Source organism: Hemibagrus wyckioides, linkage group LG15 (assembly GCF_019097595.1).
Source record: "Hemibagrus wyckioides isolate EC202008001 linkage group LG15, SWU_Hwy_1.0, whole genome shotgun sequence".
NCBI lineage: Eukaryota > Metazoa > Chordata > Actinopteri > Siluriformes > Bagridae > Hemibagrus > Hemibagrus wyckioides.
In genome coordinates this window covers 8,734,001-8,962,584 of record NC_080724.1, presented here as the reverse complement: position 1 = coordinate 8,962,584, position 228,584 = coordinate 8,734,001, and the positions used below count along the sequence as shown (strand labels likewise).

Genomic DNA, 228,584 nt, shown 5'->3' with positions numbered 1-228,584 from the left:
GTTCAAGTGGCTGTTGTTAAATGGCAGACTAATAGAAAATGCACATCTGTTGGCAAACATGCTTCATTTCATTTAGTGTGTATGTGATTTAAAGGTGTAATGCAGCTTTTTTTTGGTAAAGACTTTCTAAAAAAAAAAAATGGCTGGAAAAAATAAAAAATCAAGGCTCAGTTGTTACAGAAGATAGGAAGCATTCACAAAGTTCATAGCAGCATTCAGACAACATTGAACTAGGATAAACTATTTTTTAGAAAAAACAGAGCATACTACAGTAAACATAGAAACTAAGGCTTGGGAAGGCAAGATAGCTGTCAATGAGACTTTGCATTGAGAGAAAGAAACAGTAGGGTTGAAAATAGACAAATTAATCAAAGTGAAACACAGAACAGCTGAACACATTAGGGTAATAAAGCAATGAATCCAAGACAGGGGGTGTAGACAGGACTGAATCCAAAACAAAAGGCAAAGGGCCATGACGTACACAAAAGCACAAGTCAAAGCCAAACAAATCAGCACAGCACCCTGACCTTTCTTTAGACATATAACTAATGGCTGTTCACCTCCTGCAGATTCAGTAGCAGTTGAAGGAGGCTTTCTGACTGAAACCACATTATATCTTGAGTCATGTATGTTTTTCTTTCTTTTTTTTACAGTAGGGCCATAAGACAATCCTCTCTCTCTTTTGGTCAAAGTTTCCAGTCCTCACGTCAATGACACTGTGTAGTATTCGCCTGATCTCTTTGTCCATTTCATGCAATAACAATATTTTCTGGCTATATCAAAATAATTATGGAATTTGTCAAGTAAGCAATAAAAATCATGACAGGATAAGTTCCTATTTGGAAAATAATTATTTTTAAACCCTAGTGGTAGAATGACATGAAATCCTGAAAATGTGTGTCCTGAGATTTGACAATTTCTTCAGTCTAATATCGACCACATGTGTAAGATATGTACGATTGCCTCAGACAAGAAAAATGAACAGAAAATCCAATCACTCAAAATTCACTTACAATGGAGCAAGTATTGTTATCGGAGCAGTAACATGAATTTAACACTACCACCATCTTTGGATGTTACAGACATGAGACAAAGTCTTATCAAAGCTATTCAACTGTTGATTTATTAGACTCTTCTAGCACAGGACTAACATTTGCAATTATGAATATTTTCATTTCCCCCAAAAAATCTTAATTTTGATAATCATTACATTTCTAATTTGTTAAAAAGTAGTCTGTTCTGTAGAAGGATGAAATTTACAGATTTACAGTAGACGTTTGACTAAAGAATTCCATTAAATGCCATTAAATTTCTAAAGTAAATGAGTAAACAGAGCTTCCATGATTTTTTTAAGCTACAAATTTGGTAGATAAATATTAGGTTCAGCAACAATGTACTATTTTTTTTACTGTCTAGTACATCCATAGTCAGTTTATATTTAGGTGAACCATCGATTAGGTGCCAAATGATTATATATTAAATGATTACATATGTATTCATATACAAACCGACCAGAGGGTTCGGTTAAAAATGGGGAGCAAAATGTGGAATTCACGCTATGCAAATGTAGGCAAATGTTTTAACTGTCAATATGATGAATCTTTCTAGAAGGAGAAGTTTATTTAGATTTTTTATTTGTTTATTTTTTTGAAGGGGTCTCCGGTGTCAGCATTATGTAGCAGTCAGAGGTAGAGCTAGTAAAGCTGTAACTTTAGGAATGTTTACAACAGCACCAAAAGGATGACTATAAAATAAAAAATTTAAAAAATGTAAAAATAATTTTTAACAAAGCATTTTTTTTAAAAAGATTGCTTTAAATTAAAAAAATATATTTTAAAAATACTTTAAAAAATTACTATATTTAATTTCCTTTTTTATGTAAATTATTCAAAATTTTGAATAATGTAATTATATAAATCCTTGTGGTAACAGATATTTCTTACTTATCCAAGTAGTAAATCTTTATCATTCCTTTTACGTCTAAGCTCATTCCGTCTCATAGGTTATGGCTAATTTTCTGCCTTCATTTTAATCCCATTGGAGAAAAGGATGAATGCGTATCAGATGCTTTTTTGCATGGTTAATTCAATATTGCACTTCTTCATAACTGTCTTAGCTGTGTGAAATGCCTGAAGTTTGTCGCTGACTAGTCAAGAGTTTGTCTGTTTTCTTTACTCAGAGCTTTTCTTAGTTAATGAGTACCAGATCCGCTCAATCAGACAGCGAACACCCTGTCTTTCTGTTTCTTTTTCTACTGTGCTACTCTGGATGACCCCTAATGACCACCTGCTTTATAACTGCCAGTGCTTATGCCATATATGTCATTACATGCAGATAGAGAGTCTGGGAAAAGTCTGGAACAGTATGTTTTAAGACAGAAAACGAATGGCTTTTCACCTTGTACAGCTACAGACGTAGCCTATTAAGGCTTTCTGATGCCTTGAATCAGTTTTTTTTTTTGATAGAATTGCTTTGAACACTCTTCAACACTTGCTCTTTTTCTCAAGGTTAACAGACACCACATAGACAACAGTGTGAAGCTTGACCTGATGCTCTCTTTCTCACTTTTCATTTAAAATATAATAGCTCAGCTTCAAGCTTCCCCTTAGTGTATGAGCTTAAAATTTGTCCTGATTGTTTACACCAGTGGATTTATTTCTTAGCTGTGTGTCATATTCAGGTGGTATGCAGTGGATGTTGATAATGGGCTTAACTCATAAGTAAAAATTTGGAGCTCAGAATGATCTTCATCATTTTCGATCTCAGTGCATCCTGAAAGCCTGGTTTATGATGACTGATTAATTACAATCCTGTGTACTGTATGTAGTCCTCAAGAGCTATTGGCTGCTGTTGTAGAAAGGACATTATTTACTTTCCAGTGTCACCCAGAAGAGGATGGGTTCCCTTCAGAGCCTGGTTCCTCTTAAGGCTTCTTTCTCATATCATCTCAGGGAGTTTTTCCTTGCCACCGTCACCTCAGGCTTGCTCATTATGGATAAAATAGGGATAAAATAGTAACTTAATGTTTCTATACTTTTGCAAATCTGGTTTGAGATAATGTCCATTGTTAAAAGTGCTATACGAATAAATTGAATTAAAGTCAGTGTAAACAAGTGATTTAACAATTTAATGTTTGTATGGATGCAGATTAATCTATGTTGTATGTTGATACTTATATACACAGTATACACTTAGAAGAATTTCTAAATTTTATGGTAAGAAGCACCATTACTAATGAACTTAAAGCCACATTGGTTTGATTTTACTTTCTTATGTTGAGGAGACCATCCAGAGTTCCTGAGCAGGAATTCAATGACCTCCCAAGTCACACATTTCAGACATTTTTAGGGCTCTTTTTTAGGTAGTCAGACATTTTTAGGTCTCTCTCTCTCTCTCTCTCTCTCTCTCCCTCTCTCTCTCCTTAAAAAATCCCAAGGGTGTGTATTTCTAGCTTTACACTCATGAAAGACTTTTTCCTCATGAACATTGCATTCATTTCTGCTAATGTGTTGAAATTCAAAAAGTAAATTATGCTTTTCCACCTGGGAAACAATCCAGAAATGATTGTCTAATTTTGTCAACATTTAGATAAAAGGTTTATAAGATTCATTTGAAAATAGTTATTAAAAAGTCTCTCAGCCCACTGCTTACTTGGTGAAAGTGAAAAGAGATTAAAGAAAAAAAGGTGAAATATTCAATGATTAGATTTTTGACTTTTATTACATCTAGTGCTTCTGGTGGTATCATAACTAGGATAATAATACTGTGTATAAAAAGTGTTGTATCTGCAGTTTTTTGTTTTTTTTTTGCGTAAATTTCTTTTCATGTAGTACCCATAATATCCGCCATTACATTACTACTATTCATGGAATATTAAAGTGGTGGGATCATACATTTGTAAATTATTTGTGAAAGTAACATAAGTAGGCCCCAGAGTAAGAAGCTTTTCGCTATGTTACAGTGTATGTTACTGAGTATGTGGCATTTTAGCTCAGTCTTGACTGTCCTGACTGCTGTGAAGTGATTGTGAGAAGTCAGAGGTGGCAGGCATTAAGGCCGCTGCCAGAGAGATACAGCTTGGTGACACTTCAGTTATTCATGCTCTCTTGCGCGTCTGACGATTTTCTCCACTTCCCCAGCTGTCTTTGTCAGTTTCTATTTCAATCCCGTGCTTGCCTGCTTCAAATACACCTCGCATTACCTTAGGAATTAATGTCAATTTCATTTATGGAGGATATTTTTGGCTGGCGTTAAAAGACAGGTGCAATTAAAGGGAAGTTGATATATATATATGTTTTCATAAATGGGACTAAAAATATACAGTTTGGACACATTTCACACCATGGACAAGGGCATTACCTTCACTGTGCTTTCACAAGGCTGACATATAGTAGGCTTCATAAATAGTAAGTTGTGTTTAATGGGTCTGTAATCATTTTAATACTAATGGACTGAGCGTTCGTCTGTGCTCCTCACAGAAAGGTAAGATGGACATATTTTGGCTAACTCTTTATTACAAAATATACTTTGCAACATTCATAACACTCTTACGAAGCACTATGTGTACCTTCTGTCAAGAATGCTGCTGTTGTTAAAAAATCTAGTAAGTTAAAAGCTGTGGATAAAAAAATGTCAGTAATACAATATCTGAGTCAGGTGGTGGTACCTCAAGTGGTTAAGGATCCGGGTCATTGACCGGGAGATTGAGGTTCAAGCCCCAGCACCACCGAGTTGCCACCGTTGGGCCCTTGAGCAAGGCCTTCAACTCCCCTGCTCCAGGGGTGCTGCATCATGGCTGACCCTGTGTTCTGACCCCAACCCCCAAGGACAGGATATGTGAAGAAAGAATTTCGCTGTGCAGTAATGTATATGTGACAAATAAAGACAACCTAATAGTCAACCTTTTAGGAAATCATTTGTAATATCTTTCTCATTTCAAATGATAATATGTGATCGTGTCAAGTGGGCCGAGTTTAAGCCTTACAATGTGTTGAATGGGTGGAACTGTAAATATGTTCAGTTGAGTTTTATTGTCTTTATTACTGCTGTTTGAGATCAGACAAGCTAAAGCTAAAGCAATTTAAAAAAAAAAAGACAAACATTTTGATTCATTTCTACCTGTAGCTTCATGGTTTAAAGGGCATTACGATTAGTCATGTCTTAATCTCTTAATCCTGGTCATGGTTTTGTTGAATTTGATTGGGATGGCAGCACACACACACTCATTCATGGGGGTAATTTGTCATAGCGCCAATGGACGTGTCTGGGATGTGTGATAAAACCAGAGATCCCAGTGGAAACCCACATGAACATCAGAAACTCCACACAGCTCCGGATGTGGGAATGTTACCCACTGCATCACCATGTTGCCCTAAACAAACAGATTACACCCTAATTTTATTCCAAACATCATTTTTCTTTTCATAGTAGCATATCATCCTACAAGTTCATTGAAAGCCCTGTCCTTGCTTTCATTAGTATGAAAATTTATGCGAGGCAAGAACATGCAGTGAACTAAGTAAGACCTAAGTAAGTATGGAGTTCTGAGCTAGCAGGTAATCAATAAAAAAAACTGCCTTTATATGATATTGAAAAATCTCTCTCAGCAGGATGTGTGGAGAATCTCAGAGATGTTCTACCTGCAGCTTTTCAAGGACAATAGAGATTTTCTTTAGGATATCAGAGCTAATCTTAACCCAACTGAACCCTGTCAAGCCCACTTTGAAGAATGAAAGGGCACTGGAAGAGCAATGGACAGAATCCCTGTATCACACTGTTGATTTAACCTCAAAGGACTTGCATTATCTGGATGGATCTTTTCCAAGGTTCACTTGGGCTGTACTGAGCTTTTGATAACAGTAAGATAATTCCGGGCTGGAAAAGCAAAAGAAGTTTCTCTCTATACACATTATTTCAATAAAAGTTTATTCAAATGGACAGCTTAATTGAGAATAAAGGCATCGATCTTGATTAGTGCAAAAAAACAAATTTTAGGGATGTAACCATATACATTATTTGGATTGAACACATCTATTCTGAATTTTGGAGCAGTTTATTTGAGCACAGGTCTACACCAATCAGATGTTACAATATAAAGTCTGTATACTGACAAATGCCAAAAAATAAAAGCTCTATTAAGTTATGTAAAGTTAAGTTTTTCCTTCTCTTTAACTTGTCATAATATATATAAACTCAAGATTATAAGTTTAAAAGGAACCCGTTGTCTTGACTACTTGGGAGTTTCCTTACGAACGTTTAACCATCTTGAAATGATTTACAGAGTTGGCATGCCACAATGAAGTTTTTTAGGAATGATACAAATATACAAAAACACAACACACAGTCATGTGCTGATCCTGCTCAACAGTATCAAATCTTCCACTTAATTTGTGGACATCAAAATTGGGTTTTGGAGTTGAAGTGGAGCATTTTATTTATGCTTTAAAAGCTGAATCATCTATATGTATTTAGAATCTTTTTATAATTGCATCATGGCACACAGACCCAAAATCAAATTATATTATAGAGCGCCTCCTAAGTTTCCATCCACTACCTTTGGTCATTTAAGTTTGCAGTATAAACTATTGAGATTTCCCACCACAAAAACATCAACAACATCCCAACACTGGCCTGATTAATTCTCACCAATTTAGTATTTCAATCAAACGTTAATCCCTTTTTATTCTCAGACAAGTTTGAAGAAAGAATCAGTTGCTAACTTCAGGTCAGTTATACAGGAGTGAAAAGTTGGATGTAGAGACCTGAGATGAATCAAATTCAGAACAAATGATGAAATGATGAAATGTCTGTATGCTTAGTGATAATTGGTATTGCCCAGAAGCTGAGAAAATTAAAAAACGACCTGTAGAAACTATTTAATTTCTGAGAATATTTCATCATTTAATCCGTGTTATGAAATTTCAGTATTAACTTTAGGATGAGAGTTTGATCCGACTACAGGTGTTTCGCGCTATAAAAATAGGTATTGCAGGTCATTAGGGTGGATTTCCTGCTTTCACGTGGAAATGAGTATTGTGTGTGATAAATCTCTGTGAAGTGATGAGGCCAAGGCTGCAGGTGTTTAATCGAGCAGACCCACGGTCAGTTATTCAAAGCCATGCTAATCAACATCAGCCTTTCAAACATGCCCAAAGGCACAGATGTGTGTGTGGGCGAGACACACACACAAACACACACACACACACACACAGCAAAGATTGGCTGTGCGCTTGTTTAAATCAGACTGCAGTTTAAAGTCCTGCCGGAGGTGTGTCTGCTTTGAAAGACTTTCAGAGGCACATTAAAAGGAGAAGCTGAGGAGTTCATACATAACCTGAAGAGCTAGCGAATGTATAATATATCACCGAAAGCCTCTGAATATCAGCAACAGCAAAGAAAAAAACAACCAAAACAAAACAATAACAGTAAAGTATAGGGCCTGTATTTAAGATGAGGAAGTAAACATCATTTGCTTTTTCATCAGCTTTTTTTCCCATCAGCTTTTTTTTTTTCTTCATATTTTCACATTTTGCAGTGCCTGAATTGCCTTCTTATTTATATATTTAAATGCAAGCCTTGATTAGTAGGGTTCCAGGGACCTCGTTTATAAATGAGGCATACTGATAAATGAGAGCATGCAGTGTTTTTCAATGCAAACATTACCATTTGCAACCAAAAAAATGGAGCATCCCAGGATATTAGTGTGGTGAATTAGTGAAATGAATTATTAATGGACAACATGATCCACATTGTAAATAATATTAGATGTATCACAGAGAAATGCTTTGTATTAATACTTGCACCAAATCAAAGCTTTTTATTAGTACTTAAGTTTACCATTTATCTCATGGCCCGAGTGATTTGTACAGACAGATTTCCTGCTGTGCTACACACACTGGCTGAGTGTAGAGCATTTTTTCACTAGCTGGATTACAAATTAAAAATGCATAGATGATCTTTTTTTTCCAGAATAATGGAGCGCACACTGAAGAACATGGGTAAATATAAAGTCCAGTGCAAAGCTGTAATTATTCACATGATAGCATAAACACACAGTTGGATGTATTGAGATACACACGGGATTCATGAACTGAATTCACTCACCAGATTCATGAACTGAATTCACACACAGGATTCATGAACTGAATTCACACAGGATTCATGAACTGAATTCACACAGGATTCATGAACTGAATTCACACACCTGTTTCATGAACTGAATTCACACAGGATTCATGAACTGAATTCACTCACTAGTTTCATGAACTGAATTCACACACAGGATTCATGAACTGAATTCACACACAGGATTCATGAACTGAATTCACTCACTAGTTTCATGAACTGAATTCACACACAGGATTCATGAACTGAATTCACACACAAGATTCATGAACTGAATTCACACACAGGATTCATGAACTGAATTCACACACAGGATTCATGAACTGAATTCACACACAGGATTCCTGAACTGAATTCACACACAGGATTCATGAACTGAATTCACACACAGGATTCATGAACTGAATTCACACACAGGATTCATGAACTGAATTCACACACAGGATTCCTGAACTGAATTCACACACTGGATTCATGAACTGAATTCACTCACTAGATTCATGAACTGAATTCACACACAGGATTCATGAACTGAATTCACACACAGGATTCATGAACTGAATTCACACACAGGATTCCTGAACTGAATTCACTCACTAGATTCATGAACTGAATTCACACACTGGATTCATGAACTGAATTCACACACTGGATTCATGAACTGAATTCACTCACTAGATTCATGAACTGAATTCACACACAGGATTCATGAACTGAATTCACACACAGGATTCATGAACTGAATTCACTCACTAGATTCATGAACTGAATTCACACACAGGATTCATGAACTGAATTCACACACAGGATTCATGAACTGAATTCACACACAGGATTCCTGAACTGAATTCACACACTGGATTCATGAACTGAATTCACTCACTAGATTCATGAACTGAATTCACACACAGGATTCATGAACTGAATTCACACACAGGATTCATGAACTGAATTCACACACAGGATTCATGAACTGAATTCACTCACTAGATTCATGAACTGAATTCACACACAGGATTCATGAACTGAATTCACACACAGGATTCATGAACTGAATTCACACATCTGATTCATGAACTGAATTCACACACGGGATTCAGAAACTGAATTCTCACACCGTTATGTCAAGAGTCACATCAAGACCTCACTTAAATCCACACTGACACGCTTAGCTGCAATTCTTTACAAGCTTCACCCCTGGCAGGAGAGGTAACAACAGCACACTTCAATTTGTTCAAAGTTATTAACTTTAATGCCTCATCAATGTGGAGCAACTTACAGGGACACTAAAAACTTACTGTGATCCCTCGCTGGTTGAATTTATGGCACTTTGTAAATACCTTTGAGTGTAGCCATGTTGGAAGTTGTTTATAATCATAGTGGTTGAAGTTGATGCTCGTCTGATGCAGCCGGCGTGACTTGAACTACTTGTTAAAGTGGAGATTAATGAGCTCTTGATGTGAGATGTGACATGGTATATGACATCTGACATAATGCCTCTGGTGCAAGTTGGCCTTTAATCTGTATTTATACACGTACTTAGCTACCTAGCTCAGTATTTGTTATCACAGTACATTTTCAGCCTGATAAAATAGGTTTCTAGGCAACCAAAGCATGATACTTCTATCATGCCTTAATGTCTCTCCATCATTAATGAGTATCGGTACAGGTTTCTGTAGTGGATTTCACATTCGATTGCAAATGTCAGTTTAGAAGATCCTTTAATCCACTGGACATTGCATAGTTAAAAGCATTTATGCATTTGTGTGTAGATACTCTTTATACAGGAACATCACACATCACTTGGGGCAGTAGTGACTCAACTGTTAAGCCTCTGGGTTACTGATGAGAAGGTCAGTGATTCAAGACCCTCTCTGCATCATCGCTGAGCCTGCCCTCCAACTCCAACCTCCTAACAAGCTGTGATATACAAAGAAAACAAATTCACTGTGCTGTAATGCATATGTGACAAATAGATAAAGGCTTCTCCTTCAGTCTTACATATACAAATAACCCTGAGATTCAATCAAATAGATGTTAATTACATCCTAGCATTTAGCAAAACCTTGCATAACTGTCTTTTAATATTCTGACATTATTTTTCAAGAGAAACAGAACAGAAAAAGTTGCTTAATTTTTTTAGCTTATTTTCGTTACATTTTAAGCTCATTTTATTTTATTTCATAGTTTATTTTAGCTTTTTTTTTACTTTAGTTAAAATTTTTAAGTTAATTTTATTGTATTTTCAGTTACTTTTATTGTATTGCATTTTTTATTAATTGTTTTAGTTCATTTTTGGTTTTGTTTATTTTAGTTCGATTGTTTAGTTTATTTTAGTTTCATTTCAAGTCTTTTATTTGACTCGACTTGAAATGAAACTAAAAAAGGTCATAATTAGTTTGACGGTGAAGACAGCTTCTTATAATATGTTTATTATGCTTATGATCAAAAAGATCCTATTTTGATCACTCCATTCTTATCAACCATAACCAACAGGAAATTTCTTCTTTAATCATTCATTTTTATGCGTCTGAAATGGTTGTGGCTTTGATCAGCAACAGCTTGTGCAAAAATAAATCAGATTCCATTCCATACTTGTACATTTGCACAGACTGACATGGTAATCTTGATTTATGGCAGTATTTTCTTTTTTTTTCCCCTCACTGCTACATGATTTATTCGGCTGCTCAGCTGAAACACAGAGGGGCAAATCATAATCACCCTTTTGATAGGAGAGAAATGAAAGTGAGGAGCTGATATCCAAGGCCGACTGATTTAATCGAACAAGGGATCAGAGGCAGCGAGAATGCAAATGCTAATAGTGTCCTATTGATACCATTACCAAAAACAGCCATGACGAGAAGGTCCTTAAATGATGTATGTTTAAATAGGCATATATGATTTCTTTGTAAACTAAATACTGTTTTTTTCAATAATTAACAGGGATTTATATGTTTGGTTGCTGCCGAGGTTCGGATGAAAGGTCTTTCTTTTCATTTTGGTACTATTTAGGGACCAAATTTTGTTCTTATGATGCCTTAAGTTCAGCCATCTTGCATGTCTTTCTAATGAAAAACCCCTAACCTGAGATTGTAAGTGGTTGTTGTTATGTCAATGGATCCATTAACATTTCACAAGTGGCACAATCTGAAAGGATTTTTTTCAGCCACTTTTCAAGTCAGAAAGGCCCGAGCCACTTTCCTCAGATATCTATCATGGCCTCATGAATAAATGCGAACAGTCAGATGAGACTCCATGTGGCCTTTTCCCAACAAGCATGCATTATTCACTGTCGGAGGACAGCAAGAGCAGCGACTATAATTGGTGGTAAAATGGGGAAACTGGTGATTTACTGGATATTTGCAAAATTGAGTCAAACAAACCTGAAGGGAAACTCTACCAATATTAATGTGTGCATGTGGGGCAATTCTGTGGACTGGAGAGTTCAGATTAAAAATAGATATGGGCCATTTGCCGTAAGTCAACAGTGAACTGGCACGATAATCAGAATTTTGCAATTGTGTAATGTGTACATAGCCACACACGGTGTAGAACATGGTGCAAGGTGGTGGAAATACTGAACACTTAAATACAAGATCATTTGTGTTTACTGACATTAAGAAATGTTTTATAATTCATTCTGTATAAAATGCTACTGATATGAAGGAGTCTGTGGCAAACTAATGTTATAACCAAAAAAAATATATAGGATGAAATCATATGAAAGACATAGTTTGTTAACTGTCCTCACTAACCGCAGTCCAACAAGGTTCTGTAAAGTTTTTTCAGATAAACTGTAGATTCTCTGTAGAATATTTCATAGATTTCATTTAAAAAAATTAAACATTTTCTCACACTGTTATTAAAAGATGCTGACCAATGGTGAGCATGTTACCATATTCATTTTGAGACAGGCAACTTTTTCAACCCACAACCAAAGAATTTGTGTGATTTTTGTCCCCAGCAACAAAATCAGGCCAATTGTGTGTTCAAAAATTCAACTCATAGATGTTGAAAAAGTCATAATTAGGGAGGGATTTTACTCCCTAGAGCTTCATTTAAAATCTGCCAGGTTTGTATTACCTCAACTCTGAAATTCATCTCATCTGCATATATCATCACATTCAGTGTAACGCTGTTCACTCATACAGCGGCTCGCAGTGACAAAGTGGCCAGAGATCATTCATTTTTATCGAGATTAAGGTTAACTTTTCTAAAGACAGTCAAGTGTCAGATTTTCACTGATCCTTAATTAGGGCCCAGGCACTAGTAGTGTGCAGGGTCCTCTTGTTCATCTAAGGATTATTATTATAATTATTTTTATTTTTCAATCATCCGTGCCCTTTTGGGGGTCTTAAAATGCTAAAAGCTCATGAACATCACCAGACTGGTTGGAGTCTGCGGCCATTAGGAGGTCAGTGTGGCTCGGCCCTGGGCGTGGCACACACCTGTCACACTTGCACGTATACATGTAAAACCCGGTACACATTTAGATCTCGTTGAGCTGAACAACTTTCGCGCTGCATGTCATTGAGTCTAATCCACAGGAAGTCAGTTATTTTTAGTTGTTTGCAAATGGAATTTGAAATACTCCCCCTAGTTTCTATTATCTTTAATAGCAAACAATCAGAAATCAGTAAAAGGAAAAATTATGTAGCCACAAGATCGAAGTCCTAGATTTCCAGGCATCTAAGGGGTTAACTTCTATTAAAATGTGCATTGTGCTTACCAAGCTCTCTGCCATGCGACTCTTGACTCCCCATTGATGACTTTCCTTAATGTTTGCCACTTGGTCTCATCTTCCTGAACATTCAATGCAATCAGCCAGTCTCCTTGAGTTCTCTGTCAGCGCTGAAACATGCTACGTAAGCATGCAGTCGAGTTTCTATCTTTTAAGCCATTGATTGCTATCTCTGTTCCCCTCCAGAGCTTGCAACCTCATGTCAAGCTTAACGCTGTCATTATTTCAGCAGAGGTTTTCTTTCCCTCCTTCCAATTTACAAGCGTGTGAATTATGAGATATTTAGCACATCCCAGTGTGCTGGGTTAAACTTGAGATGTCACAGTTCATGCTGACTGCAAGTAGAATAGGTCAAGACTCTGGAATCATGTGGTTCGAGCACCAGCACTTGCCCTAAATGCCAGCTCATTAGGGACAAATGAAAAAGTGTCCTCTTTGCTGCACATTAACATTTTATTTTCACCCTAATGGACAACTCTGGGCTTCTGGGAGGTAAGAAGTTACTATCCGAATGATTTTTCATTAGAATAAAGGATAGCTGCTGTTTCTTTTACTGCTAAGAAACAGCACTTGGGGAAATAAAAGAAGAGATAGATGTTAGGAAAGAATGCTCAAATCAGCCATTTAAGCATTTTGGCTACTATATTGTGTTTTTAGAAATACAGGTTTGTTTATTGTGATTTGAACCAGAGAGTGCTTTAAATTGTACAAAGGAAAATAAAAATGTAAATTTAAAAAATTAAATTTGAAAAAAAAAAGATAAGATAAGATAAGATAAGATAGATGAAAAGAAAAATAAATATAATTGAAATTAAAAAAAAAGAAAAAGAAATGAAATAATCTATATATATATACAGTTTTATTCAAAAGAACAAAATGTATTTAAAAATATAAATTAAATCTAAAATATATATGAAAAATAAATGAAATATTCTATATATGTAAAAGTATACAAAATGTATTCAAAGTACAAAAAAAGGGTGCTAGGGAACTAGAACATATTGCACATAATAAAATATTGCACATGATGTGATATTCCACATGGTATGGTATTGTACATGGTATAATGGTAAATATACAGTAAATATAACTAAACTAACGGTTTAAGACAATAATGGAAATGTCATTCAGAATTTTGGAATATTTCAAACAAAGAAAGTAAATGTTCAAGATTTTTTTAAACAAATTGATATCCAATATTCTGCACTATTTCTAGGTCCCTGTTTAAATATAAATACGTCAATGTGTGATATTGACCATGTTAAATACTTTGCACGAAAGGTTTCCCTTGAACTTTTTCCATTCCATTAAAGCATGTGTTCAGGTGACATTCTGAAGGATTTGATTAAACATGAATCATCAGGATTAATAAACTAGCGGATTCCGTGCCAGCTCGAGTGCACGCTGTCATTAAGAGCGCAAAGGGGACAGAATGATTAATACTGAAAACTTTTTCTAACTAAACTAAAGTTCTTTGATTTTTTACTGATAAAATCTTTTGCAATGATATTAGAAACAGAAATATAATTAAAATATAATAAGTGTGCGCTCAGACTTTTGGACCCCAATGTACATCTGTTATTATCAGATAATAGAGTATTAATAATAAGTCATATCAATAATTATTGCATTTATATTTATATTTATATCTATGGCATTTGGCAGATGCCCTTATCCAGTTTTTATCTAGAGGTTTGTCCTGGGGAAAAAATGCAATAGAATGACTAGTGAAACTCTTATATCCATTCATTCATTCATTCATTAACCATTTAATCCTGGTCAAAGCCAATGGACATGAGGAGTGAGTGGAAATTGTATGGAAAGCGAGTCCATTGCCCTGCACTATACACATGCTTTCACATACTCATTCACCCATAGGGTAATTTACTGTAGCCAATCCAACAAGGAAGAAACCAGAGAATTGAGAAACTCCTGAAGAGACCCTTTTTCTGTGAACTAGCAAACTTTAAAAGTTATATATTATACTAAAAAGCATCCAAAATGTCATTCCACATTTACATAAAAATAAAGGTTTACATTTTCTTTTCCACTTGCGATCACAACATTATCTGAAGAAGGATTAAGCTCCGCCCCTTCCACGATCATGTCATAATTTGTTCAAGTTGGTTTCCTCCTATATACAGTATGTCAGTCGATGTGTCAATATGATGTTTAAACATTCCAAGTTCTTTTAGAAACCTTTATAAACCACACATATCGAGAGTGGATAAGTGTAAAAGTCTTGTTGATTTTTTTTCAATGTTCTATATTCAGAACCAAAACTCTCGGATGACTTACATCCATTCGATTTTTCATTCTTAATCCTGTCCTTGGTTACATCACTTCTGACTAGAAAGGACTCCTCGGAAACCCAACCAGCCTTCACTTATTCGAATATATTTAATGAAATCAGGTTCCTTCAACTGTCAAATCAATTCAGGATCTTCTCTGTCTTCAGTCCAAGTAACTCGCCCTCTAGTAGTGAAGTTATTATGACCAAAACAATGTCAAACGAAGGTTATAATTATCTTACGGCCTTTTCCATCCTCCATATTTGCTCTTACACTGAAGGTCACTACATCAGCAGCAGAGTATGACTGCACCTAAGGCCATGTGAGACCTTCATATCAGAATTCACCTGACTCACAGTGCAGCTTCCAACTCGGCACACAACAGCGTATGTGAATTTATTTCAATGCTTTTCGTAATACCATTTCCTCTGCTGAACTCAAACAGGTTCTGTGTACTGAAGGTACTGAGGTGATGCCTTGTGGGTGATGTATAATGTGTGTGGGCTCATGGTAATCCTATCAGGACACTTTCCATGGACTCAGCAGAAAATAGGCTCTGAAATTCCCCTCAGTTCTAGATCCTAGCTAAACATTTTTGTTTGTTTAAAATTATTGTTTTAGGAATTGTAACAATGAGACTTGCGAACAAGGATCCAAAAAATTGAAATTGAATATCCACAAGGTTAAGGCATGCAGTGGTCACAATGTAAAACAATCAAATTTTTTTTACTAGAAGCCAGAAAATTTTTGCCCAGGTCCACGTTCCACTCCATAGTGGTCTCATATGGTGGCCCATATATAATGGCCCATATGAAAAGGTTATCATGCAAATGTTTACATCTTTACAGTAAATGTCATCAAATGTAATGCCAGTATACTGGTATAAAAGGGTTAACACTGTCAAAGGGTAATGCAAAAACAAGCCTGATAAGCCAAAATTCAAGGGATATAAAGGAAATCATTAATAACTAGACTTGGCAAAAGGATTGGCAAGATTTCATACTTATTCAATATCAATAAACTGTTTAAATACTCTAAAATCAAGAAGTGATCAGGGAATGATTACGCTAGCACTTTGGTGGGTACCTATACTGGTGGGGAAGGGGATTAGTCCTTAGTCACTGGTACAGAATACTTATGGTTCCAAGAAACATTCAATGTTTCCACTCCAGTGTTTATGGATATTGCTAGAATGTTAATGCTTATTATGATGATGATTTATGATTAATGAAAATAAAGAAGAAAGAATGATACAACTTATTTTTCTTCTTCCCATGATCTTCAGGAAATTCTAATGATGCACCTTTCTGTTAAAACTGTTGACTTGTGGAATATTCGGTATGATTCATAGACATATCGGGGTGGCTGAGTGAGTGTTTTCACTGCTCATAATCTACACTAGATGACTTGTGGAAAATGATGTTTCAGGCACCAGGTGGTAAATGGACTCGAATATGAAGACAACAAAAATAATATGATTTTTGAAGTGTTCGAATTTAAGACAATATGAGGTAAATTTTTGGGCTGATTTCCAAATGTTGATAGATTTTAAGTTTTATCTGAGATCTCTACACAGTTTAAAAAAGGACATTTTTGCCTATCTGTAAAACATCTTCAATTGTAATATATATTTGTAAATTTAGTATAAGATAGAAAATGGCATGATAGTATCACAACATGCTAATTATCGAGGCATATCATAGAGGAAGATTTTTAGAAAACTCTCCACCCACCATAAACCAACACTGGTGAATGTTTTCAATTTGCAAAACATTTCCCCAATGTTAATAGAGGTCTAAATGATGAATCATTTACTTTTACTGTCAGACTGTTTTCAATGACAGTGAGCAAATTCAAATTTTATTTGTCACATACATAATCATGCACTGTATGATATGCAGTGAAATGCTTACACGACTGTTTTGACCCTTCAAAAGGAAAAAGGAATAAGGACAGAAAAAAGACAAGGAGAAAATATAAAATACAAAATATGGAAAAAGCCGTTATTTGTCACATATACATGACAGCACAGTGAAATTCTTTCTTTGCATATCCCAGCCTTGGAGGGTGGGGTCAGAACACAGGGTCAGCCATGACACAGCGCCCCTGGAGCAGAGAGGGTTAAGGGCCTTGCTCAAGAGCCCAACAGTGGCAACTTGGCGGTGCTGGGGCTTGATCCCCCGATCTTACGGGCAATGACCCAGAGCCTTAACCACTTGAGCCACCACATATAAAAACTACAATTTTTTTTACAGTAGGTAAAAATAAAATATAAATAAAATATAAATAAAATATAAATAAATTAAGGTAGGGATAATATGGATATAGAATATATGTATATAGAATTAAATGTAAATAACTGTATAAATAACAAAACTATATAAAGTGTGTAAATGTGCAATAAATGTGCAGTGTACAGACAGCAGCAGTATGGGGTGTTCATGGAGTGAAATGAGATGATGAGAAGCAGTGGTATTGTCCATCTTTAAAGTGAAGATGTGCACAAGTCCTCTTTATGTGTAAACGGGAGCAGAATGTGCAACATATATGTTTTATGTTTTATGTATTGTGTACCTCAGTCCTGTAATGTGCAAATGTGCAAATTTACGGTGTGGTTGGTTGTGGTGTGTTCCAACAAATGTGTGAAGGAAACATAGCAAGTCTAATCAGTTTAGTCCTATGTGTAATTCTGGTTGAGAGACCGTATAGCCTGCGGGAAGAAGCTTCTCCTCTCTGTGTTGGCCTTCAGGGAGCAGAAGCGCTTCCCTGACCTCAACAGAGAGAAAACTCCATTGTTGGGGTGACTAAGGTCTTCCTGGCCTTGGTCCAGCACCGCTTGTTGTAGATTGAGTACAGGTCAGGGAGCTTGGTACGGATGATGCGCTCAGCTGATGCAGGAAGAGCTCGTCTGTCCTGCATGGTGCTGTTCTCGAACCAGGTGGTGATGTTTCCCGTCAGGATGCTCTCTATGGTGCAGGAGTAAAAGTTCCTAAGCACCTTAGCGGGCAGTCTAAAGTCTCTCAAGCATCTGAGGTGGAAGAGACGCTGCCAGGCCTTCTTCACTACTGTGTTGATGTGACAGGACCAGTCACGCGTCACACAGTCATGCATGTACAAAGAGTACACCAGGGGGCTCAGGACACAACCCTGGGGGGCTTCAGTGCTGAGGGTGAGGGAGGCTGAGACATGTTTGCCCATTCTTAAAGATAGAGACTGGAAGACTTCTAACTTCTGGATGACTTCTGAGTTTCCCATTTACTCATTTTGCTTTAGTAATTGTACTTCTATCTTTAAAGGATTAGTTAGTATCCTGCTGCTTAATGAATTAGGCAGTTACAGAAACATATTTCTATTAATATCTAAAGAAACTCTCGGTGACGCTCATACTTCACTCGCCTAATTTGAGCAATTATGACTTAAATTCATCTAGATGCATTTCTAAGTTGAAGCAATGGTTAGAATGAATGTCATTTACACCAAATGTTCTCAATCTGTCATGGAATTGCAAAGTTTCTGGCTTCATTAAAAGTAGTAAATGAAGTAAATAAAAAAAGGAAACGTGACTCAAGCAAAAGAGTAAATCAACAAATGAGAAGCTGTTTATGGCCAATGAACTTGGAATCATCACAGATATAATGGTTTCACAAGAATATGGCAGACTTTAAAAACTGTGACTGTGACTTTAAGGTAAAGTGTCATGGAGGTCACTAGAGGTCATGTGATGTAGAGGTTCATGTGATATTTTAAGTTGCAGACATGAGCATGACAATATGTTTTGTGTCTAAAGATTATACTTATCGGAAATAATTTCCAATTGTTCAATATCACAAATAGATATTCTTCTGATGCTTGCTGATATAATTTTACTTATTAAACCCTTTTTACCACAGAAGAAAATAGAATTTCTACCTGTATGGTTGTGTCCATGTTCAGCATTGAATGTCTCACACCACAGTGGTGCTTAATATGAAGCTCATATGAAAGTAGACTCTCAGGGCTTTAAGAAATTGTACTTTTTCATAAATATTTCTGTTTTATCTTTATAGAAAGGTTCCAAAAAAACAAAACAGTTCTTTTTTTTCACACAAATGTTGAAAGTCATTGTTATATCAAACCCATTTCTGCTCTCTGAGACGTCCCAAGTGCTTTTTCATAAGCAGCTAAAATATGAGGGTGTTTATCTTCAACCGCTAAAATTCTGTGTAAGGTTATGCAACAGAGGGAAAAACACACATCTCACACTAAAAGCCAACAGAGTCCTGACTTGATAAAATAATTAATTCGTTTATACTGATTGAAACCATCCTATAAGACAATGTACTCGTAAAAAGCAGTAGTATTCAGTTAAAACTACAGTAGAATCATTCTGCAAAGACATGAATTAAATTCATTTTGTCATTAGCAACATGCCCACACTTCATCTTCCACCCAAAGTTAGAAAGCAGAAATGATGTCTTTATGCACAAATGGTATTAATTATCCCCAAAACAATGTCTTCTGAGGTGAACCGTGTGGTGATCCTACAGGATGCACACTGCTAAACTAATAGCTTTGAGCTTCCCTCATCCTATAAAGCAGACCATTGGATATTTGGACTCCACAAATGTCTCGGCCGGTTGACTCCATTTTCGCTAAGAGGAAAATTATGTAAATATTATTTTATATGAATGCTTTTGTCTGAACTGTTCCTTGGAAATTCGCATCCTTGGATGGAGCAGAAGTCCATCAGCAACCACATAGGCGTAAGGAAATGATAAGAATGATAAGATGCCATACTGCTGGATAGAATTTTTTACAGTCAGAGCTGAGAGGATGAGACTGACCCGACATGTTGGGGTAAATCAGTAAACAGCATGAGGTCCTTGAAAGGAGCTTCTTTAAGGTATCTTTAAAAATTTCAAGATCTCATTAGAAGATGATGTGGGAACAGTTTTATAATTCAGACACTGTTTAAAATTAAAAATAAAAGGAAATCTTATCACAGATACTATATTCAAATAACCCAATGGCTTTGATACAGATGCACAACATTTGGTCCTGTTTAGATAGCATTTGTAGACCTTCACCTTTATGTCTCAGCTTGATGTAGTATAACAGGCTATATGTCAATAGTGGTTCAGGTCCTGGATTGAATTTTACATGAGTCAAAGCCAAGTGCTTATAAAATAATTGCCACTGGAGCCAATAGCAACTATAAATGTCACCTGGCAACTAGTGGTCACCCGTGTAGAGCTAGACTCTCCGTCTGAAATCTGTGTTTGCCATTTCATTTATCTAGACGCCACCATTGAACCAGCTTGCTTGAATGAGCCAGACCTTAGAAAAAAGCCCAGGTGACATGTAGCAAAAGGTCACACAAAAATAGCCAATGAAACAGAGATAAACAGAACCAGCTAGAACAAGAAGCAGGGGAAAGAGCTGAAATCGGAAGAAATGTCATGGTTGAACAGGTCAAAAAGAGGATTGAGCTTACATGGCTAAACATAGACCCCACTAATAGTAATTTAGCAGAAGGGCTTTTTCTGCCAATATTGCTCACTCGTTGTACCTTTGCAACAAAAACAAAATCGCTATTCATCTCTTGGTCACAAGCAACCTATAGGACCAACCGAGTTGAATTACTAAGTAGAAAGTTAGATTCGAATGATCTTGCGGTTTTCAAGTATAATAAACGCTGAGCAGAAGAGTGCAGGGCCTGGAGGAGAAAAGTGGACCCGGCACTGTGGATATAAAGGATGTAAGAAGATAATGTGCTGCTATATGGGTGTTCTCACAGAGAGTCCAAGATGTTCTGGATTATTAGAAGGAAGCTGTACATTTTTAGAATAAATGCCTTGAATGAATAGTAACCTTTCTATCCTTTTTGTCCAGGAGAATATGAAAAGAAATTTCACACAGCAAAATGATCTTGCGCTCAGGACTGAACCGGGAACCCTGGAGCTGTGAGTCAGTGTTACAGTTGGTTCAAATTAGCAGGAGTTTTTCAGATGAATCACATCCTCATCTTGTTATATGGCAAGGCATTTCATTAGCACATTGTGTTTGCTAATCGCAAATTGGACCAGATCGCAAAATACACATAGCAGGTATTGAAACACATCGATGACACACATAGGGAATACAATACAACCAAGTATGAGATCTTTTAGCTAGCTGCAGGAAGGTCTGCCAATAGTGAGTAACATATATAACACACCCTCATGCAATCAGAGAGAAACATTTGCTACAACAGCTGTTTGTGTTGTAGCAGGCGAACTAAAGTTCAAAAGCTATCTCAGTACCATTGGCGTCAATGCTGCACAAAGGACTGCGGGAAGTTAATAAATTCACATCAGTGTCTTGTGCTAGCACTGTGCTACATCCAGCTGCTTTAATCTTTTAAAATACATTACACTGAGTGCAAGTGTGACAAAAAAGGAAAGGAGGAGACCTCTCACAGCAAATCAATTTGTAGTTATATCAAATCTAATGCAGTCTGTACATGTGGAGAAGATGAGTGATGTTTGAAGGCATTGTTTTTCAATGAATTACCTTGCTGAAGAAACTATTTCCTGCTCTAGGTCTAATCCCTGAGGATAGGTTTCAATGCGAATGCTCACAGTTGTGATAGACCTTACTGCATGTACTATTTACTGACTGACTTTCCCTGCTTACTTAGCATCGTGTAGGACTCTATGCTCCAGCTCTGAATTGTTCTCTGAATTGTTAAGCTGTTCCTCCTGACACACTGTGAAGGGACAGACGGCTGGAGCAGTCACCTGTGGTGTATCATCTCTTTTCCTACCAGCGCAACCAGATTGAGCCCATTGGGAGGAGACAGCAGTCATGCTGTCATTGTCATATTCCATACTCACGCAATATTTCTTTCACTTTACACCATGTCTTTGCATATTTTAACAAGGCTGGGACACGGCTTGGTTTGAAATGCTCAGCCTAACATAGACCTTTTTTCTGCATGACATGAATACATTTCTCACCGCTACCCATCAGGGAAAAAAAGAACACAACCCAAAGGTGCTGTCGAATGCTGAATGGAGGGCAATGCTTTATACTGATGCTCTACATACCAAACACGCTCCTGACCACCATAAAACAAATTACATATTGACCATGCCATACATTTATATTTTATAGCATCTTTATTATTTCATATCCAGGATACTGCAATTTATTTTTTATCTCGATTGACCGAGACTCTTAAGCTCACATCACAGCTGCCGGTTACACAAGTTGGGAAAGAAATACAGTGTGTTAAACCTGGCTGAGTTGCACCTGCAGCCTTTTTCCCAAAATTCTGTTACTAATCACCATTGTTCTCGACAACCTTTAATTCATCATGATTGCTTCCATCAACCAATCACTGGTCACCACTGACCTTAAAAACCTGTTACTAATCACCATTGTTCTTAGAAATCTGTTTCTGATAATCGTTGTTCCCAGAACCCTGTTACTAATCACCATTGTTCCCCAAAACCTGTTACTGATCACCATTGTCCCTAACAACCCGTCACTGATTACTAGTGGTGAAGCTGTTACTAATCACCATTGTTCTAAACAACCAGTCACTGGTTGTTCTTAAAACATCACCATTGATCTTAAAGACCTTTTACTAATCACCTTTGTTCCCAATAACTTATTAATAATAACCATCATTCCCAAAAAAAAGTCAGTGATCACCGTTGTTCCCAACAACCTTTTACTAATCACCATTGTTCCCAACAACCTTTTACTAATCACCATTGTTCCCAACAAACTTTTACTAATCGCCATTGTTCCCAGTAACCTTTTACTAATCACCATTGTTCCCAACAAACTTTTACTAATCGCCATTGTTCCCAACAAACTTTTACTAATCACCATTGTTCCCAACAAACTTTTACTAATCGCCATTGTTCCCAGCAACCTTTTACTAATCGCCATTGTTCCCAGCAACCTTTTACTAATCACCATTGTTCCCAACAACCTTTTACTAATCGCCATTGTTCCCAACAAACTTTTACTAATCGCCATTGTTCCCAGCAACCTTTTACTAATCACCATTTTTCCCAACAACCTTTTACTAATCACCATTGTTCCCAGCAACCTTTTACTAATCACCATTTTTCCCAACAACCTTTTACTAATCGCCATTGTTCCCAACAAACTTTTACTAATCGCCATTGTTCCCAGCAACCTTTTACTAATCACCATTTTTCCCAACAACCTTTTACTAATCACCATTGTTCCCAACAACTTTTTACTAATCATAATTGTTCCCAATAACCTTTTACTAATCACCATTGTTCCCAACAACCTTTTACTAATTGCCATTGTTCCCAGCAACCTTTTACTAATCATAATTGTTCCCAACAACCTTTTACTAATCACCATTGTTCCCAGCAACCTTTTACTAATCATAATTGTTCCCAACAACCTTTTACTAATCATAATTGTTCCCAACAACCTTTTACTAATCACCATTGTTCCCAGCAACCTTTTACTAATCATAATTGTTCCCAACAACCTTTTACTAATCATAATTGTTCCCATCAACCTTTTACTAATCACCATTGTTCCCAACAACCAGTCTTGAATTAATGAATTATTTTTGAGGAGGAAACATGTGGAAGTGTTTGATATTAGCCACCAGGTCCAGTTTCATGTAGATAAAAAAAACCTTAATCTGGCGACAAGGCATCCATTTTGCTTGCTAATCACTTGTAGCAGTCTGGGTCAGAGTTCAGACTAGATCTGAGCATGCTTCACTGCATCCATATATTTAGCCTTCATCTCCTGTTTACCTCCAGAGCTTTTGCTGGGTTCTGGGCTGTCAGATCTCATGTTTCCTGCCTTCTGGAAAAAAAAATGGAAAGGAGATTGATGAATGCATCGGGGGACATTGGACAAAAGGGGAAGTAGTCTATTTTTAGCTCAACCTCCTTTCAGTTTTCATTGCATGCTGAATTCATATAGAAATATGTGAACGCTGAAGCAAGCAACACATTAATTGAGTGTTCTTTCACAGATTTCTTTCTGCGTGGAAATAATGGCTTCTTTATTATACTACATGGCTGTAATTATTGTACTGTACGCTTAGCTTTGCTGTGACTTAGTGTCATCGTAAAGAGTAGTTTCCTTAAGGTGTGCATTGTGGGTATGACTTATTTTGATACACTGAGGGTTTTATATTACAGAGACAAACTGCACCAGTTACACCTTGAAATATGAGCATGAGCTTGTGTGCTGGGGCAGGAGCAAAACTCAATTTCAGACACATTTAAGTGGTGATGGGGACATAACACTCACGATATTTACATCACATAAATTTGAAAAACCGTCTTTCTATACATTTAAGTCTTTATGAATGACAAGGAAATTTTTATATCAATATATCAGGTTAAGAAAGTACAATGTTCCAATTTTTTTTAATGTTTACACTATTTCAAGGAGCAATTAAATACGGATATATCATTTTGAAATTTTTTACATGTTCCTGGAAGTACTTTAAACATGATTTTACTCTGAGTGACTCATGTATCCAGAAAGATATTTAAGTATATCATATCGTAAATACCTGGGATAGACTTCAGGTTCCCTGTGACCCTGTCAGAAACTGGATGGATGGATAACATCATCAGACCTGAATATCAATCAATACATTTCTTTTAACAATTTAAAAAGTGGCTCGGAGACGGTTATTTCCACAAATGAGGCTATAATGATCCCATCCCTGAATAAACCACTTTTACTTTTACAAGGAAATGCATTGCAAAAAAACATGCAATGATGCATCTGTAGAATAATTAACCGAATAAACATTTTACTCAAGTTCATTACACATTTTTAACAGTTAATCCTTTCTCATTGTATAATCCATTCTGAAATCCAGTACAAGCTAACCAAAATGTCAGTATGGAATCATTGTGTAATGTTGGTGTTTTCCTCATTAACCATCTCCCTTGGTGAGATTTGAGATTTGATAGCACTAAGGCTAAACATCCATGCTAATTACATTTCAATGCCACAGTGTCTGAGAGTCCCTGAGGGAGCAGGAACTATATTCAATAATCTGGTGGAAGTGGCATCTGGCCATTTCCTGAGTAAATCTGGTGAAAAAGTGAAAAATAAAGTATTTAAGATGCCTTATTTAGCATGGTCTTTGTTGTCTGTTTATCTTACCTCCTTTTGTGGCTATTACAATACAACCAAAAGCATTTGGACTAAAAAAAAACAATCAGAATGTGTAGAGAGTTTTCTTTTGTGTCTGAAGTGATCATTTATCCAGCGACGTGTTCTCATTTACACACGGAGTAATAAGAACAATGAGCTTCAGATGAGCACTTGACAGGCTTCCATCCATTCATTTCCATTTCCTGTCTCATCCTACGCACTTAATCACCACATCGAGCGATGAAGGATACAACAAGCCATCGCTACTCATTATCCCACTCTGTGAGTCACTGAGAAAGATACAAATATTCAGCTGTGTTCTAGTTCTCTCCGGGTGCTCCAAGGACACGAACACAAGGAAGATCAGCATGCACATTGTCTACAAGTTAACTCTCTTCCTGACTCATGGCTATTGTTGTGCTATTGTTATCTTCCTTAGAGAAGTCTTTTAGTTGAAGGCAACATAGCCGCTCTCTGTTTTCAGAGCAGGAAACCTAGGGAGACGTGCTCCGTTCACTCTTTGTTTGTATTGTGTGCAGTGTTGGTAGTAAAAAATACACTGCACTCAATACAGTTAAGAAACACATTTAAGTGAATGGAACAATATGTCTTTTGACTACTTTGGTTTTTTTTGGATGTCAAGGCAACAATTTGGACTTCTACAGTATTATAATGACAGTCATATTCCCGTTTGACACCAGAAAATTGTGGCTGTAACCTGCAAACCTCTACATTTAACAACAGAGGACCCTGCTATCAAAAACATGGGGAAAAAAGCTATTTCAATGATTGACAGTTATTTGAAATGCTCTGATATAAACTGACTATCTAAAAGCCATTCCCACCTTTCCCCTTCAAAACTTTGGACCTGTTTTTGTGGCTCAACTCACCACCACCACCAAGATAATGAGGCACTTACTTTAGCCTGGAATCTATCTAGTAACGGGGACACCCTGGATGGGGTGCCAACCCATCACAGGGCAAAACCATACAGACCAATACACACATCCACACAGATAATTTAGAGACTCCAGTCAGCCTACGATACATGTCTATGGACTGGATGAGGAACCCAGAAGAAACCCTGGAAACATAGGGAGAAATTAGGCAAGAATTGAACCCCCAACCCTTGGGGTGCCAGGCGAATGTGTTTGCCATGAAGCCACCATGCCTTGAACCAATGTGGTTATCGTATCAAAAAATATGACACCACTTTTGTAGACACGAAGTATCCTTAGAGAAATCCAAAGATGACACTTGGCAGGGAAATGCCTCCCTTGAAAGAGGGGCAGCCTTAAAAGGGAACTGTTCGCAATTATTATAGTATACAGGTGTAGAAGACTGAAGAACATTACCAAGTACTATGTGTGTTGTACGGATTATTAGTATACTGTCATTTGTGACTGAGATAATCACGGACCAGTATGTATGATTACAGCAGCCATTCCAAAGTACAACTTAAGTCAAATATTTAGGTGAGATTTTCCACTCAAGCAAGGGTGAGAGTTTTCTGAAAGTCCAGATTGTCAGGGTTATTCATGTAGAAGCAGGAGCACAAGAGCAGAAAGTGAGACACAAGCGTAAAAAGCTCTGTGAAGTATCAGGATGAATCAGACAATCCCGTAGGGTGAGAAGAGTCACAGCAGTAGAAGTGTGTCAGGATCAGGCATCGGCATCAGATCAGGCAGCATGAGTGCACATATATCTCAAAGATTAGATAAAAAGCCTTTTTTAAACAATGATATCACATATGAGTCAGGTTAGCCTGAATATCAAGCCTTGGCAAAGCCTTGTCCTGTCGTCTCCGCTTTCTTCTTTTCATGTCCCACTTCACATCCAATCTATACAATATTCCCTCATGATTATAATTATGTATCCGCCTGTATTGATTTTCTCGGAGCTGTGCCATCAATTCCGACCATGATTCCTAAAGCTCTGACCTGAAGAGTTCCCTCTGAAACCTTACTGATTGCCCAAAGATCCCTGAAATCACTGTGTCACCATTTGCTGGGTAATGGATGACACTGTAATGGCGTTAATGGCAGATGTTTGCTAAAGAACGGTACTATTTTAAATTCAGTGTTGAAGAAAACCTCCCTCTGAGCCACAGTAATTAATGTTGATTGCTGAAAGAATAATTGAAGTAGTGATTGAAAACACAGGCAAGGTGACCTATAATTATCGCAAGCCTTTTGTTGGTTAAAAAAAAAATCTGTCAGGCATGCTATTTTAAAAGGAACACTCTGGAGGTAGGCATCTAAAGATAAACAGTTTAGGTTACCACAAATGAGCAACTATAGTCATACAATGTGATAATGAGCGTTCTTAGTGCTCCCTAGGTCTCTATTCTTGGATATGAGGAGCACAAATTGAACTGTTCATTTCACTGTAGCATGTAAACATCCCGTTGATCAAACTGGGAGAAAAGCACACCTAGCTAGCATGTTCAGGCAGATTGAATGCATTGACCCCCAGCATTGTCTATGCAGGCAGTCACCAAGCCGAGGTTAGAAATTAATCTAAATAAAAACCATTTTTGCTCAAATACTTCAAGGATTTTCGTGCTTAAAGTCCAGGATTTAGACACATCAACATCCTGTGGGTTTTCACAGATCGCCACATATACACGATGATGACATTTGTTCAGTACATGATAATATCATATGATAAATTACTTTTCTGACATCAGACGTGTTCTCCTTTTGGCTGAGGCAGAGGAAAAAATCAGGCAGCTGCAATCCTACTGCGAAAGGCAAGCTTGACATTCAGACTTCAAGGTGAAGGGCAGTGGTTTGCTGTCAGCAGGGTTGATGAAAGTGTCAGGGCTGCCTTTTAACTCGCAGACACGCTTTATATGGAGGGATGATGCTCACATTTCTGTTCTCTAGCCTCTGCAGTCAGCATCAACTCCCCAAACTTTTCAAAATTTTCAACTCTTCAACATTTCAACCAGCCTGTTTTTTCCATTCTTCATTCATAAGATCTGGGAAAAAAATTGGAAGTAGGCTTCTTTCTCTAATGATGGCTGGGTCAGTGTGGTGGATCTGATTGAGTTTCTAATTTAGCTAGAATGAGACTGAGGTCTGTAAAGCACCTTGGGGAAAAAAAAAATTTGAATCAGTCTGGCTGACATATTATCAAATTAGCAAGTTCTGGTCAAGGATCATTACTCTCTTCTGGAGTCCTAAATATGGCTCAGAACCCAGAGTAAAGCCTTTAACCATCAACTGTTTCGCTGTATGATTTGATTGTATTCAATCTCGCTGCTTTTTGCTAAAGTAGTCTGCTAAATTAAATAAAGTAATGCAGTAAACACAAGTCTATAGGCTCTATTTTCATGATTACAGCTCAGACAGCTATTCTTGTTCTGATTAATTCCTTGGATAGTCTAGATGATGCCCATACAAGTGTGAAATTTAATTAGTTTGGTTAGACGGTTGATTGAGATGTTATTATATTATATGATGTTTTGTGTGTAATGGTGCATCTGCAGACTGATTTCTATTCAGCGGCTACAGCAAGTTGTTTGTTCTTATGTATTTTTTTTCTTAAAAAAACAGCTCAATAGCAAGATTTTCAGCACTATAACGCCAAGCTACGCTCGCGGCATTCAGAAAACAGAGCTTTTCGAAAGCAAAAAAATATATGTATATGTTAAGGTGTACTCCAGAGACACCGGAGTGGCTGGATGTGTACACAGTGGGAGGAAAGAAATAGCCCCGAAACCAATGGGAATAAAAAAACAGAAAAGATTTGTGTAGTAGCGTGCATCAGGCCTGGCATCCCACAGGAGCTAACTAGAAAGTAATGAGATTAAGCCTTTTATTTTTATACAGCATTCAACTTAAATCAGACATGGGAAGAAACATGGAATTGCATCACTCTCGAGCTCGGCACATATGGGAAGCTTATGGATCTTTTGTGGGCACTGAGCTGAGAAAGATACTTCATGATGTATTCTTCTTACCTTCTTATAACAGCAAAAGATATAGTCAATATGTTATCGATGGAACCAGATTGAACAAATGTAATCTCAAGCAAAGAACCACACAAATAGTAGAGAAGTAATATGACATGAAATGAGGATAAATTCCTGATTTCACAAGCACTGAAGCTGTAAGGAGGGGTCAGAGACAGAAAGGACAGGATCCATATGCAGAGTTTATTAAAGAAATTCACAGGCAAGCAATCCAAAATGGTAGGCAGAATCAGAAACTGTAAACATAGGCAGAAAGTCTATATATAAAATAATCCAATGTAAACAGTCCATGGAGCAAAGGTACAAAATCACAAATCCAGAAATCATATATCCAAGAAACAAAACACAAGATCAGAACACACAATGCAACGGCAATGGCAATGACAATGGCAATAAACAGCTCGGTATTGGGGACTAACAATACTTTGCAACGACTATATAAGTTCGCAATGACTATGTAATCACACCCAGGAAGTTCTTAATATTCCAGAGAGGGCTCCCTCTGATGGTTGGAGGGGGAAGTAAGGGTGGAGCCATTACAGCACCTATGCTGCTGACACCTTTGTACTCTTGTAATTTTATATTGTTTGTTTTGTTCTTGTATTGTACTTGATGTTTTAAGGTTGCTTGTTTTTCTTATGAAGAAAAACATATAAGAATTGACTTGAATATAAGGCACTGATGAAGGCTGATACCTTTGAAATTTGTTTTGTTTGCCCAAAGCTCGATAAAGTTCTTCTTGAACTTCTTAGAAAAAAAAGTCAGAAATACTGAGATATACACTAAATTGGCAAAAGTTTTGGGACGTATGCCTTTACATGCACATGAACTTTAATGACATCTCATTCTTAATCCGCAGGGTTTTATGTGGAGTTTGCCCATCCTTTGCAGCTATAACAGCTTCAACTCTTCTGGGAAGACACAAAGGATTAGGAGTGTGTTTATGAATTAGGAGTGTGTTTATGGGAATTTTTTGACCAATTTTTGACCACTCCTCTAGAAGCGCATTTGTGAAGTAAGGCACTGATGTTGAATGAGAAGACCTGGATCAGTCCTCTAACTCATCCCAAAGGTGTTCTGGTGGGTTGAGGTCAGGACTCTGTGCAGGCCAGTCAAGTTCCTCCACACCAAACTCACTCATCCATGTCTTTATGGACCTTGCTTTGTGCACTGGTGCGCAGTCATGTTGGAACGGGAAGGGTTTGTCCCCAAACCGTTCCCACAAAGTTTGGGAAGTAAGGCTTGGATGCAGCTGCTCGGCTATGAAAACTTGACAGTATGACAATATGACAATATAGTATATGTAGAATTACCTTGAAATACAGTAGTAAATTTTTGTTTATATTCAGGAAATACAACAAACTGAGTACATTTATAAAATATAGAACTATCATAGACATGATAATGATTGATGGGTTAAATTATGTGGTGCTTAGATTAAAAAAGAAAGAAAGAAAATAGTACTAAACACACATGCAAAATGATGTATAGCTGTTGCATGGTAGAAGAGTTTCTATTAAAATTCTGACAGAGACATAGATTTAAACATTTCCTGAGAAAACAAATCACTAAAATAAACTAGATAATTCTCTATGTTGCTTTATATTTTATTTTATTACACCATAGTTAAGTCAAAAAGATTTGTTAACCAGAACCCACAACCATTCCTTTGCATTATAATGAGATCGATATGATCATACAAATCATCAACCATGCATTTTATACTGTATATAGTACTATTTAAGACAATGGAGGAAAATACTCTATGATGTAGCACAAGACACAAATCCTCAGAGCTCTGGTATTCAATATGACTTTAAATAAGACTGTATTGTAGGTTCTGCTGTTTTCGTGGTCCACAGGTTTTTGGTGGTAATTGTGGGCATGAATTATGAGTATTCCAGAGAAAGAAGGTGTAGGATAGCATTGGTGAAGTAAACAAATCTGAAACACATCCTCTTATATATCAGTAAAAGTCAAATTTATTTTTAGATGGTGGAAAAGAGTTTATGGTGTTTTTTTATGTACACCGATCAGCCATAACATTATGAGCACTGACAGGTGAAGTGAATAACACTGATTACCTCCTGATCATGGCACCTCTTAGTGAGTGAGATATATTAGGCAGCAAGTGAACATTTTGTTCTCAAAGGAAAAAGGCTAGAAAAGGCTAGACGACTGGATCATAGCATCTGCAAAACTGCAGCTCTTGTGGGGTGTTCCCGATCTGCAGTGGTCAGTATCTATCAAAAGTGGCCCAAGGAAGGAACCAGGGTCATGGGCGGCCAAGGCTCAGTGATGCAGGTGGGGAGCGAAGGCTGGCCCGTGTGGTCCGATCCAACAGATGAGCTACTGTTGCTCAAATTGCTGAAGAAGTTAATACTGGATCTGATAGAAAGGTGTCAGATTACACAGTGCATCACAGTTTGTTGCGTATGGGGCTGCTTAGTGTGCCCATGCTGACCCCTGTGCATGACCGAAAGCAGAAACAATGGGCATGTGAGCCTTACAACTGGACCACAGAGCAATGAAAGAAGGTGGCTTGGTCTGATGAATTACATTTTCTTTTACATCACGTGGATGGCCAGGTGCATGTGCGTTGCTTACCTGGGGAACACATGGCACCAGTATGCACTATGAGAAGAAGGCAAGCTGGTGGAGGCAGTGGCAAGCTTTGGGCAATGTTCTGCTGGGAATCCTTGGGTCCTGCCATCCATGTGGATGTTACTTTGACACGTTCCACCTACAGTACCTAAGCATTGCTGCAGCCCTGTACACCCTTTCATAGAAACGGTATTCCCTGATGGCTGTGGCCTCTTTCAGCAGGATAAAGCAAAAATGGTTCAGGAATGGTTTGATGAGCAAAACATCAAGTTTGAGGTGTTGACTTGGCTCCACCTTGCAACTTACAGAACTTAAAGGATCTGTTGCTAACATCTTGCTGCCAGATGCCACAGCACACCTTCAGGGATCTAGTGGAGTCCATGCCTCATCAGATCAGGGCTGTTTCAGCAGCAAAAGGGGGACAAACACAACATTAGGCAGGTGGTCATAATGTTATAGTTGATCATTGTATATATATTTAAGATGAAATAGAATCATTCATGTTCACTTGCAATTTTTTTTTAATCTGATTGGTCAAAAGGTGTTGGCACCTTTACAGATAGTAGTTCAGTTTCAGTGGATGGTGCATCATGTAAATAGATTTAAAAACATACTGAATGTAAGTTTTCTGTAGGGAGGCATTTTATTATTTATCATGTTTGGAAGTCTATGGTTCCAAAGCTAGGCAGTCTGAGGTAAAGCTGTAAATAAATCTTCTGACCCAGAAAAAGTTTTCAGGACTGAGTGCTTTGGACGAGCTGCATTACTGGTCTTAAAAATTATAAGAGAAAGTGAGGAGATGATTGCTTAAAGCTTTTACAATGTGATAGGATCTCATTTTTAGACATGGAAATAAAAAAAAAAAATAGTTCTGTCTTTATAGTGCTTTGATTGTCAGATTTTATAGCAGAAAATAGAAATAAGTTCTAGGTGATAAGGCTCAGCTTTGGTGACACAAACAACACTTATTTTTTTCCTATGACAACACGGCCTGTCATGTTTTTTATTTATTTATTTTTATTCCATAAATTGATAGTAATAGCGCATACGTGATTTTGAGTATGCAGTGTACAATAATTCCAATCAGAATCAGCTTTATTGCCAAGTATTGTGGGTTTTACACATACAAGGAATTTATCCGTGGTGTACTGGTGTACAACAATAAAAAATATTAAAAGAAAAATATAAAGAAAAATCTAGGAATTTTAAGTAAGGTTTACTGTGTGGAAAATATAGATAAATATATACACTGTGCAGTATTATAAATATATGTATAAAAAGTGAACCAGTGCAAACAAATTAAGTGCTATTTTATTTTCATCACTTCCCATCTTTCTGTGAGAAAAAAAACACTCAAAGTGCTTTCCATCGTGATTGACCTTTGATATTAACATACTGTAGTGGTAGGTGTGACTTTTGCCTGTGGCTCTAACTCAGGTTTGAATCACAGATGTGCCATGTGCTGCCTGTGGCTACATTTTTTTTGCACCGGATGAGACGTCCTTCCTTGTTGCCAAGCAATATACCGGACAGTTTGGTATCTGAATGACAATGAGGCAGTCCGCTATCATTCTACACGGCACGGGTAAAAAAAAAAAAGATGTGGTTTCAAGTTCAATAAATATCTAATTTCCTGGAAAAGTCTGCATTATCATCCCATATGTCCTAATATATCACAGAACTGGCTCCAACCCGAACCGGGAGAAAAGATAAACACTTAAGAGACGTAATGCTGCAAGGCGTCTAAATGAGAATTCTGCAATTCTCAAAGCGAGGCATTCATCATTAGGCGGACCAGCAGGAAGGTTTGGGGACTTTCAGCTTCCTCAGAGAACAAAAGTCTTAACATCTGTTATCTGATCATCACTTTTTTTTTTCTTCTCCCAGTTGGCTTTGCTCTCCAGTCAAAGCAGGGAGCCTGTTGGAAATTGTGCTTCATGTATAATAAACACGATTTTCAGGAAACGATTGAATTTTCCATTCCAGACTCTTGAGCCATAGTGGACGAATGGCTTCTCGGAGATGTACAGCTGCAGGCTTTAATATATTCCTGTGTGTATATATTCTGCCGTGATCCCAGCATGCACCGGGCTGCTTCTCTAATGCAGAAGAATTAAGCAGGCAATAAGGCAGAGGTGTTAATGATAAGTGTATGCTGTGTGATTCTCCATCATCATTTCTTCATGTCTGCTTTATCAGGATCAGAACTGATGAGCTTTTGTTGTTGTTGTTTTTTGGATACAAATCCGGTTGGTCTGAGCATTTAGATCAGTGTCAATTAGGTGAGATATATTTGCATTGGACATGTAATAGATCTAAGGCTTAAAATCAATCCTGATAATTGCATGTATCTGTCTGTCTGTCTCCTTGGTGTCACCTTTCCCTGTCTGTCAGCTCACACAGGCGAATAAGGACATCATTGGCATTCGCGTCCATACCGCTTTAACACTCGTATCAATAATTCACATTTGGTCCATGTCTGAAGATTTCCCGGAGATTGTCAGGAGGACAGCGGCTTCAGTGTCAGTCGCAATATTGCTTTTTATCTACATTACTGTGAACTAAACATGACAGGTACTAAACTGCTTCCTTGGATGTTTTTATTAATCTCTTTGATTAATAGTTGCTGCCTCCAGGGAAAAAAAGCATATATCAAGACTAATATGAGCAAACGGTGGAAGCGAAAATGCAATGAACGTTTGATTTATGCAGAAATGCTGCACGTGTTAGTGTGCTTGCTTAGTGAGTGGCAATGTCAATTCAGAATACAAATCTGTCTGAGAACATAAATGACACTTATCTAGAAACTCCTTCCTGAAAGCTTTTAAACACGACCTCCCCTTTAACAGATTTTAAACACGACCTCCCCTTTAACAGATTTTAAACACGACCTCCTCTTTAAAAGATTTTAAACACAACCTCCTCTTTAAAAGATTTTAAACACGACCTCCCCTTTAACAGATTTTAAACACGACCTCCCCTTTAACAGATTTTAAACACGACCTCCTCTTTAAAAGATTTTAAACACAACCTCCTATTTAAAAGATTTTAAACACGACCTCCCCTTTAACAGATTTTAAACACGACCTCCTCTTTAAAAGATTTTAAACACAACCTCCTCTTTAAAAGATTTTAAACACGACCTCCCCTTTAACAGATTTTAAACACGACCTCCTCTTTAACAGATTTTAAACACGACCTCCTCTTTAAAAAATTTTAAACACAACCTCCTATTTAAAAGATTTTAAACACGACCTCCCCTTTAACAGATTTTAAACACGACCTCCTCTTTAAAAGATTTTAAACACGACCTCCTCTTTAAAAGATTTTAAACACGACCTCCCCTTTAACAGATTTTAAACACGACCTCCTCTTTAAAAGATTTTAAACACGACCTCCCCTTTAACAGATTTTTAACACAACCTCCCCTTTAACAGATTTTAAACACGACCTCCCCTTTAACAGATTTTAAACACGACCTCCTCTTTAAAAGATTTTAAACACGACCTCCCCTTTAAAAGATTTTAAACACAACCTCCCCTTTAACAGATTTTAAACACAACCTCCTCTTTAAAAGATTTTAAACACGACCTCCCCTTTAACAGATTTTAAACACGACCTCCTCTTTAACAGATTTTAAACACGACCTCCTCTTTAAAAGATTTTAAACACGACCTCCCCTTTAACAGATTTTTAACACAACCTCCCCTTTAACAGATTTTAAACACAACCTCCCCTTTAACAGATTTTAAACACGACCTCCCCTTTAACAGATTTTAAACACGACCTCCCCTTTAACAGATTTTAAACACGACCTCCTCTTTAAAAGATTTTAAACACGACCTCCTCTTTAAAAGATTTTAAACACAACCTCCCCTTTAACAGATTTTAAACACGACCTCCTCTTTAAAAGATTTTAAACACAACCTCCCCTTTAACAGATTTTAAACACGACCTCCTCTTTAAAAGATTTTAAACACCACCTCCCCTTTAACAGATTTTAAACACCACCTCCCCTTTAACAGATTTTAAACACGACCTCCCCTTTAACAGATTTTAAACACGACCTCCTCTTTAAAAGATTTTAAACACAACCTCCCCTTTAACAGATTTTAAACACGACCTCCCCTTTAACAGATTTTAAACACCACCTCCCCTTTAACAGATTTTAAACACGACCTCCCCTTTAACAGATTTTAAACACGACCTCCTCTTTAAAAGATTTTAAACACGACCTCCCCTTTAAAAGATTTTAAACACAACCTCCCCTTTAACAGATTTTAAACACAACCTCCTCTTTAAAAGATTTTAAACACGACCTCCTATTTAAAAGATTTTAAACACGACCTCCTCTTTAAAAGATTTTAAACACAACCTCCCCTTTAAAAGATTTTAAACACAACCTCCCCTTTAACAGATTTTAAACACGACCTCCCCTTTAACAGATTTTAAACACGACCTCCTCTTTAAAAGATTTTAAACACGACCTCCCCTTTAAAAGATTTTAAACACAACCTCCCCTTTAACAGATTTTAAACACAACCTCCTCTTTAAAAGATTTTAAACACGACCTCCTATTTAAAAGATTTTAAACACGACCTCCTCTTTAAAAGATTTTAAACACAACCTCCCCTTTAAAAGATTTTAAACACAACCTCCCCTTTAACAGATTTTAAACACGACCTCCTCTTTAAAAGATTTTAAACACGACCTCCTCTTTAAAAGATTTTAAACACAACCTCCCCTTTAACAGATTTTAAACACGACCTCCTCTTTAAAAGATTTTAAACACCACCTCCCCTTTAACAGATTTTAAACACGACCTCCCCTTTAACAGATTTTAAACACGACCTCCCCTTTAACAGATTTTAAACACGACCTCCCCTTTAACAGATTTTAAACACGACCTCCCCTTTAACAGATTTTAAACACGACCTCCTCTTTAAAAGATTTTAAACACAACCTCCCCTTTAACAGATTTTAAACACGACCTCCTCTTTAAAAGATTTTAAACACGACCTCCCCTTTAACAGATTTTAAACACAACCTCCCCTTTAACAGATTTTAAACACAACCTCCCCTTTAACAAATTTTAAACATGACCTCCCCTTTAACAGATTTTAAACATGACCTCCCCTTTAATAGAATTTAAACACGACCTCCCCTTTAACAGATTTTAAACACGACCTCCTCTTTAAAAGATTTTAAACACAACCTCCTCTTTAAAAGATTTTAAACACGACCTCCCCTTTAACAGATTTTAAACACGACCTCCTCTTTAACAGATTTTAAACACGACCTCCTCTTTAAAAAATTTTAAACACAACCTCCTATTTAAAAGATTTTAAACACGACCTCCCCTTTAACAGATTTTAAACATGACCTCCTCTTTAAAAGATTTTAAACACAACCTCCTCTTTAAAAGATTTTAAACACGACCTCCCCTTTAACAGATTTTAAACACGACCTCCTCTTTAAAAGATTTTAAACACGACCTCCCCTTTAACAGATTTTTAACACAACCTCCCCTTTAACAGATTTTAAACACGACCTCCCCTTTAACAGATTTTAAACACGACCTCCTCTTTAAAAGATTTTAAACACGACCTCCCCTTTAAAAGATTTTAAACACAACCTCCCCTTTAACAGATTTTAAACACGACCTCCTCTTTAAAAGATTTTAAACACAACCTCCCCTTTAAAAGATTTTAAACACAACCTCCCCTTTAACAGATTTTAAACACGACCTCCTCTTTAAAAGATTTTAAACACGACCTCCTCTTTAAAAGATTTTAAACACAACCTCCCCTTTAACAGATTTTAAACACGACCTCCTCTTTAAAAGATTTTAAACACCACCTCCCCTTTAACAGATTTTAAACACGACCTCCCCTTTAACAGATTTTAAACACGACCTCCCCTTTAACAGATTTTAAACACGACCTCCTCTTTAAAAGATTTTAAACACCACCTCCCCTTTAACAGATTTTAAACACGACCTCCCCTTTAACAGATTTTAAACACGACCTCCCCTTTAACAGATTTTAAACACGACCTCCCCTTTAAAAGATTTTAAACACAACCTCCCCTTTAACAGATTTTAAACACGACCTCCTCTTTAAAAGATTTTAAACACGACCTCCTCTTTAAAAGATTTTAAACACAACCTCCCCTTTAACAGATTTTAAACACGACCTCCTCTTTAAAAGATTTTAAACACCACCTCCCCTTTAACAGATTTTAAACACGACCTCCCCTTTAACAGATTTTAAACACGACCTCCCCTTTAACAGATTTTAAACACGACCTCCCCTTTAACAGATTTTAAACACAACCTCCCCTTTAACAGATTTTAAACACGACCTCCTCTTTAAAAGATTTTAAACACAACCTCCCCTTTAACAGATTTTAAACACGACCTCCCCTTTAACAGATTTTAAACACAACCTCCTCTTTAAAAGATTTTAAACACGACCTCCTCTTTAAAAGATTTTAAACACCACCTCCCCTTTAACAGATTTTAAACACCACCTCCCCTTTAACAGATTTTAAACACGACCTCCCCTTTAACAGATTTTAAACACGACCTCCCCTTTAACAGATTTTAAACACGACCTCCTCTTTAAAAGATTTTAAACACAACCTCCCCTTTAACAGATTTTAAACACGACCTCCTCTTTAAAAGATTTTAAACACGACCTCCCCTTTAACAGATTTTAAACACAACCTCCCCTTTAACAAATTTTAAACATGACCTCCCCTTTAACAGATTTTAAACATGACCTCCCCTTTAATAGAATTTAAACACGAGCTAAATGTAAAATGAAATGCTTGGATGGAGAAAGTAAATAAAACAAGCGTTTGTATTCTGAAACTGAATAATCATTTTGCTCAATAAGACAATCATCATCAATCACCTTAAACCGTTCCAAATGTCTTTCACTTGCTCCATGATCAGATTTTTTTATGGTTTGATAGAAAATTAGTCAAAAAAGCAAGTCATTGTTCCCTCTAGTGAAAAGTGTTGGTCATTGCAGCTTCTGCTTTGTTCCTCAGAGTTTGTTATGTAATGGAAATAATAATGATGCATTATACATACAATAATGATGTCAGTTAGGTTAAGGAGAGACATACAGAAATGATTTTTATGTTGTTTTATTAGTAGTTGGTATCAAGTTCAGTGCATGGTGCTGTAGATAAACTCTTTAGGAAGAGGATGAACGTGGTTAGAGGATCACCTCAACAGGACAACACCATCAGCATTTTCTTTGCCAGTCCATTTGATTTGGTGTCCCCTTGAGGTTTGATGTTCTCGAAACCCTTGTGCTTTAATTCCACGCCTCTCTGAGGTGCACCTTACAGTACACTGGACACAATAAAGCCGGTTTCTGCTTTGCTGTAAATGTGTTGCATTATTACTCTGCCGTTGGAATGGCTGGTGTAAGCACCGGTATAGAATCCTTGCTGAAAAGCATCTCTGCTGCTGCACTTATCTCCAAAAAGCTTGATCCAGTTCCATGTGTACAAACACTGATGAAGCCTGACGTCAGTATTTAAATGTGTGCCAACAGGCTGAATGATATGTTTAACATGCTGATGTTTGATAAAAAGCATATTTTCTGCCTTAGTTTGAAGAGAAGCACATGTTTCTAGAGGAAACATTACCTCCCTTTGGCTTGGCAGGACAAAAAAATAATAATTTGATCTGGCAATGGTGCTGATAATCATAGGATTATATTAATTTACATTTACACTTTTTGGCTTTCAGCAGACTCCCTTATCCAGAGCGACTTAGAGAAGTGGTTTCAGTCTCTATCAATAAATACATCGATGCTGGTTCACTGGGTCATGGACTAGGTACTGATACCATATCAGTCTAAAAACTTCATTGGGAGGAAATACAGCAATTTTTTTAATATATATGCTAGGTTCAGTATTACAGAAAGAGGGCTTTAGACATCGTTTGCAGACAGTAAGTGACTCAGCTGTTCGGACATCTAGGAGGAGTTCATTGCACCACTTAGGTGCCAGAACAGAGAAGAGTTTTGATGCATACCTTCTTTGTACCCTGAGACATAGTGGGACCAGTCAAGCAGTGCTGGAGGATCAGATGGAGCATGGTGAGATGTTGATGTGTTGTGTTAAGATTAAGATGTGAAATTTTAATTGACACAAGGAGGAGGCTGAGACAGATGCAAATGTAGGTAGGGAGGTTTTATTAAACAGTCAGTAAACGGTCCAAAATACTAGGCAGAAACTCAGAATCAGTGAGACAGGCAGGTGATTTGCAACCAGGATAAACATGGCTAGGCAACAATAGTAAAAAAGTAGGTGGACAAACAAAGCCTTGGTAATCATCAGAAAACAAGCATATATATATATATATATATATATATATATATATATATATATATATATAAATATATATATATATCTATGTCACAAAGTGATTGAAAAAAAAAAGAAAAAAGAGCCTCTTTAGGGAATGATTGCTATATAAGTGATAACAGGAAAGATCCACAATATTTAAGGTAACTGTAAATGGATACAAAAAAAAGTAGACAGCACACACTGTCCATTCAAAGTACAAATTACACAAAAGGACAGATCACAAAATTGTAATCTAAAATCACGAACCAGCCGTCATCGAGAGGTGAGTAACTTATTGACTTATTGATTGGATTCAAAACATTTGGATTTTTAAGAACCCAGAAATTCATGCAATGCCTCTGCTGTGAGACAAACCATTTAAATTCATCATCAAGGTTCATCATGATCTGTTTTTTTTTTTTTTTTTTAGCTTCATCAGTGCAGTTTCTGCTTCTGAATATTCCAAATCGACCCATTTTTATTTATTCCCTCGAGTGAATATTCTCCAGCATCCCATATTATATGTCAGGAGTGAATTATTTCTGGCAGTGTGCACAACTAATCCCATCAGGAGAGAACAAATATTTCCCAACAGCAGGGAATCTAGCAAATAACACAACAAATCAGAAGTCACAAAAGCATGAAACATGGTAAGTTCTGCTCCAGAGACAGCTATAAATAGGGGAAGGGGAACATACACAGAATAACAGGAGGGATAAATACATAAATACATGCAGAAATGTTCCAGGCAAAATCGAGATATGGATTTTCACTTTGAGCCGAGACTTGAGTAGGACTACTATTTATTTTTGCTTGTCTTTTTGTCAGCGCCTGGAAGGGAAGAGGATGATTAAACGACCCGATAGGGTTTGGATCCAAACATTAACTAGCCAGCGTCTGGACCACAACACTCAAGTACGCTGACTCAGAGCTCAACACTGTACTGTAGCTGTGGAGGGAAAATGCTACAAATGTATAGTTTGGTGTAGAGATACGGTACTTTGTAGAAGTAAAAGGCTTTATTTTTTTCCACATATACATTACAGCACAGTGGAATTATTTTCTTTGCATATACCAGCTTTGGATGTTGGGGTCTAAAGGCAGGGGCAGCTATGATACTGCACCCCTGGAGCAGAGAGGGTTAAGGGCCTTGCTACAGGAACCCCGACCTTCTGATTAACAAGCCAGAACCTAAACCACTTATTCTGCATTTCATAACAGAGCAAGGCTGGAGAAAGATAGAGATAATAACTAAAGACAAACTCAAAGAAAAGCTGTGAATAAGTAAAACTCAATAATCCCAAGGTAAATAATCAAGAAAAAGACCAGGAAAGACACCCAAACTGTTACATTTCAGTTTCAGAGTGCATATAAATTGCCATTAATTTTCCCAACAGGATGTAATGAATAAAACATTATGGGGCATGCTCTGATAAAAAAATAGCCAAAAATGGGATGGTGATGCTGACTGAGTTACTGTTTTCAATTTTTCCCCAAAACAGCACATCAGAAGTGTTTTATTCCCAGTATACCACAGCAATTTGTCAGTGATTACAAATTTTCATTTATTAATGAGTGACACATCATACACAACAGTACACAGCCAAAAGTATCACACCGGACTAATCATTATCAAAAGGTGCCAAGTCCCATTTTTAGATATATTCCCCCTTTGCTGTTATGATAACCTCTAATCATTAGGAAGGGCTTTCCACTAGATTTTAAAGCGTGTTCTATGGGGATTTGGATGGGTCATCCCAAAGGTGTTCAATGGGGCTGAGTCAAAGTCAGGACAATTGAGTTCTTCCACTCCAAACATGGCAGAGCATGCCTTCGTAAAACTGGCTTTGTGCACAGAAGCATTGACATGCTGGAAGTGTGAGCCTCTAAGTTCCAATGAAGGGAAATTTTTACCGCTACAGCATACAACACATGCTATACAACTTTGTGCTAGGGGACGGCTAGAGGAAGAACCACATATGGGTGCGGTGTGCAGGTGTACACAAACTGTCAGACATATAGAGCATGATTTTAATCTGTATCCTGTATCTGACCTGTGCTATATTTTCATTTGACGTTGTAGAACATCTGCAAAACAAGTCATAAAAAGTCAGCTTCGCCGGTTGCAGCAAAATCTATCTATTGGCTGAAATGTACAAATTTACTAAACCCTGACACTAGAGACTCCTTCCACAAATGATAAATACATGTGTCTTGTATAAAAAAAAATAGCACGTTTATAACCCATCTATCATTAGTTCCTGTGAAACGATAAAGCATTAGAACAAGTGCATTAATTTAATAAACCTGATTTGCCTTTGAGCCGGAACTACTTTAAAAAGCTGCTGTTTTAAATGATTAATCAAAACTTTCTGACTAATCAGATTTGAGAATCCAGCTTGTCTATTGTAGAAATGTTTTCAATAAACATTTTAAAATGACCTGATTTCAAGCAAATTTGTTTCTTTGCATATCTCAACTTTGGGAGTTGTGGTCAGAGCACAGGGTCAGTTACAATGCAACAGAGCAGTGGGGGGTTAAGGACCTTGCTCAAGGGTCCAACAGTGGGAGCAGTGGCAGTGCTGGGGCTTGAACCCCAATCCTCCGAGCAGCAACCTGGAGCCTTAACTGCTTGAGCCCCCACTGCCCAAAATTCCTCTCTACACCATAGTGAAAGCTTTACTGTCCTGCCATTTATTAACCCTAGAGGGCGCCATGTATCATAACTGGTCTTATAATAATAATAATAATAATAATAATAATAATAATAATAATAATAATAATAATAATATACTAGTTTAATACTTAGAAAGGTTTGTATGCGTTAAATAAACTGGATTCAAAACCAAAAACCTGGACATAATATTCGCAACAGTTGGCTTGTTGCGACTCTCCAAGGCCGGATCCCAAATTGCGCATTAGGGAATATAGAGTACACTATGTAGTGCGTATAGGCCTTCGGTTTCTTGACTATTTAGTGACCCTATATTAGAAGTGGAGAGCCGTTTGGGACGGTTGTTGCTAACGTCACACTGTAAACGGCGGAGTGTCCAATGAGCGGCCGTGTGGGACGCGTGTGATCCGGACACATCGGGGGAATATGGCGCCGAGATGAAGGAGGAAAAGACGAATGGCGTTTTAAAGTTTTCCTAAAGGAACGACGGATTTAGTGCTGATTAAATAAAAAAAAATCTGAGCCGAGACGCGACTGACCGAAAAAGCGCCGTGATTAATTCGGTAAGCGGTAAAAAAGTGCGCATGCGTTGAATGCGTCGCCTTTCGCGTGCTGCTTTCTCCTTGAGCTGCAACAGCTAACGGCTTCATTCCTGTCTCTAATCATAATACACACACACACACGCGCGCGCGCGCACACACACACACACACACGCATTCCACTCCACTCTGTGACACGTTATATATGTTGATATTGAAGTATTTGTGATGTGTTTAGAGGTTTTGGTGCTAATTTGTTAGGTGGTGTTGAATTTTCGTTCTTTTCTTTTGAGAAGTTTGTAGTTGTACACTGCTGACGTCACTGGGTGTCATTGCCAAGCCAAGCTAAAATAGTTGAGAATAGAAGTACGGTTTTCAGCTCACTCATACAAGGGGTGATATTCAGGTTTCATTCATTCAATCAGGTTTGCTATCTAAAAAAACAAAAGTTCAAGACCTTATTTTCTATCTCAGCATATTTTAATGAGCTCCAGTGTCAGTGTGAACTTAAAGGTAGAAGCAGACTGGACTCTGCAGAATGATGGGCAGAAGCTCTCTTCATCTAGTTACCTATCTGAGATGATGAGTGTGATGGTACTAGCGATAAAGTTGGAGGTTTTATCTCACTAGAATATACACTCTGTAAGTTATTAAGGAGAAAGTTTTTTTTCCGAAAGAAGGAGAAAATGTCATTTTTTCAAAAACAAGTGAGAGAAAGATTCTCAAAAGATTTGTCGGTCTTTGTAATCATGCTTGTATTAAAAATTGGTGAACAGAATTTGAGATGGAGTGGTGGAAATGACCACTAGCTGATTTGACATGGAATCACCCTGTAATCAGTTTTGGCACTATGTTGTTGAGATTGGCTGGATGGTTAATTTTATGTACAGCTAAATATGTAAGATTGTTTTTGTAAATAAAGTATATATATCGATAAACTCGTCATTAAAGGTTAGACAGTCGTCATGGCAGTTGACATATTTGGAAAATGCTATTTCTTATACTGGTAGTTTAACAGTTGCCACCAACAGTTTAGGGTTTCTCCTCCTCCGTGTGGAGGATGATGTGATTATGTACTGCCTGTTATTATAAGGTTGTAAACAGACTGCAGTAAACATAAAGGATAGTCAGTCACGTCAGACAGTGCCGGAGGCTTGTGGGGAATGTGGTGTAGAGTGGGGTTTGGTAAGTGCCTTCAGGTTGTTTGGGGGGTCTGTTGTTGGTCTTGTAAGCAGACATCAGTGTATTAAGAAAGCCTGTGGAAAGAACTGAGCGATGACGTGATGTTGGACCTTTCATATTGATATTTGATATTGAGTCAGGAAAGTCTCTGAACCAACAAATGTCAAGAAAGGTTACAATCATTGTTTTATGTCAGTAGGCAAAGCTGACTGTATAGAGGATTATGATCTTCTCCATGCCCAATTTGGTCGAAATTTCAACTTCTATCCCTCAGACTGTAGTCTTGAAGGAACTCCAAACCCCTGTTATAGTATATAGTATAGTGTATAGCTTGCAACTGGTCCCCTTTCACAATTATTAGACGTGCATTCTTGTTATATTTTGTTTGTAACTAGCCCTTGGGTTGACCAAGAGGTCCCTGTCTCAACTGGGACTCCAGACCTGGCTTGTGTCTTAGACAGTCTGTCATGCCCCAGACTATCAGTCCCCAGTCTCTGTCTCTGGCCTATTCTTATCTCAGTCTCAATATCAGTCTCAGTTCCTATTTGTATGTATATCCTGGGACTAGATCCCAGCTCTGATACTGATACTGTCCAGGTTCCAGCCCTAGCTCAGTCAGTCTCAAAGATTCTAGCCTCGGCTCAGTCTCCACCACAGGTTCTGGCCTCGGCCCAGTCTCTACCACAGTTTCTGGCCTCGGCCCAGTCTCCATCACAGGTTCTGCCCTCGGGTCAGTCTCCACCACAGATTCTGGCCTTGGCTCAGTCTACACCATAGATTCTGGCTCTGGCTTTGTCTACACCACAGATTCTGGCCTCGGCTCAGTCTACACCATAGATTCTGGCCCTGGCTTTGTCTACACAGGTTCTGGCCTCGGCTCAGTCTCCACCACGGGTTCTGGCCTCGGCTCAGTCTCCACCACGGGTTCTGGCCTCGGCTCAGTCTCCACCACGGGTTCTGGCCTCGGCTCAGTCTCCACCACGGGTTCTGGCCTCGGCTCAGTCTCCACCACGGGTTCTGGCCTCGGCTCAGTCTCCACCACGGGTTCTGGCCTCGGCTCAGTCTCCACCACGGGTTCTGGCCTCGGCTCAGTCTCCACCACGGGTTCTGGCCTCGGCTCAGTCTCCACCACAGATTCTGGTCCTGGCTCTGCATACACTACAGGTTCTGGCCTTGGGTCAGTCTAAGCCTCAGATTCTTGGTCTTTGTCCCTTCTCTTGTACCAGCCCATGTTTTTGATCCTATCTATTGCCTAGTCTCAGTCTTGCTCCAGCTAACTACCAAGGTAACCTGGTAAGGTTTCTTACAATTGGTCCTGATCCCATCTTTCTAATCTCACATTTCAGTCCTCAGGGCCAGCCAAACTCCAGTCTCTAATAGTATTTTAGTCTTTTTTTAATCCCTCACTTAAATCAGATTTTTTTTTCTGCTTTTGACCTTTTCCTGTTTGTGTGTATAAGTTACCTGTGATGACTTTGTGTGCCTGTTTAATGATGCGTGTTCTCAGAAAAGGCTGAACAGAAAGTCGGAGTATATCCAGCTTATCTAGTATGCTCGTGTTACAAAGTAGGAATGCACTTTTAGCAGAGGTCAGGTTATAGTTATTTAATTGTGCATAAGAAATTGAATTTAACAATGCTTTAATGCTCAGTAATCTGAATTATGGAGGAACCTCAGGATCAAATCTCTAAACAGGTTGGGTTTTCTAAGAAATCATATATCTGTACAAGAAAATAGACATATCACCACACCATGCTGCTATGCATTATGTAGGACATGTAACTCATCCCCTTCAGGGTGTTCTGTCTTTTACAGTTCTGCTAGCTACATAGTTGGATCTGCTAGCTACATAGTATGGAATGTGAACTAGGCTCACTGGCAACAGCTCAGGGTTTTTTTGTTTTTTTTTGTCACACAGGATTGCTGTTTGTTTCACAACCTGTTTTGAAACTAGACCACCCAGAAAGCAATTAATGTGAATCTAAACACAAAAATCTAAATATATAAGCATCAAAAAACAACTTTAAATGTTACTTAAAGCTTGTTAGCCCAGAGATCTGTTTAATCAGTGACTGGAAACTGACTGACTGTCAAGGTAGATATTAGCATCATGATAGGTTTCTGTCACAGGCAGCAATACACTCATGGAGATAACCAAAGAAGCAAACTTTAGATGGCTGATCAGATACTTTTATAGTAAGAGATGAGTAAGCAGCACATAACCACCGATTTGCTCAGAGTTCTCGAGTCAGGTTTCTATTTGCCTCTAAATACCTCCAAACCTTCAGCTTATGAAGTTTGTTTTGGTCCCAGCCTAGCTACAGCAGTTCTGAATTATGCGTCTTGTGGATATTTTTAATGGATCTGGCTCTCTGTGTGAAAGGCCTACGCCTGTTTGTGGACTTACTCAGGGGGTTATGAATATTGGAGGTGGTTGGGGGAGGGAACGTTTCAGTAACCTTAACTAAAACAAGCTGTATGGCGTGAGGTGCACTTTCCCCCTCCTCACCCTGTGAAAATGGACACCGCTGATTTATTTATAGATTAGGCAGACAGTAAAGAGCTGTTTCTTAAGACAGTCACAGTCACATGCGTTCGTCATAACTGATATCAGAGTCTAGAAGCTTCGGACGTGTCATTATGTGTTCAGTGCTTTAAGCAGTTAAGACAGTTAAGAAGTTATACAGGTAGGAGGAAATTTGTGTCTTGGATATAGTGGTCAGTTACTTGGCAAAAATTACTGCTTATTATTTTTCTTATTATTTAATTTATACTACGTTTTATTAGCAGCTCGGTTACATTAATCTCTATTTGTACTGTTTACCAAATAAGTGTGTATACAAATCTACTACATAAATATAAGTATACGTATTATGAGTGTTAAATAAGTTTAATTTGACAACATACAATCTGTGTATTTTCAAGCAGCTCGCTGTTCAAGTTATTGTTTTCTAGTTTATCTGTAAACAAGTCACTTAAGGGGTATTGGGATTGATTCCATTGTTTATGTCGGCAATATTTGACGTTACCCTGATTGATTTCTCTGTTTACAGATGACAAGTGTGTTTTGAGTCCAGTCCCAACAAGAGACTTTATCAGACAAAGCCGAGCTGCGATGGAGAAGCCGGCCTTACAGACACAGCATTCCATGCTGCCGTTCTTCGATACAGCTCATGCTGTCAACTTGCTGCGCGGCATTCACGAGCTCCGTGCCGAGCGTAAGTTTTTCGATGTGACACTATGCGCCGAGGGAAAGGAGTTCCACTGCCACCGAACAGTTCTGGCCGCTGCCAGTACCTACTTCCGTGCTATGTTTGCCGGTACGCTCCGTGAGAGCGCTATGGACAGAGTGGCGCTACACGAGGTCTCGGCTGAGCTGCTCGGCCTCCTCATAGACTTCTGTTATACGGGCCGCGTGACGGTCACGTGTGACAACGTGGATGTGCTGCTCAAGGCAGCTGACCTCTTTCAGTTCCCATCAGTCAAGGCAGCATGCTGCGCTTTCCTGGAGCAGCGCCTTGATGTCTCTAATTGCCTGGAGATCCAGGACTTTGCAGAGGCATATGCCTGCAGCGAGCTGGCCACCAGCGCCCGGCGCTTTGCGCTCAACAACATTATGGAACTGGCCAAGGGCCAGGAGTTTGAGCGTCTGCCCTGGAAGCGCTTGCTTGAACTAGTGTCGGACGATGCGTTACGTGTGGATAAGGAGGAAACAGCTTACCAGATGGCGGCACGCTGGGTCAAGGCCGATCCACGAAGACGGCTCCAGTACTGGCCCGAGCTCCTGCAGCAGGTCCGTTTGCCCTTCGTTCGCCGCTTCTTCTTGCTTGCCCGCGTTGAGAGCGACCCACTTGTCTATCTAACACCGGAGTGTCTGCGCCTGGTTGGTGAGGCCCGCAGCTTCCAGTCGGGAGAGTATGACCGGCATGACCGCCCCTGCCAGCGCATGCGCCCTCGTCCTTCCACTGGTCTCGCCGAGATCCTGGTGGTGGTTGGAGGTTGTGACCAAGACTGTGATGAGCTTGTGACCGTCGACTGCTTCAACCCACAGACGGGGCAGTGGAGATACCTGGCTGAGTTTCCTGACCATCTTGGAGGAGGCTACAGCATAGCAGCACTAGGCAATGATATGTATGTCACAGGTAGGTTTGACCAGTGATGACATGGCTGATATGACCCAGGACTTTCCATGTCCTGTCAGAGGGTGTGTTTAGTTTTCTCATCATATAAATCTACCCTTGAATGAGTTTCTCTAGAGGGTATGAGCTGGTGACTTAATTGGTAGTTATATTATTACTGAAAATTAAACTTAATTTTTTAGTTTTTAATTTTTAGTAGATGCCAGGGAAAAACACACAGGAAATACTTTAATATAAGCTGAAAAGAGAGCAAGCGAAATTAAAAACATAAACTCAAGCAGTCGTGATTTTCTGAGAAGAGCATCCAGCTCCCTTTTTGTGGCAGCAAAGAAGCAATTCCTGTGATTTATGTGATTTGTTTTTAGCATTCGGTCCAGCCCAGCTGGCATCATGTGGTACCACGGTACCAAAGCTTACACGAGCCATCGTCGTTGTCAATGACCTGCATTTTATCAAGGATTTGAAAAACATTGTAATCCTTCTTGGCCTGAATTGTCTGTTGCCTTTAGAGCTTTCTAGAACACGTCTCACAAAAGGGCAGCACGCACAAATATAAATAAACCGCTAGCTGTAAGACAGAGGTAATGGGGACATGGTGTTCTGCCAGAGAAACAACAGCAGTTAATTATTCAGGCATACAGAACAATGTTTGCACCAGAGAAATCTCAAGCCATCACAAATCCTCACAGGCTTTTAAAAGGTAGTTATACAGAGGCTGCTATAAATATACAGAGGTGGTGCACTTTTCACCCGGAAGAGTCACATGTTAATAGATTAAAAAGGGATTTGGAGGAAAATTGTTTTGTTTGTTTTTTTTTCCTGTGCCGCACCTACCTCTTAACCCTGCCTACTTTATGATCTCAGGTGGCTCTGATGGTTCGCGCCTGTACGACGGTGTGTGGCGCTACAACTCCAGCGTGAACGAATGGACCGAGGTGTCGCCCATGCTTAAGGCACGTGAGTACCACAGCTCCTGCGTGCTGAAAGGCCAGCTCTACGTGGTGGCCTCAGACAGCACGGAACGCTACGATCACGCGCTGGACTGCTGGGAAACACTGGCACCCATGCTGCACCCTATGGATAACTGCTCAACAACAGCATGCGGTGGGCGTCTCTACGCCACCGGCTCGCTTACCGGTGATGACGCCATGGCCATCCAGTGCTACGATGCTGACGCTAACCGCTGGAACCTGGTCAACTGCAGCCAGCTGCCTCCCTGGTCCTTCGCTCCCAAATCGGTGACACTCAACGGGCTCATCTACTTCGTGAGGTAAGAGGCAGAAAGCGCCCGCATGCAAGCTCATGTGTTTTTCACAAGAATATAATAGAACTCTAATAATAACAGATAATTATTGACACCAAGGTGGAGCAGTCTGTGCATTTTGGAATGATGTAATAGGTTAAATGAACTTAGTCCCTACCTCACAGCTGAATCAAACCAATTGTCAATTCAATCATGCTGCCGCTTCCAGCATGTTCATCATCAGTACTTTAACATACTTGACAACTGACCCCAGTTACCCAGTACAACAAACAGTTGGTTTCTACATGCAGGATACATCTTCAACAAACTGTAATACAGGCTTACTGCAAACCACAACTGCAAAAATAATCTACACATAACATATTGTTCCACTATACCAATTAGGCATAACATTATGAGCACTGAGAGGTGAAGTGAATAACACTGACGATCTCCTCATCATGGCTCCTGTTAGTGGGTGGGATATATTAGGCAGCAAGTGAACATTCTGTCCTCAAAGTTGATGTTAGAAGCAGGAAAAATGGGCAAGTGTAAGGATTTGAGTGAGTTTGACAAGAGCCATATTGTGATGGCTAGACCACTGGATCAGAGCATCTCCAAAACTGCAGCTCCTGTGGGGTGTTCCCGGTCTGCAGTGGTCACTATCTATCAAAAGTATCCTTTATGTCCTGCAAGTATTCTTTAAGTTCTGTAAGTTGCGAGTTGCGGTCCATGGAGACCCCACCTCGCAGCTTACAGGACTTAAAGAATCTGCTGCTAACATCTTGGTGCCAGATACCACAGCACACCTTCAGGGATCTAGTGGAGTTCATGTCTTGAAGGGTCAGGGCCATTTTGGCAGCAAAAGGGGGGCCTACACAATATTGGGCAGGTGGTCATAATGTTATGCCTGATCGGTGTATGTGCTAACATACTGAAACCACACAATCATCAGTATTGTATAATCTCTCTTTTTTTTCTTTTTTCTTTTGGCACCTACTTGCCAAGAAAAGAACAGTTAAGGGATATGATCATTTTTGAAGCATCTTTAGTACAAAGTAAAATTTGTAGTAAAATTTTACTTTCGTTTCCACCACCAGATTCTGTTTTTAAATTGTTGTTTAATTAAAAAAAATCATATGGTGAAAACTGTTATGCCTCAAAAATAAGAAACAAAAAAAATCATTCAAAGAAAAACATTACAAATCTTATGTTCTTTCCCACACTTTTACTTTGATTATCTTGTGTCCCGCTTGCTACGTTTCAGGGACGACTCTGCGGAAATCGACACCTACGATCCACAGAAGAACGAATGGAACAAGATTAGCCCAATGACTCAAGTAAGACATTTTACCTCCTCCATCACCTCACTGACCGTGTTGGTGTGACTGGATCTCAACTTCAGCAGTGTTCAGGCATCATGTATGGAAAAATTTGTTTTAAAAAAAAAAAAAAGGCAGATGGTACAATGATCTAAACAAGTCAAACAGAGATCTGAGAATATCAGGACATTTACGGTCCTTGAGGTTTTTTTTTCTTTTTTTTCCCAGATTTCTGTGGAAATCAGAGTCAGAACTCAGAGTCTGTGTATTTAGAATGACGTAATAGGTGAAGGGAACAAATAAATATTGATGTAGTTTAGTATCAGTTTAAATTGGCACTAGAGTTGTTGTCACGGTTTCAGGATTAGTCAGTAGGATTTGATCCTCACATCACTGTCTTTTTCAAAATACCAATCGAATGCATTTCCATCTATTACTGTCTAACTGGTCACTTCCCAAATAAAGGAAACTGACCACTTTAGTGATTATCAGCCCTAGAAAGTTTCCTTTACTTCATACAAAGAGCAGTATAGAGATGCAGAACTGATTTTGTGTGGATTGGAAGAAGATCCTTTAACGAGAACCTCGCTGTCTAGTCATCATGCTGTAAGAACTACACACTCAACTAATATTTCCCTCACAGGTCCACGTGGGTGGAAGCGTAGCAGTTCTGGGAGGCCGACTCTACGTGTCTGGCGGCTATGACAACACGTTCGAGCTGTCTGACGTGGTGGAGGTGTACGACCCCGGCGCTCGGACCTGGAGCCTGGCCGGCCGCCTCCCCCAGCCTACCTTCTGGCACGGCAGCGTCAGTATCTTCCGCCAGTTCATGCCTCTGGTTCCCAGTACGTTCGAGCCGGTCGATATCCCCGAGGCAGACGACATCCTCCTGCACCGCCACCATCGCCACCACCAGGCTCTACAAGAGCTCAACAACGAGCTAAACCAGAACCACCGCAATCGGGAGGTGAACCCGGCACGCTGATGGTTCTGCCGAACTCCACGCTAAATATGCACTTTATCACATATTCACCTCAACCAGAGAGTGGAGGAACGTGAGCGGAGGAACGTGGTCCTTATTCTCTCCTTGTTTGCCTCTCAATTCTCAATACCGTTACGCTTGGGCCGGACGTGTCCGGGATTTGTGTTTACACCAGCATAATTCTCGCCATATTACTACTACTAATATAATATATGTGTTAAAATGACAAACGCAGATATAGCTGAAAATAACACTAATTCGTAATTCAATAAGGCACGGTGATGCTTTAATTTTAAAAAAAAAAACATATATAAAAAAAAAAGCACTTGATCTGAGACATTAGTACAGCCTTTTATTTAAAGCCATGTGTTTTTTTTTTATTCTTTATTATTTATATATATATAATCAAGACACCAAGAGCTAAAATGAATATTTATTTAGCGAAACATCAGCCAGTATTCATAATTGCAACCAATTATTTTCCAGCTTGTACAATCAACATTAACAGCAAAAACCTGAGGTAAATAAACCCAAATCATCACCCCATCCGGGTAATAAATGTGAATAATAATACGCAAGTGTATCATAATACACTGTTTAAAGACCATTATCTCTAATACAGTCGTGTGCACGAGCAGTGTGTGTTTATTTTTAAGAAATGCTGTTAATTTGTTAGTCTGAAGATTTCAGCCTCGATCAAATCAAGTCTCATTTCACTTCCTGTACTTTCTGTACCGTCCCCACTAGTGGACATCTGCCACTCCCCAAGAAACACTAAACTGGCGACTAGTGAACAGATTAGTTCACTTATAACTTTTAGTGTTTATGAATGATTGTGAGGATTTTTAGTTATTCCAGAAAAATTGAGGTTTGTTCAAAAGTATCAGCCATTGTAGTTTTTATTTTTGTTCACAATCAGTATTAAAACTAATTCTTTACAAAAGGAAAAGAAAATCCCCATCTTTACTTTACTTATGTAGAGTAAATATTACTCTGGCGGGAATCATGCCGGTTATGTTTTTCCCCCCCAACACACACACACACACTGACCCAAGCCTTGGTACTGGAGCTGTGTACATTTGCATTGCATGTTACCCTGAAATGCTAGAAAGAGGCTAGTAGACAGTAAAGTCTCAATATGAAGTAGTGCCTAGTGATCCATACCTTGGGAAAGGAAAAAAAAAAGAAAAGCGAAACATCACCATCATGATGATGATGATGATGACGACTGGACATTTTATCCAAAAGATGAAGGTTCGGATCACTCCATTAATAATATCGTGCCAAATTTGGGTTGCACTGTGGAGAAAAAAATAAGTTGTCCTACTAGACAATCTATTATGCATGAATTCCTCACTTTTGTTTTGTTTTGTTTTTTGATAAGAAGTTTATTTATGGATGTGTATGTAGGTGTTCGCTTTTTGCCGAGGTGTGAAACAGTAGATGAAGACGCTGTGTTGTTTTCATTATTTGGTTGCTTTCACTATGCTCTTAAATAACTGGAAGTAGTAATTCAGTCTCCTGTCAATCTCTTCGCGAGCAGACATCGTGTGTTTCGTTATTACTAATGATGATAATTCTGAGTATGTACTCTATGCAGAAATGGTACTTTGTTTTTGCTACTTTATTTTTCTTACAGAGGTTTGTTTTTTTGTGGCCAAATTTGTTTTTACCGTCCAGGCCTTGTGTTTTGGTTTGTGTAGTGATGTCTGTAAGTGTGATGAAGGAATAAACTGCAGGCAGGACTGTGGGTTATTTTGTTTGTTTAATTATTTGCAGTTACATGTTCAGTAACATATGCAATCATATCATCTCATACAATATGTACATTTCATTAGTATTTGCATATGAAACATTGGAAATATTGACCTCTATATGTGCAATATATATATATATATATATATATAAGTGAAAATATGTGCCGGTGTAGGAAAACCCATTGGATTGCAGTGCAGATTTCTGGTAGTGCAAATAGTAAACATTACAGCTTCGTCAGACACCAGACACTTTGAGAAACTATAAATGTATTTCCTTAAAAAGGTGTGCATGAGAAGACACCAGCCCTGCCTTTTTCTGATTTTTCTGCCTACAAGAGACTGATGATGGGCAAAAGTAAAAAAAAAAAAAAAAAAACCTGTGTGATCAATACTTAATAATAAACAACTGACTGGAGACACAGCAGCCCTGCCTTCTTGTCTATTAACATTAAGTGTCAGGCAGCATGAAGTAATTCACATCCTGTGTCCTTTCCCCTTCAGTGAATTGCCGTTTTTCCCTTTGCGTTTGTTGCTTTAGCTGAATAAAGTCATGCGGGGTTTTTTTTAAGCGATAGCTCAGCATTTATAAAGTGTAAATATAATCCCTTAAAACTGCCCATGTTTTTATTATCTATTTTTAGAATCTCTAGACTATCTTCCTGCAAATATCATGTTGTGTAATGTGTCAGATTAAAGATGTCAACAAGCAAATTTGACACGATGAGAGGGTTTTCCGGAGCCGCCACACAGATAATATCTAAGTTGAATATTGTAATGATTTTGTGAAAACCTATGAGCTATTTGCAAAATAGGATAAAAGTTCCACCTGTTTAACAGTTAATCTTGTTTTTTAATAGACACGGGCATGGCTTCTTGCTGGCTGGAATGAAAACCTTCACCTTCACGACTTTCCGGATATGATTGCTCTAAATCTCTTCTAGTACAGTTCTGTAAATTATTATGATCTTGTTCATCTCAGAGAGACTCAATTGTGTAAAAAAAAAAAAAGGGGTCTAGGAGGATAGCTGGATTAATACTTTAATGCGTATGTGTATTCAAGATGGCTGCCACACGTATCCTGCGCTTGTTTTGCTTGGGCACATCCTCAGAAATAAACCAACCTGGTCTTTGCGCCTTGTTTCATCATCTCCTCCCTCAAGCCTTCCCATCAGCCCCGTCACCCTGCAGCTCCACCACCAGATCTGACTGAATGGGAAACGTGTCCGTTACCAGCACCTCCATCACCGTGTCCATGCCGAAACTTTCCTGCTCGGTTTCCTTCACGACGCCGGAGTCTGGCTGCTCCGCGTTTTCCGGCACGGCTGTCTGGGCTTCGTCGTCTGCCGTGTCTTGTCTTGCTGTAGGAGGAGGAGACGTAGTCTCAGTGTTCTCATCCTCCACTATGAGGTTGCGCAGTTTCCTCTGGCGTGGGGTGTAGTTCTCCACACGGTTGTGAATCTGCAAGTGGCGGCGCAAGTGAGCCTGAAGGCAAGACGAAAGAAACAACGAATTTCAACAAAATTTGACAAGGTGTGATGTAAAAAAAACATTAATAAGCACTGGTGTGCTGTTGTGGGGAAGTTGATTACATAAGGAATAACACTCTCTTAACATAGACTGTTATAGAAAAATAATCAGTGAGGGGACAGGGCAAAGATGACTCCAACAATTAAGGCTCTGGGATACTGGTCAGAAGATCTCGTATCACTAATCTGTATCACTAATCTGCACCGGCTGGGCCTGAGCGGGGAACCAACACACCCCCTGGCCCCAGGGGTACTGCATCACCCAAGCTGAGACAGGTGAAGAAAACAATTGACTGTGATGTTTGGGTGTTTCTGTGACTCTGTACCTGTCTGGTGAACTTGTAGCCACACTCGGTGCACTCGAACTTCCTCATGCCCTTGTGTCTCCGCACGTGTACACGAAGCTGCTCGATAGCTGACAAGAGAAACAAGATGCTTTTCTGAAACTGGCGGTAGGTCATGCTGTACATGTACACAAATAAATAAATAAATAAATTAAAATAAAATAAAATAAAATTTTGTTCTGCTATAATGTTTATGTGACAAAAATAAAGGCTTCTGCTTAAAAACTGAAAACATTTTAACACTTATTTTCTCTGGATTAACCTGAATTTTCTCACCTTTGAAGGTCTTGTTGCAGATGGGGCAGGAGTGTGGCTGGCCTTCCCGGTGTCTGCTGGCTATGTGGCGCTGCAGCGGCCCCTTCTCAGTGAACCGCTGCTCGCAGAACTCACAGCTGTATGGCCGCTCACCCGTGTGTGTGCGGTTATGCTTGTCCAGGCTCGCTATACACACACACACACACACACACACACACGACTCATATTCAAACTAGAAAATCTCACAAAGCACAAAGTGCTTTAAATATAACTTTAGAAATAAATAAAGACAGTTCTTTGGTATTTCAAAGTGTCCTCTAATTACCTGTATGTCTCTAGACAACAGCTCTATATATAAGCTACATAAAGTAAAGTATTTATTTTGTATATAGAGCCTCAGCTGTGCACATGCTTTCCTGCTCAACACGGTTGTAAAGAGTAGTTATCTGAGTTAGCATGTCCTTCCTGTCAGCTGGAAGGTTAGGTAGGTTAGAAGTGGAATTACCCTGAGTGCGGAAGGTCTTTCCACAGAGGTGGCACTGATACGGTTTCTCTCCTGTGTGTGTACGGAAGTGCATGTTCAGATTGACCTTCTGGGTGAAGGCATGATTGCAGATCTCACACACAAATGGACGCTCCTTCCTGCAGACAAACGGGGAAAAAAAATGTGCCGTGTTCAAACTGACAGCAAAAACAAAACGTGACCGATCACTCCAAAGTTGAGAAAGGTTATGGACTATGATATGATGCATATCCACGCTGTGTATATACAATTTTATACACAAAACGCCAAAATATCCCTCCAGAATGTTTTTCATTTTAGCTACAGGACAACTGATTTGGATTGTTAGTTGCTCCACCCACTGAGATGTTATTACTATGGCAACAAGTAGTAGAACCGCCTACTGGTGGCTTCAAAGTACAGTGACTGCTGATGTGCATAACGTGATAAAATCACTGTATCTGATCTAAAAATCAAAATAATAACAACATAATCTTTATTTTCTATAGCACCATTCATTTTTTAGGGTTAGTTGTATACATTTTGTTTATCTCTTGAAATAACTATATACAGTAAAATGAACAAAATGAATTGAATATAAAGATAAAAAAAACAATATTTAAAATATATATATAAATAATCCTGTGGTGCTCTTGGTGGCTTGTGCATCAACAGCTTTCTACCACACTTCATTTGTTTATTCCTTTAATTTGTCACTCGTCTGTTTCTGTCCCAGCTACGGATGTCTACGGATATGTTTAAAGATAAGGAATTTCTAGGCTGAGTGCTGCGCTGCATGCTGGATCTATTGGATGTCTGATATGGAGTTGGAAAGGAAACCTGTGAATGGCTTTGATGTGCATCTGTAGGCCGTTGCGGCTGGACGCTCGGTGACCGCACTCCTCACACACAAACAGCTTCTCCCCCCGGTGCTTGGCGGCTTCGTGGAGGCGGAGCTCAGTACGGGACAGGAAGCATTTGGGGCACAGTGGGCACTAGAGGGGAAAAAACAGGAACATTCAAGAATGAAGCCAAGATTTTTAATATCGAGTGTGTGTGTGGGTGTGTGTGTGAATAACAGACAGAACAAGGGTGTGTGTGTATGTTTGTGTAAATAACAGACAGAATAATTGTGTGTGTGTGTGTGTGTGTGAGTGTGTATAATAACAGACAGAATAAGAGTGTGTGTGTGTGTGTGTGTGAGTGTAAATAACAGACAGAATAAGAGTGTGTGTGTGTGTGTGTGTGTGAGTGTAAATAACAGACAGAATAAGAGTGTGTGTGTGTGTGTGTGTGTGTGTGAATAATAGACAGAATAAGAGTGTGTGTGTGTGTGTGTGAGTGTAAATAACAGACAGAATAAGAGTGTGTGTGTGTGAATAATAGACAGAATAAGAGTGTGTGTGTGTGTGTTGAGAGTGTGTATAATAACAGACAGAATAAGAGTGTGTGTGTGTGTGTGTGTGTGTGTGTGTGTGTGTAAATAACAGACAGAATTTTACCTTAGTGTTAATTGGCTCTATTTGTTCTGTGTATCATTGTGTATGTGACATGACTTGAGACGTGTTCCTGTAGAGCGGCTGCTGCTGTAATCATAAACACTGTCCTGTGCTGATCCCAGCTGATTCTATAAAGCTGCTTTGTGTGAATCGTGTATAGTGTTAAAAGTGTTAATAAATAACAAACTTAAATAAATCCTGAGCTGAACTGGCATTAGTGTGCTGAAAAAAACGTCCAAAAACATTGGTTCTTACCGCGTACGGTTTCGGAGCTCCATGGACCTTGATCATGTGGTTTCTGAGCTCTTTCTTCTGCATGAACTGCTCCGAGCATGACGTGCACTACACACAGACACAAGGTTCAGAAACGCAACAGGATCAGAAACGGCTTCCAGTAAAACTATTTAAAGTCCACGAGAAATAAATAAATAAATAAATAAATAAATAAATAAATAAATAAATAAATCTCACACTTATTATAGAAAGCCAATAAAAAGTCATCAGTAAATGACTCTCTATAGCTGCTATACTCTAAGTAATAACTTGTTTTGTGGACATTCCACAATATCAAATATAACTATAAATGGATAAAAAGAATGGATACAAAGCATGAATTCTAATCTTTTGCAATCTGTTGTACATAGAAAAAGAATAAACCCCTTTAGGATGTACTGTTCCTTAAAAAAACAATCAGTGACTCTGTTCCACGCTGGGTCGCATCACAACACCACGTCGCTGATTATTTTACAATAACAGCATGTCCTGGGGTAATTTATTCCTTATTTAACACACAGAGGACTGTATTTATTCTCAAATAAACAAAAAAACATGATTGTTTGTGATGCAATTTTGGAGGGAAATCACCTTATTTGGCATCTCGCCCGTGTGTGAGACTGTGTGCATTCGCAGTTCCTGTCTCTTCTTGAAGCTCAGAGGACACCTGGAACAGAAAAACATCTAGACCGAAGAAGATATTTGGGTTTAGTGATTCATCAGGGAAGAGTTGTATTCCTTCACACACCACTTGATGTGTTCACCTTAACACCGAGTGTATATGATCTCACCATATCCGTCCTGCTGAGGCAGTTCCTTGCCTCGTGCTCCTGCAAATTCTCTTTCCTGTAATAGCATTTCCCGCATTTGTCACACTTGAACGGCTTCTCCCCCGTATGCCTCCTGTTGTGTACCTTCATGTAGTATTTGCTGAGGAATGTTTTGTGACACGTCGGACACTGAACAGTTCCCTTCTTGATTTCTTTCGGAGTGCCGCCTCCATTTTCTTTGCCGCTGGCGCTTCCTTTCCGTTTACGCTTCCCTCTTGGAGCTGTAGGAGACGTGACGGGCAAATCCCGAGGCGTGTACTCTTCATCCGTGTCTTCCACGCCGTCCTCTTCCTCTTCGTTGTTCTGATTAGCTCTGGGTCCGTTCTGCAGAGAAGAAAAGTTCGACCGGTTCCAGGGTGTTTATTATAAACATCGTATTTATTCACTTTGGAGTTTGATGCAGAATTACATTCTGACATACCAGAAACAAATAGGACAGAGACAATAATGAAAGTGTTAAAACAATAAACAAATTTATAGAATCTTTTGCAGATGATAAATTCTTAATTCTGATTGGTCAGTGGATTCATTTCCTGTAACTGTGAAGTAGGACAAAGACAAAGTAAGACAGTGCAGCATAAGCTTTAAGAAACAGAAAAAGATATTGAGGCTAGTGAGAGAATGACTGTTTATAGCTGCTATAACATAAGTGATAACAGGAACTCAATGGTTTGTGGATGCTCTATAGGATTAGGACGTACCTACAACCTGATAAACAGAATATTGTGTCCTTCTTTAATTAAACTGGAGTCACTGGTAAAATGCTCTGCTCTGCTCACTTCACCTATGAAAATTGATTTTCACAGAATCCTTATAGTTAACTTTTTAGAAGGTATATGGATGTAATAAATGAGGATATGGAGTTAGTGGGTGCAAGTGTTGAGGGTGTAGAAGATAGGTGGAGAGAGATGATTCGCTGTGGCGAACCCTGAAGGGAAAAGCCGGAAGAAGAAGATTATGATATTATGATAGCGAACATGAATCACCTCAGCTTCACTTGGCATTTGTGTATTGCTCTGTTCTCCATCATTTGAGATGATGCCCTCATCTTTAGCCTCAGGAGCTGCAGTTCGTCTTCTTGTTGCACTCACTTTTACAGTGACTACAGGAACAGAGTCATCTCTGGCCAGCCTGCTGGGGCCCCTCACCCTCCTGCCGGATCGAGTGACGGTGACTGTGCTGGTGCTGGGAAACTCGTCAAGCTCCACAACTACTGCTTCTGACCTCACTGAGATTTCTTCACCGTTGCTTTTCACCTCCTGCTGGGAAACTGATAGTGGCATAGCAGTCATGTCCGGTTTGGTGTCCTCAGTCTGTGAGGGGTAAAGCGGCTTTCCTTCGACGAATTCGTTACAGAGCGAACCGTTAATCCTGTCCAAACTTTGAGCAGGAATGAGCGAATCAGGAACAAACAAGCCATTCGCAGCTTGTCGGACCTTCGCCTCGTTATGGCTGTTTAGATGGAGCTCACCAGTGTAGAAGAAATGCAGCAGCAGCTCAAGTCCATCAACGGGACAGTCTTGCGGAAGGTTGATCTCCGTACACGGTGTGGAGGAAGCTGCGTCCTTGAAAATTTGGCTGAAGCATGCTAGGATGTTGCGGTGGGCCAGGAACACCTGACCGCTCAGAGTGTTGAGCCTCACATCGCAGAACTTTCCAAGCCCCCTCTGCTGGTTGAGCTCGGACAACACCCACTGGGCGTGAGCACCATCTAGTGTGCTTCTCTCCATGAAGACTGGCTAATATGGACATGACAGAAAAAAAAAACACATTGCAATTACATAACTTGTCACTGCATATCAATTAAGAGATATATAAGAGATTAAAGGTATTCATTCAACCAGACCACGTTTTTGCAATAAATGCCTTCAACAGTTTGTGCATTGCAGAATTTATTGATCAGCAGCAGCAAAAAAAAAAAGTAAGTCACAGAAGAATCTGACATGATTGAGAAAGCAACATTATTTAAATATGCAAATTAGACACGCCCACAAACAAGCTTGTACCCGTACCCTTGTATATTTTTGTTATATTTTACTTTATTATATCTTGTTATATTTCCAGTATTTTGTATTTTTTGTTATTTCTCTATTTTATTATTTTTATTCATCACCTTTTATTCATTACCTATGCTTGTGGATACTGCTGGAAGTCGTAAATTTCCCATTGGGATGAATAAAGTATCCATCCATCCATCCATCCATCTATCTATTTATCTATCTATCTATCTATCTATCTATCTAATGAATTTTTTTTTTTTTTTTTTAAATATTTTTGTTAAAGAGCAGGTCTGTACATTTAGGCCATGTACAATAAAATAGATAGATAGATAGGTAGATAGATAGATAGATAATTTATTTATTTATCTATCTAATGAATTTTTAAAAAAATATTTTTTGTTAAAGAGTAGGTCTGTATATTTAAGCCATGTACAATAAAATAAATAGATAGATAGATAGATAGATAGATAGATAGATAGATAATTTATCTATCTAATGATTTTTTTAATAATATTTTTTGTTAAAGAGTAGGTCTGTATATTTATGCCATGTACAAATAAAAGATAGATAGATAGATAGATAGATAGATAGATAGATAGATAGATAGATAGATAGATAGATAGATAGATAGATAAAACATTATTTGGCATGATCGCCTAAAGAATTTGAAGTCTTGATATAAAATAAATAAATGACCTGTAATTTCACTGTGGCATGAAATACTGCCTGCAATGACGACCTGAGTTTCAGGCACTGTCGCAGCAGCCCCGCGTGAAAATAACATCTTCTAATAATTAAAATGTTTCTAATAAATTGACCCTTAATGCACTCACTACATTTTAATCCAGTGCCTTAATGGTTGCACTACATCCGTCCGGTTCTGTTAACTCGACGTTGAGCTCGATGTGTGTATTTTAGTGACGCTCCCTAAGGTCAGCGGTGAATGACTTACCCTCACACTCGATCCGGGCTCTAAAACCCCGCGCAATGTTCCGTCATATATGAAGCTAACCTATAACACAACTGGTATGTGGTAAATTAATAATATATTGAGCACGAAATGTGTTTTTATTCGACTAAAAAAACAAAGACGCCATGTTGGAGGAAAACCAGGAAATTACGCTTACCTTTTCAGACGAACCGTATAATCGTTGGCCAAGCAGTACTTCGCAAAGGGTTTATATTTTGCTTGGGAAATATTTTAATAACATCCCATTTATGTTACCAAACTATAAAGCCAGTCTTCATGTTTTTACATAGCTATAAATTTAATGAAGTATGTAATCGTACAGATACATCGTACTTTTTATATATTAAAAAGTAAAAAAAAATCCGATTCAAACTCCGGGATACTTTTGTATTGTCCACCTCTTTGTACGGTCCATACCGCTTTTCTAGCCTACGCTAGACAACAGCAGGCTGTATTGTACAGATTTCTATAATATCGCGGTAATGTTGTATTATTTTATGCTTTCACGTATGAGCGTTTACACATTAGAGCATAAATAGGTGTTAATGCATTGTCTTTTACCCTCCGTTTGAGCGCTAACGCTAACATTACAGGAGTCAGCCTGCTCACATGGAGTGGCGGAGCTGGTAATTAATTTCCCAGCCATCCAGGAAGCCGAATAAATTCTGCATAAAACCCCGAGACTTTATTTTTATTTATTAAATAGTGCATTTAATGTTCATGGCTCTGGGTTCTTGAATGTTCTCTATTCATCCGCTTTTCACACAAAGAGGTAAGAGCTAGCTAGCTAGCTAGTTACCCTGCAATGCTTCACTAAGGATTTATTGCGGATATATGTGTGTAATTATTGACCAGCCCGAGTGGATGTGGACTACACGGTGTTCTGTGCAATGTAAATAAGAATAAAAATGAAAGTAGTCCGTGTTAACTCCGTGCTGGTTCACTTATTTCGGTTCTCTTGTTGAACTGATGTGACACTGGTTGCATCGCAAATGGCTGCGTGCTCCCTACAAATGTGCCCTCAGTAGGCTAAGTGTTAATGGGCTGTACAGCCAGTGTAGTGCACTAGGTATCCAGTAACGTGCTGTATCGAATTGGACCACTCGGTGACGCAGGACAAGCAGCAGAAAATAAGGATAATTTCGTTATAAAGCAAAAGAAATTTCACCGTTAAGTGTGTTAGCCGGTTATCTTGTTGACGACTACATGTAGTCTGTCAGGTCTAACTAAAGTATTTAAATTTACACATTAAAAAGAAAAATTCACTCCAGGGAATGACGCATCCTGTACTAGTCTTGTGTCCACCCAATAAAATGCTCTCTAGAATGTATATGTCCCGCTCCCAGGGGCAGGTCTTACTCTGCAGTATTAGCTGTGCATCTTCCCTGGTTCCAACAACAAAAATGACTGGAGGAGGAAAGAGGGTAGGATTTGTGAAAGTTTTCACAGGGGTTTACCAACTTGGGGAGTTGGAATGTTGCTACCTCAGACAGATTTAGAACGCAGCCCTGTCTTTATACAGCATTCTTGTGTACAATGCGTCAACATTGTACAAATGTGTACAAAGTAAATATTAAAACGTGCAGCATTTCTTTGTTAAGTCACTGTCAAATTTGTTTAGATTCAGGGGGTGTGGTGCATCTCAATGTTTTTCATCTAAATACAGCTCTGCTATCCTGTTTTAAAAGTAAATACATCAACGTAGCGAAACAGATTGAGACCGAGAATTCTGTCTCAAGCCATTTGATGTGCAGATGATATCCTTACGTCTGTCTTTCTTTTTCTAGGTTTTAGTGACCCAGTGCCAATGAAAGTTCACAAGCATTGACCATGAAAGTGCACAGAGTCTCGAAACGCCACGTGAAAAACAAGTGGCGCACCCACGGGAAGAAAATCCGGTTCGCGGACCCCTCCGGTTCCAGTCCGAGACCTTCAACAGCAAAGTCTGAGAATGAACTTGTACACAGACAGAAACCCAAAGTGAAGCGGTTACAGAAAAACTACAACAAGGCCGTGGCCGTAACATCCGAAGATGGACATGTATCACAGGCGAAAGGCAAGTCCTTGTCTGCACCCTTCCCTCACGTCCACACCAACGGAGGAGCTGAGCTGGAGATGGGGAGCGACTCGGAGGACTCCCAGGACTGGAGGTCCTACGCCAAGAGCATTCTGCAGAACGGTTTGGAGAAAGAAGGTGGTGAAGGGAAGTCAGTTACAAATCAGTTAGAGGAAGAGGAGGTGATTGAATACCATGCGCAGTATGACCGCTCCCAGAACCACACAGTGTTGGTCCTGAAGCAAAGCCAGGTAATTAAAAAAAAAAACCCACCATATGTTCTTGTGCTGTGAAGAGTTGAAGCAGTTCTCAAAAAGCAGTGCGTAAGATTCATATATACCATAAAAGAACATATTAAACACACTATGCTGAAACTCCTGCAACAAATCAGAGGTGAATAAATTCGTCCCCTGGACACCAGGAACAGTTTTGTGTCTGGGATTTTAGTTTTTATCTCACAATAGGTTTATTTTGTTTTCACACTGGACACATTTACTGCAGTCTGATTCCCAGTTGGATTGTTCCCAATGCCCCACAGCGGTGTTTGTTTTAGAACCACTCAATTTTATTAAGCCCTAATGCTTTTGCAAACGTGTTGTGGAAACCTACAATGTCAATAACGATCGGCTAACACACAAACTTTACATCTTGAACAAATGCAGAACCGAGTACGAGGTGCGTTCACGTTCACAGAAATCACTGCACTGTTCCAGTGCAACTGAACCCACATCACCTCCTACAGGAAGTCTCGGGTTCGGTACTAAGGTGCACTTTCTGGTCCACAGCTCTCACATTGCCAATTTTTTGTGTTTTAAACAAAACTGCTAGTTTTTAATATTCGGAAAAAGGAAAACACTGTCATGTTGTTGTTGTTGTAGTTATTATTAGTAGTAGTAGTATTAGTAGTAGTCATTTTCAGAGCAGATTTACTGAGAGGGTGTCTGAAGGATTGCAAATATACACATTAGTCATAATGAATTTGCAAACTGGGATGTTTCTGCTCAAAAGCATGAAAAAAAAGTGTTTACCCAACCTCAATCATTTTGCCCCATATTTGTGCAAATTAGTACAGCCAAAAAGCAGGTATTAAATGAGCTAAAAACCCATTTTTGAGAGTTTGATAAAATATTCATGGAAATTGAATAAGTTTCTTTGAATCGTGCTTCGGCTCTAAAAACCATTAAGCACAGAGTAATGTTTTCATTCCCATTTACCGCATTAGCAGCAAGAGTGGAAAACCATTATCCATTCTTTCAGGTTTATATTGTGTATGTTGGGCATGCCTGTAATTGCTTTTGTAGGTGTGTCTTTAAATCAGCCTGTGTTATGCTACAGGAACCTCTTACATGCAGCATTTTTTTAATTGCCACATGCCATATGAAGTGGTTTTAAAGTGTAGGCTTGTTTATGACTAAGATTCTCATGGTATGATGATTTGTTTCCTATAATGAAGGCTCTACTGTGCACAAGCATGCTGCTTCCCAGCTGTAGTCTTTCTACCATGCTGCAGTGTAAATTTTGTCATCAGGCTTGGAGTTATGAGTTTCTGCTCTCTTGCTTGTGTTTGCAGTCGCTGTGTTTCAGAGGGACATGTCTCCTCACTTGCCTGAGCGGTCGTGTGGAAGTGCTGGGCTTCACCATAGAACAGGGACAGCAGCCTTATCCGCTCTTCTCGCCACCGTCCCACTGTCCCCTCACCATCAGGGCCATGACCGAGTGCACAGCGTCCACCAAGAGCAGAAAGGAAAGCCAGCTGGAGGCCAAGGGCCTCGTCCGCAAGTACCTCTCGTCAGGTAAGATTCCACCCAAGAGCTATGTGGCAGAGGTTAGAAAGTTTACAGTATGACTTATGTTGTGTGTCCATGTTGCAGAGCCGCGGAAGAGACTGCTGAGCGAGGTGGATGCGGGCTCGTGCGTCATGCTGCTTCAGCCGCTGGACACGTCACTCACACGATTCTTGGGCAGCTTTGACGAATTCAACCAACTCTTTGGCCTCAGCTCGGTGAGCTCACAACCTTTCTTTTAGCAACAGACATCCTATTGCCAACTATCCAGGATACAAATTAGGATTTTTTTAGCAATAAAAAGAAATATACAGCTTTATATGGAGCAATAAAAATGCAATGACTTTATTAGCTTTATAATCTGTTTGATCATCATGTGGTATCTAGTGGCACTGATATTAAAATCAAAATAGTACACAATTAGGAAAAACAGGGATCAGCAGTCGGTTGTACCAGAACATCACCAGATCTCTTGTTGTCCAGTTTGAGCAAAAATCATTGCTATATTTGAGGAAAGAAAGGTGATAAATTTAATACACCTGCCCCCTGATTTCATACATCAATGTGAATCATGTGAGAGAATAATACAAAATGTTTAAAAGAGTATTCCAGTGTTGCTTAAAATGTTAAATGTAAATGTTACAACTGAGAAAGAGGGTCTTGGTTTATGTCAGATTGTGTTACTGATTGGCTGCTGATGCGAAGATACACGAATGGTTACAGTTGCCTTAGGTGCTTGTGGTTCAACCCAATTTTTATGTTGTGTTAGTTTATACCCTGAGTTTGGGTGCAGGTGTGTTGTATCAGGACAGAAAGATTATGCAGACACACAAGTCAGCCACAGAAAGCCTGTAGAAAACATCTTGAATCTTGAAGATGATGTGTGTGTGTGTGTGTTTTGCAGAAGGAGCTGCGCTCTCAGGCTGCCGTATATAACCCAGCTCTCTCAGCTGTGGGTGTTACAGCGCTGCAGGGTTCCTGTGCACTTGGCCTAGTGGCATCCAACAGCTACAAAGAGGCCCTCAGCAGCTTGCTCAGTGCCTGGGAAGGTAGACACACATACACACCACACGTTACAGTGTGATGTCTTTTTTCAAACTAGCACAGCATAAAATACTTCCACACACTGAGACATGAGTTTCAACATAAGTTTTTAATAGTCATGTCCTGGATGCATGAGGTGGAGATAATTCTGTGTATATTTAATCAATCTAATATTGACAGAAGAGATGTGCTTAGTGGTTAAGGTGTCTGAATTCAAATACCATGTCCATCAAGCTGCCACTCCTGTGTCAAATGTGCAGTTGTATAAAATAAGATAAATTTTAAATCTCTCTGGATATGGGCAGATGCCAGAAATGTAAATGACAGCATGCTAGCAAGAATGTTTTGGAGACATCACATGCATTATGAATGATTTGAACAGATCTCTATTGAGTGCGCGAAATAGTCATTTTTTCATGAATTGGCCTCTTAGGTGTTCCTATTCAAGTGGCCACTGATAGTATGTCTAAACACAGTGTATGCCGCTGTGGTCATTAGAGAGTTAAAGGAAAGGACTTCCTGTAGCTGCTGTTGTTGGAATGCTATTTATAATAAGGGCTAATGAAAAATAGCCACAGGCAAGGCATTAAAAGAACAATAAAACAAACATTATAGTGGCTTTAGTGATTAACCCTTGTTTAAAAAATCTTTAAGTCTCTAAAATTAATAGTCAAAGCTGAATTTTATATTTACAGGAGATTTTGATCGATGTCCTGTTATTCTCGTGTGCGGAGCCAAGAACTCCGGCAAGTCCACCTTCAACAGACACCTCATCAACAGCCTGCTTAACCAGTAAGTGCCATTGTGATGAAACCTCCGACTCATTCTGCATTCCATACAGCACTCTTTGTGTAAGACATGAATAAGTTGTCATTTCTTACTACAAGGCGTGTCTCTGAATGACGTATCCCCGCATACTTGCTTTTCACAGTGCCTAGGGTGTGCTACACAGCCTCTAAACCAGGGGTGTCCAATCTTATCCGCAAAAGGCCAGTGTGGGTGCAGGTTAATTTTCCAACCAAGCAGAAGCCACACCTGAGTCTATTGAAAGCCAAGATCAACTGATTAAACAGGTGGAATTAGGTGTGGCTCCTGCTTGATTGATGAAAAACCACACCCACCCATTGTGGATAAGATTGGATACATCAGACACAAGCAATAATCAGAACAACAGTAGGTTTGGTGATGTCTGATTCTTCACTTGCTGTTAAATATGCTTCAGCCTCATGTCCTGGGCTTGGAAGGTGATTAAAAGTATACAGTATACAGGTGTTTTTTTGTAAATCATAATTTGTGTGTGTGTCTTTGTGTGCAGCACTGCAAGTGTGGAGTATTTAGAGTGTGATCTTGGTCAGACCGAGTTCACACCTCCTGGCTGTCTGTCTTTAATCACAGTGACCGAGCCACTGCTAGGTGTGTATATCTCACTGCTAATACACAAGCTGTATCCATAAGACTAGGCAACAGGTCTGATGAAATTTCCAAAGCTGTTCTTGAAACAGTTATTGTGCTTTCTCTCTCTCTCTCTCTCTCTCTCTCTCTCTCTCAGGCCCTCCATTCACACACCAGCGAGAGCCGGAGCACATGGTGTTTTATGGCCAGGCAGACTGCCAGTCTGATCTAGACCGCTACCTAGACTCTCTCAAATCCCTGTGGAAACACTACAGCGGAGAGAACCCAGTCATCATTAACACCATGGGATGGGTCAAAGGTCAGCAACTACCATTAAACCGCTACATAGAGGATTATGAGTTTAGACCAGTACAAGTCAGTAGCCATTTTCCCCCTCTTCAATCTCCCACAGGTCATGGCTTCCAGGTGCTGGTGGACCTCATCCGCTTCTTCTCCATCACGCATGTGGTGCAGCTGAGCTACGGCGACACGCCCCAGTGCCATACCCTCACCTCCGACTTCCTGCGCTCTGCACAAGGCTGGCACACACATCCCCCGGCACAGTCGGCCCTGGCAGGGGAACAAGCCAATCAGCTCACAGCACGGGGTCACGTGCTCCTCAGCGTCCACTCTGAGTTTGAAGGAGCAGGGACCGCTGGGGAAATGTAAGCCATGAGAATGAAGTGCAGGCAGCTGTGAATGATTTATGATGTTGCTTCTCTAAGAGTAGTGCTGCGAGACGCATCATGAGACGCATCATTATGTATTTATCAGTTTATAATGATTTCCAAACTTGACTTAAGGTATATTGAATTAAAGAAGAAAAAGCACTGCACAGTAATTGATATGCTGTAAGCTTTTTAATTTTTTTTTCCGTGCAGGCGTCACCAGCGCAGTAACGAGCTACGCGACCTGGCATTGCTGGGTTATTTCAGCCAGCTGCAGTCTGCAGAACCTGGCCCTATCCGCCCCCTGCACTGCTTCACCCCCTACCAGGTGAACACAAAAGAGCTGTCAGAACCAGTTTCATATTTACTCATTCAAATGCAAACAAAATCCTCACTAACCTATTTAAAATGCAACCCCTAGCAAACATGATCTTAAACTGATACGTAGTTATCTTTAGTTTTACTTAAATGTTTTCCTGAATGCCGTGCACACAACCCAGAAATAGCGTGCTTTGGTATCGATTGTCAAGTAATACTCATTCCGACATCAACCGAAATCCAGCACCAAAAAGCAAATGAAGCTGAAGTCTGCATTTATTATGTAGGTCAGGCTTTGACTTATAGAAAACATGTCTGATTCAGAAGAGGAAGACTTTCAGCATAAGCATAGGTGGATTTGTGTGGACGTGGCTGAGATTCAACAAAATCCTCAGCTTCTCATATCAGCAGCTTGCAATGTACGAGCCCCAGACGTTCTGGCTGTTTTCCAAGAAAAGTAAGGAAGTAATGAGATGATCAGCCACAGAGAAAGTGTGAAGGAACCAAAAGCTCATCTTACAAAAAAGTACAGCATGCAGCATGGTGCTGTTGAACAGTCGGTTCTGGTTGAACACAAAACCAGTTACCATCTGATACGTTGTTTTGATGCAAAAAATATGCATTGCTAGCATTTTTTTTTAGAAAGAGGAAGAAAGAAAATCTGGTGATGGAATGAATGTTTATAGTGGCTGTAACATAACCGATAATGGGAACTAACTTGTTTCACTGATGTTCCAGAAAGTTAAGTATGACTGGATAAAAATATATGTACACCAATCCGACATAACATTTTGAGCGCTGACAGGACATGACTAACACTGAATTTCCCCACATCATGGCACCTGTTAGTGGGTGGGATATATTAGGCAGCAAGTGAACATTTTGTCCTCAAAGTTGATGTGTTAGAAGCAGGAAAAATGGGCAAGCGTAAGGATTTGAGTGAGTTTGACAAGGGCCAAATTGTGATGGGTAGACGACTGGATCAGAGCATCTCTAAAACTGCCGCTCTTGTGGGGGTGTTCCCGGTCTGCAGTGGTCAGTATCTATCAAAAGTATCCTTTAAGTCCTATAAGTATCCTTTAAGTTGCAAGGTGTGGACCAAGTGGACCCAAATTACAGGACCTAATGTATCTGCTGCTAACATCTTGGTGTCAGACACCACCACACACCTTCAGGGATCTAGTAGAGTCCATGCCTCGACAGGGCAGGGCTGTTTTGGCAGCAAAAGGGGGACCAACACAATATTAGGCAGGTGGTCATAATGTTGTGCCTGATCCTTGTATGTACATGCTGTCTTTCTTTAAATAATAAAAATAAAAAGAGGCGCTGTTATTAAAATAATCCTTGTTGAGGATTATTTTCCTCTTAACTGTATGCCATGTTGTGTTTTATGCCTTGTTTATGGTCTGTTCCATTTAACTGGCATGTCAAATGATTTATTATAAATGGACCAACTTTGCACTACTGCACAGGCTTTAATAATGAAACACAACCATTGACATTTTCTGGCTTGAACAAGATGGAAGACTTTATTGATTCACATGACTTATGTCTCTCTCTCTCTCTGTATCCTCATAGGTGCCCCACTCGGCTGTAGCTCTTGGAGTCACACACTGTGACGTGGCACCCAACCACATCCTGTACGCCGCTAACGCCAGTTTAGTGGCTCTGTGCTGTCTGAGTGAAAAAGTAACAGGAAGAGGTGGACCTGTGCTGCTGTCTCAAACACCCATCTGTCAGTGTGTGGGCCTAGGTGAGTACACAATACTTCTTTTATCTCCACAGAGATCAAGGATGTATGAAACAACATGCATAAGGTATAATGCTTCTGAAGCATCTTTAGCAATGTGTTGCAAGAGTCAATGTGAGCAAGACGAAACCTCAATGAGGTTTTCTTCCGTATTCTTAAAAAGATCAGACTTTCTTCACACAGAACATATCAGCTCTCAGGTTACGTAAGATATATACGCTAGTCGCAAAAAAGCCAGGATCAAAACGTTTTTTTGCAAGGCGTTACAGTTGAGGCTGAAAATACCACACTGTCGTTCTATTGTTGTCGCTCATCGTCCTCTACATGTTATGCAAAAAAAAAAAAAAAAGTCTGTGGTTTGTCATTTGCAGTGTCAAACACAGTGTAAACATAACAACTGACTTGGCTGTTCATGCGCATTTCTGTCCTGCTTTGTTGAAGGTGTCCTCAGAGGGGTGGACATGGCTCGAGGGCTCTACTTTCTAGTCACCCCAGTGCCTCCTGCAACCCTGAGGCAGGTCAACTGCCTGCTGCTAGGGGAGATCACACTGCCTAAAATCCTTCTAACTGTCCAGGTAAAAGTCTATGCTGTTCTCACACAGTCACTCCCTCACTCATTCATTCACTATTTATTATATCGTCTATGGCACATACAGGAAACCCAGTCTGATTGTGGAAAACACACAGACATTGTGATCAAAACTGGGTATTTCTGTCTATTTTGTAAAAGAAATATATTTCATCGAATCAACATGATTTTATTTATGTTCAAACCTTAATTTTGCGCTCAGCTGGTTGGGTGAAAGACTTTAACAAACACTGCTGTGTTTGGGTGTAAGTGTAATTTCCGTACACAGTAAATGCCGGGGTTTTGCTTATATTTGTGAAGGTTAGCAGACACTTCCTCTGAGATGCCAAACAAACCACAGGACATCGCAACACGTTTTGAGGAAAGCGCTATCCATGCTCTTACACATGCATGAGCTCCCACAAGCATTAAGCATCCCTCTGATCATCAGGAGAGTTAATAACACAGGCTTGATTTCATATCTTATTTCAGAATAACATGATCCCTGAGATCCTGAAATCACGGCCTGCTCTCGACAGAGCAAAAGCTTTTCCACCATGCCCCTCGTCCCACCGAGGAACCTTGACTTGCCTCACCTCAGAAACTGATGTGGCTGAACTTCCAAGAACTCAGTGTCAAATTATAAACCTATAAACATGGATGAAGACACTTCTAGTTGTCACTGATCACGATTATCATTTCATTATTATGGCGATTTGACGATGTAGGATGCTTTTCCTGGTCTCATCTAAAATGAGGCAGAATCCCATTCACACATAGAGCTGATTAGAAAATTATTTTGCTCACTGATGCAGAGCTAATTACCGAAGTGCCATTAGCAATTACTCCAGCACAGCACAGTCAAGTCTTTACCCCCCAACCCCCTCCAGCTAAATCTTTGTGTTCCTTGTTAAATATCCCAGCCGTGAAATTTCAAGTGTCTCTTTCTTTTTCCATTTCAGCACGGTGTTGAAACCGAGCTCCCTTACGTCACCACAGATTACAGCTTCGAGATCACCGGTGCGGGAAAAGTCCACGTCTTCAAAGGGCTCGCAAGATCCGGTTTTGTCAAGGCTAAACCCAATTAATAAACCCTTAATAACTAAGCTCTCATTGTACGGACTTCTCTTTCAGCGAATGACGTTTGTATCTGTAATTGTTTTGTTTTATATACCAAATAAAGAGGCTACAGCTGCCACCGGATGTACAGAACAAAAGACTTTATTTTATTTTATTTTTTTTGGATTATGGTGCATGATGGGAACGGTAGTTTTTAGAGTCCTAAGTCAGCGCCTTGCCATATGGAACACACTTAGGATAAAACATCGTTGCCTGATTATATTTGTGTTTGCGACTTTTTTGTTCACATATTTCCGAATATCATTAGTAACGGGTTGCTTGCATACTGTTCATTTGTCAGTTTGTTTCAGGTAACATTTCTGGACTGTACAGACTGTAAGATATTAAAACGGGTTTCACTTTTTGTCAGGACTTTGTCTTTCACTGAGCTTATAGCGTGCGTTTCAAACCTCTAGATGGGAGACTTTGACGCATAGCAGTCTTCACTCGTGGTTTTGCACATGCTGTTTATAGATGATGTGCAGTTAAATACAGATGGGTGGGAAGTGAAAGGGGAAAAAAAAAAAACCCAAAAGGTCTAAGTGAGTTTGTCGATCATGACAAGCATGTCTCTTGAGTGTCCATGCTTAAGGGTGAAAGTAATTTTGGTGAGAAAAGACAAAAGATGGCATTTTGAACATGTTGATCACTTTTTAATATTTTTTTACACACTGCACTTTTTAATTTTGAAACTTTTTATCCTTTGTGAATAAGAGCTGTGAATAGAGACTGCAGTGAAAGAGAGACCAAAAATATGATCAAAATGTAGATAAGGCTGTAGTAATCTCTAGAAAGAGACAAAATTCATCTGTTACTTTACTTGCATTTTACTACTTATTTACCTACTAATTTTATGTGTATAATTCATGAAAATAATTATTACTTTCTATACTTGTCTTTGTTTTACATATTTCCTTTTACATTTATAGTTTACTTACTTGCTCTATGTCCTTTAATTGGTTTCTTTATTTACTTACACACATTAATTATTTACTTACTTTTCTTACTTGCATATTAACTTTGACTTACTTATGTACGTACATACAATTTACTTACATACACTATATTGCCAAAAGTATTCGCTCACCTGCCTTGACTCGCATATGAACTTTAGTGACATCCCATTCCTAATCCATAGGGTTCAATATGACGTCGGTCCACCCTTTGCAGCTATAACAGCTTCAACTCTTCTGGGAAGGCTGTCCACAAGGTTTAGGAGTGTGTTTATGGGAATTTTTGACCATTCTTCCAGAAGCGCATTTGTGAGGTCACACACTGATGTTGGACGAGAAGGTCTGGCTCTCAGTCTCCGCTCTAATTCATCCCAAAGGTGTTCTATCGGGTTGAGGTCAGGACTCTGTGCAGGCCAGTCAAGTTCATCCACACCAGACTCTGTCATCCATGTCTTTATGGACCTTGCTTTGTGCACTGGTGCACAGTCATGTTGGAAGAGGAAGGGGCCAGCTCCAAACTGTTCCCACAAAGTTGGGAGCATGGAATTGTCCAAAATGTCTTGGTATGCTGAAGCATTCAGAGTTCCTTTCACTGGAACTAAGGGGCCAAGCCCAGCTCCTGAAAAACAACCCCACAACTTTACACTTGGCACAATGCAGTCAGTTCTCCAGTTCTCCTGGCAACCGCCAAACCCAGACTCGTCCATCAGATTGCCAGATGGAGAAGCGCGATTCGTCACTCCAGAGAACGCGTCTCCACTGCTCTAGAGTCCAGTGGCGGCGTGCTTTACACCACTGCATCCAACGCTTTGCATTGCACTTGGTGACATATGGCTTGAATGCAGCTGCTCGGCCATGGAAACCCATTCCATGAAGCTCTCTGCGCACTGTTCTTGAGCTAATCTGAAGGCCACACGAAGTTTGGGGGTCTGTAGCGATTGACTCTGCAGAAAGTTGGCGACCTCTTCGCACTATGCGCCTCAGCATCCGCTGACCCCGCTCCGTCAGTTTACGTGGCCTACCACTTCGTGGCTGAGTTGCTGTTGTTCCCAAACACTTCCACGTTCTTATAATACAGCTGACAGTTGACTCTGGAATATTTAGGAGCGAGGAAATTTCACGACTGGATTTGTTGCACAGGTGGCATCCTATCACAGTTCCACGCTGGAATTCACTGAGCTCCTGAGAGCGACCCATTCTTTCACAAATGTTTGTAAAAACAGTCTGCATGCCTAGGTGCTTGATTTTATACACCTGTGGCCATGGAAGTGATTGGAACACCTGATTCTGATTATTTGGATGGGTGAGCGAATACTTTTGGCAATATAGTGTATATTCACTGACGGCTAAGTGTGTGTGTGTGTGTGTGTGTGTAAAGGATGTTTAGGATGATATAGTTACATGTGTCCTACACATTCCTCTTTGCTCAGGGATAATAGTTCACCCTATATAGCTTTCTCTTTAGTTTTCTTTGAACCATGTCAAATATCAGATACTGAAGCTCCCTCCTCTAATCATTAGCTGACACAAAAAAAGAAATATAAAACTTCTTTCCAGCTATATGCAGTTGATACACAGCTGTACAATTCCTGCTAATCGCCGGCCTGTCAGCTTCTGGTTGGATTGTTTAGAAAATGTATCGTGGATGAGGATAAACACAAGATAAAAACAGAGGTCATTATAATTGCGAGACAAAAAACAAATGAAGAGGCGATCTCGACTCCCTGCCTCTTAAGGCATCGTTATTTCAGGAATCTTTCCTGATAATTTTTTTTTTTTCAACTGAGGTCACTATCATCTCCATAATAAAGTCTTAAGAACAAGGACAGTCTACTGCTAAGTTAAAAAAAAAAAGTGTACACATCTCTAACCACTAGCCTTGAGTAGTGTCTTATCTAACCTACCCAGGATCTCTATTTCTCAGTTCAGTGTATACTGCAGCCAGAATTCACCTCATTTACACCAAATATGAATCTGCTGGTCATCTGAAGATGCAACACAGCCTGCAGGAGACACCCATGCCCTGCCCCCTGACCTTTGAGCTTTTGACTTTTGACCAGCTTTGTGAGGTCTAGTGCTCCTGCTCAATTCATGCAGACTAAAGGAATCATGTCTAGCTTGTGCTCATTTGAAAACCACTGGGGTATGTTGACCAAATCCTTGGACTATAAGGATACAGAGATCAGATTAAATGAGATATTCTGGCAATGGGAAGCTTGTTATAAACATAATTATTAATACATTAAACTTATATAAATAAAATGTGCTAGCATTGGGACATTCCACAACATGATATATTAGTGTCAATGCATAAATATATTTATTTCTTTAATACATTTCTAAAAATTTGTATTTGTTTGCAAGTTGCTGTGGTATAAGAAGAATAAACTTCAATTCTGCATCACGGGCCGTATCACTGCATTGTTGATTATTTATCTGTAACTGCACTCCCTTGAGTGTTTTATACCTTACCTGAGTGGACTTCTCTTGTTTAATTAAGTTGTCTTTATTTGTCACATATACACATTACTGCACAGTGAAATTCTTTCTTTGCATATCCCAAAGAATAGAAAGAACTGCTGGGTAGGGGTCAGAGTGCAGGGTCAGAGTGCAGTGTCAGCCATAATGCAGTGTCCCTGGAGCAGGGTGGGTTGGGGACCTTTCTCAACGACCCAATGGTGGCAGCTTGGTGGTGCAGGAGCTTGAACCCCAAGCTTCTGGTCAACAACTGAGAGCCTTAACCACTTGAGCTACCACCGCCCCCATTGGTGCTATAAAGGGTCTCAATTCTGGTCCAAGAGCACCACCTCACCTGGAGACCTGCACATTTTAGGGTTTACAGTGAGAATCCTGAAGTGTGTTTGGATCCTGCAGGACAAGAGATTTAAACGAACAAATACAATTTCCACAATAGACACTGCAGATATCAAAAGGGTGCAAGTTCAAGATTCAAGAAGCTTTATTGTCATTTCAACCACATATAGCTGATGCAGTACATAGTGAAATGAAACGAGTGGTCATGAGTGTGCTCTGGCTCACAATGGGGAAAAAAAAATGGAGTATGTGGCCAGTCAGAGAACACATTATGCATAATTAGGTGAAAAATAAAAGTTTCACGTTTCTCATCAAAACGTGATTTCATTTTTGATATTAGACTTAAATAAAACAGATTTCTAACTGCTAGGATGAATTATGTATATAGCATTAAACAGTAATGAAATAAATGAAATGCTCACTAAGGCTCACGAGCTTTATGTTATCATGATATCATCCACATGGATGGAATGTAACTTTTGGAAACCTTTAAGACCCGGGTTCGAGTCTCGGTTCAGGTGTGCGTGTCGGGTCGATTTTATTCAGGGATTCGGAAACACATGATGAATTCATGCCGGATGTATGAAAGCAAGTCTTACGTTTTATTGCAACTTAATTCATTCACGTGGACGTACGTGTTCCAATGATGTAAATTCAGTGCACAATGCCACATGTCTATAAAGCTTGCCAAGCCAGTAGGCATTTAGGCCACCAGTACGGACTTTCCTTGCATATTTAGGCCACAGTCTCAATACTCACATATCAATCAATAGTTTACAATCTCGACTCTCACCATCCAGTAACCCAAGAGCTCGAGACGGCGACATCCGAGATGGTACTTAATCGCTTCTTTATTCATTATTCATATCTACCTTGGTAATGCTTGTAATCCTATTGCGCCCACTCCAGAACTTTAATTAAGTTGCAAGTGAAATTTGCGACGAAAGTGTGTTCCTCACATCTTTTTTTTTTCTTTTTCAGAGCAGCTTGATGAACGAAAAGTTTTTTTGACAAAGCACCACCCTGTCAGTGAAAGCGCGCTCCGTGTGCGTCCGGCCTGTGGGGGGCGTTAGGACCGCGCGGACGGTGGATAAATGCTCGTCCGTGTGGCACCTGTTGCGTTCAAAGGGAAAACCGGGAGGACGATGTGCTCAGTCTTTCTGCTCGGGGAGTCTTTCAACAAACAGCTAAACGACTTTTACCACATCCCGAGTGAGCACACACACACACACACACACACCGACACGCAGGCACGCGCGATCTCACCGCGTGAGACGGGAAATAACGAGTTTCTAGGTCACGCGATCTGAGTGACGCTACGTCCAGGTAAGTCTTAAGCTGTGAAGATTTCTTATGTATTAATATCCATGACGTCCTTTAGGAAGATCGCCACTTTCCTCACCTCAAACTAGATCAGACAAGAGAGTTTGGGCAGGCTTTGATCGTGTATAAATAGGAACTCTTCAATTGTATTTCATTAAACAAGCTCTTGTTCTTCTGGTCATGTAGATGAACATCATGTGGAGTAAATTATCTCAGGCTGAACTAAATAAAAAGCCTCTTAGTTGTGTTTAATGAGTCGGATTTCCTGTTCAGTGTTACACCGTTTTTCCGTCCATGAGGAAGTACTTGACACATCTCTATGACCGCGAAGAAAAGAGAGAGAGAGCAAAAAAACGCAGTAACTATTAGGTCATTCCTCATATATACACCACTTGCACAAAATATACATTTCAAAACATTTCCCAGTTATTTGGTTATTATATAGTGTATATATATATATATATAGATAGATAGATAGATAGATAGATAGATAGATAGATATAGATATAGAGATATATATATATATATATATATATATATATATATATATATATTATTATAGTTATTGGTAAGTGGTAAATGAGGTCAGATGGACGTAGAGGAAGGATGGAATCCGGCCTTAATACCTTACATTGTCTTGATTGATAATGTAAACCAAAATAAATACCAGGGGAACCTGTTTTGCTACAGGCTACAGGTAAGAGGCGAGCTGTCTCAAATGTGTCTTTGTAGTTCTGTTAAACTTTTAACTCCCATATTTGTTTAGTCATTAGAATGAATAATCATAGTGTTTGACTAGGCATCGCTTCAGGACAGGTAAGACAGGAGCTTTCTGAAGAAAATGACCCATAAGTCTGATTACTTAAATTTCCAAGAGCAGGTCAAACTGCCCCTAAATACTGAAGTGTCTATTCACCTGTGTTGCTTCAGTCTGTTTCTGACAACAACTGACCAGAAATAAGTGGATTTGTAGGTAGATTTGCCCGTTAGGTGTGAAAGGGAGTAACTGTGTGTGAGAGAGTGTGAATGTGTATAAGTGTGTGTGTGTGTGTGTGTGTGAGAGAGAGAGAGAGAGAGAGAGAGAGAGAGAGAGAGAGAGAAAAAGAGTGTGAATGTGTATAAGTATGTGTGTGAGAGTGAGAGAGGTGAGTTTTATTGTATTCCCGTCCTGGTTTTTTAAATGTGGGTTTTGTTTGTAGAAATTTAATCTCAAGTCTTAAATCTCAAAACTTGCTTTCGTTTTTGTTTATTGTCAGACTTGAGATTAAATTAAGATCTAGTTGTTTGTTTTTGGAGTTTTGGGTGCTCAGAAAGGATCCGCCTGTCCAACCATCGAAAGGAAGTTTCATTTGGATGGATGCATGAACCAATCAATCAACCAATCAATCAATCAATCACTCAATATTGGTTCACCCCCAGCTGGTGTCCAACACGCTATTCACACTATTCACTCATACCATAGCCAATCCATATAATGACATTATTAGCTGGAAGGATTAAGCGAAAGACCCCAAAGGAAACCCAGATGGACAGAGTACATGTTTTGATATTTGTATGACTAGAAGTTGGATGCATTTATCCAAAACAAGTTACTAAAATTGTTGTTTCCACTGGTACTTTTATTTACTAAAGACTTTTTTTCATAGTCAATAAATGAATTCTCTTGTGTTTCAATACATTGTGCCTAACAAATCTAAACAGATGAATTTCCCCAAAACATTCTTCAGAATTTTAAGACTTTTGCTTTTGTAAAACAAACCAGATTGAAGCTCAGAATATATAATGCGTATTACTTTGTTGTTTGTTCGTAGCATATTTTCAACTTTTCAGTGGGAATTCCAATATTTAAACAGGCCACCTTAATGTAATAACTATAAGTAAATGAAGTTTTTTTATATATAAAATGCAGCATGAGACAATATTAAACTTTTCCCAGAGCAAAATTGGGTGTAGAATTTTGTAACATGGGATGCGTCTTGTTCTCGTCGTGTGTGTAAGAGTTCTGATGTATTGCTTTGTACAATGTACAATGGACAGCTGAAAAAAAAGAGAAAAAAAAACAGAGCCTGGCACTATTGTGTGTGTGTGTGTGTGTGTGTGGATGCAAAGCATGTGGTAGCGTCCAGTGGCTGGTGTGCTTCATGTCGTCTGCCTCGTTTGCTAATAAGAACCTGCTCCCGCTATTGAAATTAGTGTAATAAATACATGCGCAGTGTTTATTTGCATGGTACGCTACACGTCTCCATATTATTGTTTGCCTCCTGTTTTCCAGCCTTTAAGATGCGCCTGAGACGTAGGGTCTCCCCGCTGAAGCTGGCCATGCTGGGCGGTGCTCTGTTCATGCTGGTCCTCGTGGTGCTACAGAGAGATGTGGGTGGAGGTGTTCAAGAGCCCTGGTTCCAGGACTTATCTAACCGCAAGGAACAGATGCTGGAGTTAGTCCGCGGTGCCATGAACAACCTGCCCTTCCAGATTCCGGGCCAACCTGGGACTGCACACCTACCTTTAGAAGACAACATGGATAAAAACTGCCCCTCAGGCTTCTACAGCCAGGCTGATCTCAAACCTCTGATCGAGAGGCCACTGGAGGATCCAAATAGCCATGGCGCCGGAGGGAGCGCGTTCCAGGAGGACAATCTCACTCCGGATGAAGTGAAGGAGAAGGAAGAGGGCATGACCAGGCACTGCTTTAACCAGTTCGCTAGTGATCGGATCTCCCTGCACCGCAGCCTTGGAGAGGACACCCGGCCTCCAGAGTAAGAACATTTTGTGCATGTTTATTTCCAGTCCAGGGACGTTAGTCATTATCTGACTATATAAAATGTCACACCTCAACCTTGGTTTCTTTATACTAGTGTTCGTGAGCTGATCTGATCTGATTTTGACTCAAGGGTTGAACCTGAAAATTTATAACTGTTAACCAAACACTCATTTCTGATAAGGTTATGTACAGTAGAGTTTTTAGTAAGGACCTGCTAATCAGGCTTTCACTCGTGTTTGTTGTGAAGAAAAACCAACAGTAGGAACCGTTTTAATCTCAGGCCTAACTCTGTACAAAACCTGCTTCCCTGGATATTCAGATATCACGTACGTTCTTATGAATACTGTCACGAGTCAATGGCGCTAACGTGGCAGCTCTGGGTCGTGCCAGCTGGCATGATCTCATACACCGAAGACGTCCGTTTATTGCCGGCCACAGAAATCGGTGTTGTAATGCTAGTTCTGCATTAAAGCTTTTTCTGGGGGTGCAGAGAAAATGTTTTTAATGCTTAATCTTACAGAGCAAAAAAAAAAACAAAAAAAAGTTTTACACAACTGAGCTGAATTCTCCATTTGGATTATTTAACAAAGAAAAAAATTTTCATTGATGTGGTTTTTTGGAGATTTATGGAAGGAGTCTCCAGTTTAAGCACTTTGTCACAATCAGTAGGTCCTGAGAAACACATGGTTTCCTCTTTGTGGTTTCTCTGTCATTTCCCAGGCCGTGTTTTCTGTGTTAAAATTAGTACAGAAAGGAGAAATGAGAGACTGGGGAGAGATCTAGTGTTTATAGCTGCTACAAAGATCATGGCTGGTTCACTCCAGTCAGTGTAGCTATAAATAGATAAAAATAAAGAAAAATGTATTGGTCTTAAGCAAATAGAAAACATGACAGTCTGGAAATTTGCCATGATCTAAGGAAAATAATACACTTTCTGATGTGTTTACTGTAAATGAAGCTCTGAGTGGTATCCGTAACTCCATACTATCATAGATTGCATTTCCTATATAACGGCACACCTTTTTACCAGTATTCTTGTGGAAGTCGTCTTATGGGCCATTTTCAATCAGTATAAACAAATGTAAATGATTTTATCTCCTCAAGTCTGATATAAACTCTTTTGGCTTTCACTGTTAGATTTGTTCCCTCTGTTGGATAACAGAATTTTAGTGGTTGAAGATACCTTCAAAGATCCTTAAGAACAAGCACTTGGGGCATCTCAGAGAGCAGAAATGGGTTTGATCTCAACATTGAATTTGCAGATAGAAACATTTGTGTGAAAAAATAACCTTTTTTTATTATTATTTTAGAACATTCCTATGAAATTACTGCCCCTAGTAAGCTGGATAAAACAGAAATATTTATGGAAAAACTACAAATTCCTAAACCCCTGAGTCTCTACTTTCATATGAGCTTCATATTAACCATCACTGTGGAATGAGACATGACCGAGACGTTCAATGCTCTACATGGACACAACCAAACAGAGCTAAAGGCTATAATTTACGATTTGTTACGATGACTGCTACTGGGCAACTATTTTCTACACCAGGAAGAAATGCTATTGTCTTTGATTGCACTCCAAGTATGGGCTTTCCTAATGCACTACTCTGTTATGTAATTCCTGCCGTTCCTCCTACATACACTATATTGCCAAAAGTATTCGCTCACCCATCCAAATAATCAGAATCAGGTGTTCCAATCACTTCCATGGCCACAGGTGTATAAAATCAAGCACCTAGGCATGCAGACTGTTTTTACAAACATTTGTGAAAGAATGGGTCGCTCTCAGGAGCTCAGTGAATTCCAGCGTGGAACTGTGATAGGATGCCACCTGTGCAACAAATCCAGTCATGAAATTTCCTCGCTCCTAAATATTCCACAGTCAACTGTCAGCTGTATTATAAGAACGTGGAAGTGTTTGGGAACGACAGCAACTCAGCCATGAAGTGGTAGGCTACGTAAACTGACAGAGCGGGGTCAGTGGACGCTGAGGCGCATAGTGCGAAGAGGTCGCCAACTTTCTGCAGAGTCAATCGCTACAGACCTCCAAACTTCATGTGGCCTTCAGATTAGCTCAAGAACAGTGCGCAGAGAGCTTCATGGAATGGGTTTCCATGGCTGAGCAGCTGCATCCAAGCCATACATCACCAAGTGCAATGCAAAGTGTCGGATACAGTGGTGTAAAGCACGCCGCCACTGGACTCTAGAGCAGTGGAGACGCGTTCTCTGGAGTGACGAATCGCGCTTCTCCATCTGGCAATCTGATGGACGAGTCTGGGTTTGGCGGTTGCCAGGAGAACGGTACTTGTCTGACTGCATTGTGCCAAGTGTAAAGTTTGGTGGAGGGGGGATTATGGTGTGGGGTTGTTTTTCAGGAGCTGGTCTTGGCCCCTTAGTTCCAGTGAAAGGAACTCTGAATGCTTCAGCATACCAAGACATTTTGGACAATTCCATGCTCCCAACTTTGTGGGAACAGTTTGGAGCTGGCCCCTTCCTCTTCCAACATGACTGTGCACCAGAGCACAAAGCAAGGTCCATAAAGACATGGATGACAGAGTCTGGTGTGGATGAACTTGACTGGCCTGCACAGAGTCCTGACCTCAACCTGATAGAACACCTTTGGGATGAATTAGAGTGGAGACTGAGAGCCAGACCTTCTCGTCCAACATCAGTGTGTGACCTCACAAATGCGCTTCTGGAAGAATGGTCAAAAATTCCCATAAACACACTCCTAAACCTTGTGGACAGCCTTCCCAGAAGAGTTGAAGCTGTTATAGCTGCAAAGGGTGGACCGACGTCATATTGAACCCTATGGATTAGGAATGGGATGTCACTTAAGTTCATATGCGAGTTAAGGCAGGTGAGCGAATACTTTTGGCAATATAGTGTAGTTCAGGACCTAAATCACAAACTCAAAAAAAAGGAAAAAAAGAAAACCCAAATGATTAGTAATAATCTGTAAAACAGATGTGTAATGAATTCATGCAGTAATAATCTCTGGTGAGTCTGAACTTTTAAGCAGTCTACCTATTTATAGTAATATAGTAAAATACTGTTGGTTAAAAGACCCAAGTCCTTGGTGGTTCCGGAGTAAAACTATATGTAAACAGTATTCTGAGCAGTTTCTGAGTAAAGTCTGTCTTTTTTTTTTTTTTTTTCTCCCCCCTACCATGTGAAAATGTTTTAACATCACCACAGTGATTCTAACCAAATTTTATTAATTTTATAAGACCTTTCCATAGTAACAACTTATGCAGGGACATATATAGTGGATGCTTCCCATAAATGTAAATTATGAGGAAGGTTTTTTAATTTTATTGATTTACATTTATTTATTTATTTATTTTTGAGGAAGGAGCCTTTTTTTTTTTTAAACAGACATAACAGAGCTATAACTTTCATTATTCTTACACAGGAATGACTTCAGGAATTTGTACAGTAGTTTCCCCAAAAGAGAAGTCTTATTCGCTTAAAGAGAGAGAGCATAAATAGAGAAGGAACAACGTGAAATGAACAAATGAAATGCACAATAATTTAGTTTTGCAGATGTTCCACAACATTAATTCAAACTAGAAAAAAAGAATAAAAATTTTATTTATTTATTTATTTATAACTTGGGAGTTTATGGATCATTTTCTGGTTATTTTCCTAAAAAATTTTTTTTTGTTATTTTCTCACTACACCTCTCATTTCTTTCCCGCAGGTGTGTAGACCGCAAATTCCTCCGATGTCCCCCGCTTCCCACCACCAGCGTGATCATCGTGTTCCACAACGAGGCCTGGTCCACCCTGCTGCGCACCGTCTACAGCGTACTACACACCGCCCCGGCCGCCCTGCTGCGAGAAATCATACTGGTGGATGACGCAAGCACAGCAGGTGGGTGCGGTGTTTAACGAGAGCGCTTACGATATCGCGCTTTAGCACAATATAAAGCTCAGGATCTTGGCTCTGCACTCAGTTTTATTGCTGACCTAAGTGCTCTGCCCCAAGTGCAAACAAGTTCACCAACCACCTGTAACTGTATTTGTACAACGTGTATCAGTTCCCGAGCCTTTTTTTCATGTGCCAACAGCGCATGGAGTGTTCTTTCAAAAAGAGGAATGTCAAACCTTAATGCATCTGCTATATGACTTAAGATATACACCGAAGGAAGGAGGTTTTGTGAAAAGTGGAACTCTAACCACGGAAAAAGAGCTTACTCGCTCAGCAACCGAGTCATGCAGAGTTTGCATCCATTCACAACTCGCTTCTGTTGACGTGTTCGTGTTCATACACTCGTATAGACTGCCTTTTTCCCAGAGGTTTTCATTTCCCATCATTAACTCAAATCAGTGTGTGAGAAAGACAGCTTACTTTTGTAAATATTTCCTGTACTTTTGCTTTCATGCTTTAAGTACATTTAAGAGTTTATGTCTTTCTACTTTGAATGGTGAAAGTTTTAGACAAAAAGTCCAGGCACAGGCTCTTATTTGAATAAGTATTTAGATGAGTTGCACTACTACATGGATAAAGATTCGGGGGTTTTTTACCACCACTGTACAAAAATTTCCACAGGCCACAAAAAGCCAAAACAAACAGTCCATGTATGCTTGAATATTACATTACACTAGTTTTGGACACATGACCGTCACACCCTTGAGTGCTTATTTTTGAACATCTCATTCCAGATTTAGTCCTCCTTCACTGTTAGAATAACCTCTACACTTCTTGAAAGGCTTTCTACTAGACTTTGGAGCAAGGCTGCTGGGATTTGGGTTCATTCAGCTACAAGAGCATTAATGAGATCGGGAAGTGAGGCCTGGTGTGTAGTCGGTGCTCCAGTTCCAGTTCAATGGTGTTCAGAGGGGTTGGGGATCAGGGCTCTGTGCAGGACACTCCAGATCTTTCACTCCGAGCTTTACATAACTCTCTGTGAGAGTTGCTGGATTTGCAGATTTGAGTCTGTTAGTTCCAGTGAAATGGAAATTGTAATACTAATGCTACATAATGTAAACTGTGTGTTTCCAACTTGCACAAAACCACAAATGGGTCAGGTGTCACTTTAAGTCATATAGTTGATGTGAAACCACTGACAAAACACAATCCAATAAAATGGATCACCTCATGGTCAACATATCGACAGAAAATCTCGATGCTAACCAGTCTCACAGAATATCTTTTCCGTGGGATATGAGGACGGAACTCCATTTCAGGGAGCTGAAAATTTGTCCAACAGCTAACACAATGCGCTACATTTAATAACTTTATTATCGGTTTTAGTCTGGAAAACATATTTAATTTGCTAACTAGCTTAACATGCAATATTAAAATTGCAATATTAAATAATTATTATTAATATTAAATATTAAATATGCAATATTAAAATTACCATTTGTAAAAAGGTATATTTTAAACGCATCCTTCAAGCTGACTTTACTTTATATTTGACTTTTTGATTCAGTTTATCACATCCTAAATTCTTTAAAAATTGCAAAAATAAATTGCTCACAATGTTTCATGTGTGGTTGTTGTTGGTTTTTATGCTGTTTTTTTTTTTTAATTTGTTTTCTTTTATATTTCCTCGTTCCAGGTCACCTGCATTCTCAGCTGGACGAGTACATAAAGATGCTGAAGGTGGTTAAAGTCGTGCGACAGAAGGAGAGGAAGGGACTCATCACGGCCCGGCTGCTGGGAGCCAGTCACGCTCAGGGCGAGATCCTCACCTTCCTCGATGCTCACTGTAGGGTCAAGCACTGCTTTCTCCATTTTCATTTCCCAATTATATTTAACTATAATTACTGGTAGTTTATATGATTACACCCTCCGTTTTCGTTCATTTTGTTCAATTACACCTAACATTTTCGATTCGAGAGAAAAGTGAATGTTTTGACTCACATGAGAGTGCAAGCAAACAACTTCTGGCTCGTTCTCAGTTCTCCTGTAAGATGACTTTGTTTTGATGAGGTGTGTTTAGGCTCCAGACAGGGAAAAAATGACAGATGTTTGCTGTTTGCTTTTCTATTACCCTCCCAACATGAATCACACAGATTCCTTCAAGACATACAAAAAGATCTGAAAAGTTTGAAAAACCTGCCACTCCAGTGGTCATACATCGCATTCTTGTGCTAATTTTGAATGAAGTTAACGCAAGTGGGGTTTTTTTTTTCTCCAGGCGAATGTTTTCATGGCTGGCTTGAACCGCTGCTCGCTCGTATCGTGGAAGAGCCGAAGGCTGTCGTGAGCCCGGAAATCACCACCATCGACTTAAACACGTTCAAGTTTAACAAGCCTGTGGCCACTGCACGCGCTCACAACCGTGGGAACTTTGATTGGAGCCTGACGTTCGGCTGGGAGGCCATACCTCACTACGAGCAGGCAAAGCGCAAAGATGAGACCTACCCTGTCAAGTGAGTCTCTCTTTCTCTCTCATGGCCACTCTGTCTCTCTCTCTCTCTCTCTCTCTCTCTCTCTCTCTCTCTCTCTCTCTCTGTCTCTCTGTGTTTTGTCTTCCACACACACACTGTATAGCTCCATGTGACAATGGTAAGGTCACTGTGTCTACAAGTCAGTGCTGGTAGTTACTGGTCAAGGCCGTGTTTAACAGCAGCAGTCTGTTTCATATGACCTGAAATAGATGGGGCTGTAATGTGCAGTTTGTTCATTTTTTCCCCCTAGACTGAAGAATATAAAAATAAAGCTGACTAAAAAGTAATTATGAGAACTGACAGTGGATCATATTTATATAGAAAACTGTCACAGAGCAGGGGTCCCCTTTAAATTCTCATCATCCATTTACTCAAATATTAGTCATTATTCCAGCATTTACAATAATACTTTGTATACATATTATAGATTTCTTTTATTTCTGAATCATTCAAACCAATTATTAGTAAAGTTAGAGCTAGTTGGAATCATAGCCACATTTTCCGGCAGTAATTAAATTCAGCTCTCCTACTGATTTGAAAGGTCTATGAATTGAATTATTTCTGTAAGACATGTCCCCTATGTCATTATTCCTGTTTCTGAAACCTCTTTATTTCTTTTGAGACTCAACATGTAACACTTTACTGAGATTTTTACTTCAGATTTTACTTCATTATTGTTTGGGTTCTGGGAGAACCAATTGTGTATAATATTATTATTGTTATTATTATTATTTTTATTATTATAAATCATTAAATAATAATAATATTTTCGATTTAAATTAATTCGGTTTTTTCCCTTTATCTAACAAATACACAGTAGACTTAAAATTTAGCTTTAACTTCCTGTAAGTTAAAAAAATGTTTCAAACAAACAAACAAAAAAACAAATGAAGGTTAAAAAACGATGCAGTTGGCTGACTTGTCTTGGAGGGACAACTGGGGGGGAAAATTTCAAACTAGAAAGATATTTAGTATGAAGCACTAAGCAGATAAAACAATGCTAATTTTATCTTAAGCCAAGGTCATGTCTCACAGTGACCCCAAACAGTATATGAGGGTTAAGTCCCAAATCGTCAGTTTGGTGTCAGAGGCGTAAAACAGACAAATCTCTGATTTGGTAGACACCATGTACCAAAGATAGTTGTACCAAATGTCCGAAAGGCTGTCATTGTTTTAGCTTTTTTATTGTCAAGTTCATCGATTATGTCCCATGTATGAGTTCACCTCTGTATTGGAGGTTATTATATTATTAATGAATTAACTTAATTTCGTAAATTCTAGCACCGCCATGAAGCCCCACCCTCCCCAGTCTTCCTTCAGTGACTGTTTCTGTCTGTACAACATTCTCCTGAACAGATGCAACATAATCAGGGGAATTCCCTACATCAAGTTTTTTCCCTCCACGGTTATTAGGCAGATTTTGGGTTTCACCTTGTTTTACCTTTTCTTTCTTCTCCTTCCTTCAGAACACCAGCCTTTGCTGGCGGTTTGTTCTCCATTTCCAAAGCCTATTTCGAGGAAATCGGAACCTATGACGACAAAATGGAGATCTGGGGCGGCGAGAACATAGAGATGTCCTTTCGGGTTTGTTAAACTCTCTGTGAGACGTTTTACTACACTAAGCTTCCCTTACTGTATCTCATGTCGGCTAACTGGAAACAAATGCTCAGGTGTGGCAATGTGGAGGTCAGCTGGAGATCATCCCCTGCTCCGTGGTCGGTCACGTCTTCCGCACCAAAAGTCCGCACACTTTCCCCAAAGGGACCGAAGTCATCGTGCGTAACCAGGTCCGCTTGGCTGAGGTGTGGATGGATGATTTTAAACAAATCTATTACCGCCGCAACCGGAATGCAGCCAGGATTGCCAAAGAGGTAAATGACTCTCTGTGAGATGAGGTTCCTCTAATTCATATGTATATTAGATTCTTAGAAAAAAAAATTTGAGCATGGAAGGACTAGTAGTGTCAAATTGAGATGACTAATTGTCATAATCCCGGTTTTTCCCATGATACTACTTGAATGATTGCAGCTATATCCCAGGATTATACCACATTTAAGTTTGCTTCACCTGGCTTGGTCATGTACTAACTTTTCTTTGGGTACTATGGCTGGGGACGGCATCTATGGTGTAGTTACACCATTAGATAAAAGTCAATCCCGTGTGAGCGAAAGCATGGAAAGACAATTCTGATAGTTGTTACTTTTGCCTTCTGCTGACTTTGTCTGGCTGAACGTTGACCTGTGAAGTCACAAGTTTCAGATTTGTCAGCCAGTACTGTATTACTGTAAGGCGGGACTGTAATCTCTTCAGTTAGTTTAAAAAAAGGGGGGATAAGCTGCTTATTGATTAAGTAACAATGATCTTTTACCTCCATGTTTTCTTACTGTTGCTTTGTGCACAACTGAAATGAGCTACTTTGTTCACTGACATACGCTAGGGTTTTTACTTTAACATACACAGCCAGGCATAACATTTTGACCACCTGGATTGCAGTCATGCAGCCCCACACGCAACAAACTGTGATGCACTGTGTATTCTGACACCATTCTATCAGAACCAGCATTAACTATTTCACCAATTTGAGCAACAGTAGCTTGTCTGTTTGATCGGATCACACGGGCCAGCCTTTGCTCCTCACGTGCATGAGTAAGCCTTGGCCGCCCATGACCCTGTCGCCGATTCACCACTGTTCCTTCGTTGGACCACTTTTGACAGATACTGACCACTGCAGACCGGGAACACCCTACAGGAGCTGCAGTTTTGGAGATGCTCTGATCCAGTCGTCTAGCTATCACAATTTGTCCTTGTCAAACTCGCTCAAATCCTTACGCTTGCCCATTTTTCCTGCTTCGAACACATCAACTTTGAGGACAAAATGTTCACTTGCTGTCTAATATATCCCACCCACTAACAGGTGCCATGATGAGGAGATAATCAGTCTTATTCACTTCACCTGTCACTGCTCATAATGTTATGGCTGATCGGTGTAGTCTGCAGTATTAGCATGAAGTTATGCAGGAATCAACAGTTTGCAGGTTTAGGATTTAGTCAGGATTTGGGAGGTTTAGGGTCCAAGTCAAATTCAGAATCTCTAGCTTTAAGGTCCAAGTTGAATCCAGAGTCTCTAGTGTTAGGGACCAAGTCAATCCTAGAGTCTTTTGCTTAAGGGACCAAATGGATCCCAGAGTCTCTAGCTTAAAGTCGAGTTGAGTGTTTAAAGTTTAGTTGATCCTTGAAGCATTTTTGTTTTCCTGTTTAACCAACACAGCTTTGTTTTGGGTCCTGCAGAACCGCTATGGTGATATCACAAATAGGCTGACACTCCGGGAAAATTTACGCTGCAAGAACTTTACCTGGTATTTGAACAACGTCTACCCAGAAGCCTTTATTCCCGATCTTAACCCTGTTAAATACGGAGCAGTAAGTCTTCTGTTCAACTTGCATACAATCTCTTTCAGGAGATTTCAACTCATCATATGTGTTTGACTCTGTGGTGTTTGTATCATCATGCAGCTCAAAAACTTGGGGTCTCAGAGCTGTCTGGATGTAGGGGAGAATAATAACGGGGGAAAGCCTTTGATTATGTATGTATGCCACAATATGGGAGGAAATCAGGTAAGACCAGCATCTTGCTGTTGGTTAAATACCAAAGTTTCTAAGTGAATCAGAAAAAAAAAATTCATTTTTACTTCCCTTTTCAGTACTTTGAGTACTCATCACACCAGGAGCTCAGGCATAACTTGGGCAAACAGCTATGTCTGCATGCCAACGCATACCCTGATCAAGTGAAGATCGAGCTGTGCCAGCTGAAGGGTCGTGGCACCAGCGTCGCACCTCAGCAGGAGTGGATCTTCACTAAGGTAATTTTTTTTTTTTTAACTTTGGTGAGATTTTGCGTAGGTCTTCAAATGTAAAACCCAGTGCTGCTTCTGTTGCACCACTTAGCAGTGTGTGCAAAAAAACAAAAAACAAAAACTGACTGGTTTCACTGGGTTTTTCCTTCGGTAAAAGGAGCTATCAGACTGCCAGTCATTTTACACTGAGTTGACGTATGAGTGATGGAAAACACAGAGCTCTGGTTTTATATTCCCCTGAAACATCATGGAAGACATGTCACATCTCAGACAGACCTCTGAATGATTAGATGTGTCAAAACATTGTCACCTAAAACACAGATGGTTTAAGAAGTAAAAGCATGGTACAGTGCAGCAGAGCGGAGATGATTTTCATAGCAGCACTTGCATCTGAAGCAAGATGAACAGGGAAAAACTGTAAAAGAAGAAAAGTGAGTAGAACTAAAAGGGGAAAACAAAGAGCAAAGACAAACGCCAAAAGTCTTGAAATATTTTGACTATTTGACATGAATAAATGTGTTAAAAAAATGTGTTTTTATTTTTGCAGCCCTACTAATCAATCTACGTCTTTCTGTTGCTGTTTTGTAGGACAATTTATTAAAAAACCCTCCCTCTGGGAAGTGCCTGGACTTGAAGAACGACAAGGTAGTCATGAACCGCTGTGACTCAAGAGACCTGAATCAGCACTGGGTGTTCAGCTGATCTCCGTCTCTGCTGAAATGTATTGGAAGTCACACTAATCCAGCCAGAAGTCGTGTGCTTTGAAGCGCACTGGAGCTCACTCCTGGCCCATTTGTGTGAAACGATAGCATGTTGGGTCATTTATTTCCATTCAATGGACCAAACTTTTTTTAAAAAACAAAACAACAAACAAAACCAAACTACAATGAATGTCATATGACTCAGGAATGCAAGCGGAGGCACCGTCTCTAAAAACGGATGAACTGTGGGACAGAACGATCTGACTGCAGTATTGTTTACATGCGCTCAACAAACGTGTGCTTTTCAGCCTTTGCGTTTCAGCCTTCAAACTGCTACTTTTAAAGATTTTATTTATGTTTTAAAAAGTGTCTAAGTATTTTTATTTTTCGATTTTATTTGAAGGCACATGAGACCGCCTTTATTTTGCCAATAAGACATGGTACATGTTATTTTTGTCATAAAAATCATTCCGTTGTCCTGCTACAAGCCAAACTCCAGTGGGGTTTTTCATCATGAAAGATATATATATATATTTTTTTGGTTTAGTTAAGTCAGAGATCATGGTACTCTAGTCTTACTGAACATCCTAAAATGTGCAGCTTAAGTTATAAGACTCTCGACGATCAGGATTGTGAAACAGCTTCGAGACTATGAAGTGAAAACATGAAATGAACACCTTTTGTCCTTGTTCTAATTAAAGCTTTCTTGTGACTTTTCATTGTTCTCCATTATTGTGTGGTCACATTTTTTTTTTCTCAGATGGAGGATATTTATAGATGTCTATCTTTAGTTAGCTTTAATACATGCCAGCGTTTGTGACCGATCAGGTTGTACTACTACTTTTTTTTTTTTTTTTATACCTGCATTGTTCTAGACGCATGGACGAGGTAGTGTCTGGGAGGTTATTTTTGAGCTGATAATGTTTAATAATTAACAAAATGATGGAGCAGTCACATTAGTCACACCTTTAAAATCAAAGTCCACTATTTAAATGTGAAAATAGTTTAGTTTATTGACTGAATTTTTCCTCGTGGTATTGTTAGTACGTTTTATTCTACTTTTTAATGTTTGTTTTAACTGCATTAAAACGGTTCACTTTCCCTGCTAGTAATGAACAGCTTGTTTTGTGTGTTTGTTTAAATTGAATATGCTTTATTTTATTAGTATTAGTTTTCCCTGTCATTGTTTACATGCTTCTGTAACTCGAAATGACGTCATAACGTCGACGCATCCTATTGGTTAGATTTTCACGACACGACAAATCCAATTGGCCGGAAGCTCGTATTGCCCTTACTCGGAATACTCCGAGTATGTGCATGTGCCGAGTATGTGCTGCATGTGTCACTTCCTCGCGCGTGCTTGTTTATAAACCGGCGTATTTCAATTGCATACTAGGTTATTAAGCAAAAAAAAAAAAAAAAATTAATGCAAGTTTAAAACGGACTTTACGATCACCGTTTGCAGCCAAGTGCTAACTTGCTTTCACTTATGAATCTTATTGAGCAGGCCTGAAATCGACAGCGGCTCTCGGATTATCTCCATCGGCGCTGGAAAGCGTTTCTTCCGGCCCGTTAGTCCAGTAAGGTTGCACGAGCTACTTTTTGTGTATATTTGCATAACTAATAAGTATAGTTTTTGGTTTCGTTAAACTCGTGCTTGTGTGTGTTTCGTTTTCATTCCGCATTATTAGGCACACACTTGTCCTGCTCGTTGTTAAAGGAGTATGAGTTCGTTAGCGCGCTCTCAGTCGGAGGTGTTCGGAGAAATCCGGAAGGAGCTCTATGACGACCATGAATTTCGACAGGTTACTCATGTCTTCGTTATCATGGGCGCTTCGGTAAGTAACTAGAAAATTTCCTGCGCTTAGTATAGTGATCCACTAACCTTGGGATTCCTGGAGATCTGAGATTCCTTTCTACAGAGTTCACCCACAGCGCTAATCCAACACACCTGCTCCGATTATATCAGGTAACTCACCTGCACAAGGTGTCTTGGATTAGGGCTGGAACTGAATACTATAGAAAGCGGCAGCCATTAGAAAGTGTTCGTTTAAACGTATTCATATATATAACTGATACTTCAACACTTCTACACCTCGACCTTCTTAGAAAGATTTGAATATACAAAGAGGACACGCCCCCAGATTCCTTAAACCCTTGGCTAATTTATCGAACCGGTTCGTTCGTTGCCTGCCGATAAACTAAGCTCTCAAATGTCAGGACAGTTTGTGGTGGTGTTTGGGGTTCTCGATATATCTATAGAGTTATATTCTCTGTGAATTCACAAAAGCTAAAACCACCCGAAATGTCTCATAACAACAGAGTTGTGGTATTTTTTTTTTGTAGCTACTAAAATGTGAATCTCAGGAGTCCATTACCTAAGTTCATATATAATACTATGTAACAAATTTTTACTTTTTTCTTGTTGGAAATACACTACATTGCCAAAAGTATTCGCTCACCCATCCAAATAATCAGAATCAGGTGTTCCAATCACTTCCATGGCCACAGGTGTATAAAATCAAGCACCTAGGCATGCAGACTGTTTTTACAAACATTTGTGAAAGAATGGGTCGCTCTCAGGAGCTCAGTGAATTCCAGCGTGGAACTGTGATAGGATGCCACCTGTGCAACAAATCCAGTCGTGAAATTTCCTCACTCCTAAATATTCCACAGTCAACTGTCAGCTGTATTATAAGAACGTGGAAGTGTTTGGGAACGACAGCAACTCAGCCACGAAGTGGTAGGCCACGTAAACTGACGGAGCGGGGTCAGCGGATGCTGAGGCGCATAGTGCGAAGAGGTCGCCAACTTTCTGCAGAGTCAATCGCTACAGACCTCCAAACTTCATGTGGCCTTCAGATTAGCTCAAGAACAGTGCGCAGAGAGCTTCATGGAATGGGTTTCCATGGCCGAGCAGCTGCATCCAAGCCATACATCACCAAGTGCAATGCAAAGCGTCGGATGCAGTGGTGTAAAGCACGCCGCCACTGGACTCTAGAGCAGTGGAGACGCGTTCTCTGGAGTGACGAATTGCGCTTCTCCATCTGGCAATCTGATGGATGAGTCTAGGTTTGGCGGTTGCCAGGAGAACGGTACTTGTCTGACTGCATTGTGCCAAGTGTAAAGTTTGGTGGAGGGGGGATTATGGTGTGGGGTTGTTTTTCAGGAGCTGGGCTTGGCCCCTTAGTTCCAGTGAAAGGAACTCTGAATGCTTCAGCAAGACATTTTGGACAATTCCATGCTCCCAACTTTGTGGGAACAGTTTGGAGCTGGCCCCTTCCTCTTCCAACATGACTGTGCACCAGTGCACAAAGCAAGGTCCATAAAGACATGGATGACAGAGTGTGGTGTGGATGAACTTGACTGGCCTGCACAGAGTCCTGACCTCAACCCGATAGAACACCTTTGGGATGAATTAGAGCGGAGACTGAGAGCCAGACCTTCTCGTCCAACATCAGTGTGTGACCTCACAAATGCGCTTCTGGAAGAATGGTCAAAAATTCCCATAAACACACTCCTAAACCTTGTGGACAGCCTTCCCAGAAGAGTTGAAGCTGTTATAGCTGCAAAGGGTGGACCGACGTCATATTGAACCCTATGGATTAGGAATGGGATGTCACTTAAGTTCATATGCGAGTCAAGGCAGGTGAGCGAATACTTTTGGCAATATAGTGTAAGTGTTATTTGCCCATTTGTAACCCAAATAAAGAGGAAAAAACCCATCTTAGCCATGAACGTTTGGGTTAGTTTTGGGCTGTTTTTTTTTTTTTTTAGTAAAATGGGCTAATTTTGAGGTTTTTGTTCTCTTAAAAGCCTAAACCCATTTTTATTAATCATTTTCTGTCAAGAGAAACAGTAGCTTTTCTGCCAGGTTGATTATATTAGCATCCAATTTGACAACTGGTTTATTTGAGAAAGCTGTTTTACAATTAGACAACATTTGCCAGTTATCTAAACAACTATGCAGCTGTTTATTTCAGCTGTTTGATGTGTTGTGTAGTACGGTACTGTACACTTTAAGACATGGCTTATCTTCTAACATAGATATATATCTTCTAACATAGATATATATGAACTAGCCTGAGCTGTGAAACTCCATTTCCTCATTTAAAGGGCTGTGCCACACAGGTCCAGTGAACCATACTCGCATTTCCATGGTTGTTGTAAGGCAGGTTTTGTGAGGGATAGAGGTTCCTTTATGGTGTGTTTTGCAGATTCATGCTTCATGGCCTGTTAACTTCGGATTGAGCCAGATGAAAGTGTCACTAGGTTTGGTACGGGAAGTACACTGGCTCTTCACTCACACACGAGTGGACACACACACATTCCCCTGAAGTAGCAATTACAAGCCAAAAAAGTCAAATCTTCTGTGTTTTATTTTCTCTCTCTCTTGCTGTCTCTTAAAGGGGGATCTTGCCAAGAAGAAAATTTACCCAACACTTTGGTGAGTGTCTGAACAAGGCTTATATATATATATATATATGTGTATATATATAAATAATGTGTATGTGTGTATATATATATATGTATGTATATATATATATATATGTATGTATATATATATATATATGTGTGTGTATATGTATGTGTGTGTGTGTGTGTTCTGTTATTCATCTAATCCTGTTTTTAAGGTGGCTTTTCAAAGATGGACTCCTACCAGAGGACACCTACTTTGTTGGGTTTGCTCGTTCCCACCTGACCATGGATGACATCCGTGCTGCCTCTTTACCGTATATGAAGGTGAAGGCAATAAAGTATTGTAGAAATAAAATATTACATATTTTATAAGTAAGGAAGTAATAAAAAAAAAAAAAAGTGTATCAATGCAGACTGAGGTGAAGCGGGGTTACTATTACAACTCTGACGTTTATGGTTTTCTTATAAGAACATCCAGAAGTGTTTTATGCCTTTTACGTCACATCACACGTTAGCCAAAAAATGACATAATTTATTATTACTACAAATAACAAAAATGTAGCTTGTCTTGTTAGAGAGATCTTAAAGCACAAGCTCCTCAGCACTGGCTTTCATAAGTTTTAAATAATAAAGCTCTTATAGAAAACCTTCACTTTATTATTATTATTATTATTATTATTATTAGTTTTATTTATTTTTTTTATTGTTAGATTATGTGGAAGATCTATACAAGTTGGACTAAAATGTGCTAAAAAAAAAACCCACACAATTTTTGTGTTGATCATTTCAGGTTAAAGACGTGGATAATGAGCGTGTCTCAGCATTTTTCCAGAGAAACTCTTACCTGGCTGGACGCTATACAGAGGGAGAGTCTTTCTTTCAGCTGCAGTCCCACCTGAACTCTTTGTGCCATGGTACAGGTGCCAACCACATCTTCTACCTGGCACTGCCCCCCACCGTCTACCACAGTGTCACCACCAATATTCGCCAGCACTGCATGAGCAACAAGTCAGTGACTACCAGCACATCACACTCACTGGCCCTGCAGCAGCCACACTCTTGAGTAATACTAAAAGAGGATCGACTTGTTTCAGGATGTTTAAAAGGATTTTTAAAGGAACGCTTTGATTAAAATACATCATGATTTTTTTTTTTTTTCATTAAAATAAGGCAGCTTTCACATCTTTGTCTATCTGTGTCGCTCTCTTTGTTCTTTCCTTCTGTCTGTGACTCTCTGTCTCCCCCTATCTTTTGTCTTTTCATCATCTCTCTTTTCACATCTTTTTTCTTTTTCTGTCGCTGTCTTTCTCTCTCTTTATCTCTGCGTCTTCCTCTGTATCATGTTCTCTGCATATCTGTCTGTCTCTCTTTGTGTCTCTCTGTCTTTTGGCCTCTTTCACTCACTTTGCTTCTCTCTCAATCTCTGCATCTCTCTCTCTCTCTTTCTGTCTTTCTCTCTAGGGGCTGGAGCAGGGTGATTGTGGAAAAACCGTTTGGACGGGATCTGCAGAGCTCGGCGGAACTGTCAGCACACCTCTCTTCCCTTTTCAGTGAGGATCAGATCTACCGTATAGACCACTATCTGGGGAAGGAGATGGTGCAGAACCTCATGGTGCTCAGGTGATGCATTTCATACTGTTCACACAAGTTTGAGTGCAGTGGTTTACATTTTAATCATGTAACGTATTTTGAATTATTTAAAGCGTAATAAGAGCACAGCAGTAAAAAGGCTTTTCAGAGGATTTGAGTGGTTCTTTAAGTAACTATAGAAACAGGCTGATTATGGAAAATGTCCTGCCATTTTGTTCCAACCTGCCTTTTAAAGTCTTCTGATTTGACTGTAATGAGACTGTTAGAATCTCTGCATTGGAAAAACTACCCCTTGCCCTGACCCCAGTGATAATCACGTAAAAATCAGAGGATCTGATGAGTCTGTCGAAATAACAATAAGTGCAAATTCTAATGTGCATCAAGAAATCAGAAATAAATAAACTTGCCTAATTTTACAGAACTGAATTCCAGGAGGTGTAAAACATGGCATGTTAATACAGTTCAGATTTAACAGTGAGACAAACAGGTTCTCCAGTCACCATCATCTTTCAGAGCAGGAAATGATTGTAACACACAAATAGCAATCCAGCATTATTCTCATGGTTTCCTCCAGGTTTGGGAACAGAATATTCGGCCCTATCTGGAACAGGGACAGCGTGGCCAGCGTTATTCTCACGTTTAAAGAACCCTTTGGAACTAATGGGAGAGGAGGATACTTTGATGACTTTGGTATTATCCGGTAAGAAAGCATTATGTTTTGAAACATTTTGCGGAGTGAGATATTTAATGAACTCTTTCTCTCTAACCAAAACGTGAGCATTTTGGCTTGGTTATTTATTTGACATAGGATGCATCATGTATTTCACTTCCTTTTCACCTTCCTTCCTCTCAGTGACGTCATGCAAAATCATCTTCTCCAGATGCTCACGCTGGTTGCCATGGAGAAGCCTGCCTCCACCAACTCCGACGATGTGAGAGATGAGAAGGTATCATAAGAATATCAGACACCACTTTTTTTTTACTAAAACAGGAAGATTTATCTCGCCTGGAAAGACAGTTAAAGCAACAAATATTTCTAGTCAGTCGGTGGTTCAAAGTGGAAACGTGATTTCAGAGATTCTCTGGTGTCTGTTTATACCCTTCAGGTGAAGGTATTGAAGTGCATAGCACCAGTGACTCTGCGTGATGTTGTGCTGGGGCAGTATGAGGGAAACCCTGACGGGGAAGGCGAGGCTAAACTGGGTTACTTGGACGATCGCACCGTTCCCAAAGACTCCCACACGGCCACTTTCGCCACTGTAGTGCTCTACATCCATAACGAACGATGGGAAGGTGCGACACTGCCATCACTGCGTATTAAAAATCAAACTTGCATTTCTCACTAGACAGCAAGGAAAATTGTGTGCTTCTTTAAATGGTTCTTCTCTGAAACAGGGGTTCCCTTCATCCTGCGTTGTGGAAAGGCCTTGAATGAGCGCAAGGCTGAGGTGAGGCTGCAGTTCACTGATGTGCCAGGCGACATCTTTAATTCGCAGTGCCAGAGGAACGAGCTGGTGGTGCGTGTGCAGCCTGACGAGGCTATTTATGCCAAAATGATGAGCAAAAAGCCTGGCGTCTACTTCAACCCCGAAGAGACGGAGCTGGACCTGACCTACCGTAGCAGATACAAGGCAAAGATGCTTAAATCATTCCAGTTTCACTTCTGCCAGAGAGACATAGGAGCTGTAACGTTAACGACAAGTCTTCTTATCAGATTACATGAGCATGATTTTACACATACACTACTCACAAAAAAGTTAAGGATATTTGGCTTTTGGGGGAAATTTATGGAAAATGTAAAAAGTTCACACTACAGTGATATTGTATCATGAAAGTAGGGCATTTAAGTAGAAGCATGCAATGGTGATTTCCTCATCTCAAACAATTTATTGAAACAAAAGCCAACAACAGTGGTGGTATACCACAACAAAAAATGTCAGTGTCTCAATATATCATGTACCATCAATTACAGCTTGACGGCGACGTCTCATGCTGTTCACAAATCGACTTATTGTCTGCTGAGGCATGGCATTCCACTCTTCTTGAAGGGCTAGGGTTAGGTTAGGGTTCTGGGGTGCAGGGTTAAGAGCCTCTATATGGCGACTCAGCTGATCCCATAGGTTTTCTATGGGATTCAGGTCTGGAGAAAGTGCAGGCCACTTCATTTGAGGTACCCCAGCCTCCAGCAGCCGTTCCCTAATGATGCGACCTCCATGAGCTGGAGCATTGTCGTCCATGAAGATGAAATTAGGCCTGTGGTGTTCATGCAGGGGCACAATGACTGGATTAATGATGTTCTTCAGGTAATATTGGCTTGTCACTGTACCATTCACAAAATGTAGGGCAGTTCTGTATTGAGTAGACACACCTGCCCAGACTGTAACACCACCACAACAGTGGCTGATGCATAGCGCTCTCCTTAACGTCTCCAACATCGTTGGCGGCCATCATTTCTGCTCAACGTGAATAGACTTTCATCAGAGAACAGCACTGAGGCCCACTGGTCCCTCGTCCAGTGTAAATGCTCCCTGGCCCATGCAAGACGATGACACCTGTACCTGGTGGTGTGGTCAGGTACCCTTGCAGGTCGTCTAGCACGCAGACCACGCTGATGTAAACGGTTTCGAATGGTCTGACGCAACACTTGGGTGCCTCTTACCTCCCTTAAATGTGCCTGGAGTTGAGTGGCATTCATCATCCGGTTCCACAGGGCACTGTTCACAATGAAGCGGTCGTCAACTTGGGATGTGGCCAAAGGATGTCCACTTCTATGCCTTTCTGTGACTCTTCCAGTCTCTCTGTATCTCTGTCGTAACCTGCTGATGACACTCTAAGCTCAGTGGCCACTTCACTCTGAGAACATCCTGTTTGAAGCCCTGCAATGGCGAGGTACTGTTGATCAGTTGTTAGATGTCGTCTTGGTCTCATGATGTCAAAATGTGAACAGCGTGATGAAGAGGACTGTTTAAATACCAATTCTAATTGAACCAGAAGATTTATTGGTCGTTTCATGGATCAAACTCCAGTTGTGAATTTTGCCGTTAAGCATCTTGTTAGAGAACAGCAAGTTATGCAAAAACTACTGAAACACTGAACAGTTGGACATGTGCATTCAAAAGTGTAGAGAAGGTCAAATTAAGTTCAGCTGGAAAGGTTATAGTGCATTTTAGGTGCATCCTGAAATTTCACCCGAAAGCCGAATATGCCCAAAAGTATGTGGACAACAGCCCATCACGCATATGTGGACTCTCGAACACGGTGCCACAAACTTTACAGCACACAATTGTATAGAAAGCTACAATATTCATAGAGACTCAATTAAGCCATCCTCTTAACTGGATCTGTTGGACCTCGACCTGGTTCAGCCTAACAGCGTCCGTGTTCACAAAGCAAGCTGCGTGAAGACATGGTTTGCTAAGATAGGAGTGGAAGAACTTGAGTGGCTAAATTATTTTGGCAATATAGTGCATCATAAATTTCAAATATGTGCAGCTACAATAAAAAAAAACATTTGTTCTAACTACAGTTTCTCAATGTTAATGAGTTTACTTTGAGGCCTATTTAAAAAAGAGAGAGATAAAATGGTAATAGGAGTCCACTGCCCCCTTTTACAGGACGTGAAGCTTCCAGATGCTTACGAGCGTCTAATTTTGGATGTGTTCAGCGGAAGTCAGATGCACTTTGTGCGCAGGCGAGTCTCCTTTTCAACGTTTCTACATCACAACACTGCTGTGTGACTGAACAGTCAGGTGGATTCGATCCCAAGTCACGTCTTGCTGTCTGTGTGTGTGTTTCAGCGATGAACTTAGAGAAGCCTGGAGAATCTTCACCCCTCTCCTCCACCAGATCGAAGCAGAAAGGACACAACCAATCCCTTACACATATGGAAGGTAGGACATATCGGTCATGACGAGGCAGTTTTAAGTTGAACTCCCCGGCTTTAATTGTTATGACTGTCTTTTTCTGTTTCTTCCCTAGTCGTGGGCCGAAAGAGGCGGACGAGCTGATGAAGAGGGTGGGATTCCACTATGGAGGAACGTACAAGTGGGTCAACCCTCATCCTGTGCAACAATCCAATCTCTGATCATTGTCCGATCACTGATGGTTAAGACTTCAATTGCCAAAAAGAAATCGAACAAAAATTCAGGAGATGAACCTGTTAATCACTGAGTTAATTCACCATGTACTGGAGATTTGTTTTCTACAAATTCCCTTTTTTCTTCTTCTATGAATGTATTGTAAAACAGGAAAAAATAATTAGAGCCACAGCTACTTTTCTTTCCAGATCGATTACACTCCTTACCTCTTAATTTAGTGGTAATGCTTCTCTTGCCTGTGTTTTCGTGATTTGAATGGAATTTGTAAGCACTTATCTTTCTCTTTCAACCTTTGACCAGATCACAGCACAGAACATTTTAGTTACATTATTCCATTCAATGGGCATAGCCTTCCTTATTTATTTCCCACAGAGTGATGGGAACAGTATAAAGCACGCACAATTCTAGAAACAGTAGTTTTTGTTGTAGTATGTAGTGGTTTAAGAATTAAAAGCAATAAGTTCAGTGTTTTTTTTTATATAACTTGTTTGGAGTTATGTGTTACAGTATTTTTGTGGAGCCCTGTGTGTACAAATTAACACAAGGTGTTTCCCAAATGCTAAGAATGTTTCTTTAGTTTACAGACGTATGTATGTATGTTTGTGGGTGTGTGAATGGGTGTGTGGATAAACAAACTGCCGCACACACTGAGTCAGCCAGGTCTAACCGAGTGCAACATATTGATCAAATGGCATTCTGTATTTAAAAAAAAAATTCCAACCTGCTTTAATTCACTTAATCTTTTAGCCAGGCCAGGTCTGTTCTGGTCTGGACACATTCCAATCAGTCGTCACCTCTTAAATAAGTTAGTGTTTTGAGATGCGTCACGGCACTGACCCTACTGGTTATGACTCTTGCTCTCAGGTACATGGCGTAGCCCGGGGGATGTGTTGTGACTCAGCCTGGCAGATAAACCAGTGGTCTGGTTTAAAATGGAATGTGTTAAGTGGATAAACACCGTTAACAAGCTGGAATATGCTATATTCATTTGACTGCATGTTTTCCTATTCTTTGAGTAAAGTCTTAAATAAAAAATTGCCACTTCATACTTAAACGTTTTGGTGTTTTCTTAACTGTATATTTCTTAATAAAAAATGTTCAAACATGAAAAATATGAACCATGTGTTTGTTTATTGCAATAATCTCTAATATATTTTTTTAAAACTTAAATAAGAAATTCATTATTTATTCTTAGTCAGAGCGTTTCTGTGGTTAATATTAATTGTGTAAAAAACATCTCCCTTTGCAATTCCTGTTTCCCTCACGGTATTTCCGGAAGCCTGCGTCCTCCTCAATGCCCCTTGCAAACAAACGTACCAGCTGACCGTGTACTCTGGGAACAGAAAAAAAAAAGCAGACATGGAAAACATGAGTTAGAAACCAGTGGAAGGAAAGACAGATACATACACAAGGGGACATCCATTATGATACATCACTGCTTTTCAACTCAGGCCTGTGACTAAAAACTAGCTCATGAATAAACACCCAGGCTTATGCACATGTTCTCACATGTAGTTCTTCTTTTTTTAAGGCTATAAAAAGGAGCACATGAACAAGCTGGAACAGTTTAGGTCAGGCCTGCAGTCTGAGAAGCAAACAAAAACTGCTTTCAGCCTGGTGTAACAGGTGTCATTTAACAAACTAGCAGCAAATGAGAGCAGGAAAGGATGTTTATCTTTCTAACACTAGGACATAATCAGACGTTTAAGCTCAATGTCTCCTAATGTTTTATAATGCTTGTGTATAAACCATTATTCGGTACAGAAATATTTTTTAAAAAGTTTTAGAAAGTAACATTTTATTTTATGGTCTCAATTTAATTGAAGATGTTTTTTTTTATTATTATTATTATTATTATTATTATTATTGAGTAATGACTTTACAGCCCTTAGCATGAATATGAACACTTACCTGCATAAGATTTCATTATATGGCAGAATCTCTCCATCACAGTTCCACACAGACGCAGCAGACTGCTTACTGGAGCACAGCCCACACAGATAATCTCTCTTCTTCCTTCCTTCCTCCTTCATTCCCTGATCCCTCTGATTACCTGTGAGGTATTGCTGGGAGCCCAGCCTGCCGGACTCAATGTCGCCTTCACGTGCCATCTCGGGATCCCCGAGTGAACCTGCTGTGATGTTTTGGCTTTCTTCATTGTCCTCCTCCTCACCAGGAGAAAAGGAGAAGCGCACTGCCTTGACACGGTGCACCTCGACGAAGGGCAGGTCAAACTAAAACCAGTTTTAGGGAGTTAGTGACCATACACTTGTTCCTTGATTTCTCACCAGTCCCAAAATGGAGTTCTGTATCCTATAATTCAATGGTACTTTACATTTTTTAATTTATCTTCATATGTAACAATAACATGAGCACAGAGAGTAAACATCTTCCTTTTACTTTAAAATAACAAATGGTACTTGATCATGTGCACTGATAATGTGTTCATGATTATCCAGTGGTGGGCTGTGCATTTCACACCTAGGCCTTCACTGGTGTCCTTCCTGAATTAATCCACCTCTATACCATTATGACGCCACCATGGGCATCGCTGGTCCATTTTCTACTCAGCCCTCCTAAAGTCTGCGATTTTCCATAAACTGTACACAAATTCGTGATCGCCTCAGTCCTCTTTAAATTTCATATGAAAACGGGCGCAGGCTTTGGCTCTTCCCCGTCTTTCAGCGCATTCTTCAATCCGAGGAATTGAACACAGAAGTGTGTGTCTGTGTGTGTGTGTGATCAGGAAGACCCTTTCTTGTTCAGTACTCAAATGTTATACACATCTATGCAATACAGTGGAATGCTGCAATCAGTTTACCATCTTACCCTGTTAGTCAAACCTTTATTTTATTTTATTTATTTATTTTTTACTATTATACCCTCAAATGAAAATTCTAGAACCGCCTCTGGACACCACGGCAATAGATACTAACCAACCGTTAAATAACAAAGTAAAAAAGAAATTAGTCTACAGTATTTCACACCTCACAAGGAATAGTCAATTTTATTAAGGTTACTTTTCTCAAAAAAGACATTCTTGATGACGTTTACAGCAAACTGCAATCTCCGGACGCCGCGGCATCCGAAATGAGACGCAGCGAATATAGAAACAATGTATATGTGCTGTTCGCTGCCTCTGACTACTCCAATTATCCAATCAAAGGACGGGAAATTGCTGATGTAATCGTATGCCTGCTAGATGGCCCCAGTGACACCAACTCGAAATCTGACTGGTTAAGGTAACAATTTCATTGCCACTTATTTTGGATTGAATAAATATTCTTATCATAAATATACAATACTGGAAGCAGTGCAACCAAGAGAAAAGCTATGAAATGTAGAGAATAGACTATTGGGAATAATTTAATACACATTCGTGGAAAAATATATTAAATATATTAAAATGAAAGTCAGTGATTCAGATCACTGCTGTTTAGGCCAGCAGAGAAGGCCTTGCTGACCCTGATGGTCCGCCACTGTGATCATCTGACAGTCAGCATGGCATATATAGTAACCTTAAATAAAAATCAAAGCAAGAGTTAAACTGAGAAATATTTGATGCTTTTATCTGCCAAAATGTGAGCATTCATGGTTGGTTCCACATTTTCATTCCTCATTTTTATTTACATTTACCCTTTATGGAAGGGTTTAAAACAAGAAGGCAAGGAATTAAGACCACATTTAAACCTGATCCAAAATACATGTCAGAAATTATTAGCCAGAAAAGAACTAAAATGAAACCAACGCTCATTACTAGTGAACACAGTCACCCTCACCTGATCCTGTGTGGTGGTGTGCCTGTGCAGGTATGTGAGGAAACCCAGGGGATGAGTGTTCCTGACCAGGATGAGGTCCCCTGTCCCATCAGCCAGGTGTGCAGAGGGAGAGAGACCTTTGGGGCTCCGTGGGCATGAGCTGGACATGCAGGTGAGGGACACACACCTGAATCTGCCCTCAACACTTAACCACTCACCTAAGGACAAACGTTGGGAAAACAAAATGTTAACTAGTAACTGAACCACTAAAATCATGAGTTCTGTGTTCATTCTGGTTGTGGGCTGCTTACTGTCAAAGTCTCTGGGCCACCACACAACATTTCTAAATCCTTCACCCATACAAGCTACTTAAACTGACCCTGAACCCTTATAAAACCTAGTTCCATACTGAACCCACTAACTTGGGGAATATCCTTTGGAAAAACATCCTAGTCCAGCTTTTACAAAGCCTCTCACAAGTAGTCATAGTATCGTACAGCAGATCACTTTATCTTTAAAGGCCATGTTCAGCTACACAGAAAAGCAGTAATTGGGCTTTTACTACTGACCACCCGAGTAAACACCAGTTGATTTCAGCTATATAGTCTATTCTAAAGACGTGTACCACCAAAAAGTAAATGATACAAGTGCAAGTTTAAGGTGTACTAATATAATATACACTAATATACACTTTCGCTTCAGAAATCTTCCTTTGCTTACTTTTAATATGGATTCTTCTTCATTGTATGAATTTCAAAACCTTTCTAACATTGCTGTTGATTGATTTTCCACAACACCTTTGACAATAGCACTGACTGGAATATAAGCCTGTGATCTGCCTTAATGTTGTCATTCTAATATGCATCCATTTCTACAGAGATGCTAATTCACAGGAACTTACTAAGTTATCTACCCCAATCAATCCCAAGTTCACATCACTGGTTTAATTCTTGTTTTCAGTATGCAGTGGAAAAAAATCCCCCAAGATAATAGTGAGAGTGGTTATTACATGACTGTGGTGCAGTTCTTCTACCTGTATATAGTTTATTTTGGGAGACTTGTCTTACCCTCTGACTCAATGCTGTACTGACTGAGTTGCCTGCTGTACAAAGAGCTGCAGCTCTCCGAGCGAGGGAACAGTCTCTCGGTGCTCTCTGAGCATACTTTGCACCTACAAACACATGGTTACGTTTACAGGTAGATATACAGGTGTAACAGGTTGGCATACAACTAAAGATGCATGGATTAAACAATAGATGCTCAGAGTGTGATATGTAAATAAGGCCTAGTCTTAGACACCAAGCCTAACAAATATTAAATAAGTCCAGTTCTACTCATGTGTATAGTTCACTTACTTTTACATATGTGTAGGCTTATTCAGGTTTACCTCAGCAAGGGACTCGTATCCTCAGGGATTACATTAACTGAGTACTGAGGAGTCAGGGACACAGCTCCATTCAAGTAGCAGCAGCGTGCAAGAAACTTTGAGGAGCTCAGGCCATTAGTGGTGTACTGATGACGCACGCAAAATAACGAGGCCTTCTTTCAGCCTCCTGTGCTTTGTACATTTTAATGGTATCTCTAGTGAATGTACATCTCATGGGGTTATCTAACAAAGGAACTTGATATACATTTCTTGAGTTTCCACAGCTTCTCCCGTTTTTTCATTCCTTGGTTCATTTTGAGAATGCAAACACTTCTCTCTCAAGTGATGACTATTATAAAATAGATTTATGTGAGATGTGTACACTGTAACCTGGCCTCTTTTACATTAAAGCGACAGTCAGAGTTTTGGCAGGTGTTAGGTGGAGGTAGCCATTTTGAAACTGAATAATCCAGACCAAGTGTTACGACCTTAGGCTTGCTGAATACCTGAAGCTAATATAAGGTATAGTGGCTTTCTGAATAGACAGAAGATATTAAGACGGGTCATGCCTATAAGATTCTACACTGTGAAATTTTTTTGCTTTTACCCTGAGAGGCAGCGACTGTTGTCTCTGGGGCTGGTGATTTGGGAGTCCGCAGGTAGATACTGCACTATTCCCTGATAGCTCCTGTTGCACAGGTACACTAAACAACCTAAACAGAGAGGACACACAGGGAGAGAGCGGAAGAAATGTTGTTTTTAAACGTCATTAATGTCTCTTTTTTGTTCATGGAACCAAGGGCAAGGTTGCTTCATTTCACACATCAATAATTCAATATGTCTTATATTCAAATACAACAAAAACAACCTCACAAAAACATACAAAGAACAAATTAAAAGAATTGTATACACACACCGTAAAAAAAACCCACAAGCTTAAAATGATAGGTATAGAAGTGTCTGAAAATATCATAGTAACTTACTAGAATACAGACAAAAATAATATATACACATCATGAAATTACCCGAGTAGTCGTATCTGAGAGGTCCCATCCAGCGGTGCCTCTCACTTTCAGCCAATACGTCACCATAGAAACCGTAGCCCACCAGTGAGACAGAGTACCGCACCAGCGTGGAATGATGATGGACAGAACACACGTCCAGAGGCTGAGAGTCTCCTGGAAACAAACAGTTTTGCTTTTCAACATTAATCACTGCGCCAGTCAGTCGAGAAGGGCACTCCCTATGATTATCAGAACAAGCCTCCTTTTTTATTTGCTATTAAAACACTGATACACGAGTGATACTGAGGTGATACATAATGAAAACATTTTCCCATAATAACTGCCCTCCTATATTAAATAATGTAGCTTATTTAAAGGTGCACTAAATAAGATTAGCTGATTTTTATTTTAGGAAGGTTGTGTCTTTTTTTAATAAAATCAAAAACAAAATTAAGGATAAGTAAGAAGGAAATAAAATCTACTATTCCACCTTTAAGTGGCACATCTTTATACTCTTAAAAGTCTTACCAATAATGATGTGCAATGCTGATGTAACCGGGTCATTCACACCTACTGTGGCAAAACACACACAATCTGTAGAGCCTGAGAAGGAAAAGCAAGAACATGTAACAACAACTCAATAGCCCCATTCCTAACCTCTTATTTTAATAACAATATATATATATATAATTACATTTAATGGCACTGTATTGGCTATACCGAATTCTTGACTGTGATTGGTGTTAATTTATATTCTAAAGAAATCATCATATTATTGTACTCCTAATGCAGCATTGTTTAATAATGCACACAGGGACTTGTATGGGGAACATTCTACATAAACGGAAGAACAAAAATACTGTGAAGTTTTCTGTCGAAGAGCCATTGAGCATTACAGGAAGGTGTCTCCAGTGTTAGCAGGTTAACTGTCAAGAGTTAAAGCTGCTGCTTTATGTTTTCTGACATGAGTAAACCTTCAAGACAGGGATTTGCAGTTCTTTGAAAAATATGATGAGCTGCATTTCTTCGTCTCATTAACCTCAAGAATGAGTCTGGTGAGGGAACAAATATTTAACTTAGGACACCAGTTTAGTGTCCCACTAAATTAAGGGCAACTATAAATGGTTAAAAAAAACTATACGTGTCTTAGACTGTAGGTGTAACAAGGAAAAAGTGTCGGCAAAGTTGTACAAGAGGAATAAAACATTTTGAATCAGAATTGCATTCAGTTGTACCACAGTAATTCATTTCCTATAACAGTCAGTTTTCGATTCTTTCTTCTTTGCCTACAGTGTCACAACTTATTACAAACCTGCTGGAATGATGCCGATGTGGAGGTCACATGGCTGCAGCATCACAGACGGGTCATGTTCCGAAACCCCCGCCTCCTGCTGGGTTCGTCCAATCACGCCATGCAACAGCTCGCTGAACATCCCATCTCCACCAACACAAATCACACTGTGCAGGAAGAAAATAAACAAACAATATCTCCTGTAGCATAAAGCACCGAATCATACAGTTGGCTGCTAAAGCATGAAATTATAGCTAATGCTGAACTACAGGCATTGTATTATTGCAAGAGGGTTTAATCACTTGGTAATGATATACAAGGGCCCTATGGTTACCTGCTCCATGTTTGCAGAATGCTTTAACGGGAACAATAGGTGCTGATTAAGGTCTAATTTCACGTGACATGGTACGATGTTGTGTCACTTACCCGTCAAATCCAGTCAGATCTTTCTTCAGGATATGATCTCTCGCCTGATTGGCTCGTTCGGTCACTAAAGCAAGATGAAGGTAAGTATTGAAACCTTGACTTTGAATCTGAAAAACTTCAAATGTAAACCCTCCACAGTGTCGCCACTCTGAAGCGATTGCACCTGGTCTGGATATCTTTTTACTAAACAGTTGATAGCGCCTGGGTTTCTACGGTAATTCGGTCAGCTTAATAATTGATCCAGCTTTCTCCCCCTTTCTCTTTTCACCTGCTTCTATTTCCTTCCCACTCCTTGATAAAGACCTACGGCGTGTCACTTGAGAGCCAGGCTCAGTGAGACTTGATAACTTCTTAGATACCCGAGCGGTGTTGCATGCGGCTTACCCACAACATGAGAGCTGATGCCAGCCAGCTCAAATAGAGGCGCCACCGAGGAGTGATAGATCTGCTTCGCTTTTTTCTTCCCTCCGTAGGGGTTGATGAACACCAACAACCTGTGTGGGCGAGAGGGACCTGGTACAGAGAGGACGGGTGGAAAAAACAGACAGGTGTAGGCATGACTTAGACTTTAATCATGTCACATTTGTTTAAAGTGGGATCCATTACAATTTGCCTCATCATATTGTTTAGGATTTATTTTACGGTAGCCAAACCATTCAAAATTTTCAACACTTTTATTCGTTGATATATTATTCACTAGATTAGGGGTGCACTAATACAGGTGTCGGGTATCAGTCCAACATTGTACACAATTACTCATACATGTAAAAATACTCTGATACCAACGTCCAATATCAGGTGATGCTACATGACCTAAGCCTAGTGTACGCTTTCGCTGTAATTATCAGGCAAGACAAAACAGTGATCTGGACGCATTTCAGGATAAATAATGGCAATCGAAGCAAAGCGGACTGCGAAATGTGCTCGGTGAAAATAACAAAAGGAACCTGATAACCACTTAAACATAAAACTTGGCACAAGTAGCTCATTGCTAGAAGCAAAAGCTGTGACGAGAAAAGGAACAAAAAAAATCTAGTCAATACAGTCTTGATGACCAGGGACAACTATGTATCTCAACACAACCAAAACCAAACTAAAAATATATATACTTCGGATATGTGTTACAGTACAGCTGTATGAAATAAAACCCACTGTACTGCAATACTACTTGAGCCGAAGCAGCCTTACAGTGCACTTCATGTAAAACTATACTTTCATGTATACTGCTAGAACGTACGAGCCTAGTAGCCTAAACCCACGGACTTACACGTGTCACTGTTTAACTTCGGAAACATAAATGGAGCCAGATAACATATTCTACGACACCCATGACTGATTGATCAAGTTTCCCATTTTGGTATACGTTATTGGGGGCTGACAGAAGCCAAAAAAACTTCTGAGAAAGAAAAACTGAGATAATCAATAAAGTATCTGTGAATTTTAAATACAGAGCTGTGTTCACGAACACATACCGGTTTAATTTTAATCAGACATCCAAGAGGAGACTCAATTTAAAACCCATTAAAAGCAAAGGATAGAAAAGGGATGGGAGGATGAACAGGTTTGTGGTGCTGCTTGACTCACAGTGGGTTTTAAATGCAATCCGGAGTTGTGTCACCCACTGATCCCTGAGGTCACGGCTTGGGCAAGAGAACTGGGACCTGCCCAGGCTCCACAGTGGCCCTTTCCCACCACTGGCGTTACTGCGCTTTACATAGAACACTAGGACAGAGACAATGTAAAGAAAAAACAGTTAAGTGAAGTATCTTAGGCCAGCTCAGTGGTAAGGTCTGCATCGCCAGGATGGAACTTACAGGTGAAGTCTCGGTCAGTATCATTCACTTTCTTCTGTGGCTGGATCTCCACCTGACCCTCCTCTACTGCAAGCACCTCAGAAATGGGCACTGAAACTGAGACAGACACACGATAGATGATACACCATTTGGTTGAGTCAAGGGTCAATCTCTGGCCTCTACTCTCAGCATCACCACAACCCAGGACTCTTTTATCGAAACATTATTATTATAAGTCTTATTTAAACAGTTCAAAGTATTAGTTTATATGCAGAAAAAAATTGTTTATTGACAGATGTCTTGAGCAGCAAGAAAAAAATATATATTGTGCCACAAAATAACAAATTAAAATCTTCTGTATAGTCAGATCTCTCCACCTTGAGCTGGGCAAAATGACCATATATATCTTCAATACATTACAATAAATTATACCACTATATGCTTTTCCAATATATTGAGGATTTTGTAATATCTTTAAAAAATTTTTCCCCCAAGTAATTTCAAACCAAAAGCAACATATTGTATGTGTGCATGTTTAGTTAAATGGCACCTCATTTGCAAAAACGTAAACATTTGTAGATTCTTGCCCATTTTAAATGGTGCATCTCTTTCAAAGCAAAACCACATCCATGCCACGTGATCACAGGGTGAATAACGTGTTCACGTGAAAAACGGGTAAAGGTGAAACATTGTCATGTGAAAATAAAATAAAAAAAAAAGTCATGGATGACGGACAATAAAAAAAACAAAAAAAAACATGGGTGTCAGTCCAGTTATTTGGATGGAAAACGTGTCAAACATGTGAGGTGTTCGGAAAAAAACACGTGCAAATTTATAATCACGTGTAAAATTTCTGCACCCAGTTTAGAATTCAGATTTAATTGTATTTTTGCATTTAAGTGGGAGGGGGGGCGTGCTATAATATGTAGAAGTATAAATTAGCTTTTGTGAGAAGAATGTTTAATACTTACTGGTGGTTTTGTCTCGGTTCTTCTTGTCCAGCTCGGTCCAGCTGAAGCGCCATCCGCTGAGCAGCGCGCGGTGCCGCTTATTACCGAGCCACACACTCGACTCCAACCTCACCGAGTCGGTCTCCATCACTTCAGCCACTTCATAAACCTCTAACAATCGCAATCTAATAACTTCACAAAATATACTTATACACCTATTGCCAGTCTGTTTTCTCGCGTTAATTGGGACATGTCGTTCTACAGATGCGTGCGCGAGCTACCGAGCATTGCATTTTCTCCCACCCGGGCCGCGCGTGTTTGTTTGATATCAACACCTGTCTCGTGCAGGGGGAAAAAACGGACCGATCATCAACCCCCGATGGCACAGTGTTACTATCTCATTTTACTACAGAAGATATAATCGCCATTTTCTCTGTTTTCCCCCTCTTTCTTATCGCGATCCCCGATGCCAAAGTAGCTTCTGAAAAACTTCCTCGCGCTTCCCTGATTCTTCGCAAACACCTGTAGCCAGAAATTATAATACCGCTTTCTCATTGGACATTCCTGGTGAAATATTTTGCATAAACATAAGGTGGGCGTGGCTACGTCCGCTAACGCATACTTCCTCACTAGTGTGCTACTGTTCCATACTTAATACCTCTCCAAAAAGTAGCAGGATTACTGTTTTACCATACTATTTAGTAGGCTAGTATACGGTCTGGATATGCAAATTCAACTACTAGCAATAAGACTACGGTTAATCTAACTGCTATAACCTGTTAAAAAATATACATATAAATATACAATTAAATAGATGTTTGGTATCAGTTTTAAATGTTAATTACAGAAAGCAGGGATCGAAGGAAAGTCCCATTTCTTCTTCTGTGTCCTACATTGTTGTTGTTTGTTTTCACTGTAAACACTCTCAGGTACCGGATTGACAAGACGACGTCTTTGTAGCGCATAGGTCCATGCCACAGGCTGACTTCTCCTTAAATAAACTTTGTAAAACCAGCTTTTCTTGATCATCATGTGGGCCTCTGTAGGCCTTCAATTCTTACTTCAGCAAAGCTGCCTACTTGTTTTACACACACACACACACACACACATATTCACAACATTATGAGCACTGACAGGTGAAGTGAATAAGACTGATGATCTCCTCATCATGGCTCCTGTTAGTGGGTGAGATATATTAGGCAGCAAGTGAACATTTTGCCCTCAAAGTTGACGTGTTAGAAGCAGGAAAAATGGGCAAGCGGAAGGATTTGAGCGAGTTTGACAAGGGCCAAATTGTGATGGCTAGACCACTGGATCAGAGCATCTCCAAAACTGCAGCTCTTGTGGGGTGTTCCCGGTCTGCAGTGGTCAGTATCTATTAAAAGTATCCTTTAAGTCCTGTAAGTTGTGAGGTGGGGCCTCCATACAGGACCTAATGGATTTGCTGCTAACATCTTGGTGCCAGATACAACAGCACACCTTCAGAGATCTAGTGGAGTCCATGCCTCGATGGATCAGGGCTGTTTTAGCAGCAATACGGGGACCAACACAATATTAGGCAGGTGGTCATAATGTTATGCCTGGTCGGTGTATATAGTTCTTTGTTAATGATCAGATTTCTGATACAGAACCATCAAAATCCATGAAATGCATGCAAGTCCATGAAACAGGGTCTGCTAATGTGATTAATTCTACCAAACATAACTGTTAAATGCCAACAATAATACTAAATCATTTGGATTACATAAATCCATAAAGGGGTTATTGTTATCGATTATTTATTTTAATTTTTTATTTCAATTTCATTTTTTTTATACCATTTCTTCGGAAAAAAACATTACCTGGCTTTTTCCCCAATCTTTTACTGTATTTTGGGTGATCTCATGCCCACTACCAAGTGTATCTAATTTGGTCTTCTGCTATTGTATCCCATCCACCTCAAAGTTCAAACTCTGAAACTCTTTTCTGCTCACCAAAGTTGTAAAGCATAATTATTTGAGTTTCTTTAGACATCTTGTCTGCTCAAACCAGGCTGCCCATTCCAAACTATTTCCGCCCACAAAAGTGCTAGTCGTTGGAAGTGATTTTTTTTTTTTCCTTTTCTTTTTTTGCACTATTTTGTGTGTGAAAATCCAAGGAAAGAAGCAGTTTCTGAAAAACTCACACCAGCCTATCTGGCACCAACAACCATGCAGCAGTCTAAAGTCAAAGTGTTGGATTAACTGAAGCTCTTGACCATCTATCTGCCTGATTTTATACATCCGCCTGATTGGATAAATGCATGTACATGTGATGGTGTTTATACATAATTTTTTCCCCAAATGATTTTATTTATTAAATTCTTTAGTATGTTATTTATTGATTCATTCATTCGTTCTATTCCAATCCGCTGCAATACCACGTTTGTCCACTTGATGTCACTGTTATCGCATTAACCAAGAAGTTTTTGGCGCGGTTTTCTGATTATTGCTCACATCTGGAATTCTTCATCCGTATCAGATAAATAAGCCAGATGTGACTTTGTACATCCACTGCACCGCAGTTTTACTTGGGACTATTTAACTAAAAGTTGTCAGGCGTGTGTGTATACCCTAGCGAAGATTTAGAGCATCACGCAGATGCAAATCATTTAGTCGATCAGTTTTAATCAGTGAGTTCATACAGATTTCTACAGATATGGTCAAAGATGCGTATACTATGATCATTTGAGATCTTGTCACAATAGAATGATTTCTACAGTCTTTTAAGTCAAGTTAAAATATCACCATCACTCTGTCATATCAGGATGGTGTAACCAACCTACGATATTTATTTAACTACTTAAATGCCTAACCCTCACTTATCAATCTATTGCAAAGCACACATATTTGCAATATAGAGCAGCTAGTCCACCTACCAGCATTTTTGGGAGGTAGGAAGAAACCAGAGAACCTGGAAACCCATGTGAACTATTCTAAGTTGCATAACATACATGTGAATGGGTCTGTAAATGTGTGTGCATGATGTGGAGGAAGAAGATAGACAACATTAAAAAATGTTGAAGTCTTAAAGCAGGACAGGAATCCAACAGGGGTTCTCCTTGGAGTCCCTGGAGGGTACAGTGGCAAAGTTTGGGGGCTTTAGCATTACAAGATCTGCCTTTATTGATATCAGTCTGGTCTTGGTTGATGTGTAGAGTTCAGAGAGCAGGAGAAAACCTTCTGATAAGAGCTGGATGATATAAATATGCTAGCATAGCTATGTGTCCCATATATAAATTAAATTAAATTTTATAAATCATTTTAAAAATGAATTATTGATAATAAATGACTAATCAGATTATGTTGAACGTAAAACATATGTTTTACAGTATGTTGAACAGTCTTAAAAAAATACACAGGATGGTATAAAAATGTGGAGCTGATTTCATTCTAGCCCAAACTGTAGATTCACGCAGCCTAGCAATGACAGTCATGTCACAGAGTGAAACATCCCCTAAATTTCATCTCCTGATAAATTATAAGCTTAATTTTTTTTTATTCCACCTCCAAGTCATGTCATACAGTTACAACATGAAGGTGAATGAGGTGGATTATTTACGCTCTCATTTCTAACTGTAAAATACACAAAAGCACAATTTATAAGTTTAGTGTTTTTGGTTAGAATGTGCATTAATGTTTGCCCTCACACCATCCTTTTTATGGCATCTGATAAGCTCTTGTGATAAAACATATTGCTCAAGCTTAATAATTTCATTTTCAGGCTTTTGATAAATATTAGATTTTAGCCTTCCATCACTGGAAGCCAGTGTAAACTGGTGTAAGGGTGTGATCTGCTGAGCGCTTGGATTCTAGCAGCTGGATTTTGAATGTGCTTATTTGTGGAGACTATTTAGGGTTTTACCACAAATGTCAAAGATCCTGAGCGCAAGGTGAGTGTAATGACTCGCTTCTGCCTAGTTATTTTCACTTTCTTACTGGAGATGTTTAGGCAGCTGTAGTTAATGTCTAAATCTAAAACAGCACACAAACACACAAGTGCTGAACACACAGGCATGAAGCTATATGTTCTTAGCAATGTGCTGGTTTTTAAAAAGCTGCCTATCAAGTGACAGGTTTATGTAAAATTATTGGCAGTTTGTTGGCACAGCTGGAACTTATAGCTACAGTCCCTCATTCGTTACTGTCTGTTTGGAGATTTGCAGGTGCCCCATGTGTCTCTGTTGGTTTCTTCTGGGTTTTATAACGTCTCTGCTGTGAAAGTTATGCCAGTAGGTGACCTACAGTAAACTGCCCCTAGGTCTGAGTGAGGGTGTAAATGTGTGTTTGCATGGTGCAATGTAATGTTAACCACTTTGATGGTCTATTCCCACCTCACAGTGTTGCTCCCACCTATTGCAAACTAGATTTATTAGCATGAAATGGTTATTACAGACTAATGAACGAATTAACCAATCAACAAATCAATTAATCATCCAATTAATGTTTAAATAGTTAAATGATTCCAAACTTATTGGGCAAACGACCTAATTTTGCTTTGTGAAATTTCTTTTACCCCAAACCCAAATGCCCTAATTTTTTCTTTAATTCTAACTTCATAATATATGACTAAAGTACTATTTGAACATTTCATTTATGTCAATATCATAAGTATATATTAAGTAAATGACGAAGAAGTTAAGGAAGTGTTGTTCTAGGAAACATCTAAACATCTAAATCCGAGGCAGAATACATTGATTAAACAGGAACTTTAAGTCATAACCCTGTGAAATGTTTAGCGATTTTATGCACAGAGATGTTAAACAGATGTCTGCGAGATCTGTCTAAACTTTCTGCTGTTGTTGTGATTGTTGTCATGAGCTGCGTCTCAAATCTACTCAAACATTACATTTAAAACTCCAGATGATTGGTACTCAAACAGACCTTTTGGCTGGTTTGAAGGCTACTGAGGTTTTCAAATTAACTGTAGTAGGAAAACACTCAACAAGGGTCTAAAATAGTGAACAGGCATGAGATTTGAGACACATCCCTAATTTGTTTAACAAAACTAGATGGACCCTGTTAATTTAATGGATGTTTTTTCTGAATGTGACCCCATGTAACAATTCAAAATAGACACAAAATCCGTCTGGGATATTGCTCATATTAATTTGCATATTAGATGAATAAACAAATGAATACCCGATGTGTAAATCAACTAAGTGAGGGGGAAGTCCTGCTTTGTTTTTTGCACTGACTGCAGTGTGTTTAATGAACAGCAGAGGGCGCAATACAACAACTAGGTAAAGCCCACGACCACAATTCAGTACAGTATTTCAGAATTTAGTTTAACGTTAGTTTAATATTAGTATAATATTATATCATAAATATTAGTCTTAATGCATAACATCAATAAAAAAAATTTTTTTTTAACAAAAACATTATTTCTTTTAGCATCAATTCGAAAATCTCGAAAGTACTTAGAAAGTTTAACGTTGCCAGATTGATCATAAACCCGGTTTATCGGCTTTTCAAATTTCGTGCTCTCACTGGTCAAGCAAAAATAACTTTTAGGCTCGTAAACTCGTAAATATATATTTTCCCCATTATTAATACTTGTTTACTACTTTAAATGACTTAAAATTAATTACAATATACACGTAAGGAATCCCAGAGAACTTACGTTAAAAGACAACATCTGGCATCCCAGTTCAGTTTTTTATAGCTCTAGGTGGCGTTTCTTCGTTGTGTTATCGGATGCCTGCTTTTTTACACCGCTTTTCTTTTTCTTTTTTTACATGAGACAGTATCGGACTGTGAGTTAGCACAACTTTTCGGGTCCGTAGAAATAAAACAGGAAGCAGGAAAGCTGAAACGGATATCACAATCCCGACCCGTTTTGGGAGCAACACTGGTCGCGCGCGCACACGGTTCCGTTCAGTAAATGAGTGTGGCACGGGGACACACCACCGCTTTTTCACTCAAGTGACTCAAAAACTTTCTCTCCGGCGGCTTGCATTGAGAAATTCAGACTTTCTCAGTCCCTGTGCCGCCTGGAAAACATGGGGACGCGGACAGGAGTGCGAAAGTGTTCTGTTTTCATCCTCTTGGTACTCGGATCGCATCTCATTAACGTAAGTGAACTATTCTATCATGATCTACTAGGCTGCTTTCATTCACACACCTTCTGTGTGTCCGTGTGTGTGTGTACAAATCCACTACTTTCAGTACATTATCCAAGTGACAATTCCTTATTTCTAAAGAAAGTGCATGCACAGCACCCCTGCATGATCCTTGCCTTTCTTTAGCTCGTGCACTCTCCGAAATAAAATGCACCTTGTTATTTTTTGCACATTTTGTGCGTGTTTTAAGTTTACCATCTCAAATGCACAAAAGCTGTAGCTTTCATGTTTACCACCCAAGTGACAAGTCATGGTTCCCCCCTTTTTCCCCCCTCATAGTACTTAGGACTGAAAGTAGTCCAGTGGTTCAAGGGAAGGCTTGGGCATTGATTTTACACTGATTATTGTGCGCGAGAGGAATCTCGCCTGCTGGAGTGTGCTTCTCCTGATCTAATCTTGTCCATAGGAACCAGCTATTCATAGACGTTGTGCATGCCTGTAAACTTTCTCAGCTTTATTTCCATGTGTAGTCTTGAGTGTGAACACCTTGAGCGCCGACTGCGAGTCGTAAACCTTTTTAATTTCATTACGCACAGAGGGAAGCTTACACCTTTTAACAGAAACGCACGGGGGCTTAATGTACGCCCTTGATGCACTCCGCTTTTGTTGCATGTTGTTTTACTTAGTTAGTTAACTCAGTGACTTGCTTGCTCACTAGGGATGATTTTTGTCAAACATCGAGGACTTTTTGCACTGTTTTTAGTTTCTTATGTTCTGTAAAGCTGCCCTGAGACAATATTCATTGTTAAAAAGCACTATACAAATAAAATTGAATTGAATTGAATTGAACCCTTATGTTACTCTGCTAGGTCTATCAATTCGTCAACAACAAAAAGTCTACAGACACAATTGTACCCTTTATGAAAGAAATCAGTTAGGAAGTACCACTGTGCTTGGCCAAACACAGCATTATTTATTTATTTAAGAGCAAAACATCTTACTTTTCATTACATTTACAAATAAATATCATTTATTGTTGTCAGCTTGTAGCACTACTTTCCAAAATCTTTAACTTAGAGATTTATGTCTGAATGTTTGGTGGTAAGAAGCGCTGGCAATGGAGACTCATTTTCTAAACAATACATAGACTTTTCCTTACAGAAAGCTGTGCTGTGTAATCATAGTTACACATTTTTAATCTCTTTAGTGTTTGTTTTCAATGATAACATAACAACATGGATCATAACGTCCCAAACAGATTATACAGATTAAACCAGTAAATGTTCCATGCATTTATCTAGACTTCAGTGTTTCCATATATGATGGTATTTTGATATCTCTGTGCAGTGACTAGAATCTCATTGAGTTAAATGAAGGGGTTGGGACGATGATAATGACAAAGGTTATTCTGTCATGCCCTAATACTCAAATTACGCAGAAAGTAATTAGTCTTAGATTGACAAACTCTTACAATTATATACAAATATTATGTGTACCCTGAACAGTAGCATTAGCTGCTTGATTTGGCTGTTTTTTAAAAGTCTACTCTTACGTGAAGTGTGAGCACCAAAGTCGAAATGTAGCCTTCGTTTCCTTTAGTTTGTATTACTTTGCTTAACTAGCTCAACTATGTCAACTATGTCATCATTCTGTCATGTATAGACAACGGAATGAATCGAGACATGAATGTGTCATAACTGCACACAAGCGAATTCATTTTCGTGGTTTGGATGGAAAAAACGGGATCACTGTTTGATTATTGAGCTCTGTGAAGACCAGTAGGACAGAAATTTGCATTTTAACTTAATATGGAGTGATATAATGCGTTATGCCTCAAGACTATCAGATATCTTGGGAATTTTTAGATAATGGAAAGTCTTGTTATTTCAGTGTTTCTCATATGATTGATTCAGATGATCTCATATATCGTTTGTGTTTTCTTAAATAAATGTCATTGAATACGAAAATAGATCTCTGACAGAAACTAAGCCCTCATTTGATTAACTTTTTTTAGCACTGGTAATATGCACATCCTTCATTTTACTGTTTTTTTTTTCACAGTTCACACAATGCCCCTGTAATTGAATTATCCCGAACTAGGGACATCTGTTTTTCCCATTGTAGCTCGACTATACTACTTATTAGTCGGCTCATTGGATTCAATTGAACTAGTTGCTAAAAGCAACCTGGCTTTGTAGTAGGAATTTCAGAGCTGTAAGTATCAATCGGCTTAGACAAAACAGCAATAAATGCCTTTTTTTATTTTTTATTTTATTATCTTTTAGTTTACTAGCACAACCTTGTGTTCCCCGCCTCTCTGTTAGCAATCAGTTGGTTGGTTACTGGTTCTCTGTGCTCTGCTGTACTGGTAACGTCTCTGCGGTGAAGATGTCAAAATATATATGTGTGTTAAAATGAATCAAAGAAAAAATGTAAAAATGATAAATCTATGATAAATTGTTTCTATATAATATATTGTGCATGGAATGATTCCTTAGTGATTTCCTTTAATGTCATGTAATATATAGGCATTAAAATTGTGTTGTATAAGTACACATGATTATTAACTGTGAATTACTTTTGCATATTACATGTCACGATTTAGTCCAGTAACTTGCGTATGAGGTGAAAGTTTGCAGGCTATGAGCTCTGAGCAAGGTTCATTTGAAGACAATAGTTCAGTTGGACACAACACTGAGATCAATCCTTTAACGCCTCTGATCAGCATTTTATTCGCATACTTTCTGTGTGCGCTCTATGTAATGGCACATTTCCTTCCTACCCAGAATAACGTATCTTAGTATTAAGTATGTTTGATTGGTTAATTATAGTTGCACCCTTAAATAAACGGTGTATCCATGCTAGTTATGTATCACAATCTGGATCTGGTCAGTGCCTCAAAGATTCAGATTGCTGTCTGTATTCACCCTACAACGAGGTGGTAATGGTTTCTCTGTCGTGTTTTAAAAGGTTCAGAATTACATGAAACTGGTGGACCAGTGGGTCCTGGACTCGAGGTTAGAAATCCTGTTTGTAATTCATAAAAACAGTGAAGTAACAAGGTCTTGTTTGTGGTTATAGAACCTGAAAATGCCTGAATAGTTGGTGCAGGAAGTCTAAAGAGAACACGGCTTATGAAATTCGATCACTTCTAGGTGCTCTGCATCTTTTATGGCAGACGAATTGGAAGACGTTCCTGCACATGGAATAAATTTTCATATTTCATATTATATGAATCTGGTTACCAAATCTGAGCTACATTTAGCTTCATTTGCCACCGGTTTGAACCCAAAAGGAATTTTTAAAAAGCGCATAAAGGTGTCGTCATCAGGGGTCCACTAACATTTTGGGCATATGATGAGAGAAAAAGGAAAAACCTTTACACAGAAGTCTCAGAAATCACCCTTGCTTGAATGGCTGGCACTAAATGAATAACTAGATTTAATGTAAAATAACTACCTAGCTTAAAACAATGTGTTACAACCAGTTTGTTTGTTGTTCACATTGTCTATTGGTTCAGTCGTACAGGGTAACACTTCCTGGTTACTTTGTTTGTAGTTAGGTCACTGCATTTAAAAAGTGCTTCATTTGGAATTGGGACGAGACCACAAGCTCAGATGGTTTGCGATTGCAGTGCTCACCTGCATGAAGGAAGCGCAGCATGGTTCGATGCGCACAGATAAAAGTTGCTGCTTCAGCAGAATCGCCTTTCGCCTTGACGGACTATATGATGCACACGCAACCTGTTGGTGTCTAGCCTCCTCATTATGATCGTCAGCAACTATTTTGGTTCACAGTCTTCCCCAGGATAGAGTGCTGCAAGCGCTCACTGACTTCATTGGTGGAATGCTGCATAGGTGCATAGGTGGCCCACTTGACCTGGATTCCTGCAACTATAAATACAGGATGTTTTGACAGATCGTTTTTAATCCCATGCATCACCTTGACTTCTTTAAGCTCACCGACATTTTTAAAGTCCTAGGTAATGTCAGGATATAGATCCAGCACCCTGAGTTAGCCATGTCATCCTTGGCATGGACAATGTTTTCTGAATTCTGGTTTCATGTTTAGTGTAGTCCAGACCGTGTGTATTTTAACGTGTGTCAACGTTGTGTGGCTTAAGGTTTCACACTCAGGGATTAGAAGCTTCTAATTGTGATGGCTGATATATATTTCTATTACAAAAGAAGCCGTATTCTTTACAAGCTTACAGGCTTGAAATTCTGTCCCATTCCTGACCATTCCCAACATTCTCAACACCGTCTCCACCCTATCCTGAGGTGTCCAAACGGCATTCTCACCAAATCCCCTCAAGCCATATTTCTGTGTTGCACTGAAAAGCTCATTCACAACAAGAACAATCCATTCATTTGGTGGAAAACACAAGAAAGGTTGCCTGAATGATTCTAAACCTACACTTGATTATTATCAAATTAAACTTTTAAATCATGGAAAACAATTTCAGACTGATGTAATTAACCTACACTTACAAATGAAGTTACAATCAAATTAAATACAATTACAAATAAATGCATAACATTCTTATTTGTACATTTTTAGCTCGAGAATTAGTCCCATTTTTCTCAGTCCATACTACTGTATAACTTATTGTTTATTCATAGCATTTAAAGTATCAGTCTGTTAAAGATCATTTCATTTAGTGTAAAGAACTCAAAACGATTTGTTGTAGATTGACTAGATTTATAATTGATACCATAAAAATCTCTTCTTTTTGTTTTTCCGAAGCAGTTTTAAACTGAAATCTGTAACATTTATGTAAAACCATCCATACTGTCCAAGTCTAATGTTTTTCACTATATGCCACAGTACTTGCCTATAATGTAAGAGAACAGAAATCTTGCACAATGACAAACCTCACGGTGAGAAATTATGTTTGTCATCGTTGATTAAACCAAATTCTTTCCAGACATTTTTGTTTGCACTCATTCCACCCGGCCCCTAGATGCGTGAGCGATCGAATATCTGCCTTGAAGCGCCTCCGTCGTTTGAAGCGAGTGAGTCATTTGTGAGTAAAGTAGACGTACTTTAAACCCTGGTTCAAATTTCTGATGAAGAAACTCGACTAGAGAGCCCTTCCGTAATGATAAACAAACACCTCCACAAAAGATTCAGCATATCAACAATGTCAATAAAAAAAATGCCTTTTAAAATTCAGTTTATTATTAGCTTTCGTGGAAGTTCCTGTGAATGAAATGAGTTGGTACTATAGAAACCATAATGTGTTAAATCAGTGCATTAATGTAAGTGTAAAGTAATGTGATTTGAATTACAGCCATGCTGCTTTAAAAAAAAAAACAACAACAACTTTCTGACCAATCAGAATCAATCATTTTTTGATAAAAAACAGTATAACACACATTGTCTTATGGTGGTACTGCATTTGAAAGTTTCATAATTTTCAGTATTCAGCACTCATGCACATGCCATATATGGTAAAAGAGTGCTGTTGTATTTAGGAATAAAAGTAAACGAGTGCTAAATGGCAGCTCACGGTATTTGTAAAAGTAAAAGGCAAGGCCCAAAGCAAACATGCCAGGACACATGGAAAGCTGACAGCTCTGCATTTGTTTGTCCTACATTGAGGTGTGACTGAGATTTAGATTGAAGTCAGGGAGGTTAACAACTTCAGACCCCACAGCTTGTAAGAGTAGTCACATACAGTAGATCAACATTGTTTTTTTTCTCGTAATTATGCTCATCCAAACAATTTTTCCAAGGCTGGGATCTTCCATCCCTGTCTGGTGTGATCAGATCAGCCTGTGGTTAATCTGTGATGCATCGTTGTGGGATTCGGAGGCTTTCATCTATGCGCAGTTCACAGAGTTATGGGACAGACTGCAAACACAGCTGCATCTCAGCTGGTACGGTGCTTCTTGCAAGTGTGGACATGAGCTAGCGCTAACTTGCAGCACTGCATGATGTAAAAGAAGACCTCACACCATTGTTTCTCCTCCAACACACACACACACACACACACACACACATGTACTATAACACTCCCTGCAGCAATACCACTACCCACCTGCTGCCAAACCCCATTATGTCACACTGAGCCATTCTGCCATGGCGTCAGATCACATAGTTAAGATCTTGGTGTGTGGCTAGAGGTCCCTATGATTGATTCTGCGTGACTTGTGGAGACAAAACAGCCACCCAAGACCATCTGCTTGATATCGCGTCAACTTACTTGTACGTAATCTAATGCTGGGACGTCAAATAAAACCTTATTTTTTCAATTCAGGTTTAATTATTGACCAAATCAGTGGACATGCAAAGGGACTGAACTTCAGGCTCTTAATAGTTTACTTGATCTTCCATGTGACTTGTGCCTAATTCATGTATTGTCATGCGTATCATGTTCTGAACCTTTCACTGAGCACAGCGTCAAAATCTTGAATAAAGCATATATAGTCCAAAGAAGCGAATGAGTTCCTGTTAAGTTGTGTGTATCTGTGAAGATCTTAGTTCCTGTAATCACCTGCATCGAATATTTTCTAATATAAAAAAAATGAACTGTTTTCCCCCACAACATTGAATGTGACTCTAAACAGTACAGTAAGAATAAATAACAGTTGTAATCATTGGCAAATTGCTGTCGTATAAGCGGAATAAAACCTGTCCGGATGTGCTGTTACTACTGACATTGTGGCAGCTATAAAGAGCTGCTAATCTTTACAAAAGAAAATAACACGGCTTGTCAAAATCTAAATTCTAATTTCTTTGTCAAACAACAACGTGCTTTATCGACTGTCTGTGTCATAAATACATTAGACTACAAATATACTAAGGATGGAATATACTACAGTCAGTGCTACATTTCTAAAAATAAATAAATAAATAAATAAATAAAATGAAGAATCTGACTGAAAACTAAGACTAGAACTAAGTTTGGTTCAAGTGCCAGCAACAATTTATACAGAGCACTCCAGTATTCAACACCGCTGAGTAAACACTGCCACAGTTTTATCCTAAATGAATGGTTACTGCTTATTCAGGCCGGGATCAGGATCAAACTAAACATCGGTCGCGCGTTCCTGTCTCGTAAAAGCCGTTCGCAAACTGTAGCTGAGCTGCCAGCACATTATTCTATTTCCTTTAATCAGAGGCAAGTCTTTACCTGTCCTGATATGAAAGGAACTGCTAATCTACGGTCCCTCCAGCCTGGTTGGTTAAAAAAAAAAAATTCTCCTGGAATGTTATTAAATAATTATGAAGCAGCTTATCAGAGTTAAGCCTCTGCAAAAAGAAAAGGCAATGGGAAGGAATTCTGGAGCCTTTGGGTTGTAATTTTTTTGCAGCAGAGCAACCTGGGTAATGTAATGTAAATATTTAAATAATGCCACTAGTGGATACGGTGTCTTTTTTGCCTCACGCATGCAAGGTGGTTGAGTTGTCAGCTTCGGATATACTGTGATACAAAGGATACTAGGTTAAAAAAAAATGTCTCCAGGTTTTTGCTACTGTTTCATTTCAACCCCCATCAACCATAACAAACCGCATGTGAACATTATAATTTAGCGTAGTGCTGGAGAACTGAATTCTTTTGAACCCATTTCCAGAGTCGTGGTTGGACTTTGCGACTCCCCAGTGTTGTTTCTTGCTGAGACCCACTTGAGGCTTTAGATAAAGCGACATAGCAGTTCTGCAGTCTGGGGTACATTAGCATGTCAACAACACTCCCCCACCACCTCTTGGGAGAAGAGACCACTTCGTCACTCTAATGCTAGTGATTTCTACTTTCTAGAGTGTACTTAATGGCGTCATATCTTAAGCCATGAAACAAGTTACAGGTTGCTGTTTTTGATGCTGAATAATAAGACAACCAGTTTTTGAAAGCCTTATTTGGTGCTTTTTCGACAACCTCGTGTGATTTTATGAACAAACTTCCATCGGAAGACCTTTATTGTTTTTGTTTTTCCCATAACCAGGACAACAGTAACCCTGACATGCAATCTCAGAGCATGTGCCCATCATTCTCTGCCCCATAATATGGATTTTAATAGAGTATGACATGTTTTATTTGGTTAGGATTATGGGGTATAGCTGCAAAAGTCAAATCAAGTGACTTGTTTAGAACAACTTAAATGCACTTGAATGCATTTTTACTAAAATAGGGAAAGAAATTGGTAGTGTTTACACATTCTGTCAAGCACTGAAAGGAAGCATAACTAGCATTTTGGCCTACACTTTAGATATCTGAACAGGAAGTGATGAGGCCTTTCTTTGGAACAATGTCCTCATGAACAGATGACCCATCTTCATATTCACTCTCAGACCTCTTTCTACTTTGCACTTTCGTTAGTTTGCTACTGTTGTTGTTGGGACATGATTCCCTCTAGTGGGTGTAGCCCGGCTGGTTGCTGTGCTGACTTTTGCCAACTCTATGTGCTGCGACCATTATCTATTTTGGAAAGTTAGTATATAATCAAATAGAAACAGAAATATTTGAGATTAACACCAAGCACTGTTATATACCATGATATTCAGTGACCATCATTGCTGTGGAGATTTAAAAAAAAACCTTTCTTTAAGAAGGAATTTTGGGTGGCCAGTTTGTGAAAAAATCGTTTGATTTATTTACTGTAGTTTCTTTGGTGCTTTTTCCCCCAGAGTGACATACAAATTGAGCTAGGTGTGTTTTTGGAAGTACCGGGATTTGAAATCAAAACTTTCTGATGTTAGATCAGAATAGAAAATGAGTCAACTCCTACTGACCAGTCCTATTTGAGAACCCAGCTGCTTATAGACTGATTGTTGCTGAAAATTGGAGGTGTAACTGAGCAGAAATGGGGGTCAAGGGAGTTGTTTCCAAACACACTTGAGGGGTCAATGTGAGAATACTGACCACTTTGAAGGGTATATATGGGTGCATGGTTGGCATCTGGCCACACTGGGAATGCTGTCCCACCCTGCTGGCCTTTGGTGTCTGCATCCTCCCAGTGCCCTAATTAAGGAGGAAGTCTGGCTGACTGGCAGATATTGTTTTGCTGTACGGCCTGATCTTCACCTGATCAGGAAAAAAGGCAGAACCTGCTGATTCATCATCCTGTTAGGGAAATAAAGTCCAAAATTATCTATGGGAGTGGGAAACCCCATTCCCTGGGGCAAGTTTATTCAGGCTTTCCTGTGGAACTTTCAAGGTGAAGACTAAGGCAGTGACTATATATAAAAGCAGCGGCATCTTATTTCTTTTTATTTCCCTTGTATTCTTTTTTTCAGGAACATGTCATGTTCAAAGGCAAGTCATTACAGAACACCTACACTAAGCACTTTGTATAGAAGCAGACAGGTTTAAACTGGAATTGATTAATTTGCTCAAGAGCCACCTGCCCTCGGACCTGCCAAAACCACATCCCACACTATAACCATCCCAATGCCTCTTATTTATATTTCCATGAGTGAAAATGATTCATTTCTTTACAGCTGCAATAGTTTCCGTGTCGAGGTTTTGCAGATTCTAAGTGCAGGATTCTTTGCCCAATCTCAGTCTTCTCATGGAAAGAAATAATTAATGAAGGCTTCTGAATGTACCCACTGTTAAAAGTGTATATTTATGGTAATCCCATGGTAACACATTTGACATTTGACAATTTTCTGGAAGCTTTCAAGGAGTCGCCTAATGTTTAAATTGTTTACATTTATTGGCATTAGAACTACATTCAGATAGGCAGCATTGTAAAGGCACTTCGGAGTGGCAGTTTGAAAAGTTAGTCTCTAGTGAGCTGGAAGTCTCATTCGTTTGTATATCCAGTAGCTTGTAGCAAGAATTTTGTTTTAACAATTAGTCGAGACAAACACTAATGTATGTATTCTACATGTTTTGGAACAGATTGATAAACAAAACAAAGGTCATTAAAATTACATTTGGCAGACTCTTTTATCCAGAGCGACTTGCATTGATCTCATTTATACAGCTGTGAATTAAAGGCCTTGCTCAAGGGCCCAGCAGTGGCAGCTTGGTGGTCCCGGGGTTCAAACTCGCAACCTTCTGATTAGTAGGTCAAACGCCTTAACCACTAAGCTACCACTGCCTAACTCCTACCTCTTTCTTAAGCTACCGTACATCAGAATATGTTCCAAGAGAAGATTCCTTCAAACATTCCACATTGCTCATTGATTTGGTTTTGTATAATCTTCCACAGGTTAAGGAATCATAAATCTCCATCATACTCTCCTATACCTCACTGTTACTGTCCTGCCCCCGTATTTGATGTCCCAATCCTCCAAATGTTCTGAATGACAATAAATGCTCAGGGTTTTCCAAAGTTCTTTATGGACCTTTCTCTGAATCCCTTATAGTTAACGATGAAAGCAAGCTATGGAAGTGTGTACTAACAAACGTACAGTTAGCTGGCCACAGGCTTTTGAATCTTGGAGGTGTGCATAGGTGCAGTTATGGAACATCAGTTACAAGTGAAAAACCAAACTTGTGGATTTCGGGAACATGATGTAGTCTCTGGAGTGAAGTTCGTGAAAGCATGTCTTTAATATTTATTCCAAGTTTTTAAGGCAGCTTGCCATTTTTGTGAGAGTAGCAAGTTCTTGGTCGTGTTTATTGAAGAATATTCAGTATTATCTAATAAAAGCAGGAAGTGTTGACAAACTACCAGTTCAGGTTGCTTTTCCTACAGCATTAAAAGTAGATGTAACATGTATTTATTTGAAACATGTATTTATTTGTTTCATAAGCTCTAGTACTGTTTTTGGTGTGCCTTTTGATGAAACTTTGTCACTTTTTCTTTCCAAAAATAATATTGACAACTAAATTCCTCAGTCCAAAAGTCAGCCCAAAGTAGCTCATCTGTTTTAAACAGATGTGATTGTACATGTATGTGTGTCTCTGAGTGAAAGATGAGTACTGGAATGAATAGTGGGAGAAAAAGCAGGATCTGTGGCCTGATAAGGAAAGAATGCGTATCGCGAGAGTGTTCCTTGGCAGATTCAAACCACATCAGCTGCCATCTGTACTTGCCCTACAGGCACCGTGTCAAATGTGTCCTTGGCGAGCGGTTCCAGGTCACTGCTGCTCCGAAGGGGTTGAAAAATGTGTCATGGATATGCCTTTGTGCTTGTACAGGCTGTATAATCTCTCCAAGTTTGAGTATTTGGACAGAAAGTCCTTCATTTGGAAACCTTCTGTTCTGTCTATACAGTAACAAGGAGTCAGGGGTATAGCATAGATGCAAGGATGATTCCGTCATGCAGAAGGTGGAGCAGAGATATGTTTATGCAATAGGAAGAATCATGAGTCAAATACCCAGGGGTTCACAGCTGCAGCATTTAAGCAATCGATAACACTTCCCAAATACGAGCAGTGGCAGACCAGCTGTTTCAGTATTGCATAAATATCAATAAGCAATCAGCAAGAACTTGCAAGAATTTGAACTGCTTTAAAATGGGTGTGGCATTTGCAAGGTTTTCTGGATAGGTTTTTGGAAGAGACTTAAGTACCAAATATTTATCATTTTGAGAACCTAGTTATTTAACCCTCTAAAAAATGAATGCCTTATAAAATGTTACTAAAACTTTCCAGTGCAGGCTTCTTCGACTTGCCCTGGGTTGCTGCCCAACTGAAATGTTTGTGGTTTTCATACAAGTGGTTACATACACCCACGCCTCATATCGAGTCCTTGGGATAAGCAAAAGGTTTGATTTGAGAGTGGTGTCTCTTAAAACGTGCGAGTCACAGGTTGCTCAGAGATGCCACCAGATGCCATGAGACAAATGAGGTGGATGCTCATGTTCTGTTTTCAGCTTACCAGACACCAAAGCATTTCTTGTTTTGGCAACTCTCTCGTACTTTTTAGAGAAAGTATTTTTACTGTGTTTACTGTGTTACTCACACGCTCAGCTATGCTACTGGTCTGTTAGTTTTAAATAATGTTACACGTGAAGAGAAAGGAAGTGATATTGGTTATTAATCGATTGCCATATTTCCTAAGTGTTCAGAAAGACGTTGGTGGACCAGGGTTTAATGAAGTGTTAATTCTACCTCTGTCAGAATGGTATGCTGTGACTCATTCATTCTAAATCAAAGTGTATTTCAAATATAAACTTTGTAACTTAACAGTAAACATACCGAGTTGGATTGCAGCCATTCCCAACCTACAGTGAAACAAACACAAGCTTCTTAATTGCCCTGTACTAGGTTTATCACCACCTAAAACTAACCAGCTTGAGCAATTATCATTTTAAGGAGCCTAATTAAACAGACCTTTCCGCACTGATTTATGGCCTGTTGAAAGCCTTGTTAGTCAGAGCAGCCTCTTGGTAGCTTGAGGAACGTCTCGTCCTTGTGTCCTTGGATCTCCTGCTGGGTTGCCTTTGTGGCCTTGACATGAACACGAAGGATATTTTCAAGAACACGCCGTGGCTGAGATCTGGCATCAAAACTGCAAATTCTGCCAAATTATTTTCTGCAGAACAAAACCTGCCCGCATGTCTCAACTGCAGCCTGTTGTTTTGTGGGTGTAGGGTGTTTCCTCGTACTTGAAAACTTTCGGGATGGAGATTTAGTGAGATCACAAAAGAATGGGCAGCGTTTTTGTTTGCCCTGTGAGGTGGCGAGACAGGGCCAAAGTTTTTATAGCTTTATCATCCCCGACTGAGGTGTCTGAACGGCTAGTCAGCACAATTTCCCACCACTGCACTATGTGGAATCCCTGGAATCTACTGACTGGATATAGTTTGCTCTTACCTTTTCTGGCTTGGGGCAAAAGAAACACTGAAAAATGCTGCCAGGACTCAAGTCTTAATGTGCCCTAAATAGTGGATCAATTAAAAAAAAAAAGCCATGCTTGTGTTGATTTGAGGTTGGGGTATTGAGTTCTTCAGTTGATCAGAACCGGATGTGTTTAGAAGACCAAGGTGTTTAAATTAGCTCTAGGGCACACAGCCTTTGGTGAGAGTTCCCACATGGTAAGTTTTTGCGCAGTGAGTGAACCGGTATCTGTGTGCACTTGTAATTAGCTTGTAGGAAATGAAACCCTTCACATCTGCTTCTAATGAATGGGCAGATTGGGCCCCTTGCTTTCTTGCATCTTTTGGACCAATTCGCTGGTATTCAGATGTTAAAATAAAGGTGTTTCTAGGTTCAAACACATCTGTAAATTATACCTTACAACAAACTCTACAGATATATGAACTGCCTCAGAGATGGAGCAACTTGGGGAATTGCCAAAACATGAAACTATCACTGTAGTTACACTTTTGGCAACTGATCTCAATGACTGCAGGCTACTCTGCTTTTCTTTCAGGAGTTACATCCCTTCCAGTTGCCCAGAGTCGTTTACAGGCTATAAATATCTGCACCTAGGAATTGTACCTCCGCAGATTTCCTCGTCACATGACATATTTGATGTTTGTACATACAGTTATTGTTCCAAGCTGCATTTTAAGTGCTTGTTTGTTTATTTTAGAGTTGTTAGGAAGGAAGGCTAAGTAAGACATGGGTGACGTTTAAATTTAGTCTGTGGTTTTATCAGGATTTCACCACACTGGAAAAGGTGTGGTGCAGTTTTGCTCAATTGTTGTCTGGAACAACATTGGCATACATACACTTGCATTAAAAGAAGTTGGCAGCATTTGTAGATTTGCTTGTGTATTGTTATATTTGACATATAGGTGCTTATTGTTTCATCACTTGAATTACTCAAATTGAACTTATATAATAAAAGGCCCTGCTCTTTGTTGAGAGTAATTACTAAAATCTGAGAACTCATGATTTACTAATTCACTTATTTAATGCAACTGACATCAGATTTTTAAGCAGACTTTACTATAATGACTTTAACCTTGGAACAATTTGGCCAGAAATCAAATGATATTTCTTTCTAAACTTTCCTGTGTGGGTAAATGCCAGTATAGCTCTAACTCTGACTCTATTCCCTATATTTACCTACATAAAGTGTTGCCCCAGGCTCAATTTATTCTTGTGGTAGGTTTTTACATACAGCACTGTTTTGCTGACAGATTTTGTGTCACAGAAATAGGAAAAATGGATTTATTAAGCTTTAGCTCACTGAAGGAACTTCTCTGTGATTTTGAAACGTGTATACTGTGTATAATTTCCAGCCACTGGAAATGATACACAGTGTAGAAACATCCTCTATAAAAGTCCTGTGTTGACCTTGGACAAGTGCTAGATCTGAGTCATTGTTTATCTCTGGACTTGCAGCTTTTTCCCGCTTTTCATTCACTACCTGACCCTTATCCAAGACTCACAGTGGCTCCTGTCTGATCTGAAGTACCCTCATGTTATTATTCTATAGAGGGTCTGAGGTGACATGGTGGTTATAAATTTATTTATTATTTTTTTTAACTATATTTTGAGGTCATAACCTAAGAATCTCATGGGTATGAGTTTTAAAGTTGTGGTCATGATATACCAAAGCTGTACTCATGAATTGTAAAATTGGACTTGTTTTACTGGAATTGATGTGTTGTAGGAACATGATGCTGTGCCGCCAGATTATTTGTCATGAATGGGTGAATACCTAACTTTTAGAATTCTGTCACATCACTGACTCTTTCCCAGATTGATTTGCTTCCTCTGGCCACAATGGTCTAATTTGATTGATTTCTTTGTCTTACTATTTGAAATACAAAAATTGCGATGAGTCGTGTACAGGCCTCAGGAAGAAGAAATTTCAATGTAATTCTTGAGTTTCTGCAACATAAGAAGCTTGCACCTGGTGGAACGTCACTCCTACAGCTTAGGATTCTCCTCCTTGTCCCATTCACAAAAGATATAATCCTCTAGATCCTGAGTAGCCGACTCCTTGATCCTTTGTCAGTAGATGACAGAAAGCTTAAAGTCAAGGATTTAAACCACAGAATAAGCCAATCAGAATAAGACTACTTCAAGCATACAAAGTGGCCACCTGATCCCCCTCTCACATGCTGACCTCACAAAAAAAAAAACCCTCACTTTTTTGTGCTGCATCCGTGGAGGCAAAGCAGTGTTTCGGTGGCGTGTTACAAAAAGGGTCAGTTTACACTCGAACCCTGGGAAATATCCTGAGATGGTATAATCTGCTCAGAACCGGGAGTGCCACATCTGTTGGAGAAGATTTTCCTGATTAGATATGGCTTTAGCAGGACTACTTACTGTATGCAGACAACTCTCTGACATGTCCCAAATGTCTCAGTGGTTTTCTTAAATTAGGAAAGTTTTACAATTTGTGCGACATGGCCTCAGTTAAACAAGACTTTTAAAGATATCAAGTGACATTTACAGAGATTTTGTAATCAGGGAGATTTTCCACATCTACTCTTTAAAGCGATGAACATGATTCCCTGGATCTTGGGTTGGTTGCTCAGGACTGGGTGATCTAACCACAAGAGGATAGCTGAGACAGGCCACATTTTAAATCGGGCATTTTTATGTGTCTCAAATATGTCTTTAACGACAACTAATGATCAGATTTCATAACTAAATTGGACTCGGTGGTTCTTCAGTGTCTTGTATGACTGGTACCTTATACCTCAGCAATTTGCTAGCAACACTAACACATCATACCTTTTACCTTACCCTCGCTTTTTCTTTTGTATTTCTTTGGAAGTTAATTTGACAAAAAATGCAGCTTGTCATGTTATCAGTAAACCACAATGCCCCTTTAAGTTTAGGTTCAAATGGATCACCTATAAGTGTTTTTCAGTGAATCACAGTAATGATCCCTCAACATAAAGTGCCAAGCAATGGCTGGCTGCTTCAACCACATGTTTTCCACAAAACCATTCCTGAGGCCTGCTTTCTTTTGACTGTTTATTGACTTGTGGCCAGTATTGACCCGATTGGAGAAGGTGTAAAAGCTTCAGCATGGTTCTTTCTACAGTGCAATCACTATAAAAGCACGTCAACGGCTCGGGCTTTGGGGGCTGTGCAGCGTGAATCGCTAGCTATGAGGCTTAACAAAAGAAGCTTTGAATACATTTAGAAGCTCACGCTTTGCTTCAGTGCTCTCAATCCTCTTGTAAAAAGAAAAAAAAAAGCAGAATAGCTGATATTCCATATTCGTCAAGGTTTGCTAAGGGCAATGCATATAATAAAAGTGTTTATTTTGCAACACAGAATCTATAAAATCAGGCTGAGGTGTGTTATTTTTTTTCTGACCTACATGCTCAAAAACCAAGCAGTGCTCCAGTACAGTTGTCAAAAAGTGCTTAATGTGGACTAGGACTGCAAAGTTTCTATTAACCGGCTCTATGGGCAATATGACAATATAATATCGAATATTGTGATAAATTCTAGCACAAAATTCCTTGTAGTTGTAACTAAAAAGATGACGATGAGATCGGATTCCAAAATACTCATTTGTAATTTACCTGTCATGCTCCAGAGGTCTTTGACACCCTGATGTTTGCTCTCGTGCACACACCCACTTTACACAAGGAGTCTTGAGCGAAGGCTGAAATTTCACCTGCAGGTATGTGGTCTTAGTGGTATTTTTACCTTCCAGAGGAATTTCACCTCTCTCCCTAGAGGCGTACCTCAGGCTGGGTGAGAAAGGGGTCACTGGAGCTAGACGTCTTCAGGTCCCTGCCAGTCACTTGCCAGAACACATTTCATTCATGCCTGATCGCCTCACCATACCAGCGTTACATCTGAGGGCCAGAGCAGCATTTTAATAGCCTTTGTTTCCCTATTGGCAAGTCTGAACTCCTTATTACCCTAGGGTCATATTCAGAGCTGATATCACATCCCATTCAGATTATGCAAATGGTCTGACTGTAGTTCATGCCTTTAAGTTCGGCTGAGTTTTTGTAGAGCGAAAGCTCCAGAGAAAAAAAAGAAGAAAAAAACGGGATAGAAAATGCTGACTGTAGATAGAAATAGAAAGACATGTAGTGTTGCGTTAGCATGTTGCCTGTATTTTGCTGCATAATAGTCCTAGTTTTAAAAATTACAACCAAATTGAAATTTGGTTTAATTTAATAATACGGCTTCCATCCACAAAATAGCACTTAATCCAACACATCCTATTATTCTGCATTTTATTTTTGTGTAAGGTTCTGCTTGGATCCTGATTTCTGATTTCAGCTTTATGTCAGGAGGATGAATAAGGGAAAAAAAACTAGTTTGGGGTTTGGGCGCATCCAGAATATACTTAAAAAGTGGTATCAAGCTAGACTTTTGTTTGTCATTGTTGTGGGACACTTTAAGTTGCTAGTAAAAATTTGTAGCATTTATATTAAATCTAGGAGAGTGAATGTAATGTACCTTTACGGGGCATGACTTTAATGAAATTATAAAGTTTGTGTGCATCCACTTTCCCAAGGAAAACATGTCTAGACAAATACAACAAAATTTACTCTCAAATGTTTAAGCACATATTTTTGTTTGCTGTCTTGATTTGTCATTCAGCACACTTTGCCATTGTGTACTGGAATATCTTGTTCCTGAGAAAGCAGGTGAAGGAAATCAACCAAATGGCCATTTTCAGTTAAACGGATGATTTGGGATTTTAAAAAGGATTAAAAACTCCCTTTTAGCAAAATGTTCCCCATGGGATCTAACTCGAACTTTTTCCATCATCGCTTGATCAAAACGGATGGCCTGCCACATCGGTTAGGCTTCTAAACAACATCTCCACGCATGTCGTTTGCAGATTACTATTTCAGTGTTTTCAGCATCAACATTGGTGGCCTTCCCAAAAAACTTTCACATAGGCTCCCAGCCCAATCCCAGTTAATTATGATCTTGGCCCTGAATAGATCTTGGTGTTTTGACCATGAACTTGGGAACAGGCAGCAGGTGGTTATACACAGTAGAGTGTCTTTCACCAGGCTGGAAGTGTATCCAAAGCAAACTCGGAAGAATGCGCTCTTCGGAGTTTTAAGGAGTTTCGTTTCTAAATAACCGGACATTAAAGAGAAATCGCTATGTAACGGAGAAATGAATTACAGGGATTTACAGAGTAATTCATGGTAGCATTTGACACCACATTCGTTATCGCTGTTATCATTGTCGGCTTAACTTGCATTAGGAAATGGAACTTTTATAGGAATACTTAGAAGTTCTAAGTCTCTGGAATCGAAAGTAAGATAGCATGCCAAAAACATTAAGTAAGAAATAAAACACAGTGGGGAGTGCTTTAATAGGAAATTAATCAACAACAAGGTAATGTAGTGCAATCAGATGCAGAGCCCCTGAAGTCTATTACTTTTCTATAACCAGCACATCCTCGATTCTCAATTCTCTTATACCACAGCAATTTGCCTAAATTTTTTTCTTTATTAAAATGTCATTATGGTGTCAAACATTTATATTGTCATTTACTAATAGCTAGGTTCAGTGTCGCAGAAGGTCAATACCTGTACCAAGAATTGGCAATGCACCTGAAGACAGAACCAAAGGAAGGGCTTTTCCTCTGTTTTCCTCTGTCTCTTCACCATATCTGTGACAAGTTTATTTTAATTATATATGTAAATATATATTTTTAAAAAATGTTCTGCCTAAATCAAGCCAGAAGTCAGTTGTGTCAATTGAGAAACGAGGCACAGGTTTGACCTTAATGAAACTGCTTTTGACACGGCATACTGTGGTACAGTTGGTCCCGGGCCAAAGCAACAGGTGGTGTAGGATTATCTGGACCTACTGTGAGTACGATAGTGTAAAACGCTGCTGTGGGAAACCATGAGTCTTTTTGGCCCTGGTCATTCATCGTGGTGTGCTTTGGGACATTTCTGTTTACATTGTTGAGTTCTGAATTGTGCTTCATACCAAAGGTGTGAAGCAGCCTTCTCGAAGCAAAGTAGCTTAAAATACCCCATGATCTCATCCAAGACCTCACTGAACCCCCCTCACCCTAGGCACTATTGTCTTGTCATCTTCTACATCAGACATTATTCCACCATTGCAGTGTGTGTATCCTGTGTTTCGGAGGACAGTGGCGTCGATGCTTGAAGTGTCTTTCCAAGTGTGAAGCCAAGGTTCCTTTAACAGGCGGACACGGCCCATTCCTGAATGGCAGCTAGCGCCGCTGCAGGGGCCTGTCCCGTTATAAATAAACACTAGCAGCCCTTTCTCTCTGCATGCCGCCTCCTGTCCCAGCCTCCTCAGTACCTCAGCTGTCGTCTGGGGAAACCGGAGATACCCGAGCTCTCTATCCGCAGGTCACAGTTAGACGCCATTACCGGAAATAACGTGGTATTTATAGACTCTCAAAATACTCTGCCATGATTGTTTACTCATCCTTGTTGAGAGCAGTATGTCCTTACCATGAGTCGCAAAATTCTAAAATGTACTTTTAAGTCTACGATTTTATGATTTTGAAATGTCAGTCTTCGGCTCGTCCATTCGTCAATACTAATATAAGTAACAACCTTCAACATCTGTACTAGGTATCAAGATATAAACTAATGAGGTGATGGATAAACACGAAAACTAGCATCACAGCATAGGAATTCTTTCCACTGGCTACAGTCTTATGATAACACTATATAAGGTGTGATTAAAAGGCAGGAGGAAATGAGCTCCGTTGAGCTGCACAGATTTTCCAGTTGCATCTTGCCAGATTATCCTGCTGGCCTAATTCCACACATTTCTCTGCACTGATATTTCCGGTAAAAGAGTAAGAGTGGATGATTAAAGGAATTCCCCGTAAAGTTTGTTCCGATGGCTTTGCCGCAATTGGTCCATAAAGTTTCCTGTTTCATTTCTTTTTAACAAAAACAAAACAAAAACAAAACAGCTTTTGTCCTCCAACACATTTCTCCAGTTGCATCAAAATGATGTGGAATTTGTTTAAAAAGGGAAAGTATTCAACTCTGTCCTGGCATCAAGACTACATGAAATGTAATGCTAGCTTCCCTGTTTGTGTGCATGCAGGCTTATTTTTTTCTAGCCCAGACCATAGATTTTAGTAATTCAATTGACTGCATTTAACATAACGCCCGTGGTGTACATCAGAGTTGAATCTAATCAATGACCACCTTCCTTAATCCCACCCTATCCCACCACATTTGCGACGGCTTGCCCCCAAGCTACAAATCAGTCTGAAACAGCAGAGCAAGAGTAACAACCCCAGACTATTTTGACAGTATGTGTGAGGAGGAGTGTGGAACCCGGGGTGCCAGATACAGGTGGTCTGTTTGAGGGAGGTTTTGAAGACTACCCTGCTTGACTGCTAATTAATGGGAGGACTCTACAGGCCACCTGGACTCTCGCAAGCAGCGCAAGTCTCATCCAGTGGAATGCTTTGCTTGTTCTTCACACCCACAGGAAAACAAAATTGGCAGGGCAAGACCCATGCTACATTTGATTAAGAGCTTGTTCTACAAGGGCTTCTGGAAGCCATAGAGTTGATCTCGCACATTGTGTCGGCTAAATCCTTGTTTACCTTTGGAAGTCTAATTAAGCTGCATCTAAATGGGCAACTCTAATCCCTAACTGTTCTGTCAGATATTATAATGAAGCGTATAAAAAGGGTTTACAGTCAGTCGAGCCACTGACCTGTCATCACCATGATTCTACCAGCACCAGAGCTGGATTTGGCTTATGACTTCAGACCCATTATGGGATCTCAGACACATTGTGTTCAGCTCTTGTTACATGGCTGGGTGTTGCTTATGTCTGGTCCCAAATGCTGAAATACTACTAACAAACTTAGACACTTGTCACGTTGGTACTCTGATTCATGGTTTTAAAAGTAACTACCACACTGGCTTGATTGGCTTTTTCTGTTCACACTTGACTCAATGCCTTAATTTGTTTATTTCAATAGTTTGGAATCTTGTGACATTTAGTTATTTTTTTAAGCCTTTGGGTTAGAGGTCAAGTTACTGTTGAAGTGATTCAGAGTTCTGAGCAGCTTCCCTATATAGAAACAGATTGAGAAGTTTGCTTTTCCACAGCACTTGGCTTACTGAACCACAGGGTTCGCTCTGATATGGCAGTAAAAACAAAACAAAACAAAAAAACAAGCCTATCATTGCATCACAATTCTTAGTAATATCGAGCATACAGCTGCTGTTAAGGCAACACCAGCTCCCTCACACAGACTGGCACACTGCTGCCTGACAGGTCTGGCGTCTCTCCCAGTCTCTGGATGTTCTCACTGGAGGAGTGTACTGTAACACAGTAACATTTATTCATTCATTTATCTTCCATAAGCGCTTTATCCCTGACCGGCATCATGGTAGATCCAGAGTCTAGCCCAGGAACTCTGGATGTAAGACTGGAATCCACCTTAAACAGGACACTAGTATATTATGGTGTCCCATGCATACATACATACTCACTGTCAAACATCTTCCCACTTCCCACCTAGGGGTCATTTTAGTGTAGCAAATCTGAATGCCTCACACTTTCTTGATAGGTGGGAGGAAACTGAAGAAACTAGCCAGATACTAAGCTATTACCATCAGTTATTTCTTAGATATTATTAATTTACTTTCCTTACATTTTAAATATTTCTTGTCAGCTCTTACATGATAACCTCTTGGTACAAGGAAGTAAGACTATTCTGGCACCTAGGTGGTGGAATGAAATTCCCCTAGATGTCCAAACAGCTGAGTCACAAACGACGTGTAAAGACCTACCTCTGGCACTTTCTACTCTCAAAATAGTACTCTTATTGCTACATTACTTTCCAACAGAGTTTTTTAAACTGATGTCATTCCTAGTGCATGACCTAGTGTACCAGTAATAATGCATTTATTGATAAGGACTTTAAAAGCACTTCTGGATAAGGGCATCAGCCAAATGTTGTAAATGGTAGCAAATTATAGGAGTTAGCTAACATTTTCAGCTTTTCCTTAGCTGTAGTGTAGCCAAGCAACTGTTTGTACTTTGTGGTTAAGCAGGTATTAATTCATAAGTCACGGCTTGTCTGTACACTGTTAGCTATCTAGTAGACTAATTACAAAGTGAATGGATGCATTGTCGTTAGTTTTGGAGGAAATTTTGGACATTGAACCAAACAAACTGTGTGGCAGTTTAGCTATCTGTAAATGTCTGTGATAAAAAAATAAATAATAATAAAGGATTAGCGTCACAATATCATAGACTTCATCTTTGTCAGTGTTTAATTGAGTTGTGGAAGGTTGGTGGTTGCGAGGGTGAGGAGGTAAAGCTGGTTAGTGTTTTCATTCCAGTTATGATTCACGTCTGTGGAACAGGGTTAAATACTCCAAATTGGTGAAAAATGGATATGTAGCTGATTTTATTTATTTTTTTGCCAATGCTATACAGAGACTATATATCGGACATGCTAATGGGACATACTCATAGAAAGTCTAATGGCTTAAACTGAATGGATCTACATTATTGCGCCACCTAGCATTCGAAGCATATCTTGCAGCATATTGTTCAGCTTGGGGAAACAGCTGTACAGAGCAGGAAGCTTCAGGTGGTGCAAATTGACAGTACACAGTGGAATGCCTGTGGGAGTCGTGGCTAACTCATGGCATAATCCACATGTGGAAGAGCAGCCTGACCCACAGGGGAAAGATTTATAGTTTCCAGGCAAGTTATGCATCCCAGACCTTAGTCCAGCTCTTGTTTTCCTTCCCCACCCCACACCGGGTCCTTACAACTTGTCAAAGCTTGTTCAAGCTAGCATCTGTAATTCTACATGCCGATGGTGGAGAGAAATGTGTAGAATTGTTGACAGATGACATACTTCCTTCCTGGGTGCTTTAGGCTTCATTCATCAAGTTAGTTATACCCAAGGGAGCTTGTTGTGAACTGTCAAAAAATACAGATTGTCAGTTTCCCATAGTCCGACTTGAGAGAAAGAGAGAGTGAGCGAGAAAAAGAGAGAGAGAGATTTTTTCCACCCATTACTTTCTGTCATACAACATGTACAGTTATAAACCTTCCTGTCATAATGCCTATAACGGTCTCAACATTTGGACAGCTTTTCATTCCATGTCTCACTCTCTCTTCTTGGCCTCTCTACCCCGCCTCACTCTTCCAGCACTCAGCAAGGTGAGAGAGTTGTGTAAGTGCACACCATATATGAAACAGGATCTTGCAGGATCCTAAACAACCGCTCCTGGGAAAACCAGCCTGTGCCAGGGTGTACTAAGAAGATCCAGCCCAGATGTTTGGGCTCACTTAAAGCTCCATCAGCATTAAGAAAAGCATCACCTCTAACATCAACTACCATGCTCTAACGCCCCTTATGTAATCATGGAGTAGGTAGTATGAAATGTAGAGGTTTTTTCTGTGCCTCTAGTGCTTGAGAAGACTTCTGAGATTAGATTTTCATCTAAAGCTCTTTGAAAGCACTCGCCTTTCTCACCCAACCCTTCTTTGATCCCAGACTTCAAACTTTTGGACAAGTCAAGTTTCATGTGTTTTTATGCTGGTGGAACTTTTGAACGTTGACGTGACAGAGGGTCATTTCTGTGTGAATAGAGAAGACAGAGCTGTTTTCAAGTTTTGTGATAATTCAGTATTATCTTCTGTCCCACACTGTTTTGCAGCTGTGCTGTTAGATGAAGGGAAGGCTAAACTTTATCTCTTCTCTAATTCTTCATGTTGGTTCTTTCCAGATAGTCGTGAGGTTTAAACAGGAATCGGGATTGCTATAGATGGGTGTGTGATTATGGGAAAAAATACCCCAATGTAACAGTCCACATTTGTCCAATAGTTATTACTCTTCAGGGACTTTTGGTAGCAGATGTGTCCAGACCAGCTTTCTCTTAGCTGTTCCCTCCACATATTGATTGACCGTGGACTCTAATAGACATGGGGATTTAATCGAAGCCAGTAAACAACAGCTGGGCAAGCCCCAGAACAGTGCTGATGTTCCAATGGTTTCAGATATCTCCTGTGAACTATGAGCCCTGATTTTTCTTGCTTTCTTTTTGTTCCTCTGCACCACACAGGCTTTCATACCGGATAAACGCTATTGTTAAAGGTAAAACGGTAAACAGTGGGATTCCTACAAAGATGACTGCTGTGCTTATGAATGTTTGCACTTCCTATCATTTCTTTTGTTACCTTGGCCTCAGCTAGGTGTGTTGACCAGATGTTTATATAGTAAGGCTAGGTCTCACTTCAGATACTGTATGTTCTCTGTCTCAACCTAAAGGCATGTTAATGGCTCTGAAATATCGACTTTTCCATTCATGTGCCAAGCTCCATTTGTGGTTTCCCTGTGACAATCCTAATCCTAACCCTTGACAGAAATATGTCTAGCCCTTATAGTACACCAATTATATATAGTAGTGCTGATGGTAGACCGATCTCTGTTGTTCGAGTTGCATTTTAATTCCATCATATATACCATATCGTGCAGATTTTAGCTACTTTTTTTTCCAGAGTGCCAGGCTTTTTGGCTCGACTCCATCCCCAAGGGATAGTGGAGCAGGAGCTGATCGTGTAGACGGCTCACTGAGCGGCTTTGCTCAAAAGAATTTTGCCAGTCAGCGGTTTTCTTTTGAAAACGACTGTTGGTTTAGGGTGCTCAGTAAGAGGAGAAAGGATTTGGTTGGGAGATCAAGTTATTTATTAGCTGGAGCCATTTAAATGGGGCAGCAGCCCTGATTGAGAGGCTGGGAATGGGAACTGGCATGCCATGCACGTATACAAAGATGTAAATGAAATCTGACATTGAGCCACCAGGCGAAAAGGTGTTCACCATGGTGTAGTTATTAAACATCCTGGGGTTGGTGTGTGGTCAGTGGCTTCTGTGTTTTAACTACAAAAAAGCACTCTAATAGCAAGAATTTTCTTTTTTCTACTATAGAAATGATAAAGTATTAGAATCAGTGTGTTGATGTAAATTTGCCATGCAGTCAGAGTCAGAGTGTGAACCTCTGTAAAGCAATCTTTCTTCCATTGCTCTAGGTGGTCAAGAGCTCGAAGGTATGGGACGAGGTGCCATTTCCGGAGGATCTCGAGGCGACCAGCCTGTCAAGGCCTCAGCGCTACCTAGAAGATGACGAAGACTTTGCAGATGCAGCTTCAGGAGGTGTGTGGAGTTTTCTCTTCTTAATGTGCTAATAATAATAACAATTAATAGTAAACAATTAATAACCTTTAATAAATAACTAGTTATACAAAAGAAAGTTAATAGTTAATTGTTTTATTTATGTTAATCGGACGATGAGCAACACAAGACTTTTTACATAAAAGAATTTTGGCAACTTGAACATTAATCTATAGTTGTAATTAATTTTTTACACATGAACAAGGATAGTACTTTAGTGATTAATTTCATGCTTAAAATGTATTTCAATTTTTTTAGTTGTCAATCAATTGTTAATATATTATTTATAGCCATTAATAACGACTCATTTGACATTATGCTCTAATAGCGAGCAGGATTTATTGTGCCGTTTTTGTGTTCTCTGCAGATATAATCAGTGGAGAAGAGGATGGAAGCACCCCAGAGCCACCGGCGATTTACCAGCCTGTAACAAGTGAGGACCTGCATTATTTTTTGTCTTTCTGTCTATATGAAATTATACATCCACCAAAATTTTCAGATTCAGAGTTCCTGTTAAGGTGGGAATCTCTCCAGACTTCCCAGTTTGCTTTCATTTTGATTTACAGTCCAGTTTTCTGTTTCCACCAGGGTCCCTGCATTGTCTAGTGACATCACTCTGAGTCACTGTATTCATTTATGGCATCAAATTATATTCACTTTCCAATCACTTTATTAGGAACACTGCTAATGATGGGCAGGGCTTCCCTTTCTTCACAAAACTGTCTCAGATCAATCCAAGTTGCTCACCACAGTTGTACAGAGTGGTTATGCGTTACTGTAGCCTTTCTGTCATCTTCAGCCAGTCTGACCATTTTCTTTTGACCTCTTTGATCAGCAAGGCAAGACTGACTGAGTAAATAATCACATGAATGAGTATGTGTATAGGTGCTTCTAATAAAGTGCTCAGGTAGTGTATGTGCCAATTTTTGTCCTATTAATTATAAAAACTCCTGAAAGTTGCTATTTCTTGCAAATAGTTCATTTCCAGCAGCCATGTTTAGAGCCATGCATTTGCTAAGGTGGGATGTTAAGTAGATTTGTAGAGCTTATAGTACAATGCCTTTATGTTATGCTTTGCGTTGTAAAAAAGCAGAGTGAATGGTCACATATGGAGGTTTACTCCTAATATGTGAATACAAAGGATTTTGGTAGAGATGTACAAATATCCTGAGCTTTTATTGAAGTAATCAGTTAATAAGTAAAGTAAATAACTAAATACATATAGAAAGTAAATTTGTAAAAATAAGTCATGTAAATATTTTAAGTAAAATGTAAATACATTAAATAAGCAAATATGTTACGTAAATAAGTAAATACCAAGTCAAGAAGAAAACAAGATGTTAAAGTAAAGAGTAACGTAAATAATGTAAAGATGTAAAGTAACTGTGTCAATGCAATGAGTGACTAAATACACAAAGTAAGTATGCAGGTATGTTTCGGCAAGTTACGATGTAAATGTAAATTTAGTATGTAAAGTAACTGAAATATATAGTGGTGTTAAAGTTGTAAATGTAAATTAAATATGTTAAGAAACTAAAATATGTAGAGGTGTTAAGTAAAGTTATAAAAGTAAGCTAATATGTTAAGTAACTAAATATGTAGAGGTGTTAAGTAAAGTTGTAAACGGAAGCTAATATGTAAATGTGTTTTATATTGTTGTAAAAGTAAGCTAATGTGTATAGTAAGTAAAGTATGTAAAGGTTTTTTAAATAATGTTGTAAACGTAAGTTAAAATATGTAGAGTATTTAAATATGTAGAGGTGTTAAGTAAAGTTATAAAAGTAAGCTAAGTATAAAGTAACTAAATATGTAGAGGTGATTAAAGTTGTAAATTAATTTAAATATGTAGAGAATTTAAATCTGTAGAGGTGTCAAATGTGTAAAGACGTAAAGTAAAAATGTTAAGTAAACATGCGTGGATGTCAAGATGTAAAATGTAAATTAATATGTAAAGTAACTAAATATGTAAATTAAGTAAGTAAAGACAAAGTGAATATGTAAATGCAAGTAAAGATGTAAAATTAGCAAGTAAAGTTTATTTGTAAATACGCTAAGTATGTAAAGACACAGAGTAAGAACATATGTAAAAATAAGTGATGTGGAAGTAGCTGTGTTTACTGAAATTTCCTCTAACATGCTTTTAAAAAATGATCTGGTTTCATTGAATTCATTAGTTAGTAATTTGATACCGTGATGTACCACAAAGCAGGGATCAGCAGTGTTTTTTTTATCACCAGATTGAAGTCCCATCTTATAATCAACCAAAGAGCAACTAATTAAACATGAAGAATCAGTGTGTATAAGCTACTGTAGAAGACTCCTACTGTAAACAGCAAGCTTAGTCATACTGTGGTTTTTTCAGCCCACCCTTACTTTAAATATGTTTTTAAGACTCTATATTTCCCATCGTCTCCATCTAAGTCTAGCGTTTGTCTTGTCCAGAACGTGGTCTGCTGCACATCCTGACGTTCACTGCTTCTCACAGGCCTCGCCATAACACAGTGCCCCAGATTTGTGTCTGAGGACCGAACAATCCTCGTGCTTGCTCTCATCAGATAACAGGCTGAGGTGGAAGTTAAATAGCGCACTTGAAAGGCAGGAGTAAACAATGGATACATGGGCAGACACCACAAAAGCCTTGTATTGTATTTTCCCATTTGCACGTTTTACTGCGCCTCTCTTTACTAAATGTCTTTGAAACCTCACTCCTCCTTAATACTATACTGATATGAGCTCTACAGCACACTACATGTTTCATCTTGCACAGTTCTATTTATAAATCTATTATCTATTTTAAACAGGAACTGTATATTGCTAGCAAGGCTGGAAATATCATTTAAAACAATATGGTACTGTATACACTGCTCTGATTCATGATCTCACTATACATGCCATCATATAAAATAGCCAACGGCTGTATTTATCTCCTTCAGGAGCTTGGACAATGTGATTATCATCAAGCTCTCACATGGCTGCTGATCTCATGATCACTGAACTGATGATCTCTGTGCTTGACTACTCCACATGTGGTTAAAGTAAACACTAGTTGAAGAGGGGAATCCTAGAGCTATTTTCTGATAAGTAGACAAATAGTCCCTGAGGGATGTACTGATTAGTTCCAGCATCTTGGATTACTCAAGATAAACGTCTTTCAACCTGTGCGGTTTATTTGCTGATGTATTCAGTGATGAAGACGTTTGTATAGACTCTCCTTTTCATGAGAAGCTTAACATGTCAGTCACGTTCCTGTTTAAAAGGAAGCTCGTCCTTAACAACCATTTATAGATCAGTTCTTGCTTGCAGTTTGGAAGAAACATGCGTCTTTTCCTGTAATAGACTGATGACTGGTCTAGATGACTGGTTTCTGTCTTTTTGGCTTTCCTGTGGGTCTTTTCCTGTGCGTGATGAAAAGATAACTGTCTACTACGATTGATGTACTTTCCTGTTTTTCTATAACACATTGTCTGCTGTTTCCTCTTCCCACCTCTTCACATTAAACATTGATAGTAGTGGTAGGAATTGCTCAGAGAGATTTTTGTTAAAGCTTTATAATGGGAGAAAGTAAATTTAGCCATTTTGGCTGTTACAAATATTCTCCTGGATCAAGAAAAACAATTTTGTTGTAAATGGGTGACCTAAAACAAGCATTTACTAGGAAACTTTTAATGTATTTATCATCAAAGTTACTAGCAATGCTAGTGTGATCCAGAAGTGCTAAGAGGTGAACGCTAATAGAGCATTTTTCAAAAAAATTCCTCACAAAATGATGTGTAAACCGACTCTGGAAACTTTAAACAGCCTCTTACTCATTCAGCAATAAAATAAGATTAACTGATCTGAGGAAAGATAGCCAGCTAACACATCTCTACCTAGTTACCTTGCTAACATTAGCTTTTGGCTTGTTGTCACCCGCATCAGGGCTCACGTCATGAGTCGGTTTTTGTAACCATCATCTGAAGAAAGCTGTAGCTTGCTGTATTACTAGTGTCTGGCTTATTTTTTATTGGTGAGACATGTAGCAAACACTTTCAAATCCAAACCACCGATAAAATACTAATGCTTCGGAATTTACAGGCCTCATGATGATGTTTCCCAGTTTGCAAAGTAGGAAATCTCTTTCTGGAGATTACAAAGAAGTAATCAAAGTAAAATGCATGATTACACATACACTCCCATTCAAATGTTTACTTGGAAATATCCTTGTTTTCCAAAGAAATGCCCATTTTTATCTATTTTAAATACAGAAAATGAATCAGATTTTTAAAGAGCGATCTTCATTGCCACCCAGATACCCAACATCAGCAACCGTCAGTCTTCTGTTTCAGTCTCATGTTATGTTCGCTAATCCAAGTTTTTATTTTATCAGGCAGATTGGTTATTAGAGAACCATTTTGCAATTGCGCTAGCACAGCTGAAAACTGTTGTACTGATGGGTTAGTTTAGTATCTGGATCATCAGGAGTTGTGGGTTTTTTTACAGGCTCTAAATGACCAGAAAGAATGAACTTTTTCTTTTCATGGTAAGAACTTATCTTTACCATGCTTTGAACCTTACTCCCTTCATAGAACATCACAAGCTGCTTCTGAACAGAACAGAAAAAGGAGTTGGGAGTCTTTTTAAAGAAAGAGACTTTATTGTCATTGTAGTGATAGAACGAAATTTGTTTGGTAGCTCTCAGAGACCAGCAGCAATAGAAAATATAAAAATGGCACAATATAAAATGACACCAACAGAATAAACAAAAGATAAATGAACTAAAAAATAACAATATATAAAATGCTTACTGCTTTTCACGTCTCATTCTTGAGTAAGAAAATTTTATTCGATATGTTTCTAAACCTAAACTAAACACGTAATAGAAAGCTTGGTTATCTAGAAGAAGATGAGGGAGTTTTTATTTATTTGTCACACCTACATTACAATGCTTTTCTTTCTATTTCCCAACCAGAGGCTCTTGCTCAGGGGTTCAGGGGCCCCTGAGGTTCATCGCTGGGGCTTGAGTCACCTTTGACAACCACCACCCCCTTTTTTTCTTCTTATATTTATAGTATATTTTACTTTTTATTGAGTATTTGTATGTCTAAACATCTCAAACACCTTTTCCTTGAATATAAAAAGACAGAAAAAATACAGCTCTTTATCAGTTCATCTACAATTTGTTGACCTTTTTTCCCTCAGAACATGTCTTACTCCTGTGAAGTGGGAGACATCTCCCAACTTATCTCTGATTCATTTTCTAGTACTTGTGACCATGCATCCTGAAAGCATGAGGTCATCCGCATGAGTACTTACAACCACAGAAATAAATGTTGCTATTCTCAGTGAGTGGAGAACCGCGGAGTTAGTTCGATGAGCCCGGGCTTCATTTTGGCCTCAAGCTGAGAGAAACCACTTCTGTAGACCTTGGGGTTGTATCGATGGTGTTATCTTCTACTTGGGGGAGAAGATGATTTGCAGTTAGGTTTTTTCTTCATCTTTTTTTTTTTTAAAGTATGCTTTTCATGTTGTGATACTTTTAATCTTTGATGCCATTTTTGATCCTCCTCTAAAATTAGACTCAAATTTACCACTGTGTCTTTGGATTCTCGATTCTGATTGGACAGAAAGTGTGGATTCCTTTTCTGTAACATCGGCTTTGTAATTTAGGGAATGATCTAAGACTAATAATAAATGAATATTAAAAAAAAGAGTTGATGTAATGACACTTTAAAGATATTTATGGAAGGAGTTTCTAGTGCTGTGAACAACCACAAAGTCTTCTTTAGGATTTTTCCACTAAGCAACTATAAATGGATAAAAAGTTGGCAAATCACGGATTCTCTACCATTGATTTTTATTCTTGTTCATGATGATTGAAAGTTTTTAGGTTACTACACCCCCTCTGAACATCCTAGATGTTCCACATTGAACTAAACTGACCCTCATCATATGCTTGATGTCTCCCAGGACAATCGCCTGATGGTGAACAGATGTCCAAGCACCTGATGGAGATACATAAGAGTCATTAAAGTCTTTCAAGAAGTGCAAGGGCCACCCAGATCTCCATTGCCCCCCTCCACAGGTTCCTCAGTTGGGACAGTTGGTGTATTGTGTGAGCTAAGATCCAAATGGAGGGTGCAGAAGGAACTAGCGCCTGGCAGCTGCGCTTATTTTGCTTCTTGTTATGTTCTTGCTGTCATGGAGGTGCAGTCTGTCAATAACCATTGTGTATTGATCCCATTGCTTTAGAAGAAAAAGGTTCCTGCAGGTCCCTGTCTAGTAAGCGATCAGCATGTCACCCGTAGTCTGAACAGAGTTCACGTCACACATACGGCTGTCCAAACAATCCTTCTTATGAACTGATATTGCTACTCGCTGTAAAGACAGCAGCTCCACTGTTGCCTTGGAGAGCTGTATTTTCCTCCTGCACCATAGGAAACATTGTCTCACTGCTTATTTTCTGGTGTGCTTAATGGACCTAGCTTGGGTTAAAACCGGATCGTCTCGTCCTTACAACTTCTTACTTCTAAAGATTAAATCTTAATGATGTATCTTGATCTTCTAGTAGACATATTACCCAGTGTTCTGTTGTGCTTCTTGCAGAAGATCTAGGAGTGTCCCTCATAAGCAAGATTTTTTAAAGGAATTTACAGAACTATTTACAGCTTTGCTTCCGGCAGCCAGTCCAAATAGACGGCAGTCTTTGTTGAGAGGGGAAAAAAAAAAAGTCCGGAGCGTAAAACAGAGATAACGAGAAATTTCGAAAGATCCAAGTCTCTCTTGCTTCCTTATCTGAAAAGTAGTTGGGAAGGCACGCTTTGTTGGTCTGCCTGATAGCACAGGAAGGCTTTGTTGGATGGAAATATCACCCGTTAACTGCAATTTTGAATTCCCTACTATTTTTTTTGGTAATTTGTGTAAGGATATGGATCACAGCAGTACTGCTTTGAAGATAACTGCCTCGGATTAGAGCAGGTTAGCATGCTCCTAAATAGAACACCAATGTTTTTGTGAACAAATGCATTCAAGGTTTGGTTGGGGGAGGGGGGGTGGATTTTTAAGTTGGAAAAACATGCAGCTTATCATATTGCTAAGAAAGTACAATGCGTAAACCCCGCCCTTTAATGAGTTTTCCTTACGTTCTAACACTGGAGACTCTTTCCACTTTCTTTGTTTCATTTCAAACAGCTTTTTGTGTGAATGTTTTAGTCTTAAGTTTATCTATAAGCTGGTGTTTTCCTAAACAGTGACATTTACACCTTCAAGATTGACTTTCTCTACCACCAATACGGGTCGACGACATCATTCTGCTTCTCAGCAGATTTTCCATCCAGTCAAATACTCTCTTACAGAAGCCTCAAATACTCTCTCACTTTGCCGAAAATTCCTATGGGATGTAAATTTGTTGGTTTTATTTTTGTGTTAGTTTAAATTTTCCATCTGTCCGTTGTTTTGAGAAAGAAATGGCTTGAATCCAGTCCCTTTGAAGGAGTTATTTGTGGCAGCTCACAGCTTTGTGACATGATTCTTAGAGGAGGTGGAGAAAAATCCTCCACAAGAGAATTCAACACCTCAATATCGCTCAAGCTCGTGTCCATGGTACTAACTGTCAAGTTGGATTTGTGAGGTAAAGTAAACCCTATTGGCTATATACTATGTCCTGCCCTGACGTCCTGTTTCAGTGGAAATGATCAATACATTGAATAACGAGGACACAGGGACTTTAATGTTTATTATTAGGCTTAGGTTATGTAAAGCTTCCACCGTACAAGGTCCTGTGTAAGAGCTGTTCCTATAGAAACAATTTCATAATAACTTTGGAAGAGTTACATTTTCCTTTTCCGTGTGTTTACTGCTGTGTCAGCAAACCGATGGAACAGAATTTCTCTTAAGGGCTGGGAACTGTTCAACTCAATTATCCCTGTGACACAAAGACCAATTTTGGGAAAACAGGAAGCTGTCACACTGAAGCTGCTCACTACGAGGGTGGATCTCATGAGGGTGGGAGACATGATGTGAGAAGCAGACTTGATCTGTACACAGAACTAAAGGATATCCTGCTGCCTGCAGTGACCCAGTAAGAAAACCTCTGAGACAGATGACTGCACATTTCTTTCCCCCTCAGGCTAACGTTTCACCACCGACCCCATCCGCCATCTGCGTCTCTCCGGCTTAACGCTAAGCCGAACGTGACCGCTGGCCTGTTGACAATGCACCACAGAACCAGTGGAATGTGACTTTATACTGTGTCTGTAAGAAATCCATTCCACATCTATTCCAGATGTGGTGACAAATGAAGATGTAGAAAGTAAAACACATCCATATTTGTGATGCATTTGTCTGCACCTGTTTTACTGAAAAAAATAAAAGAATCCTGTATACAGTTCATGCCTACCGTCTCCTTGCTTGTGTCCTTTTGTGAACCTTGGTCACTCATCCATTCCAACAATTTGACCTAAATATTTCAAGCTTCATTCTGACTCCTGATCCTCAAACACTTGTGCCCCTCTTACTTCTGTACACTTCTGCACCCTCTCTGGTGGAGATCCAAAACCTCAGAAGTGGAGCTTGTCCATGCATTCTCTCTCACACCAAACAGTCTCCAGTCTGGTATTTTTAATGGATAACACTTTTAGTGGCGTTTTTATTTATCCTCACTGCAAATTCTAGACTAAGGGTTTTGCCATAAACAACAAAAAAAATCCTTCAAAATGGGATTGTTGTGTTCAACACAGTAATTAAGGGCCAAATGTTGGTTTGCAAAAAAATGGCTCCAAGGCCACCCACAGGACTCACCAAGATCTTCAGTTTTATTTCTACCCTTGCTCATATGCAAATATTTCCTGATCCATCATACACAGAGTACATGTATATTTGGATTTAAACCCTAATTGGTCATGACCTAAACATTCCTAGTCAACAATTGGATAAGACTTTTTGTATCCATGTTGACAACAAATGATATCAAGTTGTTGTTTGGAGGTATTTGCCATTTCCAAGCAAATAATTTGCCTTTAGTAGTGCTTTGGAAAAAATAAACATAAGCCATGGAGCTCTGAAGTAACCAGGGCCATGTGATGAAAAGGAAAAGCTGTTTCTAGTACATTACTGTGCATCTACAATATGTCAGAGGAAAAAATAAAGTCATCAACTTGGCACATGGGTGGTTCTGATCGCTCTCTCTCTCTCTCTCTCTATACCCCCTTTTAAATCCTTGCAAACTGAAGGCTGTGCATCGAGAGACAGAGGAGGGCTCTGAAGGTTGAGTTGAAAGTGGCATGCTGGAAAAGGCTCGAGAGGGCCGTTCTCCTGAATCGGTCCTTTGTCTGGCACACAGGGCTCCGTGTGTTCCACCGAGATCTTGGTCCATAAAGCCCCCACAGTTCTACTACTCTGCTCTAACACCCAAAACATTTGAGATTCAAGAGTTCGGAATGCTTTTTTTCCCACGTTTTTACCCCAGTCCCTGCTCTTGGCGTCCGAGACCACTCGACTGGGGATTTCCCACATGGAAAATGTTAGCAATGGAGGCCTGGTGAATAAGAGGAAAGGATATCGACTGGTGTGATGATTTAAGCAGTGGCTGGGCTTCTGTTTGAGGCACATCCATAGCAGAGGTTAGGGCCTTTGTAGGCTGTTCATATTTTTGGTAGTGCTGTCCCAACAGCCATTGATTGAGACGATGTTCATTTGCTCGGCATCTCCCTTCTTTGCTTTGTTTTTTTTTGTTTAGTTTTGTTCTTTTTTTGGTAGATTTGCAATGGTGTTGCAGTAGTACAAGCTGCTCTTGGGCTGCAGGGAGGGGAATTTTGCCATTGTGTGCCAGCGTGGGTTGGAATTTCAATTCTCTTAACAATAGACATTGTTACGAAGCAGCTGTACAGAAACCCAGACGTAGATTTAGTTCCTATAATGAGCAAGCCAGCAGAGATAGTAGCAAGGAAAAACATCCTGAGACAGTGAAACCTGGAGAGGATCCAGGCTCCAAAGGAAATTCATCGTCTTCTGGACATGGGATAGTGGGATTCTAAATTACTGCAATATACAATAAATACAGGTCATGCAGTATAAAGTGAGAAAGGATGGTAATGAGGATATTTGGATTAAGGGTGCTTTCATATATTTGAAATGAACTCTTGAGAACATGGAGCATCTGAGTGAGGACCAAAATAACTTGTTTGAAAGTATTTGAGCAAGGAGGTCTTAGTCAAATTTATTCCACTCCCTAATGCTGTTCAATTGAGGTGATGAAATGATTAGACTCTGAATCAACCCAGTGGCAGGACGTAAACCAGAAATACCATTTTTGGCTTCTAAACCATGGTGCTATACCAACATCTATTTTGCTTTTTGCTCATTTAATTAAAATTAGGCCTATAGTAGCTTAGTGGTTAAGGTTTTAGACTACTAATCGGAACGTTGTGAGTTCGAATTCCAGGTTCACCAAGCTGCCACTGCTGGGCCCTTGAGCAAGGCCTTTAACCCTCAATTGCTCTTTTGTATAAAATAAGATGGGTGTCTGCCAAAAACCAGAAATATAAATGTATATAAATACTAATTTGAAAGCCTCAGTTTTGCTCTACAGTGTTCAGCTCTAATAGGTGTTGAGAGCAGTAAGAGTCCAGGATTAAGCAGTCTTTATGATAATAGCAGCAGTTTTAGGCCCAATTTCTATAGTATCCAGTTGAGAGTGGTCACTTGACCATAAACCGTTTTGATATGCAGAAATCTATAGAGCATCCATGTGGAATCTCCAGAAGGTGATGAAGAAAAGCTCCAAGCAGAAATAACTCAAGAAACTAAGCAGCATTTGGAAAGCTGTTACCTCCGATCATCCCACCAGTCCCAGGCTTAGCTCAATATGAAATTATTTGAGCAATGCAAATGACCATCTGTTGACTAAGTAAAACATTTGTTCATCAGCAAATGCTGAACTTTAGCGATATTGATATAGAGCGTGTGGCATCATGCACATCAGCAGCCCTGTTAGACGCCTCGAACATTCGACACAAAATACGACTTTCAAAGAGAACCATAGGAAGTAGCAGTAGGCTGTAAGAAATAACACAAATATTGACTTCCTTGCTTAACCTGGAGCGTCGGACTTAAACCAGACTCGAGTAATGCCCACCCAGGAGAGCTGCTGGCGTGTGAGTGAGAATGGAAGCCTGCAGCTATTTACAGATCAACTGCTTGCTCAGTCTATAGAGATAATCTGAAATATATCTGTTCTGTTTAGAAACTAGACCAGCTCAACATAGTTATTTTGGCACGGTTTCTCCAAATTTAGAGTTTTTACAAATTAGTACAATTACTGCACGTTTCAAATTATGCGGACCAAATGATTTTATTTACTTGTCTTTTGGTGTACAATTTTATCTTACTCCTTGGTGGCCTGGTGTAAAAAAAAAAAAAAAAAAATTACTTTGTCACTAGTATGGCATATAAATTGGTCTTGGTATTAAAATGTAACTTGCTTGTTTGTGGTTCGGTGCAAAAGGCTTCCTTTGTCATTGACTTGGTTTGAAAACAATTATTTTTTTTAGCTTGGCGTAAAAAATATGAGCTTACTTGTCTTTGACTTGGCATAAAAATAAATCTTACTTCTTTCTGACTTCTGAAAAAAAAAAGAACTTCGTAGTTCTTTGGCTTGTTTAAAAGTTGCTTGGTGTAATAATTTGATTGTTTATCTTTGATTTGGAGTAAAAAGGGATCTTATTTGGTTTTGGCTTGATATATTTGTCCAAAAAATAGATCTTATTTGTTTCTTACTTCTTGTCAAATTAGAACTTACTTCGCTTAATCTTGGTGTAAATCTTATTTCTTCCTGTCTTTGTGTAAAAATTGAGCATATTTTTTTGATGCACTTATAACCATGAATCCTATTTGTTTTTGGCTTGGACAAAAAAAAAAATCTTGCTCCATTTGACATTTTGTTTCTTTGTCCTTTACCCGCAGTTTACTATCGGGCGCTGGTGAACTTCACGGACTCCTTCACCTATGGGCCTGAGCTTGATGACATCGAATCTGCCGCCTTCCTAGAAATCTCCGCTGCCATCGTCGACACGGTGTGTATTCCCAGCGATCAGTTTTTCAAACCAGACATTATCCTACATGCCACATATATCTCAGTGTGTTTAAAGAACAGAAGTGGGTTAATGTTAAACTCAGAAACCAGACTATACAATTAGACTTGATGTAGGCAGCTGCATGGGTTTGCTTAATTGATGATGTTTGTCTCTCCCACAGCTTGAATCTGAGTACTTCAGGATACCAGGAACCCAGATGGTCAATGTGGTGCTCATCAAGTAATGACTGCTTTCTGTAGCAAAGCTATTATTATTTAAAAAAAAACGTTACACTAAGGAAGCAATAAAAACTTGGAGTCATGCTGTTATTGGAAAATTATCAATCACAGAATGCCGCTCCTTTAACTCTTCAAAGTTGATTGTTTTCCAAAGAGCATGTCTTTTCGCATGTTGTGTTGAAGGCAAATCGGCAAGGATGTGTTTGTGGAACTGGACGTGGGCTCGGAAGACAACTCGAATGAATCCCAGATCCGAGGCGTGCTTTTCTCGGTGGTCAGCGAAGGTTCCATTGCATCCTACGTGACATCCGTCAGGGGCTTCGAGTTTAGACGGCTGGGAGAACGTAAGGACCCATCACGTTAATGCATTTCTACAGCTTTGACATTTAGTGTACTAGGGGTTGCATGACTTCATCTAATAAGTAGCCGACTAGCTGTCTGTTTCCGTAGATAATCCGAAAATTTGCATTGTTTGTGCAGCAAAGAACACAGCAAATTGCAATCGGTTAACAGCAACACACAGTGTATAAATAAAATTCCAGCTTCAGTGCATTGTTGGGCTACTCTAACAACAAAAGTAAATAATTTGCCCCAATAACTGTGTGAAATAATAATTTATTATGCTACACTATTTAAAGATGTACAGATTCTTAAAATGTGTTCACATGATGGATTCTGAAATTACACTTAAAGCTTAAAGATGGAAGAAGTTGATGTCTCCAACAGCATCTGGAATTATTTTAACACCTTGTCCATGAGTCTTTAAGACCTGACACTAAGTTAGCTGTGGGATTAGACAGAATGGATTTGAAAAAACTCCCAGTGATGTTAAGAAGCAGCTTTTGAGAGGAACCAGAAATCCATATGTCATCCCTGGACAGTGGGATTAGAAATGATTTCCCTTCTGTAAATGTGTACTGTATGGTCCAGTTGTGTAACCAGTAAATTCATTCTTAGTTCTAACATAATGTCTGTCTTTAACTGTACGTTGATGGATGCTTGTTGCAATCTCCATGGTGGTACCATCACAGTGTATCCCATGTGAAGCCATCCTCAGCAGACACGAACAGCCAATCAAAGATGATTAGTCTATGCAACCCCTAGCATGCTCGACTTCCATGTTGTTCAGAGGTTTTTTCACACTTCTCTGCTCCAGCTCTCCTTGATTCAACAGTTTGATCATTTTATAATGACTTGAATTCGGTTTGTTGGTGCTTGTAGCCTTCTAGGCTGTTTCTCACCTTCCAGTATTTGCCAAAACAACCAAACTTCGATGATAAAGATCATTTTTATGTCTGGTTTGTAGCTGATAACGATCACGTCGCCCTTATGGAACCTCTAGCTTCTCCAGGTTTGTAGTGTACCATGCCTGCTGCACGGTGTCTCTAGAGTGCAGCCGTTTTCACTTGTGGAAAATGTACCACCAAGGAATGGATCTTCTCATGCATGGATGTACATAACACACAAGAAGAATGAGATGCTTTGCATGCCCGACTGTGTGGCTCACGATGAATGCAGCTCTTTTACAGCACCATTCCGGAGTGAGACAGTAGATGGTAGACTACAATGTCGTACATTATTACTGCAATGCAGCAAATCGTCTTCTCTTGTGTTGATGATGTGCTTGATAAAGTACAGTGGAACCTTGGCATATGAATTTAATCAGTTCTGGAGTGTGAATCAGGTGAGTTCTTAAGGTGACGGTATGTATTGCGAAACGATTTTTCCCATAAGAAACAATGTAAAGGCAGATAATCTGTTCCAGCCACCCAAAAATATGACCAATGTTACCAATACGAAGCGTATGGGAACTGTATAGCTGCTTGCGAAGAACTGACCCCAAGCATTACATGTTAAGACTCCTCATTGGAAGTTGTGCTATCAAGCTTGGGCTAAAAATAGAACAGACCACCCACGCCACCAATCTGTCAATTCACATTGCTTTTAAACGAATGCCGAAGGCAACGTTGGTATCGTGGGTTGACAGGTTTTGCAGTTTTTTTCGTAAAAATTCCTTAACTCTCTTTGCTTGGCTTTCCACTGACGCAAACAATTTTTGAACGGCTCCCAGGCGTACACGCAGCATGGCGGCGTTCGGTTAGGTTCAATTCGGTTCATAGGTTTAGCGAAAATACTTTGTATGCTGATGCAAATTTCATTTGTATGTCGTGGTTCCACTGTATCTAAACAGAAAGTGCATGTCGTTTGAGCAAAGGGTCTTTAGATGAAAAGAGAACGAATGCTAGAAATGAATGCGTTGTTTGATTAGAGAATCTGTAGTTATTTAAAACCCATGTGTTTGCATGACGTTCGAGTGTGAGTTCAAACCGTGTCCCGAATCTGGTTCGTTCTCACTTGCTGACTGTCTCTCTTCTTTTTAGTGAAGCCCAGTCCATCTGTGCCCTGTTCCACCGATGAGTTTGACTGTAGAACCGGACCATGTATCCCTCTGAGTTTTCTCTGTGACAACAGACCGGACTGTCCAGACATGAGCGATGAGCTTAACTGCAGTGAGTATAAGCTCGGGATTGTACATTAAATACTGTATGTATGCACGTTACATATCGACATATCTATATCATAGGATTCTTTTATTTACCTTTTATAATTTTTTCTGTACATAAATGGAAAAACATAAATATTTATGTTTGAAATTATGTACCAATGTGTACAATATATGCTGTTTACAAAAAATAATCTGTTAAAGGTAGTGGTGTGTTAAGTAAACATGCCATTTCAGTGCAGGGAAATTCTTATGTGTAGGAATTTTTTTTCCCAGGTTCTATGTAACGTGAACAGGGTGATAACAGCCTCATCAAAACCACTTAGTTAATGACAAAATGCAATAAAGCTGCACACTTATGCAATTTATTCATAAACAGTCGCACTTTATTATCTTCATATTCATGTCATCAGTCTATCTATCTATCTATCTATCTATCTATCTATCTATCTATCTATCTATCTATCTATCTATCTGTATGTTTATTTATTTATATTTTATTCTCCATTCTTAAGAGCTTCTATTTTATTTTATTTAATTCTATTTTATTTTATTATTTTTTTCGTTTTTTCTACTTTTATTACGTGAGCAGTCATAAAAAGCATTTCACTTCACCTCCAGCTATGTATGGTCGTGTACATGACTAATAAAATTTAAATTTGAACACTTAAAGGAAAAAATTTGGTGAAATAGTGAATTAAAGACCTCCTCCCTATCATTTCTGATAGCTGTTCCTGTAGTTACTCCTCCACCCATTCCAATACCAAGCACCACGGCAGACATTAAAACCCCCCCGCGTCCCGGGCCGTGCCTCGCCGATCAGTTCACCTGTCTAAACGGACAGTGCGTCTCCCAAGACTACGTGTGTGACGGAGACACTGACTGCAGCGACGGAAGTGATGAGCAGAAGTGTGGTAAGAGTTTGATTAAAGCGTGGAAAAAATTATTTTAACATAGCTGCATTATGATAATGGAAGGATTTCACATGGATAGTAAAGATTAACGTGTGTGTTTGTCTAGGAACTCCTTCACCCTGTGAGCCCAATGAGTTTAAGTGCCGGAATGGCCGCTGCGCTCTCAAACTGTGGCGCTGCGACGGAGACAACGATTGCCATGACAACTCCGATGAGATCGACTGTCGTAAGTCACGCTTTTTGTATTCTACTTCCTTATATAGTCAGGATTTTATTTAATTCACTCACATTTTTGTTAGCAAGTACTCCACATTCTCCTTCTTTGTGGCTGTGTTTTTATTTGTGTAGCTGGTAAAAAACCAGGGGAGGTTTGTGCTCCGGAGCAGTTCAGGTGCCTGAGTGACCAGACCTGCATTCCTGCCAGCTACCAGTGTGATGAGGAGCCTGACTGTCCTGACCGCTCGGATGAGTACGGCTGTGGTAAGACATTCTTTACTTCTTACGACGTCGACTTAGTAGCCATCGCTGACCACACTGGCTTTCTTTTCTCCCTTTATTTCTTCTTCTCTTCCATTCATTCTCTTGTCTTTCTTTCTGTCTTTCTTTAGATCTATTATCTATGATCTATTATGTCTTTATGCAGTATTTTTTTTTTTTTAATTAGGTTTGAGAAATGTCTTCAGAGATGATGCATTATATTAACTTAAGTATTTTTTTTCTTTTAAGTAAAAAAGTTTGTAATTTTTTTTAAATATACTTTTCAATTTTTGTAAATGTTTTTGTTGTTTATTTTTTAAACGTAATTTAAAATTTTTGTAAATGTCATTTTTTTTTTTTTAAGATTTTTGTAAATATTCAGATTTTTCATTTTTTAACATAATTTTTCATTTTTGTAAATATAAATAGTTATTTCAGTTTGTTATGATCTTCCAATTAATTTATTTTTTTAATGGCTGAATTGCCGTAAGTGTGTAATGGGAGGATTAAATAAATATTTGAAGATGTCTGATTATTGTGAGGAATCTGTGACACTTTTAATTACTAAACCTTTAAATAATTTGAATGTTGATGTCGTTTTAAAAACATTTGCCAGCATAAGAAATGTACATTAATGTAGTTGTTTGGTGGATGGAGGGCTGGATGGATGGATGGATAGATGGATGGCTTGATAGATACATGGATGGATATATGGATGGAGATAGATACATGGATGGATATATGGATGGATGGATACATGGATGGATGGATACATGGATAGATAGATAGATAGATAGATAGATAGATAGATAGATAGATAGATAGATAGATAGATAGATAGATGGATGGCTTGATAGATACATGGATGGATATATGGATGGAGATAGATACATGGATGGATATATGGATACATGGATGGATGGATGGATGGATATATGGATACATGGATGGATGGATGGATACATGGATGGATGGATGGATACATGGATGGATGGATGGATGGATACATGGATGGATGGATGGATGGATACATGGATGGATGGATGGATGGATGGATGGATGGATACATGGATGGATGGATGGATGGATACATGGATGGATGGATGGATGGATAGATAGATGGATGGATGGATGGAGATTGATGGCTAGATGGATGGATGGATGGAGATTGATGGATGGATGGATGGATGGATGGATGGATGGAGATTGATGGCTAGATAGATGGATGGATGGCTTGATTGATACATGGATGGATAGATAGACGGATAGATGGACAGATAGATAGATAGATGGATGGCTTGATAGATACATGGATGGATATATGGATGGAGATAGATACATGGATGGATATATGGATACATGGATGGATGGATGGATGGATGGATATATGGATACATGGATGGATGGATACATGGATGGATACATGGATGGATGGATGGACGGATAGATGGACGGATAGATAGATAGATAGATAGATAGATAGATAGATAGATAGATAGATAGATAGATAGATAGATAGATGGATACATGGATGGATGGATGGATGGATACATGGATGGATGGATGGATGGATGGATGGAGATTGATGGCTAGATGGATGGATGGAGATTGATGGCTAGATAGATGGATGGATGGCTTGATTGATACATGGATGGATACATGGATGGATGGATGGATGGATAGATGGACGGATAGATGGATAGATGGATGGATAGATAGATAGATAGATAGATAGATAGATAGATAGATAGATAGATAGATAGATAGATAGATACATGGATACATGGATGGATGGATGGATGGATGGATGGATGGATACATGGATGGATGGATGGATGGATGGATGGAGATTGATGGCTAGATAGATGGATGGATGGCTTGATTGATACATGGATGGATGGATGGATGGATGGATGGATGGATGGATGGATGGATGGATAGATAGATAGATAGATAGATAGATAGATAGATAGATAGAATGGTTGATCGATCAATTAGTGATATTTTAGCACAGTTTAGTCACTTTAATAGGCTAAACTTCAGGATACCGCTGTACTGACTGTACACTCCATTACTGAGTTCTATATTAGATCACTCCGGCTTGTGTATAATATATTTGATATAATTTATTCACCTATGCGTTCACATTCCAACAGTAAACCTATTTGGTTTCTGCTCCCAGCTCTTCCACTAAATGAGCTAGCCAAATATATCTGTCACACGTGGCTGATTTGGGAGAAGAATGTCCTGTGAGTGTTGAGTTTCTGAGTGCTAGTGAGAGTGTCCGGAGGGAAATAAACTGACTTTTTGTTTTTGACCTTTATTATGATCGGTTTAGCTCCTCCAGTGGTGACCAGCCCTCCAGAAGAGTCCATTACAGCAGCCCGGGGGCAGACGGTGACCTTCACCTGCATCGCTGTGGGCGTGCCCATTCCCATCATTACCTGGAGGCTTAACTGGGGGCACATTCCATCCAGTAACAGGTAAGACTACTTCCTGTTTCAGCCAATTCCCTGGATTCTGATTGGTTGAATGATTTAATAGCTTTGACGGTTGTTCCTCCCACAAAGCAAATCACTTATTATATAACCATTAGTACATTTTCACCAGACTTTAGGACAGAGGAGTTTGTGTTTACTTTTCAGGAACATGAAACTTAGTAACTTCAACATTAAGTATAAAAATAAATTGATTATAAAAGTCTCAGTCTGCCTGTATCACTCTCTCACTCCATCTTTCTTCTGTCATCTATCTTCAGCTGTCTTAGTCTGTCACCCATTTCTTTCTTTCTTTCTTTCTTTCTTTCTTTCTTTCTTTCTTTCTTTCTTTCTTTCTTTCTTTCTTTCTTTCTTTCTTTCTTTCTTTCTTTCTTTCTTTCTTTCTTTCTTTCTTTCTTTCTTTCTTTCTTTCTTTCTTTCTTTCTTTCTTTCTTTCTTTCTTTCGACTAACTCTATTACAGGCTAATGAAGGTATTAAGAGTTACAGAACTGATCTGTTGGCTCATTGTGTTGTAAAAGCAGACTGACGTTTTGATTCTGTTGAAACAGGCAGTGAAATTGCAGCTTATTGCGTGATCATGTTCATCTCCATCAGCTTCTCGTTACGAGTAAAAAGCAAAAACATTCGTTGGGTCCAAAAGGAAACCCGAGAGAATGTTCGGTTGCTTTATAGTCGGACTCTTGGATAATTAAAAGCAGACTGGAGGATATTTTAAGACTCTGAGATTGTTGTTTGGTCAGTGGGGTCATCCCGCCAGAGAAAAAGCTTTTTAGCTGCCGCTGTATAATGATCATGTATTAACACTCTCGCTCCCTCATTCTTTCCAAGATCTTTGTGTGGAGCAGTCAAAATGTCAGCAGTGGTCATCTGAAACCACAGGGAATATAGCCGTCATTGTTTTATTGGATTGTGACATGCCTTTTAACGTCAGAAAGTTCAGATTGGAGAAAATGGGCCAAGTAATTAAATCTGACTAAAATGCCTCTCTCTCTCTCTCTCTCTCTCTCTCTCTCTCTCTCTCTCTGTGTCTCTCTCTATGTCACTCTCTCTCTCTCTCTATGTCTCTCTCTCTCTCTCTCTCTCTATGTCTCTCTCTCTCTATGTCTCTCTCTCTCTCTCTCTCTCTATCTCTCTCTCTCTCTCGATATATATCTCTCTGTCTCTCTCTCTCTCTGTGTCTCTCTCTCTCTCTCTCTCTCTCTCTCTCTCTCTCTCTAGGATTACGATAAGCAGCGAAAACGGCCGCGGGACGCTGACCATCCGTGACGTGAAAGAAGGAGACCAGGGCGCGTACACGTGTGAAGCCATCAATGCTAAAGGCCTGGTGTTTGCTATTCCAGATGGAGTGTTAACCCTGTCTCGAGTCCCCAGTAAGATTCAGCACAGGCCAACGCTTACGATGACTAATTACTTTCCTAAGAAGTTGAAATCCAGGCTGTTCACAGCTGACTTCGTCTTTTCTTAACACATTACTCCAAACAAAGACACATTCATTTAACCATATTAATAAGAATATTAAATAGATTGAATAAAAATGTGTTTATATAATAAGAATTTTTCTGACTTGCAATAATGCTGAGTGATGGAGAAGGAGGATATTTGGCAAAATTATTTTTTATTATTCATTCAAAACACTCAGATTCTTATTATATAATGTATGATGTTCACTTCTTTTTTTTAATGAGGTGTGTGGTTATGTGTTAAGCAAGTTAACGATCTGCTGAATGTCTGTGTCTCTGTTCTTCTTCTCAGGTAACTGTCCCGATGGACACTTCAGTGTCGCCGGTCGCTGCGTGCCCTGTTTCTGCTCCGGTATCACCAAGAACTGCCAGAGCACCGGACGCTACCGCAGCCAGATCGCACTGCGCTTCACAGAGGAGGAGAACTTTAAAGGTAGCAGATTACATGGTGCTTATGAAGTGCTGAATAGGATTGTTGTAACACACTTAACACACATCATCTATGTCTCCCTATATCCTCTTCATCCTCACCTTTCAGGAGTCAACGTGTCGTTCCCATCTCGCCCGGGCACTCCTCCGCCTCTCTCATCCACTCAGATGATCATCAATCCAGATGTGGCGGAGTTCCAGCTGGTGGATTTGTCTCGTCGTTTCTTGGATCTGGAATCCTACTGGACTCTTCCACGCCAGTTCCTGGGCAGCAAGGTCTGTTCACACTCCTGCAGGAAAACTTAACAGATCAATTCAATTCACCTGGTCACAAAGCAACTTTACAGGGATAGAAATATTCTGAAAATATAAATGTATACGTAGACATAATAAATACATTTGAAAATCATAATAAAATACTCTGGCCCACGTAATTTTCTAGTACAGACCGATTGCATTGTAATGGCATTGTAAACCAGTTACTTTGTGAAATCTCATGAGGATGTTGGTGCTGATGGGAACTAGACTATAACTAGTATTAAATGTAGGTGCATGGTGGAATAGTGCACTAGTAATGTGTCTGAAACTCCAGCGTCGGTGGTTCAAATCTCAGCTCAGGTGTTTGATTTTATTCAGAAAGCACACACTCACATCATGTCACATGTACGAAAGCTCATCGTGTTACTGTTCCTCGGATCAATCCTGTGGAACTGAGGTTTTTTTCCGGTGTGTGAAAAAGCCCATACGTCTTCTTAATCTTGTTATGGTCATTAATATTAATTGCCATGATGACAATATGCATGTTGCAGGTGGATTCCTACGGAGGATATTTGAGGTATCAGGTGAGCTACATGCTGCAGAGGGAAGGATCCGAGCCAGTGGACAAGCCCGACGTGGTGCTGAGGGGTAACGGCAACAGACTCGTCTACCGCCGTGGCTCTCCCACAAACCCCGATGTTAAAAATCAGAGAGAGATCAAGTTCACCGAGGTCAGTCAACATGCACAGATGTTTCCAGATGTTATTAGATTTCACATATACGTGTAGGTATATAAATACAACAAAGCACCTCATATTATATTCAGACTGCATTCAGATGCAGACTCTTACAGGACTCGAGAGCCTAGATGCATTAAGGGGTTAAGGGGTTTTTTTTGGTCAAAATTGTCAATTTCATGCAAGCATGTGGTAATTTCAGGAAAACTGGCAACACTCATCCGGGCAACTGGTGACCCGCACAGATCTCCTGATGACCCTGGCTAACCTGGAGAGCATCAACATCCGCACCATCTACAACAACCGCATGGCCAGTGTTGGTCTGAGCGACATCATCATGGACACCAGCGTCGCAGCGTTCACCCTAGAGGGCCTTGCTAGAGATGTGGAGGAGTGCAGGTCTCTCTCTCGCACGCGCACGCGCATACACACACACACAAAAGCATTCTCCTTATTGTCTGGCCTTACTGCTAATGTGTCTGTGCATAAACATAAATCTAACCCTAGCCTTTACTACAGTAACCAAAAAGAAAAGTTTTCTCCCTCTATATTTGAGGACTTTTGGTCTCCACCAAGATAGAAATATATGCAAACATGAACATCTTTCATAGGTGTCCACCCGGTTACTCCGGCCTGTCCTGTGAGATTTGCTCCTCCGGATTTGAACGGGTACCTGGGGGTCCATACCTGGGCACATGTGCTGGCTGTAATTGCCACAACCATGCCAGTGCCTGTGACCCTGTCAGCGGACACTGCCTGGTAAATCACACCTTTCATTCTGGGTTTTATCGGAACTCAGATTTGTATTTCATTATCCGGGCTTTTTCCTTTTGAAAATTCATGAAACCCTCCCCCCCCTTTCTTTTTCTCTTTCACACTCTCAGAGCTGTCAGCACAACACAGAGGGACCGCAGTGTGATAAATGCCGGCCGGGTTTTTTTGGTGATCCCAGTCGGGGTCGACCAGATGACTGTAAGCCATGTCCCTGTCCTTACACAGAGACTTCTCGCAGGTTAGAGCTTCCTCTCACACTGCACCGACTCACTCACTCTCTCACTCATTCACTCTCTCACTCATTCACTTCTCTCACTTCACTCACTCACTCACTCACACTCTCTCTCTCTCTCTCTCTCACTCACTCCACTCACACTCCGCTTGACATCCGACAATGTCTCTGTTAAGAAAACGCTTGTTTCTTGTACATACAGGTTTTCAGACACTTGCTTCCTGGATGTGGACAATCAGGCTACATGCGACGCTTGTGCACCAGGCTACACGGGACGCCGCTGTGAGAAGTGAGGAACTCATCTAGCTTACTCTTTCATCCTCACTTTAAGTGCATGTTCTGTTCAGAAGAAGAAAATGAATCTGTTTTTTTGTTGCTCATAGGTGTGCTTCCGGTTATGTTGGAAATCCTCTGCAGCCCAACGGGAAATGCATTCCATACGCGGGAGGTACCACATGTTCTTTTTGCTTTACTGAGTCTATGAGTCTCCCACTCATATACTTTGCCACGTATATTAAACATTTCGAGACGTTTCATGACCAGGGCTGCATCTTAACCCTTTTTCAGATTTGACGCGATGTGACAACAAAGGAACCATCAGTTCCAGCAGCAGACCCTGCAACTGCAAGGTAATGTTTTTTTTTTTTTATCTCAGTCTGCATAAATGTGTTTAGGTCATTGCTTTGATGGTTTCTTAGTGGTTAGCACTGGTGCCTCACAGCATAGAGGTCCTGGGTTCGTATCCCAGGTTTGAACAGGCAGGGGCCTTTCTGTGTGGAGTTTGCATGTTCTCCCCGTGCCTGCATGGGTTTATGCCGGGTACTCCGGTTTCCTCCCACAGTCCAAAAACATGTACATTAGGTTGATTGGTCATTCTAAATTGCCCATAGGAGTGAGTGTGAGTGTGTGTGGTCGTTTGTCTATATGCGGCCCTGTGATGGACTGGCGACCAGTCCAGGGTTCTGGTTTTCACCCAGTGTGTGCTGGGATAGGCTTCAGCAGATCCCTGTGACCTTAATTAGGAATAAAGTGGGTAGAGACAATGGATGCTTTGTATTTCTCTCATTTGGCTTTTGTTTTGTTTTGTAGGCCAACGTGGCCGGAGCTTTGTGCGACGAGTGCAAGCCAGGAACCTTCCATCTTTCTGCTGGAAATCCAGAAGGCTGTTTGCAGTGTTTCTGCATGGGAGTGACCAAGGAATGTGCCAGTTCCACCTGGACCAGAGATCAGGTATCTTAAACCTTGACATTAATGGTTTTAAAGGTTTTCTAAGCAGGATTATTAAAGTCATACTAGGGTACTAGATTAAGGTAGCAAAGATTTTAATGGACCTTGGCTCTACCTTTAAATGGACTGCTGAAAGCTCCTGGGCTTTAAGGTGACCAAGCCTATCTGAAGATAAATGATGAAGTAGTGAAATACAAACAAACAGATCCCAGGTCCCACGTAGTATCCTATAATGATAAACATCCGGTTGTGTCTAAAGGTACGAGGTGGCGTCAACGGGCAGCTGTTTTCTCTCACCAACGAAGGCAACACTCGCACCATCACCGAGGGCATCACCCAGAGAGGTGGCTCTGAGATCGTCTATCGCTCGTTCGCCAGCATCCCCAACGACATCTACTACTGGGTGCTGCCCGAGAACTTCCGAGGAGACAAGGTGCAAAGCTGTTCATTATTTTACCGTCCAGAACTGTTTTATTCCTTTCCATATTCCCAGCAATCTGCGAAACATGAACATTACATTGTACTTTCCATTCATTTAACGTTGGGGAATTTCCATGTTCTTGTTTTCACTCAGGTTATAGCAGCACCGGCTTTTATTTTATCCTCTCTTTTAAAGAGAAGAAGGCAAACAGCATAGCTTATTTTAGCCTTACCATAGCAATAATTGCAGTTTGTTTAATCCATTCATTGGAGCAGGTTTTAAAAACAAGCAGATTTATATATTGTTTTTAGCTCGTGAGTTCATTTTGTTTCCAGCTGGTGCTACTATCAGTGCTGCTGTTGTAGAAAATGGATCATTCTGGACGATTCTGACCAATCAGTATCAAGAATTCAGGAGTGCTGTGGTACAAGTGTAGATTTGAGATGTGACACATCAAGAGCATTTAAAATAAATGTTAATTAAAAAAAAATATAATAGTAATAATAATAATAAATGTTAATAAAAATTAATTAAAGTATAAATTTAACGAATTTTTAAACCCTACAGCTGTGTGCTTTAATAAGGAGAAGTTGGTAAAACTAATAAATCCGAACATGGGTTTAATTAAAAATTCATAATCTATGAGACAACAATGACTTTATCCAGATGACGGAAAAATATGAAGCTTTTTTTGTTCCCCACGCAGGTGACTGCGTATGGAGGAGAGCTGCGCTACAAGGTCCGTTACGAGCCTCGTGCCCGCTCGGTGGTGATCGAAAACAAACCTGATGTGGTTCTCCAGGGTAACAGCATCTTACTGGAGCACTACTCGCAGACCAAGACACTGCCCCGAGTCCCTGCCACCTTCAACATTCCCTTCCGGGAGGTGCGTCTCTGCCGACCGAGTGCTTCTTTAATTTGTACTTCTTGTCTTCATTTTTTCGTGTTGTAAGGAGATTGGTTTCATTCCATCAACCTCATACGATGAATCCGAAATCATTTCTTCTAGTCTGCATGGAGGAGAGCTGATGGACAGCCGTGCACTAGAGAGCACCTGCTGATGGCTCTGGCTGACGTCTCCGTCTTCATGATCAGAGCCACTTACGCAGACAACATGGCCGAGAGCAGGTGCGTGTGCCTCTGTCTGCATCTGTTTAGCCACAAACCCTTTCTCAGTATCAGTAAAATCAACTTTTAAACAGGGAACAGAGAAAAACACACCGTTTCTATGGACTGCCACTGGAGACTCTTTGCATATTCATGACAAACAAACTTCTTTCAGAAAACTTCACCATATCAACAGTTCTTTATATTTATTAAATAAGGTTTAGATCACATTGAGCATCAGATATACAAGTCTAAGCTTGAGCTGTTGCTATGGAAATGATAGCATGTTCGAATCGTTAATTTAACCTGTGATTCCTGACCAATCCGATGCAAGAATTTAGACCAATCAGATAGGAGAATTCTAGCTTTTGATATCGAGTCTGTGTTCTGGTTGCTGGTGTTCATGTCTCGTGTTCTGTGCAGTGTCGGGGATATCCAGATGGATATCGCGGTGCCACATTCCACCGGGAACGAGAGAGCTCTTGAAGTGGAGGAGTGCGCCTGTCCTCAAGGCTACAGAGGACCGTCCTGCCAGGTATAAAACCCCGCCTCTGCCAGAACCTATTAAAAATCTGGGACAAAATTTACACGACAAGCAGGATGAGGATTACACATTAATTCTAAATCTTCATCAGATTTAGATATGCGCCGTCTAACCGACAAGTTATCATGTGTTAACTCTGACTTCTGCTTTGTGTGCAGGACTGTGATGTGGGATACACACGTACAGGATCAGGCCTCTACCTTGGCACCTGTGAGAAGTGCGAGTGCCATGGGCACGCTAGTAGCTGTGACTCAGAGACGGGCGCATGCTTGGTGCGTGAGCATTCCTTTACACATACACACACACACACACACACACACACACACACACACACACTCGCAGGCAGACACAGAAACACTCACTCACACACATACAGACGCAGACACACCGACATACACAGTGACACACACACACACAGGCAGATGCAGGCACACTCATACACACTCTCTCTCTCTCTCTGTCTCTCTCTCACACACACACACAAACACACACACACAGATGCAGGCACACACATAAACACTCACTCTCTCTCACTCACTCACACTCTCTCTCTCTCTCTCACTCACTCACACTCACACACACACGCACACACACACACAGGCAGATGCAGGCACATACACACACTCTCTCTCACACACACACACAGGCAGATGCAGGCACATACACACACTCTCTCTCACACACACACACAGGCAGATGCAGGCACATACACACACTCTCTCTCACACACACACACACACAGGCAGATGCAGGCACACACATTCTCTCTCTCTCTCACACACACACAGGCAGATGCAGGCACACTCATACACTCTCTCTCACACACACACACACACACACACAGGCAGATGCAGGCACACACATACACATTCACTCACTTACACACAGGCAGACGCACACACTCACAACTATACAGACCCAGACACACAAACACTCTCTCTCTCTCTCTCTCTCTCTCACACATACACATACATACACACACACATACACACACATACATGCAGACACATTCACACAGACGCAAACACACATACACTCACTCACACATGCAGATGTGGATACACACACTCACTCACACACACACAAACACACTAGTGCCCATTCAGAGTGGATCTTTGTATCCTTTTCTAAGTAGCTGCCAGATTTATTGAAAAAGTGAAACCATTGAACTGAAATCTGTCTGTATTGTTACATTTTAAGTGTTAATCCTCCTCAGTTTACATCCGAGGTTTGTAAAAACGTACAAAAATCTGCTTAGTGAACAAAAATGGACTAATCATTTCTTCATTTCCTCTAAACCTCGTAAACAAAACATTCACTAATTTGCCAGTGAAAACTCTGAAACTGCCAGATTTACTGTTTCTGTTTCTTTTGCTCATTTAAATGTGAATTCTGGGTCTAGACATGATTCACCGTCTCAGATTTTGTCACTCTGTCACGCCCTGCACATGACCTCATGTTCAGTACGGAATAAAACACTTTTATAGGAGGAGCTAGTATAGGCAAATGTACATGGTTACCATAAACTTGAAGATGACTTCTTTTTTTTTTTAACGTCGTGTCTGGAAATGTTTTATTCCTCTTATTTGATATTAAATTCAAATCCTTGTATAGTAACACATCGATTACTTATTACTTCATTGATATTCTGTACCTTTTAAATGTTAAAGAATATCTTCTCACATGAAGCTTTAATCAAATGTTTGCCTATAATTTGAACACATTTTTTATTCGGTGTTAGTACTAGGTTTAATTATGAGGTGCATCCAACATTCATGTCCTTGAGAATAAGCTGTTGCTATGGAAATGATTGTTGCTATTAAATTAATTAGAATAAAACCTAATGTTTCGCCATGGTCTTCCGATTACAGCAATGCCAGCACAACACAGCTGGACCCAGATGTGAAAGATGTCGCATCGGTTTCTATGGTGATCCAGTGACTGGTGGTATACACGCCTGTAGGCCATGCCCTTGTTTTGGACCCGCCTCTGGAAGCAGGTAAATCTGATGTGTGCTTATGTTCATACATGAGCATGTGCTAGACTTCCCATGTTTTTTAATTCTGTCTTCCACAGCGAGACGAAATCTTGCTACTTGGACAGAGACGGCCAGCCTACTTGCAACTGTCCTGTCGGTTATACTGGAAGGCGCTGTGAGAGGTAAGCTAATCTAGTATTTAGGAAATGATGGGATTGTTTTTTTTCCGGCGTTCTGGAGATACTGAGTGGTCAAGCTTCATGTGGAGTGGTCATCCTCTCAAGCACCATGCTGTTTTGACCTCCTGCATCTCTCACTCTCTCTCTCTTTCTCTCTCGCTCTCTGTCCTACAATCATGATTGTGTGAACTCTATATAGAACCCAAGAACCCTAGCCATACTAGTCAAAATGTGAATGAACAAAATCTCAGAGAATCTTGTGATTATGTAATAAACCTTTCTATGGGCTCACATCTCTAACCTGGGACATTTTTAAAGGTCAGTTTGTGTTAACATACCATCTTCGACTATTGTTGAACAAAGCATAATTCGCTTTTATTGCTTGGCTGTCTTTTGCTTTAGACATCTTTTAGCCGCCTTTTTATTCTAATGCTCTTTTCTCTGGTTTAAAGCGTAAACATCTTTGAGGTTGTGAGGTAGTGAGGTTGCCTGTCATGTCGACGTCTAACAGAATTTGTCAGCATTTCAGATGCCCTGTTTGTGAAGCTCTGAGTGCCAAGGTCTGTTTAGTGTCAAGAAATTTGGTGTGAAGCACCTCTCTCTGATTATAGCCGTCAGTGAGAGTACCGACAACTGTGGAGACTTTTATCCAGAAGAACAGCTGGATAGAGTCTTCTCCAAGGAATGTGGTCATGTACTTTATGCCGGTGCTGATAAAAGGCAGGTGTTGGACAGGAGCCAGTATCACACTCTCTCTCTCTTGCTCTCTTCTCTCGCTCTCTCTCTTTCTCTCTCTTCCAATCTCAACCAGAAGATGTTCTTTTATGGCCTAAAGCTGCCACAAGAGCTCAAAATTTCCCACAAGATCTTACAAGCCAAAAGAGTACTCCTCTGGAGCACAGGGTCACAAACAACATAACCCTTGGCAAGACTTGAGGCTTTTCTTCGTAAACTTTCAGCCCTGAAACTTAACATCAGAGCTTCACAAGAACATGAACTGCTCGACTGCTGGCTGAACAGGCTGAAGGATAACACGTGAGACAGGAAGTGGGGACTGAGTAGCTTTGGGAAGCAGAAGAATTAACAAGAAAGTCTGAAAATAACAGGAAAGATTCAAGGTCATGACTGTTGTCTTCACTTACTTTCAAGAGCTCGACAAAATCAAGCATTCTTATTAAATCAAGTTCTTAAGGGGAAGGACTTCTGCTGTCAAGCCATTTATAGACTCCAGAAGGACAGTAGGCTCCAAAACAGACAGTTATAGGGCAGTAATGTTGCAACTTTACCTCAGGAAAATCTATACTTGGCCATAGGATGCCCAGTTAACATTATCCTGTATAAGAATGGGAAACCATGGAAAACAACTAGCAGCTAAATCCATTGGGTTGATGAACAGATGGACAGATGGACAGCTTCCTGTATTTCATAAGAACGTATTCAAAAGAAATGTCACCCAAAATCAAAGCCTAAATGCTACACTGAACTGGGTTACATTTTAAATTGCACCTCTCACAAGCTCAAACATTCATCTACCACATCAGCTAAGAATCCACATAAAGAAACTAGCAACAAATTGATTAATCACTTGGAAATAAATGACTGCCAATCCAAAAAAAAAAAAAAACCTCCTGTCTGTGCTTCCTGGTTCTTTCGTGTCTTTTCATTTCCCTCAGTGTTGCTTTGGTTAGCAGTTGACTACTAAGGTTTAATCAAAAGGTTAGGTTCTCAATCTGACACATGTAAAGAAGAGCCTTTGCAAATCTTTGTATATGTTCTAGTCTGAGTCTGGTTAGCCTCACTGTGCTGTTTTGTTCACTCCTACTCTAGGTGTTCCCCTGGATACACCGGCAATCCCGAACGTGGACAGAGCTGTACTCAGGGAAGCGGTATGGATTGCTTGTGCATGTATTTTTTTTTATTGTAGGACACAATTTCATAAAAAGACTGGATGCAAGTGCATTAAATCTTGCTAGTTAACCATTAGAACTCAATTTGCTTTTCAAGCAGCTTTGTTTCCTCTTTCATCAGTTTTCCTGCAATGTTTGACTCCTCTCCAAGAGAGTGTTTAAGATGAGCCAGATATTAATTAGGGCTATAAAATCTTGCGTATTTGTGGCTCAGATTGAACAGAGAGTTCCTTTTTGCAGGTCAATGCCAAAACTGCGACCAGCGAGGAAGCGAAGGCTGCACTTCAGATGGGATCTGCCGCTGCAAGGCACGTACACATAATGATACAAACACCTTTCAGCATACCCTTTGTGCAGCCAAGACGGGGATTTTATGTTTCTTTGTGTGTTCTCAATGTGCAGATGAAAGTGGAGGGTCCTTCATGTTCCAGCTGCAAGCCTGGCAACTTCCACCTCAGCTCTGCCAGCAAAGATGGCTGCCTGGCGTGCTTCTGCATGGGAGTCACTCAGCAGTGCTCCAGCTCATCCTTGTACAGAGATTTCGTAAGGCCTGCAGACATGCTTTCATGATTTTTACCGAACTTGTGAATATCTGAACACCGTTAAGATCGGATTTTTCACTCATCCTTAGATCACCACCACGTTTGCCCCAGGAAACACCCAAGGCTTCGCTCTTGTGAACCGGCAACGCACCAACCGCATCACCAACGGCTTTTCGGTGGAGTTGTCCACAGACGGAACGCAGCTTTCATTCACTAACTTCGACCATCACAGCCAGGAGCCTCACTTCTGGCAGCTGCCATCCAGCTACCAGGGAGATAAGGTACAGTCTAGTGGGTTTAGTCTTTACACACTGCACACTTCCAATTTGTTCACAGAAGTCGGTTATCTTTCTCGCTCTTCTACTTCTTCTTTCCTGATTCTCTGTGCTTAGAGTTGCTTTCCTTTTCTTGTTCAGCCTCGATGATCTTGTCGACGGCTGAAAGCAGAGTATTTTGGACTTTTTGTAGAAACCGGTGCTTCATTTTAACTAATGGTTACTACAGACTAATGTTGGTGCAAAGAGCTGGTCTGGTAAAGCTTTAATAGATTATTGTAATCTGATTTAAAAACCTGGGTGAAGACCTAAACAAAAAACAAACAAAGCTGTTTTGAGCTTTGAGAAGGAAGATCACTCCAACATTGTGGAGCCAATAGTTGGCTAGAATTTGGGGAAGTGACGGCTCAGTGGTTAAGATGTTGGTCTAATGATCTGAAGTCAATTCAATGCGCATTCAAATCACAGGTCCACCAAGCTGCCTCCTTTGGGCCCTTGAGCAAGGCCCTTAACCCTCATTTGCTCAGTTGTATGTAAAGGAAAAATTAGATAAATATGAGTCGCTCTGGATAAGGACGTTTGCTAAATGTAGAATGTAAAAAACAAAACTGTGAGATCTTTCCTCTTTTGGTTCTGAATGTTTCTATATTTACACATCCATTTCTGCACTTTATAGAAGCAGACTCCCATTAAACGAATGAAACGCTCCCGCAAGGTAAAGCAGAATGAGCGGAATGCGTGTTTCAAGTTTTGCACTGACTTGATGTGGTATTTCTTGAAACAATTGTGGTGGAGTAACTTGGATAAACAAAGGCATATGTCTTACTCATGTGTGTGAAACAAATAACTATAATTTTAAAGGCTAATGACACAGCAGGATTTTACTAGTCAGGCTAACGCTAGTTAAATTAAATGCTGTTTCAATAGTAAATTAGCTTATGGGGCAGTCAACAGCAACTTTTAAGCATTTTATGCAGGAGCTCCTCATTTTAATATCACACTTAAAGCTGTCAATCATAAATACAGCAATGGGGTTATTTATTTTTTGCAATAAAATTGATAAATAGGCCAATTGATATGTGTCTCTGGAACGACTGACAGAGATTTCCCCCAATCTCATATTATTGATTATTTGGTCAGTGCTTTTGTTTCAACTTCTTGCTTAAATGATTGGAGGACTGCAACAGTATCCATTGGATTCCTGTATAGATTACAGGAAGGATGACTATGCATTGCTTACTGAGAAAAGGAAAATGCAAGAAAAAAAAATTAGATCAGCCCAAAACCTACGAGTGTCGTCATGATGTCTAGGGTTGGCTAGAGACGAAATGTTTGTCTTTGTTGCCTGCTGGACTTGATAGCATGCACAGTGTCATATGTTCAGGTGTGAAAACACTTTGCATGAAGAAACGTTAGGTAATGGATAAAGTAATAAATTACGAGCAAGACAGCGCCCTTTATGACATAAGAATGTCCCAAACCCGGAGGAGCACTTGTGGAGTTGCTTGGTGTCTTGGTGCATCCCCTGAGTTTAAGCACAGTTCTGCATGTTTTTATTTGTGCACGCCATTGGACGTCCTTCGATTTCTGACCTTGGCTGTCCAATTTTCATTTTTCTGACTCCTGGGTATCTCTGGTTTCTATTGTTCATTTTTCTTCCACCCACTTTCCCAAAGTCATCCAGCAACGATATGCGTAAACTCGACAACGAAATCTGGGAGCTCATCAGCAACTTCTCACAGGGCCCACCTGCCTCGTTGTTCTCATCATCCTCCAGTTCTACTTCCTCCTTTCCAGCCAGAACCTCTAATTCGGAGGGTCGTTCAGATGCACGTGCCCCCATTCCTCCTTTACCTCCTTCAGGCTTACAAGAATCTGTGTGGGCTTCTGGGCCCCACCCTGGTGCACCAGGCCATTCCCCCCACCTTATCCCAGTCAAGGTACTGAATAGTGGTTGCCACCATTGGTTCCCATTAACGCAGTTTAGCTATTTATGTAATTAGATGCAATTAGATTGCTCTACATTGGGTTGATGCTGGTTTGGGATGTTGGTCTTACTAACAGGATAAGCTCAGAAAAAACGCAGTGGAACCTACCAATGCTGCCCCGCCTGGCTCCTCCAACAAGGTAGTTGTCTATGGCATCATGTCAATGAAATGCTTGGGAAAGTACCACCCTCGGGAGGAGCAGCTAACCTTAGCATGGTCACCAAGTCTTTCTGATCATTGAATCAAGCCATTGAATCATGAGTTAATTTTTAACAAAATGTGCTATTGCTGTAAAGCATTTGGTTAATCAGTTGCTAGCCTTCAGATTGTGAGAAGGTACACAAAGGTTGCTCCCTCTCGGTGACCTTAGGGTGGTTCTTGTCTCTACATTTTTCCTGGAATGCACACCAGGAGTAACTCTAAGAGTGATACTTTGTATTCAGCCAAAATAAACACCAGTAAGCAGCTTAGGCATTTTAATTTAACAAACATTATGTGTTTTATTGGAGTCGATTAGCCGTTAAGAAACTGAAAGCCTGTTCTCTGATGATCTGCTTTGCCTTGCTATCCTGCAATGCTTTTCTTTTTCTTCTTCTTTCTGTCTGTCATCTACTCATGTTCTGGTACCTTTTAATCTCCATGTGCTCCAGTACTCTCTGGTCTACAAAGGTTTTAGCTTGCACCCAGAGGATGTGCTCTTCTGGAAACTTCCTGTGAAGTTTCTTGAGGACAAGGTAACTAGATTTAAGTTGATTTAAACTGCTACCACGTTTGCTCCAGATTTAAGCAATGATTCAGTGATTGTCATTTAAATATTTAAGAAACAGGATATAAACGTTTTTTTGAACGAAGTGGATTTTCACAAGTACCACATATCTCATACTCCTACAAATATTTTGCGAATTTATTTCTTCATAAATGAGGTCTAAATGGCATGAATGATATAGAAACCCTGATGTATGTTGTGTAAATATGAGCCACAGTTTCTCTTCCTCTTGAGTCATAGTGCTTTAACTTGACTGAAACAATGACAAACCCAGTCGTTCTTAATATTTAACCGTGATCATTTTCTTATTCTCCTTCGCCAGGTTCAAGCCTATGGAGGAAAGCTCAAGTACACCATCTCGTACGTGCCTGGGACGAGAGGCGCTCCAATAGAGGATGTTGACGTCCAGATTATTGTAAGTCTTTTTTTTTTTTTTTTAATTCAAAGAGTCATCTGTTTGAAAATGAATGACCTCACCACGGCATTCTTGGTTCCAGGGCAATGACCTCACCCTAGTGGCTCGACAGGACTGGAGAAGGGGGCCGGGGGCGAGAGAAACCCGTCAGTTTCAGTTTATATTCAGAGAGGTGAGACAAACCTTCTGTTTAAGACTCAGACTCCTGGGACGTATGTTATGAAAGGTACCGATTAAAGAAGTCTAAGGAGAAATCACTGACAGGGTGTGTTACTCTGTGCAGGAGTACTGGCAGCGTCCTGATGGCATGCCCGCCACTCGGGAACACCTGCTGATGGTGCTGGCTGACCTGGATGACATCCTGATTCGAGCCTCTTACCACACCGTCTTGCGCTCGTCTAGCATCTCGGGGGTCAGCATGGAGATCGCCGTGCCGCATTATACTGGCCTGGATCGAGCTCTGGATGTGGAGCAGTGCCATTGCCCGCCTGGGTATCAGGGCCTGTCCTGTCAGGTATGAATTCTGCCAAGCCATAGCGATAGTGCTAGATTGATTAACACCTGAATTTCACACATCAATGTGATAAGTTCGCTGAAAACTGTTGTGTCTTAGTTTTTTGACACGATTCTGACCTTCTGGGGTGGTGTGTTTTAGGACTGCGCTTCAGGCTACACCCGCACAGGAGGTGGACTCTACCTTGGCCACTGTGAGCTGTGTGAATGTAACGGTCATTCTGACTCCTGCCACCCAGAGACCGGCACCTGCACGGTACCATACATCCATAGCAGTCATCATTCTAGCATCCATCTGTAGAGTCTGTTGACTTTTTTCTAGATATTCTGAAATGTTAAACTACAACTGTAGTGGTATAAATGTTGAAAAAAGATTCATTAGGTTGCTGCTTTCCACTGAGGATCCTCTCTCTCTCACCGTGTTGACAGAGCTGCCAGCATAACACCATGGGTGACATGTGTGAGCAGTGTGCTGCTGGATTCTTTGGAGACGCCAGCGCCGGAACCCCAGAAGACTGTCAGCCCTGTGCCTGTCCCCATACTGACCCCGAGAACCAGTGAGGCTTATAAATAAAACACTATTACGTTTAATATTTTTGTGTCAGCCTGGGAACTCCAGGTTTTTCTGATGAAACTGAAGGTAAAGGTGTAGCATTTTCAAATCTGGTTTCCTCCAAAAGTGAAAAAGGAGGCCTTGGTGCATTTTGGACATTTTGACAGCAGACACCTGATTACAGCCTGAGCTGCTTAGTGGCACAGTGACAGCTGATGGGTTTTCCTAGACCACTGTGCATAAAGCTCTGTGCCATTGCATGAAAAGATATAGTTCTTGGCATTTTTAAACCGGCTAAAATTGCATTATAACTCTTGGAGAATGGTGTTATACAGTATACTGATACTGACTGGAGCTCTTCCACTTGCACTGAATATTGGGAAATATACGACAGAACTGAGTGCTGGTATGAGCAGTTTATGGAAAGTGTTTAATTTTGTTTAGATTCTCGCCCACTTGTGAGAGTCTGGGTAACGGAGACTACCAGTGTACAGCCTGTCAGCCGGGCTACACGGGCCAGTACTGTGAGCGGTAAGCTGAAACACTCTTACTCCTTGTGAGTGTGTGAGTGAGTGTGTGAGTGAGTGTGTGAGTGAGTGTGTGAGTGAGTGTGTGAGTGAGTGTGTGAGTGAGTGTGTGAGTGAGTGTGTGAGTGAGTGTGTGAGTGAGTGTGTGAGTGAGTGTGTGAGTGTGTGAGTGTGTGAGTGAGTGAGTGTGTGAGTGAGTGTGTGAGTGAGTGTGTGAGTGAGTGTGTGAGTGAGTGTGTGAGTGAGTGTGTGAGTGAGTGTGTGAGTGAGTGTGTGAGTGAGTGTGTGAGTGAGTGAGTGAGTGAGTGAGTGAGTGAGTGTGTGAGTGAGTGTGCCCATGCAAGTGCGTGTGTATGCCTATGCTAGAGTGTTTGTGTATGTGTGGTGTTTGGGTGGGTGGGTGTGTGTGAGTGAGAGTGTGTGTGCATCCATGCAAGTACGTGTGTATGCCTATGCTAGAGTGTTTGCGTGTGTATGGTGTTTGGTTGGATGTGTGTGTGAGTGTGTGTGCATCCATGCAAGTGTGTGTTTATGCCTATGCTAGAGAGTTTGCGTTTGTGTGGTGTTTGGTTGGTTGGGTGTGTGTGTGTGAGCATCCATGCAAGTGCGTGTGTATGCCTATGCTAGTTTGTTTGTGTGTGTGTGTGTGTGGTGTTTGGTTGGTTGTGTGTGTGGGGGGTGCTTGTTTTGGTTATGTGTGTGTGTGTGTGTGTGTTTGTGTGTGTCCATGCAAGTGCATGTTTATGCCTGTGCTAGTGTGTTTGTGTATGTCTGGTGTTTGTTTTGTTGTGCGTGTGTGTGGTGCTTGTTTGGTTGTGCGTGTGTGTGTGTGCGCTTGGGTGTGTGTGTGGCATGTGTTTGGGTGGGTGGGTGTGTGTGTGTGTGGTTTTCTTTGGCTCTAAGTCAGCTGTGTCACATTTTAAACAGCTGTGCACCTGGATATGTTGGAAATCCACAACAGAGGGTCAAATGCCGGCCATACAACGGTGAGTGAGTTCCTTACAGCAGACAAACATAAATGTAGTTTCATTACTTTTCTTTGGTTCTATTCAGCTCCTTCCATCGTGTTGCATAAGTAGTTATCCTTTTAAACTCATGTAATTATGGAGATTTACGGTGTGCTTGTTTTTGGACAGCAGATGCCTCTCTGTTGGTGAGGGTGTACCCTGAACGGGTGCAGGTATCTCCGGGCAGCTCGGTCACCCTCAGGTGCCAGGGATCTGGACCTCCGCCTCTCTATTTCTACTGGACACGTGATGACGGCCGTCCCATCTCTAGCTCAGCCGAGAGACGCAGACAAGGTACTGCTGTCGTGAGCTGGACCAAAATATCATGATAGCTAAAAGCATTTATTTTTAGTTGCTCATGTAAGAGTCTCTTTGAGGAAATGACTGAATCAGGTCACTGATTAATAAGCACTTATTATTCTGCATTTGCCAGCAAGTACATTTGCACTAATAAGGTGCACTGCTGATTTACAGGAGAAGAGTTGCATTTCTCCAGTGTGCAGCCTTCTGATGCTGGCGTATACACATGCACCTGCCGAAACCAGCTCAACACCAACCGCAGCCGAGCTGAGATCATCATAACAGGTAAGACTGAGAGTTAAATACACTATGCCTGACTGATACATTACTCTCAGATTTCTCTAGATCTTAGGAACATGGAGTAATTGGCACTGGAATTTAAAACTGTCCTTTCAGTCAAAGTAAGAAAGAAATAAGCTGAGCCTCTTAGTATTTTCTCTATTTTAAGTTTTCTAGAGGTGTACTGTTTCTTCTGCAGTTGTGTGCATCTGCCTAGCTACTGAAACATTTTGTTTCTCCGAATAATAAGAAAGGAACCTTTTAAACCATGTGGCCCACTACACTGTTTCACCTCTATAAAGAGAGTAAAAATTGCCCAATTCTACCTCCATGTTACTTAAAATCACCCACTTCTACCTCCATAAGAAGAAAAATCACCCACCTCCACCTCCATAAAAGAAAAAAATCAGCCATTTCCACCACCCTCAGGAGAATAATGACGTATATCAACCTCCACAAGAAGAAAAATCACCCACTTCCATGAGAGGAAAAATCACCTACTTCCACCTCCATGAAAGGAAAAATCACCCACTTCCACCTCCATGAGCGAAAAAAAATCACCAGTTCCAGCTCCACTAGAGAAAAAATCACCTACTTCCACCTCCATGAAAGGAAAAATCACCTACTTCCACCTCCATGAAAGGAAAAATCACCTACTTCCACCTCCATGAAAGGAAAAATCACCTACTTCCACCTCCATGAAAGGAAAAATCACCTACTTCCACCTCCATGAAAGGAAAAATCACCTACTTCCACCTCCATGAAAGGAAAAATCACCTACTTCCACCTCCATGAAAGGAAAAATCACCTACTTCCACCCCCATGAGAGGAAAAATTACTCATGTCCACCTTTGAGAGGAAAAATTACTCATGTCCACCTTTGAGAGGAAAAAAACACCTACTTCCACCACCATGAAAGGAAAAGTCACCCACTTAAACCTTCATGAGAGGAAAAATTACTCATGTCCACCTTTATGAGAGGAAAAATCACCTACTTCCACCTCCATGAGAGGAAAAATGACTCATTTCAATCTTTATGAGAGGAAAAGCACCCATTTTCTTTCCATGACATTAAAAATTGAGACAAACATGAAGAGTGCAAACCAACATCTCAACATTTTATTGATACTTCAATTCTGCACTTAATGAGTAGAAGCTTTGTTATTTTCTCAGTGTTTCTCAATTGCAGTTAAGGATTTACTGATTTAATTATTACATAGCTGATGCGTAAAAAGAAGCTTTTATAGGAAACCTGTGTGTTTGATTCTTGTCCTGTTACATTATTCTAATTCAGCAGAAGTGAATTTAACTCTAAATAAATCTACGGTCTCTAATCATACATCCTCGCTTCCTTCTAGCTTCTCCACCCAAACCTATCGAGGTGTTCATTGAGGAGCCGAAATCCCAGAGTGTGATCCCAGGAGCTACAGTGAACTTCATCTGCACAGCCAAGAGCAGAGTAAGGCTTTTCCTGCATTTTAACACCATTTCATATTTTACATTCAGACAAATTTGGGTTTTGTCTAGTTGCAGAAAGCAACCAGAGCAATTTGCTGTTCTTGATATTCTTGAACCTCACACAGCTCCCAGCATACACGCTTGTGTGGACACGTCAGGGCAGCGGCAAGCTCCCCGACCGCGCTATGGACTTCAACGGCATCCTCACCATCCGGAACGTTCGGCCCGAAGACGCCGGGGTCTACGTGTGCACCGGCTCCAACATGTTCGCAATGGATGAGGGCACCGCCGTCCTTTATGTCCCAGGTTCGTGACTGGCATCGCTCTCTTAGTCAAGATCCCTCACATTTCCCCTGTCAGTTTATCCTCCTGTGCATGACAGCTGCATGTTCTCTCTCTGCTCTCTGGTGGTGTTTGTTTTGTTGTTGTTTTTTTCCTTGCTTACCGATTTTCTGAAATGTCTCAGCTGTCTCTGCAACAGCATGGCTTATTTCTTTTTTTTTTTTCCCGCTTTTTGTCTCTTTTGACAATCAAGGAATGACTTTCTTGCTCTGGATCTTGATGTGATTTTTGTCTGTGCGTTTGCTAACTAATCAAACTGCCTCTGCTTCGTCTTGCTGCCTGCATCAACACTAGAAAACAATACAGCTTGTGAAAGATTGAGGGGGAAAAAAAATCAGTTATCAAATCAGTTCATTAGAACAATGAAGTTCGTGGCATTGATGAAATTCTACAAAATAATTTTCTTGAACGTTCTGTAATTTTCTTTGCTTGAACTGAATCACAAACTTGAACCAGCAGGAATTTACAGGCAGTCGAGGCACTAGAACGATATTCATCTATTTTCAAGTCAATTTTGTACTAAAATAATGATAGACCTGGTACATAGGTGTGTATTCCTTTGAAAATCAGAAAACCTCTGGAGCTTTAGAACACATTTTTATAGACTTTTGAAATAATCCAGTATTATATAAACCTTTCACACTGTTACTCTTCTTAGGCATTTTCATAATCACATAAATGCCAGTGTTTGAGCATTTAAGGAAAATTGATCCTTAAATTGCAGCTTAGCATATGTACAATACAAGGTCTTCTATTATTATTATTATTATTATTATTATTATTATTATTATTATTATTATTATTATGGTGCATTTATGAGATATCTAAATGCAAAATAATTAAATGTGCTGGATCATGTTCTATTTTTTAAGATGCTTAATAATAAGCATAGAAAATTGTTCTTCATTACAGCAACATATTGGCAAAATACTAGACTCCTTGCCATTTTATGTGTGTATGTATATATATATTTTTTAAGTTGCATTTATTCAATCATATGTCATATGATATGGATAAAATGATAAAGTGAGCTGGTGGTCATAACTGCAAATGAGTGCTTGGGCAACTTGTCCTTTAAATAATGGGAATGTTTTCTGTATTTAAAAAATAAAAAAAATTTAACCAGAAAAATAATAGGATGCAGCATAATAGGCAACCTCAGAACATGTATTAAATACACACTAATATTATCATCCCTTGAAAGACCTTGACAATGTATCTTAATTTATCGGTATCTTAATCAGAGGCTTCTTGATATTATAGGCAACCTCAGAGCATGTATGTGCATAACTTTGCTTTAAAAGTTGATGTAACTTTTCATTTCAAGCTGCCAGCTCTGGATACAGCTCCGAGGCTTCATTTCGATTCACAAATCCTTTGCATATAGCCTGTTGCTGATGGATAGTGGTGATATAACCATGGTGTCCGGTTCCTTGCTGCTAGTGTGTGTCTTTATGTGGTGGTGGTGGTGGTGGAGGTGTTTTCACTATCCGGTGTTTGTACTGGGGCTTTTGGGGTGACCTTGCAAGCTGTCATTTATCTTGAGGAGGATTAATGAGGATAGCTCATAGATCTCTGGACAATCGCTGTGTAAATCTACTGGCCAGGAGGACTGCAACCCTTTCAACTCAATGGAAACCACATGATTACTGTTTTGTACAAACTGGAATGAATGTTTTTTGTTTTTTGTTTTTAAATGGTGCTATGTCCAATGCAACAGGACAAAACAATATTCATATCCGCTCTTTCTCATTTCATACCATGCTATTTGTATCACGAAGCTTTTTAATATCTACATTCCAGTTCTTTGTGTCATTTCAATAAAATGATGATTATCATACCAGGAGGAAGATTATAGTATGGATAAATAGATGAATAAAAGGAAGTAAATCTCTTCTATCTTTTTATACAATAATTTGCTCTAGTTATATTTGGGGCCATATTTATTTTTTAATGTTACTTTGATTTATAATGTTTTTATATATTCATTTTTGTTCTTTTAGATTGTTTCTGATTTTAAGTTGGTCTGGTGCTTTTTATTATTCTCTTCTATTGACTATTTTGTCACAGATAAATTGTGTGTAATTTTGTATGGAAAAGAAATGTTCTGATGCTTTAATTTACAAAACAAAACCAAAAAAAAAAAGTCAAATTCCAGTGTGTTTTATTTATCTAATCTGTGAAATAAATGAAAAAAAAAAAAAGTATATTATGCCACCTGAGCACACTACATTAAAACAAATATAAAAATGAATGATGTTGAAGTCAGAGGTTTGTATTTTGACTAGATCAGTCACAAGCTGTATTAATAGAAAGTGTGTGTGTGCATGTGTGTGAAAGCTTGTGTATAGGTCATTTTGTACTAATCTGCATGTTTTTTTATAATATTGAACGTTCAGTGTGCGCTCTTTCTCTACTTTCATCACCAGCCAGTTTTCTCTTGCTTTTTTTTACTGTATGTACATGTATGTATCTTTGTATGTACATTTTATGTAATCTAATTTGACTTCCAATCCACAGGAATATTTTTTTGTTTTCCCAAATACACAGCTTTCTCCACATGTCTGAATAACGGTCATATTTGAAAGATTTGTTTTGACCTACCACTATTTCAATCACTAGCTTAACGTCATAAATATGCCTCCTTCTTGCTGAAAGCAGGCCTATAATGCTTTTCGCTAGAAGAAGGTTACAAAACATGACGCGTAGAAAAACATATTTCACTCCGACTGAGCAAGTTGGTTTTGAATGCTAACAATAGCTAACCGTTTCATTATTGTTCATTTTAACATTTAGATTTGTGTCAACATATCATGTATACAAGTCATATATATTTGTTAGCAGGCTAATGAATATATATGTGTCCATTTATATATGCACGGCACAGCATATATAAATGGCTAGCTAGCATAATTTAGTGCTTCAAGACTTCTTTTAACAGATGAGAACACTACCTGTACTTTTGTGGACGCTAGTCTGCCTTAAATCTGAGGTCCGAGTAGTCATTTAGGTGAACTGTGGTTGTGTTTGTTATTGGATTGACGATACTGCTAAAATGACATTGGCTGATGTAAAATTTCATTTTGTTCTTCGTCTTTTCAGCTAATAACTTTTGAACAAAATGTGTTCGCTAAAATAATCCTCCCTTGGCGGCAGAGAACAGTGCATACGAGTCTGTGTGATATATAGTGATATATGCAGCGTGGATGTACATCCCAATTCACGATGCATGCACATTTGCAAATAGCATCAATACATACAATTCGTATAGTTTATAGATATTAACTCATAGATAAAGTCATATTAGAATCTATGACGACCAAGACCATCTGTCAAAACGCGCATAGTCTTATTTCGGACCAATCGTGAAATCATTTAAAATCATTGCAATGTATAAACAACTGAACGGAAAACACCAATTCTTGTGAGGAACTTGGTTTAAAAAAGTACTCGGCTAACTGCTGAAAAAGTGTACATTTTATCTATGTATTGTATGACTGTATACAAATACAATATTATGTATCTCATCTACTAAAGATTTTTTAAAGTTTTCTTGTTGAGTGCACAACTGACCTTTTTAAAATAAATTTGAAAAATAATGCAGTACAATTGAGATTTCGCTGCTGAGCCAAACAGCTTGGGTCAAAGCTCTTGGATGATTAGGAGGACACCAGAGCCCGTTTATTTTCCTCTTCCCTCTTGCTCTGGAGACTTACCTCTCGGTGTTTACGTGTCCACCATTTACAGACGGAACTAAGGCTGCGATGTTTTACACAGCCTATGAAATGTTTGAAGGACATAGACAGCGTAAGTCCCCGTGCTGTGATCTCCAGCCCATGCTCCAGTACTGGGCTTTCTCTCTGTCACTCTACATTTCTCTTGCATGTATTAGTCATCATTAGCATGAATCATCTAGCTCAAGTAATGCCAATGCAAGCTCGGTTCACCATACAAGTCCAGGTTAATGAGTTGGGACAATAAAGTATTACAACTTGTGCATTAATATAAACTTAAGATTGGCCTTGCAGCCTGAATTAGTGCCAGAGCTGCTGTTATAGCAAATTGATCAATGCCATCCCTTCTGACCAATCAGATTTCAGAATATATAACTATTTTATAGTTCCTTGTTCCCAAAGATGACCGACTTGTTGGCTTGCAGATACTGTGATTACTTGATCTTATTAAGCTTTTGGCTGTTACTGGTCCAATAAGGTTGCATGACTCTGCCACTGGGAGATTCCTCTCTGTTTTTTTTTTTTGTTTGTTTTTCTGGAATATGTTTTTTTTGGAACATTTAACATCGGGTACTTACCAAGATACTGTACAAGATCTTGATCATTAGAAGTAAATTAGATACATGGGTTATTGTAGGTAATACATGTTCACTCACAACCTCTTGTCTTGTAGTTACAAGGGAAACTAATTGGGTTCTTTGGATAGTTGTTAGCTTTTTTATAGACTCTACTCAGAATATGTCGCCACTGATACATTTGTAGGAACTATCATTCTGCCTTGAATAAAGGAGAGGAGTCTCTCATTCACTTTGCACTTTGCTTGACAATGCTTTACACATCCCAGATGCAAAAAATAGCACAACCACCATCATGCTTCAAACATCATCTCCATCTACAGTTCACCATCATCTCCAAAGACTTTGTGTACACAAGCAGCATTCTGAGCTTGGCTGAAACATTCCAAAGACTATTCAAATCTCTTTTTTATAAATGATTGAAGCCCATCCTTCTCAAAGTTCTGAACACACAGGTTAGGATTTTATAGGATGTTTAAAATGTGGAATTGCCATATGGTGAGTATACTATTCACTGAAACTGGTTTATCCCAAGATAAATCTAAAAAAAAGAAGAAGAAGAAGCAATTTAGCCAAAGTGTGTGTATTAATCAACCCACTGGCTGTTACAGAGATTACACAGGCCCATAGTCCTACTCCTCCATCTGTGAAAGGTCTACTTCTTTAGCTATGCTGTGTCAGAATTCCAGCAGATGGAGTCTGGGGCTCAATGCCCAGCCGTGCTGGCACAGATTGCAGGCTGGCAGCAAGGCCCTCATCCTGCCTGTCACTTCTCATCTTGGTCATCTTCATTCAGACTTGTTGGTCAGCCAGACATGCACAAGCCACATGTTTACACAATTATCAACCGATTATGGAAGTAGTCACCATGTGAGGCATGTAAATAGCAAAGAGAGAGATTCAACAGAAGACTTGACTCAGTCTTTCCTCCATCAGCTTTACTCTAAAAATAAGAATTTTCATCATTATTTGCCTGTCTTGGATAAGTTCTGGGTGGTCATTTACAACCCGTCATTTTTCATTTAATATATTGCTTCTAGTTGTAGGCATGACAACTATCAACAACAGGAGAATTACCACCTCCCAAAGTCTTCAAACAGTATTAGGGTCAACTGAATTATCTCATTACTTCTGATTTTACTGAGGTAAATATGAGATTAACTGGTCTTTGCTCGCTTTAGCTGGCGAAGTAATGAAGCCCACAGTCACGATCCACCCAACAGTCCTGACTGTCCAACAGGGCCAACGCGCCGAGTTCCGTTGCACCGCCACTGGCAGCCCAGCACCTTCAGTTGAGTGGACAGGTAAGTATTAATATAATATTGATATACCCATACTGCTCAACTAAAGTACAAGATTGGAATAGGAATGCTCAAGATATGCAGGATAAGCAGGATATGCAGGATGCTGAAGCATGGAGAGCTCAGTGTGGGGCACTTGTCTAGTTCTGAACCGGCATGCATAGATAAAATGGGGCAGAATCCAGATCTGTAGACAAAAGCCAGTGCAGTGACCTCAGTAGTGGGGAGTCACTTGAGAGAGCACCAGGGTGTTATCAACCAGGTGAGCAGCAGTATTCTGAATGGACAAATGGCATATGAAAGGCGATAAGAAGCCAGATTGTAGTAGTCAAGACTGGAAATAAGGATTTGTAATACAGACATTTTTTGTAATCACTAATGATTGGTTATCTATACCTGTGTGATCTGGCGGTTAGTGAGATGTTGGGTTAAGGTTAAGTCAAGGTTGATGGTGTCCACCTTTGGCCAAAGTCAGATGTCTTGAGTCAGATGATGGAGAAATTGTTTTGCCAGTGTAGTAGTGAGTATAGAAGCTATAGATTTACTACCCTAAGGATTACTAAGACAAAGATTTACTACCTTGTACCAAGTGTGGACCAAAACTGCCCCATGGTGATCTCTTAACGCAAGTTGATGAACTGAAACCTCTCTGTGGTTTATTGATTGGAAGATAACACAAAAGACAGATTGTGAGTGTAGATCTTAAGGTGTAGGCAAGCAATAGTAAAGAAAAGGGTCTGGCGATTCACAAACTCAATGGTATTGATGGATACTGGGACTGATGAGGGCTGACTCTTTCTTTGTTCAGAGAAGAGATTTCCAGCTCTGTTTCTGGAGTGCCCAGTACCCCTTGTTCTGCATATTTTATTGTGTTTCTTATTTTAACACAACTGTGGTGTAAGTGACTAAGAAGATGAGTTTTGCTATACAGTGCCTGGCTTGGAATCCAATGGTTAGTTAGTCGGTGATGGGAAGATAGCTGTGAAGTAAATATCAAGCTCCAAGAATGTGAAAGAATGGAAGGAGGGAATCAAGACTCTGGACGGCAACATTATTGGTATTTAGAATGGGCTATATTTGGTAAGATTGATGGAACTGTAAAGAAGCGAGTGCAGCCAGGTTGGAGAAAGTTGTCAGGAGTTCTGTGTGATAGAAAAATTTCAGCAAGAATCAAGGGGAAGGTGTAAAAGACAGTGGTGAGACCGGCCATGCTGTATGGTTTAGAGGCAGTGTCACTGAGGAAGAGACAGGAGTCAGAGCTGGAGGTAGCAGAGCTGAAGATGTTGAGGTTCTCTTTTGGAGTGACAAGGTTGGACAGGAACGAGTATATCAGAGGGACAACTCATGTTGGACGTTTGGAGGACAAAGTTAGGGAGGCCAGATTAAGATGGTTTGGACATGTTCAGAGGAGGGAGAGTGAGTATATTGATAGGAGAATGTTGGACATGGAGCTGCCAGGAAAGAGGCAAAGAGGAAGGCCAAAGAGGAGGTATATGGATGTAATAAATGAGGATATGAAGCTAGTGGGTGCAAGTGTTGAGGATGCAGAAGGGAAGGGAAAAGCCGAATGAAGAAGAAGATGGAACTTTATAGTAATATGCTGATTATACACTGCTACTACTACCCATTTAAAATTATGTAAGTAACTAAAACCCTTGTAGACAGTCAATCAAGGAGAACCCAGCTTCACTGGGAACTGCTCGGAAGGGAGATTTGCTTATGTTGCTTTGGATGTGTGTTGCCAGAAAGCCAGAAAGTTTTTGACCAAATTGATTTGGAAAATAAAAACATTCATAATAATGTTTGTTATACACAGTTACACGAAGCTATGTTCAAGAAGATTTGAACTGCTTTGGAGTATGCAGTTTAGAGTTTGAATCACTAAGAAGTGATAATTCAGATTGTAACATTTCAGGAGGTCCAGGTAACCGTATGAGCAGCAGAGCCATCATCCGAGGTGGAGTTCTCACCTTCCCATCTGTGCAGCGTTCTGATGAGGGAGACTACACCTGTAGAGCCGTCAACACACATGGAGAGCATACAGCCCGGGCGGCCCTCTACGTCTACAGTTCACCTGGTACAAAATAAATATAGATTATAAACTTAGGTTTTCCCAGATGTTACTAATTTGTCATTATATGCTGCTAGCTGATCATCTACATCAGTCTAATTATTTAGACCTCAGAATAAACACAGTACCTAAATGTTTACTAGTAATAGGAGTCAAAAGACTCCTGCTGTGTGTAATTAATTGTTGTTTTTTCTTGTAGCTGGTGAAGTGGTGAAGCCCACAGTCACGATTCACCCATCTTCACTCAGAGCCCAAGTGGGCACACGTGTTGAATTCCACTGCACTGCCACTGGCAACCCTGCTCCTTCCATTGAATGGACAGGTAATGTGTTAGAGACACTAAACACTAAAGATCTGGGAATTTTCTTTTTAACCAAAATCCTGTTTATGTTGTGGAAACTAGTATCAACAAAGCTCTGTAAAGTGACCGTGGACATTGTATTGTAACTCGCAGGAGGCCCAGGAAACCGTATCAGTGGAAACGCCATCATCAGAGGCGGAATTCTCACCTTCCCTTCTGTGCAGCATTCTGATGAGGGCGAATACACCTGCAGGGCCTTCAACACACATGGAGAACATGCAGCCCGGACGGTCCTCTACGTCCATGGTTCATCTGGTACAAATCTCAAGCACTGGTTGAAGCGCAAGAGCCATCGAGCCCATTGTTTCCCAAGTCTTAGTCCTCTCACATGGCTCAACAAATTTTCCACCAGTTTGTCCACCCATTTGTCCTATTCCAGCTCCCAGGACATCTAAACCATACACTGTATATATGGTAGATACTGTATATATGTTCCACTGATTCTTGCTGTGCTAATATGAAGCCAGATTCCTTGTTTGAATTTGGTGTTTGATGAAACCAGAATCCAGAGCAATGAACATTAGAGAATGGTGTTGGGGCACCAGTGTGTTTTTAGGGACACACTTTCTCCTCATGCCAGAAGACCACATGGTGACCAAATTTATTTAATTCATTTACTGTCAGAAGAAGAAGCACTTTGTCCAGGAGCAAGCAATTTTTCCAAATGAAATAAATACTTTTAGGTTAGTTATACTTTAACCAGCATGAAATAGTCTTCTTTATGGTCTTACCAAATATTCTTACATTTAGAAGTTTAGAACCAGATATTTTACCACACTACAAATGGAAACATGGACAAACCATAAATTAATGATCTAGCCCACCGGGAATCTCGAGCTCTGTTATGCTTGTCCAGTCCAGTGTAATGCTTTCTTTTTAAGTCCAATTAACTAGGCTAAAAGCAGTCATTTCTTTCCTTTATGTTACTTACTGTTATTTGCTTGGTGTAGCTGTCGCGGTGAAGAAGCCTACAGTGACCATCCAGTCTCCAGTGCTCACCGTCAAACAGGGCCAACGTGCTGAGTTGCGCTGTACTGCCACTGGCAACCCGCCTCCTTCGATCGAGTGGATAGGTGATTGTTAATTGGTTATAAAATGTAAATCTTTTGAAGATCACATCATTTTCATTTATCTAAGTCAGGAATTTTATTCTTCATTTGGCCAAATACTGTAGAGAAAATATCACATTTTAGGATAATGTTGCCATGATATTAAAGATGCTGCTATGCTCGAAACTCCCTCCAGGCACCCACATCAGCAGCAGCGCCATCATCCAAGACGGAGTTCTCATTTTACCTTCTGTGGAGCGTTCTGACGAGGGCGAATACACTTGCAGAGCGTCCAACACACAGGGAGAACATACCGGCCGGCTAGTCCTCTATGTCCAGGGTTCATCTGGTATTAGATCATTAGCATTAATTCTACTAAAATGAACAGCTAATTGTTTGTGAATGTTATTTTGAAGCGTTCCTCACACTGCACTTTGTCTGCTGTAGCTGGCATTGTGACGAGGCCCACAGCGACCATCCGACCATCTCTGATTTCCATCCAGCAAGGCGAACGTGCTGAGTTCCACTGCACCGCCACTGGCAACCCGACTCCTTCAGTCGAGTGGACAGGTACTGTGGGGGAAAAACTAACACTGAAAATCCTTAGTAGTTTCAGTTTTTCTCGAAAACTACCATGATTACCATAATCCAATAAACGTTTGAACTCTCAGGAGGTCCAGGTAACCATATCAACGGCAGCGCCATCATCCGGGGTGGAGTTCTCACCTTCCCTTCTGTGCAGCGCTCTGATGAGGGCGACTACACCTGCAGAGCCGTCAACATACACGGAGAACATACGGCCCGGGCGGTCCTCTACGTCCAAAGTATGTTTACTGCAAATCGCAATTAGATTAAGAGTTTTCGATTGACTGAAGTAATTATTTGGATCTGGATTGCATGCTGTCAGTATTAGTTTCTGTTAGCTATATTAGTATGTACTGTATATATGCAAAAGCAACAACATTGATTTGATTTTAGGTGCCAGTCTACCACACGTGCAGGTGAGCCCCCAGCGGGTGGAGATCCACGAGGGTGAGACTTTACGCCTCTACTGCAGAGCTGGAGGCTCTCCCACCCCAGGTCTGACCTGGAAAAAGAGAGGTGGAACCCTCCCTCCTCAGGTTAGACATTTATGTCCTCCACAGTATCATCTGTTCTCTTTTTCTTCCTTTCCCTTTTTCTAGCATCTGCATCAACTCTGTTTGTTCGGTGATGCCTTTGGTCTTGCTCGGGTTTTGACAGTCTCATTTCTTTCCCTGTTTGTTTGTGGGTTTGTTGTTGTTGTTGTTGTTGTTTGTTCCATCCCGTGTCTTGACGTCTGTTCAGGCCATTCCCTCTCACGGTTTCCATCAGTTTAAGTCCAACAATCTCGATGCGTTGCAGAGACGTATTGACGAGATGCAGGTCTGTCCATCTGTCTGTCTTGTGTCTCACATCAATCCATCCTCCACATCTCACTTTGCTCACCTGGCTTGCTGTTTACTAAGTGCATGCTTTAACAGATAGTCCACTTTAATTATGTATCATCTACTAATCAGAGGCTAATTATAAAGGTATGAATACAGTCCCCTAAATTAAACCTTTCCATGTTTTGTTGTGTTACAACCTGGCACTGAAAATGGGTTTATACACAAGCTATTACACAATACAAACTAGAATTATTCTCCTTATCTTCTCATTGACTCTGATTGAGTGTATGTTTTTATTGAGACACTTTAATTGCACCAAGGTGGCTTCTAATTTTTGGTATTACGTGACTAATGGTAACCAGATGCTACAGAATGAATTCTGGGCTATTTAATAAATTAATGACGCACTGTGTAATCACTGTGTCTGTTTTAGTTCCAGGTTGTAACAAATGTGGAAAATGTCAGGTGGTTCATCTGTGGGGCAAGGGGAAGGGGAGGGGGTGAATATTTATCCAAGGAAGTCTATGAGTGACAATGGAGTTTGCTTCTTTCGGGAACGGGAAGACTCTATTATGATATATAAATCATTTTTTTTTTTAGCTATATAGTGTTTTCATCAACTTCAGAAACACTACAGAAAAGTCAATAAATAAATGGAAAAACTGACCAGGGCTCAGTGACTAGACAAAGCATTGTGTTTTCTGTTTTAAAAAAATCCTCTGTAGTTTATTTCATCTCACACATTTGTATAAAATTATATAGCTGAAGGCAGCTCATCAGGGAAGAAGTTCAAGTTTATTCATATTAAAAATGATGATCATAAGTGGTAAGATGAAGCACCAGTGGGAAGCAAAGCAGAACTTCAAACACAACTTCATATCGCCTTTATAGACATGAGATAATCTCTAATTAAAGGATAATGGTGAGCAATGAATTTTTTATGTAGTTTATTTAGACTTAAAATGCCTGAATGATATACAAGAGGTGGGGCTTTCTGAACTGACAGGCAAGTAGAGACAGCTCCTTGTCCTGATTGGTTGAAAGTTGATGGACGGTAGCTATTGTTGGTAGCACAATGAGAGAAAGAAATACTTCAATGAGAGCTTTCAGAAGAGCATTGCTACAAAAATGTACTTATGTTTATTTAACCTGATATTTTTCAGCTAAGAATATAATAAGAATAATATAATTGTCGGTTTGGGAGGATTATTGGTGAAGGTGAGGCTGTCGCTGGGATGGATTTGATTACAAAAGAGTTAAAAGATGAGCAGAAGATAGGATTTCTTAGGAGCTCTAACTATGCACAGCTCTAATGATCACGTATGTCACTATGTGTACCCTAATCACTCCTATTAATAATGCTATTCATCATTGCAATTAGTCATATTTACTGTTTAGTCAACACCTAGAGCCTAACATTCCTGTCTCATGAGACATCGTACACATGAATAATAGAGCTGCTTCTACAGCTATCACACTAATCAGTGTACTAAAGTGTCTTGTAAATGTCTGTATTCCTGATCAGGTGACACACAGGTAAGATTCAGAACAAATGTTCTAAATTGGTGGCAACAGAAAATGAATAAATCTGATATTTCTTGTGTTGGAATGAATTTATTTCCCTCTCAACTTGACTAGGCTCGAGTGGACCGCACTGACTACGGCACCCTGTTCATCCCAGACATGAAGATCTCAGACGCCGGCACGTATCTGTGTATCGGCACGAACGCCATCGGCTCCTCCGAGGCCGTCATCGACGTCACCGTGATAAAAGGTAAACCATGTTTGAACACGATCACAGTTCACTGACTCAAATGCGACGTCATTCAGAATTACTGGTGAAAATGAATATAAAAGAAGAATAACCCTGGTTTCAAAGTATTAGCACCCCATCATCTGGCAGCATGTGTGAACGTTCCCTACTTCTTCCAAGAATGTAAATTTGGGATCGCCTCTGGATTCATCATGACCCCGATCTAAAATGAATAACTTTTAAATAATCACTAATCTTAAAATTGCCCTAATTGCTCAGAAAAATGGTTACTTCAGTCTTTTTTTACCTAAAATACACCAATTTGCTTCAGTAATTTAGAGTTGTGCAACCGAGCATAAATTAGACCTGCTGTTGTGTTGAACACACCTAATTTACTCAGAATGATGCAGATGTTCTAGATTAAAATGAATATGTTTGTAGATTTTGCCACATATGCTGGCAATTAGTTTGCTACCAGTGTGAAGGAGAAAAGTTTATTAGCCATGTTTTCAGCATGTGTAGTAAAATTAGAAAACTAACATGGCTGAAAATTACGGCTTTGTTAGGTCATAGTGGGATTTCTTAATTTAATGTGTTTCACATGGATAAAACCTGGAGCTGCAAATGAATCGGGTCCGTAATGTGTTTGGAATCTACCGTAATCTCAAAATTGTCTTAATTGCATGAAGTCATAAAAGCCAGCTGTGGTGTTAAATACAGTACAATGTACAGTCTATCTCAATGGAAGAAATATTTGCTTCCAGGTGAGACTGTCCCCTCTGATGTCACCATTCAAAGCACAACTGGCACAGTGGTGCAAGGAGAGATGCTGGAACTGAACTGTGTTGTTCAAGGAAACCCTCCTCCTCCTGTTATATGGAGCAGAGCCAATGGTTTAGGCCTCTCCTCGAACCACCAGGTTTGTTTAGATCACTGATGTCTGATTTTTGATTCAGATTTATTCCTTTTAAGACACTGCATGACTGCATTCTGCGTCTTAGGTTATCGGACCGAAGCTGCGTATTCTTCAGGCGTCTCCAGACGACTCTGGAGAGTACATCTGCACGGTTTACGGAGGCCCAAGCACTCGCCACGCGACCATCTACGTCTCCGTTACCTCCGAGGCAGTCCGTAAGCATCTCGCTCTCCATAAGACTTCTCTCAATCTAGGATTTGTACACAGGCAACTGTTTCATATTTTCCAGCTCACATAAAAAGCACTAGATTTTCTCCAAAGCCAACACCTCAATGAAGGTTTCCTGCTAGTATGCAGAATGGTATGAACTTCCAGACAGCTACTGTTTGGCTCATGAGAAAGGGTTCTTAATCCTACCTGCTCTAGGGAAGCCATACAAGGTGCCAGTATTCTGGTTGTTTTTTTACATGGTTGTTATTAGTTTCTGAAGGTATTTTGATGGCATTTTGGCATATTATATCATATCATATCATATTACATTATATTATATTATACACCGACCAGGCATAATGTTATGACCACCTGTCTAATATTGTGTTGGTCCCCCTTTTGCTGCCAAAACAGCCCTGATCCTGTCATGCACTGTGTATTCTGACACCTTTCTATCAGAACCAGCATTAACTTCTTCAGCAATTTGACCAACAGTAGCTCGTCTGTTGGATCGGATCACACGGGCCAGCCTTCGCTCCCCACGTGCATCAGTGACCCTTGGCCATCCATGACCCTGTCGCCAATTCACCAATTTTCCTTCCTTGGAAATTTTGATAGATAGTGACCACTGTAGACCGCGAACACCCCACAGGAGCTGCAGTTTTGGAGATGCTCTGATCCAGTCGTCTAGCCATCACAATTTGGCCCTTGTCAAACTCACTCAAATCCTTACGCTTGCCTATTTTTCCTGCTTCGAACAAATCAAATTTGAGGACAAAATGTTCACTTGCTGCCTAATATATCCCACCCACTAACAGGTGCCATGATGAGGAGATCATCAGTCTTATTCACTTCACCTGTCACAGGTCATAATGTTATGCCTGATCGGTGTATTATATTACATTATATTATGGCCTGTTGTCTAATGATCATTATACTCTTTTTGTGGAAAAGGTCACCAGAGCCCGATTATCTCCATCGAGCCCCACAGCATAATAGTGAAGAAGGGAGAATCGGCCAGCTTCAAGTGCCGATTACACACTGACGCTCAGCCTGTCCGCCTGGAGTGGAAACTCTCTACTAATGAGCCTTTACATGGTAAATAAACACCTTCTGGTTGAGGAATAAAGCCTGTGCTGTTAAAGGCATATAATAAGTGATGAAGTATGATGGGATAAAAGTGTTAATCTTTTTATACCGCAGCAGTTTGCCAGTATTTACAGTTATTATATCACTTGAAGAATGGTGGCTTGTATTCATTATCACCCTTACGCTGTGTGTGTATTCAGTTATAAATTGATAGTTAATGTTTGTTTTTTTTTAATTGCAGATAATGTGAAAGTCAGTGCAGATGGTGCAGTGCTCACCATTTCCAGTGCACAGCCAGCTAACCAGGGAGCATACCGCTGTGTGGCCAGCAACTTATACGGAGTCACGCACAGCATTGCATCTCTGATTGTCAGAGGTACGAGAATGTAATAGTATTTTTTTGAAATCTGATCCTTGAGAAAATCTTTATTTTGAAATCTTACAGATTATGAACGTTCATCTGGTTTTACTCTTCCCCCATCAGAACTCCCCAGAGCCACAGTGACACCCACAGGACCAGTCAGAGTGAACGTTGGTGAACCTATTAACCTGGAATGCCAGGCAGCTGGAGAACCACGACCTTCTGTCACCTGGCACAGGCTGGACAACAACCGCAGGACCATCCTGAGCAGCCCTCTGCCCATGGAGTCCAACGCTCTCATGCAGGTTCATATCGATGTACCATTCATCCTCTTTGTGTGTTGATGCCTTACTGCAGACAACACGTTTTACTGTTGTGTATTTCTTTCAGATTTTGGTTGCACGGCCTGAGGACAGTGGAACTTACATATGCACAGCTCAGAACAGCCAGGGGAAATCAGAGACCCGGGTCGAGGTGATTGTCGAAGGTGGAAGCAAAGTGCCGACTGCGCCCCGTGCCTCCGTGCGTGACCCCCTGTTGGTCGTAGTGGAGGGGGCAACTACAGTCCTACACTGTGATGCCCACGGTAAATATGGACCTTGTACTGTATAGATAATCTGGTAAAATTTACATAAACTTATATACTCTAAATAATATACAGTATGCAACTAGAAATGTGTAGCTCTGTACCTGATATGACATCTATAATGTACACAACAAAACAACTGACTTCCTATTATGATCCTTATACACTATATTGCCAAAAGTATTCGCTCACCCCTCCAAATAATCAGCATCAGGTGTTCCAATCACTTCCATGGCCACAGGTGTATAAAATCAAGCACCTAGGCATGCAGACTGTTTTTACAAACATTTGTGAAAGAATGGGTCGCTCTCAGGAGCTCAGTGAATTCCAGCGTGGAACTGTGATAGGATGCCACCTGTGCAACAAATCCAGTCATGAAATTTCCTCGCTCCTAAATATTCCACAGTCAACTGTCAGCTGTATTATAAGAACGTGGAAGTGTTTGGGAACGACAGCAACTCAGCCACGAAGTGGTAGGCCACGTAAACTGACGGAGCGGGGTCAGCGGATGCTGAGGCGCATAGTGCGAAGAAGTCGCCAACTTTCTGCAGAGTCAATCGCTACAGACCTCCAAACTTCATGTGGCCTTCAGATTAGCTCAAGAACAGTGCGCAGAGAGCTTCATGGAATGGGTTTCCATGGCTGAGCAGCTGCATCCAAGCCATACATCACCAAGTGCAATGCAAAGCGTCGGATGCAGTGGTGTAAAGCACGCCGCCACTGGACTCTAGAGCGGTGGAGACGCGTTCTCTGGAGTGACGAATCGCGCTTCTCCATCTGGCAATCTGATGGACGAGTCTGTGTTTGGCGGTTGCCAGGAGAACGGTACTTGTCTGACTGCATTGTGCCAAGTGTAAAGTTTGGTGGAGGGGGGATTATGGTGTGGGGTTGTTTTTCAGGAGCTGGGCTTGGCCCCTTAGTTCCAGTGAAAGGAACTCTGAATGCTTCAGCAAACCAAGACATTTTGGACAATTCCATGCTCCCAACTTTGTGGGAACAGTTTGGAGCTGGCCCCTTCCTCTTCCAACATGACTGTGCACCAGTGCACAAAGCAAGGTCCATAAAGACATGGATGACAGAGTCTGGTGTGGATGAACTTGACTGGCCTGCACAGAGTCCTGACCTCAACCCAATAGAACACCTTTGGGATGAATTAGGGCGGAGACTGAGAGCCAGGCCTTCTCGTCCAACATCAGTGTGTGACCTCACAAATGCGCTTCTGGAAGAATGGTCAAAAATTCCCATAAACACACTCCTAAACCTTGTGGACAGCCTTCCCAGAAGAGTTGAAGCTGTTATAGCTGCAAAGGGTGGACCGATGTCATATTGAACCCATGGATTAGGAATGGGATGTCACTTAAGTTCATATGCGAGTCAAGGCAGGTGAGCGAATACTTTTGGCAATATAGTGTATGATAATATGTTAAAGCAGCTAAAACAATCATTCATCCACTTTTCTTGAAGTAAATAAGATGGTAAAGTTGCAGCTTGTTACAGAGATACCGCAAAGCACAAAGTCTGGGGTAAAGGCTCTGACTGTTTATAAAGCTCTGACACTGGAGACTCCTTCCAAAACTGAACAAATATCTCCACAAAGAAAACATATCAGTGACTATCTTTGTTTTTTAGTCCAAAAGGCCATACCCTGTCCACATTGTTACTATAGTAACAGTAACATATAAGAACAAGCACATCAATGTCTTCTGACCTTCTGACAAGTTGTTTTACAAATAAAGAATGAATATACTAGATAGAAAATTATATTTCTCTGTTGGCTTTCTAAATTATTACTAAAGACTAAGCTGTTGTCTTAAAAAGTTCTGTTTAAAATGGTTTTCCCTAAACTCAAAAATCCTCCAGCTGCAACTCTTCATTCATCTGATTTCCATATGATATACGAATAAAAAAAACAGATGGCAAAAGTCTTTGTGTGTTAATGATGTTTGTTGTCGCAGGATTCCCGAAACCCACGATCACCTGGTCGAAGCTCCGTGCACCTCTTCCCTGGAGACATAAGATAGTCAATAACAGTCTGGTGTTGCCCAGCGTGGGACGTCAGGACTCTGGGCAGTACATCTGCAATGCCACTAACAACCTGGGCACCAGTGAAGTCACCGTAATGGTGGATGTAGAGAGTGAGTTGAGAAATCTGGCCATTAGAAGAAAATTTTGATACCACTAGGTGGATTGACTACTTGCATGTGCAGGGTGTGTCCACTCTGGATTCGCCTTGACCCTTACCTGGATACAAGATCCAGTGCTTTCTGAAGATGAATAATTTATTGTTCATATTCTCTTTTAGCACCGCCGTACACCACTACTCTGCCTGATGACGTAGCCGTGCGAGTCGGTGAGGTCATCAGACTGCAGTGTCTGGCACATGGAACACCACCAATGCGCTTCGAATGGACCAAAGTGGACGGCAGGCTGCCCGCTAGGGCTGAGGTGCAGGGAGGGGATCTACAAATCAACCTGGCTTCCCCAAGCGATGCCGGAACTTACAAGTGTGTGGCAAGCAACAAAGTGGGCAGAAGCGAGGCTGTAGCTAAAGTGTCTGTACGATGTAAGTAGTTTCAATTGCAGCTTATAGACTAAATCTCAGATGAGTAAGAAGAATGTATTTATTGTCCTGTCTGAAATGTCTAATTGAGATCATAGAGGTCTTTAGAAGTATATGATGTGTGTGAAGGAGTCTGATTAAATCGCTGTGTGATGTTTGCGTGTAGCGCCGTTGTCGGTGCGTGTCTCACCCCAGGTAGAAGTGAAGGCTCTGGGAAGTGCGGTGGAATTCACATGCTCAGCCGCCGGAGGACCCGAGATCACTCTGGAGTGGCTGAAGGAGGGAGGAACACTTCCTCACAATCATCACATTAAAGATGGAGTTCTGAGGTGGGTTTTGGTGGAATGCCACGTACATGAAAGCTGCTTCCTTATACACAAACAACCTTTTTTCCACTTGTTGGAGGTGAAAACCCCACTACGTCCCCTGTGTCATATTCTCATCATATGCTGTAATCTGGAAAGCACGTGATGCTTAAATTATCCAATAAATATTCAATAAATTTTTAGCATCCTGAGTAGATTTTCCAGTCAGACGTGGTTCCAGATGTGCAGCAGCTGTAGATCCTTTCCATGCTGTTACTTATTCGAAAAACTGACGTGTGAGCTCACTGTATGTTCCCTTACTCTAATCCATAAAAAGAGTGCATGGAGAAAGCAAAGCGTTTCAGTTAACATAGAAATGAACATAACTTACGGTAAAAGATCATCAATTTACTAGAAAAATATATAAATAATAGTTAGATATTTTATAATTTAGCCCAAAAATCCTTTAGGAATTTTTTCCATTTTGTGTTAGATATTTATATATTTAATATATTTACTATTACAACGATATCAACAACTAATAATAATAATAATAATAATAATAATAATAATTGTAATATAATCCATACTTTTTTTGTTTCAGTTTTTATTTTATTTCAGTTCACCATTATCACCATAACCATTAACTTCCCCTCACTTTCCTCAAGCAGCTCACACTGAATCAACATGTTCTAATGTTCTACTAGATTTTGGCCCCGGGATCATTTTAAAAAGGATAAGCTTACACACATTCTGACACTCTTTACTAATGAACCGAGGTTCACAATCTGTTTCTCATCTCTGTGACTCTTTTGGCAGGATTGAGAACTTGGAAAAGAGCAATGAGGGAATGTACATCTGCAGAGCAACCACACTGTTTGGCCAGGCGCAGGATACCGCTAAGCTCACTATTCAAGGTCTGTCCACGTCATGCCTCGTGCTGTGAACACATGATTGCACTTCAAATCTTTTTTGAGTACCACACGCTCTTGTATACCCACTTTTCTTTTCGGTAGACTTTTGAAATTGGTATCTGTTGTGTCTCTGCACTACAGCGTTACCCAAGGTGATGATCAATGTGCGCACATCGGTGCAGACGGTCACGGTGGGCACCTCGGTGGAGTTCGAGTGCCATGCCGAGGGCGACCCCGTTCCAACCGTGCGCTGGAGTAAAGTGGGAGCTCCGCTGCCTGATCATGTGCAAGTGAAAGGACCCATGCTGAGGATCGAGCGCGTAACTGAGGCCGACGCCGGCCAGTACCGCTGCACCGCAACCAACAACGTCGGCTCTGTTCAGTCTCAAGTGGTCCTTAACATCCAGTGTATGTGAACATATTTCCGGCATTATTTTTATATTATACTTTAAAAATTCAGTGCACACTATAAATACAATTAGCTGCAGAACCTTAACGCTTCTTCTGTTGTCTTGCTCCGGTGAAACACTTACGTTTTTGATATAGACCCCTACGTTAAAAATGTGAAACAGTTCCGACTGAGTAGAGAAAGAGAGATACTTTCTAAGAAGCTAAGAATCCTTAATCAAACATTGAACTCTTAAAGAACCCATTAAGAATACTTTGTCACAAAAACCACAAATTGAATTCCAGTGTCTACAAAGCTCATGTAACTAAGAAGTATTGGAAGTCTGTTTCACCCAAAATCTTTTATGTACAGGAAATATCTGCCTTATATGACACCCAGTACTTCAGTGATGTAATTCAGATTTAGTCTGCAGATTACTGTCGCCTGTAATCAAGAACAAAACCTCACTGTGCAACTGAACATGGTATCAGTACATACATAACTAGAGCTGCTAGTTTTATCTCTAATCCACCACATGTCAAGGTTTGATGGTGGAGCTGTTCCCGGGTAGCATTGACATTGGGTCAGCGTTGGCCATTCAAACGTTGAAGTTGAAGTTGGATGTTGGGGCATCACCATTTTTGATCCTTTAAATTCGCCTTGCCAGTGTTGGTTCAGTGTGGGCCAACATCATGAGGTCCATTGGATATTGTTGCTGAAATTATGCAGAAAGACTCTTCTAGTAGTAGTTACTTTTACTTCATGCTCACTATATCTAGGTGAACTCTGATCATGAGTTTCTGTTATTTAAACCAGTAGCCTCAAAGTTGGGACTGTGCTCTCATTGGTCAGTAAAAAAAATGGAGGATGTGCTTATTATAACCAGACTTATTATTATTAGTCCAAACTTGTTGTTTCCTTACAGTTGCTTTAAAAATGTAGTTGTCGTTTCTGTTTTAAAATATTTTTTTCTTTCGAATTTTTATTGTTAGCTAAAATATTCTTCAAGTCGAATAATACATTAAAATAAAATATATGCATAAATATATATGCATACAGAAGATTAGTCTGTCTTTTAGTCCTTATATCATGACACATGTTTGTATTGTTAAAGCTTTGCCTCAGATTGCTGCTCAGCCTGATACGAAGGAAGTGACCGTTGGCTCGACTGCGATTTTCCCCTGCATTGCCACCGGATATCCCGTTCCAAACATCACATGGTCGAAGGTAACCCTTACTGCACACATATACCGAAAGAAGGACTTTCTGGGAACACTGTATATCAGTATAATACTAGATAATCTGTGCATATACATAGATATTTAGGGTCAGAACACTTTCCTTAAAAACATAAATCCATGTTTGCTTTAGCTGGAGAATGAGCTGCCACCGAAGTGTGTACAGGATGCCCATGTGCTCACTGTCCCAGACATCACCCATGAGGATTCTGGCACATACGTGTGTACGGCATCAAACAAGCAGGGCAAAGTGCAGGCCTTTACCAAACTCAACGTCCACGGTGAGTCGCTTGGCCAGAGAAGTCTCTCTGCAATGAATTGTACAGCAGTGAAAGCTTCAGTTTTATTTGTTTGGTGTGAATGACTACTAGTTCCACAGCAGCAGTTATGGCTTTTTGATGCATTAATGTAGAATTGGCAACATCCACAATTTAGCAGTAACTGCTTCCTTAACTACTGTAACACTGGACTTGCATCAAGGTCAAGACCTCCAAGGTCAGTCCAATCCGGTTCTCAATTGCATTTCTGTACAAGGTCCCGGAAGGAGAAAGAGCAACTGCGCACTTCGATTTAAAACTGTTTTGGCAACTCCAGCATTTGATTGCCAGTTATGACAACAGCTCAACACTATTTACAGAGTACCATAAAGAGTGTGCTAATACCACAGACTGGATATAAAATGCCCAGAAACTAATATAAGATGAAGAATTACTCACATTGCTGAGTCAGGTTTGCTCTGTAAATTGTTAAGCCAAGCCAAGGGGAAAGGACACGGTACGTGCAAGATGTGCATTTGTTTCTGATAGCAGTTGCTTTATCTAGGTGAACTTTGACGTGTGAATTCTTGAGACTTCTGAGCGAATAGAAAGGAAGTGGAAAGGTTTTGGTGGGTTAAAAAAATAGAATAAATAAAAAGACAGTAAAAATGAATGAATTAATGAATAAATAAGCTGTCATATTCTCATGAGGTACAATGTCCTGATGCTTGAGTCTGATTCTCTTGTGTGTGTGTGTGTGTGTGTGTGTGTGTGTTGTAGAGCGAGTGATGCCATATTTCAGTCAGGAGCCTCTGTCCTACCTCAAGCTTCCCACCATCAAAAACTCCTATAAAGCATTTAAGATTAATATCACCTTCAGACCAGACAACGTGGACGGTAAGCAGCTGTCTTCAGAACACTATCCAGAATCAACACTAGGCCTTGTTTGGTTTGAAATGTAGTCCAATGCTTTATGATCATGTTTTTAAACTCAACCTTTCTTCTGTTCTGCCCCGACTCTTACCATTGGTATGAAGGTCTCATTTTGTATTCCGGTGAGTTCTCGTGCTTGAGTGTGAGCACGTTGCTACGGGGCTTCCTCCCGGCCTCTCGTGGGCGCTGTAGAGGCCCCGCCTGCTTTTCCACCCCTGTACTGTTCGCTACTGAGTGTGCAAGTTGAAGATGACTGTATTTGTGGCAATACACACACAGTACAGAGGGGCGCAGCATGGGTTTGTTTGCGGGCTCGTACAAGCTGCACTCGGTCACCTGCAGGCATGATGGCAGTGTTCGAGTGCATCCATGCTTTATATGCTTCAGTGCACTGCCATGTAGGATTCTGCATGTTGTCCATCATGAAGTGCAAAGAGCATTAGACTTCCTCAGAGTTGTCTCAATTGTTTAATGACGCTAATGAAATGCAGTCATTTATTATGCCACACGACACATTCCTGTCGTGTGGCATCTCTTGCATTATAGCAGGTATATATGCAGGGATTTATGTTGTTCCCTCGCAAGTCTCTCTCTCTCTCTCTCCCTCTCGAACAATGCTGCAACTTTTCCATGTCTGAAAACTTCTGGGACTGAAGATTCCTTCCATAAATTTCACATAAACATCTCCTCAGAGAAAGACGTCAAGTCTAGAATAATGTTGAAAGATTATTAATATTATCATAAAGTTACATTTTGTACACACCCATGATATTGTTTCATAATATAACAAGCAGTTAGGTTAATAATTCATTTGCTAATATAAGGTAAGGTGAAAGGGAACTTGTTTAGAGTAGTTGAAATCATTAAAGCAGGAGGCATGAATATATATATATATATTCCCACAGACTCCCATAATGCACTCATGGCCTTTACCCCATTATTATTTATTTCTGAGTTATGGCGTGTGCCCTGGCATGCTGCTCATGAAGGCACTGACTGGCATTATACAGGACTGTACCTGAGCTTCCACTCACGCACATGCCCCTTAGCATGGCACTTCCCTTCCCAGCTTAATCTAAAGTTCCACTACATTCTGCTTTTTCTGCTCACACACACTGATGCTTGTACTCCTCTAACATTTCTGTCACTCCTTCAGGAATGATCCTGTATAATGGGCAGAAGAAGACCATGGGGGCTGATTTTATTTCTCTCGGGCTCGTAGGTGGTCGCCCTGAGTTCAGGTGGGTGTGACATTAATCTGAGCCTAATTCCTAAGATTTTACAATCAACAAATTAGAAGCACATATCATTTGAATGAAACAGATTTCAGGTCTCAGCTGTTAGTATTTCAATTGAATAAAACTTGGGTAGTGTTACTTCTTGGAAGCTGATTATTTTATGCCATGTGTAATATCTAATTATCTTAATTCTCAAGAACCTTTTTTGTACATTTTATATAGGTAGCATTACATTTATATTTATTTTTCTTTTGAAATCTGAAGCAGTCTCTGGCAAAATAACTTCTTTTTGGATTAATAAAGTATATCTTATCTTATCTTATCTTATCTTATCTTATCTTATCTTATCTTACAAACAACAAGAACCTTTCACTCAACAGCCTGTTTTTTTAAATGTTTATTTATTTATTTTATTTATTTATCTCTTTATTTATTTATTTAGCTTAATAATAATAATAATAATAATAATAATTAATTATTATTATTATTATTATTATTATTATTATTATTATTATTATTATTATTATTATTAATAATAATAATAATAATAATAAACACATTATTAATACATAATATAAATCTGATATAAAACTAATATAAATGTTATATTTATTTTGATAACTGATATATATACAAACATGGCATGCTATTTATTTTGTATTATATTTTTTAGTCTATATTTATATTTAGTTTATATTTATATAACGTGTATAATTATGTATTATTTTGCTGGAATTGATTTTGCCATCATGACCAGGAGAAATGCTTTGCCTTGTTTTTGGAACTTCCATAATTTCTAAACTCTCTGTATTATTCAGATCCACTCAATTTCTGTCTAAAAATCAATCCATGTATTTCATATTTTTAATACTTGATGTAACACTGGATAGTACAACAAAAACAAAGAAACAAATGCTTGCTTTGCTCATGTGCTGCAGGTTTGATGTGGGCTCCGGCATGGCCACTATCCGCTACCCTACTGCGATAAAACTCGGCGAGTTCCATACGGTGCAGCTTTACCGTAACGGCACACAAGGGTCCATCATAGTGGACGGTGAAGCTCCTGTCAACGGCACCTCCCAGGTATGGCTGCAGTGCTACCGTTTCACCAATCAGCCTTTCTGTAATAACATTACTGTAAGCTTGACTTATGATGTGTGGAAGGATTATATCCAGAAGATGCATGTGCATCTATGCAGGGCAAATTCCAAGGGCTGGATCTGAACGAGGAGCTGTTTGTAGGCGGCTATCCAAACTACAGCATGATCGCCAAAACGACAGAGCTCAACAGCGGCTTTGTTGGTGAGGAAGAACTCAGCTACTGTGTCTTTTTCTTTCAGTATATCATTTCTGTGCAATTTAACATACTCAGTATCACCCAGTGAATTCATAACCCTTTCTTTAGGCTGCATTAAACAGCTAATTATCCAAGGGGATGAAGTTATTTTCAAGGATCTGGACAGAAGTTCAACCGGTGTGACTAACTGCCCCACATGCAAGGATCACCCCTGTCAGGTTCGATCACACAAACCATTAAAATCAGCTTCTGAATCATTTATTTAAACTTAGAAGACACAGCTAGACAACCTGTTATGAGAAATATACCCTGTTTTACGGTGCTGTTTTTAACATGACCTTGCCGACGTTCCCTTTATGATAGGTTACATTCAACTTATGGCCATTTGTTGAACAACAGAAGGGAACAAACGATCATAATGGACATTTATACTGGGCTTACAAACTAGCTGGTTACCAACTACCACACGTGCTACATAGCTGGCACATGTACAGGTTACATCAAGTACATATTCAGTTGGTCAAATACACAACCATACACAGTACAACATGCAGTGAAGTGCTTTTATTTATTTATTGACTGTCCATGTCATAAAAATAAAATAAGAATTGAATTGAAATGAAATAAAATAAAATTTACCTGAAGTTAAAATGCCCAAATAACTGAAAGGTAGGAAAAGTAAAAATCTATAGAAAATATTAAAAATAGACTCATATAATAATAATAATAATAATGATGATGATGATGATAATAATAATGAGAATGAGAATAAGAAGAAATATTTATTCCCCATATTATTATTCTTAATATCAAGCCTCCTGGTGGTGCCGGTACCAAGCCCGGATACAATGGCTTGCGTCAGGAAGGGCATCCGGCATAAAACCTGTGCCAAATTGAAACATGCAGACTAAATGATCCGCTTTTGCAACCCCAAGTAGGGAGCAGCTGGAAGAACAGCAACAATGACATTATTATTCTTAATATCCATATTTGCACATTTTCACCATAGAAAAGGTTTTTATATACAAAAGGAGACTCTCAAATTAGGATTAGGACTGTGGTTTTGGTATTAACTGGGAATTTATCAGAAGACATACTCTGATACACATACACTACATACATACATACATACATACATACATACATACATACACACACTCACACACACACACACACACACACACACACACTAGACTGTTTTGTATATGTTGCCACACTCTGAGGTTGTGTTTTGTGGTGCAGAACGGCGGAGTGTGTAGGGACTCGAGGGCCAGTCTGTATAAGTGCAGCTGTCCAAGAGGCTTCACCGGGAGCAACTGCCAGCACCTCTCTTCTCAACACTGCCATCCAGGTAAGACTAAAAAAGCTCAAATATACTGTAGTGTGCTACATGCATAGATGGATGGATGGATGGATGGATGGATACATACATACATACATACATGCAATGCATGCATAGATGGATGGATGGATGGATGGATGGATGGATAGATACATACATACATACATGCAATGCATGCATAGATGGATGGATGGATGGATAGATACATACATACATGCGATGGATGGATGGACAGACGGACAGACAGACGGATAGATAGATAGATAGACAGACAGACAGACAGACAGACAGACAGATAGATAGATAGATAGATAGATAGATAGATAGATAGATAGATAGATAGATAGATAGATAGATAGATAGATAGATAGATAGATAGATAGATAGATAGATAGATAGATAGACATTTTGTCTTTAACAAGTATTTTTAATTATCCTTTTCATACCAACTGGTGAAGGCTATTGCATGCTTCCTCTGCGACATGTGAAGCAAGGCCAAGCACTTCAAGTCATTACTGCTCATTGTAACACACTCAGAGGAAACACACAACACACTCACTATACGGAGAGAGAGAGAGAGAGAGAGAGAGAGAATAAAATCCCATTGTCATTTTTTGGTCTCTCATATTTTTTATTTCCCTCTATGTGTGTATCCATTCTCAGAGGCTTGTGGCCCTGATGCTACCTGCATTAACCGACCCATCGGTGTGGGCTACGACTGCCGCTGCCACCTCGGCAAATCTGGACACAAATGCATGGACGGTAAGGATTCATTGTTTGTTTTGTTTCTATACACACTGTATGGAAAGTCTGGTGACAATCATCTTATTACAATCATCTGCGCCACTGCCATCTATATCTTTAGGCACGCTGGTGACGACGCCACTGTTCGACGGTGATGAGTCGTATATTGCGTATCCTCCTCTTACCAACATCCATAATGACCTGCGCATCGACGTGGAGTTCAAACCCATGGACGAAGATGGCATGATGATCTTTATCGGCGGGAAGAAGATGAAGGTGGAGGACTTCGTCACGCTTTCACTCGTGGAAGGACATGTGGAGTTTCGATATGAGCTCGGCACAGGTGGGAGTTCAGGATGCTCTTTCTTTTTTGTTTCCCTCTTCATTATTTTGCACATTTCTTTCTTTCTTCTTTCTTCTTTCTTTCTTTCTTTCTTTCTTTCTTTCTTTCTTTCTTTCTTTCTTTCTTTCTTTCTTTCTTTTTTTCTGTCTTTCTGTCTGTCTGTCTGTCTGTCAGCCAGCCAGCCAGCCAGCCAGCCAGCGGTCATATTTTCTCTATGCATTGACATGGTTAACTTTACAGTTACAGTGTACTCCAGGACCCGTGCTGTAAGTGTTCATCTTTGACGTGTGTGTGTGATCATGTAGGCCAGGCCATACTGCGCACTCAGGAGCAGGTATCTGTAGGACAATGGCACCATGTGACAGCGGAGCGCTTCAACCAGGATGGCCTTCTGAAGCTGGATGATGGACCTGAGGTCAGGAGATCATCTCCTGGGAAGGCCCAGGGCCTCAACATCTACACACCCATGTTTCTGGGTGGCGTGCCAACGAAGGACATCCTACCCAAACCTGCCAACGTCAGTATGTTCTTTGATGGCTGCATCGGAGAGGTTCGTATTTGTGTAAAGATTTAAGTGACGTCTTCTGTCTAACAGTTTTATTAGTATTATTTCTCCTCTGTCAGCCTTAAATTAGACTTTTTGGACTGTTTTTGCTTCCAGGTGTCTATCAATGGGAAGAAAATCGATCTGTCCTACACGTTCACAGAGAGCAGGGCCATCAGTCAGTGTGTTGATGTTAGCCCATGTGACCGCAGACCGTGTCAGCACGGTGGCACCTGCATGCCCACCGCTGAGTACGAGTTCCAGTGCTTATGCAGGGATGGCTATGACGGTGAGCTCACTGTGGACAGACCCAGCTTCAGAATATAGTTCAGAGAAGTCACAGGGATGACCAGGGCAGGTTTTTGAATTGACTGTAGCTTGTATGCAGAAACACTTTACCAAAGTGCAAAGTAGCCCAACAAATTGAACCCTTTTGACCACTACTCTGGTGTTCTGTTCCGACTAATCAGACATGTTCAATCAGTATAAACAAATTCATTATTTTATAGCTGAATGTTTGATATAAAATGAGTTAGTGAGATGTGTGTTTTTTCTCTCTTGGGTAACCTTAGACACGGGTTTAGCGGTTAGAGATTCATTCAGCTGCTTATGAACAAGCTCATGGGGCATCTCAGAATGTAGAAATGGGTGTGATATCAACATTTACTTTTGTACACATTCGTGTAAAATTAACTAACTATTTTTATTTTTTCGAAACTTTTCTGTGAATATATTGACCCTAGTAGGCAATTTAAAAACAGAAATACTTATGAAAAACCACAAAATCTTAAAGCCTTGAGTAAAAATGGCTCTTACAGCTATCTCATTAAACCACCACTGTGGAGTGTGACATAAAGAAACATGGATACAACAAAATAGGTGCAAACTCCATTTATATGGCATTTGTCCTGTGTTTTTATATGTTTGCATTCTTTAGTAAAGAATAATCTCAGTGTGTGTTGTGTTATAAGGAAATGATGCAGAGCTGAATTTGCAAAACTGTTTGTCTTCATAGAGACTGTTTAGTTTTGCTGTATATTAGCGGGATGTCATGTGTGTTGGTTTTGGTTTGTAGGAGAGCGCTGTGAGGTGGTGAAGGACACCTGTCTCGACTCGTCTCAGTGCCACAACGGAGGCAGCTGTGTGAACGGTCACTGTGTGTGTGCTGCAGGTTACACAGGCATCTTCTGCAGAGGAAGTGAGTTCTGTCTCTCTGTTCTGTAACACAATGCCAACATCTGTGTGTATATATATATATATATATATATATATATATATATATATATATATATATATATATATATATAACCTATATATTCCACCCCTGACCTAGATGTACCACTGATGGTGTTTTAAAATGCCCGGAATGACTAAAAACGCTTTTTTCCATTTAGATGATCTTCTCACCTAGACAGCCTGCTATTGATAGAAACTAATAGACACATAGTCCAGTGTGACCCTTACAGCTTATTAAAGAGATTATTAAAACTGGTCGGTTGGTTTGAAGATTAACCTCATTGAGCTGAAACAAGACAGAGCTCGTAGAGGGTAAACACTCCTAACTTCAGTCCTAATGCCTAACTGTGTGTCTCACCCGCACTCTCGTGGCTGTATCCCACACACACAGGGCAGGAGGCAATCGTCCCTGAAGCGCAGTGGGATTTGGAGGGCAGCGTGGTGAACGGTACAGTATCCGTCCTGTCTGCCTGAGCCAACACTAACCAGAAGAACTCTCTCCTCTAACATCCAAAAACTGCCCATCCAAACCTGACTAAAACTAAACATTTAGCAGGAAAAGTAATCCCCAGATGCACTGACTTTTCAGTGTCTACATACATGAACAGCGCTCCTAATCAGCTAGCTCGTCTTCATTTGTTAGCGGTCTCAGAGAAACGTCCAGCAACGGTGACACCCCGTTAACCCAGTTTTCCCATCAACAGCAGTGCATGCGCCTTGAAAAAAAACCTCTGCTTGACTTTCTCTCAGAAACTGCTAATGAGTGTTGACGAGTGGTTACTTTGGAGTCATGTAGACTGATCCCTGAAATAAAGTGTGTCTAAAAGAGTAAGGTCTAAATCAATAAAAAATGGATCCAGCCATTTTTTGCCCCTTTCCTTCACATCCTCCAGCCAAACCCAATCATCCATCTGATCCATTACTAACTCCTAAACATCAACCACTAAATAAAACACAAAACCAGGTGAGTTTACAGCCAAAAGGACTAATGGGGGTATAGTAAGCATTCAGCTGCCTTGAACATCGACTTATTTTGTACGGAGTCTCAGGAGAATGTGTTTGTGAGAAATGCCTGCTCTCGTGACCGTCACCATGTGTGCGTTGTTGTATTTTGTTTTAGTGTCATATGTGTCATCCTAACTATTCTTCTCTCTCTTGTGCAAATTGGATCCGTTTTGTCTTGTCGCAGTATGTGCCGATTAATCCGAATCAGTACGTCTATTTGCTCATATGGACCGGATTTTGATCTGCTAACAACATAAACCACGTGACCTGCACACACCTTGATATCTTTTAAAAAAAAAAAAAAGAAAAAAAAAAAAAAAAAAAAGAGAGAGAGAGAGAGCGATCTAACAATTAACGAAAGCAAATAAACATATCGTACGTGATAAATGGGTCATTGCTTGTATGATGTCTATTTGTTAGATATCAAAACATGACATTAAGCATGTGTATATTTAATAACAGTGCACTTGATGGTGTGCTGTATTTTTTATTTTTTGTGGTTCGGACAGTTTAGGACAAAGGAAATTGGAGAACTTAAACATATCCTTTAATTTTTACTTTAATTTTTCAGCTTTTTATCTACATACACCGTTCTGTATGCTCCCCTCAATCTGGTCAGCCCTCATTTCTCCCACTTTAGTCTCTGCAACAGAGAACAATCATTACTATAAATAAACTCAGCTTCCCTCAGCTCCGCCCTCCATTCAGAACACTGCTCTTGACCACGCCCCCACTTCCACATACAAGTACTAAAGTGTTTTATTTCTTTCATACCTCAACAGTGTACTAATGATTACTATTCTTTCAATGAATGAACGACTCGATGCATTTTTATTTTGTGATGTGACAGTATCCAAAATGTTAGAAAATTAATAAACACATTAAGACCAGTTACTATTGATTACTCTTCAACAGCACTGTGGCTAAAAGCCATTTCTAGTTTGTTCTTCTAAATAAATGACTGATGAAATGAAAAAAAAATTAACATGTATTTTATGTGTTTGTTACATGGTAGAAATATAGGCAAAAGATTAGCTAGTGCATCAGTACAATAAATCATTATTTTGGAAAAAATAGTTGACCTTGGACACATGGTTAAATAGCTATAATCTCACGTGTTTAATTGACTTCCTGCATAATTGTGCATTTTAAAAAAATAAAGCGGAATGATGGGAATTAAGGTGAATTTTTTTATAAACGAGAAATTATATCATGGTAGATTCAGTTCATTTCTTAAAGCAAAAGTCTAAGTTTTTTCTGTGTGTATGTACTACGAGAGTCAAAATTGGGGGAAATTAAATACAAAAATAAACAAACAAAAGGAGAGTTTATTTGCTTTAATATGCTTAAGTAAGATGTTAAGTTAATTTATTTATTTTAAAGACAGTATTTTGGAAATATATAATAAATCACTATAATTTATTTGATTAATTCGTATGAACTGATTATGAAGTAAGCAAATAAATAATGAATATGATTCCTTCATATGAACTGGTTTAACTCCAGAAACGGTACAAGGAATGACCCAAGTGCACATAAATGTATACCACATCCGTCAGTGGTATTTATTACTAGTCCGATTTTTACGCATAAAGGTAGATAAAAAAAAAAATCTTCTTGATTTCCCTTCGCTTGCTGTTACTGTTACAATAACATGATCTCGGGGTTGTTTCATGGACATCCACAGGGTGGCATCGCAGCAGAGGTGTAGCCCAGCATCCTACTTTTCTCTGTTATCTAAACCTTGTGTTTCTGTTACAGATTCCCCAATACAATACGCTGCATATTTCCATGATGATAGCTACCTCAGCCTTCCCAAACTCATGTTCCCACGCAGGTCAGGAGCTCATACTAGTTTGTTTAGTCAGAGTTACAGCGAAAAAGATTCAGTTTCTGTCTTAAATTTGTATTAATACATTTTTATTTTCTTAATTTAAGTGCTCCAGAGTCACCTGAGACCATCGAGCTGGAGATAAAGACACTCTCCGCAGATGGCCTCATTTTGTGGCAGGGGGTGGTAGGTTCTCACTGTACACATGCAAGCAACACAATACACACACTGTTTATATATAAACATGAATCCTCATCCAGCTTCTTAATCCCTAACGATTTAAAAAAGGTAAGTATAAAGGCAAAGGGCTTAGAAGCTGTTGAAGGCTATTTATATCTCATAAGAAATATAATAGAACTATAATTACTATAAAATGATCCTCAATTATGTTCAAGGCACAGCTGGTTTACATTTAGCCACGCCCACAAAACTCCTTAAAAGGTAAAGCTCAAGGAGCTGAAAACGAAATGACCACTACACCATGGAAGAGCACCTGTTCAGCACGAGGTGTTTTGGAGTCTCTGTCTAATGTTTTTCTCTAATATGATTTCTGATATATATTCTCTAATATCCATCCATTTTCTATACCTGCTTTATTCCTAATTAGGGTCACGTTGATTTGCTGGAGCCCATCCCAGCACACATTGGGCAAAAGGCAGGGGTCAGGTCGCCAGTCCATAACAGGGCTATTCTCTAATATTTCTAAAATAAAAAGCTTCCCGATATTTTCATTTGTCCGTAAATTGAAATAAGAAACTATTTCAACTTAGGAGGAGAATTCTTATGCTCCAAGCTATTTCTGAATAAACGTATTCATAATTTATCATAAGCTTGATAAATGAGGCCCAATCGGAGAAAAGTAATGAGCTCGAGATTGGGGATCTTGTGTTGAAATGTGAACAGTAATATCAGTTATTGTACTGCAGGATTCATAACGATGAGGCAAGAGCAAGAATCATTAATACTAATAAATAGACAGTCGATTACAAATGAATACAGAGAGGGAAAAAATGATTTGATATGTCCATAGAAATGTCCTAGTTATATCATGCAAAAGGTTAGGGTGATCAAATTCCTTACTATTCCTCTTGATGTTAGCTGTATGATGCAGACTGTAAGACTGTGAGACTGGTTAATTATCTGTCACAGACTGACCTCTTTTATAACCTGCACCCGTATTTCAGCATCATGTGACACTCTGAGCTGTTAGCTTTTCCCACTAACTTCTGCATTTCTGTGATTTATAACCATGCTGACTCGTGTGTGTGTGTGTGTGTGTGTGTGTGTGTATAAATGCTGGAATGCACTGCATGTTGCCTTGTTGCACTAACTCGTCATGGACATTCTACCTCAGGAGTCCTCAGCTTCCCCGAACCTGCACAAGTCGCATGCTCACAGCAAGGCATCGGCTCTCCGTAAGCAGACACACAAACAAGTACGTTCCTCCAGCTAGCTGCCTACTACGGACGCCGGAACTCACAGGATGTGTTAACTACAAATAGTTAGAGCTTGTAATGTATTATATATCATATTCATTAGATTTTTATGACACGGCAGATCTGATGGTGTCAAATCCCAAGATTATATCAACGCATTCATCGTTTGAACAAATTCTCTAATATCTTACACCGCATACCTAGAGCCTAATAATAAACACATTAAAGAGCGTGTTGTTGTTTGTTAAATTAAACTGAGTAAGAATTGAAATAGATCTGTAAGGAAACATTTATTTAACATTTATGGAAGGAGTCTCTAATATCAGCACTGTGAAAAACTATACTTTTAGGTTTTTCAAAACAAGAAAATCTTCAATTGAGAGAACGATGTATAGCAGCTACACTGTATTGCCAAAAGTTTTGGGACATCTGCCTTTACATGCCCATGAATGTAATAGCTATAACAGCTTCAACTCTTCTGGGAAGGCTTTCCACAAGGTTTAGGAGTGTGTTTATGGGAATTTTTGACCATTCCACTAGAAGCTCATTTGTGATGTCAGGCATTGATGATGGACAAGAAGTCCTGGGTCGCAATTTCCAGTCTAATTCATCCCAAAGGTGTTCTATCAGGTTGAGGTCAGGACTCTGTGCAGGCCAGTCAAGTTCCTCCACACCAAACTCTCTCATCCATGTCTTTATGGACCTTGCTTTGTGCACTGGTGTGCAGTCATATTGGAACAGGAAGGGGTCATCCCCAAACTGTTCCCACAAAGTTGGCGGCATGAAATTGTCCAAAATGTTTTGGTGTGCTAAAGCATTAAGAGTTCCTTTCATTGGAACTAAGGGTTCCATATCTGAGAGGAGAAATCACGTCCCAACAACTGCCACTACATTCTGAAATTGACTAATTCTATAAAATCTCAGAACAGAAACATAGCATCAAATATGGGTGAATGAGTTAGGAAACATTATTATGGTCAATTCATGAATGAGTCCAAAATACAGGCAGATGGGAGCAAAGCTCTATAACCCATAATCAAAAAAAACAATCGGAGGGTAAAAACCAGGAAATCACTAAGCTAGAAAACTCAAACAGGCTATAACTACAAAAGCATGATAAGAGCATGACAAAAGCATAGATATATTTAGACACAACAGGCAAATTAATCAAGAATGAATATAAAATAGGTGAACATGGTAAGATAACAAGCCAGTGACCTGATAAGGGTTGAGACAGGACAGAAACCCAAATAAAGGCAACATATTATTAACATATTAAGATCATAATATTATATAACTTGTAGTTGTGTATATATTTAGCAAAGGAATGATCGTGAATGGTCAGTATCCCTCAGAATCACATGCTCTGGATTTTATATTCTGCATGTCCTTTCTCTAAGATTTTATCTTTAACAGTTTCTTTTTGTTCGTGTGACAAATCATCACACATACATGCTGTACTTTTGCTCTGTAATGAAATATTACATAGCTTTTATATGCATGTTTATTTTTCAAGAGCATGTGTTTGCATTTACACAGTAGCATGCACCCTTTTATAGATTTCTATCATTTTTTTCCCCAGCATGTTGCAAAAGCTAAAAAAAAATGTATTCATTAATGTTACTATATTAATAAGTTGTTTTGTTAACACAGATCTATGAAACTTTGACATATCCATCAATAAAGCTTCTATTAATCATACGTAAATACATCCAAATACACGTGTTAGTGATGTTAAGACGATGCTAAAGTGACCCTGAGCTTGACCACAGCTGATGATAGAAAATAAAAATCTTTTATTCTGCACATTTTACAGGAATCAGGAGAGCAAGGAAAGGGCAAGGATTTTATAAGTCTTGGCTTGCAGAACGGGCAGCTGGTGTTCAGGTGAGCCATTCAATCAGTTTACATGTTGTATTGGAGGCGAAATGTATGTTTTAGGATTGTACATGACGTTGCTCATACTTTTATTATGCAGTATTATATCACAGCGCTGCTGAATTCTCTATTCTGATTGGTCAGAGGGTAAAATTGTCATTGTTGGCAAATTGGTGTGGTATAACAGGAATAAACCAGAAATTATAAAAAGGTGTTTAATTTACACCATGTCAAATGCAAAAATAAAACAAAATGATGTCACCTTATAAGTCTGATGATGTCTGTCTTTACTTTAATCGCACTGCAATTTTATATATATAATTTACTATCATTTTTACATTTTTTAAAATCATTTTATGTATATTCACGCCTCACAGTTTCATGTATTTGTTATGTATATTCATTGCCTCACAGTTACCAACTGGGCAGCGGCGAGGCAGAAATCCTCACAAAGGAACGCATTAACGATGGACTCTGGCACAAAATCACTGCAGTCAGGTACCTTTTTAAGATGTAGATAACAAGATGTAGGTGGGATATATTAGGCAGCAAGTGAACATTTTGTCCTCAAAGTTGATGTGTTAGAAGCAGGAACAAAATGACATGACATGATAGGGGTTGAGACAGGACCACAACCTAAACTGATGAATTGTTCTGAAGTTGATTTTAATTGTTGGGTCATGTTTTATATAAGTGAATGAATTACTGAACAAATGGTTGTGTGGTGTTTTGTTGTGAGCAGGACAGGAAAGCAGGGCTACATTCAGGTAGATGACAGGACGGCTCAGCGTGGACAGTCCCCCGGCAGGAGTGTCATGGTAAACACCAAGGGCAGAATTTACCTGGGTATGGATCTCTTTACATTCCTACAACTCATTAAATACACCTTACTGTTGTAACTGATATCATAAGACTTGGATCATGACACTTTTACATAAGAAGAAGAGTCTAAGTGTCTCGCTTTTGGTGGGTTTCCTCCCACAGTCTAAAGACATGCTCCTATGCCCGTAGTGTGTGAATGAGAGTGTGTGTGTGTGCCCTGCGATGGGCTGGCACTCCGTCCAGGGTGTATCCTGCCTTGATGCCTAATGACGCCTGAGATAGGCACAGGCTCCCCGTGACCCGAGGATAGATCGGATAAGCGGTACAGACAATGAAATGAAATGAAAAATTTTAGGAATAAAGAAAACCATTAAAAAGTCCCAATTGGGGCAACAGTAAAGTGTTCACCCTAACAGTGGGCGTCTGTTAACCTCATGTATGTGGAAGAGAGCAGATAGCACTTTCCTTTGCCCTGTGAAGCATCAGCAGCAGTGTAATAAGATGTGGGTGTCTGGCTTCACATGTCTTGGAGGTGTCATGTGTTAGCCTTCACCTCATCAAATGCCTCATCATACGAGGAAATGCCTTAATTCCTACCATATATGCGTTTTATTAAAAAAACCTGTGCTTTATAATGTGCAATTATAATATTACATAATTGCTTATTTCATTATTTAAATACACCAGATTCATAGATGGCTATCCTAAATGACACCTAATACATGTAGATAAACTTGCTTCAATTGGTAAAAATCACCACAAGTATATAAAATGTAAGAATAAAATTTCCAAAAAAAAAATCATCTCAGGCAAATCATTTTTCTAAAATATCAGTACAGCAATCTTTGGGGAAATGAGCATGTGAAAAAAAACATGTTATAAATGTTATTACGTCATAAAAAATATAAGAGCCAATCAGCTTTCAGTATGCAAATGAACATTGTCATGTGACACCATTTAGATTTAATGCATTCAGACAGTATGGATGTATCTTGTCTTTTAAGGTGTATTTAGTTGGAACCCAGGCAACTGATTGTTTATGTTTAATACAGAAAACGTGCTGGTCGTTTAAGTTTTCAGTGACTGTGAAAGTTTTAAGTGAATTACGATAAATTCGTGTGTGTGTGTGTGTTCATGGCGACAGGTGGCGCTCCAGACATGGCCGCTCTCACGGGTGGGAAGTTCTCTTCAGGCATCACAGGCTGTGTGAGGAACCTGTCTCTGCTTAATGCCCGGCCGGAAGACCAGCCGTCGCAGCCCATCGACCTGCAGTTCCACATGAAAGACGGCAAAAACGTGTTGCCCTGCTCATCGTAGGCAAAGACGCCACCTAGAGACTGAGAAACCTCTCACACACGTACCGCAGGAGAGACATGAATCTCAGACACCTACAGGACTGCAGATTGCATTTCACTTGCATTTTAACCCACACACACACACATACACTTCAAGTGACTGTTTCACCTCCATTTTAACCTCCGTACACACTTACAGTACAGAAGAAACGTACAGGGTTCTCTGATACAGCCAAAGTGTTTTTGCTTTGTGTTTTAACACACACACACACACACACTGATATATTCTCTTGGTGCCTTACTGCTGCCAAAAACCTTTTTTTTTTTTCCCTTTTTTTACTCTGTGCTGCATAAACCAAAAGAAAGCGAAAGAAAACACTACATTTTCACCAAGTGTTGTATAATGAAGGATGTTTAACATGGGATATCAGTTTACATAGTCCTGCAGTAGCTTTTGTTTTTTAGCCATTTAAAAAATAGAGAAAGAAAGAGAGAATATCTAAGAAACAAATACCTGACATGCCTTCACTGATGGCTCAGATCCTATGTGGTCAGAAATGATGTTTTTACAGCACTGAATTTTTATTTATATGCATATGAATATACGGATCTATATTAAATATTTGTGTCGGGAAGGATGCTAATTAACCCTAGCCTTTTTATTTTTTTTCCTTGAGTTGATTCTAGGTCCTAATAATGTGTGTCTGAAGCTTGCGCGCTGAGCTGTGTTTAATACTTGAAGACTCTGCATCCTTTTCGTTTCCTCTCTGTTATCTCTGGCTTAGAAACTTCTAGAACGCAGGGACGGGGTTTCTGTACACTGGGAAGGTCCTAACTCCAAATACACTCCACATCTCAGGTGAAGCAAAAGACGAGAGACGCGGCGGACGCTGAAACGGAGCGACTGGTTTATTTTTTATTTTTTGGAGAGAGTTTTTTCCCGCAGTTTATATTTAAGAGAAACCATCAACCTTCCATACATTAACCTCTGAATTACTGGTGTATATGAAAAACCCAATGGTGCTAAACACACTGCAAGCACATACTCTTCTGTCTTCTGCAATGACTTGCCTCTGTGTTTCTAATGTAACACGTATTGTAAGTAGCAAAAACCACAAGTTTGCAATAAAAGTATTTTTTGCTTAATGCCAACCTGGAACTGAAGTACTGACACAGAATTTCTTTGTTCTGGAAATGAATTTGCAAGTAAGGACTGTATAGAATGTTTTCCTGTAAAATAAAACATTATAATAGGGCTACAGTAAACCGAGTTCCCAGATCAGTAGCAGTACACATGATTGTAAAATAATGTATCTGTACTGGATTTGCTGTGGAGTAAACCACAATGCTTCTGCTCACATAGGAAACCTTGTTTCTTTACGGATCTATATAGACCATTAAAGGTAGAGGATCTAGAGTAGTGCTTTTTTGTCTGAGTCTCAAACACTTTATATAGCTTTAGGCATTGTTCACAATGTTTTTGTGTTGGATTTAAGCTTTTGAGCGCCAGCTAAGAACCCTGTGCTATCAATGTTAAAGAGCCCTCTGCTATTACTGTCTGCTTAATCAGTTTGCTTGTACGCTATATGGACAAAAGTATGTGAATCCCTGACCATCACACACACATATATGTGCTTCTTCCCTAAACTGTTGCCACCATGTTAGAAGCACACAATTGTATTGAATGTCATTGAATGATTTGGCATTAAAGTTTCCCTTCACTGGAACTAAGAGGCTCAAATCTGTTCCAGCATGACAATGCACCTGTGTACAAAGCACATGGTTTGAGAAGATTGGAGGGGGGAAAAAAAACTCAAGTGTCCTGCACAGAGCTTTGACCTCAACCCTGCTGAACAGCTTTGGGATGAACTGGATCACTGAATGAACCACAGACTTTGCGTGAGCAGTGCCTGACCTCAATAATTCAGTGTTTTATGTTAAGTAGCCTTTATTTGTCACATTTACATTACTGCACAGTACTGCAAGGGTTGGGGTCAGAGCACTGAGATGCAGCACCCCTGGAGCAGGGGGCCTTATTGAAGGACTTGAACCCCAACCTTTCGATCAACAACCCAGAGCCTTAACCACTTAAGCTACCAAGGGTGCTACCAAACCCGATGCCTTAAACCCATTTGTTCGCAAGATAATCGTGTCCATTATGTGCAACACCTTTAACATGTTCTCAGTTAGCTAGGTATTTTCTTAGTGTTGATTTTAGGTGAGCTATAGCGCTTTGTAAAAGATATCTAAACTAGGCATTCTTAGGCTCACTATAGGCTTTTACTTTGTTTTTAGAACCAGGAAGTCGTGTAGCAGTCTGGGGAAATCCTGTCATATCCCGTCCGTATGGCTAAAATCTGACAAACAGCCAATAATGACAAAACGTGTTGGGTTTTTCTCCATGTAAGATACATTGCCACCTCAGTTTTTCTGTAACCAAAAAAATTTCTCTCCAAAACAGCATGGATTTGCTTTGACAGTCTTCCCAAGGCTTGCATATCTCCCTGCAACTACATTACAAATGTAGTTGTACAAACAGTTTGCTTAAAATCATGCTAAACCAAGTGTGATTTCCTCATACAGACATTAACATGAGACTGATATATACCTCATCTGTTCAGTTTGTAATCAGACACTGCAGTGTATACTTTTAGGAGTAACCAGTTATTGAAAAAATGCAAAAAGAAAGAAATAGTTCTGTAGTTTTGAAAGATCACGTTGTGCATTGCATTTCGCTTTAATTTATAATTTTAATTTACGACAAACCTGACACTGATTTTGTTTCCACTACAGTGTACCAGGGTTTCATATGTGGAGCACTAAACACACACAAACAACAGAAAATAAATTGCATTATTACACTCCTAGGAGAAAGGTTTAAGCTCAAGGCCCCAAGTATTTTCACACTGGGTGTATTATAAACACTGCAGTATCTGATTCAACACAAATATTACCCTTCACTACTCTTTCTAAGAGTTGTTTTCTGTAGAAAATCATGTTTTCTGAGTATCTGGACCTGTTATGGTTACAATACAAATTGATAAAAATGAAGTACAGGGTTTATAAAATCCTATAATGTCAATGCTAGGCAAAGGATTTACTCTGCCAAGCTCATCCCCATCCTTTACGTATTTCCTCAACAGACTTTATTTATAAATATAGTTACCAGAGTATGCATTACAGACATTGTACTTTGTACTCGCCAAATATGGAAGTTCTTGTCCTGCAATGAATTATTACATGACCTCAGCGGTGTACTGTAACTGTGCTGGAGATTAAGCAACTGGATTTAGTGTGGTTACCTAGCCCATTGTCATCTAACTAATCTCATCATATTGATAGGTTTTTCCTCTGACAAAAAAATTATGTTTATGTAATTATGTAAAACTTCTCATTCTTATATAATACTTTTTATATCTCCCATTAATTCTGCAAATGTCAACCAAGGTTAAACATTACTGTTATTAAAAAATTTGTATGGTCATTTGCATACATAAATGACGTTAAATACGAGCACACAAATTTATACAAACGAAACAGTACTACATAACTGGACTCTGGTTGTATAAATTGATTCTTAAAGTCATGTCATAAATGAAAAGATCTTCCGTGAGCAAGATTAAAGATAAGTAGAATGTTTGGAGACTATGGTGGTGATTGTTAACCCGGGATCTAGAATTCTGGGGGGTTCGATCAATAGGTCCTCATCGGAATAAATACAAATCCACATGCTAATCATTAACACACTGATAAACATTGTGGCGTTGTGGTTGTATCTCCTCAGTTCTCTGCTACAATTCCGTGTTATAAATGATCATCTGACTAAATGTTAAGGTTTCCATGGTGACAAGTAAAGGGAGGAGGGGGCTGGACATACGACTGAAGAGGATGCACAAGACATTGTCGCTTAAGCCTATTTTCTGGTATCTATTGTAATCAACCTCAACAGACAATGATTTATTTGGAAAATTTTACTGGGGCTGAGCAGAATTTTGGTGCACCCCAGTCTAGCGATTCCACTTCATTTGAGAGTCATCAAGTTACATCTATCTCTTCTAGTCAAGTCATGTATTGATTGATTATTGATTCATTTGTTCATTCATTCATATTCTTATCCTGAGCTGGATCACAGTGAATCCAGAGTCTATCCAAGAAATGCTGAATGTGGCCAATTCAACCTTAATAACCACCTAGTCAGGGTAATGGTGATATAAATTAGGCTACTAATTTGTTTGTATAAAAATAATAACTATGAGACAGGGATTTAAAAAAAAAAAAAAAAAAAAAATTCCATGCACATCTGAAGCTGAGAGCAGTTTTGGACTTGTGTGATGTAGCTGAGGTTGAGAAAATGTAGCTATATATTTAATTAAAAAGTAACACTGAAAAACCCTATCTGTTTTACAGGACAGGTTCCACTCAGAACAGGCCTCGCCGTGGTCCACCAAAGAAGTTGAGTGCACGTGCTCAGCGTCATATCCGGAGGTCATCTTTGGGAAACAGACATATGAGTGCTGCCAGCATTGCTGCAGAGCTTGAAGGGGTGGGGGGGTCAGCCTGTCAGTGCTCAGACCATACGCCGCACACTGCATCAAACTGGTCTGCATGGCTGTCGTCCCAGAAGGAAGCCTCTACTAAAGACGATGCACAAGAAAGCCTGTGTACAGTTTGCTGAAGACAAGCAGACTAAGGACATGGATTACTGGAACCATGACCTGTGGTCCGATGAGACCAAGATAAACTTATTTGGTTCGTTTGGTGTCAAGCGTGTGTGGCGGCAACCAGATCCCCTCCCTTCGGAGACTGGGCCGCAGGGCAGTATTCCAACATGATGACCCCAAACACACCTCCAGGATGACCACTGCCTTGGTGATGGACTGGCCAAGCATGTCTCCAGACATAAACCCTATTGAGTATCTGTGGGGCATCCTCAAACGGAAGGTGGGGGGGCGCAAGGTCTCTAACATCCACCAGCTCTGTGATGTCATCATGGAGGAGTGGAAGAGGGCTCCAGTGGCAAACTGTGAAGCTCTGGTGAACTCCATGTCCAAGAGGGTTAAGGCAGTGCTGGAAAATAATGGTGGCCACACAAAATATTGACACTTTGGGCCCAATTTGGACATTTCCACTTAGGGGTGTATTCACTTTTGTTGCCAACAGTTTAGACACTAATGACTGTGTGTTGAGTTATTTTGAGGGGACAGCAAATTTACACTGTTATACAGGCTGTACACTCACTAATTTACATTGTAGCAGAGTGTCATTTCTTCAGTGTTGTCACATGAAAGATATACAGATATAATAAAATATTTACAAAAATCTGAGGGGTGTACTCACTTCTGTGAGATACTGTACATACACTCATTCATATCTAGAGGCAAGTAACTAATCCACTGGCATACTTTATTAAAAGATAAGGTTCAAGGAAACTGAAGAACCCAGTGGAAACCAATACTGACACAAGGAGAACATGCAAAATTCCACACAGACCATAACCCAAGCTCGGGGACACTGGGGCTGTCAGAAAGTTATTTATTAATTGTATTTATTACATTTTTGTTAAATATTCATTCATGTGACTTCAAGAACTGCTTCATTCCAAAAATGGGTGCAATGCATGTATACACATTGGAAGGGAAGCCAAGGCATCACACACACGCACACACACACACACACAAACTCTCACATAGGGAAAATTTAGAATAGGCAATTTATTTGTAGGTGGATAGAAACAGTAAATCCAACAGAAACACAAAACTCTACAAAGACAATAAGCCAAGCTCAAGATCAAGAACGTGATTGCTTCTGTTCAAGAGGTGAGGTGTTTATTATGTTATTGTGAGTGAGATTTTCTATCTGTAGTGATATTCATCTGTCCATCACAAACCCAGTTTTCATTCTGCTCACTTACTTGGTCGCATTTTATCTGGGTCGACATGCTGAGTGTGTGAAGATTGCCAAACTCAGTGCTTAAGCAACAATGACTGGACTGCTGAATTAGAAAAAAGTGGTGTCTGGGTTTGCAGCTTGCCTGGCAAAACAACAACAACAACAACAACAACAACAACCCTGCTGTGCTTTTTTACAGTTTCACATTTGACCTTTTACAGCTGGACTGCTGTGCTTTGCAGATTTGTGCCAGTTTCACTGGACTCTAAAACTTTGTGTAACACTGTTATTTTTTACATTTACACACTAGCATTTGGCAGACTCTCTTATCCAGAGCGATATACAAAAGTGCTTTGAAGTCTCTATCAGTACATTAACACTGGTTCAATAGGTCACAGACTTAGGATACTATTAGCCTAAAACTGAGTTGTTGTTGTTTTTTTAATATGTTAATACAACATATAACAATACATAAAAACAGGGGAAAAAAAGAGCTAGTTTAAGTGCTTCAGGAAGAGGTAGGTCTTCAGTTGTCATTTGAAGACAGTCAGTGTTTTGGCTATATGGACATCTAGGGGAAGTTCATTCCACCATTTTGGTGCCAGAACAGAGAAGAGTCTAGATGTATACCTACCATTTACCCTGAGAGATGGTGGGACCAGTCGAGCAGTGCTAGTGGACCTGATGGAGTGAGGTGCAGTGCGAGGCATAGCAGTGGTATGAAACCTATTTGAGGATATAACTTTGCCAAAAGAGTGAGTGTAGTGGGAGAAAAGAAGAGGACCAAGTACTGCGCCTTGTGGGACACCAGTAGAGAGTCTGTGTGGAGCAGATGTCAATCCCTTCCATGTTAACTGAATTGAGCGACCATCCAGGTAGGAAGCAAACCATTCCAATGCTGTTCCACAAATTCCAAGACTCCGGAGGGTGGACAAGAGAGTCTTGTGGTTAACTGTGTCAAATGCTGCAGAAAGGTCGAGGAGGATGAGGATCAAAGACAGCTTGGCTGATCTATCAGCATGTAGTTTCTCAGTGACCGCTAAAAGGGCAGTCTCAGTGGAGTGTGCTGCTTTGAAGCCAGACAGGTTGGGATCATGGAGGTTATTCTGCAGAAGATAGTCAGACAGCTTATTATAAACAATGCGTTCGAGAATTTTTGAAAGAAACGAGAGAAGTGATACTGTACTGTAGTTGCTGATGTCTGAGGAATCCAGAGCAAGTAACCCTTGCTTTCTTAAAGGCAGTTGGTACATGACCAGATGTTATGGATCTATTGATGACTGTGGTGAGGAAGGGGAGGAGGTCAGGCGCGATGGTCTGGAGCATAGTGGAAGGGATTGGATCCAGTGGGCAGGTGGTAGGATTGCAGGACTGGATGATTTGCAAAACCTCTTCTGCTGCTATGGTTGAGAGATGCTTCAATGATGGAGTAGATGATTCCTGACTGTGTTATTGTTTTTAAAAGGAAGACACACCACCATCCCTCTGCCACTTTCACTAGACGTTCATGGGCATTTTTGTCAAGCTACATGTTATGAATGCCAAGAGTTAAGACAAAAACATTTTACATGATACATTTATCAAGTTCATGTGAAATGTTTTGTCCTCTAATAGGAATTATTGCCATTCTTTATGAATGGGTAAGAAATATATATAAAATGAATACAACCTTTTTGCCCCAGTTTAATCTTTTGCCAATTCCCACCCACTAGCCAGCTCTGTCCTATCACATGACAGCTACTAGGAAGGGTAAGGGCTACCAGGTGACATGTGAAAGCTTTTCTCATGCTGCATCACAGAGCAGCATAACACAAGCACTTAACCATCTCTCACATACATCACATCAAGTCAAGATGCTTTTATTGTCATTTCGACCATATATATCCAATGAAATAAATAGTGAAATGAAACAATGTAGAGAGGAGAGAGATAGTATAACTTCCTTCCTACACAGACGGTCAGTTTAACTCTCTGGATGTGGTGAGTGTTTTCTGTTGTGGTAGCACTCCACAACAGAAAATCAATTATTTAGAATAATATTGCCATAATTACTTCTTCTAATGATGTGTGATATGTATAATATTAAAACTTGGTATATCAAATGCTTCATTTCACTTATTCAATTTTGTCATGATCTACTCCACACCCTTCATAGATCATATTACCTGTGTTCTGCAAAAGGAAGCTACGTTTATTATTACCACAGCTTATCAGCCTCTCAGTATAATCTTGCGCCATTCATCACAAAGTTTTCCGTAACGTTATTCGTGCTATTTTTATCCAGCTCAACATGAGGGAACTGTTAAAGTAGGAGATAAGGATGATGTTTGTGTGCTATATACCTGCTCATAATGAGACGAGTTCACAGAAATGACGAGTGCACAGAAGGGTAGTGAGAATTGCTTCTTTTGTGAAGCCAAAGATTTTGAAGAAATTTGATCTAATCTTCTTAATGTTATTTCCAGAAATCCATAAGCCCAGTAATGGTTATTTGTGGCCTTTTCACTTTGAGAATAAATCAGTGGAAATACATGAAATTTAAAAAAAAACGGTCCTCCAGGGCTTCTTCCATGTAGGTGTCTATGTAGTGTTTTACCCTTCAATAATTACCCCATATTCCTATGTCCTTATTATGGATTTCCTATTGTTTGATCTGTAACCTAACATAAGCTCATGTCCAAAAGGCGTACTAAGAATTACCATTCAGTAGAGCAACATTTCAATCCCACGTTGTTCTTGAAAGCCAAAACCTCCTCCCCCATACACTAAACAAAAGCGACTGTATTACCAGAGCACAAAAAGATCATGGCTCAGATATTTAATTGAGACACAGATCATTTATCCGAAAATTATTGTCATTTAAAGGATACTGGAAAAACCTCTACCAGGTATTATTTAGCCTGTGCTTTATCTGAGAGACCAACCATCAGCCATTGCACACTAATTTTCTCTACAGCACCAAACATCAAGTCACCTTGATCTGATTTAGTATGCTAAGAGGTCACATACACCCCCTTGACATTCCTGTATTACGTCAGTTAACAGCTGATTTAACTAATAAACATTTTATTACTAGAAACCATTTGCATTTTTGTGAAGGGAGAGCATACAATTACATTGACTCACTCTGATTTATAATAATAGCTTTATAATAGTCATTATCTATTTATACCCATGCTTCAGATTGTTGGGCTGCTAAACACACTGACCTACTATACATATCTGCAAAGGG

At 39.7% G+C, this 228,584-nt stretch overlaps 7 protein-coding genes across 26 annotated transcripts; 5 read left to right on the top strand and 2 right to left on the bottom strand.

The window, feature by feature from the left end:
• The first annotated feature begins 43,316 nt into the window (after positions 1–43,316).
• klhl21 (kelch-like family member 21) lies at positions 43,317–54,242 on the top strand. 2 transcript variants are annotated; one of them, XM_058409449.1, is made up of 5 exons: positions 43,317–43,495; positions 47,707–48,795; positions 49,657–50,062; positions 51,303–51,375; positions 52,001–54,242. In XM_058409449.1, exons 2-5 carry the CDS (start codon positions 47,769–47,771, stop codon positions 52,340–52,342), a joined length of 1,848 nt encoding a protein of 615 aa, XP_058265432.1. In that variant the 5' UTR covers positions 43,317–43,495; positions 47,707–47,768; the 3' UTR covers positions 52,343–54,242. The 2 variants fall into 2 exon arrangements, with proteins under 2 accessions (XP_058265432.1, XP_058265433.1); XM_058409450.1 differs by lacking the exon at positions 43,317–43,495 and adding an exon at positions 47,204–47,340.
• Positions 54,243–54,441: 199 nt separating this feature from the next.
• zbtb48 (zinc finger and BTB domain containing 48) lies at positions 54,442–62,565 on the bottom strand. Of its 3 annotated transcripts, none has more exons than XM_058409443.1 (10): positions 62,453–62,565; positions 60,312–61,064; positions 59,287–59,649; positions 59,087–59,179; positions 58,478–58,564; positions 57,564–57,718; positions 56,727–56,863; positions 56,243–56,407; positions 55,949–56,037; positions 54,442–55,578 (listed from the first exon to the last, which is right to left on the bottom strand). In XM_058409443.1, the coding sequence occupies exons 2-10, from the start codon at positions 61,053–61,055 to the stop codon at positions 55,252–55,254; spliced, it is 2,160 nt and encodes a 719-aa protein (XP_058265426.1). In that variant the 5' UTR covers positions 61,056–61,064; positions 62,453–62,565; the 3' UTR covers positions 54,442–55,251. The 3 variants fall into 3 exon arrangements, with proteins under 3 accessions (XP_058265426.1, XP_058265425.1, XP_058265424.1); XM_058409442.1 differs by lacking the exon at positions 62,453–62,565 and adding an exon at positions 62,022–62,446; XM_058409441.1 differs by lacking the exon at positions 62,453–62,565 and adding an exon at positions 62,278–62,446.
• On the top strand, positions 62,219–73,358 carry nol9 (nucleolar protein 9). Of its 4 annotated transcripts, none has more exons than XM_058409446.1 (13): positions 62,219–62,351; positions 64,083–64,602; positions 65,922–66,144; positions 66,223–66,353; positions 67,040–67,184; positions 67,875–67,971; positions 68,495–68,592; positions 68,729–68,890; positions 68,984–69,236; positions 69,453–69,567; positions 71,136–71,310; positions 71,749–71,882; positions 72,838–73,358. In XM_058409446.1, exons 2-13 carry the CDS (start codon positions 64,126–64,128, stop codon positions 72,961–72,963), a joined length of 2,136 nt encoding a protein of 711 aa, XP_058265429.1. In that variant the 5' UTR covers positions 62,219–62,351; positions 64,083–64,125; the 3' UTR covers positions 72,964–73,358. The 4 variants fall into 4 exon arrangements, with proteins under 4 accessions (XP_058265429.1, XP_058265428.1, XP_058265427.1 ...); XM_058409445.1 differs by lacking the exon at positions 62,219–62,351 and adding an exon at positions 62,671–62,774; XM_058409444.1 differs by lacking the exon at positions 62,219–62,351 and adding an exon at positions 62,688–63,067.
• Positions 73,359–77,839: 4,481 nt separating this feature from the next.
• Positions 77,840–92,526, top strand: galnt6 (UDP-N-acetyl-alpha-D-galactosamine:polypeptide N-acetylgalactosaminyltransferase 6 (GalNAc-T6)). Of its 2 annotated transcripts, none has more exons than XM_058410562.1 (11): positions 77,840–78,087; positions 80,357–80,840; positions 84,552–84,724; positions 86,418–86,567; positions 87,000–87,234; positions 88,719–88,836; positions 88,923–89,123; positions 90,541–90,672; positions 90,766–90,867; positions 90,954–91,112; positions 91,695–92,526. In XM_058410562.1, exons 2-11 carry the CDS (start codon positions 80,365–80,367, stop codon positions 91,806–91,808), a joined length of 1,860 nt encoding a protein of 619 aa, XP_058266545.1. In that variant the 5' UTR covers positions 77,840–78,087; positions 80,357–80,364; the 3' UTR covers positions 91,809–92,526. The 2 variants fall into 2 exon arrangements, with proteins under 2 accessions (XP_058266545.1, XP_058266544.1); XM_058410561.1 differs by having other exon boundaries at positions 77,841–77,973.
• Positions 92,527–93,101: 575 nt separating this feature from the next.
• Positions 93,102–102,987, top strand: LOC131366260 (glucose-6-phosphate 1-dehydrogenase-like). 4 transcript variants are annotated; one of them, XM_058410575.1, is made up of 15 exons: positions 93,102–93,387; positions 93,499–93,645; positions 96,025–96,084; positions 96,217–96,254; positions 96,442–96,550; positions 97,017–97,234; positions 97,688–97,846; positions 98,391–98,516; positions 98,670–98,763; positions 98,923–99,109; positions 99,212–99,447; positions 101,431–101,507; positions 101,614–101,706; positions 101,795–101,860; positions 102,778–102,987. In XM_058410575.1, the coding sequence occupies exons 2-15, from the start codon at positions 93,532–93,534 to the stop codon at positions 102,788–102,790; spliced, it is 1,590 nt and encodes a 529-aa protein (XP_058266558.1). In that variant the 5' UTR covers positions 93,102–93,387; positions 93,499–93,531; the 3' UTR covers positions 102,791–102,987. The 4 variants fall into 4 exon arrangements, with proteins under 4 accessions (XP_058266558.1, XP_058266556.1, XP_058266559.1 ...); XM_058410573.1 differs by having other exon boundaries at positions 101,795–102,987; XM_058410576.1 differs by lacking the exon at positions 96,025–96,084 and having other exon boundaries at positions 93,103–93,387; positions 101,795–102,986.
• Positions 102,988–103,034: 47 nt separating this feature from the next.
• Positions 103,035–114,214, bottom strand: zgc:158263 (ceramide kinase family protein). The gene is made up of 13 exons (XM_058410563.1): positions 112,523–114,214; positions 111,573–111,668; positions 111,343–111,480; positions 110,143–110,271; positions 109,759–109,822; positions 109,354–109,499; positions 108,570–108,644; positions 108,063–108,215; positions 107,645–107,750; positions 106,739–106,842; positions 105,693–105,889; positions 103,825–104,147; positions 103,035–103,246 (listed from the first exon to the last, which is right to left on the bottom strand). Exons 1-13 carry the CDS (start codon positions 112,647–112,649, stop codon positions 103,132–103,134), a joined length of 1,773 nt encoding a protein of 590 aa, XP_058266546.1. The 5' UTR covers positions 112,650–114,214; the 3' UTR covers positions 103,035–103,131.
• A 3,974-nt stretch (positions 114,215–118,188) lies between these two features.
• On the top strand, positions 118,189–220,622 carry LOC131366248 (basement membrane-specific heparan sulfate proteoglycan core protein-like). Of its 10 annotated transcripts, none has more exons than XM_058410524.1 (90): positions 118,189–118,592; positions 143,404–143,527; positions 143,913–143,978; positions 155,483–155,592; positions 155,774–155,832; positions 156,015–156,175; positions 157,138–157,182; positions 158,213–158,341; positions 159,063–159,248; positions 159,355–159,474; positions 159,597–159,728; positions 162,064–162,208; positions 163,443–163,594; positions 163,977–164,117; positions 164,223–164,389; positions 164,923–165,102; positions 165,311–165,507; positions 165,720–165,867; positions 165,993–166,120; positions 166,317–166,403; positions 166,498–166,562; positions 166,682–166,743; positions 167,204–167,344; positions 167,601–167,774; positions 168,469–168,648; positions 168,772–168,890; positions 169,293–169,404; positions 169,572–169,685; positions 171,285–171,412; positions 171,490–171,573; positions 173,398–173,456; positions 173,718–173,785; positions 173,880–174,020; positions 174,109–174,300; positions 177,371–177,463; positions 177,546–177,635; positions 177,747–177,977; positions 178,119–178,232; positions 178,406–178,533; positions 178,974–179,060; positions 179,984–180,042; positions 180,196–180,357; positions 180,538–180,648; positions 182,001–182,101; positions 182,226–182,406; positions 186,190–186,249; positions 187,933–188,055; positions 189,968–190,129; positions 190,323–190,445; positions 190,578–190,739; positions 191,435–191,557; positions 191,730–191,882; positions 191,981–192,103; positions 192,205–192,357; positions 192,512–192,654; positions 192,860–192,937; positions 194,581–194,716; positions 195,460–195,614; positions 195,697–195,826; positions 196,776–196,919; positions 197,152–197,286; positions 197,395–197,576; positions 197,662–197,857; positions 199,813–199,992; positions 200,160–200,420; positions 200,584–200,746; positions 201,542–201,639; positions 201,778–202,044; positions 203,139–203,251; positions 203,396–203,543; positions 204,300–204,416; positions 204,557–204,574; positions 205,609–205,693; positions 206,629–206,773; positions 206,890–206,992; positions 207,096–207,205; positions 208,230–208,338; positions 208,993–209,091; positions 209,195–209,416; positions 209,722–209,966; positions 210,078–210,249; positions 211,036–211,158; positions 211,588–211,644; positions 213,963–214,038; positions 214,140–214,218; positions 215,387–215,467; positions 217,285–217,355; positions 217,761–217,844; positions 218,089–218,192; positions 219,313–220,622. In XM_058410524.1, the coding sequence occupies exons 1-90, from the start codon at positions 118,521–118,523 to the stop codon at positions 219,483–219,485; spliced, it is 11,529 nt and encodes a 3,842-aa protein (XP_058266507.1). In that variant the 5' UTR covers positions 118,189–118,520; the 3' UTR covers positions 219,486–220,622. The 10 variants fall into 10 exon arrangements, with proteins under 10 accessions (XP_058266507.1, XP_058266506.1, XP_058266512.1 ...); XM_058410523.1 differs by having other exon boundaries at positions 180,193–180,357; XM_058410529.1 differs by lacking the exon at positions 186,190–186,249 and having other exon boundaries at positions 180,193–180,357.
• Positions 220,623–228,584: the final 7,962 nt, after the last annotated feature.

What these genes read in the sequence shown, in the direction of transcription:
- nol9 (XM_058409446.1), top strand. Translation starts at nt 64,126, where the DNA reads ATGAAAGTGCACAGAGTCTCGAAACGCCACGTGAAAAACAAGTGGCGC. An exon ending in ATCAACAGCCTGCTTAACCA is followed by an intron (nt 67,972 to 68,494) that starts GTAAGTGCCATT and finishes CTTTGTGTGCAG; the next exon opens with CACTGCAAGTGTGGAGTATT. An exon ending in AAATCCTTCTAACTGTCCAG is followed by an intron (nt 71,883 to 72,837) that starts GTAAAAGTCTAT and finishes TTTCCATTTCAG; the next exon opens with CACGGTGTTGAAACCGAGCT.
- zbtb48 (XM_058409443.1), bottom strand. Translation starts at nt 61,055, where the DNA reads ATGGAGAGAAGCACACTAGATGGTGCTCACGCCCAGTGGGTGTTGTCC. An exon ending in GCCTCAGCAGGACGGATATG is followed by an intron (nt 59,180 to 59,286) that starts GTGAGATCATAT and finishes TCTTCGGTCTAG; the next exon opens with ATGTTTTTCTGTTCCAGGTG. An exon ending in CACATCAAAGCCATTCACAG is followed by an intron (nt 56,864 to 57,563) that starts GTTTCCTTTCCA and finishes GTTTGTCTGCAG; the next exon opens with GAAGGAGCGTCCATTTGTGT.
- galnt6 (XM_058410561.1), top strand. Translation starts at nt 77,856, where the DNA reads ATGCTCGTCCGTGTGGCACCTGTTGCGTTCAAAGGGAAAACCGGGAGG. An exon ending in CACCTTCCTCGATGCTCACT is followed by an intron (nt 86,568 to 86,999) that starts GTAGGGTCAAGC and finishes TTTTTTCTCCAG; the next exon opens with GCGAATGTTTTCATGGCTGG. An exon ending in GATGAGACCTACCCTGTCAA is followed by an intron (nt 87,235 to 88,718) that starts GTGAGTCTCTCT and finishes TCCTTCCTTCAG; the next exon opens with AACACCAGCCTTTGCTGGCG.
- zgc:158263 (XM_058410563.1), bottom strand. Translation starts at nt 112,649, where the DNA reads ATGGAGACCGACTCGGTGAGGTTGGAGTCGAGTGTGTGGCTCGGTAAT. An exon ending in AGCATTGCACATCATTATTG is followed by an intron (nt 108,216 to 108,569) that starts GTAAGACTTTTA and finishes GTTTGTTTCCAG; the next exon opens with GAGACTCTCAGCCTCTGGAC. An exon ending in TCTCAGATACGACTACTCGG is followed by an intron (nt 107,751 to 108,062) that starts GTAATTTCATGA and finishes CTCTCTGTTTAG; the next exon opens with GTTGTTTAGTGTACCTGTGC.
- LOC131366260 (XM_058410573.1), top strand. Translation starts at nt 93,532, where the DNA reads ATGAGTTCGTTAGCGCGCTCTCAGTCGGAGGTGTTCGGAGAAATCCGG. An exon ending in GATGACTTTGGTATTATCCG is followed by an intron (nt 98,517 to 98,669) that starts GTAAGAAAGCAT and finishes CCTTCCTCTCAG; the next exon opens with TGACGTCATGCAAAATCATC. An exon ending in ATCCCTTACACATATGGAAG is followed by an intron (nt 101,707 to 101,794) that starts GTAGGACATATC and finishes TTTCTTCCCTAG; the next exon opens with TCGTGGGCCGAAAGAGGCGG.
- LOC131366248 (XM_058410523.1), top strand. Translation starts at nt 118,521, where the DNA reads ATGGGGACGCGGACAGGAGTGCGAAAGTGTTCTGTTTTCATCCTCTTG. An exon ending in CTCGGATGAGTACGGCTGTG is followed by an intron (nt 159,729 to 162,063) that starts GTAAGACATTCT and finishes TGATCGGTTTAG; the next exon opens with CTCCTCCAGTGGTGACCAGC. An exon ending in CATCCTTGTACAGAGATTTC is followed by an intron (nt 174,021 to 174,108) that starts GTAAGGCCTGCA and finishes ACTCATCCTTAG; the next exon opens with ATCACCACCACGTTTGCCCC.
- klhl21 (XM_058409449.1), top strand. Translation starts at nt 47,769, where the DNA reads ATGGAGAAGCCGGCCTTACAGACACAGCATTCCATGCTGCCGTTCTTC. An exon ending in CAATGATATGTATGTCACAG is followed by an intron (nt 48,796 to 49,656) that starts GTAGGTTTGACC and finishes TTATGATCTCAG; the next exon opens with GTGGCTCTGATGGTTCGCGC. An exon ending in GGGCTCATCTACTTCGTGAG is followed by an intron (nt 50,063 to 51,302) that starts GTAAGAGGCAGA and finishes GCTACGTTTCAG; the next exon opens with GGACGACTCTGCGGAAATCG.